Here is a 288,358-nt window from a genome sequence, read left to right as displayed (position 1 = left end):
CACTTCATTTCATTTTACTTACACAGGCTCAGGCACAGAACAAATGCATGGATGGATACAGGAAGAAAAGAGAAGGGGTCTTCTGAAATGAGCTCTGCTTTCTTGGGGGTCAGAAAGGCTCTTCTGAGTCCTGACCCTACCCTGCTGAGCTCACAGCCTCTCCTAGCCAGGAGAGCCAGGAGTCAGCAACAGTTTTGTAAATAATCTTTCAAGAGATCGCATACCACAGAGTGAGTCAGAAGATGCGGCGGCTCTATGTACCTGCGTTGAGTACCAGCCATTTTTCTCCAGTCAGCCAGGAACTGGGTGGCCAACTTGTCCCAGTTTGCCTAGGACTTCACCAATTTAGCACTGACAGTCTCACATCCTGGAAGATCTCTCAGCCCCAGGTGAACTGGGATGGTTGGTCACCTTGGCCAGGAAATGAGGGCGGAACAACGGGTCCTCTAATTCATCCCTGCCTCTTTCCTTCTCTACAAAAGTAGAGCAAACTGTAACCCTTATGAGGCCTGCTGCTCCCATCTAGCCACATGGGGAAGGCATTTCTCTCAGTTAGGACAGAAGGCAGGTTGTCCAAATTTATCCATTTAAATTTTGTGTTACTTCTCTGAACTGAGATGTGTGTACGTATACACATGTGCCTCTGTGTGCATTAACATACACACACAAGTAATATATCATCACTGTAGAAAAATTTAAAATAAAGAGAAGACAAGAAAGGGATCAAAAGTATTCATAATCCCACCATCCAGCAGTAACCATTTTGAGAATTTTTATATGTACCCTTATAAATTATAATGTAGGTATATAGATAGGTATAAATAACAGTCCATTCCAGAAAAAGATGGTAACAAAAAACGATGCTTTGAAGCTATTGTTCCTTCAACAGTATGAGTGTGTATCCGTGTCAACAAGTATACTTTTACAACATCATTTTACATGACCACATAACATTCCACAATATGCATATACCACAGATTACTCATTGCATTGATTAGGTAGGACATTTAGGCTGCTTTCAATTTTTCATTGTCATAAATAGTGCTGAATCTAAGAAGCTTGTTGCTACATCATTGAATACACCCTTTCTTATTGTCTTAGAATAAATTCTTAAAAGTGGAATTGGTGGGTCAAAGAGATTGCTTTGTTAACTCTTCTGATGTATATTAGAAACACATCTTCCAGAAAAGTTATCACACTAGCAGTGTATAAGTATGGCTATTTCTCTCTTCCTTGAAAAGCCTAGGTTTGAGTGCTGCATGGTCTTTAAGAGGTATCTTAGAAACCATAATCAGTGTGAGAGGAAGCATTAGACCATCTGCAAAGCAATTATTGCAGTTTTAGAACTAGAAACTCAGAACTCAGAGATCTGGTCCCAGCCCATCGTTTTCCAGGTGAGAAAACTGACGACCAGGGAGGAAGACACCCACCTTGCCCGGGATCTATGGTACCCAGCAAACAGTCTCCTGGGCGTTGCCCTGGGGCTCACATAGTGAGGGACCAGAAAATGGGTGGAGCCCTCGCTGTGTGGCTGCCTCTTCTTCATGGAGAAGGATCAAAGCAGAGTAATGAAGCATGACCAAGTAACAGTTGTCTACACTTGCTTCTGAAGAGTTCTACTGTCTTACATCAATCTCAAATAATCTACCCTAGCCGCTCTCTGCACCCTCTGAACTCACTTTGTAAACCCACCATCCCTACCTTTTATCATTTGTGAAAAATGCCCCGACAACACAAGTAAAGAAATCTGGATTTGGAAGAGGACTAGAGTTATTTCTCTAATATCAGGGATAGAATTAGGCCTTGCTCTGATTTTCCTGTGATTGCTCCTGGTTGTCTGACAGATTATTTGTCTTCTGGACACACACACACACACACACACACACACACACACACACACACGCACCTTCTTCTAAAAAGTAGTTTGATTAAATAAGATTCTGTTAAATGTAAGTCCTCAGCAGCAAAGATTGCCATTTATAGAAGTCAGAAATCGCCAGCTATTCTCTGTTCCACAGACCTCAGCTAAATGGTAGAAGACTGCTCTCTCATGGAAGCCAATCCCCACAGCTATACTTAGTCACAAATTAGTGTCAGGCATTCCTGTTCAACTCTATTGACTCATCCTCTTTTCTTTCATGATAAAAGACTTTAATCTTTTAAAAAGATGTTATTAATATCTTAAAAGGCATGTCATCCTATCCAGTGTACACATAAAATACTGCATACAAAAGATTGAGATTCATGTTGGTTATAGCGGTGAGCATAGCTGCCTTCCAAAATATCGAGATTCTAGTTTTAAAGAGCCCAGAACAGTATCTGGCACATAGCAAGCACTCCGTGCATGTTAAACCAAACTTTAAAATATGGTAACAAGCATTTGAAAGTGTGTAGCTTACAAAGGTTTGAGGGGTGTGGGGAAGTGAGTTGAATGCCTGGTCCTTCCAGGGCAGGGAGGACTCCCTCTAACTTTTATTGACTCATCATTTAGTATAAATCAAAATCAGCGGTCAGCAAATTCTTCTGTAAAGGGCCAGGTAGCAGATATTTTAGGCTTCATCGGCCATATGGCCTCTGTCACCACCACTCAACCCTGCCATTGTAGCATGAAAGCCAGGACCATACATAAGTGATTATGGCTGTGTTCCAATAAAACTTTATTTACAAAAACAGGTGGTGGGCAGGATTTGGTCCTCATGTTGCCATGGCTGACCCCAGATTTAAATCATCTAGAGCTTGTGAAAACACAGATTTCTGGGCTCCTCCCCCCCCCCCCCCGCCCCCCTCATTCTCCAAGGGATTCACTAGGTCTTGGGAGTGGGCCCAAGCATTTGAGTCTTTAAGTGATGCTAATGCTGCTGGCTGGAGGCCAAACTCTGAGCACCTCTGTTCTAGGGCAGTCCCATAAGCCCGAAGTGCATTATTAAACTCACAGGAGCCATCACATTTCTCTTCTGAGTGACTTAAATGCTGTGTGTGCCTCTCCTCTCTCACCTCTTTGGAAGGTAAGCACTATTAGCTTTTGTCTCGGTCAAGGTAGCAAGTTAAAGTCAATGGAATCCTCTCTAGACAGTGCACGAGGGAAGGATGTATTAAGGTATGTTAAAGTGCTCAGGCTCTTTGCAAAAGCTGGAGGAATATGTTCTCAGATCAGCTTCTAGGAACAGCTGCCAGAGCGACACTGCAGAGTGGGCCTAATGACATGTTCCCACTACCCCTCCTGTTTCCTCCCGTAACCTGAGTCCCAACCAAAGTCCTACGCCAGGTGGGTCTGATTTTCAAGTCCCACATATGGGCCATGAGGGCAAGGGAGGCTGGAAAAGGCAGATGTGAGGATTTGATATTGGGAAGGCTAACAACTAGAGAACTATAACAATATGGAGCAATGTTTAGAAGATTTGGGGGAACCACTATCCATACAATTCCATTACTGGGAAAGCAAAAGTACAGTGAGGAGCAGAAGGTTATAAACAGTAAAGCTCCAGCTCTCTGGAATTTGTTTCAAATTGATGGGGTTGGGATGGACAGAATAGGGGGGTTATAGACGAGGCAGTATTGATTATGAGGCTGAGTGAACATGGAGGTTCATTGTTCTTTTTTCTTTAGTGTCTGTTTAAAATTTTTCATAATAAAATTTAAAAAGGCATCAAGAGCAGGAAAGCACGGAGTTAAGTAATGATTTCTGAACCCTCAATGGCATGTTCTCTCCGAGAAGCATATACGACGTAATGAAAGACCTTTGGATGGGAGTTATTTTCATAGCACAATCATTGTTTTAACAACATTCCCAAAGGGAAAAAACAGGTGACTTTTTCACTGAAAGTAGGCCAAGATAAGGCACGATTAAGATAAGGCATGGGACACACAGTTTTGAGAGGCATGAGCCCACTGTGTCCCCCTTTGCCTGGCAAAGCAATAAAGCTATTCTTTTCTACTTCACCAAAAAAAAAAAAAAAAAAGATAAGGCATAATCATTGTGCTTGCTTCACTGAACAAATACACCGTGACAACTTGTTACATCAATGGAGCAAAAAAAGATCAAAACAACTGGGCTACTATACAGGGTCTCCAGCAAATAAAAATGCAGGACCCAGCTACATTTTTGAATTTCCGACAAATAACAAGTATCATTTTTTTAGTATACGTGTGTCCCATGCAATATTTGGGCCACGCTTATACTCAAAATGTATTTGTTGTTTATCTGAAATTCAAATTTAAGTGGGTATCCCGTATTTTATCTAGCAACTCTACTTCTATGGCTTATAAAATTTAGGAGAGTCCATCCTCCCCACCCTTCTCCAACTCATGCCACACCTCACCTCCCCCCAGAGTGATTAGACAGGACTCCTATAATTATGACTCTCTGGGTATTTTACCATCAACTTTCCTTACGTTCCTAGAAAGACATTCTTCCCGACCCTAGACAGGTTCAGACTGTCAGCCTGACCTCTGGCCCTCGAAGAGAAGTCAGGAAGGAGAGCAGCCATTTGCCTAAAAGCCAGCTGCCCCCCAAGTTCCCTTCAATATCCTCCTACCATGGCTGAAATTAAGACCCCTGAGATGCACAGGTCACTCCTGACGCTGCATCCTTCATACACACAGATGGGGTCTGTAGAATCTGAGCTCCAGAGGAAACAGGGAAAGAGAGATTCATGCTGGAAGGCAGGAGAGATCGCTTCATCCAACCTAACTGTGTCTCAGTTTGTCACTGCCAATTCCAGATGATCGAGTTTTTGTAGCGGGACGTTGCTTTCAACCTGACTTGCCTATTGGTCACTTGACAACTCTTTTGCATCTCCACTGGAGGTGAGCCAGAGGAAGGAAGTGACAAAATAGCATGAGTCAACATGTTACTTGCCAGAAGTTCTGGTAAAAGGAGTAAGGGGAATTTAAAGGAAGAGTATGTAGAAAACACGAGTTTTAGGAGACTGCAGGAGTTTCCCTTTGCCTGCGCCTCTCAACCAGAGACAAACCAAGAGTCACGTCTCATAGCCGAACCTCTCCTGATGGAAGTTTCTAGACAGAGGCTAAATTCCCTTTCCTGAAGTCATAGAAATATCTACCATTCATGACTTCTACTTTGCAGTTAAACAAATTTGAGAGCTCTGATGGGAGAAGTACAGTGATTTTAAAAGCCGGCGGCAGGATCCAGATGGACTGGGAAGAAGGCAGAATTCTTCATGAGGTTAGAACGGTTTTTGTTCAGAAAAACAGTATGAACGGGTATGTTTCATTATAAAAGAGTAGGTGCTTCCAGTGGAGGCCTGATGGGAAGTCTCAACAAAAAAGAAACTGCTTGCTTTGCACAGAACAGGATAACTGTTATCATTATTTTAGAGTTCCCCATAGGTGGGGAAGACAGGGTTTTAGTGGGTCACAGAAGGGAAGAGAGTGGTGAAGACAGGCGTGGCAGAGGGGAAGGGGGATCCAAGCAGACACATCAACAGGCAGGGCCATAGACAGAAGGATGGCCAGAGAGAAACTACCCATGCCAGGGGGGGCTGAGGATCCTAGGACAGTTCAGGGATACCTAGCATCCGTTTAAAAAATTATTTATTATGGAAAATTTCAAGCATATACAAAAGTAGACAGACAAGTATCATGAACCTCCATGGACCATACCCAACTTTAACAATTAACTCACAGTCAATCTTGTTTCATCTAAAGCACCCCACTGACTCACCCCTCCCCCATAAATTATTTTGAAGGAAATTCCAGATATCATATTTCCTGGGTAAACATTTCAGTATAGCATTCAATTTTAAGTAGTAGCCTTTTCTGGGCTGTGCTGTTGTCTCCCTAAATAAGCCAATATCCTCCCTAAAAACCTGTATAAAAGAAACACACATCCCCACGTGTGTCCTTTACTCTCAAAAGTCTGCTAAAGCACCACTGACTGCACTTCAAACACCGGACGTGTGGCCGTCTCCCCACACGAAGCAATTCTGCAGCACCAGCTGGGTGTCCTACAATTTAGCTCAAATCTGACACCACCCACCCTGGGAGAGTGTCAGATCCCACAGGTTAAGGGCTCAGTCCCACGAGACTCCCCCACCCCCAACCCCATGCAGATGCCAATCACAAGTCCAGGGTGTCACCTGTGCTTCTGACCTACCAGCTATAAACCAGAGGTTCCCACAACCCCCTTTCCTTGGGTTCAATTAATTTGCTAGAGCGGCTCACATAACCCATGGAAAATAGTTTACTTACTAGATTGCTGGGTTATTATAAAAGGATACAACTCAGGAACAGCCAGATGGAAGGGATGCACGGGGCCAGTTATGTGGGAAAGGGCACGGAGCTTCTGTGCCCCCAGCAGACACATCGCCTTCCTAGCACCTCCATGAGTTCACCTACCTGCAAGCTGTCGGAACTTTGTCCTTTGGGGTTTTATGGAGGCTTCATTATGGAAGCATGATTAAGCCATTGGCCATTGGTGACTGAACTCAATCTCCACCCCCTCTCCCCTCCCCAGAGGTCAAGGGATGAGACTGAAAGTTCCAACCCTCTAATCATGTGTTTGGCTCTCCTGGCCACCAGCCCCCATCCTTAGAGTCTTTCTAAAAGTCACTTCATTCACATAAACTCAGATGGGGTTGATGAAATAAAAATTCGTATTCTAAGGCAAGTCAAAGAAAATTTAAACATAATTTTTCTCTGCCCTTTGGCCTCCTCTCGTCCCTCTACTGTGCACTGTATATCTGCATTATGCATGGACCAAACCTCCCCATCGGCAGAAATACCTGCTCAACCATAAAAAGCAACATTCTCCTGGCACCAAGACAACTCCTTAAAAGATAACATTCCTTCTTAATCTTGTAAGGGGCCACGATGACCCATGACCCACTACTCACTTTGTATGCTCAGATCTGGATTGTGTAAATTGTCCATAATATGTCATTTAACATACAGCCCTATGTCTCAAAAACTTAGATAACTACGTTTCGACCTACTAATGGGCAGAACAGACCTCAGAGCTTTCTGAAAGACTGCTTCCCAGGTTATAATCCTCTATTTGGTGCAAACAAAATTTTCTATTTCTTTTTAGATGACTGATTAAATTTTTTTGGTCCACAGTGTTGAAAGGGGCTTGTTATGAGTAATAAAAGACACCTTCATAACACTTACCACTTAGAAAATTCCAAAGGTTTTAGGAGCTCTGTGCGAGAAACAGGGACAAAGGCCAAATATGTATTTCTTATTATAAATCACAATATCATAGCCTGTTACCTAGAGGAGCCTAGTTAGTGGTGCTTTGGGGAGGGGTAGAATTGGAAAAGGGGCCAAGTTCCACCCTGGGGATATGCTTTCAGACTCTGAAATAAGGTGACAGCAAAGTTGACTAGGGAACAGGAACCCACGGAAACCTCCGGGAAGGTCGGGGCGGGGGGTGGGGGTGGCTTCCTACAATATGCGTACTGAAGGATGACTCAAGCTGTGCTCTCAGGACACTAGATGTAAGTTCACACCAGAGGGTTCTTGGAGACTTACAGGACACATCCACTCTGGCGATAGACTACTCGGGTTCCGCGAACTCTAGCAGGTTCCTCTTTCTCACTAGCTAATTCTGTATACATTTCAAATGAGGGTACCAAGCAACATTTTGCATTATTCAAAATAGCTTAAAGAAACCAGGAACCTTTCAGAGTTTGTTTTTCTTTTTTTCTCTCTTTAGAACAATGCACTGCTTAGGGAAAACAGAAACAGTCTATAGCTGAACTCAAAAGAAAATGGTCACAGGAACTCAAATGCCCAAGTCCATTCTCTAGACTAAAGGGTTAACCTCACTCTTCAGTACTTTATTACCTGTTCTCTACACCTGGGTTGTTCCACTCTTTTACCAAAGGCCTGTTGTCAACTGTTTTCAAAGGAAAAAAACCCTTTAATGTCATTTCTTTTCCAAGTTAAAACTCCGTAATAACTCTTTTTCTCCCCTCCCCATGAGTTTTCCTGACACCCATGAAGAATTTCCCTTTCAAAGTCCTGTCTTCTTACCTCCATCACTTAAAGCTCCACTTGACACCTGCCTTCCAGGGAAGACAACACCCTTTACAGCTCAAAATCTTGCCAGTTTAGTCTTTATTTATTTTTTAATCCCTGTTAAAATCTTCACTCACTCAGCACTATATATATGTATAGTTTGCTCACTCATCCTCTCCTCTGAGAATCAAGGTTTGCATACTTGCTAATGATCCGATAATGCCCCATCTCTGGAGGACAAGGGACCCACAGAGAAAGAATAATCCTCTCTCACAGCCCTGGTTCTCAGAGCTGAGCATGCATCAGAATACCTGGAGGGTTTGTCAGCACAAAGACACTGGAGTCACTGATTCAGCAGGTCTGGGGTGGGCCTGAGAATCTGCATTTATATGCAAAGATGAAAGATGAAAATGACTTAGTCTCTGAGAAAACTGCAGTCTGATGGATAAATCTCTCCTTTCATCTGAGCAACACTTTACATTTGAAAATTGCTCTCATCCTTAAGAGATTTCTATTTTTTTTTTTTAACTAGCCCTCACCACAATCCTAGGAGGGAAGTAGATTCTGGATTGAGGGTCAGAAAACCTGCATCCGAATTCCAGCTCTACCAAATATTAGCTCTGTGACTTTGGACAAGTTACTTAAACTCTCAAAGCCTGAGTTATCTGCAAAATATGAATAAAAACCTCCCGGGTAGATAATACCCATGTTTGTGAAAATTCTTTGTGGCTGAAAAGTGCTGTACAAATATTACATATATTATGTATAAATACATAATAGTAGAAAGGATCACAGCCTGGGGTCAGTGTCAGAGAGACTGTCAGACTGTGACGAGAACATGGAGAAAGAAGATGCGTTCAGCTGGCATGAGGAAGGGTTGGATGCGGGGAACTTCAGGAAAAACAGGCAGGGAACTGGGTGGGGAAGGGAGGTGAAGGGCAAGGCAGGAACATGCATGACATACAAGGAGATGAAGGGTATGGGAAGATGATTAATCTAATGATACAGGTGGAGAAGAAGTTTAAGGCCACATTACTGTAAGCTTTGAGGACCCAGAAAAGGAGTTTGAACATGATTCAGTAGGTAATGGGCAGCCAATGAAAGGTTCTCATCAGCAGCTCAACATGCTCAGAAGATAAGGAATACTGGTCTGTGGACACGGCGGGGTGGGGTGGGCAGGGATGGGAACGGGGAGGCTGTGGAGGCAGAGAGACCTGTTAAGAGTCAGTTTTCCTTAACAGCCCTCCCTCCCGACCCCAGATCCTTACCACCTCCCCACACCCCACTGCTGTAGCCTTAGAGTAAATCCCAATCCTCTGAAACATCATCATCTCCCCCAGAGATCTCCCCCTTTCAAAACGCCAGGCAGCTCTGCCGTGGTCCCAGCCCTGCCCTCCGGAGCATTACAGGAGAACACACTCTCCCTCTCCCTCCTAACTTTCCTGGTAACTCTCGTCCTTATTCATGTTTCTCTTCTTATTGCCAAGCACACCCAAATTTTTCAGCCATTTCTCATTTAAGAGACTCTCTCTGCCATTCTGGTTACCCTTCTCTGCATATAATTTTGTTTCTCCCATAGGAAGAGAAGCACACAGCATTACCAAAGGCACTTGGATAAGTTAAGCAAACAAACTCTTGATGTTTGGATAAGAATTTAATTCCTGGCCCTGCCTCTTCTCTTTATGGGGTAACTTTACTGGGAGTACTTGAGAGAAGTTCAAGCTCAAGGTCCAAGTGGGTTCTCATTTATCTGTGGGTGACCCCTCGGAGGCTTGATTGTAGTTAATTAAATCCTTCATCTCATTCTGACTTGGGTTTGCTCGGATTTAAAGTTGAACCCTACGTGTTGCATATTCTTCCCTTTTATGAATGCCCGCCCTGAAATTCACACCCTCTCTGTTGTCCCCTAAATGGGTCACCAGACTTGCTTGTATTTCCTCCTTAAAATTTTCTTTATGCTTTTCGTGTAATGATAGTAGTCTCTAGACGAACGTTACATTGTTTCTTCATTTCCATTTTCCCAAGCCTGAAAGGTCAGCCTTTCTGTCCGTGGCTGATGTGTGGCCATCTCTGGGGATCCTTTGTGGCTTCACTAGGCCCACTATAAGTCTCTTTAGCAGCAACACAACAGAAATGCACTGCTAACAAATGCCCCCTTCCCCTAATTACAGGGCCAGTGAGATTTCAAGATAAGACCACGTTCAATCATGCTATATAAACAAATCCTATCACCTAATGTTTACATGGAAGCTCTCAGGAGTTCAAAATACCTTTAGACTAATGAATAATCATTTTATTATTCTACACAAAATTCCTCAGTAGCTTCCCCTCAGCCTCCAAACCCCGAGAACATTTTCCAACGTGTCTCCCTCATTTCGTCAAACGACATAACATGTGTAACTAAGGAAAAATAAGGACGGACTGGATTTTCACTTTGTGTGGAGACTCATTCTCTTTGCTTACAGAAGTGAAACGTCTGTCTGAACTCAGTGGATGAAACGAGATGTTTTGATTTGAAAAAGATGTTTCTTTCATGTAGCTCAGTGTGGAGGCATACTCAGATTCATTCGGAGAACAATTTTCATTGACTGTAACTCATTAGAAAGAATGGCATGTGCTGGCATTTCATCACAAAGCAGGGAATCTTTCCCTTATAGGGCCTTTGGCTCAAAAATGATTCAGGAAAGGAAGAATGGGCTTTTGTGGGAAACCTACTAACTCAGCCAGGACCAGATGAATGCAAGTTAAAGTATGGTACCCCTGCCACTCTTTTATGCTGCCTCCTGAGGTGTCGGAGGAGTAAACCTTGTTCTTACGGCTCTGAAAATTAAGAACACAAGCACATGCTGATTTTCCCTCAGAAGGACTGAAATAAGCCAAGAAGACTATGCCCTCTATCAATTAAAGCTTCAGGAATTTTATTTTAAGGGAGATGGATATTACAGGAAGTATCCATCCATATATATGTGGCCACTTTAAAAATAAAGCACAGTGCTTCCCTGGTGGCACAGTGGTTAAGAATCTGCCTGCCAATGCAGGGGACACGGGCTCGAGCCCTGGTCTGGGAAGATCCCACATGCCACGGAGCAACTAAGCCCGTGAACCACAACTACTGAGCCTGTGCTCTACAGTCCGCAAGCCACAACTACTGAGCCCGCGTGCCACAACTACTGAAGCCCACGAGCCACAACTACTGAGCCCGCACGCCTAGAGCCTGTGCTCCTCAACAAGAGAAGCCACCACAATGAGAAGCCCGTGCACCGCAACAAAGAGTGGTCCCCGCTCGCCACAACTAGAGAAAGCCCGCGTGCAGCAATAAAGACCCAACACACCCATAAATAAATAAATAAAAATAAAGCACAGTATTGACTGAATCATGGAATTTTATAAGAGACTACAGGGTTTGAATCTTTCATGAAATGAATTATTAATAAGTGAAAGACCCTAAAACAAAAGTTTTACTGGACTAGATACAGTTTCATTCCAGTCTCTACAATCCTGATTGCATCAGAGAGAGAACAGCTGAAGTATGTTTAAGCCTATTTAAGAAATAGGAGGCTTATTCTAATACCACAAATTTTTCACACCAGAAGAATATAATTATTCAGTGACATTTTAAAAAGCCTAACATCAAGTGTCTTCAAAGCAAAATTGAATATAGAATGGTTAAAAGACTTGTAATTGTTACAATAAAAATTGAACTGGAAAAGCAAAAGAAAATCATCAAAATTCTTCTACATCAAAATGATAAATGACTGATTACACTGATCTCTACCATGTTCTGCTTTCTACATGCTCTCCTCCCCACCTAAACGTCCCCACGTATACTTTCTCTTGTGCTCACCCTTCTTGGAAGTATTCAGGGTCATGAGTGGAGATATTTTAATGAGAGAGTGCATAATACCCTTCAACAGACAGTAAGTCTCAGTTTAGACAGTATACAGTACCTTACATCTTTGGGCTGATGTGGCAGATTAATGCTACCAGAAGGTGGTTAAGATACAGCCTTCAGAGAAGATAAATAATGTTGATTCACTCTTCTTCCAAAACCAAGGACAAAGCTGTGATAAACCTCATGGCTGAGAAGACAACCAACCAATATTCCAATAGACTGACAGCAAAAGGCAGAAGAAGGATGATGTATTTGTTCCCTGATAAATGTGGTGGATACAGATGAAACATCCTAAAGGCAAGCACAGTAAAAGGTAAATTAAAGGAAACCAGAGGGGGAAGGTGCAGCAAAAAGCTAGACCACAACATGTTTCTGTACTTCCCAAGAGGCAAAAGAGGAATCCTGCAATTTGATCTCCACGAAGAGACTTCAGGCTGGGGAGGTTCTCCAAATTCTGGGTCAAGATTTTCAGTTCACCTGAGAACACTTGGTGCTTAACCCTAACCCTTAACCTCTCTGAGGCACTACTTTTAGGTCATCATGTTCCCTAGGGTACTGGCTCCAACTGAAGGGGAGAGCATACGTCAAGGTCTGGTGAAGAACTGATCAAAAAACAGTGGAGATTTATATCAAAGTGCTGATTCATGAGGGCTTCAAAGATTAAAAAAAAAAAAGTAGATCAGTAGTTGTTTAGGTCTGGAGGGAGTGGGAGGCTAGGAGGGGACAGCTAAGGGATGTCGGATTTCTTCTCGAGGTGATGAAAATGTTCTAAAATGGACTGTGGGGACTTCCCTGGTGGCTCAGTGGCTAAGAATCCACGTGCCAATGCAGAGGACACAGGTTTGAGCCCTGGTCTGGGAAGATCCCAGATGCTGCAGAGCAACTGGGCCCATGCACTGCAACTACTGAGCCTGCGCTCTAGAGCCCACGAACCACAACTACTGAGCCTGCATGCCACAACTACTGAAGCCCGTGCACCTAGAGCCCATGCTCCGCAACAAGAGAAGTCACCGCAATGAGAAGCCCGCGCACTGCAACGAAGAGTAGCCCCCGCTCACCGCAACTAGAGAAAGCCCGCACGCAGCAACGAAGACCCAACACAGCCAAAAATAAATAAATTAATTAAAAATAAAATAAAATAAAAAATCGACTGTGGTGATGGTTGCACATATCTGAATGTACACTTTATTTTTTTGGCCACACCACATGGCATGCAGGACCTTAGTTCCCAGACCAGGAATTGAACCCTTGCTCCCTGCAATGGAAGCACAGAGTTCTAAACCACTGGACCACAAGGGAAGTCCCTGAATGTACACTTTAAATGAGTGAATTGTATGTTACGTGAATTACATACCAATAAAGCCTTTTTTTAAGCCTATAAGAAATTAGAGAGATGGGTCAATGTGGCATGAGAACCAGCCTTAACACAGCAACCTCCCAGGGCTAGAAGGTAAAAACTTGGGTATAACTGACCCCAAAAAGGAAAGATATTATCAAATGCTAAGTAAAGAATCACAGGGAAACTCAAAATCATCATATTCCATATTTTACACCTCTTAGGGGAATTCTGCCTCTCTGTCATTGTCTAGATACCACTATTTCCAAAGTTGAATTACCTTGCCCTGTTGGAGCCCACAAACTATGGGTGTGATGAACGTGTTACAGTTCAAACACTTGAAAGGGTGGTACCAGCCAGAGAATGGCTCAATAGGAGCAGTTTCCACATCTCCCTGCAGAATGGGGGTCCAATTAAAGGAATCATTATCCTGTCCTATCTAGAGAAAGCGTTTCTTAGATGAGTGAATTGGGAACCGAAACCCGGTAAAGGTTTTTTATTCCTTCACATTATTAGGACATCACTTACAGGACTTGGACTTCTTGGGTGTCCCCCAAAGCTCCTCACATAGGGCTGGCATTCCCAGAAACTTAATAAATACTTTCTGTTTTTAATTATATTGAATTCCAAAGAAGGAGCTTAAAGGTTAGGCATTTTATAATGGGTGTACATTCTACTTCCAAATGTAATATCTAGAACATAAACCCTACAAAAAGGAAAGTAGTTATTGAATACCAAAGCTCCTTTGAGAAATGACTGTGTCAAATTTACTGGTTAGCATTAGTTTTATTAAAATGGTTAAGAAAAACTGACCTAGCAGATATCTATAACTATGCAATCTTCAGCTTAGAATAATGTATTATATATGTGAAACTATAAGAACTTTCCCTTGTGAGCTTAATAATCTTAGCAACAGCTCCCTTTCCAAACATGCCAAGAAAGATATGTTGCTTTGGGTTACGGACACTGGAAAATCAACAGACCAAAACACCCAGAAGAACAAAGTAGAGAGAAGTCTGACTCGGGTCACCCTGCAGTCTCTGGAGAGCTCAGGATGACAGCAGACTGTGATGCCCCTGAAATCTTCTCCCCTCACTCCCAGACCACCACTGCGTCATCCCCGCTGGGCCCTTCACATGTGCATGGACTGCCAACATGCTGAGAAAAAGAGGGATTTAAAAGAAAGTCAGCCCCAACAGTTCACAGAACCACAGTCAAAAAAACAAAAAAATTAACTTTGACCTACACCCTTGAGACGGGAGCCAGATCCTGTTAGATAGCAAGTATTCTCTTTCTGTGTGCATCTGCAAGGACGAAATGCATTGGTTAAGTGGGTTAACTGGTCCGTGTAAGCAATGAGTTCTTGTGGGTATTCATTATGAATGCTCTGTGGGTGAATAAGTAGTTGTGAAGAGAACCAATCAATTTCTTCCTTTCTGTCCGTACTGGTTGTTCTGACCACCACCAATGTCTCACCAAGTACAGTCGTCCCTTGGTATTCGTGGGGGATTGGTGCCGGGATCCCCGCCCCTTCCCACTAAGTATTCCAAAATCCAGGGATGCTCAAGTCCCTTATATGAAATGGCATAGTATTTGCATATAACCTATGTACATCCTCCTGGATATTTTAAATCATCTCTAGATTAGTTATAATACTTAATACAATGTAAATGGTATGTAAAAAGTTGTAAATACGATGTAAATGCTATCTAAATAGTTGCTGGCATGTAGCAAATTCAAGTTTCACTTTTTGGAACTTTCTGGATTTTTTTTTTTGTATGTATATTTTCAACCTGAGGTTGGTTGAATCCGAGGATGCAGAACCCACAGATACAGAAGCCCCGACTGTCTAACTAAGTATCTTTACAGTACTTTAAATATGCTGAGTAAAACCATCAGTATCCTCTGCACTCCCATCTTGAGTGTAACAAATCGTTATGATTGCATAACTTGTTTATACTTCTTAAAATGCTGTCAAACATGTTTGATCTTCGTAATTGAGAGAAGCTGTACAGTAATCTTTAATTAACACAGGGAAGATTAACTGAATTTTCTTCATCATTAAAGTTTATCCCTTTATGTTACCATAATCAAAAAAGAAAAAAAATTTTAATGAGTTTGAACAAAAATCTTTCTAAAATACATTGAAACGAACAAATATAAATTAAGATAAGAATTCTTTTTTTGTCTCGGATATCAACAAGGGCTTTTCACTGAGTTATAATACCCAAGTTCAGAGAGGATACAAGGAAAAGGACCCTCCTGGACATCACTGATGAGAATGTGAACTCTGACATTTTGGGGGAGGCAATTTGAAAATATGGATCCAAATCTTATGAATGTTCCAACTCACTGACCCCACAAATCTTTTATTCTTTTAATAATATTTGAGTGCCTATCAAATGCTACACACTCAAGGTACACTGATGACCAACACAGGCGAGCTCCCTGCTCTCAGGAAACTTACATCCTCACGAAGAGAGGGCAAAACAATGAATAAGCACACAGGTGAAGGGAGAAAATAAATTCAGACTGTGGTAAATCCTGACAAGAGAAGTAAGCCATGGATATGATGGGGCCTACAGGCGAGGGGAAGTAACTCGTTTCTGTCGGTGTCAAGAAAGCCCCCTGTGGCAGAAAGGCTGTTGCCCTGACGATATCCAGCCTCCCTCTCACCCTTAAGAAGAGAGCCCCAACTCAAAAAGAAAACACAAAACTAAACCCATCTTTCCTGGCCATCTGAAGAGCAGGACGGCATGTGAGATGCAACGGAGGTTGTTCGGTGGAACTTCTAGAAATGCTTCTGCATAAGGAAGACAGTGTCAAGTCAATCACATATAAAAAGATTTCAGAGATTATCAGGGAAAAAATTTGGATTTTGAAAGAAGTACATGGATGATAAAGAGAAAAGCAATTCTGGCTTAGTTCTGGCTCTAAAAATACATGCCCTCTGCTTCCTCTACTTATTTAGCTGTAAAGCTTTAAGTGAATAGTTCAAGGTTTGGTAGAAAGTTCTTGCTTGGGGGAGGAGACTGCTGGGGGAGGAACGTTATATATAGGTGGTGTAATACTCTGTGCTAATATGTGTAGAAACATTGCATAATACAGGAGAGAAGTAAACTAAGGTAGAAAGAACACTGAACTAGGAGTCCATTGACCTGGCTTTCAGCACTGGTTCTGCTCTAATAAGCTGTGTAATCCTGGCAATCAACCGCATCCAGCTTCCTCAACTTAAAATGTGGAAACTGGACTCACTCATCTGTAAGGCCTTGTCCACATTTCTTTTTTCCTTCCTTTTACTATTAATGTCACACTCACCCACACACCCACACACACATAAACATATAGGTTAAAGATTAAATCTCAGTCCCTGGACTGGGAATTAACCCACAAGCCACACAGCACAGGCAAAAAAAAAAAAAAAAAAAAAATTACAATCATGAAATGATGGTTATTTATGTCCAGAAAACTTAATACAGATTTTAGGATGATGAAAAAATGTGTCTGTGATCATTGGGTTGAACACATCTTATATGTACGAATAATGCATCTTATTGCTAGATCAATAATAGAGGCTTACATTTATCTTTATAATTAGTGTTTACAAAGCAAATTTATGTCCTATCACTTTCACTTCTGAACGTCAGAACTAATTTAAGAAACAGGGAATCCAAATTATTTCATTTTTACAAATAGACTAAGCTGTGCATATGGTAAATGATTTGCCCAAGTTTACACCTCAAAGGGCCGACCATGGGCCTTCTCCCAATTCACCAGCACTGATTCATGTTCCATGCTGCGAGGCGGCTGGGATGCTGGAAGCCTGGTGCTTCCCATGCCTCTCACTTCGTCTTGCTGTTCTGCCCATTCTCATGAGCACAGCTGAAGTCTCAGAGAACACCCGAACAGTGACACAATGAAATTTCCAAACTTTCATAAAATCGAAGCGATCACAAGAGATATTCACCCAGCATCTTCATTATCAACTCACAGAGCAGTCACCTTTTTGTCTCTGCCATGGTGGTCTGCAAAGACTGCTTTTTTCTTTTAAATTTTCGATAGGAAAATAGACTACATAAAATGTTAAACACTTTCATTTAAAAATAATGGTTAGCATTATACATCCATCATCCGTCATTCATAACGGAACACATCTTTAACAAAATGTCCTACATCGACACAAAATAATCCACCTGATTTCTTTCTGCCTGTAATGTGTCACCACCTCCAGTTTGCCTAACAATCCGAACACAACGTGAACACACAATCAAATCACTGCAAGTGTGGGTGACTTCAAAAGACATCAGGGGTACATCCTGTATAAGAACCACAATTGGTTACCAAGATAGTATTTATTTTAATCCAATTAAATAAAGTTAAACAGGAATATATGATGATCCTAAAAGGATGGACCAAATGCCACAATCGTGTTATCATTTTTATTTGTCCTCTCATTAAAATGGATAAAACCACTGCCCCTTCTGAGTTCTCATGGCAGGAATTAATTCTCATGGCCTTAACACCTGAAGCTGTCTCTGTGAGCAAATTTGTTTCTAATTTTAAGTCTGGAAATGTTCAGAAACATTAATTAAAGGCCCACTGTGTGCAGAGTAACCTAAGAGGTCTTAAAAAGAAACAGTCCTTGAGTCCACCCTTTTTCAGAATCCACATTCACTCCATCAGGAAACCCCTTGTCTCTACCAGGATCCGAGCCCCTTACCCCATCTCCATGGACAAGCAAGGCCCCTGCATCTTTGCAGCAGTCTCCTAACTGATCTCCCAGCTTCTGCCCTTGACCCTGCAGTCTATTTTTAATGCAGCATGGACAATTCACCGCACTGGTTCAAAGCCTTTCAGGGCCTCCCATCTCACTTCAAGGAAGGCCCCAGTCCTGACCATGGTCCCAGAGGCCCTACAAGACCCACCCCTTTCACTTCTCTGGCCTCAGGTTCTATTCCTCTACCCGCCACTCCCTCCATCCCTCAATCCACTTAACTTCCTTGCTGTTCTTGAGACACACCAGGCGTATTCTTGCTCCAGGACCTTCACCTTGGCTGAAGCCATCTGCAGCCTCTGCCTGAAGCAATCTATCCCAGACCATCCTTGCCACATTGTCCCACCTCTTTCAAGTCTCTGCCCAGATGCCACCTTCTCATTGAGGTCTAGCCCCACCACCCTATTCAAAATTGCTGCAGGTGCCCCTCCTCCCCAGTGCTCTCAACACCCCTCACTCAGCTCTTCTTTTCCCCCAGCACTTACGCCTTCCAATGTGCAAAATAAGACCTAATATGTTTACTTTCTTCCTCTCCTCACTAGAATGTACACTCCATAAAGGGAGAGATTGTGTCTGCTATTTGTCTGAAACAGTGTTCAGTACATAGAAGGCCCTTAAGAATTATTGGTTGAACGAGTGAATGAATATCATCGATGCCTAATCCTTGTCTTGCACAAGGATTAACACAAATTAGTTAACAAATGTGATTTCTAAGCATGGACCCCCAAATTATTGGATTTCTGAGCTGTATGCTGGGTCTTCTATGTGCCCACTGAAGCGTTTGCCTTGATTCAACACGCACTGGCCTCATTCTGCAATTAGAAGTTATGAATGGAAGAATGGTCCAGAGCTGGGCAACGTATATGAAAAGAAGAAATAAGTGGCTAAAAGCACATGAGAAAGGACTATTTTAACTTCCAAGACTAATCGAAGAAACCTATATCAAAGCAATAAGACCAATTTTCAAGTATTATGTTAGCAAAGGTTTCAGTATATCATAACACTCAATACTGGCAAAGCAACGGAGAAAAATGTACTTTTAGACACCACCCTTTAGAAAACAGAGCCGTTTCGGAAAATTATTTGGCTAATGTGTCTAAAGCCTTAAAATATTTAGGAATTAATTGGTACAGTTTTATCCTAAATGTGGGAATAGCTTTATTGGGCAAAGATTTTATCACAGCTGTATTTGTGAAAGCCAAATTTGGAAGCCACCTAAATGGCCCACCATAAGAAAATGATTAAGCAAACTCTACACGGCTCATCAACTCCATTCCATTTTTAATGACTCGTTAGCAGTTTAACAATGTGGGAAAGTCCTAATGTGATGCTATAGAACCTCCACCCCAACAGATTAGGGAAAAAAGGTGGGAAGGAGGTAGGTTGAATATAAACAGAGGCAGGCCCATGACAGAGCAGCACTCCTGGATTCCAGGCTGTTTGACCCCATCCATCTGATCCCAAATCCTCAGACAGCGTCTTCTGCTTTCCTGCACCTGAGAATAGTAGTTCCAATGCCCAGAAACCTTACTGTTTCCAAACTCTTAGTCACTATCCCTCCTCGGGGCCCCAGGAACCCTAAGCATGTGGGTACCCTGTGATCTGCTCTGAGACCGCATTGTTGCTGAGGGACGGGTATGAATTACAGTGGCCTCACTCCAAATACATAAAAAATAAGCGCAAACAAAAATGTAAGAACAGGGGTGTTAAATAGACAACAAATGTATCTGTAGAAACATAACGCTGAATCCTATAAAAGAGCAAATCAGAATCAGGACTAACTGGGCACATAACGGTATACTTTGATGGACATAATTCGGCCCTCAGAAGTATTTTGCCATGGGAGTCTGCCAGGCAGATAAGTTCAGTCACAGGTACTTCTAAAATGCCATTACCACTACAATTTATATTACCTTTGATACATCCAATTCCATGGTGGTGTTTTTACACAGTAAGATAATTGGATCCACTCGGGAGCTTCAGCAGGAAAAAACCACAAACTGAATAAATTTCATATATGAACGTGGCCCCGGGCAGGAGCTCATTATCATACCAGGTAGTATATGGGGTCTTAGAACTTGGTAAAGATGTTGTTTACTCACCTATCAATGATCTATTTTCTTTCACTTCAGAAGGATCTGTTGAAAGTTTTGCTCTGTCTTTAAAGGTTTTGAAGTACTTTCCTGGAGGCAATAGAGGACTGAGTGCTTGGCTGCTTTGCAAAAGAGACTTCCTACAGCCAGTTCCTCCAAAGTTCTTACCTGGTTCCAACAGTGAGTCACTGACACCAACAGGATGTCCTACAATTCAATCCAATGCTGACATTAACTAGCTGGAGTAAGCACTAGACCCTACAAGTGAAGGATTCTGTCTCACGAGACTGCCCCCCTTTCAGATGCCAGCACAAGTGGGGTTGTTAAGCAGGTAAGGTAAGGGGTCCCCAGAGAAAGAGAACCAGGCATCATTTTCTTGACATAAGAGAAGCCATTTTTGGCCTAAGCCATTTTGTGATCTACGCCTGGCTGCAATGTTTGCCCTTGAACACATCTCCATAATTAATGATCTTAAGGGAACAAAGGAATGCAGAAACAGAGAAGTGGTCAAGAAACAAGACTCCTCGTTCCTCCTCGAGGGATATACGTAATGATATGTATCTGATACATATCTCTGAGTTCCGCAGGAACTAAGGCCCCTGTGCGGAAGATGGTAACTACCTGCTGAAACCCCAGACTGGTCGGAACGTGGGGGATGATTGACTTCTGACCCTCGTGACTTCAATCAACCAAAGCTCGACTCTGTCCACCGATTCTATGCTGAATTCTCCTCTGCTTAAGCCCCTTCATGAGTATGCATGTACCCTGAGCTTAAAACATCTATTTTGCTGTTGGGGGAGACACTGCTTTGGGAAAGATCCCCAGTGTTCTCCTTAATTGCTGCAACTAATCAATCCTTCTTTCTCCCCAGTTTGGCTTGGTTGTCTCTTTTGGCTTGACACCGACCAAGAGGCAAACCCAGTTTTTCAGCTAACAGGGTTCCCAGGCCACCAGCACTTCTGTCTTGCTGACTACAAATCTGGGAGTTTCTATACAAATATCAAATCATTATGTCATATACCTGAAACTAATATATGTCAATTATACCTCAATTTTAGAAAATAGTCCAAAAAATTGGAGGGGTTTCCAAGACCCCCCTCAGGTTTGATAATCTGCTGCAAGAACTCAGAGAACCCAGCAAAGAGCTATATTTATAATTACAGTTTTACAAAAACAGCCAAATGAAAGAGATGCAGAGGGTAAGGGGTGGGGTGGGGGTCAGGGCACAGAGCTCCCATCCCCTCCCAGGTACTCCACTGTCCCAGAACCAGGATGAGTTCACCAACCTGGAAGCATCTCAGAACCTCACTGTTCAAGAGGTTTTATCGCGGTTTCATTACTTAGGCATGATCGATTAAATCACTCTCCATTAGTGACTGAACTCAATCTCCAGCCCCTCTCCTCTCCCTGGAGGTTGGGTGTGAGGCTGAAAGTTCTAACCCTCTAACCTCAGGCTGGGTCTTTCTGGTGTGGTCAGCCCCTCCCCTGAATCTATCTGAGGGTCCCACCACGAGTCATCTCATTAGCATCAACTCAGATGGTCAGAAAGGAGCCTGGTATGAACAATGAAAGATGCTCCTATCACTCAGAAAAATCCCAAGGAGTTTTGAAGCTCTGTTCCAAGAATCTGGGACAAAGACCAAATACATTATTTATTAAACCACAGTTCTGAAATGTGTTTTGTGGTGAAATCTCTTTACTTCAGCTTTCTAAAATGTAACCTGAAGTTAACACATTTAACTTCACGGGCAGCTATGACCCAGGTTTCTGCCACTCTGGTTTTACCACAATGCTTAACACAGTTCTTTGTGCAAAGAATGCACCTCAACATGGGTTCTCAATTAATTACCTGATAGTGCTGGTATGTGCCACTTACACCACAACCCTGCTGGTGTTAGTGAGAAAGCATTGCCAGGATCCCAGAAGACCAAGGGCTCGGAAAGAGTTAGACCCATTAAATTAAGAATAGGAGGTGACTGTCCCGACCTAGTGGTGTTCTTCCAGATTCTATTGGCAGCAAGAGACAGAAACTGGACTCAAATTTGCTTAAGGGAGATTTATTGCAAAAAAACCCCAAATTCTCTCTCTATATATAATTTTATATATATATATACACACACACACATATATATATAAATGTATGTATACAGGTAGCTCATAGAACAAAAAGAAGAGCTCTTTGTTCAACCATAGACAGAAAACCAAGGAACTTCTGGGACTCCAGACATGGGAACCATGTCTCCAATAGCATTTGGTCTCTGTCTCTGACTCTCATGGTCTGTTTCTCTCTGTCTCTGTCTTCTTCCCTCTCTCTTCTCCCTTGCTTTCAAATATTGTTTATTTTTGTACACTTTTTTAATTTTCTTTTTATTTTTGTTAGCTTTCTCTCCTTCTGTTGATCAGCTTCTTCCTTGGCACAGTGGCAACAGCTTTTGGGACTAGAGGGCAAAAGAGTCTTCCTGCCATCCCATCTTTTTTTTAAGATTTATGTATTATTTATTTAATTTTAATTTTTATTTTTGGCTGCGTCGGGTCTTAGTTGCAGCAACCGGGATCTTCGTTGAGGCATGCAGGATCCCGTTGTGGTGCCCGGGCTTCTCTCTAGTTGTGGCGTGTGGGTTTTCTTTGCTCTTGTGGCGCGCAGGCTCCAGGGTGTGTGAGCTCTGTGGTTTGTGGCACACAGCCTCTCTAGTTGAGGCGTGCAAGCTCAGTAGTCACCCTGGGGCATGTGGGATCTTAGTTCCCTGACTAGGGATCGAACCTGCATCCACTGCATTGTAAGGCGGATTCTTTACCACTGGACCACCAGGGAAGTCCCCCGCCATCCCATCTTAAGAATTGTTAGAAATACCCAAGTCTTGGGCTCCAGATTCTTACTCCTTGATCAATCACTGTAGTTGGGAGATGGAGGGAGGGGTCACATAAAGAGAAAATAATGAAAATATCTAAGATTTATTGAAATTTACCGTACGCCAGGCATCATTCTAATCTTTAGTTAACCAAACTTATAAAGCACTCGGAATGTGCCCTATTTTAGGTGTACTGTAAATATTAACCATTAAATCCTCACAACAACCCTTAAGCAGGTGCTATATTATTTCCATTTTACAGGTGAGCCCACTGAGGTGTGAAGAGCTAAGAAACTTGTTCAAGACCACGTGGCTACTAAGTGGTAGAGCTGGGATGTGAACCAGGCAATCTGGTTCTTGAGTTTATGCTTTCAACCACAGTGCTACATCCTCCCCGCACTCTTCATGTTTTAAACTGCACGTGAGGTAAACAGTCTACTTGTCTCCAATTTACAGAGGAAGAAATGAGCGACAAACTACATCCATAAGGTGGTAGGGTCGGGATTTAAACCCACAGAGTCTGAATCCAAAGCCAGTGCTGTCATGGATTCTGCTGTGCTGCAGAGTTGGCGGCCGATGGGCACAGTGCCGTAAGTGCGGAGACATAAGCAGACACTGCATCCTTTGCACGTAGGACAGAGTGCAGAGCCAGCCACTCTTAGGAATTCTTAGCAGCCCCAACCCTAAGCTGGGGAGTCAGGCATGCTCAGCAGTAGAGGAGCTGTGGCCTCTACAAGGCCAAGTCGAGGTCAAGGTCAAAGAAGAGAGAGCCAACAGAGCCTTGGGAGAAAACCAGGGCTAGGATAAGGGCTGGAGGAAACCCTCCACAAAGAGTGATCGGCCTGGGACGCTGATGGGTACGGCCACCTCTCTGTGAGCGCACATGCAAAAGAGTCCCGAAGGCTGCAGTCAAGAAACAGCTGGAATTCTTTCCGAGCTCCTACCGCACAGGTCTGTCCTTGCCCCAGAAAACCACAGGACTGCGTCAACTTAGAGTCCCTGAGAAATGCCTTCCCTAAGTTATAACTGAATGTCGCGCACTCAGCTTTTATCAAGAATTCAGATAGGAAATAACCATTTAAGGAACATCTTGTATTCTTCGAAAATCTGCCACTGAATTCATTGTTCTTACTTCTTATACAATGAGTCCAATATTCTGCCCACAGTTTAGAGCCAGAGAAAAATTCGCCTCTCCAGGCAAACATGCGTGCTAATTTTTATCAGACAATGTGAACTATGTGGTACAACATGTTTTCCTCTCTGCATTGGCCCCTGCAAACCATAAGTTAAATTTAGTGCTGAATTGTTCCTGTACCATCCTAGGCTCCTGGATGCCTCCAAATGAGTTCTGATTTCCTTTTTTGTCTTGAACCATCTTGGTGTTTTGTTTTTGTTTAACTTTTTAATTGTAAAGTAGAACATACGAAAACAAAGGAGTGTACAAAACAAAAACATACAGTACAATGGTTATCTCAAGATAAATACCCACACAACCACCACCCAGGTCAATACACAGGCATTGCCAGCACCCCCAAAGCCCTTTCGTCCTCCTGCCAAACACCACACATCCCTTAAACCGAGCAGACCCTGTGGGGCTTCTGGGCACAAAAGCCTGTGTCCCCCATTTCTTCACTATAGGAGATAGGCTTCATTCAGCTTCCATGCCCTTGCCTGGTTCCAATGGGTAGGTTCAAACAGTTGCTAATCAGGGAAGAGAGAGGATATGGAGACAAGGGAGGAGCGGTCAAGAAACAATAGTGCAGCCTTGGGGCAGGGTCCTGGCTCCCCCTCAAGGGAAACATATAACAATATCTTTGAGCTCTTTTGCAGTTACTGAAACCCCCATCAGGTGGGAGAAATTAATGCTATGCTGCCCACAAGCACATAGACCCCAGACCGGTTGGAACCAGAAGGTTGATGCCAACTCCCAATTACCTCACCACCAACCAATCAGAAGAATGTCCACAAGCTGATCACACAGCCTCTTTGAACCATTATGATAAAAGTCCTCACTATTCCCTCCAGGTCAGGACACACAGTTCTGAGGGCATTAGCCCACTGTGGCCCCCTCTGCCTGGGCAAAGCAATAAAGTTATTCTTTTCCACTTCACCCAAAACTCTGTCTCCGAGATTCAATTTGGTACCGGTGTACAGAGGCCGGATTTCAGCATCATCCCCTCTCCCCACTACCCCTCCCTTATTATTCTGACTGCTTTGTTTCTCTTTCTATTCCTACTACCTAAGAGCTCATCTTTCAACACTATGGTTTAGTGTGGCATTTCTCCTTTTAACTTCACCTAAATAAAATCATGCACTATGTAGTCTTTTGTGACTGTCTAATTTCACTCAATGTTACATTTGGGCATATATATGCAGTCCATGTTATTGTATATATTTGCAGTTCATTCATTTTCACACCTGTATAGTAAGCCGTTACATGATTAGATCACAATTTAGTCATCTATTTTATTGTTGACAGACACTGCATTTTCAAATTTCATGTTCCTTTATTACTAATGTGGCTGAGGACCTTTTCATATGTTTATGGGTCATTTGGAAATTCTCTTTTTTTTCTTCCATAAATTTATTTATTTATTTTTGGCTGCGTTGGGTCTTCGTTGCTGTGTGTGGGCTTTCTCTAGTTGCGGCAAGCGGGGGCTACTCTTTGTTGTGGTGCACGGGCTTCTCATTGTGGTGGCTTCTCTTGCTGCGGAGCACGGGCTCTAGGCACACAAGCTTCAGTAGTTTTGGCACACGGGCTCAGTTGTTACAGCACTTGGGCTTCCGTAGTTGTGGCTCATGGGCTCTAGAGCACAGGCTCAGTAGTTGTGGCGCACGGGCTTAGTTGCTCCGCAGCATGTGGGATCTTCCCAGACCAGGGCTCGAACCCATGTCCCCTGCATTGGCAGGCAGATTCTTAACCACTGCGCCACCAGGGAAGCCCCGGAAATTCTCTTTTTGAACCAAGAAAACGGATTCTCCTGTAGAGCCTCCAGAAGAAAGACAACGCTGCCAACACCTTGAATTTAGCCCATGAGACCCATTTTGGACTTCTGACCTCCACAACTGTGAGTTTATATTGTTTTTAGCCACTAAGTTGTATTGAATAGTAATTTGTTACAAGCAGCAACAGGAGGGAGAAAGACCTCCTGGAATCAGTCTTTCTATATAAGCCTTTCCATTGCCACTGCAAAGAGAGGAAGACGACAAAGAAATAGAGACAAAAACATTGCCAGGAAGTGTGATAGGGAGCAGTAATTGGAATTCATAGAAATTGCCCCATAGAACAAGTTTCAAGCTTCAGAATTGCACAGACCAGTGTGACAGCTAACATGAACAGGGTCAACACAATACCGGTTAACATTTACTGAGTGGTTACTATTCGCTAGGCACTTTATAAACACCCATTCTTACACTTCTCCCTACAACCCTATGAGATCAAGGCTATTGTGCCCCATTTAACAGAGGAAGGCCACTTACTCGGTGGCACTGCATGACATCAGAGCCCATGCTCTCAGTCAATGCCCTGCACTCACTCTCTAATGATGGCTGGAACATGACTCTGCCATTCAAGTTAAAGTTTGAATTATAAGCACCTACAGTCAAAATTATTGAAAATTCTCATGAATTCGTGCATGAGCTTTGAGAAAAAGAAGTGGTCCTTCAAACACATACTCATGAAGAATATGTAACTACATGGGACTTTTAAGAAGATCAAAACATACAAACTCAGGACAGCAAAAGAAGTAGTTGTACTTCTAGGATGAGGAGGAAAACATTTCCCCAGTTCCCTATGGGAAAGTAATATAGTTAAGGCCAGAACTAATGTCTGTTCTCTCTACTTAGAATAAGAATTTGGCAAATAGTAAGTAGTTCATTCCAGGGTCCAAATTTTGTTACTCTCAATTAATCCTTTCTGCTATCATTTTAAAGTCCTGAGTAAAGAATCTACTTCCAAGGATTACTGAAGTTCAGTATCAGAACCAGGTGAACTAGTTCAAAGAAATGAGCCCACTTCAAGAATTAGACCTTAACAAAGCATATTTCCATCTGAGTGGGCAACTCTGAGTGGGCATCTGAGTCGCTCTTGCACCATTTTCTCTTTGATCCCACAACAGGAGAACAACAAGAAAGATACTAACATTTTTATCCTCATTTCATAAGGAAGAAATAAAGAGGCCCAGAAATGTGAAGCGACATAGCTAACTTACACGGCTAACAAGTCCTACACCTGAGACTAGAACCCAGGCTTCTCCATCTCTTCTCTAATCCTGACCTATTTTAGTGACAAATTCCCAGATTTATAAGCAACAAAATTGACTGATTTGGCCCACCCTCTGGTGAGTTATCAGTGAGCAGTGAAATATTCCAAAAGTGGGCTGAGATAAGAAGGTAGAGCTTCTAGAACAGACTTAGAAATGGAATCATCATATAATAATAAATGCCATGTTTTTAGCACTTAGAATGTACCACGCAGTGTCTGAAGCCATTTTCATATATGATGTCATCTCTCCTTAAAACATCCCTGTGAGGAATGTATATTATTGGCTCTACTTTACAGATAAGGGGAACTGAAGGTTAAATGGGTTAACTTACCAAGGGAACAGTAAGGAGCCTTATGATGGGGAATTGTGTGTTCGGGTCCAGAATGCATCCCAGCCTCAAGAATCAACTGATAGGGCCTCCAAGGCTGCCCCTAGTGACAAGGGCTGATCCTGCACTCAGCTCACCCTCTCCCTACCCTCTCTGTGCATGGTTTTCCTCTCTCTCTCTCTCTCTCTCTCACCTGCAGGAAATCGCATCAGGCCTCCAGGAGGCTAACGTTCTGATGCTTCTGTGTTATTTCCCTCCCTCAATTCAGAAGGATCTGAACAAGCCAAAAAGAAGTTGTTTACTCTTCTTGAGTAAACGATGGGGCCACAAAATTTAAGAAAAATAATACTTTCGTGCAATATTTTTAAAAATCAAAATTAATGCCAAAATATCCATGGGACTTCCCTGGCAGTCCAGTGGTTAAGACTCTGCACTTCCACTGCAGGGCGCACGGGTTAGATCCCCGGTTGGGAAATTAAGACCCCGCATGCTGCACAGTGTGGCCAAATAAAAACAAACAAACAAACTCAGAAGATCCAAGCCTACACCTGCACCACTCACGCCACTCCCCTCACCCCAGCCCTGTCGGATCCAGTCTATATTTAAATCCTTGACATTTTGTTCACTGTGGGTGTTTTTTGCATTAGTTTTTATTTTTTTAATATGGCACTAAAATAGTATTTATCTTGATGACTGAGTTTGGGTTTTTTTTTTGAGTCCCCTTAAATTTGTGCCCAGGGTGAGCACCTCAGTCGCCAATCACAGTCCTGGACTGGGTACATAGCATTCGGAATCACAGACAGTGGGCCCTGATTCCCAGTTTATAGTTTTCCTGAGTCCTTTCTCTCTCCCCTACACGTTAGCTGCTCTCCATGCAGACCCACTGAAGTAGAGACCACCACATGCTCTCAAGTTCATAGCTGAGCAGTGGGGGAGAAAGAGGAGCCTGCCGTGTTTCTTTCTCTTTCTGAAAGGACATTTTTTACACCGTCAGTTTTTGCCATGAGGGAAATTCCTATCTTTGACACCCTCAAATCAGTGTTGACATGTAATCTTAATTATTGAATTCCTGTCACTGTTTCTCTAATGCAATGGCTCTCAATCTTTAAAACACAAATCCCTAAGCCTGGGCTGCTCCCCTGATCCAGGAAATCAGTATCTCCGGAGGCGTGAGCCTGGAGTCGGTAATCTTTAAGTCTTCCCAGATGGTTCTGACGTGCAGGCAAGATGGCTTTAGTGAAAGGCTGACACACTATTTTCCTCCCTCCGTTGGTTTTCCCTTTGGTCCTTTCCAGAGACCAATAACAGTGAGGCTCCAGGGTCAGAGGGAGCAGAATTCAATTCCTGGCTTTCCCATATACTAGCTTCGTGACTTTGGACAAGATACTTGACTTCTGTTTTCTCAATTGTGCTCTGGAGATAACGATAGAATTGTTTGAAGGCACAAGTTAAGGCATCTAAAACACCAAGCACAGTGTCTGGCGTATGTGCCTGCAGTTCCTCATGCACCTCCACGCCCAGTATGAGCTGTTAGTATTATTAGTTAAGTGTCCATTCTTCCAACCAAATGATGGCAAGTCCAATGAATAAATAAAGGCAGAACTGCTTTTGGATGCCAGGGGTTGGGAGAGACTCAGACCTCACTCTCTCTTCCAGGGGTCTGCAAACCCTTAGGGGTTCTAGGAAATAATTTGAAAACCACTAGTATGGGACGTAATGACATCACAGACCCAATTTCACTCTGTTTGGGGTGGCTTTTCCTGCCTTAGAGCTGCTGTGGTCCATTTCCAATCTCTCTTCTGGTGGCAGGATCCGGCTGGCTGGATTCAGGGACAGCTCTGTGGCCAGAAGAGCCAGCAGAGTAGGGCTGCTTGGCCCAAGTGTCCTCTGTAGCCTCAAGCTCATTAGTGGAATAGGCAGCCACTAACTTAGCCCACTGACCCACCCAAGAGACGCTGCTCTAAAACCCCGATCCCCTGGCTGGCTGGATGTCTCTGCTTGGTTTTTAGTTGTGTGGTGGTGGCTAGGAGGCTTGAGCCATTTCCTGTTCAAGAGTAGGAGAGTATTTAAGTGCCCTGTGCAGAGAGACCCTGCGGGCATCCTGGCTTGGCAAGGATGCTCCCTTTGGGAAAGAGTAGTTTGCCTGTTATCCCAACTGAGAACAGCTGTGCTCTATTTGATTCTTGGACAGTGTTGATCGTTTTCAACCCCATGGGTCAAACATCCCGGCCTGGCTCAGGGACCTCTGCCAGCCTTGGTCTGACTCAGAGAGGATGAGGCAGAAGGTACAGATTTGGATTAGCGTAATGGAGGCTGGCTTGGCCTCAGAGATCGTCCATGCACAAAACTGGCTGTAGTCCCCTTTTCCCTTCTGGAGGGCCGTCTGGACCCTGCTGGTTCATGTGTGGCTTCCATCGCTTTCTGTCATTTTCTCCTACCAATATAGCCTCTTTTTCTTTCTTTTTTTTCATAAAGGAGTACTACTTGTCCCAAGTTAATAGCTAAATAAACCACGCAATAGTAAGAGTGGTTTGGTTTTTTCCCTCCCCTGAGCCCATTTCCAGACTTGTTTGGAAAAAAGGCTGATATTCTGTACCTGAGCATGTTTAAAGTGTATGCTTGGGGGAGGGATAAAGTAGGAGTTTGAGATTAACGGATACTCACTACTATATATAAAACAGACAAACAACAAGAACCTACTGTAGAGCATAGGGAACTGTATTCAATATCTTGTAATACCCTATAATGGAAAATAATCTGAAAAAATATATATATATAACTGAATCACTCTGCTGTACATCTGAAACTAACACAACATTGTGAATCAACTATACTTCGAAAGAAAGGAAGGAAGGAAGGAAGGAAGGGATTGATTTCTCGACTGTTCTTTAGAGAAACTATTTTAGACTCCTAGTTGTTGGGCTCTTTAATTGCAAGTAACAAAAACAACTTGTGTGCGCTTTAGCCATAGAGGAGAATTTATTATAAGGATAAAGGAACATCTCAGGGAAGCAAAGAAAGGAGTGTGGCCAGGCTTCAGGAAGGGACAGGGGACTGGAAAGCTGCCAGGACACGTCTGCAATGTCTCATCTGCGAAGCTTTGCATATGAGCTGCTTTTGTGTGTCTCTGCTCACTGGCTTCTCTTGCCTCCACCTACGAGAAATGTTGCTACCACTCAGAGGTCAGCACCACCACTTCCCCTCAAGAGCATGACTAGTGTCTTTCGGTATCCATTCTCAGGAAGAACCTGACTGGCCAGGTTCCATCAGCAGCAGTCACTGGACAGTTAGCCCAGTGGCCGTTTTCTCAACCAGGGTTCTCAGATCTGGCTGCTGATTCGAGTCACTTGTGGGAGATTTCTTTTGTTTTAATACAGACCCAGGCTCCATCCTAGCATCTCTTGAGTAGGAGCTGAAACTCTGCATTAAAAATTCCTCAAGCAATTCTGATGATAAATTATATTTGAGAGTCACTGAAACGCAAGACTCTGGTATCCATTAATCTTTCCACTAAGATCTAACGAGAGACTGCCTTTTAAGCTGTCTACTATTTGTGGAGGCTATTACTGTAGGGCTTGAGTGAGCGATTCATTTCAGTGCAAATATACGTGAGTGGGGCGGGGAACTCCCTGAGCCACAGAACACTTGTTGTAGAACCAGTCTAGTGGAAATCTGAGACACCAGCTCAGAGCTGGATCTAACATCACTATTCTTAAAGGCTTCATGGTCAGGACTTTTAGACAAGGTTTCAAGAACACTTCTTACCAAGTGAAATCTGCCTTAATGTTAGCCAAGCAGATGATGCAGGTCAGTGTAAGAGTCCAAAACAGGTTTAGACCCTAGGTCATACTAAAGAAAAATGGAACTCCACTGGGAAAATACCATCTTAAAGAATCAAGTTGTGTTTTACGTTCCCACACCTTTCTTTCTTACACATACTGTTTCTGCTGCTTGGTAATATTGCCTCTTCTAACGTCTATTGGTTTGTTCTTTAAGACTTCACTTGTGTTCCCACTTAGAAGAAGCGTTCTCTGACTCACTAGTCCATTTCTCTTGACTTGTGCCCTTATACTATCCTCTGTGTGCCTCAGCCACATGGATTTAATCATTTTGCGTCTCCATCACCTCCACTTGATGATGTGTAGCTGGCACTTCAGTAAATGAATCTACTTGTATGGGGGTTGGTGGGAATTGTCCTTCTACTGAACTGAGGTAGTGATGTGTCTGCTAATCTGGCCGCTGGCCTCCTTCTGTCCCTCACATCCCCCTTATTCCCACAGTCAGAGCCATTTTGCTTTTGCCAACAATCTCAGTATTATTCCAGGCTCTGGGATCACTCATCTCTTAATCATGGAAAATAAGGTGACCTGTAGGCCTGCATCCATTATGCTGGGCCAATCAGGATTACCCTTTAACACCATGATGAATTTTGCAGATGTTTTATTTGTGTTTTATTCTACAATACTCTAGCTACATCGGCCATAATTCACTAGGCATGATTCAGACATTACCTCATTTAACTCTTGCAACAGGCCTACAAAGAAAGCTTTATACGGAACACTGAGAGTCAGAACGGTTCAGTAACCTGCCTCGGCCACACCACCAGTGTCAGGACAAAGACCAAGACCCAGATCTGACTCCAGATCCTTATGCTCTCAAACACCAGGCTGCACTTGAGGCGACTTGAGAAACCCGCTTTACAGTCAGCTATCTTTCCCTGTGTATGCCTTAATGTCCCAATTAAAATGAAATATTCAATAAGTATAATCATATTGTTATAATTATACTTATTAATTATGGGTATAATTATATATATATACCCATATATAATTATGGATGGGATGTCATGACCTGAACTCAAAAAAAGAAGTGCCTAACCTTCTCTTACCAACTGCCAAGCGTGGAATGACTTCCTAGAAGCATCTTTCTTTTCCGCCGTGCCATGCCGTGCAGCATGCAGGATCTTAGTTCCCTCACCCACACCCCCTGCAGTGGAAGCGTGGAGTCTTCACCACTGGACCGGCAGGGAACTCCCAAGAAATGTCTTTTTAAAAGTTTCCAACAGAATGTGAGCCTAGGCCTATTTGCATCCCAGCTACTTCCCATGGCTGAGAGAAAGAATCCTCTACGGTTGCCTTCATTTTTCATAAAGCATTCTTGAACTCCAAGGAAGCCCTACTTCCATGGTGCTGTTTGTTTTAGGTGGGGCCCTACGTGGTAGTGTCTGAAAATGTGCACGTACTGTATCAAGACAGGGTGATGGGGCCAGTGATGAATCTCAGAGGATTCATCACTGAGTCACAGGAGTCACACATGCCAGGTCTGGAACTGGGCGTGGGGGGAGGGCACCACATTCACAGTTTCCCAAATATACCATCTACCTACCTGACAGCTCACACAAGAAAGCACTGACCACTTGTCTTAAAGGGGGGATTTTTAAGAAGCTCTATGGGATATCATAAATGACTGAAATCAATCATAAGCAGAGAAATACAAAGACGATTTTAAAAAGAAATTCGAATTATGCACCCCCTCCACACCCAAGCATGGTTCAAAGGCCAGAAACCTAAAGAGATGCACTTAGAGTAAAAGCAGAGGCAAACCCCACCTATTCCAACGGAAGAGATGAAAGGCAGACTGCAAGGAGGCAGGGGCCGAGCCATTTCTCTCCAGGGGCTGCAGAGCCTGGCAGGGATGACAGAGGCTCTGGGCAGACAGGTAACACCACACCTGGGAGCAATGGAGTGGGGGCTGATTGGAGCAGGCTCAGGCATCGCCTCCTAAAAGCACAGCACTTCCCTCCAGCTTTGTTAGCAAACTTTTCATTCTAGATGCAAAGGGTGATCACATCTAGGCTTCCTCCAAGAGCAGAAAGCCACAGCAGGCCTGCACTGTGATGAATGAAGCAACCCTTAAGCCCAAAGAACAGGAAACTAGCAGTTTTGCCACAGACTCTGAATGAGTGATGAGCAGGTGGCAGAAGAACAGGCTGGGGTGGGGGGTGAGGAATAGCCACGTGTTTTGTTTTTTTTAAAATGTATTAAACTAAAGATGCTGGTGACACTCATGAAGAACTTATAGAACTCAAGAGAGGTCAGGGCCCTAGATTTTAGAACCTTTTACAGGAAGGTGATAAAATCTTGTGCATCCCAGGCAGAAAATAAAGCAAGGCAAGGACCACGGACACAAGCTTAGGGAGACACACACTGGATGAGGCACTCTGGTACCCAGTTCCCAAGTCCTTCCTCTTCTTTGTACAGAGAATCCGCTAGGCCTTGAGCAATTCCTAATGCTTATCTTATTCTATTTCCTTCTACCCTGGACAAAAGTAGGAAATTTTGGGACTTTCTTAGTGGTGCAGTGGTTAAGAATCCACCTGCCAATGCAAGGCACACAGGTTCAAGCCCTGGTCCGGGAAGATCCCACATGCTGTGAAGCAACTAAGCCCGTGTGCCACAGCTACTGAGCCTGCGCTCTAGAACCCACGAGCCACAACTACTGAGCCCGCACTCTAGAGCCCACGAGCCACAACTACTGAGCCCACGTGCCTAGAGCCCGTGCTCCGCAACAAGAGTAGCCACCTCAATGAGAAGCCCGTGCACCACAATGAAGAGTAGCCCGCGCACAGCAACAAAGACCCAACGCAGCCAAAAATAAATTAATTAATTAAAAAAAAAAAAGCAGGAAATTTTCATCCCAATCCTGACAGTCAAATAGAGCCTTGGAATAAATGACTTTACTCAGTAAGCCCATAAAAAGTCTTGTAAGAGTGTGGTCTTTGAATGGATTAATAAACTTTCTCAAAAATAAAGAACTGTGTTATCTAAAACAGCATAAGATTCTTATTGTGCACCATTAAATCCAAATATTTGTGCAAAAAATTCCTTATAAGAATGTTTGAAATTATTAGTTGGACTTTTACTAGATTCACTTTTTTAAAGCTCCCCTTCCTTCTCTCCTCCGCAAACACTATTGGTAGAACACAAGGAAGTTGCCTGTATAAGGAATGTAGGATTTAATGCAAGTTTTATGACTTAAGGTTTATTTATTTTATTTTACCTGTCTTTCCTGAATCATCATTAAGTTACTATTTGGAGTTGCCACATTTTTCTCACTATACACAGAGAATGAACAAAAGTCACGGTCATTGTTCCCTGCAGTGCTCTTTACACATTTTAAGCAAGCGAGCAGAAGGGCAGTGTAATCACCAAAACACTCAGCAGAGTGAGTGATTGCGTTTCAGCTGTCTGCACTGAAAACTGTTTCTTAACATTATGCCTTGTATGTATGCAGTTTCAACACAGCTCCGGACTGAATAAGCACTAGACTTAGGTGGAAAGAATGCTATAACCCAGGTGTTCCTGACATTATCTGATAAAGGGAACTCAAAAGGCTTAGTGTTGGCCGGTTGAAGGATAAGCTTTATGACAGTAATGAGGAAGGGGCAGGTTAGTTTGTTTTACACTCCCCTATGAAAGACTAATCCAGTTTTCTCAGTGCTCACTAAGGAAGTCCTAAATAAGAACATTCATCAAATGGGAACTCAAAAAAAAAAAAGCACAATGTCACTGATGAAAACATTTTATGAACATATGGAAATAAGAACAGAAATCTTCAACACTCTGGACCAGAGTGTTCATATGGGGTATGTCTAACCCTATGAGGGGCCCTCAGGCCCTTTCAAGGGATCCCTGAGCAAAAGGGTAATTTTAAAGGGAACTTCCTCCACATTTTTACCTTTCGTACACAACTTTCCCTCAAACTGAGCAATCTAAAACACAACAAAATACTGTATCCACAATGCTTCTTCCATTCTATACACTAAAGGCACACCACTCACCTTCCCAGCTCACGCTAGGTTGCACTGCCCTGAGGCATTCAGGGCTTCAGGGTCCACTAGTGTCAGTCCTTGGGGCTGCCTAATGTTCCCTGTTCTATATTTCTGTTAAGGGAGATTTAGAGACGAGATATTTGGGGAATTGTTAAGATGTTCAAAATTTGGATACGTGGTAAAGTGGGGTACTATGGAAGTAATGCTGATTTTTCTTTAACAAGTTGGCTACTTCCATTTCCAGATTCATGCCAAGGAAGAAATAGATCACTCTTGATGGAAACCCTACCAGCAAAGCAAGAAGTACCTGTAAGAGACACTGAATGCTACAAACGGCTTTTCTCATGAGTACTTTACTATTTAAAATATTCATCCTTAGAACAATCACTGACCCCCTAAAAAAGTACCTTTGAACAGAAAAACAGGAATAGTTTAGTAATGCTGATTATATAACTTGGGATATTTTTCAGGACTACCAGAATTTTCATGATGCGTTGAATAAAACCTACAGACAAAACTTTTCATGATCATATCATGAAATACATATTCTAAATAGTCAAATCTCAATTTATTGAATTTTATGAAATGATTAATATTTCCCACCACCTAGTAACAGAAAATAAATTAGATTCTAGCTGCCACACCAGCTAGTTTTTAGTACCCTATAGAACATTCTATAGAAAAATCTGATCCTAATAAAATTAACGTTATTTTTTGATTCCTAATTCTACCAAAAGCCAAACACACTAGTTCAATATATGCACATACCTTTATTGAAAGATTATCTTGCCTTGTCAACCTACTTCCTTCCTAATAACTTATAATTTTAGCTAATAGAGGATTGTGACTTGTTAAAAGTTAAATAATGAGAAATTGTATATTGAGTTACATCGTTTTTAGAAAATATATGTGAAGTTTATGGATTTTACACCTTGATTGTTTTTAGTATCTCTTACAAAAGGTGTTCTATGATGTTTTTAATAAGTTTTATAATATTCTTCAAAATTCTTTAACACAACATTTGAACTGTCAAGTCAGACTTTTTCTGACAGAAAGGAAATATGATTTGGTTATCTGATTTAATGATGAAATGGTGGATATTTGACTTGATTTCATTATATGGTAGACATTTAACATAAATTGAATGATTAAACCTGTGGCTCAAAGGTTTTGAATGAATTATATACTTAATGAAATATATATTATGGTAAAACTATATTTAAAGAACTAACTGTATCAAAAAATATTTCTGAAAAGGTGTTTTGAAAGTAACAGGTTGGATTTTCCAGCAGGATTAAATGAAGTTTTTCTAAGTGAAAGAGTAACGGGTATGATTAATAATCATTTGATAGTCTTGGTAAAGCTGTTTGGGTTTATGCCCCCAAATTTGAGAATGAATAACTCTAAGTAACAAACAATTCTAAAAGTTAGAGCTACCAATTCTCTGTTTTCAACAAAAAAAGAACAATAAACTAATCATATTGTCAGTTGAAGGATGATTAAAAACACAATGTGATCTTTGGCATGGAATTTAAAGAACTGAGTAAAATGGTTTCAATAAAGCTACTTCCACACCCATTTCTTTATTTAGGGGCTGTTGTTCAGCATTTACATAGAAATGAAGGACAGAAACAGAACTGACATTCAGCCCTCTTTCATTCTAGCAATGTCACATTTATCCAGGGATAAACTAATCAGAAAATTACTCTCATTAAAAGAGGACTTTCAGGGCTTCCCTGGTGGCGCAGTGGTTGAGAGTCTGCCTGCCGATGCAGGGGACATGGGTTTGTGACCCGGTCCGGGAAGATCCCACATGTCGCAGAGCAGCTGGGCCCGTGAGCCATGGCTGCTGAGCCTGGGTGTCCGGAGCCTGTGCTCCGCAACAGGAGAGGCCACAACAGTGAGAGGCCCGCGTACCGCAAAAAAAAAAATTAAAAAAGAGGACTTTCAACAATTTCACATTTCATTATTAAAAAGTATCAAAATTTTAAATATGTTTTGATCAATTATGTAAAATAATTTTAACAACTCAGTATAGAAGAAATTTAGCACAGCCTTAAGGTCACAATAAATAAATTTTAGAATGTTAATTTACATACTTTTTTTTTGTCAAAGATGTATGACAGTATGATCAATATTACTTTGGGGTGTAAAAATATATAGTAAAATCGTATGTCAACGAACTCGAAGAATATGAGAATCTGATCTAATGGACTTGGCCCCATCCTCCAGTCCAGGCCCCTATTCCCAAACGTTTAAGCTTCTCCAGAGAAGGCATGTGCTGGTGGTGGTTAGAAAGCGACTGCCAAGAATTTCCCGGCGGTCCAGTGGTGAGGATGCCACACTTTCACTGCCAAGGGACTGGGTTCAATCACCGGTCGGGGAACTAAGATTCTGCATGCCGTGCACGGCAGGCCTTCCCCGCAAAAGAAAGTGACTGCCTTGTGATCACTGGGGACTTGCTCAGTTCAGTGAATGGTCGGTCAGCTGGTACAATAAATTTCACTACTTTTACTTTTGTCCTCTGTGTGACAATACAGACTAAAATGTACTTTTTTTCTTTCATTATAATTGCAATAACATGACCCTGCATTTTCACAATTAGATTTTTTGTATCCCATCTAGGCATTATGTTGTATTATATTAGGATAAAATTCTGTGGGGAAATTGCAATGAAATACAAGTTCAAGGAGAAAAAGGAAAGATGCAAAATTTTCAATATCTTTATGTATCTTTTATATGGTTGATGGTATTAAATTTCTATGATATTTTGCCTCCATTGGGTATATGTGAAAGAGCAATGTTTTGTTTTAAAATGTCAATATTTATACTATGCTGGAAATTCTATCCTTTGCCAGTATTTAAACTTAGGAACAGCTTTAAATGTACAAAGGAACAGTTTCCTTTTAAGACGATTTCTAAAAAACTATTAGGGAGTACTTGTGCAAAAAAGTTTGCAAATCACTGTTCTAGACGGAAAAGGTTAGCAATGACCTTTTCAAGGCCAAGGATATTTGGAGCAGATTTTTCATCACCAGTGCATAGAGTGAACAACTAAGAAGGAGAGCTTAGCATTTGTTTGCTTTTCCTGGCATCTAGAGGGAAAGCCAAGCATACAGAGGGATTAAACATTCCTGCTATTGAGTCAAAGGCCCTAAAAACTGATTTATGGCACACTGTAAGAGGAAAGGGAACAGCTCTTATCCATAACTCTGCCCAAGCAATAACTTCTTGACCAGAGACTAGACAAGACTTAAACTCTCTCTTTGCAGTTTCAGGAAAAGGTACTGATTTCATGGAATGAAATTTCATAGAATATATTTTACCACCACTAATTATTTTCAACTGAGCATCCCTTATGTAACAGAAAAAACACTGAGATAAATATGAATCTGTGTAGCACAAATTAAGGGTCCAATGGCTATGATGAAACTGAAATGAACGAATAGACGGAGTTATTGCCAAAGGTCAGGGTGGTCTGGGAAGGAGAGGGCTGGAATCAAATTAGGTCTTAAAAAAAACAAACAACAACAACAACAAAAAAACAGAATCAAGAGAACAAGATTGATGGGCTAATTTGGTGGGGGCAGAAATAGGACGGTGTAACCCTCAGAATGGGACAAAATATTTGCAAACGAATCAATGGACAAAGGATTAATCTCAAAAATATATAAACAGCTCATGCAGCTCAATATTAAAAAAACAAACAACCCAATCCAAAAATGGGCAGAAGACCTAAATTTCTCCAAAGAAGACATACAGATGGCCAAGAAGCACATGAAAAGTTGCTCAACATCACTAATTATTAGAGAAATGCAAATCAAAACTACAATGAGGTATCACCTCACACCAGTTAGGATGGGCATCATCAGAAAATCTACAAACAACAAATGCTAGAGAGGGTGTGGAGAAAAGGGAACCCTCTTGCACTGCTGGTGGGAATGTAAATTGATAGCTACTATGGAGAACAGTATGGAGGTTCCTTAAAAAACTAAAAATAGAATTACCATATGACCCAGCAATCCCACTACTGGGCATATACCCACAGAAAACCATAATTCAAAATGACACATGCGGGCTTCCTTGGTGGCGCAGTGGTTGAGAACCTGCCTGCCAATGCAGGGGACACGGGTTCGAGCCCTGGCCTGGGAAGATCCCACATGTCGTGGAGCACTAGGGCCGTGAACCACAACTACTGAGCCTGCATATCTGGAGCTTGTGCTCCGCAGCAAGAGAGGCCGCGACAGTGAGAGGCCCGCGCACCGTGACGAAGAGTGGCCCCCACTCACTGCAACTAGAGAAAGCCCTCGCACAGAAACGAATACCCAACACAGCCATAAATAAATAAATAAATAAATAAAATTTAAAATGACACATGCACCCCAATGTTCATTGCAGCACTATTTACAATAGCCAGGTCACGGAAGCAACCTAAATGCCCATTGACAGACGAATGGGTAAAAAAGATGTGGTACATATACACAATGGAATATTACTCAGCCATAAAAAGGAATGAGATTGGGTCATGTGTAGAGATGTGGATGGATCTAGAGACTGTCATACAGAGTGAAGTAAGTCAGAAAGAGAAAAACAAATATTGTATATTAACGCATATATGTGGAACCTAGAAAAATGGTACAGATGAACTGGTTTGCAGGGCAGAAATAGAGACACAGATGTAGAGAACAAACGTATGGACACCAAGGGGGGAAAGTAGTGGGGGATGGGTGGTGGTGTGATGAACTGGGAGATTGGGATAGACATATATACACTAATATGTATAAAATGGATAACTAATAAGAACCCGCTGTATAAAAAAATAAATAAAATTCAAAAAAAAAGAAATAGGATGGTGTATGTGTGATGCAGGTATGACAATGATGGGAACAGTGATTAGCCCAGAACAGATGGCTGCTATAAAAATTGGAAGGTAGCTAGAAACCAGACTGTGGAGGGTCTTAAATGCCAACGAAGAGCTGGCTCTTATCTCACGAGAAATGTGAAGGTTTCTGAGATCACCGTGAGACATTTTAGAGAGCTTTTTTTATGACAGTAGAATGTAGGAAGAGAGAAGAGTCAGTTAAATTTTAGCAACAGTCTGGGGAACTAGGATGGAAGCAGAGACTGGGGTAAGGATATTGTGACTGGAAAATAATCAAACGACAATTTGCTAAAAGGGGAGGGGGAACCACAAGTAATTCCAAGGTTTCAAGCCTATGTGACTGTGATAATCATGGTCCCACTGACAAAAACAAATCCAAAGGGAAAGCAGCCTGACGTTCGAAGGAGCAGGGTCAACAAGCAAGAATGGACACATGAAGGGGAAAGTTCAACCTCCCACTCATCTGCCATCACCAGCTCTATGGGAAATCATATGCCTTCTCCCACGTCCTCTTGTTCAACTGGGGAAAAAAGAATTAGTATTCTAAACTGGTAGTGATCATACTACGTGACTTTCTGATTTATTGGTATTCACCCTAAAGAATCATACTGCATGAATTAATGACCCTAAAGAATCATACTATATGACACAATGACTTACTAGCATTCATTCTAAAGAAATCTAAGGAAAATTTCCTTGAGTATACTCATTTAGCAGTCCAAAAGCAGGTCTAGCTTAAAGCCTCACAATCATCAGCCTCTTACACAAGTCTTGACACAGAATCCATAAAACCACCACCTCCACCTTCAGCCCCCTCGTCAGCCAAGCTTAAGCCCTCTGACCACTATGTCTCATTACAGACTCATTATAGTCTTTGCCTCCAGAATAATGGGAAAAATTATAAACATAAATCCTTTCCCTTCCTCACTGACCCTCATCCCCAACAAGCCTTCCAAGCTTGTCATCTGTGAACAGTATTTTGTATATTTGTTCCATCCGAAGAATGAACTTCAAATTCTTTCCTGGTATGTAATATTTAGTACAATCAGACACTGGAAATGTCTAATTTAAACTGCAGCTGGGGGACGGACTTCCCTGGTGGTCCAGTGGTTAAGATTCCACACTTCCACTGCAGGAGGCACCGGTTCCATCTCTGGTCAGGGAACTAAGATCCCACATGCCGTGCAGCGCCGCCAAAAAAAACAAAAAAAAAACCCAAACTGCAGAAAGATGTTCACACAATGTAGGACGACCTATCTGTTCTTAGAATATCAAGGGAGCTGAAGTCTATAACAGGAGGTGGCATAGCAAAATGGTAGAGTGCAAAGGCTCAAGGCAGATTCCCTAAGTCTCAAACTCCCACTATGTAAACTTTGGCAAGTCAACCTCTCTGTACCTCAATTTTTCCATCTGTAAAATGGAAGTGATAATGCATAGCCTGCAGGCTTCTTGCTAAACATGGAAAGTGCTTTCACAGTGTTCAAAATCAGGTACAATTCTTATTATACCTGGACATCCAGCTCTAGGCGATCATTTACCACAGTTAACTTATTTATTGATGGAACTTACATATTGCTCTAGATCAAGGGGTAGGGGTAAGAGTAAGTGAACTTTTTCTGCAAAGGGCTAGGTAGTAATATTCTCAGTCTTGCTGGCTAGGTGGCCTCCACTGCAACTACTCACTTCCACTATTGTAGCACAAAAGCAGTCAGAGATAACATGCAAACAAATGAACATGGTAGCTGTGTTCCAGTAAAACTTTACTTAAAGTTGAATTCCATATAATTTTCACGCTACCCAATACTTATTCTTTTGATTTTTTTCAACCATTTAGAAATGTAAAAACTATACTTAGTTCGAAGGCCATACAAAAATAGGCAGTGGGCCACACTGGCCCAGGGGTTGGTAGTTTGCTGACCCCTGCTCCACAGTAAACTTAGTAAGTTGATGGGCTTTGGAAGTTTGTGGGGGCAGGCAGTTCTGAAATACGGGTTCGGTCTGTGGCACAGAAGAGGAAACTTCTAAGTATAATAGAAAAAGGATATTTAATGCTGTCATTCACTTATTAACACCGGACTCAGTTATGTGCAGAACATTTTTGGACTCACGCACCGTTGTAGATATCACAGTGCAATCAAAGATGCAGAAGTCAAAGTCCCTGCTCTCAAGGAGCTTATACTCCTCCACAGTGGCTTAGAAACTGAAAGCCTTCCTTCAAAATACAATACCTCCGATCAGGCTTCTGCAGCATACACAGGCACGCTCAAACAAGAGGCTGGGAGTGTCTTTGGTGACTCCACCCACAGCCCATGCCAAACATGCGCGGATTGTGACCACCCTGCTTCCTCGTCTCCTCAGTAATTTTACGACCAGTGCTCTCCCTTGCCTTCAAATTACTCTGTTTTGCATGATCAGGTTGGGGGTAATATTCATTATGAGGTACTAAAGAGAGCAAGTCAATCAGTCCCGTCTTTAAAAACTGACCATTTAAACTACTCTTCAAAGATACAGTCTCCCTTCTAATAGGTACCATGTTAGTGATTCCATAGTTTTTTACTTCAATCCAGGTAGAAACCTACCCCTGGGAAGCAGGTTAAACAGGTCTATCTTTAGGCAAAAGAAAAACTTCAGGAAAAAGATTTTTCACAGCAAGTGTTTTGAAGTATATTATCTAAAAGAACACAAAATAAACACAGACAAAATACAGCGCTCCCACATACACCTCAGCTGGTTCTAAAGATTGTGGATTTGAAATAATACAGCAGAAACCCAGTATGTCAGTATGTAACCATAAGTGAAAACAGAGAGCAAAAAATCAACATAGCTAATGATTAGGGAAAAAACAAATACTTGTTTGTAAATAATAATTATTTTAAAATATTAACATTCTAGTATATAGTATATATTACAATAATACCATTAATAGAAAACAAAAACTGACAATAAAATATTCCTAATACTGTTTATTTTTTGGAATACTAAACAGCATAAATGCTTAAGAATAAGCATTTTCCGGGCTTCCCTGGTGGCGCAGTGGTTGAGAGACCACCTGCCGATGCAGGGGGCGCGGGTTCGTGCCCCGGTCCGGGAGGATCCCACATGCCGCGGAGCGGCTGGGTCCGTGAGCCATGGCCGCTGAGCCTGCATGTCCGGAGCCTGTGCTCCGCAACAGGAGAGGCCACAACAGTGAGAGGCCCGTGTACCGCAAAAAAAAAAAAAAAGAATACGCATTTCCTTGCAAGAATTAGCAGTATTGAATACTTTAAAAACAACAGACCACAACAAAAATCCAAAACAGTACTCTTGATGTTTAAGATCATCTCATCAGAATAGGCATGATTAGTCTCAACAAAATCCCCCCAAAAAGCCCATATGATACAAGGCATATCACATTGGAGAGGAGGGCAGAGCCTCAACAGAGCAATTAAAAACGGGGTGGCGGCATGAGTAAGATAGAGGGCTAGAAGGTGCTCCCACTCATCTCCCCCAGGAAAACAATAAATCAACTACAAATCGACAAAAACAGGGAAAGCTATGTTCCCTTAAAACAGAGAAAGCTCTGGACTACAACAAAGCAGCAGCGAAAACCCTGTAGAGCTCAAAAACCAAGGATGACCTCACAGAAAAGTGAAGGGAACATTTTAGCTGCGTCCCCTCATCTCTCAGTCCACAGCAGCTTGGCTCCAGGAAGGAGGCCCTCGAAGGACTTTCACCCCATGGGGAAAAGGAGAGCAGGAGAACCCCAGCGAGCCTCCCTGCCGTGGACATCTGCAGCAGTTGCTGCAGAGTCTTCGCCAGCGCTGTCTGGAGTGCCCCCCACTGCATCGGCTCCTGGGGCTGGCACTGCGGTGAGAGCTGCCCCCAGGGAACCCAGCTGTTGCTGTGCCCCACTCTCCAAGATCGGATGCCACAGGGCCTTGCCATATACAAACCAGGGCTGCCACAGCTCTGCACCCGGCTCTCAGCTCCCAGTCACAACTCTGTCCCACCATTTCTGGGATGTCTGTTGCTGTTTCTGCCCCCACCCCACATCACAGCTCTGACCCATCATCACAGAGGTCAAGCTCCTGCTGCTCAGCAACTGTCCCCCCCACACCGGGTCCCGGACACATGGCTTTAACAGGCCTCCACCAGGGACATGCCGCTGCTATTCTGAGACTGCCCCCCGGGGCCAGAGTTGGGCTTTTGACCCACTGTCCCCAGCTGCTACTGCACTCTGCTCCCTGGACCCAAGCCACCACTGCACCCCATCATCTCAGGGCCTATGCTGCTTCTGTATCTCTCCCCCAACCCTGTCTGAGTCACTGAGATGAGCCCCAGAGACCCAGACCTTGGTTCCACAGGAAATGTGCACACACCTGCACTTTAGATACCAGTGCCACAGACCCTACAGATGCACCTGTGCCTGAGGACCCAGGCACTGCAGTAGTTCCACATGTGTCTGACCCCAAGACTCTACTCCACTACTAATCTGAGTGCCAGCATGCCAGATCAAATGCCAAGAGGTAGCCCCTTGGCTAGAATTTTCTTCCATGGGAAAAAAAAAAAAGAGAGAGAACAGGATGACCCCAGCAATCTTCACCTCTGAGGATCCCAACAGCCCCAGCCACCACAGGACCTCGGCAGCCTTGGCCACAGAAGATCCCATCAGTCTGCACCACAGCTGACTTCTGCTAACAGAGCTACACAGAGACTACACCACTGTGCTCTCCCAGGAACCCAAGATGCTGCATCCCACCCAGTTGGTGCCTGCACAACCAACTTCAGGTGAAGGTCTTTCCCACAGAAGCCAGGCCAAAAAAACTGGAAAAGGTGACTGCAACCTCAGTGCACAGACACCAAAGCAAAGCCATCAGAAACATGAAAAAGCAAGGAAACATGACACCACAAAAGGAACACAGTAATTTTGTAACTGACACCCCTGAAAACTGAAGATCTGTGAGTTACCTGAAATAAAGATTCAAAACAATCATTTTAAGGAAGTTTAGCAAGATTCAAGAGAACACAGATAGACAACTCAGTGAGCTCAGTAAAGCAATGCATGAACAAAATGGAAAGTTCAACGAAAAGAAATCATAAAAAAGAAATAAACAGAAATTTTGAAGCTGCAGAAGACAGTGAATGAAATGAAAAATCCATAGAGCTTCAACAGCAGGCTCAGGCAGGCAGAAGAAAGAATCTGCAAACTTAAGACAGATCTCTTACTATTATCCAGAGGATAAAAGAGAAATTAGAATGAAAAAGAGTGAAGACCGTTTATGGGAATTATGGTACATCATCAAGTGAAACAACATTTGTACTATAGGAGTCCAAAAAGGAGAAGAGAGAAAGGGACAGACAACTTATTTAAAGAAACAATGACTGAAAACTTCCCAGATCTGGAGAGAGATATGGCCATGCAGATACATAAAGCTTCAGAGATCCCTAAACAGATTCAAGCCAAAGAACTCTATAATAGAGATCTCAAAAATCAAAGAAACAGAGAAAATTTTGAAAGCAAGAAAAAACTTATTATATACAAGGGAATCCTAATAAGGTATTATCAGACCTCTCAGCAGACACCTCATAGGTTAGAAAGGAGAGGGATAATAAATTCAAAGTGCTAAAAGAAAAAACTGTCAACCAAGAACACTTTACCAGCCAAGCTGTTCTTCAGAAACTAAGGAGAGATACACACTTTCCCAAACAAAAACAGGGATTTATCACCACTAGGCCAGCCTTACAATAAATGCTAAAGGGAGTTCTTCAAGCTGAAATGAAAGGGTACTAATTGCGAACACTAAAACATATAAAAAATATAAAGTTCACTGGTAAAGGTAAATATATACTCAAATTCAAAATACTCTAATACTGCAATGGTGGTGTGTAGATCAGTTTGGACTCTAGCATATAGATTAAGATATAAAACTGTTAAAAATAACTATAGCTACAATACTTTGTTAATGGATACACAATACAAAAAGATGTAAAATGGAACATCAACAACATAAAATGTGTAGGTGGGGCAAGTAAATGTGAAGACTTTTTTATGCAATTAAGTGCAGCTGTTATCAGCTTGCCTAAAATAGACTACTATACCCATAAGATACACAGGTGACCCTTGAACAACACAGGAGTTAGGGTTGCTGACCCTCCGTGTAATTGAAATTCTGTAACTACAGTTGGTCCTCCATATACTTGGTTCCTCTGTATCCACCATTTCACATCTGTGGATTCGACCAAATGCAGACTGTGATGTACTGTAACATTTACTATTGAAAAAAAAATCACATGTAACTGGACCCACACAGTTCAAACCTGTGTTGTTCAAGGATCAATTATATAATGAAAGCCTTATGGTAATTATAAAGCAAAAACCTATAACACAGAATGGATAAAGAAGACGTGGCACATATATACAATGGAATATTACTCAGCCATAAAAAGAAATGAAATTGAGTTATTTGTAGTGAGGTGGATGGACCTAGAGTCTGTCATACAGAGTGAAGTAAGTCAGAAAGAGAAAAACAAATACCATATGCTCACACATATATATGGAATCTTAAAAAAAAAAAAAAAGGTCATGAAGAACCTAGGGGCAAGATGGGAATAAAGATGCAGACCTTCTAGAGAATGACTTGAGGATACGGGGAGGGGGAAGGGTAAGCTGGGACAAAGTGAGAGAGTGGCCCGGACATATGTACACTACCAAATGTAAAACTGATAGCTAGTGGGAAGCAGCCGCATAGCACAGGGAGATCAGCTTGGTGCTTTGTGACCACCTAGAGGGGTGGGATAGGGAGGGTGGGAAAGAGGGAGACGCAAGAGGGAAGAGATATGGGGATATATGTATATGTATAGCTGATTCACTTTGTTATAAAGCAGAAACTAACACACCATTGTAAAGCAATTATACTCCAATAAAAATGTTAAAAAAAAAACCTATAATAGATACACAAATGATAAAGTGAAAAGAACCAAAGCATACCACTACAAAAAGTCATCAACTCACAAAGACAAACATAAAGAGAGGAACAAAGGAATTACAAAACAATCAGAAAGCAATGAACAAAATGGAGATGAGTTCTTACCTATCAATAAGTACTCTAAATGTAAATGGTTTTTACAATTAAGACGTAGAGTGGCTGAATAGATACAAAAACAAGACCTAATTACATGCTCACTACAAGAGACTCACTTAAGCTATAAGGACACTCATAGGCTGAAAGTAAAGGTATGGAAAAAGATTCCATTAAAATGGAAAACAAAAGAGAGCAAAAGTAGCTATAATTATATCAAACAAAATAGACTAACTCAAAAGCTGTAACAAAAGACAAAGAAGGTCACTATACAATAATAAAGATGTCTGAATTAACTTCAACAGGATATAACAATTGTAAATATGTACATACCCAATACTGGAACACCTAAATATACTAAACAATTATTAACAGACCTGAAGGCAAAAATACACAGCAATGCAATAATAGTAGAGGACTTCAATATCCCACTTTCAACAATGGATAGATCATTCAGACAGAAAATCAGTAAGAAAATAATGGACCTGAATGACACTTTAATCAAATGGACCTAGTGCATACATATACAGAACATTCCATCCAACAGCAGCAGAATACAGGCATACCTCATTTTGTTGCATTTTGCTTTACTGTGTCTCACAGGTACTGCACTTTTTACAAACTGAAGGTTTCTAATAACCCTGTGTTAGACAAATCTATTGGTGCTATTATTCCAACAGCATTTGCTCACTTTGTGTCTCTGAGTCATATTTTGGTAATTCTTGCAATATTTCAAATTTTTTCATTGTTATTATATTTGTTACAGCGATCTGTGATCAGTGATCTTTGATGATACTACAGTAATTGTTTTGAAGCACACAAACTGTACCCATACAAGACAGCGAACTTAATAAGTGTTATGTGTGTTCTGACTGCTCCACCAACCAGCTGTTCCCATCTCTCTCCCTCTCTTTGGGCCTCTCTATTCCCTGAAACACAACAATATTGAAATTAGGACAATTAATAACCCTATAATGGCTTCTAAGTGTTCAAGTGAAAGGAGGAGTCACACATCTCTTACTTTAAATCAAAAGCTAGAGATGATTAAGCTTAGTGAAAAAGTTATGTCACAGGCCGCGATAGGCCAAAAGCTAGGCCTCTTGCACCAAACAGTCAGCCAAGTTGTGAGCGCAAAGGAAAAGTTCTTGAAGGAAATTAAAAGTGCTACTCCAGTGAACACACGAATTATAAGTTTTATTGTTGTTTAAGTTTTAGCGGTCCGATAGATGAAACTAGCCACAACATTCCCTTAGGCCAAAGCATAATCCAAAATAAGGCCCTAACTCTCTTCAATTCTATGAAGGCTGAGAGAGATGAGGAAGTTGCAAAGGAAAAGTGTGAAGCCAGCAGAGGCTGGGTCATGAGGTTTAAGGAAAGAAGCCATCTCCATAACATCAAAGTGTACAGTGAAACAAGTACAGATATAGAAGCTGCAGCAAGTTATCCAGAGGATCCAGCTAAGGTAATTAATGAAGGTAGCTATACTGAACAACAGATTTTCAATGTAGACAAAACCACCTTCTATTAGAAGATGCCACCTAGGACTTTGACAGCTAGAGAGGAGAAGTCAATGCCTGGCTTCAAAGGGCAGGCTGACTCCCTTGTTAGGGGCTAATGCAGCTGGTCACTTAAAGCTGAAGCCAAAGCTCACTTACCATCCCGAAAACCCTAAGGACCTCAAGAATGATGACAACCTACTCCGCCTGTGCTCTATAAATGGAACAACAAAGCCTAGAAGACAGCACACGTTTACAACATGGTTTCCTGAATATTTTAAGCCCACTGTTGAGACCTACTACTCAGAAAAAAAGATTTCTTTCAAAATATTACTGCTCATTGACAGTGCACCTACCTGGTCACCCAAGACCTCTGATGGAGATGTACAATAAGATCCACGTTGTTTTCATGCCTACTGACACAACATCCATTCTGCAGCTTATGAATCAAGGAATATTTTGACTTTCAAGTCTTATTCTTTAAGAAATACATTTCCTAAGGATACAGCCGCAATAGATACGGATTCCTCTGATGGCTCTGGGCAAAGTCAACTGAAAGCCTTTTGGAAATGATTCACCATTCTAGATGCCATTAAGAACATCTGTGATTCATGGGAATAGATCAAAATATCAACATTCACAGGAGTTTGTAAGAAGTTGACTCCAACCCTCATGGATGACTTTGAGAGGTTCAAGACTTCAGTGGAGAAAGTAACTGCTGATATGGTGGAAATAGCAAGAGAACTAGAAGTGGAGCCTGAAGATGTGAATGAACTGCTGAAACCTCATGATAAAACCAATGGATGGTAAGTTGCTTCTTATGGATGAGCAAAGAAAGTGGTTTCTTGAGAAGGAAACTACTCCTGGTGAAGATGTTGTGAAGACTGTTGAAATGACAACAGAGGATTTAGAATATTACATAAGATTAGTTGATAAAGCAGTGTCAGGGTTTGAGAGGAGTGACTCCAGTTTTGAAAGGTGGGTAAAATGCTGTCAAACAGCACTGCATGCTACAGAGAAATCATTTGTGAAAGGCAGAGTCGATCGGTGTGATGAACCTCATCACTGTCTTATTATAAGAAATTGTCTCGGCCACCCCAGCCTTCAGCAGCCACCACCCTGATCAGTCAGCAGCCATCAGCATCGAGGATAGACCCTCCACCAGCAGAAAGGTTATGACTCGCTGAAGGTTCAGATGATGGTTAGCATTTTTCAGCAATAACGTATTTTTTAATTAAGGTATATACATTTTTTAAGACATAATACTATTGCACACTTAATAGACTACAGTATACTGTAAATATACCAAAAAATTCATGTGACTCACGTTATTGTGATAGTCGCTTTACTGTAGTGGTCTGGAACCGAACCTGCACTATCTCTGAGGTACACCTGTACATATTCTTCTCAAGCACACAAAGAACATTCTCAGGATAGATCACAGGTCATAAAAACAGTCGCAACAAATTTAAGATGGCTGAAATCATATCAAGTATCTTTTCTGACCACGATGGTATGAAACCAGAAATCAGTAACAGGAGGAAAGCTAGGAAGTCCACAAATATGTGGAAATTATACAACACACTTCTGAGCAACTAATGGCTCAAAGGAGAAGTCAAAAGGGAACTCAAAAAATACCTTGAACAAAAATTGTACACAAACACATACACACACAGAGGAATGTTATTCAGCCATAAAAAAGAAGAAAGTCCTACCATTTGTGACAATGTGGATGACCTGGAGGTTTAAGTGAAATAAGCCAGACGGAGAAAACAAACACTGTATGGTATCACTTATAGGTGGAATCTAGAAAAAGAAAAAAAAAAAAGCACCAATTTCATAGAAACAGAGAATAGAACGACGGTTGCCAACGGCTGGGGACGGCAGAATGGGGCAACAAAGGTCAAAGGATACACATTTTCAGTTATACAAAGAATATTTTCTGAGGATGTAACATACAGCATTATGACTATGGTTAATAGTACCGTACTGTATACCTGAAAATTGCTGAGAGTAGACCTCAAGCATTCTCACCATCAAAAAAAAAAAAAAGCTAAATAAATGAGGTGATGTGTCAATTGATCTTGGTACCATTCCACAATGTGCATCAAATCACTACATTTATACTTAAACATATACATTATATTTATCAATTATTCCTCAGTAAAGTTTAAAAAATGTATCAGGACAGTAAAGCATCACCAAATAAAATATTTGGTTGAGCCAAAAGGATACTGAGAGCTTATAATGTTGAAGGTCTTAAAAAGAAATATAAAATGAGCTTGTTGGCACTTGGGTACTTGGCAAAAAGAAAAACAGGCAAAAAGATTAGCAGCTTGACTTAAAAACAAAATAAAGGAGGAGGGCAATGTAGTGGTTCCTTGCCATAGTCAGATTTCCCACTTGCAGTTTTTACCTCTTGTGAGCAACCCTGGAAGCTGGTGAGAGAGGATTCCAGCTTTGCTGCAGCATGAATTTGAATTCTGTGGCGAGGTGGCTATGTGAAAAAGTCGCCTAGGGAGTGTGAGTGGACTGCCCAGCATCCACACCTCACTAGTGATTTCCTATTTTCTACTACTTGGCCCTGGCACAGTACCTCTGCAAGGATTTGAAGGAAATGCTTTAAAACGTCCAGTAATACTTTATGGTATATTGTATGGTGCTATCTGGGATTCACAAAAATCTTAGCATATACCTGTTTCACCCCAAGAGTTTCCTGTTTAAACCTAAAACATCTAGATGTCCTTGTTTTACTATAATGTGTATTTTGTCCACCCTTGTGCCTTCTGTTATCCACTTATTTTTTTTATTATGCTGATTCTATAACTACTGCTCAAAGGCAGAAATTCATTCTTTTAAGTTAAAAAGCTACCGCACTGGGCTTCCCTGGTGGCGCAGTGGTTGACAGTCCGCCTGCCAATGCAGGGGACACGGGTTGGTGCCCTGGTCCGGGAGGATCCCACATGCCGCGGAGCAGCTGGGCCCGTGAGCCATGGCTGCTGAGCCTGCGCGTCCAGAGCCTCTGCTCCACAGCGGGAGAGGCCACAACGGTGAGAGGCCCGCGTACCGCAAAAAAAAAAAAAAAAGCTACAGCATTGTGTGGAGAATTCTCATACCAAGAAAAATGCCTAATTTTCTCCTATGCACCAGGGTTGGAAGACCTCTATAAAATTCATTTGATTATAATGTATAAATCATTAAAATAAAGTAGCATCACAATTACTATTAGGAAGTAAACGAAAAGAAGCAAACAATGTTAATGAAATTGTTCTAGGAAAGCTATAGGGGGAAATCCAATTCTGAAAACATGTATTTTTAGCTTCTAGATAAGGAGAGTTTTACTTTCTCAACTCCATAAACACATTTTTGTTTTTAGTATTAGTTAAGAATTAACTATTCAACATTTAGTGGTCACTGTGTAAAATCAGTTTTTAGTAATAGAAATGTAAGATATGGTAGAAAGCATTATTCGACTTTACTAACCTCACTCATAATGTTGAATACAAATGCAAAATTAAGTGGTGACCTTTAATTTTAAATCTAATTCAAAGCATGGTCTCTTAGACTTAAGAAACAAGGCAGATAGATATACGTCACAAGGGGGAGGGGAACCAAAAAACCGAATCCAAAAAATCCCAATGATTTATCTATGTATTATAAAGTTCAAGCTGTAGCCCTTATATTCCTTTAAATGGTATTTTCTTTTGAATTTCCATTAACCTCATTAGTAACTGAGTTTTTAATCAGACCCTATAATCTATCATGAATCTTCCAATTATAAATTAAAAAAAAAACAAAGGCAGATATGTGTACCAAGTACTTTATGAAATTCACCACTCACAACTGACCTTCACATATACATTTCAAAAATCAAAAGGACACTGACATTCTTAAAACCCAAAGGCTAGATAAGGCCCACCTTTCCAATCTTTTCTGCATTTTAAGAAATGATCTGATCTAATGATGTGTTAATGTAGAAACACATTATATATTTTAACATCAATAAGGTATGACATTCAAGGGGAGAGCCAATAAACCTCTGTATTTTAAAACCAAAAGGAACACATCTTGGACACCTTAAATTATAAAATTCAGTTCTAAGCAGGAACTGTTACTGTGTAACAAATACTGCTCATATCAAAAGTGCTGGTGACAAAGAATTCAACAAAGAATTCAATATGCCCTCCCCACAGAATCTGTTCACATACATATGCATATATCTATAACTGTAACAAGATTTTAAATGATTAAGGTGCTTAAATTTTGCACTGCAGGACTAATTCAATAAGTATTCATCTGCTACCTCTTTGTAGCAGCTCCAGTTAGAGTGAATGATCCACGGGCAAAAGCGCAAAAATGCTGTTATTTTCTGGAATGCGGCATTTGTGGCGCTGGAGTGCCCTCTATTGGTAGTGAAGAGGACACACTCATTAGCTGCCCTGCATGCATCTTCTCATTAACCCGGAGTTCACACCCATCCTGCAGCATTCTAACTGCTATTCGGGCGATGTTCTTAGAGTCATCAAGACCACTGTGAGGCCGCCCATCGTAATCCATTCCGAGTTTTTCAAGCATTATTGTCAGCTTGGTTTGGCTTCTAGGAACCTGAAAAATAAACAGCTCAGTAAATAATTCTTTAGTATTCTATAAGTCATAGTGAAGTGGAAAAATAAGCTGAAAATGAACAGTAATAGCTAAATAAAGTTAGGCAAAGGGCAAATACTCTCGGGTCAAATGAAGCAAATAAATAAACCTTCAGAGCTTTAAAAAAATGATCTTAGAGTTTTAGATAAAAATACATATAAACAGATGGAATCCTTAAAACATCTAAAAAGTTTGCAGTTTTATAACTTAACAAATAATTTATGAAAGGAAATGCATTGTTTTGAACATCTAAATTTAACCCAAACTAATTTTTTGGCATGGTATTTTTCTGTAATGTATTATTTTACTTGACTGACAAAGTTTATAACTTTTATGTATCAAAGGACACTATCAAGAGAGTGAAAAGGCGGCCCACAGAATGGAAGAAAATATTTGCAAATCACATACATGGAAAGGGATTACCATCTAGAATATACAAAGAATTCCTAAAACTCAACAACAAAAAAAGCAAACAACCTGATTTAAAGAACTTGAATAGACATTTCTCCAAAGAATATAATATACAAATGGGAAGAGGAGAAGAAAATTTTTAAAAAGGAAAATGTAAGTTTCCTCAACTTACACTACTAATCAGCATTATGATTGGTATCTAGTACAAAGGGGGGAAACCACCCAGAAAAGAGCAGCCTAAGAAACTGACCAATATAAACGGATCCACAGAAAAATGTAATTCTCTACTCAAAAAAGCACTGGCAATTCTGCCTTAATGTATCTAAAACTTTCTGATCACTCTAATGTACTATGAGCTGTAGATGTTTTTATGCAGACCTGAAAATTCTTTTATGGTTTTAGTAATTGTTAATAATTATCCTTAGAATAAGTAAATTATTCCTCTAAGTTAAAGGTTGGAGAAAGACCCCTTACATAAGAACGCATTACCACCTGGGAGTTGTAGCATGAAAAGAATCTAAAGCTGATCAGCCCCTACAAATTTATATGAAATTCAGAGGACAGAGGCACATTTGAAACTATATCACAGGATACAACAAGCAAAATCCAGACTATGGGAAACTCTATAGGACAAATGGCTCAGGTTCTTGAGGGGTGGGGGGGAACAACTGCTAAAAGGAAAAAGGAGGTGGGAAAGGAATTTATAAATTTAAAAACTTGGGGCTTCCCTGGTGGCGCAGTGGTTAAGAATCTGCCTGCCAGTGCGGGGAACATAAGCTCGAGCCCTGGTCCAGGAGGTTCCCACATGCTGCGGAGCAACTAAGCCCATGCGCCACAACCACTGAGCCTGGGCTCTAGAGCCCGCAAGCCACAACTACTGAAGCCCACGCACCACAACTACTGAAGCCCACGTGCCTAGAGCCCGTGCCCCGCAACAAGAGAGGCGACTGCAATGAGAAGCCTGCTCACCGCAACTAGAGAAAGCCCACACACAGCAACGAAGACCCAACGCATCCAAAATAAATAAAATTTATTTTAAAAAATAATTTAAAAAAATTTTAAACTTACGAGACATGTCACCCAACTGCAAATGTGTGAAGTTTATTCTGATCCTCATTCAACACACAAAGGGTAAAAGAAAACAAAATATTTATGGTATTTATGATGATTTGATAACATTAAGGAATTACTGTTAATTTTTTTAGGTGTGATAATGGTGTGGTGGTTATGTTTTCTAAAAGAGTCATCTTTTGGGGGTTACATAATGAAATGTTTACAAAGCAAATGAAATAATGTTTAAGATCTTCTTCAAAATAATAAGGAAAAGGTAAAGTGGGTAGGGTTATAGATGAAACAATGTTGGTCATGAGTTAATAACTGTTGAAATTGAGTCATGAGAGTTCATTGTTATCTGTCTACTTTTGTATATGTTTGTAATTTTTCATAACCAACTTTTTTTAAGAAATCACAAAATTAGTGAAAAATCCACAAAAAAGGAAAAAATATTTACCAAATATAATCAAAGGAAAGAAATCCAAATGACTAATAACATAGGAAAAGGAGCTCAGTTGCATGAGTAATTAGGCAAATGCAAATCAGAACCTCAATGAGATGTCATCACACATCCACCACACTTACAAACATTTTAAATGACTGGCAATACCAGATGCTGGCAAAGACGTGGAGCAATAGTAAATCACACACTCTTCTTGTGAGAGTGCCAACTGGTACAACCACTTTGGAAAACAATTTTTGCATTATCAAGTAATCTCAATGTGGTACATATTCTATAACCCAGCAATTCAACTCCTAGGCTTATACTCTGGAGAAATGAGCATGCAAGGCACCAAAAGATATGCACCGGAATGTTTATAGAACCACTGTTCATAAAAAGCCCCAAACCAAAAACCACCCAAAGTAGATAAACCAACACAGTGGAATTCTACACAGCAGTAAAATAAATGAACTTCAGCTATATACACAAGAAGGATGAATCTCAAATATAATGTTGAGGAAAAAAGCAAAATAAACAATATAGCCAGTATGATGCTAATTATATCATTTTCAAAAACAGGCAAAACTAAACCATATGCTATAAAGATCAACATATAAATATTAAAGCTATAAGGAAGGGTGGGAGGGAGGCTCACGAGGGAGGGGATATGGGGACATATGTATACATATGGCTGATTGACTTTGCTGTACAACAGAAACTAACACAGCATTGTGAAGCAATTATACTCCAATAAAGATGTATAAAAATAATAATTAAAAAATAAAGCTGTAAGGAAAAACAAGAAAATTATCCCCATGAAAGTATGGATTACAGGAGCTCTAGGAGGAAGGAAGAGGGTTAAGTGGGTAGAATTTACAAGGGATTTCACTCTAAAAACAATCTGTCAAAATCCACTTTTCTGTACACATAGTTCTCAATTTTAAAATGCTAAACAAAAAAACAAAAAAAAATGTTTTGAGAGAAAAGCACCTTTTCTCAGGAAAGGATGTGCTTCACCAAAATGTGGTTGTAAAGGGAAAAAGATGACCCAAGATCTAACATGTGATAGAGAAGCAAAGGAAATCTTCTAGGATGATTTTTGAAGAAGCCTGAAGAACAGCTCAGATTAGAACAGGATTAAAGGTTCCAGAAAGCTAGTCTCCAAGGTAAAAAAGGAAAAAAAGAAAAAAGAAAAATTGACACACCACTTGAGTATTTTGAGTACTGAAAAGTGATTTACAGTTTGAATGGAGAGTAACAGCATAAGAAAACAACTAAAGAAGTCAATTATTAAATCTGGGGAAAAATGAATGGTAGCTGTTTAATGGTGCTGAACCTTCACTTTGCATTACAGGAACTCAATAGATACCTCAGACTGAAAATTCAAGAAATAGCATAAATATATAATCCGGAAACAGGAAAGTTAATATGAGAAGAAACAACTTTAAAAAGTTAAAAGTGTTTGGGAGAATAGGAACCAGTACTGGTGAGGGCCATGGTGGAAGACTGCCATTTGTAATGAGACTTGCAATATTATTTTTAAAAATTTACACTACACACACGTATTAACTTTGATAAAATTAGAATGAAAAATCAGTGGGGAGCATTTGTTCCACAAACAATCCATATATTGAATACCCCTACAGTTTCAAACCTGTTACTGAAGATCATACATATATAGTTACCCTACTTAAGTAACAGGCTGAGTGAGGAATATAGCTTATTTTTCTAAACTCACACGAACATAACTATTTGGAATCTGAAGAATAACAACTAATTATATGACCTTTTTCTGTGAAAAGTACCTAGTAAATCATAACTTTATGTACATGCAAAATATAATAAATTTATCAAGAGCAGTATAATCAATATAGAAATCTTACCTTGTAAAAGTTTCCATATGACTTTCGAATATTGATCCACTTTTTGGCAAAAGGTGGATATTTGAGCCTGCTTAGCTGGCACTGAATGTTCAGGAACTTACTCATATCCCATGAACTTAAATCAAAAGAGGAAAAAAATCTGGATTAAATAAATGCTATACCATTCTTAAAAATGAGGATTTCAAGTCATTCTATTTGTTTTTATTTAGACATCACCTTTCTTATATTCACACATAACATCAAGCTTAGAAAATTAACTTCTCTTCCTCCAAAATAATAATTCAAAAACAAACTTTAAAAAGCAAAGTGGGGGGCTTCCCTGGTGGCGCAGTGGTTGAGAGTCCGCCTGCCGATGCAGGGGGACACAGGTTCGTGCCCCGGTCTGGGAGGATCCCACATGCCGCGGAGCGGCTGGGCCCGTAAGCCATGGCCGCTAAGCCTGCGCGTCCAGAGCCTGTGCTCCACAACGGGAGAGGCCACAACAGTGAGAGGCCCACGTACCGCAAAAAAAATTAAAAAAAAAAAAAAAAAAAGCAAAGTGGAAGTTGGATATATTAAATTTTTTTTGACAAACTGTCTAATTCTTATTGGGCTCATCTTGACCATTTTTATGGTTCTGATTACCTAGGCACACCTCTATCTTGTTGAGTTTTTTTTTTTTTTACAACTCTAAAATAACTGCTCAGCTTACTTTTAATGCCAAGTTTATCACATTAGGAAGTTCCTTGAGGGTATGCTTTGAAATAAAACAAAAAACACAAACAAATGAACAAAATACTTGAGAGAAACAAACGTAGCTGATATCAAGTAGTTAGAATGCAGTTTGCTCTGCCACAGCATGTTTCTACAACACGAATCCACCTATGTAGTTAAGTAGGAGAATCCTGGCTGTATCATGTAGAAGTTATGCTGGCTTATATGTGGTTTTTCCTTGGCAAAGGGAGTCAGAATTGCAGCAGTAGAAATTATAACCTTCAGCAGGAAAGAAAAAGCTCTCAACTCGGCCGCTGTGCCAGCAACAGGAGTACTTTTAAGAAAATTAAAAACAAGCACCTGCCCCCACAATCCTCTGGCTTCTGTGCCTTTGTAACATCCTCTGAGGTGCCTTCTACAGACCCCGGGAAGCTTGCCTGGGCTGTCCAAATTATTTCTGGGGGTATCAATTATTGTTTTTGTTAGTCCTCTGGTTACAAAATTGCACAGATTTTGAATGATCTGTCCCACAATGTGAGGTTTTTTACAGAATTGCACACACCACGTTATGACAGAAACACCTGTGTACTTTAGCACGAACACTGCTCATTCATGTTGAAAATCAGGAACAGGTTTCTAAAGAGGCCCATCAACATTTTCCCAAACTTCCATTTTTAAGCACAATTATGATAGGCCTAAATTCAATGCTCTTCTCCTATTGCACCTGAGGGCCTCTAAACCCTTCATTTAGGTGACACCTCAGCTTTTGTCCACAATTTGAAACAGAAGTTCATTAGGACTTTCTTCTTCAACCTTAATAGCGGAGGGTATAGGAGGTGGCTCAGCACAATGCTGTTAATCCTGTTTTAATCTCTCTCATCTCCCCACTTGGCTTTTCATTTAACTAATGCTTCTGGAGCATAATTTTGAGCTCAGCACTATAGTAAGCAATATGAAAGACTACCAAGTAGCAAAAATCCTTGCTCTGATCTCCTTGCAAACCTAAGTCTTACAGACATGAAGTTTAGACATCAGAATATTTAGTCAGATGCCAACATGAATGGGACATATCAGAGGCTGTAAGGCTTCAAGAAAAAGGTCAACGTGAGTTGTAGTGTCCAAAATAAAATATGAGGTAGGCTCTGGGTAATAATAAAGAAGAGTCAAGGAAGAGAACCTTCCAGCAGAGAGGAAAGCTGTATGGGTACAGAGAGGAAGGATAAACCGTGTGGTTCATGGGCCAGCCTGACTGGAGTAAAAAAGAAAAACGGCAGGAGGATTAGGCTACACGGGCAGGGTGGGATTAGACAACAGAGGCTTGAAAGCCAGACTGAAGAGTCTGGACTTTCTTGAGCAAGGAAGTGTCCTGATAAAAACAGTGTTTCAGTAAAGTCATTTAAGTTTTATACATTAATATTTAATCTTCTTCTAGCACTGGATCAGACTGTTGTCTCTGCTTTCCCTCCTCTCTCTGACATCTAGGACTTAAAATTTAACCAGGAATAAGAATGTAAAAGAAAAGCTACTGTCTGTTGTGGGGACTCCTTTAGTAAATAATATTTTTTGTGGTTATTCTAAAAGTTGGATGAGTTAGGACATCTTTAATCTTAAAAAGTAGATTAAAAAAGATAAATTTCCTTAATACTTACCCATCTGTTAATATGGAATATTTATACTTTGTTCCTAATTCCTTCAATTTCATCCAGTCAATGACTTTTTTCAGTACCTGAGGGAAGGTATCCGCTTTGTCTACCTGATCCTGAGGATATGAAAGTAAAATATATAAAAATCTGGGTAGTTACATGTAGTCCTACCCAGAAACAAACACTGGAGGGAAAGAAACAGTAGGAGAAAGTCTTAACTATGATCTTTTAAACTCTTCATGGTTTCCTAGGCTAAGATTCACCTAAAATTCCATTTTTAAGACAGTTAAAAATTGTTTATAGCCAAGTATTAGGGACTGCTTTCAACTGAAGTATAAAACCCTCCCCAGATTAAGATTTAAGATAATCCTCAGGGGTTCTATTTTTTCAGGCCTCAACCTAGTGGCTTACTGCTTCTCCAGAGGGGAGAAAAGGGAAATCTCTCCTCAGCTGAAAACCACAGCCCTCTACACTGGTTTCCCTATCTCGAAGCTCACATCCAGAACACATTACACATCTGAATGATCCATCACGTCACTCGCATACTTAAAACCCTCCAAACACTCCCCAAGGTCTTCCAGACAAAAAGACACACAAGACCCTTCATGATCTAGCTCACCTCTATCACTTCAGCTTTATTTGCGACCATTTTCTCACTAGCCCATAATACACCTGAACCATCCCGAATCACTTACAGTTTTGCCCTTCACACCTGAAATGCCTGCCCAGTCATTCTTTCCCACCTATTTACCTATCATTGACTCAGCCCAAGTTCACCAACTTGAGTTTTGCCCAGGACAGCCCTCCCTTCCCTCTGTCAGAGGGAGGTCTTTCTACAGATGCCCATGACACCCTAATGAAACACTGACTGTCAGTCTTCCTAACCATACTGTGACCAGTGTTTTTTTCTGTCTGTCCCCGACTTACAGATTGTTAAGTGAGCTGAGGAGAGAGACTGCCTTGACCATCTTTGTATCCACCTTAGCTTGGCCAATATTGAATATTATAGCAAGCCCTCAAATATTTGTTGAATGAATGAATAAAGGAACTAAATAAATCAACGAAGTGCCTACCACATTAGAATACAACCAAAAATCAGAGGCCTAAAAAAAATTAAGCTATATATAAAATCAGGTTGTAACAGATACATTTTAAAACTTCATCTCCAAGTTCAACATGGTAACTAACATTTCCTTCACTAATGCTCCATACAAATGAAATGATTACAACTCCTTAAAAGGAAAGGCTAAAAAAAACTTACCAGGTGTAAAATGTGCTCTTCTAGTTTTTAAATATTACAATACAAAAGATCTTTACCAAGCAAGGAAAGTATCACATTTAATTATTTACAACAATAATTTTTTTAAACTATGAAATAAATCTCCAATTTCAAAACTTCTTTCAAACTCTAGAAAAAGGAACACAGAATTATAACCTGAGTAATTCCAGTTAGATTGATGCAGAAGTCAGAAAGCTGTGTGTTAATCTCTGGTCTCACATACTGCTGAAACGTATCTTCCTACAAGAGAAGGACAGCAAGTTAAAGTATTTTGAAGTATTTTCTATGACTTAAGATACATGATACATAACGTGACTATGTCAGCCACATAAGGTTGTAATCTTTTTTTTTTTTTTTTTTTTGCGGTACGCGGGCCTCTCACTGTTGTGGCTTCTCCCGTTGCGGAGCACAGGCTCCGGACTCGCAGGCTCAGCGGCCATGGCTCACGGGCCCAGCCGCTCCGCGGCATGTGGGATATTCCCGGACCGGGGCACGAACCGGTGTCCCCTGCATCGGCAGGTGGACTCTCAACCACTGCGCCACCAGGGAAGCCCGGTTGTAATCTTATAGATGGCTCAAGGCACAGACCTGTCTAGAGTTTTAACAATTTAAGGATAATGCCCTATTCCCAAAGTACTCTAATTTTTTAATTAAAAAATTATGCTTCATAGTTTAAAAAAGTTTAAGATAGAACAAGTACCTGAAAGCAAGTCTTCAAGCCAAAGTTTAACCAGAGGAGCAAAATGTCAATGATTTTGTTTATAATATTTTGAAACTGTAAAGCCTATTAACGCAACCTCTAGTTCAAGATATTAAGAGCTTTTTAAATAAGGTAGTATGTTGAAGAAATGCCAGTGAGCAGTTACAAATAAATTAGTTCAGATTCCTGCTCTCCCATTTACTCCTGACTAGTCCTTATTTTTATATTAAGATTCCACTAAACTGAATTCTGAATAAACAAAATTTAACTATACGATATGTAGTCATTTAAAGGGCAATAATACTACTAATTATTTTAGCAATGTTTAACCTCTTCAAGAAGCTTTCATGATTGCCTTCATATTTTATGCTCACAACAACTTTGTGAACTCAGTAAGGACGGCATGGTTATCATCGGGCTCAGGTCTCTAAGCATTTTTTCCTCTGGCCCAATGCTGCCTCCCTAAACCAGATCACACTAAGTCACTTGTTAAAAATTAAGGACAATTTCAAAGCCTAAAGATTTATCGGCAGCAATTATTAATACTAGGTAGCTATGGAGAAAAAGACAAAGAATATTACTTATAGAAGATTAAAAAATTAAGAAAAATCATGTTTATAAAATTCTTTTTACACACTAGTGTATTAAGCAGATGAATTATCAAGTTACTAACAATTATAAAAGAGTAAAACAACAGCAAAGAACATTTGAACTTCAAAAGTTATAGATGTTCTTTACTTACCAGACATATTGCAAAAGGAAAAATTCTACTTAATTGAATTTCATAGATAAATGAAGTCTATCCTTTTAAATATCAGCATTTTGTTTCATAATTTTAAATGAAAATCTTAAAAAAAATATGCTGCAACTTCCCTTACCATTATAAGCAGGTACTACAAAGTATGACATTAATAAAATTGTATTTGCTATTTAATACTTTCAACAGAATGATGCCAGAGGACTATGCATCATTGACCAAATATTTAATTATCACTTAAATAAATTACATAGTAAGTTAAAAGGTGATGAGGGTTCTTAAAAAGTAGAGTAGATAAGAGGGATCAGAAACATTGGGTCTGTGGGGTATTCAAGCTACACTATTGCACAGAGAACCAGTTAGACTTTATTTAGAAGGCAAGAGTTAAGGAATGCCCGGAAGGAAGGAGGGAAGGAAGGAAGGAAAGGAGGACAGGAGGGAGGAAGGGAATTAGCAGCAAGATCTCTGCAGGAAAGGAATTTGAGCTAAAGCTCTGGGAGGTGAGGGGGTGGAGCATGCCTGGAATTTCTGAGAAACAGCAAGCAGGTCAATATGGTGCAATCAGAGGTAACAAGAAGCCAGATCACATAAGGAATATGACTTTTACTCTGAGTTAAACGAGGAGCCATAAAAGAGTCGTGAGCAGAGGAGTGAAATGCTCTGACTTATATATTATAAGGATCACTCTGGTCACTAGGTTGAGAATTGGCTGCAGGGAATAAGGATAGAAACAGAGACTGTTTAAATGATGAACAAAAGCAGCAAATCCAGACAAGAAATCAGTGGGACTCAGACTACAGTCATAGTAGTGTGGTTAAGTGGCTGGGTTCTGGATATATTTTGAAGGCAGAGCAAACAAGTCACTGATGGCCTGGATGTGTGATGTGAGAGAAACAGGAGTTAACGATGACTCCAAGCTTTCTGGACTGAGCAAAGCTCTGGACTGAGTTGCTAGCCCTCAAGCTAGGGAGGCTGAAGATAAAACAGGTTGCGGGCAAATTTGGGACACGTTAAGATGTCTGTTTAGATGTCCAAGTAGAGATCGTAAGTAACAGTCTGGATTTGGGACAGAGGACGAGATTGGAGATATGTATTTGGAAGACATCAGCATGTAGTTTCTAAAAGCTATGGAACAAGATGATAGATGAGATCATTAAGGGAGAGGATCTATATAGAGAAGAGGACCTGGGATTGAACCTACAGCATCCTATATTAGGAAGTTGGGAAGAGAAGGAGCAACCAGCGAAGGAAACTGTGAAGGGGAACCCAGTGAGGCTGGCGAAAATGCAGGAGAATGAGGGGTTCTGGCAGTCACTTGAAGGAGACAGTGGTCAATTCCACCAGGACTTAGGTAAAGGTCAAAAATGACACTGAGGAGTGATTTTAGTGGAGTGATGGGCTGGAATACATAAATTAAACCTACCAGTGGTATGGGTTTAACAGAGAATGGGAGGAAACAGACAGAAGCGTAGGTAACTTTTACAAAAACCTGCTGTAGAGGAACACAGACACGGGGTAGCTGGCAGGGAGTGGAATCAAGTGAAGGCTTTTTATGGTGTGAAAAATAACAAGTTTGTATGTGATGGGAACGATATAGTAGAAAGCAATGAATCATTCATGTCTAAATGAGGGACGAGAAGGTCTAGAGCCATGTCCTTGAGTGACAGAGAGGAAGTAAGATCTAGTGAGTTATGCAAGATGACTTGCCTTCATAGCTGTCATTTTTTTCTTTTAATTTACTGACCTTTAATCTGCTTTGGACAAGGAAATTATATAAATGGGCTGATTAAGACTATAACTAAAAGAGGCTTCAAACAACAGAAAGAAAAAACTGTACGCATTTTAATGCACCAAGCCTTCTTATACTTACTCCCAGTGTGTTGGTGGCAACTGGGGATACCACGGACGTGGTACTTCTGGGTAGATGAGCTGTTACAATCCTTGTTCAGGATTTACAAGGCAAACAGTATTAATTTGGAGGGACCCTGCTGCGTTCCTAAACTAACAATGCACTGCCGATGAGCATCTAAAGCAAGTATGTTACATGGCTGAGACGCCAAGGTTACAAGAGTTGTTTCCCCCATAAACTTTTCACCAGAAAGCTAACTAGTTTTAAGTTGAAAGGTAATTTCTATACCTTATCATTTTTATAGATCAGAGTATACATTAGTCTACCACAGTGGTTCTCAACCCTGACTGCATACCAACTGAGAAGCTTTAAAAAAAAAAAAGCTAATGCCAGGGGCCCCACGGAACAACTAAATCAGAATCTCGGGGACAAGGACCAGGCATCAGTTTTTTTTGTTTTTTGTTTGTTTATTTGTTTTAGCTACTGGAAAAGGAGAGGAGCAGACCCTGAAATTATTTTATTATAGCCATCTATTAAGTATGCAGCAAGAGCAAACACCCCCTCTTTAGAATTCTAATTCTAGCTGAAATAGCAAATGGGACCTTAGTAGCCAACCCCAGAATAGCTGCTGCTAAAAATAAAATTAAAACAATTCACTTACTATTTCTAAGGTATGAGTATTCAGTAAAACAACAGGAAATTCAATTATTTCATGTATGAACTCAGGTGGGTTACCCTCTTCACAAGTGGCTTCGAAGTCAATAACACAAATGTAGTCATAGTAACTGTCAGCACAATTGCCCTCTTTCAACATCAGCTTCTGCTTCTTATAATAGTTTTTCAGTCTCTTCTTTAGTACATCCTTTACACCTCTAAGGAAAATAAGAATAAAATTAATGCTTAGGTGAATTTTACAGGCAAGAATCTGAACTCTTACCTGCTGGCACTGGGTTGAACACTGTCAGCATTATCCCAGCATAAATTAGCAAATGTTAGCCAAAATAAATGTAAAGAAAGCAAAGTTAATTTAGCAAAGAACTAATTAAAACAGAACGTTTAATACAGCATCGATATTTTAATTCACACGTACCTTTTCATTTTTCTAGTACGATATATAAAATATATATTGGTGTTTCAAACCATAACCTTTGTCAGCATACACTACCTACACACCCCTGTTGCCTTATATAATAAGATGACATACATGATACAAAACCCGAAATTAATACTGAATTATTCTGCTGACCAAACACAAATTTCAGAGAATGAAAATTCAGGAAAATTAAACATAGTATGCTCTCTCTTTCCTTTCTTTTGGCTTTTGTAAGTTAGACAACTAAAAAAATCCACATGAATTTGAAAGCATTATGAGCCTAGTAGTATATAAAGTTCAATGTCTCTTAGCTATTTAACTAGGAAAACTAATTTAGGAGACCCTAGAATAAACCATGCCCAGAAGAACACTGTCATAGTCAGTAGAATCTTAATTGCAATTAGATTTCTTCATTTACCGTGGGTAGAATTGGATTCAGGCGATTTCTGTTTTACAAGTATTTTTAAAATATACATTCCACAAAAGGGAGGTGGGGCAAAGTTGTTCTAAATTTATGACAATGGTGGGTAAAGGCGGTCACATTCGTTCGTCAAACAGTATATATTACTTCAAAAAATCAAAAGTCGCAACCATTACTAAGACTTCCTTCACTGTTACTTGCTGTTACTGAGTCCTGTAAGGCTTGTAAATTCAAAATGGTAGTAAAAATAAGAGGCTCTAAAAACTGTAACTAATGGGAAGTGACAAGGAAGGCATTTTGGCCCCGTCACCAATTAGTGACCGTTAGAAAAAATGTTTCTAACCTTTTGTTTTCCTTTCTAAACTACCACTAAAAAGGAATCTTATCCATGAAAAATCCTGATAATTAACCAGCAAGTTGTTTTAAGACAAAATGTGTTAATATGTTTATTTGCTTGAGATTTTCCAGACTACCAAAACCTAGGAAGGAAACCCTCAACTCCTTTCATATTAAGGTATTGTGCGTGACCTCTGTGTCATGGGACAGCTTTGGATTGCTTTGTCTTAATTTCTTTTCTTTCTTTCTTTCTTTTTTGGAAGAAACTATAGTTTACTAAAGGTGAAACGTTATTTACTAAAAGGCTGTCTCCAAACCTAATGGCAACATAAACACATAACCAACCAGTTACTCCAGAGAGAAAACTTTATCTTTAACATCTCCCTTGCCCCTCCACATCCAAACAATCACCATTTCTGCCAATTCCAACTCAGAGAAACACACAGAATCTGGTTCTCCTGAATTCTCTCCGGTGGGGCTCCCATTAGCTTCCTGGACTCTGGCACACGTCTCCCCTATCACAGCCCTCCTCTTCATTCTTCACCTTGCTCGAGAGCTAAGCACTAGCACCAACTTCCTGCTGAAATACTTCAGTGGCTCCCTTCTGCTTACAGGTAAAATGCAGACTTTAGCACAGAGTTCCTTCACCACTAGGCTACGACCTATCATTTTGTCATCTTCTTCAGATGCTCCCCCTCCCCACAGTACGCTGCACACTGCAGACAAAACACAATACAGGCCACGTCCCGAAAATGGGGCATGCTTTCCTGTTCCATAGCTTTGGTTGTACAAAGAAAAAGCAAGCTCATGTAGCAGAAAATATACAAACAGAAATTAGGAGTTTTGATTTCTTTTCGCCCCAAATACCCTCCCCCTCCCTTTTCTGTTTTAAGTCAATTCAAATGTCACTTCTGAATCCCTGAGACAGACTCTTCTGCATTCTCATGCTGTACTTGGCCAGACCTTCGATACAGCTCTGGTCACTCTGTATTGTGATTATTGGTTTGTGTATTTTCCTAAAAGACTGAGATTTCCAAAATAGGGAGTAGATCTGTTTTACCTTTATAACATTATTACCTAGTAAAGTACTTACAATTCAGTAAGTGTTTGTTGACTAAATGTATAAACATACATTTGATCTCTCTAGCTCCCATATAAGTCAGGAGTGAGCAACTGATCTTCACACCTGGGAAGAACACACATTTTGCCCAGAAAATCTTAAGTAGGCTACACGTTGTATTCCCAGAATAGAAAAAGTCAGGGGGAAAGGAGGTAAAAATCTTCTTCACAAATTACGGAGTAGACAATCGAGAAGGGGGAAAAAATACATGTGTGCTCTTTTGAAAAGCAGTGAAGCTCTACTTTAAAGCAAAGAGGAGGAATACTGCTAATAAGAGAATAAGGATTCAGGGGGACCTCAAAACAATAAGTTTTCCTCTATTACCTGTAGTTATTTTTTTCTAGATGCCTGGCAATTCTCTTGTGTATCAAGAAGCTACATGTTTTTCTGGATCCCAAAGGTCATTCCTGCCCCATGCCCCAAGTCAAAATAAAGTGATTTGTTTCACAAAAAGTTATTAAAACTTAAGTATGTATACATCTCATTGAAGATACACACACATGCACACGTACACACTCTTGAGCTGGCTAAGCTGCATTATTTTCTCATTCAATATACAATTAAACATAACACTTACTATCATACTGCATATTTTTAGAAACTAAAACAGAAGAAAAAATACTTCCTAGTAGGTGAAAGTTGTTTTTTTTAATTACCTGGTTTCGAAGAAATCTTCTTTATAAAAATAATACAAATGAACAAGAAAAAGGAAAAATACTCAATCTCGTTAATAAGTTATAATTATCTATCAACCAAATGATCAACTAAAAAAATTTTTTAAACATACTCCGTATAAAATGATAGATACTCCTATACACTTCTGGTAGATGATCAAAACGTTCATCAACTTTAACTCAGCAATACTACTCTATTGTCTAAAAGACTGACAGAAATAATCAGAGTCACACAAAGATTCATGGATAAGAATGTAAATTATAGCTGTTATTTGAATTGTTAGTAATGGTTATCTCTTTATAATAGGATTACAGATATTTTTCAGTGTTTTCAAGATTTTCTAGATGAACATGTACTACTTTTATAATTTTAAAAAGTTATTTTTAATTACCTGGTTTCAAGCTTGAATTCTGAAAGTTTGGCTCTGAGCTCTTCCTTACTCATTCTATTAATGCAACCATTCGTAATAGCAATCTCTTTGTAAACTGGGTCACTGAAATCACTTGCACTGGAGGTAATGAACTTAGATCCTTTTGTTTCTTGGCCATCAAGTCTCCATCGCTGCTTTTTCTACCACACACACAAAAAATACATATATATATAGTTTATAATTAGTACAAACATCTTAAATATTCAAACTCCTAAGGCTCTTTGTGCTAATATGTTCAATAAAAAGTGCTTAGGAAGGAGGATGTGTTTCCAATACGATTTACCCTGCTCTCTTCTCAGTCACGAGGTTCCTTACAGGAAATGAAGCTAAGTAAAAAGAGCACTGGTTTTGGGAGTCAGAGCAACCTCAGTACAGAGCCAGCTGATTGTTTAATAGTAGCATAACCTTGGGTAATCACTTATTACTCTTATCTTCAGTTTCCTTATCTATAAAATAAGGTATAATAATAACTGTCTCAAATGGTATTTGGTATTGCTAATGATAAACAGTATTTGGGAGAGATTATTATAAGGATTAAATGAGATCAAGTATATCAGGTTCCTGACACCATACCCAGCATGGCTATTAATAAATGGTAACTTTACTAATTACCATCACAGACTGTAGGTCAGACCTTTTCACAAGCAGTATTCTAAAATTTACAAATGAACCAATTTTTAAGTTAACTTTTACAACATTACGCATGTATACATCAGTGCCTTCCTGAGAATTTTTTAACCTGACTTCGTTTCACAAAGTTAACAGAAATTGGCCAATATAAAAATTAAAGGGACCAGAAATCTGATTCAAAGCTTGCTAGTACCCAAGGCAAAGAAGGAAATAAATTCAGTTCCAAAACACGCAATTTCCAAAAGTTACACATATATCAGTTATTCAGGAGAACTATACTTACTATATTATAAACCTTTCCTCCTTTCTTAAATGAAAATCCACGTTAAGAAGACATAATTTGATTCTAATCACACCACAGGTAGTCCCAAATTACCAATATGTTAAGTTCCAAAGATTCATTTACAAGTTATTTTCCACATGCAATGTTACAAATATTAGGTATGTTACAGAATTTTCAAAAATACTTTGGAATTTACTAGCAATCCATACTAAAGCTTGTTAACTTAGTTATAACTTACCACATTGTCCCCATGTGAACTTTAATGACAGATTAAGGAGGGATAACCGTGGATAGGACACAGTCCCTGAGTTGGAACTGATCCTGATGGTTCAGGGACTATTTCTCACTCTTAGCTCTCAATTTAATGCAACACACATTTAGCAGATACTGTGCTAGAATACTTAAGAATTACTCTCTCCCATCTCCTCTGAGGAAAGAGGACAGGAATTCCAATGGATGAACTGTCCATAAATTGAAGAATAATTTTTTAAATAATTTTATTAATTTATTTTTTTTTGGCTGCATTGGGTCTTCATTGCTTTGTGTGGGCTTTCTCTAGTTGCGGCAAGCAGGGGCTACTCTTCGTTGCGGTGCGCGGGCTTCTCACTGCGGTGGCTTCCCCCGCTGCAGAGCACGGGCTCTAGGCACACGAGCTTCAGCAGTTGCAGCACGCAGGCTCAGTAGTTGTGGCTCGTGGGCTCTAGAGCGCAGGCTCAGTAGTTGTGGCGCACGGGCTTGGCTGCTCCGTGGCATGTGGGATCTTCCCGGACCAGGGCTTGAACCCGTGTCCCCTGCATTGGCAGTTGGATTCTTAAACACTGCGCCACCAGGCAAGTCCCTTGAAGAATAATTATATTGAAGTTCCTTGTTGACCAATGTTTTAAAAACTTTATTACACGGATATCTGACTAAGATAAGAAAATAATTAGCTTTCAATACTATGTTAAATTTACAATGCCTGGCTACTTTATCATTAGCATTTAATCAGGATTCCTGATTTATCCTTGTCTTTACACTTACAAAGAATTTTAAACTTCGTCTTCAATTGGGTTAAAATTGGTCAACAACGAGTAACAGTTTGTCTACCAAAAAAATGTCTCATTTAATTTAAGCAAATTTTCTCCTTGGTTAAATCCTCCCTCTGACTCACTTGCTTAATTCTTATCTAGAACTGTAGCTACAAATATTACCCACAAGTAACACTTAGGCCTCTTCTAGATATGCTACAAATCATGATTTCTATAAAGAAAGTTCTGCTTCCTCTCCTGGGTCCAACCCTAGCCCTCTTCCTTCAGTGAAGTTTAGGACATGGTGAAGGTCCAGTCCTCACAAACTGTGGTCTACACTAATGGTTTCCAAAGAAAACCCACTAAGACAACCCACTAAGGAGCAGAAGGAAAATATTTAAAACCCTGTATGTATTATTAATCTACAAAAACACAAAATTAGTTTACTAAGTAATACATGGATTGATAATGGTGCCCTCCCCAATGTCTGTGTCCATCTGTCACATGTCACAAAGTACCGGCCATACAATGAGGAAAGTAGGGACAGACTCCACCGTACAAGGGAGAATATTCACCTTCATGATACTGTGACATTTTGCAATTTTCACACGTCCCAGTAAATGGTTGCACGGTTTATATTATCCCAAATAAGAGAATCTTTACAATATGGAATTGACCATGAAAATCTTTTATACCAAATGGAGACTGACTATCTTCTGGTAAAGTACTTAAAAGTGCTATTGAACTTACAAATGAGTTACATATTTCCTTTTACAAAATGGTATTCCAAAATTGCTGTCATTTTCTGTGATGAGAAAGGGATTAATAACTTGATCCTTAAAAGTTTTTTGTTTTTGTTTTTTGCGGTACGCGGGCCTCTCACTGTTGTGGCCTCTTCCGTTGCGGAGCACAGGCTCCGGACGCGCAGGCTCAGCAGCCATGGCTCACGGGCCCAGCCGCTCCGCGGCATGTGGGATCCTCCCGGACCGGGGCATGAACCCGTGTCCCCTGCATTGACAGGCGGACTCTCAACCATTGCGCCACCAGTGAAGACCCTGGTTTTTTTTTTTAAATAAACCCTACTTGTTTCAAGATGAAAGAAAATATGTTTTAACAATAACTTACCAATTAACTGCTTATCAAGAGAAACCTCTTCTGTGGCAAGAACATTTGGAAAATAGATGTTTTGGAAGTGTTTCCATTATTTTATTGCCAAAAAAAAAAGAAAACCTGCTCATTACCTATTTAAAAAAAAAAGCCTTTGCATCTACACATAAAAAACAAACAAACTTAGAAGCAGAATTAAACTTGGTTACAATCCTTCCAAAAGAAGAGTTCTGATGAAATTTGAACCTACTTGGTTAAAAATATAAAATTGCAACACCTATTAGTTTACAAAAACAATTTTGTTGACATCAAAAATAATGAAAATTTACTTAGCTGAAATCCAACAAAATATTTTGCTTACTTGAGCCTGAAAACAAAGACTGTATCATTGTTTATTAAAAGCATCCAACAACAGGTTTTTAACAAATATGATAGTCACTAACATCAACTAGGAACATAAACTCAGGCCTTAAGTCACTGTATCTCAAAGTTTTAAGACTTCCAAATCTAATGAAGTGTATTCAATCACACTTCTCTCATTAAAAATAAAGTTTTAAAAATTATTTTTAAACCGACTCACTTGATGATGTTATTGACAGTATCTCAAACTGAAGAGGAATGGCGGGGTAGAAGAGCGGTTCTTTAGACAGAAGGGACATGGAGGCCTCTTCGAAAGTAATATCATAAGGCGAAGCAGATAACTATGCAAAAGACCCAGGGGAAGAGCATGCACAGCAAAGGAAGCACACAAAGACCCTTAACAAGAAAGATCATCCACCATAAAACCGAGTATGCTGGGCACTGAGAGCAAAAAGGGAAGAGTTGTACGAGGTGCAGTTAACAATGGAGAAAGGAGCCAGGTCCTGTGGGCAGCAAACTGAAGACTCAGGAGGGGAGAAACCGGTCAGATTCATGTTACTAAAAGCTCATTCTACCTGCTATGCGGGGAATGGGCTGTAGACGGAAAGAACAAGAGCTAGGAAGCCTCCTGCAAGTACCCACACTATGAGGTGCTCCGCATTTGTATGTTATTAACAGAAAATGACCAATTCGGGTATTAGATCGTTCACACTCTGCAGCGCCAGTCAACAATAATCGTATGTGTCAAAGAAGATGAATAAAGAATTTTTAAGACGGTTTTTACAACTCTGCCACTGTAACTAGGATCTACCAGTGAGCTATCAAACTCATTAAAGGTTATCAGTCATACATTACGTTTATATGAGATAGTGGTAAATAGGCGAAAACCAGAGACGAAGCTCCAGCTAACAGGCACACTCTCCTTTTGCCAAGCCTGGGAGCTGGGCTTAAAGGTCTTAAGTGCTATAGCTAGAGCTGTGGTGGTATTTCTAAATACATCAACTACCCGCTACAGATTAGGGCTACAGAGAATGACAACAGTAACCGTGCGCCCAAAATGCTTAGAGCAGAGTTCCCACGCAGAGCTAATAAAACCGCGGTTCGCATACTTCTCGTCTGAGCTGTTTACTCACTTCCAGACAGTAACTGGGACCAGAAGGGGCTTACTGACAACCACCCCCGAGTAAAGGCTCCCGGAGTTGGGGCCAGGGAAGGCGGCCAGGGCTGGGGCCCCAGGGCGCACGGGTTGAGGTTCCTGAGGGAAACCCTCGAAGACAAGGGCGCGCGGGCGGATTCTCACCTCGGAATTCGGGCGCTGCGCCTCCTCCCCGCACGCCGACCCCCGCGAGCCGCGCCGCGCGGGAGCCACGGCCTCGCCGCCGGGCTGGTGGCTCTGCTCATCCTCCATGCCGCGTGTCACGTAAGAAGAGAGCTGCTGGGGCCCACCACTCGCTCTCTCACTCGGCCAAGCCCGAAAGTCTCACCTTTCTCCGCTGAAAAATTACCGGGCTACCGTTCCCGCGGCGGCGACCACACAAACTCGAATGGACACCTCCCACTTCCGGGAGCGTGAGGCGTCCACACGCCGCGCAGGCGCGGTGAGCCGGCGCGCGGAACGCCAGCGCCTCCGCCGAGGAAGGCAGTGGGGGGCGGTGGGTAGAAGGAGAGATGGGAGGAGCGAAGCGGGGGGGAGGCGCGCGCGGGAGAAACCGAACGCTGCGTGCGCGGGGTTGAAGCGACGCCAGAGTTCGGGCTGTAGTCCCTAGAGATTCCGCCAGAAGAAATGACCCATCACCATCTCCTGAGAAGTAAGCGAGGAGTATCCGAGAGAGAGGTGAATTTTAACCATAGAGAATAGCATTTATAAAACAATCTACGTTTTTCCATAAGGCGTTTGAGACGCCCACTGCTGGACAAGAAAAAGCAATAGGTCTGGAGTTACTACGAAACTGAACAAAGTAGGTGAAACAACTGTTTTCAGACATTGGACGACAGGTAGTTCCGGACCTTTGTAGCTGAGAGAAGAGAAACAAATGAGATGGGGATTTTTTTTTAGGGAATTTGACGAGGCCAAGTTGGTTGGAATTTATGAGGCGGAGTTTATGGAGAAAAAGCTTCAGAAATCTGCATAGGCGCACCCTTGCATCTTTAGCTGAATAAAAATCAGTGAATATGTTCTGTGAAACTCCACAAGACCAGGAAAGAACAATTATTGGGGAGCAGTAAGCCAAACAATTTTCAGAGCTCACACTGGGCTAAGGAATCATTTGAGTTCCCTGGAGCCAGAGTGGAGAGACTGTTGAATACGGTTGTCGAACGGAGTATGCTATAGAGACCTCCGAAGTGTCATGTCTTAGTAGTCAGGTAAACTAGCCCTAGACTCTGGGCTAGTTTAGACCCTTCAGAAGCTTAAAGACAAGCCCTGATAGAGTCAAACTGCTCAGTAAGTAACCGAACTGCCTGCCAAAGCAAAACCTGATACTCTCTAAAAGACTAGCACAAAATCCGGGATTCAACAACATTATATTCAATATATCAGGCGTCCAGTCAAAACTGAATAGGCATGCCAAGTACGTAGGAAAATATATAGTCAATAGAACCATATCCAGAAATGACAAAAATGATGCCATTAACAGAGAAGGACTCATGCGCGTAATATGCTCAAGGATTAAACACAAAATATGACAGGAGAGAAACTGAAGAGTTTTTTTTAAAAAGAAGCAAATAGAATTTCTAGAGATGAAAAATATAATATCTGAAAATTTTAAATCTCTACATGGGATGGATAGCACTTTAGGTGCTGCAGGAAAATAAAAAGTAAGCTGAAGACATAGCGATAGAAACAATCCAAAATGACACACAGAAAATAGACTTAAAAAAAAAAAGCAAAAAAAAACAGGGCTTCAGTAACCTGTGGGACAATATAAAGAGGTCTAATGTATATATAATTACAGACCCAGAAAGAGGATGGGGGTGAAGGAAAAATATTTGAAGAAATAGTGGACAAAAATGTTCCAAGTGTAATATCTGATATTTGATCCAAGAAGGTCAAAGAAGCACCCAAACAGGGTAAATATAAAGAAAACTACACCAGGTCACATCATAATCACACTGCTGAAAAACAGTGCTAAAGAGAAGATCTTAAAAGCAGCTAGTGAAAAAAGGCACATTATATATAGAGAAATAATAACAAGAGTTTTCATAGACTTCTCATTAGAAACTGTGCAAGCCAAAAGAAAATTAAATGCAAAAGTGCAAAACACAACTATCAACTTGGAATTCTATACTCAGCAGGATGAAACAGAGACCTTTTCAGACAAACAAGTCCAGGAAAGCCACATCCTGAAGCAGAGCCATCCCAGCTGACTTGCAGACCTGGAAGGAAGAAAAATAAATGCTTATTGTAAGCCACTGGTGTGGCTATTCTGCATTATTATAAAAATAATTAATGAGTATAAGATCTCTTCAAGTCACGTGGCAATGGGTGCGGACATATAACTCCCTAACAGCAAAAGGGACACAACTGGAAATCTACCACAGATGTTTTACCTCTGAAATCACCTGCTTCTTTCTAAGTGGACTGTATTTTTTCTCTTATAATTACAGACTTATCTTTGTGTTTATACACGAAAGTTTATGGGCTCAGAAACACAATACAAATACAATACAATACAAAGATTTCTAAGGCACAACTCTGATCATCTCTTTTTGCCAGGATTTATTCATTTTCTCTTCACATAATGATTTTGAGTCCTGACATACAACTGCAGGGAAATTAACAAGAATTGCTAATCGCATCTCTCTCAAAGAAGAAAAAATGACCCAGTAATGTGAATCAGGATTCACATTATGTGAGCATTAATAAGCACTAACTGAAAATTGTTCTGCTCGAACTTTTTGATTTGATACTTAACTGTTAAGTAAAGAAGATTCACTGTCAAGGATTGATTGATCATTTATTTGTACTTCAAACAATGGGCTTATACCTTAGTACTGTTGCCAGTATCTATGGGAAGGCTAAGACACAATAACCATTCATTCATTCAACAAATGTGCCAGGAATGAGCACTGAACAAAACGAAAAAAAACTCTTTGCCCTATGGCACGAGTTTACGTTCAAGAAGTGGAATAAAGACAACAAACGAAAGAAGTAAAATATTTACAGTATGGAGGAAAATTAAGCAGGTAAGGGGAATGGGGGGATGATCCTGTGGGAAACGGGGGGTTGCAATTGTAAATAGAGTGGTTATGGGAGGTCTCTCTGATGGTGTACTATTTGAGCAAAGACCTGAAGGAGGTGAGGGAGCAAACTGTGAGGCTGTCTGGGGGAAGGGAATTTTAGGCAGTGTAAGCATCAAGTGCAAAGACCCTGAGTTGAGAATGTTCAAGAAATACCACCATGTCCCATACTTTCCTTTTATTGTATGGTATCAGCAAGCAGGAGACCCACATTTCGTACGTGGTGACTGCTGTTACTCTCCATGTACACAGAAGGAGAAGTCCCAATGATGCCAGTGCCTTCTGCCTAAGAAAATAAGTGCCCTAGTTGGACAGCTCAGGGGGAGAGCCTCCCTAAAAGTTTCAGTTATGGCCCAAGCCTAAAAGAGAGGCTCTAGCATCAGTTATTCTCTTATCAACCCCAGTGAAAAACATACCTGCCTTTCATTTAGCATTAATGTCCCTGGATTAATACACTGTTAGTGATAGATCTGTGTATTGAATAGCAGGTTTTGTAAGTTGTTCTAGGCTGAACTACAATAAATATATGACCTTTGAAGAGTAGAATGCCATTTGTTTCTAAGTCATTTACCCATGGCTGCCTGGTGCCAATGTATATTTAATTCTATATCTTTAGGTTCGTATCTGAGTGGCCTGCTCTGTTCTATTGGTCCGTGGTGTCCATTCTTACACCCTTCCCATGCTGTTTTTATTGCTTGTCTCTGCGGTATGTCTTAATATATTGTAAAATAAGTTCCCCCTCTTGAGTCTTCTTTTTCAATACTGGCTTAGCTATTTATGGATTTTTAGCCTTTCACGTACATTTGAGGACAAATTTACTGGTCCTCGAAAATCCAACAAAAATTCTCATTAAAATTGAATTCAGTAGAACAATTTGTGGATAACTGACATAGTAATATTGCCTTCCTGTTGAAAAATATAACTGTTTATTCAGATCATGCTGTGTGTTTTTAAAATTTTATAATTTTCTCCATAGAGGTCTGGTCCATTCTTGGTTAAGTTAATCCCTAGATACATTATGCTTTTTGTTGTCATTATGAATAGCATATTATTTTATATTGTATTTAAAATTTAGGTTGGTTATTTGTGGTGAGAAAAAATACTATTGATTTTTATCATGCCTAAGCTCCCTTATGAATTTTAATAGTTTTTTTATTCTGTTGGTTTTTGATGGATGATCATATTTCTGTAAATGTTTTAGCTTTATGTTTCCTAACTTTATACCCCTCTATCTTTGTCTTTTCTTACTGCATTGCCCAGAAGCCTTTGGTAGTTTGTTAATAGTAATGATACCAGTGCTGAACTCATGGGAATTGCATATAAAACCTTTCTATTTAAGGCAATGTTTTCTGCAGGTTCCAAGGTCTTTTCCTTTAGTACTTTAAAAATATTACTTTATTTTTTCTTGTATCTAACGTTGCTTTGAAAGTCTGATATCAGCATGATTCTTGATCTTTTTAGATATCTGTTCCCTTTCTCTGAGAACTCTGCATATTTTATTTTTGTCATCAACATTCTTAAATTTCATTGTAATGCTTCTAGGTAGGGAATCTTCTTTTTTGTCTGTTTGGTTTTCTTTGATTTCTTTCAATCTGAGGCCCTTCATTTTTCTTTAATTTAGGAAAATTTACCTTCATTATCTCTTTAAATGTATCTTCTCCAATTTTCCCCCCTCTCTATTTTGAACCCATAAAATCTAGATATTGGCATGATTCTACCTTCCTTACCCTCCATATTATTTATTTTTCCTTTTATGTTTTCCATATCTTTATTTTTTCCTGCAGCCGCCTGGGAAAATTCCTCAATCTGATTTTACAATCTCTAACTTACTCTTTAGCTGTATCCTCCGTGCCATTTTTTCCTATTTGTTGCATTTTCCCTCTATTTTGTTTAGTCAAAGAATAACTCAGGGACCTTTAGTTAATTTGCTTCAGCAATTTAGTCACATGAGTAAGGCAGTCATTACACTATTGTTAAAAAACAAAGGCAAAAACAGGATTTAATACACAAAAGAGAGAGGAAAGAGGCCACAGTCTGGAAATAGTGATTGGTGTGCACATATTTGGGGTACAGTTGTCAGCCAGCAGCTTGAATAAGCGCACTAGGGGTATCAAAGAAAACAATTAACAGTAGTTTGTGGATTTTCGGAAACCCGTGAGCGTTTAACGAGGGGACCTCATATTTCCACTTTCTAATGATTTTTTGGTTCAGATTGCCAGTATCTTCGTTTATCTCCTTAAGTATATTCATTATGCATCTTTGAAATTCTTGGTTCATCTGTTCTAATAATTCAGATTCAGTTGGTATATGTGATTCAATTTGTTGTCTGCATTTCGTGGTCTCTTTGCTCCCCCACAGGTGCCGGGTTATTTTGGCCTGTGAGCTCCTGTGCCCGTGGGAGTGTCTGGTAATGTGGATTGGGGAGGAGGCATGTGTGATCCTCCAGACGAATTTGAGAAGGAAGCCTGTGAGCCCCTGTCACCACAGCATTAGTGTTAAGCACTCTTATTTGTTTTCACTCCATTCAACAAAGGCAACTCTGTTCAGGGTTACACTGTTGATCTCTAAGGAAGAAGTAGCTTTGAGAGACCCACTCCCCAGTTCGTAATCCATCAACCCTGGGATTTGGAGGGGGAGGGGCATAGAAGTCAGTGTCAGAGGGGAGCTGGTCAGCCTATTGTTTTCATCAACCCGTCTCCCCAGCCAAGTGCACTAAATGCTGCTACTCTGATATAAGTCATGGACAGGCTGGGAATGTTGCTGCTGGTTTCTGCTTTCCTCCAGGCCGTCTCATGGCTGCTTCTGGTCGCCCACCACCCCAGGCAGAGCCCTGTGCCCCCAAAAAAAACCCATCTACCTCCCACACTATTTCAAAACTGCCTTCAGACTCCCAAGGAGTTTCTTGTTTTGTTGTTTTTATTATTCATTTCTCAAATTCATGTTTTTTCTTAATTCTAGAATTTTTCCAGGGTTCATGGGAGAGAGGGGTTAATAAGTTATGAAGCTACATTATTATTTCTACAACATTAAGATATGTGGTATATTAGTTTACTAGGGCTGCCATAACAAAATAGTACCCGAGACTGGGTGGCTTAAACAACAGAAATTTATTTTCTCACAATCCTGAAGGCTAGGAGACCAAGATCGAGGTGTCTGCAAGGCTGCTTTCTTTGGAGGCCTTTCTCCTTGGCTTGTACGTAGCCATCTTCTCCCTGTGTTTTCACATTTTCTTCCCTCTGTAACTATCAGTGTCCAAATCTCCTGTTCTTATAAGAACATCAATCATATTGGATTAGGGCCCACCCTAATACCTCATTTAACTTAATTATCTCTTTAAAGACCCTGTCTCCAAATACAGTCACATTTTGAAGTACTGGGGATTAGGACTTCAACATATGACTTTGGAGACTCTACAGCTGAGCCCATAATTATGGCGTTTACATTTCCTTATGGAGCTGTAATTCCACATTTGATTTAGCTTATTTCTCCTTTATTTTTTTCAATTGTTTTTATAGTTTTAAAATTTATTTTTGGAATTGGAATCAAAATCACATTCATACATTGATGTTAGAGGATGTGACTCTTAAGCCTCTTTAAAAAAATTTTTTTATTGAAATATAGTTAATGTACAATATTTTATCTTACAGGTGTACAATAGTGATTCACAATTTTTAAAGGTTATACTCCATTTATAGTTATAAAATATTGGCTGTATTCCCTGTGTTGTACAATATATCCTTGTAGCTTATTTTATACATAATAGTTTGTACCTCTTAAACTCCTAACCCTATATTGCCCCTCCCCCTTCCCTCTCCCCACTGAAAACCACTAGTTTGTTCTCCCACTGTGAGTCTGTTTCTTTTTTAATTATATTCACTGGTTTATTGTTTTTTTAGATTTCACATGTAAGTGATGTCATACAATATTTTTCTTTCTCTGTCTGACCTATTTCACTTAGCATAATCCTCTCCAAGTCCATCCATGTTGTTGCAAATGGCAAGATTTTATTCTTTTCTATGGCCGAGTAGTGTTCCACTGTATATATATATACCACATTTTCTTCATTCATACATTGATGGATACTTAGGTTGTTTCCATATCTTGGCAATTATAAATAATGCTACTATGAACATTGGGGGTGCATGTATCTTTTGGAATTAGCATTTTTGTTTCTTTCAGATATATACCCAGAAGTGGAATTGCTGGATCACATAGTAGTTCTATTTTTGTTTTTTTGGGAAACCTCCATACTGTTTTCCACAGTGGCTGCACCAGTTTACATTCCCACCAACAGAGTATGAGGGTTCCCATTTCTCCACATCCTCACCAACATTTCTTATTTGTGTTCTTTTTGATGATAACCATTCTGACAGGTCACACCTGTGATATCTCATTGTGGTTTTGATGTGCATTTCCCTGATGATTAGTGATGTTGAGCAACTTTTCATATGCCTGTTAGCCATTTGCATGTCCTCTTTAGAGAAATGTCTATTCAGGTTTTCTGCCCATTTTTTCATCAGATTGTTTTTTTGATGTTGAGTTATATGAACTGTTTATGTATGTTAGATATTAACCCCTTATCAGTCATATCATTTGCAAATATTGTCTCCCATTCAGTAAGTTACTAAAAGCTTTTGCACAGCAACGGCAACCATAGCTTCTCTGATTTTGACTTCCTCCCTCACCAGCAAAGGTCCTACTCCATTATCATAACTAAATCTCTCGCCAATATCCTAAATTTCTTTCCTTGACTAAACCCCCATGATAATAAGTCTGTCTGCCTTCCCTGTGCTTGCCCTGAGTTCTGAGAGATGCGAGATTACAGAACAGGTGGATCATGAGAAATGAATAGTCACCAGCTTCCCTTTGCAGCCCTATCATGCTTCTTTCCCCACCTTGCCTTCTCTCTCCACAACTTCTGTGAACCTCTACTCTCACCTCCAAACTCCCATTTACTTCCCCACTTACTTTCACCGGACAACCGACCTCACCTCCTGCTTCACAAAGAAAATAGAAACTTTCTGAAGAAAACTATTTTAGCTTTCCACCAGCCAATCTTCACCCACCCATATCTGATCCTGTCCTTGTTTAATATTTTAACATTTTATTCATCATACATTCTTTGCATTAATTTTAATCTGCTTAGAGATTGCACTAAAATAGTGTTTATCTTAATTACGGAGGGTTTTTTTTTTGGTGCCTCCCTAAATTTGGTGCCCTAGTTGAGTGCCTTATTCGCCTCACTGTAGCCCCGGCCCTGCTCCATCCCTCACTCCCTCCTTCCCTCTTGCATTTTCTGCTGACTCTCACCGCATACTCTGAATTCTGCAACCCCACCTCCTCAGGAGCCTAGAATTTTGTGCTTTCCACTCTCTCTTCTGTATCTTCAATCTTTTCCTTGCAAATGGACCTTTCCCTTCTGTATTTAAATGAGCTCAGCTCAAAATGTTCCAACTGAAAAAGCCAAACCAAAACGAACACCTCCTTCAACCTCAGAACCCCTGCAGCTGCTGCTCACACTCTCTCCTCCCCTTCAGAGCTAAACCTGTAGAAAGTAGTGTCTCTTTTCCCATGCCACCCACTCCTGATACAGCCTACCCTAATCTGGATTCCACCCGCACTGCCCAGGGCCTTTCTTTCTCCATCGAGGTCATCAACTATCTCCATGTGGTTAAGCCCTGTAGGCTCTTATCAGAGCTCATCCTGTGTGACCAGCATCCAACATTACTGGCCATAATTTATTTACTGAAACACTTTCTTACTTTGGTCTCCATGACAACAAACTTGCCTGGCTTCCTTCCTTTCTCTCCAGCCATTCTTTCTCAGTCTCACTGGTCCGTCACCACTCTTAATCATTGAATGCAGGAATCCTTTCAGGGCTGGATTTTAGACCTTCTTCTCTTCTCTCATATTCTTTTCTCAGTTTAGACTTTTTTAGGTGTTCCTATCCATTCCCAGGTGTTCTTATCCATTCCTCTAGCTTTGTTTACCATCCACTTGCCGATGACTCCTAAACATATATTTCCATCCAAGATCTTGGTGGATCTCAGCACCAGATCCACATGACCAATTGCCTACTCACGAACACCTGCAAGTCCACACATCCAAAAGTGAACTCATCATCTTGACCCCCAAAACCTACTGTCATTTCTTTTCTCAGTAAATGGTTCTAAAAACCACATAGTTGGATTCACTTTGGGGAGTCACTTTTGACTTCTTCACCTTCCTTAATCAAAAGGCTACAAAGCTTCGAGTGATGTGGGTTGTGCTGACCTCTGCAGTTTTAGCAGGAAATACCTTCTATCTCCTTCCATACTTAACTTCTTTGGGTACCTCGACACCCCATGCTTGTTCTTATCTGAAAGTGTTTCCAGCCTAGTTCCTCTCATTGTTTAGATCAGAGATTAAACTTCTTCTCCAGAATGTTTCCCTCAAATCCCCAGATTTGGTTAGATTCTGCTCTTTATGAGATCTGCTTCCTTCCTTGGTATGTTTTTTTTTTTTTTTTTAGAATAAAGATTCGACTGTGTAAGAAAAAGACCTTAAATGGCAGTGGCTTAAATGACATAGAAGTTTGTCTGGGAAGTTAAACCTTGGCCCTGTAACTCAAAGATGTCCAGGGCCCAGGGCCCTTCTGTCTTGTTGCTCCACTATTCCTAGTATGCCATCTTTATCCCCATGTTCCAGACAGCTCAGCACTCTGTGTGCCTTCCAGCCAGTGGAAAGAGGGAAAAATTGAGAGGGAGAATGGGCCTTTCCTCTTAAGGTCACACCCAGAAGTCATGCCCATTATTCATGCTTATATCCCATCTGTTGGAACTTAGTCACATAACCACACACTAGTTGCAGAGGAAACTGAGAAATATGTTGTTTTGGTTCTGTGGACAGTTAACTATGAACAGTGAAAGTCTATTGTGGTTGAAAAAGGGGAGATCAAATATTCAGACAGCTAACAGTTTCTGCCACAATCCTGGTGAAACCCACGTATCCATGCACACTCTCTTCCTGCACAGAAAGCACATTCATCCCTTCCCCGGTGGAGACCACCCCTGGATTCTATTCAGCAAGTGCATCCAGCTCAGTGTCTACAATCGCTGAGGGATGTGCCATCCTCTTCATCAGGCTCAGATCAGGCTCTTCTTGGTCCAGCCACTTCTAAGCCAAATGACACGTTGTCTGCTCTGATCATACCCAATATGAACTAGAAGGAGCAGGATAGATATAATAAGAATGCTTATCTGGGGGAGGAGGAGAAAGAGGAGGAGGAGGAAGGAAGGGAAAACATAGGTAGTCACTGGGCCACAGAAATGACTAATTCTGCTGAGCAGGAACTGGATAAACTCCTGTGGCCAGCACTGTTTCTGCTATCAGAGAGATGGGGAAAGGAGGGGGAGTCTCTCCCACCTTTATCTTCTGTGGGTCTCATCTGATAATACCTGTTTCTCTTATATTTGCTTGGTATGAATGTCTTTGCTATGTAAAACATTTGAAAGTTTAAATAATTTTATTCAGTTTAGATATAAATACGTATGTATGCCACATATATGAATATATATGTATATATATGATTTGCGAGTTAAATAATGCCTTGTTCTAGTAGTTTCTCTTCTTGTATGGTGTTACGCAATTGCTCAAAACATTTGTGGGAACTGGTACCAATCATGTCCTATCTCATCCTGAACACAAGCAAACAGGGTCCTCTGCTTTGCCCACAGCATCCCCCTGCATAATCTTGCTGACATGCACAGGCCAGCATGACAACTCAATGATGGGGGAGGTGTGTACAAATTTTGACCCTCTCCTTGAATATATCATCCAAGAGGGCTTCTCTGGTGGCGCAGTGGTTGAGAGTCCGCCTGCTGATGCAGGGGACACGGGTTCGTGCCCCGGTCCGGGAAGATCCCACATGCCGTGGAGTGGCTGGGCCCGTGAACCATAGCCGCTGAACCTGCGCGTCTGGAGCCTGTGCTCCGCAACGGGAGAGGCCACAACAGTGAGAGGCCCGCGTACCGCAAAAAAAAAAAATATCATCCAAGAAAGTTTACTTTGCACATTTTTATATGTGCAAATATATAAAAATATTTGTTTAAATAAACATGATTAAACCTACCTATTAAAAGATTTCAGATTTATTTTGAATTTGAGCAGAAGAAACTCAATTTGGGTTTTTGGTATATAAAATAAAATGGATTTTCTGTTATAAAAACTTCAGCTATTTACTTACCATTTGAATTATAAATGATTCATTTGAAGGTTATTGTAATTCAGCTGAGTCAGACTGAGAAATAAGAAAAGCAAAGTAAACATTTCAAATAGGTTGTATTTTTAAAACATGTATAATTTGTATTTGTACTTTTGTTCAGCTTCCTAATGTCCTTATATTAATGTCCAATATATCAGAAACTCATCAAATGATTTTGAAAATTATAGCTTTTCTATGATTGCAAAAAGTTATGCGTATTCAATTAGGAAAATTTTTAAAATGGAAAGATGTATTCCATTGAGAATTTGATAGCAATAATACCAGATAGTCTCTCTTTTTTTTTTTTTTTTTTTGGCATTACGCGGGCCCCTTTTGTTGCGGAGCACAGGCTCCGGACGCGCAGGCTCAGCGGCCATGGCTCATAAGACCCAGCCGCTCCGCGGCATGTGGGATCCTCCCGGACCGGGGCACGAACCCGTATCCTCTGCATCGCCAGGCGGACTCTCAACCACTGCGCCACCAGCGAAGCCCCGGATATTTTCTCTTTAAAGACCACCCACGGGCTGTACAAGAAGTTAGTTTCTTGAAATGCCACCAGAGGGCGATCAGTTCAAAAATTCATCTATCTGATTTATAAACAGGCTTCTGTGTTGCGGAGGTGCCGACAGGTTTTCAGTTTTAATTTGGAAAGACAGAAGAAAAAAAAAAGAATTAAAAAACCTTTTCGTTAGTAGAAAATATATCCAAATAAGTGTTCAATTTTTTAAAAGGTTCATCACTACCCTTCTGGGAACCTAATTATTATACATTCCTGAATATAGCAAAAATTTATGGAGTGCTTACTTACTGTTAATTGTAATAGGTGTTGTTGATAAAACTTGGTCCTGACATTTTAGGATTAATATTTTCTCTGGGAAAAGAGGCGTACATAAACAAATGAATTAGGATCCAGTATTTTGTGTACCACACTAAAAATCTTCAAATGCTGTGAAGGACAGGATTAATTCTGCTAAAAGCAAATAGGTCAGAAGAATGCTTCACAGAAGAATTGAACCTTGCAGAATGAGTAGACTCCTCTGAACTTTCAGGTTACAGTGGTGGATTGAACATGTGCAATTAATTTGCCTCCCTCTTGAACAATCAAAAATAAGAAGTGTTTTAGGACCTAAGCCCACACGGATTAGAATAGGAGAAGAGACAACAGCAACAAAATTCTGGAAGCTGAAAAACTTATGGATTAGTGGTAAGTGATTTAACAGACCTGAGAAAACGAACCTCAGGCTGTCAGTGGGAAAGCTGAGAAACCAACAATAATCACACAGCAAAATCTTTAAAAGGCATGATTTGTAGGCTCCTTAAGTAAGGACTACAATTCCAGGGCTGGAGCTAAAAGGGAGAAAAGAGCTAATATAAAGAGGACCAGGATGAAAACTGCTTGAGAAGAAATTAGAGCCCTAGACCCTCCCTCACCCTGGTAGAAGTCTGGATGTTTATTCTTATTGAGGGGGATTAAGAGATCATCCCTTCGCCAACCTCTTCCCCCTACTTGGTCCCCAGAATGTAACAGCTAGATCTTTACTCTTTAGGTGGGAGATTGGAAGACTCTTCCCTGGAGAAATCTGGTCATCCAAAAAGAAAACATTTAAAGGTTGATGTCAAGGTTTTGCCAACAGCCTCTCTACCAACATCACCCTATAGTGAAAGTCAAAAGCTCAGAGTTTTTAATCGGTTTTTAAATTTCCCAATCTTAATTTTGAGCAGACCACCAAGGATTACCAGATAGCTGATGAAAGCCTGTTGTATAGAAGATAGAGACCAAAACAAACAAGCACAAACAGAAGAAGCATCTTGGAGGAAACAGAAATTAGTCAAGAATTAAAAGCAACAGCTATAATCATATCCTCAGACAGAGAAGAGGGGATATTGCATCCATTAAACAAGAACCAAAGCTATGGAAATGGAAGAATTGGGGGGGGGGGGAAGCAACTGCAAAGGGCTCTTGGAAATTAAAATCATGGCAGCAGAAAATAAATACTTGTGCTGTCCAACGTGCTAACCACTAACCCCTTTATTGAAAAGTAAATCACTTAGATTTAACAAAATTAAAAATTCAACACCTCATTTGCACTAGTTGCATTTCAAATGTTCAAAAGCCACATGTGCCTAGTGGCTAAGGTGTTGGACTGCTCAGATATAGAACATTTCTATCATTGTAGAAAATTCTATTGCTAGCACTTGAGAAAGTACATTTGAGGACACCTCACATGAAGTAGAAGACAAAGAGAAAAGATGAAAAGAAAAAAAAACCCATACAACCATCCAGGAGATCAAACAATTGAATAACAGAAGTTCCAGAAAGAAAGAAAGAAGAAAGAAAATGGAGGGAAGAAAATAATCAAAGAAAAAATTCAAGAAAATTTCCTGGAATTGAATGATGTAAGTTGCCAGACGGAAAGAGCCCTAGGTACTTAGCCCAATATATCTGCTCTGAGGCATATTTTTGTCAAATATCAGAAATCCGGGGGTAAAAAGAAATTATTCATTTCCAGACAGGAAGAAGTAGTAGTATACCCAATATTAGGAAACAGAAAAGCTTCTGACTTCTCAATAGTAACCTTGGAAGTAAAAAAACATTGGAGCAATATCTTCCAAAACCTGAAAGAATATTGCTTGCAATTTAGAATTCTATACCTAATCAACTATTGTTATATTTATTGAGTAGAAACAGGCTTCTCAAGATAATCCATAAGATACTTAACTGTTAAAAACTTAGCTGTCATTCAATCTCCAGGAAATGTGACTTTCAGTCACAGAATAAGTCACAGAATAAGACGACCATGCTATTATAAAAGCATTGAATTAATTTTTTGTTCTATAGACTATGCTGATTGAAGAAATTGGAATTTGCCTACCAGAGTAACTGACCTCACTCGGCTTGTGTTAATTGACTTCTTACACCATTATGTAGGTGCTTCTATTAGTCAGAAAGCTCCAGGCTCTGGGGCTTTGTTTTCTGTTTCATCCTGCTCCATGTAGAATGTATCTTTAGCAGACTAATTCTAACTAGTTAGAATTCAAACACAACAGGAAAACTGTTCCTTCGATGTACTTGAAGTACTTTCATTAATAATGAAATAATATTATTGCTATGTTTACACATATTTGAAAACAGCTGTGGGAGTTACCCAGGGCAGTTCTGTGCTCCCCACTTAATGGAGTAGGAAAGTTGCTGCCAAGAGATTCAGAGAGCGTTCATCCCAGGCTCTCATATCTGGAACTTGACTGGTCCAATCAGAACAACATCTTCTACTCCAAATCAAATGAAGGTTTTAACTTTCTTTGGAAAAGAAAACATAAAAGGAGACCGCAGTTATATAACAACAACAAAAATCATGTCTTTCCCAATCTATGAAAGTATTTGTTTTTAAAAAACAATACGCCTTTTTCCCTAGAAAAGTCATGCATGGAGGAATCATTCCAAGAATGTGGACAGCGGCCCTCCTCACAGCCCTCTCCCACCGTAGCTTTCAGGGGTTGGAATGCTGATGCGTCCCTGTCAGAGGCAGGGGTATTTACTTTAAGTGTCATAGGCGTGGGGTCTCTGTTTAGAGATTCAGTCCGTTGAGGAATTGCTTTCTCCTCCACCAGGCCGGCCCAGCATGGTAGTCTGAAGCTGCTTCTGCTTGGGGGCTGCACCACTTCAAGAAGCAGGGTGGTGGAGAAACCACCTACAGGTGTTGGGGAGGGCAGCTGAGGGAGCAACGTCAAGTTCCCAAAGGCGGTGGCAGTAATGCCTGAAGCAGCGCCCTCTATCTCATGCCAGCATCAGTGGTGGACAAGCTGTGGGGGGTCTTGTGTAGGTGACAGCAGCAGTGGTGTCCTCATTGGACTGGCTTGTGGTTCTGGCAGCCGTCCAGTGTCCTTTGACTCTGTCTCTAAGCCTGTTCCTCCAGCCTGCTCACAGGAGTGGGAGCTCCAGAGTAGCCTTTGAATAATGTTCTTCCTTCCCAAGTTATCAGAGTTGGATTCTGTCACTTGCAAATGAGATCCTTGCCAGGTACAATTTGAGAGATTAGAGACACTCTGATCTAGCTCTCAGGAGGGAGTGCATTCCCCTCTTCTTCCTTGGATTTGCCCCATCACATTGGGCTGCTCTGGAGGCTGTGACTTGGACTGAATTTAGAGGAAGGAGGCCCCTAGAGGCTGCTCATCCCACTGTTAGGAGGCAGCCCCTTGGATCTGCCTGTAGCCTCGGCCAAGTGAATCCTTCACATCATTTAGCCCAGCTCACCATACTAGAGGCTTAGAGCTAAAGCCTCTCTCTCTCTCTCTCTCTCTCTCTCTCTCTCTCTCTCTCTCCCCCCTCTCTCTCTGTTCCTGGTGATAGGAAAGGAGTGAAGTAACAGCTTGACTCTCCCACCCTGTTCTTTCAATCTCAATACCACAGATCACCTTATCCCCTTACACGCACCAGGTAGACTATGCATTATACATGAACATCCTAGTCCATTTCGTGCAGCCCTTAGGGCCAGAAAAGTGCTGGCTACACAAGTCTGGGATTAGTATTTAGAGAACATAAATGGATAGAAATTAAGATATAAGATATTCTGAGAGAAAATAATGAAGCCTAGTATGTGCTTTTGTGGGGGAGGATTAACAAGATACAGGTTCAAGGCTGGAAATGTCAAAAAAGACTGGGAACAGATTCAGTTATGAACATTGAAAATCTTTTCAGTCCCCTCCTCGTCTATGTTCAAAGAAAAACCCCTCTAAGAATATGAAATGATTTTTTGTTTGCCTTTTAGAATGTGTACTTCTTCCTGGAGTGCAATGTTGTGTATGAATCTTCAATCCAATATTTTTTATTCTATTAAATAATAATAAGATGACGATGATGACATAGCAGCTATTTATTGAATACTTTCTATCAAGCACAGTGCTAAGTGATTTACACATATTATCTCACTTAAACCTGACACCTGTATAAGGCAGGGGCTATGACTAATCTCCTTTGACAGATGACATTGAGTCTTAGATAAATTAACCAGCCCAAGGCCATACCATGAAGTTAATATTCCAGGATGAATACAACATCCTAGCCCAAACCTCCTTTGTGGAAGCGTCCATATGTATTTAACTACTTTGTAAAATCTCTGGACTGGCTAAAGGGAGTTTTGTTTCCAGTTTCCAGTTTAGTGTTCTCCACCTTGACTGCACATTAGAATCACCTGATGAGCTTGTAAAATTGATGCTGGGGTCCTACTCCCACCAATGAAGTCAGAATGCTGTGGCTAGATAGATATCAGTATGGAACAAATTAAGCTAACTGTATGGATTGAGATGGGAAAAGATTTGTCGATGGAAAAAAAAAAAAACCCACAACCTAAAATTTGGAAGTTATGTTTTATTCGGTGCCGTTACTGAGGACTATAGCCTGGGAAACAGCCTCTTAGGTAGCTCTGAGGAACTGCTCCAAAAGAGGTAAGGGAGGAGCCAGGATACACATAGGAGTATTTGCTGGGGAAAAAAGGAAACAAACAAGTAGTCAAACATCAAAAGATTACTGCTAATCACACAAACAGACATCTCCAGTTTATTATTTTAGTGTTTTTCTATGTATGGGAATATGCAAGAGCCTGGGCTCATTGAAAATATTCCTTTGATATGCCTTTTTTTAAATAAATTTATTTATTTCATTTTGGCTGTGTTGGGTCTTTGTTACTGTGCGCAGTCTTTCTCTAGTTGCGGAGAGCAGGGGCTACTCTTCATTGCCGTGTGCGGGCTCCTCACTACCGTGGCTTTTCTTGTTGCAGAGCACGGGCTCTAGGTGCGTGGGCCTCAGTAGTTGTGGCACACGGGCTCAGTAGTTGTGGCTCGAGAGATCTAGAGCGCAGGCTCAGTAGTTGTGGCACACGGGCTCAGTAGTTGTGGCCCGAGGGATCTAGAGCGCAGGCTCAGTAGTTGTGGCTCACGGGCTTAGTTGCTCCACAGCATGTGGGAACTTCCTGGACCAGGGCTGGAATCCGTGTCCCCTGCATTGGCAGGTGGATTCTTAACCACTGTACCACCAGGGAAGCCCTGAGATGCATCTTCACTACCTGAGGCTGGTCTCCTGTTTTCCCCACCCTGAATCCCCTCAGGGCACACCGCGGGGTGGCCTGGGTGGCAGCTGCTGCGGCTCAGGGCTTGATGGGGGGCAGAATTCAACGTTTACCAGGATGGCGGGCAACATTCTTTGTTTACTGAAATGGCAGGCAGCATGTTTTTGTCCACAGATTGCACTGAAAATATGATGGTAGATTCATGGTTAGGAGAATGTGAGTTTAGAGGGAGAAGGGGATGGGACTACACAGGCAGCTTTTAGCTTCGATGAGTGGGAGGTTGAGTGGAGGGGATATTGGATAATGAAACAAATGTAGGGTCACTGGGTTTCTATTTCATAACAAGATTGTTATAAGTATCCTGAGCCCTGAATTCGGAAGGAGAAAACTATTGAAATGTACAGGTAATTCGCAAAAATAATGTCACGGGGGACAGATAGTATACAAAAATAAGGACATAAAATTAAAGTCAGCTAATAGTTACTTGTCAACTGAAAAAAAATGCACCACCTAAAAGTTGTGCATTATATTTTATTCGGTGGACATTCTGAGGACTTCAAGCCCGGGACACAGCATCTCACATAATGCTGAGAAACTGTTCCCAAGAGGCAAGGGTGGGTGGGGGGATAGCTAGGATATATAGGAGTTTTTACAACAAAAGAGCAGGTATTCAGAACATCAAAAGATTACCGTTAATAAAAGAAAACAAGGAGGCCGTGGTGGTGGGATGAATTGGGAGATTGGGATTGACATATATACACTAATATGTATAAAATAGATAACTAATGAGAACCTGCTGTATAAAAAATAAGTAAAATAAAATTCAAAAAAATAACACCACAGGAAAAAAAAAAAGAAAACCAGTTATCTCAAATTAAGGAATTTAGTGCTTTTCTCTGTATGGGAAGATGCAAGAGTCTGGGCTCACTGAAATCATTCCTTTGGTATGCACCTCAGCTATCAGGGGTCAATATCCTGTGTTTTCCTCTTCTGAGTTTCTTCAGATGCACCATGGGGGTGGCTGCAGCAGCCGACTGCTAGATGTGCTTGGCAGTCAGCAGCCCGTTTGCCTCCATCCTGAGTTCCCTCAGCGCTCACCATCCAGGCGGCTGTAATGTGCTTGCTTGATGGCTGCAACATCCTTTGTTTACTGATATGGTAGGCAATATTTTAGTTCCCATACTGAAAAAAAATGAATTCCAAAGGGATGGGCCTAACCATCCATATTTTTGAAAGGTTTTCCAGTATCAGTGTGCAGCCAGGGTTGAGAATTCTTGCCTCATCTCTTTCCTCTTAATTCAGTCTTCCTTCTTTGGACAACTCCGTGTCACTATTTGGTAGATAGCATATAGAATCTGCTTGGAATTTGTGTTATTTGCATACAAGCAAATGGCACTTAACCCTGCAGAAGAGATGCTGTGCTCGAGCTGGCTTGACATGGTTTCTACAGACAGGCAGCTGTTTGGAGATGGAGAAGCTGAGAATTCTGCATCTCATGCCCCAGTTTCATGCAGCTCATCGCTGGCCTCCTTTTTTGCTACTGTATTATTCCCCATGACTGAGTTCCTAAGGCATCACCTTGCCTTGGGACCAGCTGCACTTATAAAATGCTTAGAAAAGCTTTTGGAGACCTAGCCCTTTTTTGTTTGTGAATACGCAAGTCATTTCAGCCTCTCTTGAAGTGGCAAATTCTAGGAAGTTACTCTTTTCATTGTCATCAGTTTACCACCCTTTGACTTTAAGACAGTCTCGTTTTCAGCAATTTTGCCTTCCATTCTTTGATTCAAATCTCAAGTCAATTTATGAAATACATTATGTTCCTATTGGAGTTCTGTCTTTAGAACAGTGGTTTCAAAGGTAGGGTGGTTTGGAATTACCCCTAGGGAATGTTTCAGAAATCTGTGTGGGAGAGAGGATTAGTTGTCACAATATTTGAGTACTGCTGTTGGTATGGGACAGTTCTGTCAACTTTCGAATACCCCATCAGATATTTGTGTAAGAAAGTCAGATAAAATGAACACCCTATTTATGATTATCTGAGCCTAGAACCCAACTTATTTTACACAAAATATTTTTTGCATGGTTTTAATATACACTGAATTTCATGAATGCAACTACAGTGTAAAAAGAGGAAGCTCACACTTTGTTTTTCTTGCTTTACTAAGAGTTATTTGTCATTTCAAAAAACGCTATCACCAATTTGGGATATTTTACTTGCCCATATGAGACACCTATATCAGCCTTCATTTGTGGCTGTCACTTTCATATGTGACTCTACACGTAAGGGACTCTACATCATGTCCCTGTACCGTATTATTATTATTATTTTAGACAATTTATTCTTTTTTTATTTTTTTTACATCTTTATTGGAGTATAATTGGTTTACAATGGTGTGTTTCTGCTTTATAACAAAGTGAATCAGTTATACATATGTTCCCTATACTTTTTTTTAAAATTTATTTATTTGTTTTTATTTTTGGCTGTGTTGGGTCTTCGTTGCTGTGCACGGGCTTTCTCTAGTCGCAGTGAGCGGGGGCTACTCTTCGTTGCGGTGCCTGGGCTTCTCATTGTTGTGGCTTCTCTTGTTGTGGAGCACGGGGTCTAGGCACGCGGGCTTCAGTAGTTGTGGCGCACGGGCTTAGTTGCTCCACGGCATGTGGGATCTTCCCGGGCCAGGGAACGAACCTGTGTCCCCTGCATTGGCAGGCAGATTCTTAACCACTGTGCCACCAGGGAAGCCCTCCATATTATTATTAATGACTTCCCCTTTATTTCTCCTTTATATTTTAGTTAGAGCATTGATTTTTTAAAAATTATGTTGTAGGTAAATGACATTACCTATGAATTGCATTTTAGGACAGTTAAGGAGGCATTACAAAATATTTGTGATAAAAGTGAGCACAAAGTCTAATAGGGTTGAGAACTTTTCTGTTAGAAGGAAATGAAGCCTTGCTTTTTAGGCTGGATCCAAAGGACTCTTGAACCTCAACTCTGTATTTAACATAAGAAAGTGTTATATTAAGCGCTGCAAGTGTTTTCCAAACAATATCTGCTCAGAAGTACAAAGTTTCAAAATAAATGGAACATTATATAATTATATGCAACAATTATATAGATTATATGTGCATTTTATTGTATGCACTGTGTATATGTATATATCCATCTATATATCTAGCCATATCTATCTATATATATATATATCTATTTATAATATCAAGGACAGTGCATGCAATTGTGTGAATACGAGCTAAGGTGCAATACTTTTCCCTCATGTAACTGTTTGAAATAAGCATTAACTCTTAATTCCAACATTTCCCTCTAACCCAAAGAGAAGGGCATACTTAAAAATTTTTTTCAGTTGAGTTAGCACCATGCAGGACTTCATCATGAAAACATCCTTGTCATGCTGGTCTTTCTTCAAGTCCTGCTCACCAGGCCCTCCCTTCCTGACTAGGCCCTAAAAGGGAGAGTCACACCCATGGAAGAAAGCAGCTCTTGGCTTTCTTGAGAGGCTTCCTTCCCCACTCCGGTGGAAGTCTGCTTGTTTTTTGGCAGTTGCCATGGGAGCGGTGTGTTTTGCAAGGGTGACTCCATCACTAAAAGAGCTGAGAAGCATATTTCAGCCTTCAGTGCTTCAAACCCCGAGGAATGAAAACAGTCTGTGCAATTTAAATAGTATAAATCCCAATGCCCCCAAGGGAAGCGGGAGTTTATTTTTAGGCTACAAGCACTGCCACCCAGGCTTTAGGAATGACAGACTGAAAGTCCAGATTGGTGTCGAAGTGCGTCTGTTGCGTTGCCGGGCTTGCTTCCCAGCCTCCCGGGCCGCCTGCCCGTGCACCCTATTAGCCACGGCTGCCGTTCGCAGAGCGGGACTCAGAGCAGACCCACTTGCTCTGCATCTTCACCATCCCTGGTGCCGGGGTGTGGTGCGCACGGCCAGTGGCCACACGCGGCGCTGGGCTGGCAGGTGGAGCCGGCGCTGTGGGATGCGCGGGCCCGGCCGTGTGGCCACAGTGATCACCAACCAGATAGAAGAGGCACCTGCCAGCACGTGGGAGCTGCCCCTCGTGCCCAGCACCCTAGTGGGAATCAGAGGGATCCTGGCGATGGAGGGCGCCCGAGGCCAGCTCTTGCCAAGGCCGTGCCAGTGGATGAGGGCGCATCAGGTCCGCGCCAGCTCCTATCCAGGCAAGACCTGGCCGGTCCCCAGATAGCTGTATATACAAACTAGATAAGGAAGAAAGGCATTCAGTACCTTACCTTATAAAACATGATTAGGGCATCATAGTCCTGGCTTGGTTTTGAAATGATAGTTTTCAATTATATTATGTTATTATTGGTCATTTATTAGTACATATAAATATTAAAAGCCAACATTAAGTTATTTAAAAATTAATATACTTTTTAAAAGGGCAGCTTCAGTTTTACAGAAAAATTGAGCAGAAAGTCCAGAGAATTCCATGTGTCCCTTCTCCCCTCCCCAGTTTCCCTCTTAACATCTTGCATTAGTGCAGTAGGTTTGTTACAATTGATCAGTCAATATAACTACATTATTATTAACTGAGTCCATAGTTTACATTAAGGTTCACTCTTTGCATTGCACTGTTCTGTGGGTTTTGACAAATGAATGTCATGTATGGATCATTACAGTAGCATACAGAATAGTTCCACTGTCCTAAACACCCCTGTGCTCCACATATCCATCCCTCTCCCAACCCCTGGCAACCGCTGATCTTTTGTGTCACTATAGTCTGGCCTTTCCCAAAATGTCATATAGTTGGAATTATATGGTATGTAGCCTTTCCAGAGTGGCTTCTTTCACTTAGCAGTGTGCATTTAGGGTTCTTCCATGTCTTTCACGACTTGACAGTTTTGGTTTTTTTTCAATCACTGAATAATATTCCATTGTATGGATATTCTATAGTTTGTTTATCCATTCATCTATCGAGGGATATCTTGGTTGCTTCTGATTTTTGACAATTAGTTATCACCCCTTTTTAGTATCTGTAATTAAGAGCTTACAAATCAGAAGTCATCTTAATACCAGTATTTATTAGTCAAACATGATTATCAATGACATTCTGCATCCAAACACATTTGGACACTATGATGATACTCTTACATTGTTCTAACACCTCTTCTGCCTTCTGTTCTTGCACAGATCAGGTACACAAAGAAATATTTTTAGAAGTTTAATTATTATAAAAATGATACCTTTTACATTGAAATACATCAACTATACTTCAATTTTTAAGTCTCAAGCACAAGAAAAAAACAAAAACAAAAAAAACCCCAAATTAAAAAAAAGGATACCCACTTCAGGTGAACATTTTTTTTCAAATATGGAATATATAAAGTGAGAAGCAAGTACTCACTCCCACACTAGTCCCCAGCCCCATTCCCACACCCCAAAGGTAACCACTGTTAACATTTTTATATGTATCTTTCTAACTACTTCCTCTTCATATACAAGCATTCCTGTATATTATCTTTTTTTTTTTGGTAACAAAATATATATTTTGTTACCTTTTGCAATATATGTGTGTAAATGATTTCTAAAGAAGGTGTCCTGCTTTTGTTTTTGAGAAAGTGCATTTGAAAATATAGTCAAATGGAACACATTTTAAATCCTCCTTTTGGCATCTTCAATAGGATAGAGACTTTTGATTCCCTTTCTCCAAAATGTTACCCTGTTCCATGGTCCCTAGAGCTACACTAAGTGAGCAGTACACTGATACCACTCCTGAGCAGGAGAGAGTTTGGAAGTTGGGCTTATTCATCTCACTCCCAACTGCAGATTCCTAGATCAGCCATCATTTATCTTCTCTTATTCTCACTACATTCTTGGTGATGTCACCCCTTCCCCAAGAAGCGACTTGTCTCTTCCCTGGTAACCAAAGTTCCACTCAGAGTTTCTCATATAGTTTTAGCACAATAAATTCTCTTATGGGGGGTAACTTTTAATTTCCCCATGTACTAATAGCATAAAGGCTGTTTTTGTTTTTGTTCTAAGCCTGTGCACTTCCCTCAGGTATCTATCCTACCAAGCACATCTGCAATTCTTTGGAAAATGGGAATAGAAAATAATAAAAGTTCCTAAACTCCAGGAGGGGAAATAATAACCATAGGAGGGGCTCAAAGGGTAACCAAATATTCATCATTTCCATATAGAAGGCCCAGTTGCAGAAACCACTCCCTCTTATAAACCATTGCTTTTGCAGTGATCATTTACAATTGAAACATCTTTTTGTAGAATAAAATATGAGTGTTTTTACATTGGGTCTTTGGATCTCTCAGAGGATGTTTTATTCTTTTAAAATCTGTCTTGAGTACTCAGGTTTGAACATCATGTCTTATTAAACTGTGTTGGGAAAAGGATCTCCTCTCAGTGGGTGCTCTCAGTAAATGAATAAGCCCCTGCATTGGCACTGGGGTTGGTTCCATTGACAGAGCCTTTTCACAGAGTCAGCTGCACTCTGTAAGTCTGGTGGATGAGCAAAACCATAGTTCAGTGAGAGGCCACTTTACATAAGAAATTCCTGCCTGAGAAATTCCATTCAGTTCTTGTGTGTCTGTTTCAGTAGCCTCTTGAACATCAACTAAATAAAAAAGTGGAAACCAGAGAGGAAAGAAGCCAAACAATGGGCATCAGGAAATATAAACCATCCAGGGAGTTAACGGTAAGGGAAGAATGATGGGTTTCATATGATGCATATGGAATATTAATATTTCATTTATCTAAGTTGTATAGATAAATGTGTATAATTAGGAGAGATTAGGGGTCATCTTTTTTTTTTCCCCAATCATCTAGCACTGTTACCAGCAAATGGTCACATTTGTTCTGTTTCTAACCACTACATGTGTAATACAAGGAACTGAGGTGGAAGAAAATACTACAATGGCTCTTCTATTTGTAAAATCCCTAAGCCCACATGTGCCACAAAAATTAGGGCATATGTAAGTGGTGGGGTGACAGAACAGTAAAGTCAACTCAGTGCATAATCACATGGTCTTGTTATGTTCCTAAATTCCTAAAATCAAGTAGGTTAGAGGGGACTATTTTCCAGGGCCAAGTCTCTGGTAGATAAATTACTAAACACCATGAATTACTTGGCCAAATGCCTGTATCACTGTTTAGATTATGCTTTGATACAATAATTAAACAAACAATTTGGTCACTGAACAGCCCATTTGTAAGTACATGCGGGCTATTCATTGGTATGGAAGGTACTCTGCGACCCTGAGATTCTAGGATACTTTTGTATATTTCCAGGATGTCCACCCACTTGGTACAAACTGTCCGAAGGGGACAACTAGCCAACTGCTCTTCCAATGAGCTCCGTGTACCACAGCAATTCAGTCTAACAAGTACGAGTAACCTGAAGATTTGTTGCTACTTCTTAGTTTGAAATATCTTCAGGTTCAAGATCTCTGGCCCTTCTGTATTCACATCAGGTTACATGAACAAAATCAAACACCTCCCCTTAGTTAAACAGGTCAACAGCCTGCTACAACCAAATGCATGTTAAAATTTTTGTGTCCATTGGAAGGACACAGACCAATAGGTAAATTCCTAATTTTATTTTACTTGTTAGGCTTTTTTTTTTTTTTTGGTCTGGAGAGAAAATTGATTAAAAAAAAGTTTTGCTTTCGGGTTTTTCTTTTGCTATTTATATCCATGAAGTCAATTTTATATATCTTATTATGGCAATAAGCTCTTATTCATAAAATGCTATGTTGTATTTTTCTATGTGAGCATTTACTTATTTGATTGTTATTTACCATTCCATTGTCCATCAGATGTGACACATACCATCCTAACTGAATTCCGGTAACATCTCTGATGATATTTAAACCACTTGTTTATTAAGCAATTTTAAAGGCACGTTGTTCACTTTAAAATTCTATACAATCATCTGATCATTTTCCTTTCAATGTGGCTAATAAAAATACAGGAAGGGGGGCTTCCCTGGTGGCGCAGTGATTGAGAGTCCGCCTGCCGATGCAGGGGACACGGGTTCGTGCCCCGGTCCGGGAAGATCCCACATGCCGCGGAGCGGCTGGGCCCGTGAGCCATGGCTGCTGAGCCTGCGTGTCCGGAGCCTGTGCTCTGCAACGGGAGAGGCCACAACAGTGAGAGGCCCGCGTACCGCAAAAAAAAAAAAAAAGAAAAATGCAGGAAGGGGTTAGATATTTCCAGAAAGTATCTCAAGTGATTGGGAACAATTGGTGCTTTCACATTTGCACACTTCCCTTTGGAGGGAAGTAATAAAACCCCCAAGTAATTACAGTCACATAGCCCTCCAGCTGTGTCATTCTGAGCACATAAATCACATCTTGTCAATATTACATCAGTCAAATGGGCCAAATAACAGTAATATATCTGAGTTCTGTATAACTATTAATAGAGTAAGAACAAGTAAATCTGAAATCTGAAAGGGTTCTATCCGGAACAGAATCTGTTTTCGTAAAAGGAAGTGAGAATTCGAACAATGACAGAAAGAGTTTATTTCTTGCCATCCACCCTCCAGGTTGTCAGAGAAGTCTTGTTAGATGTGCCTTAAGAGGATGCAGAGGAAGACCCTCCTATGTCCCTGTATCTCTGTCCACATTGTGTGTAATATCCTCCATGTCATCCTAATGTCAGACGCAGACAGCCTTTTCTGGACCTTATGGATTCTGAAGTCCGATTTGTGATTCTGACAATACCTTTATGCTGAGAGAATGTAGCTGTCTAGTTTATCTACCGTTGCAGAAACAGACGCAATGCACAGTATACACACCTCTAGCACTCATTTGTCTGAATTCGACTTTTAATAAGTATGGAACAGGAAAGCCACGCTTTCTTTCTAAAGTGCTTCAGAACATGTGGCAGTGGCTATCCCTTACATAAGTCAGCGTGTTTCTATCTATTTTCAAACATTGGTGGTCCCTAAGCCTTTCTGTCTTATACTTTTTGTGAAGTGGATGTATTCAGGAAGACATTATGGGATTTAAAAAAAAAGCCTCATCGTTCATTCATTTATTCATACACTTATTTGATAAAAAATAATTACCGGACTCCTACCATATGCCAGGCGCTCTTGTAGACACCAAGGATGCAGAGGTGAGCGATACCCTCACCGGTTTTGGTAGCAGTTGGGCATCCATCCAAGACGTTTCCTATAATGTGTGTGAAAAGAAGCATCGCTCCCACCGCCTTCCAGATATTCCCGCTTTACCCCGAAGTGGAGAGGAGGTCCTCAGGGTGACGTGTCCCTAGGCGCCCGGGGTGAGCGACGGGCCCAGGCGTGGAAGCGGGGCTGCGGCCGCCCGCGGCGGGAGCCCCCAAGTCCGGGCACCCGCTCTCCGAGCGGGGCGAGGCGGCGCGCTCCGCTCCAGGCCGCGCCCTCCGCCGGGGCCTCCAGGGGGCGCTCGCGCCCAGGCCAGGGGCAGCGCGCGTTTCCTCAGAAGGTGGGAACTCAGCTGAGAAGCCGTCCCCCGCCGCCCGCCGGCACCCCGCTCCCCCTTCCCGCTCCCCGGTACCCCCACCTCCCGCCCCGAGTGACTGAGGGCCGAGAGGCCCCGCCCCCGCCGCCCGGAGTGGACCCGGTGCCCGCGGAGCCCGAACTCCCGGCTGGGGCGTCTCTTCCATCCGCTGGCGCTGAGCAGCCCCGGAGCCCGCGGGGAGGGCGGTGCGACCGCCGACCCCGCCCACGGCCTTCACACAGCCCTGGGGATGGACCCGGCGGGCGGAAGCCCAGTCCGCCCTCGGGGCCGCGCGTCAGGTAAGAGGGTATGGGCCCTGTACCCGTCCCGGGCTGCGGCGCGAGACCAACCTTTGAGGCGCAGGCGTTCTCCCAGAGCCGCAGCTGATGTGTAGGAAGAGCTGCGCGCGGCGTCTTAGTCCGGGGAACTTTGGCCCTTCGTCTCGCCCCTGCCCTCCGCTCGGCTTGCTCGGCCCGGCGTGGGTGGGGAGGGGCCGACTTGCGCGTCCTGAGGGGAATCGGGGGCGGGGAGGCGCAGGGTCCCGGCTGGGGTGGCAGCGCCCCTCGTCCTGACGGCGGGGAAGGGCCGAGGGAGGGCTGTGCTGGGTTCCGGGGCTGGACCCGCCGCCGTGGGACTCAGCCTCTCCGCCTCCTAACCTCCCCTTCCCCGCCCTTACAGTAGGTTCCAATAATATTTAATTGGCTCTCGGGTTTAAAACTTATCCATAGGCTCGCAGGTCCCTTGATTCAGTCAAGTTCCTCTCCGCTCCTTCCTCAGTTAGAGAAAGTGCCGGGGGGGAGGGGGCGGGGGAGGGGACTGGAGGGACCCCTGAAGCGCTGGCCTGAGCCGACTGAAGAGGCCGGGACCCGCGCCGTCACAGACGCCAGAGGACCCTTAGGGCGGAGTCCAGGGGCACAGGAGGTGGTCCGAGCCGCGTCGAGTGAGTATTGATCACCGTCGAGTGAAGAGCGGGCTGACCCCTGAGAAGCAGTGAGGAAGATGCGTTACTCGTCCCCTCGAAGGAAGTGGGTGGCCTTTAAGGCTCTAGTTCCCCCACGCACACCCCACGCCCCGACCTCCAGGCCCGAGTGGCCCCTGGCGGCCGTGCAAGCCTGGCTTTCAGTCCCAGAACTTGCCAAGCTCCAGGAAGAGTCTGGGCTGCAGAGGTGGCCCCTGGGGGCTAGAGCTTAAGAAGTGCTGCACACCCCCGGGGGGTGGGCGGGTCCTGGAGGTGGAGGGAGGAAGGGTGGACGGAGTAGTGGGGCGGGGTAGGGAGGGGTGAGTGCCCTGGGAGACTTTGAGAAATACCCCCCGCACCCCCGCCCCCGCGACGAATCCGTTGATGCCGTAGGATTCCGGCGCCTTTTGGGAAGAGGTGCCTCTGCTTCTTTACTGCTGTGTTCAGAACGATGCAAAACCAACTCTTCATCCTCTTGCTGCTTTGCCAGGAGTTTTAAAGCACTGCTCTATTCTTGGCTCACTTGGTTCTTGGTTCCCCAAATAGCAGTTTTGAGCTGTCCAAGGTATTTATAAGTGTTCTCCTTAAACTGAGACTGAACCCTACTCTTCTGGAAAAACTACCCTAACTTGAGAGGAGATATTCTTTTCTGCCCATTCCTTCCTTCTGCTGCCCTCTTAACAATCCCTGTTCTTAAAGGTGTTTGTGTTTCAATTTTTGCTTTATGTGGAAACAACCTTCCCCCTGCACCCCCCAAAAAACTTTCCTAGAACATAGGTGTTTCAAACCCATGACAGTGTTTTGTAATTAGTATACACTGGTTAAACTGCATAGCAATCCCCCCAAGAGCCAGAGGCTAGCAACAACTTTACTACTTATTTTATTTGATGCCCTTCAAGTTTAGGAAGGTACCATTTTTATTACCCAGCAGATAAGACAGAGCCCTGGATGGCTGTGGCTGTGATTAGGTAACTTCTGATGTTTTCATTTCCCTTACTGAGCTGCTGCTTCTAGATTAAATTCGTTTTATTGCCTGTTCTTTTTTTTTTCGGTTCGCGGGCCTCTCACTGTTGTAGCCTCTCCCGTTACGGAGCACAGGCTCGGGAGGCGCAGGCTCAGCGGCCACGGCTCACGGGCCCAGCCGCTCCGCGGCATGTGGGATCTTCCCGGACCGGGTCACGAACCCGTGTACCCTGCATCGTCAGGCGGACTCTCAACCACTGCGCCACCAGGGAAGCCCCTGCCTGTTCATTTTTAAAGAAAGACTGACAAAGTCACTCTAATAGATCAGGGGGTCTGAGCTCAGAGTAGGTCAAAGGTGCTCACATGTAGGGAGGTGGATAAAAATAGCAGGAGGGGACTTCCCGGGACTTCCCTGGTGGCGCAGTGGTTAAGAATCCGCCTGCCAATGCAGGGCACACGGGTTCGAGCCCTGGTCCGGGAAGATTCCACATGCCGCGGAGCAACTAAGCCCGTGCGCCACAACTACTGAGCCTGTGCTCTAGAGCCCGCGAGCCACTACTACTGAGCCCACGCGCCAAAACTACTGAAGCCCGAGTGCCTAGAGCTCGTGCTCTGCAACAAGAGAAACCACTGCAATGAGAAACCCGTGCATCCCAACGAAGAGTAGCCCCTGCTCTCTGCAACTAGAGAAAAGCCTGCGCGCAGCAACAAAGACCCAACGCAGCCAAAAATAAATAAATTTATTTTTAAAAAAAATAGCAGGAAGGTTGGCAAGTACAGCCAGGTCACCTGTGTTAATTGTGCACACTAATAAGGCCAGCATCTCCTCGTTTATCTCTGGTGGGAAGTTCTGATGGTTTCACGGGATCAAACTGAAACTGCATCAAAACTGAGTGGAAGTATCCATCCCCAGTAGGAGTGGCTGTTGTATCCTGGATAGTTTTTAAATGGTCGGAGAGGAGGAGCTTGCCTGCAGTGGAACCAAAGGTCTGCTCACGTGTCAGCATGTGAAAGCGCTCATGGACATCAACCCTATACCGTTCCTGTGAGCGCTCAGTTTCATATTTATTCTTCCAGACACACTCCCAGCATCATTTATTGGGAGCAGGAGCCGATGGGGTCCAGTGTGCTTCCCAGCGTTAAGACAAACACTTTCCTTGAGCTTCTAAATATTTATTTAAAAATAGTTGCTCTGAGGTTTGTGAGTTGTTTTTCAGTTGTGCTTAAAAGACTTCCTATTTATTTCCAGGTCTCTGGTAGCAACATGGCATTTTGCTTGAATCATTGGTTTGTCTTAAGGAGACCTTGCTTTGGGAGATTTTGATTAAAAAGTGCCTTTTACTACAGGGTTTCTTGATCTGCATGTAGACTTCTGATTTTAAAATACTGCATTTCAGTTAGTAGGAAGCAAAGATATTATCTGTTTCCAGAAAAGTTTCATGTAGTATTCCAGAAAATAGAGGCTTTGATTCATCCCATCCTCAGATGATTGGAGTCCATCATAGTGTCTGAACAGCTTTAGATTATATTGACTAGAAGGAATAATCACAGAGAAAAAAAAAGGGTTACTTGGAATCTTTATTCTCATCTGCATTTGAGTCTTTTGCAACCCAACTGAATGTATTTATATGATTTGCACCATGCATTTCTCTGTCTTCTTTTCACAAGTTCCCTGAAATGTAACACTCTGGACCTTTACCACCACCTTTATTTACATAAAGAAAGGATTTTTCCATTTAGAGATAAACATGTTGGAGGTGGGTAGTTAATATTGTGTATAATCAATGTCCCACATTTTCAGAGGGGCCTCAATCCAGAACAAAGAATGAGAAGAGGACTCTGATGGTAGCTGCCCCACTGATTGGGAGAAGGTCTCTATACCAGTTGGGAAAGTCACTGCATGAGTCTTTGTATTTTTTAATCAGATATATGATCAGAGGATCTGTACTGCATGCATTTTGAAGAGAAAAGGGGCTGAATTTGTTCTCTATATTTACTTTTCCCATGTTTGTCACATTAATATTTAAAAAACAACAAACAAAAACCCCTTTGTATCCCTGCAGTAACCCATATTGCCTTGGCAACAGTAGCTAGCCCGGTGGAGTCACAAAATATCAAGACAGAAAATTTTAAACACACTTAAAATGTCAGATGGTTCAAGATCATCCTGTAATGCATTAGAACTGACCTTCCAGCATGTAATACAGTTGCTTTTAACTGCCTTTCTCCTGATTGAATGTAGATGGGAAAGACAGATTACAGAACTTAAATTCTTTTTAGGATGTTCTAAAATTTTATGGTTTTTCTTTTGAGGGAAGCATTCTTTGAAAATTAAGGGGGGTAGAATTACAAATCCTTTCTTTGAGTGAGGTGTTCTTATGGAGATTGGTGATAAGTCCAAAATCAAGCTCAATCAATGGGTCAGGCAAGATGTGCTCTCTTTTTTATGCTATTTGAAATAGACAATATATAGTAGAACCTCAATTAGCATTAAACTCAGTGGATATCTGCTAAAACTGTGACTGCAGAATAAAAACATAGTAATGCCTATATATACTTGAAGTCTTTTCTGTACTAGAAATCTCATTTATGTGGGAGCTTTCTGTTTAGTGTATGAACTACTAAATGTATACAAAGTATAGTATATGTTTTCCGTAAGTTAGCAAATGCTGCGAAGTCCTGCATAGACTTCATGACCCAACTATAGGACATTTTGGAGTAATGCTTTCATCTCTTTTTTTCTTCCTCTCATTTTAAAATCTCAATATATTTTTCTGTATTGTTGTATTGATTTATTTTTGTTTGCTGTTACAAACTCGTTTTTTTTTTTTTTTGGACTGAAGAGAGGAAAAAATTTAATAACTGGATAAACCTATCTTTCTCTTCCTTCCCCAGAGAAAAGAGCTGAAATGTTAGCCCAGATTATTGGCTCTGAAAGAGCCAGAAAACTCTTTGAACTGAAGTGACCTTCTCATTTCAGAGGTCAGAGTTTAACCTTCTTATTTCAGCCCTGAGAAAATGGAAGCCAAAGTTTATGTGATTAGATACTAGTTGATGACAACATCTGTGTCCTTGATTATTCAAAACACTTTTGCCGATTGGGTATCAGGTGTCTAGAAAGGGAGGCAGCTGTAGGTGGAATTTCATATGGTGTTACAGACAGTGTTATAGACTAATGATGCCAATTGAAATTATTTATGTTGTTAATCATTAATAATAAACATCACATCGTATCATGAACATTTTATCCTTTAGTAAAGTCAAGCTGCCACTCATCTACATTTCTACTGTCAGATTCCCAAAGCAAAAATCTCTTAGTTATTCTACTTTTTGCTAATTACAAAGTTAAAATTTTTTAGCAGAAGACTTCTTGTTTCTCAAAATGGAGGGTTAGGTTAGTTGGATCCCGTTAAAAAAAATTGAAAAGTTGAAAAGACTTGACAAGTGGGACTCTCTGGCTAGTTTTTTGGATAAAAGACTGTTTTCAGAATAATATTTGGAAGGGTTGGTGGGAGCCGGGAGTCAAAACTGCCTATGCCGCAGGGGAATTGAAGACAGCACCCAGCTGACCAAGGTTGTTAACCCTGCTCGGGTAGGAGGGACGGAGGTCAAGTCCAGCAGGGAAGGCAGTTCTGGAAGACTTTCCCTATAGCCTTTAACCCCAAAGTGCAACGGCATCAGCGTGAGTTAAGCGAAACTAAATATGCCCTTCTGCATCACAACCACAAGAGACTAGAAAATGCTACTTGGAAGTGAGCAGAACAAGAGGAAGAAGGAAAAGAAAATAATCCCATAGAAAATTGGCCACAGACCAGTCCTCACAGGCATTTGCATTTTGGGCACATACAATCTGAGGGAGCCAGAGAAAGTCAAGCCTTAAATTTGGTTTGACTTGGTTTCCAAGTAATGGAGTTTCCAAGAGTCTAACCGGCAAATGCAAAATGCAGAGGAGGAAGCATATTCATCTCAGGCCGCAGGAAAACCTCACAGGCAGTTTTCAAGGTCAGTAGCAAATGCACACTTATAGGTAACCAAGCTCACAAGAAAGCAAGACAATAGGAGGGAGAATCAGCCAAAAACAGGACAGCAGGAAGAGGTTGTGTAGACTGCTGCTATCAGAATTCTCAGGCTCAGATTATAAAGCCACTTTGCTTACTGGGTTTAAAAAAATAAATGACAATATTGGAAATGTTTGCAGAAAACAGAAAGCTACAGAAATAAGCCAGATTGGTTAAGGAACCAAACAGAATTTATATATATTTATTATAAACTCTGTATGTATTTGTTATAAATTTATATGGACATCTTTGGCAGCAGATTGGATACTAGAATACAGCAGATTAGTGAACTAAAAATAACTCAGAATATATATCATCAAGAATTTACAACAGGGAGTCAAAAATATGAACAACAGAGGAAAGAAACCTAGAAGAGACAGAAGTTTGAACACATGTTTTTAAAAATAGACATTCTTTAACAATAAGAATTCTTAAAAGAAAATGACTACAATATCATCACACCTAAATATTTATAATAATTCCTTAATACTTTCAAATATCTATTCCATCTAACATACATTTGATCAAAATTCCAGAAGGCAAGGAAAGAGATAATAGGGGAGATTCAATATTTAAAGAAATAGTGACAAACTTTTCCAGTGCTAATAGAAATACTATTCCCTGACTCACTGGCAAGTTAATACCAAGAAGGATCATTTTAAAATCCACACCTACATTCAGCAGAGTAAAACTGAAGAAAACTAAAAATAGAGGGGTGAGGGGGAGAGGGAAGAAGAATAGCCAGAGAAAAAGTCAGATTAGCTTTGAAGAAAGGACAGTTGGACTTGTTGATTTTTTAAAAATAAATTTATTTATTGTATTTATTTATTTTTGGCTGCGTTGGGTCTTTCGTTGCTGTGCTCCGGCGTTCTCTAGTTGTGGCAAGAGGGGGCTACTCTTCGTTGTGGTGCACGGGCTTCTCATTGCAGTGGCTTCCCTTGTTGTGGAGCATGGGCTGTAGGCACGTGGGCTTCAGTAGTTGTGGCATGCGGGCTTCAGTAGTTGTGGCTCGCGGGGTCTAGAGCACAGGCTCCGCAGTTGTGGCGCACAGGCTTAGTTGCTCCGCGGCATGTGGGATCTTCCCGGACCAGGGCTCAAACCCGTGTCCCCTGAATTGGCAGGTGGATTCTTAACTACTGCGCCACCAGGGAAGCCCCGGACTTGTTGATTTCTGAACAGCCACAATGGTAGCCAGGAACCAGTGGTATGATCTCTTCAATATGCTAATAGAAAATAGTTGCCAGCGAAAAATCCTACATCATCAAAAGTGACCTTTGAGATGCAAAGTCATGTGCATTTTGTAATCCTAAAGTCTTGTATTTTATAAGATTCTGTAAGTGCAGTGAGCCGCACAATTAAGGACAAAAGCATGTGACTTGAATCACTGCCTAATAAGTCTTTACATCCTTGTACTCTCTTATTTCCACCTTTCTCCCTATCAAATTATCACCACTATCAGTTATCTAATATTAATTTCTCCACTGACACAATTTTCCTCTATGATTTAAAAAATTAGTTTTGTTTAAATTTATCATCAACAGGGCATGGAATGAAGATAAAAGGATACTTTGGAGAATATGGCCCCATTCATACTTTCTCATCCATGTGCTTTTTAAAAACAGAAAATAACTAGATTTTGTGTTTACAAGAGTATTGCGGAAGATGTGCCATCAAATATACTAATTGCTAGAGCTTTTGGGGGAAGCAATATGGCAGTATGTCTTGAGAACCTCAAAGTGTTCACTTCCTTTGGCCTGGTGATTCCACGAGTGTGGAATCTATCCAAGAGAAGATGGAATACACACTACACACCCGGTACACACAGCATCACAGTACAGAAAAGTCATTTTGCAAAAGATACACGTCAAATTATATTTATAATAATGAAAAATTGGAAGTAACTTATAAGTCCAACAATTTAGGGAACAGCTTAAAATTTTTGATTCAGTCATACGATGGAAATTTTGTAGCTTTTTAAAAATGATGTCTAATGATACAGTAATAGAAGAAAATACATATGGTCCAATATTAAGAGGAAAAAGCAAGATACAAAGTTGTTTCTACAATATGATTTTCTACATTAAAAGATTTGAGAGAAACCTATACAAATGCTACATTGGTTCCTCTTGGGTAATAATATCATAGATGATTTTTCTCCCTCTTCCTTAGTCTTTTTTATACTTTCTAAAATACAACAAATATATATTATTTTAATAATCAGAAAATTATTTAAAAATCTAATTAGTATCTCTTAAGCTGGGTGAGGAGACTCAGGTGTTCATTTTGTCATTTATTTTTATTCCTTACATATGTCTATCATACTTACGTAATATAACAATTAACAAAGCAAAATATAAATAGATGACTTGTAGAGGTAGGATATAACCATATATAATGTTACTTAAAAGTCAGGAATCAGGGCTTCCCTGGTGACGCAGTGGTTGAGAGTCCGCCTGCCGATGCAGGGGACATGTGTTCGTGACCCGGTCCGGGAAGATCCCACATGCCACGGAGCGGCTGGGCCTGTGAGCCATGGCCGCTGAGCCTGCGCATCTGGAGCCTGTGCTCCGCAACGCGAGAGGCCACAACAGAGAGAGGCCCGCGTACCATAAAAAAAAAAGTCAGGAATCAAAAGGTGTTGTGTCCCCTGTCTGGGCATTCACAGAGACTATATAACTCACTAATAGTAAACATCAAAGAAAGTAAAATGGACAATAAAGAAATGTGTTATTTATGAACTAAATATTAATAACCCCAAATTTGTTTACATGTCAAATTGAGTACATCCAAATTGTCTATTTAAATAAAAATAATCTTTTGCTACATCCCAGCAGTCAATAACAATAGAAGAAAAAGTTTATCTCATCTAGCTGTTAGAGAAATATGTCTTCTTTAGAATAAAACTTCCACAGATTATAATTTCAATGTTATTGAAATCATACAGCCACACAGATATATATATATATTTTATACATATATATAACATATATATCTATATATATTATACACACTTATCAAGAATTTAGAATAGGGAGTCAAAAATATAGAAAATACAAAGTAGAAGACCTGAAAGATACACTGAGGCCTAACGTACACTTTTAAATAACACATTATTTAGAATATATAAATATATCCTAACTTATCGTAAATTATATAATTCCGAAATTATGCAAAGGTCACTTGAATGAACATGACAGTATGACTGTGACTTGAACATTACCTGGCTAGCAGGTCCCTGAGAGGGTCAAGGGCGGGAAAGAGATTTTGTTAAAAGCAGATTCCTAGCCATGTTGGTTTCTTCTGTTTTCTCCTCCTCCTGTTCCTGCTCTGTATTCTTTATCACTAAGAGTCATCCTGGTCTCTCCTTCATCTCCCACAGCCAGTTACCAAGTCCTGCTGATTTTACTTTGTAAACATTTCTCAAATATGCCGCTTCTTCCTTACCCTGCTCTCATTGCCCTATGGAGGTCCCATTCTCTACCTGGAATATGGCCTTAGCCTCATGACGGGTCTCCCTGCCGGCTTCACACACCTGCTGGAGAGATTCCTATGAGATACATATCTGTTGGCATTCCTTCCAGGTGTCATTCAATTCCACAAATACTTTTTTAGCACCATTTAAGTACCAAGCACTGTTTTAGGCACTGAACACACCAGTGAACAAGATGGATCAAGTTCCTACACTCAAGGAACTTAAATTCTAATAGGAATAAATAATTCAAAGACATGCTTGGATGTTCTTTCTAAGACCTGGCCTCTCCTGCCTTCCTTCACCCATCAAATGCTGGCATTTCTGCCCATGGTTTACGTTTGGGTAGTATTCAGCTTTTTGTGGTTCAGCTTAGGAATCATTTCCCCCCTGAGAACCTTTATGAGCTTCATACTGGGCTAAGTGGTCCTTTTCTGTGCCTCATAGCACCATGTGTATAACTTTATTACAGCACCTCCCACATTTCATTAAAATATGTGTTTGTCTCCTTCATGAGGTAAGCATTTGAGGAAGGAAATTATGGCTTAATCATTTTTGTAATTCCAATGGTCAATGCAAGTGAAGGTAGAAAAGATGGGAAGCAGGATTAATAGGTTAAAAAAAAGTTGGAGTGATACTGGTTTAACATATCTAGTCTGATGGAGGAAGGAAGGCTTCCTTGGCTGGGACAGTAAAATATTGTGAGATAGAAAGGTTGGGGCAAAAAGAGAAGATCTTGCTTGTGGTCATATGTGGCACTTCCTCAACACTGGTTTGTTTATGAATGTGGATGTAACATGAGTGTGGCCTTTGCTGTTAACACAGGAGGCTGCTTGTTCTAAATAGACAATTCTCTGCAAAGGACTAAATCAAACCACTTTATTGTTCCTGTGACCCTTGTCACTTGCCTCCCAGGTCTTTTGGTCCCTGTGGAAGTCATGGGAACAAGGAATCCGGATACTTTGATCTGGTCATGGAGAAATATAACCCCATGAAAGTAAGGATGAGATGCTCCTGTCCAAGTTTATATCTTTTCTTACCTTGTACTATTAGTTAAACTATTTAGCTACTAAGCCCCTTAGTAAGTAATTAGGAAGCATTAAGTTATTAAGCAGGAGCAGCATAGAGCCAGTAGTGATTATCCTCAATCCCTAAATGGAGAGCAAATACAAACAAGAGTTATTTTAGTGAATGGAGAAAATAGGTAGAGCATCTAGCCACAATCACTAGTTAAGCCATTAACAAAGAAGATCACTTTTCCTAGGCAGGGTGACATTGAATGCCAGAAATGAACTGAATCAAATAAGCATTAACAGCACAACCAAAAAGCCACAATGCAATCCTAAGATGGGGTGCAAGGCAGGATCCATATCAGTTATCCTGTTCTAAGTAGTAACAGAAAAACCCAATGCAAGCATGTGTAATCAGTAGAGAGGATTTATGGGACCATGAAAAGGAAGATTCCTAGGTAAGGAAGTGAACTAATCAGGAGAGATTAACACTGTAACTGATAACTTTAAAATTCTGGTGATTTCAGGACTTCCCTCGTGGTCCAGTGGGTAAGACTCCGTGCTCCCAGTGCAGGGCGCCCAGGTTCGATCCCTGCTTGGGGAACTAGATCCCACATGCCGCAACGAAGATCCTGCATGCCACAACTAAGACTCAGCACAGCCTAAATAAATAAAAATAAAATATTTTTTTTAATTCTGGTGATTTCACACAATGTAAATTTGTTTCTCCGTGCAGTTCGGTCCAGTGTTCCTGGTCAAGCAACCGTCCTGAGATGCTGTCCTCCAAATGGCTACCCAGGCTCTCTCCATTGTGGTTCTCCACTCAGCCAGCAGATGGGGAAAGAAAAAGGAAGATCACTAGAGAAGAGGCAGGCTTGAAAGGGGAGACATCGATTTGGTCCACATTCCATTGGCTAGAACTCAGTCATATGGCCAAGGAGGCTGGAAAAAGTAGTGAGCTGTGTGCCCAGGAAAAAAAGGAAACACTAGCAAATATTTAACTAGTTTTTGCCAGCTGCAATGGGAGCTAAATGTTTTCTGGCTTATTTCCAATGAAAATAGAGTGCCTCAGTCCCTGTATTCTAAGAAAGACACTGAGATTCACCTTGAGTCACAGGCACATCCCTGAACAGACGAACTGACCAGGGGACTGCAATGGGCTGATGGCCTCAAGCCCACCAGTCCACCTGTTGAATGAGAGGTGGGGTCGGCTTTCCCTGAAATGTCTGGACTGCACGGGAAAGAGGTAAATATCAGAGAGATAATGTAAGTACTATTAGGAAGTAGGAACAGATAAGTGAACTAACAATGTCCACCTAAGTTCCTCATCCTAGAAAAATGGAATATCAAAAAGATGACGAGATAGCTCAAGGATCTGGAGAAAACCATGGGCAAGACATGTGACCTGGTTATTGAAACTTGTGCCTGCCAGGCACTCAGGCACTGGGAATGAAGCAAGAGCCCTGTTCCTGGCAAACCTGTGTAAAGCTGAGAAAGTAGCAAGGAACAATAACTCTGTCCTTTAAACTGAGCACCTGCCTTTGGGTCCCTTAGATTCTCCTGAATCTGCGGGCATCACTAAATCCCTGAAGTAGAGAGGTCCCAGTTTAGGTTAGAAGGCTACAGAGGCTGGAAGTAAGAGAAATTGCTAGGCTTAATATTCCAATGTCATTCATTCCATGAATGATGTAGAGATTTATTCAAGGAAATGAGCATACACGTTTTCTCATTAAAAGGACCAAAACTCCATGCATTTTTCTGGGTGATAGGTTTTGAACCTATTGTTTCTTCAGCTGGTACTTTCAGTCCGTTTATTGTTTCCAGAGAATGTCTCTAATCACAAATGAACTGTCTTTTGGCCCAGCTAAAGTCGATGTATTCTCCATCCATTCTCTCATATAAGAATATAAAGAGAACTTTATTTCTAGAGTCCCACACTCCTTGATCTTGTGAAATTCTTATTCATTTTTAATATTCTTTGTTTTTCAGATTCACAGCAGCTAAATGTACTCAGGACTCTCCGATTACCACTGTCTTTCCAATTTGGGACTTGGCTGTCATCAATCCAGGGAAAGATATTCAGGAAACTTTCCCTTTAAGGTTAGAAGTGCTTTGAAATCTAGAGCATATTCCTGAAACACCATCGTGTTTCCTGAACAGACCTGTTCAGTGAAGTTTCCCACCCTTCACTACAAGCCCTAAGTGGTAACAGCCCAGTGGAGGCGTGGGGAGAGAGAGAGAGGATGTACAGAAGAGGGACAGGCATTCAGAGACAGAATACTGGTGCTTTGGTCTCTGTCGCCCCACTCCAGCCAGGGGGCGCTTCAGAGTAGAGATCACCATCTTTTAACCCTGTCAAACCTGGACACTACACATGTGTGCTCAGAGCAAGGCACCAATTCAACAAACATTTTATTTAGGGCTTATCATATTCCAGGCTCTGTTGTTAGGGAAAGCATCCCCCAGTGAGAGGATCAACATATGGAAATAATTTAAATATCTATCTATCTATCTAATGACTATTAGAAAAACCACAGAATTATCTTAAAAGATGAGCTAGAATCATATGTATTGACAGGGAAGGATACTCGAGACTTACGGTGAGGGGAAAAAGTTTACTAACAGGCTGTATAGTATGGTCCCTGTTTTGATTGTTTTTAAAGTATAGATAAATGATCAGAGTTGGATTTACGGCAAGGCTAAGGCTCAGAAGCTCTCACTTGCAGAGATCTTGTTCAAAACTCTGAACTTAATTTTGTATTTTTCATAAAGAGGGTCTCCAAAAAAGCATAAGTATGAGGTCAAAATCTGAATCATTCCCTGATATTTATATACATGACCAACTTTATGGCCAACCGTGGTTATCTCAGGCAGTTGGAATGCAGAGACTTTCTCTTTTCTATCATCCCAAAGAATGCCTCCTGAAATTCCTTTATAGCCATCCCTTCTCTTACCCATAACCCCTGGCCAGCCCTCCCTGTGTTTCTACACCTATCTCTGAGTGAGATAACTCATGGGCTTTGTAAACAGAAGTCCATTATTCAAATAGTAGATACTATCTCTACCCTATGTCCCAGCCAACCTATGGGACACCCTCTCTCATCATCTTCCTCCAAGTTCTGCTTTTCCCTGTTTCCCAGTGACCAGTATCATGACCTTCCACTTCATTCCTTTTAACCAATATTCCCTTAATCTCCTATTGTCTGTTTCTCTCCCACTCTGCTCATTTTCTGACAAAAAGCAAAGACCAAAAATTACATATATGTGTTTCTAGGACAGAGACTTTATTTCTCACTAGTGATAAAAATTTTCTAGCACAATAAATATGCCTAAAATCTACTTAAAACTTAAGACAAATAAAAATAGCTAGTAAAGTCCATAAAACCAACAGCAGTACTTTAATTAGATTATGGTGCTTTTTTGCATATGTTTTCCTTATGTGGTAATGTTTGGTGCCCAGAGAGGCTTAGGGCTATTTACTGCTGTCTAAAATTGGCTTTTTGGACCAGCTACACTTCCTTAAGCATCTTCACATTTTTTTTATTTTGCATTACAAATCAAAAATGCTACATTCAGCCAGTAGTTCAGTGCAATTAGTAGACTGTGAACTATTTGATCATCATGGAATCAGTGCAGTAATTATCTGTGATTAAACTTAATTTACGTGAATTGAATATGCAAGAAATATAATTTAACTGTACCCTGTATTAGTTCAAATTAAGTTCAACTGCATATAATAGTTAGCTGCTTTCTCTTGCAAAGGGATTTTACAAATTCTAGGCAGTTTGGGGTTGCCGTGGCCAGGTGTCCCAAATTCTTTAAGAACTCAATCTCCTTCTGGCTGTCAGCTCTTATAATCTCTAAAGTGTGGGCCTGGTATTCATGGTCTAGGAAGGTAACTGGCTCTCCGGCCATCTCATCTATGTTCCAGGCTGGCAACAGATGAGGAAGAATAAACACATAAACACTTAATAAGGAGACTTCACCCAGAAATGCTGCACAGTATTCTCACACCTCTATGGCAAATACCCCAACATCTGACTCAGTGAACTGTTCATGAGAATAGGAAATGTCATCTTTTAATTGGACTGCAATGCACCAACTAAAAATTTGGGATCTCTTACTAAAGGAAAAGGGGAGATTAGGTTGAGTGAAGAAATTTGCATTCCCTGCCACGGTCTTAACATAAATAATATCATGATGATCTAAAGATGTTATATCTCTTCATAATACTTTGAATTCTGTTAAAAGATAAAGCACATAAAAACCTTAATAAAAAAAAGTAAAACCTAGTTCAATCAGTATAGTGAATCATCAGAATTTAAATAGATTCATAGTGTCAGCAGTGCACAGATGGGCTGCATTTGAGCAGAGGTTGCTTGGAAGGATGCAGAATACTCAGGAAGCAACCACTTCTTTTCCGTCATTGGGAAACGGGTAAAAGCAGAACTTGGAGGAAGATGATGAGAGAGGGTGTCTTATGGGCTGGCTGGGACATAGGGTAGAGATGGTATCTACTCTTTGAACAGTTGTGGTCATGAAGATCTGGAAAGTGCATATCAGATCTGCGTGTTTGACTGTGGAATTCAGTGCTGCAGGACAGAAGGAAGCAGAAGGTAAGGTTCCTGTCCCAAAAGGCGTTTCCATTTAGGCTGGGAAACAAGTTCAATAAATCCTTCAACTTTTCATATATTCAGTATACAAGAGCTCTCAGTACAGTGATAGAAGACAATCCACAAGTCGGTGTGTGATTTTTTTTTTTCCAGTCAAATGCATAGACGATTGGTGCTGTAAGTGATTGCATGTGTTCTGCTGATGAGGCAGTAAGAGTGTAACTAAAGGAGGAAGAGGTTTGAAAAGGAGTGGGTAAGGAAATCCAGATTGCAGATTGGGGAGTTAACATTTATTGAGCTCCGCTCTGTGTCAGGCACTTTGTCAGGTGCTTTATGTAATCTGTGGGATAATTACTGTTATTCCATTTTTCAGATGAGGAGTCTGAGGCTCACATCAGTAATTTCTTGCGGTTGAGCAGCCAGCCAGGAGAGAGAGCAGAATTTGAATGCGGGTCTGTCCCAAAATATATGCTGTTTCCATTACAGAATTCCACCCCAGATAGGAGTTGGGGTGGGATAGTGTTGTATAAATGTGTTGCCATCCAAGCCTCACTAGCTGGGAGGTTCTGGATGAGGTCACATGTATATATTCAGATTTCACTAGCTCAAAGTCTGTATCACTCATTTAAGAATTCTGATTTTCACCCAGTGAATCCATCTGCACTACTACCCGCATTGGCCTCTTCCATCTGGGAAAACTCGCCCTCACTGACCTTGACTGCTCCATGCAGAACCCCCCCACCCCACCATGATTCTCTCGGTCCTGAGAGTTTAGCAGTTTCTTTTACTGTCAGAAGCCACAGTGATTCCATGACATAGCAGGGTTGATTGATTCACTCGAATATTTATCAGGGGCTCTGTGAGATGGAGAGGTGAGCTAGAGCTCTGAACCTGGCTCTGACACAGAGGCAGGTGTTGGTTTAGTGAGAGGAGGCCGACAATAAGCATGATAATTGCTAATTGTGGTAAATGCTATTAAGAAAATAGACGGAGCAATGCGATAGGGAATAATGACAGGCAGTGGGAGGGTGTTAGGGCTTCGAAGGAGACAGCCATTTCTTTTCATAAAGCCAGTTTATTTTTTTTTAACTCCTTGGAGCAATCATTCATATCAGGGTAGCTGGGCCAATATAAAATGAAGCAGCAGTTATGATGCCTTCCCTGGAGCCATCATTCCCCTCTAAATCCCACGCACAGTGCAGAATCCTACCAACCTCTCCTTCGTCCCTCCAATGGTTCTGAAACTTGGCTAAGTTATCAGAATCACTGGGAGATCTTTCAGAATACCTGGGCTCTGCCTTTAGAGACTAGAGTTAGTTGGTTTGGGATGGGTTTCAGGCATGAATTTTAAAGTTCCCAGGTGATTCTAGTATGTAGGCAAGAGTGCAAATCACTGGTCAGAGCAGTGGTTCTCAAACCACTTGAGCATCAGAATTGTCTAGAGGGACTAGTCATTGCTCTGCTGCCTCGTTTCCATTGCCTGGCCCAGGGTCATGGCCTGGGTGCCTCAAGAAACTCACAGTGGCTCCTGATTTTACGATGTGTGGTTCTCATACTTAGGGCAGTGACTCTCAACCTTTAATGGGCATATGAATCATCTGGGGAACTTGTTAAAATGCAGTTCTGAGTGGTTGCCAGTGGCTGGGGCAGGGATGGGGCGAGAAGGAGATGGGGAGTTGTTTTCATGGGTACAGAGTTTCAGTTTCGCGGGATGGAAAGACTTCCGGGAATTGGTTGCACAAAAATGTGAATATACTTAACACTACTGAACTGTACACTTTAAAAAACAGTTAAGATGGTAAATTCTGTGTTACGCATATTTTAGCGCAGTTATTTAAAAGTGCAGATTCAGTAGGTCTGGGGCAGGGCCTGAGTGTCTGCAATTCTTATAAGCTCCGAAGTGGTGCCGGTGGGAACGCAGTTGCAGAAGCAAGGGTTCAGGGTGCATCAGGATTACCTGGGGGACTTGATTTAATGTAGGCTCTTCATCCTCATCTCCGAGATCTTGATTCAGCATGCCTGAGATGGGGCTCAGGTGTAGCTGCTCTAAACGCCCCACTTTAAGAAATAATCTTCCATGGGCTTCACTTCCAAAGGTGAGATAAATTATTTACAGATGCAAAACTGAGTCTGGCATTTTATTTCATGTTTGAAATAAGAGTTTCTGTATGTTTCACAGCTTTATAAAGTGCAGTGGCTTCCCTAGTTCAGCGGGCTAGGAATGGAAAAGACCTTCAGCTGCAAGAGGGACTGGCCCCCAGAGTCCAGGGTCGTTGGTAGGCGCTGGGTTGATGACTGTCATGGAGCTCCTGGAATAGCGTGTCCCCCAGCTGATCAAACCTCAGGGCCCCGCAGTATGCGATGCCTGACTGGGTGTTCAGCAGGCCTCCTGTCCTATCACCAAACCGCCCCCACCCCAGCCCATCTCCAGTTCAGAGCAAGACCCAACAGCCAACCAATCCAGACCTACTCCTGGCAAGTCTATGGAGCCCCAGAATCATGCAGAGCTCTAACAGTTACTATTAACATGCGTTTGCTCTATGGCAGCACCCTAGCCCCATCATCTCATGTAATCCTCTCAACACCCTGTGAGGTATTTGCTGTTATTATCACCATTTTATGGGTGAGGAAATAGAGACTCTGCTAAGTTGAGTAACTTACCCAAAGTCATAGGGCCAGTATGTGACAGAGCCAGGATTTGAAACCAGCTTTGTCTGGCAAAGATGCCCAGACTCTTTACACTGTGGAGAATGGCTTTCCATGGGCCCGGAATTTGGGCCAAGAGTGGACTGCAGCTCAGGAGCATTAATTAGCATAAGAGCTGTAACCTGTATGCCTAGGGAGAGCCCTCCATTCAAAGTACGCTTCTCCACGTGGTGGAGAGCCCTCCATTCAAAGTACGCTTCTCCACGTGGTGATCATTTTGCGTTGTACAAAAATACCAGGGCACTCTGTTGTACACCTGAAACTAATATTGTAAGTCAATTATACTTTAATAAACAAACGAAAACAAAGTGAAACTAATACAATATTGTAAGTCAATTATGCTTCAATAAACAAAACCAAAGTGAACTAATATAACATTGTAAGTTGATTATACTTCAATAAACAAACAACAAAGTACACTGACTGTCTTCAACACATGGCTGTCCACAGCAGAATTTCTATTTAGAGTAATTCGCGCTAAGGGGTAAATAAGGCTTAGCTTTCCTAGCAAGTAACATTTTGAAAAGAGTAACTTATTAACCTAAATGGGTCCATGGTTGATAGAAAGTGTAAGAGAAATTCATGGGGGAGTGTGCTGGGGGATGAGTATGGAGGGACTTTCCTTTAGATAAGATCTTTGAAACTGAAAGGGACCATATGTCATCTGGTCCCATTTTTCGTTGTTTAAAGATGACTTTACATAAAGCAAATTGACGATCGAACATGTTGGTTTGTTTGTTTTTTTTAATTTATTTTTGGCTGTGCTGGGTCTTCGTTTCTGTGTGAGGACTTTCTCTAGTTGTGGCGAGCGGTGGCCACTTTTCATCGCAGTGTGTGGGCCTCTCACTATCGCAGCCTCTCTTGTTGCGGAGCACAGGCTCCAGATGCGCAGGCTCAGTAGTTGTGGCTCACAGGACCAGTTGCTCCGCGGCATGTGGGATCTTCTCAGACCAGGGCTCGAACCTGTGTCCCCTGCATTGGCAGGCAGATTCTCAACCACTGCGGCCACCAGGGAAGCCCATCGAACATGTTTTAATATAGATTCTCCCATGTCAGTTTACACAACTTTTTTTTTTTTTTTTTTTTAGCGTTACTTGGGCCTCTGACTGTTGTGGCCTTTGCTGTTGCGGAGCACAGGCTCCGGACGTGCAGGCTCAGTGGCCATGGCTCACGGGCCCAGCCGTTCCGCGGCATGTGGGATCTTCCCGGACCGGGGCACGAACCCGTGTCCCCTGCATCAGCAGGCAGACTCAACCACTGTGCCACCAGGGAAGCCCCACAACTTTTTTCATCTAAGCCCCTCCCCTCCCCCTGTTCTAAACAGGAATTGCAGGTGAGATGATTAGAACGCATGTCTAAATATGGACTGAGCATTTATTGAGCATCGATTTGCCAGATTCTGTGCTGGAATTACAAAAATGAAAATAAAATGCATGATTCCAAGAAACTCACACTGTCCTGTGTAGATGTAATTGTCTTGGGTGCTGAGGCAGCTCAGAGGGGGAAGCAATACAACACTGGAAGGGACAGTTTAACTGAGTCTTGAAGGATGGCAGGCTTACGAGTTTACCAGGCCAGCAAGCAGGGGCAAGAACCTTCTAGGCAGAGAGCCAAAGAAGGGCACCTGAAAGCTCACAGCAAATGGTTCTCCCTGGAGCTGAGGGGCGTGTGAAGAAGCAGCAGGATGTAGTGTTCGACCAGGTGGCAGGGCCAGAGAAGTGTTAGGGAGAAATGAAAGTGTGACTGTAAGAGGCATTAGCAGAGGTGTGTAGGCTGGGTGAGCCGGAGGCCGCTAGGATGGCCACACAGCCCCACAGGCCTGGGACTCCAAGGGCCCCAGAGGAAGGGAAGGCAGACTCGGGGATGCTGGGACTCACTTTCTCAGAGCTCTCATAGTAGTGCTTTGTAGAACCTGATCCTCTCATCTGAGATCTTAGCTTCAACAGCGATGCCAGAGAAATACCAAAAAAAGATATAAATACCCAGCTGCAAGAATTTGGATCTGAAAGGAATAATAATCTTAACAAGTAGTAGACGTATTAAAGTACTAACGCTCCTGAAGTGAGGTTGGAGTAAGTTAAGGCCCCTCCCTAGATCGCTACTGGCTGTTTCTGCAGGAGCTAATAATGACCGTCAGGCAGGTGTCACTGCAGCACTTAGTACGTGCAGCACCCTGCCACCTGCTCACCTCTTTACAAGCATTAACTCTCTCCACTGCTCCTTCCAGCTTCCTCTCAGCCAAACACGCTGTCTGGGCAGCACGCTGTCTTTGCAGGCTTCCTGGCAATCTCCATGCGACCGTGAGGTTAGGGCGGCCTGATTCCTGTTTGCCCAAACATAGGAGAACACAGTGTTTTTTTTCCAGCCTGTTTTTCAACTACTGATATGTGGAGAAGTAGGAAGCTTTCCTCCCACCCAGTGCTCCAGCAACACACACACACACACACACACACACACACACACACATACACATACACACACACACAATGAACCACAATAGCACAACATTTAGAAATAGACTTTTCTATGTTATTTGGCTCTCTGAATAGCCTTTCCTGCATATAGAATGACAGAGTGTTTGTTACATTCAACACTGAAGTTGAAGAAACTGAACCCCAAGTAGGTTCAGTAACTTGAATCTGGTCATACAGCTAGTTAGTGGCAAAGCTGAAATCAGACACATCTAACTCTTAGCCAGCACTTTTCCATTATACCTCTTCCTAACTCCCTCTCAAGCCATTTAAAAAAGAAATATATGAGGACTTCCCGGGCAGTCCAGTGGTTAAGACTCCACTGCAGGGGACACAGGTTCAGTCCCTAGTCGGGGAACTGAGATCCCACATGCTGTGCCACGTGGCCAAAAAATTAAAAAATAAAATAAATTCAAAAAGAAATATCTGGAGAAGCAAAAGATCCATGTAGAACTAATCATTCAATAATCAACCATACTGGTCCCTTGATTAACGATATTAAGTAAAATTCCCCTGAAACATAGGGAAAGTTTCTAGTGAACCATAGTTGTTTGGTTAGATATTTCTTTGATCCCTGCAGGCATCCGTAAAGAAATGGCCTGGAGGAAAGCAAAATTTCAATCAAAAAAAGGAATCTTTTAGGCAGAGAGAACTCCTGCCAATCTGAGCATTTAAGCCTCCAAAAATAGTATCACATAATTGATGTTACCAGTGTGTACAGCTCAGGAGCCCAGGAATCTGCATATACTTTATAAATATTAAGATATTTCCAGAAAACTGAAACCAGATCATGAGGAATATACTCTCATATTTTATATACATGCAGCACAAAATTCACATCCCTGACGTTAACCTAAAATCTGTGTAGCAAACCATCCTTTTACCAAAATTACTTTGCTCGGAATCTAATCCAACTGAGAAGAGGGTGCCTGAAGCCTCAGAGGGGAAGACATTCATCCTCTGAAAACCAGGTAAACAGAGGATGCTAAAACTGGAAAAGAAGGTTACCAGGTCAGGGTCTTTGCATTTCATTCTCTATCTTGCCATGTTTCAAAAAGAGGATTTTTAGCCACTGGGAGACATGTTCCAGGATCAGAGAAAATTTAACTATCTGCCTTTTGAAAATTATGATGATATGGTTTTATATATCCTGATTTTCTGCCACCACCAGGATTAGATTTAGTTTTTTAATTTATCTGAATTGTGGTACATCCTAATTAACTAGGTTTCAGATCTTGGCGGGGGTGGGGTTTGTACTAAGAAGATGTACATCATCTCAAGAAGAATGTCCCAGCTGCTATTTGGACCCAGCCGTTCTACTTCCAGGAATTTGGTCTAAGGAAATATTTCAGAAGGGAAAAATGCTCACCATGCAGAGATGTTTATAATCAACTTCATGATAGCAAAAAGCAGGAATGAGCAACAATTAGACAATGGTTAAATAAACAATGATAGCAATTCAGTTTGAATATTTTGTAACCATTGAAAATGATACATAGAAAAGCATATAAGAAACAATCGCATGAGTATTATACCTCATAATTTTATACTTTAGAGTTTACAGATTGTGTTTATACTACATTATCTCACTTATGCTTCATCATAACCTTGTGAAATAGAAGCAGTTCTCTCCATTTGCTGATAGAAAAACAGACTAGTGGAGCTAACATGGTTTGTCTCGGATCACTCATGAAGTATTCAACACATTGACCACAACAATTTAAAAACCATAGGCGTATAGATCAAGATTTGAAAGACCAGAAAACAAGTTGCAAATAGTTGCTCTGTTAAAATGGAGTGTTCTTCCTCTGTGAGTGTGTGTGTTGGGGGTGGGGGGGTTGCAGGTTTGTTTTGTTTGTTTGTTTGTTTTGGTAAAACTCCTTTAAACACTGAATACTTCTAAGATTATTTATCCTAATCATTGATGCCAAGTTCTTCAGCTTCCTTATTAGACATCAGAATCTTGAGATTACCTATGACGGGTTGTCTTTGCTTTTTGCAGATACACACTAAATCATATTCATGGCCTGCATTCTCATACAGACAGGAAGGTTCTCTGGGATGGCCAAACAAGTGGCTTTTACATGTCGCCCACCTACTATGTCCCCAACTCCAGTGCTGCCATGGCCACAGGGGAGCCCATTCCCACTGAATCTTGCTTGAGACATTCGCTTATATACCCACTAAAGTAGTTCCTCTCTGAAAATCAAGTCCTTGAGTCCTTCAGGGTTGGAAGTTTCCAGAGCTGCTTTCTGGAAAGGTGTCCTGTAGCCAGAGTGATTTGGTAGATACGTGTGATCAAGCTTTCAGCTTGTGTCCCTGGTTTAATATGACAAATCTCTCATCCCCAATGTTTTGTTCCCTTTGTTTCTCTTTGTTCTCTTTGAGTCTCAGTGTCTTTTCCAGGACATAAACATTCTCCATTGGGAATGTTCATTCTAATTCAAACATCTCCAAAGCTGGAACAAGTAGCACATAAGACAGGATCAGGATTCTCCTTGTCAACACAGAAACGGACATCACTCCCATGGAGACCATCCCTAGAAACGGACATCACTCCCATGGAGACCATCCCTTTTCTCGTACAGCAGGAACAATTTCTGTTGGAAAGTCATCTTTAAAGGATTACCGCCTGGCTGCAACTTGATTGTAAACACAAATATGACCAGAGGAACTGAAATCCCCAAATAGTTTTCAGTTATCAGTGGGCATCCAGGGGATACAGTGTGTACAGCGTGTGTGTGTGTGTGTGTGTGTGTGTGTGTTTAAATTCTCATATCTTAAGGACAGAGAGTACTTTCAGAGATCCAAGTTTGAAAACCATCGCTCTAACCCCGCAGCCTTTGGGGCTGCGGGGTTAGAGCGATGGTTTCTCTCTCTCCTCCCTTTCAGGATCAAGCTTTCTGGAAGAATTGTCCAAACACATCATCTCCACTTCTTTCTCTGAAGCATTCTGGCTTCAGGCCCTGCCACTCCACTGACTCTGTCCTTCCAGAAACACCTTTGGAGGAATCAATGGGCACAGCCCTTACGTTGTCACATACACTGTCCCTGGGGCATCCACCTGCAATGACAGATGGAAATTGGTGATAAGTAACCCACTCCCACCCTTCACACGGGACAGCTCTGAGGTGCATATTCTTCACTGTTTCTAAGATTCCTCCCCGCCTTGTCCCGAAAGATAAAACTTCAGTTGCCGGTAGGGTGACTTGCTTGACAATATACCCTCTTGTTTTCTTCTCTTCCTCATTTCCTTACCACTGTTTCTTAGGATCATCCCCCAAATAAACGGCTTGCATTCAAGTCCTCGTTTCAAGATCTGCTCTGGGACAAACCCCAAATAAGACTCAGTATTTCTCCTGGGAAGTAGTTACTTCTTCGGGATGCAGAGACGTGGGGCTACCAGTCCTCCCATTGGCTGAACCCAAGCAGAAGGCAGGAAACCTGGGTGACACAGTGTGCATACGAGGCTCAGCCTCTAAGAGGATGGAGCAGCACAGAGGAGGTTGGGGGAATGCCTCTGGAGGAAATGGGGTGCAGGAAATAAGACATAACACAGCACCATTACAGGCAGACAGGCTAGCCTACCATGCTGCTTTGATGGAATTCCTTGTGGCCATTGGGTTATGTGGAGCCCTAGGACTTATTAGGCCTACATGTATTTCCTGATTTTTCTATAATAGATACACTTTACTTTTGCAAGAGGGATACAAACTTAAGAATGTATATCAAAAGATAAAAATCATGCTTTTAAATGAGATACATCTTTATAACAATTACACATCGTAAACATGTGACTCAGAAGAGCCTAAAAGTCTAATCTGGTCTTCATTTGGGGCCCACTGTGATTAAGCCAGGGCACTGTAATTAGGATGGCAGTATCTCTGTGTAATAGTTGTCTCAGTGTTTCAGTTTAGGGCCCAGATGAGAAAACGAGCAAAACTAGTAATATTGTCATTACATTGCTGAACAAGATCCATTACAAAAGCCATGTAGAGTATGTGAAAGTTCTGTTTAGGGGAAGCAACAGCAAAATATAATTTCAGTTCTAGTTCACTTTTAAATATATTTTGTTTAATTCTTCAGGAGAGACAAATTTAAATGTCTGGTCACTGAAGGAGAAAGAGCAAGGAGAAAACAACACAAAGGATATTTGTTAGGATACATGTTGTCAGCCCCTTCTCCCCTCAAAAGAGTCGTTCTTTCTTTCTTTCTATTTTTTTTTTTACTTTTGGTTCAACCAATGTCAGAATTCCTAGCAAGAATCAGGTAGGATTTTACTCTTTTAATAACGTGGTTTATCCCTCTGTTCATGACACGATCCCCATAGTAGATTTTTATCTCGCTGTGGTTATCTCCCATTAGGACACTGGAGCACAAGGAAAAATCACGAGTATCGTTAACATTGGTCTGGGCTAAAGAAATGCTTTTGGCTTTTTTAAAATTGTGGTAAAATATATATAAGTGAAATTTACCATTTTAAATTTAGCTGTACAGTTGACTAGCATTAACTACATTTACAAAGTTGTGCAACCATCACCACTATCCATCTCCAGAACTTTTTCATCTTCTCCAACTGAAACTCTGTACCCATCAAACAAAAACTCCCCATTCCCTACCCCTGCTGCCACCCCAGCCACTGGAAACCACCATTCTACTTTCTGTCTCTATGAATTTGACAGTTCTACGTACCTCATATAAGCGAAATCATACAATATTTATCCTTTTGTGTCCGGCTTATTTCACTTAGCATCATGTCTTCAAGGTTCATCCCTATTGGAGCTTGTGTCAGAATTTTCTTCCTTTTTAGGGCTGAATACTATTCTATATTTTAATATATGCCACATTTTGTTTATCCATTCATCTGTCGATGGACACGGTTTTTCCACTTTTCAGTTATTTTGAATAATGCTGCTGTGAACATTATTATGTACAAATATCTGTTTGTGTATAAAAATATCCAGGTTCCTGCAGATTTGATTTTTAATAGATTCTTAACCCATACAGCATGTGTGATGTGTATTTAAACCTTATCAAGAGGCTTTCCTTTTGAGAGATTATAGAGTTCCAGAGACTTTACAAAGAAATATTTTTCTAATTTTGAAATATAGTTAGAAAATAGGTGTAAACAAGGAGGGAGGCTTAACACAAAGGAAATAAAAGTGCAGCTTAATGACAGGATGTAAATATCAAATACCACAACCTCTGTAATACATCCTGCATTTCTCCTTTTATAGATATTTGTTTTAGTTTCCTGGAACTGAACATAAACAGATGAAAACGTGGGGGGCTGAGTTGGTTAGAGTGCTCTTAGAATGATACTTAACTCTAGTGAAAATTACTTAACACTGATTTAAACTCTTTGAAGTTACTTCTTTGGGTTTCAGGAAACTTAATTTTCTTGCTTAAAAATGGACTTTAAAAAAAAATCTATTTAGGAACTCACATAGCTGCCACCTCTGGCATCTAGAAACTTTGAAAGAGATTTTGTTTTAGCTTCAAATACCACGAGATTTTTTTTTTCTTCACAACCTGAGTGGTTTGCTATAAACACAGCAAGCACATTAACCCTGTCAGAGGGCGAGATAAGACAGAACAGATGGTCCATTGCACGTCAGCCCACATGACCCCAAAAGGTGATTCTTATTTTGAAAACCAGGCAGAGGAGATGTTTAGTGGAGGAAGTATGTAGCTCAAGCAAGCTTTTTAGCTGTAAGCTGCTGGCAATAGTCCTTGTAGCTACAAGCTCGGGCTGTTGCTAGGTAACCATTTTGAAATGGACATCTAGCAACTATTAACTGCCGTCCTCCTTATCTGCTTCATTATTCCAGGAACAGACCTGCAATTCCTAAATCCTGTTTAACATCAAATGTCGGGGGTGGTGGTGGGGTGGGGAGAGAGATTTTAGACTATTAGTGCCTATTTATGGAAATACCTGAAAGAAAAGCAACAATGCCAGTCGTGAATGACTATTTTCTTAATAGTTCTACTGTTTTAGACCACATACTTACCACCTTCCAACCAACATGTTAGTGTTTTTATTTTGTGTTGCTTCACATTTTAATTTATTTTTATTTATTTATTTTTGCCTTTTATTTTATTATTTTTTTTAAATCTTTTTTCAGTTTTATTGAGGTATAACTGACAAATATTGTATATTTAAGGTGTACAATGTGATGGTTTCATGTGAATATACATTGTGAAATGATCACCACAATCAAGTTAATTAGCATTCATTACCTCACATAGTTACCTTCTTTTTTTCACTTCTTCTCCCCTCCCCCCTCCCCACCTCCACTCTGGCAACCACCTGTTTGTTTTCTGTATCTGAGTCTGTTTCTGTTTAGTTATGTTTGTTCATCTGTTTTGTTTTTTAGATTACACTTATAAGTCACATCATATGGTATTTGTCTTTGTCTGACTTATTTTACTTAGTGTAATACCCTCTAGGTCCTTCCACGTTGTAGCAAATGGCAAGATTTCATTCTTTTTTGTAGCTGAGTAATGTTCCATTGTATATATATACCACATCTTCTTTATCCATTCATCTACCAATGGGCATTTAAGTTGCTTCCATGTCTTGGCTATTGTAAATAATGCTGCAATGAATATAGGCATGCATATGTCTTTTTGAATTACTCTTTCTGTTTTCCTTTGAAAAATACCCAGAAGTGGAATTGCTGGATCATATAGTAGTTCTATTTTTAGTTTTTTGAGGAACCTCCATACTGTTCTCTGTAGTGGCTGCACCAGTTTACAGCCCCACCTCACTGTGGGGTGGGAGGATCAGAGTTAAGGTTGCTTTAATTTTTAAAGGTTATACTTCTTAACATTTCTCCCCAAATCCAGTAAGTGTGTAATTTTGATATAAAGGAAACAAAAGCTAACTTTATACTGTCATTCAGCTCATTTTAAAAACTCTTCTGTGAGGATAATGAGTTCATGTGAATTATGTTCCTGATCAATTATTGCTCCATTCAAGGGCATAATCTTTTTGTGAGCAAGAGTCCACTTTATCCCCCCCCCCTTCATTGTCTAGAGCTAGGTGCTTAAGGAAACATCAGAGTGTCTTAGAAGGAGAGTTATATATTGAAAAGTTATGTACCATCACTTTGTGAGGGATTCAGGGATTTGTGGAAGAGTAAAAGCCAGAGAGGAAAAGATACAAGTAAACTCTATATTAGTTGGGATTAGATTCCTTTGTGACAGGAAATTCAAAATAAGAGTGGGTTAAGCAAGGCAGAAGTTTCTTTTTCATTCCATGTAAATTTAGCTGGTATGGTGGCTCCAAAGTCATGAGAAGAAGATGGGTTTCTTCTTTTTGTTTCCATCATCATCAACCTTGTGGTCCAAAATCAGTGTTCCCACTGGGCATCGTGTCCTGTTCTACCCAGTAGGAAAGAAGAAAAGTGAGAAGGGCATCCCCTCCCTTTAAGGACACTCCTGGAAGTTTCACATCCCCCTTCCAACTAGACCACAATGTTCATGGACAGTTTCTTTTGCCTGTAGTCTGACAAGACTCCACTCATTTCCAAAGTTACTTAGGTTAACACTTGATCCTCCCACCCCCCAGTGAGGTTGCTTCATACATTTATAATACAGATAAATTGTTTTGTCACATTCTGCATTCCATCTCAGGATCGCTCACCCTCCTAAATGATTTATAAATTTGCATATATTAAGATTCATTCTTTGTGCTATAAAATTCTATGGTTTTGTTACATATAATTTTAAATATTAATAAAATATATTGAATGTTATTTTAAATATATCTAATAATTTAGTATTTTAATATCATTTGAATATAAACAATAGCAAAGAGTTTGCCTAGGGTTGCACAGCTGTTAAGTGGCGGAGCTTGAAATCAAAGCCAGATGAGTGAACCTCCAAAGCCCCCATTCCTTCTGCCATGCCATTTTCTTCTTCTAAGAATCTTAACTCTGAATATGCTCGTATGATAGGGAAAACTTTAGCTTTCCATGTGTAGAGTTGCTTGCTCTTTCCCATATATTGGCTTAATACTTTCTAGATATCAGTTCAGGTCTGGAGAGTGACTATGGAAGGGTTTGTTTTTAGAATTGCCAAGTGCCACTGGATGAAGATAGCACATTGACAACTGATTTGATAATAGATCAATGAAAGGGCACAGGCCGGTCAAAGCTGTGGATGGGGCCTCATTAATGGTCAACTGTAAAATTTCTTTCCATCACCCACCCATTTCCCCTTGTTGTTTTAATATTTTGGACCTGTCAGTACCTATTTGCAATCTCTGCTACCTCCAGCTGCCCAACAACTAGCTGATACTTCTGTTTATCCATCCCTCGCTGTCTCATTGCCCTGCTGTGCCCTCTCACCTCGCACTTTGTAATATACTCAGTAAAGTTGCTCCCCTTCTGTTGATCATGGATGATGACTGTGGAGGCTGAAAGAAGGTGAAACTGGTTCAGTGGCAAAGGAAGGACATGAGCGTTGTGTCAAAAGTTTGCAGTCCAAGGAGGAAAACAACTGCCCTTTTCATAGAAACTCAGCTAAAATTCAAAATGAACCCACTGTATTTTTCTCTTCCCTGACCTGCCACTCCAATGTGGTATGTGGTGAGGACCATTCATTTTCCTCCCTTATTGATTCTGCCTTCTTCCTTGATAGAGAATCGTTGAATGATACCAGGCTAATGGCTGTCCAGAATAATGTTTTCCAGACTCTCTGGAAAACACTGTAGTTGATAAAGTTGCCTCCCACATGGTTGCAGGTTAACAACAATTCTGAAACTGCCCTGCATGTGTACTGGAATTGAACAATTAAGTAAATGGGTGTGGATGGTAGGAACCAGTTTTCTCACTGTTGAAGCAAGAGAAGTAAGCTATAATGATCAATATGGTAATGGATTTGAGTTGAAGATATCTGTATGAATTCATGTTTAGATTAATATAGATGCAAATGGTTACATAGAAATATTTATGGATATGTGTAAATACGTGGGTTAGTATATGTACATATAGTTTCTCTTTTAGCTGAGAAGCAAAAACATCCCAGTAACAGTCAGCATATTTATCATCCAGATCTTGATTTCTAATACCATCCTCCAATAAAAGGAACCGAGGCTTCTCAAGAAATGGCTAATCCGAGGACTGCGGCAGAAAATATGCAAGATGAGCCTGGAGCATCTTATAGAGCCAGAAATTAAAGAAGTGCTAAAAAAAAAAATCCATAATGAAGGACTATGTTAAAGGGACAAGGACCCACCTGAAAGAGTCCCCAGTGGTCAAAGGTGGAAAAACTTGAGCAAGAAAAGAAATTAAAAAGTGTTGGATTATAACCCAAGTATATTTTAAAAACAAACCTTGAGTCCACACTGATATAGAAAATGACTGAATAAATAGAATCTTCAAATAATTAGTGCAGATAGTCTGCCCTCAAGGAGGTGGATCATAGCTCCCTACTCTTTAAGTGTGAGCTGTGCATAGTGACTTCCTTCTGAAGAGTACAGAATGGAAAAGGGGAAAAAGAAGGCAAAGGGACCGTAAAGTTACCATAGGGAAATCTCACACATGTTACCTCAGCCAGGTGATTAAGGTTAACATCAACAATGATAACTCATGTTGATGGTATATGCCCTTGACATGATATGATGAAAATGGCATTCTACCTCTGTGGTCTTCCTCTTAAGAATACTTAACCCCCGTCTAATGAGAAAAAAACTAGACACATCTCAGTGGAGGGACATTCTACAAAATATTTAACAGTATTCCTCAAAACTGTCAAGTTCATCAAAAAGAAAGTCTGAGGGCTTCCCTGGTGGCACAGTGGTTGAGAGTCCGCCTGCCGATGCAGGGGACACGGGTTCGTGCCCCGGTCCGGAAAGATCCCACATGCCGCGCAGCGGCTGGGCCCGTGAGCCATGGCCGCTGAGCCTGCGCGTCCGGAGCTTGTGCTCCGCAACGGGAGAGGCCACGACAGTGAGAGGCCCGCGTACCGCAAAAAAAAAAAAAAAAGAAAAAATTCTGAGAATCTGTCACAGTCAGCAGAGGCCTAAGAAGATACAATGACTAAATGGAATGTCCTATCTTGGATGGGATCTTGGGACAAAAAAGACAGTAGGTAAAAACTAAGGAAATCTGGAAATAAAATACAGATGTTAATAACAATGTATCAATATTGTAATGATAATGTAGCATTACATTATTGTAACAAATGTATCATACTAATGTAAGATAATAATAATAGGGAAGACTGGGTGTGGGATATATGGAAACTCTGTATTCTTTGTAATTTTTCTGTAAATCTAAAACTGTTCTAAGATAACACTGTTGATTTTTAAGATAATGATATATGAAAAGTACTTGGCACTCTGTAAACATTCAGTATGTGTGTGTTGACCTGAGCTCATTGTATTATTGGTACAGTTCCCTAAACTGAGGGAACAAATGTCTTCCCTGTCCTGGGAATTCTGTGTAGTGAGCTAGCGTTAAGGGGATTTCTCCAAATTCCTGTGGAGTTAGTTCTTCTTAGAGGGTGTATAGAACATGCTTTTATAAATTAAACAAGCAGCCTTTTTTTTTTTTAAAGCATCTAGAGTCTGGAACAAATATGGACTTGAACACCAGAGAGTAGGGAGTGACATATGAGCACAAAGCTTATGTTGAAACTGACTCACTTCGCAGAAAGTAACAGAGTTGCAGTGAACTGACTGATTAGTCACACTCCCTGCTCTAATGGTGATTACAAAAGCCGAACTGTTTTTATGGGCGACACCCAATAAGCCAGACTAAACAGGAGGAATTAAGGGAGTATTTAAATAGGAGTGCTGAATGATGACACCAGCCTTGTAGCTTTAGAGAACGTATACCAAATGCAAGCCCAGCAGCCTGGAGCCAAGTAGGGGAAAACAACTCTTTCAAAGAGCTTAGGTAATCGAGTGACAAGAGACCCAAGGTCCACAGCCAGTGATGGGAGAGAGGGATGCAGGAGCACAGGGTTCTGGAAGCACTCAGCAAGATGAACCACTGATAGAGACAGGGTCTCTAGTCCTGGCTCTTATAGGTCTAAGCTCGTGTGTTTTTTCGTGCTGATTTTTTTACAAAGCATTTCTTTTTCAGTAATTTTTTCCTCATTTAAATCCATTTTTCTGTGTTGCCTTTGTTGCCATTCACAGTTAAGCAATCCACATAAGTACCAAGTATGAGAAGTTGATAGAAAACAAATGAAAACCATATATGGGTGTGACCCTTCATGATGCTTTCATGATGGAGGGGTCTGCGGTTGTTAAATGTAACAACGAGTATGTTACCATAGGGTTCTGTTTTACTTGAAGCTGTAGGTATCAGAATGGGTAGAAAGATCCGGCATGAAAAACAAAATACATTTTTCTGCCAGTGAGAGTGATTGATGAAGAAGGCACAGAGTGTCCAAAATAAAAGTAGACACATTTTCAGTGGATTTTGTTTATTACTAAGAATGATTTTGGTGACAGTTTATATCATACAAATGGCCACTTTGGTCCTGTGTGGCTCATGTAGCATGTCAAAATTTTGATTACTATAATTGTATCTCACATTTTTATAGCTTGTTACAATTTTAAGAAGTGTTTCATACACTTCATCCCAGTTGTTGTCACCTTGACATCGGTTTCATCTTAGTTCGAGGTAACTTAAATCTTAGATAAAGTAAAACTAGATCCTTCTAAGAAATAACCCCAGGATGAAGAATGCTATAAGATATTTATAATAGTGTAATAGTTTTAAATATCTAGAAATATAGAAATCTAGAGACCATTACAAAGTCTTCTGGCTTTGCCTCCTTCCTGGAGTCCATTCTCAGGTCGTGTCAAGAGATCCATGAACCAAGGCTCTTCTACAAAAGTCTCCATCTTGGGTGCACTTCAGAAGCTTCCATAAGAAATTACAAAGCCACACCTCAGATCAAATAAATCAGTATCTCTGAGGGTAGGATCCAGGTATCAGTATTTGTAAAATTTCCAGGTGATTCTAAAATGCAGCCAGATTTGAGAACCACTGTCCCTATATAAAAAGGAACTTCCTGGGCTTCCCTGGTGGCGCAGTGGTTGAGAGTCCGCCTGCCGATGCAGGGGACACGGGTTCGTGCCCCTGTCCGGAAAGATCCCACATGCCGCGGAGCGGCTGGGCCCATGAGCCATGGCCACTGAGCCTGCGCGTCCGCAACAGGAGAGGCCACAACAGTGAGAGGCCCGTGTACCGCAAAAAAAAAAAAAAAAAAAGGAACTTCCTGATGGAAAATGAGGTCATGTGATCCTTCTGGCATATGGAATTTTGAGGTCCCATTATTTCTAATAATGTTTGAAGAATCAAAAGCAAACTTAGACTTCAAGTAAATCTTTTACAGACACTGCATAAAGAATTTTCCCCATGTTTGCAATAGATTTGGGATGGTGGAAGCATTTTATAATTAAATGAGGGATGGGCATAATTAAACTAATTAGTAGTTACTTACAGATCATGTATTTCTGCTAAGACAGCAACTTGCTTTGTGGGAATTACTGGCTACAGATTAAAGAACAAGATTGATTTATTTTTATCTATTTATTTATTTTTGGCTGCGTTGGGTCTTTGTTGCTGTGCGCAGGCTTTCTCTAGTTGCGGTGAGCAGGGGCTACTCTTTGTTGCGGTGTGCGGGCTTCTCATTGTGGTGGCTTCTCTTGTTGTGGAGCACGGGCTCTTGGCACACAGGCTTCAGTAGCTGTGGCACACGGGCTCAGTAGTTGTGGCTCACAGGCTCTAGAGCACAGACTCAGTAGTTGTGGCTCACGGGCTTAGTTGCTCCTCGGGACGTGGGATCTTCCCAAACCAGGGCTCGAACCCGTGTCCCCTGCACTGGTAGGCGGATTCTTAACCACTGTGCCACCAGGGAAGCCCCAAAGAGCAAGATCCTGAAAGAACATTTACAGTAACTGAGTCACCTGCTGTCACAATAAACCAGTTTCTTACCTGAGAGACTTTCAAATTCAGGAATAGTAAATGCTTTTAAATGAGTTGTAACAAGCAAGATATAGATAAATGACTCTGTAGAGTCAGGTGCGCAAGATTAAATATCCAAAATTCTTCTCTAAATCTGTCTCTGACATTGACTCACTCATTGATCTTTTGGGATTTAGTTTTTTGTGCTTTCATTTTCCCAACTATAAAACAGAGTATTAACATCTGTTTCATGGAGGTATTAAAGAATTTTTTGTAATGCACTTTGAAGGTGAAAAATACATGTAATTAAATTCCATGAGAGTTCCCATGGAAGTTGCTGAAGATATGACTGAAACTCATTGTTCAGGCTGGAAGTTAGACTCTCTTAAATGGGTGCCTTTTCAGCTCTTTGTCCATTCATTGATTCAACAAATATTCAGTTGTGACCTACCATGTGCCAAGGCTTAGATTACTCAGTGGTGAAAAAAATCCCCTGTCCTCATGAAGTTATAGTCCTGCGTGGGGAAATAGACAACAACCAAGCAAACATATCCAGGTAGTGATAAGTAGTGCTTGAGGAGTGGGTAGGAGGAGATGGGTGAAGAGATAGAGAGTTAAAAAGGGTAGGAGTGTGGAGCCAATTTAGTTGGGGTGGTTAGAGAAGGTCTCTAGGGAAGGTAAGAAGAAAAATTGCGGAAAGGAATTTCATGCAAATGTCTTAGGAGAGAGATTTCCAAATAGAGGGATTCATAAGTGGACAGTGTTCCGGATCTTCAAGAATAATGCAAAGGCTGTCACAACTGGGATGGAGTGAGGAGATTTATTTTAAATTAATATCAATCTACGCATCGAGTCAAAGTAATACTATACTTCTTTTCCAAGTATGTGATGATGGTTTACAGATCAGCATAGGAACTCCAAAAATATGGTTCTAAACATTCTTTTCTCTCTTTCCTTCCTTCTTTCCTCCCTCCCTCTTTCTTTCTTCCTTTCTTCCTTCCTTTCTTTTCTTTCTTTCATTTCTTTCATTCTTTTTCTCTTCCAGTTTTATTGAGATATAATTGACAACAGCACTATGTAAGTTTAAGGTGTACAGCATAATGATTTGATAGAGATACATCATGCAATGATTATCACAGTAGGTTTAGTGAACATCCATCATCTCAAATATATACAAAATAACAGAAAAAATAGGTTATTACAAAATATTGGGTAGAGTTCCGTGTGCTATATAGTAGGTCCCTGTTGGTTATTTTCTGTTTCAAAATAACAGAAAAAGAAAAAAATATTTTTTTCCTTGTGATGAGAACTCTTAGGAATTACTCCCTTTAACAACTTTCATATATAATGAACAGTAGTGTTAATTATATTTATCATGTTGTACATTATATCCCTAGTACTTATTTATCTTATAACTGGACATTCTTTTCTTAGTCAAATATTTATTAGTACAAATATTCAGTTGTGACCAGTCTTATAACTGGACATTCTTTTCTTAGTCAAATATTTATTAGTACAAATATTCAGTTGTGACCAGTCTTATAACTGGACATTCTTTTCTTAGTCAAATATTTATTATTTTATTAAATAATAAAAGTATTTATCATTTTCTAGATTAAAAGAACAAATTTTGTTCTCAAGAAGTATACAATTTAGAGAATTATATACCTCAGTTTGCTCTTAGATGAAACTAAATTAAATTAGTATTAAGTCTATGTTAGTGTTTAGGCAGATTCTATGGTGATACTACACCTTTTTTTTTTTTTTTTTATTTTAGCCAAGTTGCATAATAAGAAAAAAGTGAGTCCTAAAAAATAATGACACTGGAATTAGACTCCAAAGGACTACTTTTTATTTTCTCTATGATCTCAAACAAGTCACTATGTTTTTTTGATTAGGCTGAAGGATTATTCAGAAGAACACAGTGAATGCTTTCTAGAAGTTTGTATCTTGTAGAATATAGTACTGACAAACATATTTATAATCAGAATAATAAGAAAACATTTGAAAAATATTGAATATTTTAGGCAAACCGAAAGGTATAGATAATAATGTAATGCATAACAGATTTTGGTTAAAAATAATCTATAATCTATATTTGATTTCATTTATGTAAGGTTAACAGCAATGCATGTTTTGTTTTTTGGGTTTTTTTGGAGTATTTTCACAGGTTTTATTCTGTCAGCTTTCAACAGGGGTTCCACAAGCATTTTAAGTGGGAAAGTTCTTGGTGGGGAAGGACTGTCTGGCACATTGTAGGATATTAGATCCCGGGACCCTGCTCATTAAGTGCTAATTTGTAATAACCAAAAGCAGATAAGAAATGGTCTCATACATTGTCAAACACCGCCTGGAGGGATGTACCGCCCCTGGTTGGAAACCCTTGACAGTTGATAGTGGCAAATACTGCCTTGGGGCTGGAGGTGAGGATGCAAACTCTCCAGCCTCCTCTGAAGTCTCCAAAAGCCAGACCCAGGGACCCAGGGCCTTCAGAGATGGCCTCCAACTAGTCAAGGTCCTCTCCTATGCTTTTTTTTTTTTTTTTTTTAATTTATTTTTTTAATAAGCAGGTTCTTATTTTTTTTAATTTTTATTTATATTTATTTTTGGCTGTGTTGGGTCTTCATTTCTGTGCGAGGGCGTTCTCTATTTGTGGCTAGCGGGGGCCACTCTTCATCGCGGTGTGTGGGCCTCTCACTGTCGCGGCCTCTCTTGTTGCGGAGCACAGGCTCCAGACACGCAGGCTCAGTAGTTGTGGCTCATGGGCCTAGTTGCTCCGCGGCACGTGGGATCCTCCCAGACCAGGGCTTGAACCCGTGTCCCCTGCATTGGCAGGCAGATTCTTAACCACTGCGCCACCAGGGTAGCCCGCAGGTTCTTACTAGTCATCCGTTTTATACACATCAGTGTATACATGTCAATCCCAATCTCCCAATTCATCACACCACTATCCCCACCTGCCGCTGCTTTCCCCCCTTGGTGTCCATACGTTTGTTCTCTACATCTGTGTCTCAATTTCTGCCTTGCAAACCGGTTCATCTGTACCATTTTTCTAGGTTCCACATATATGCATTAATATGCGATATTTGTTTTTCTCTTTCTGACTTCACTCTGTATGACAGTCTCTAGATTCATCCACGTCAGCAATGCATGTTTAAATAGCCTTGGTCTTCTTTTTAAAAAATTTAATCAACTCATAGCCAAAACTGTATCCTCTATACCCAAATGATAGCTATCATATCATTTTTTAAAATTTATTTTATTATTTTTTTATTGTCTTCTCTTTTTATTTATTTATTTTATTTTTTGCTGCATTGGGTCTTCGTTGCTGCACGCGGGCTTTCTCTAGTTGTGGCGAGCAGGGGCTAGTCTTCATTGGGGTGCGTGGGCTTCTCATTGCCGTGGCTTCTCTTGTTGTGGAGCACGGCCTCTAGGTGCGCGGGCTTCAGTAGTTGTGGCGCACGGGCTTAGTTGCTCCATGGCATGTGGGATCTTCCCGGAACAGGGCTTGAACCCGTGTCCCCTGCATTGGCAGGGAGATTCTTAACCACTGCACCACCAGGGAAGTCACTATCATATAATTTTATCTGTAAATATTTCATTATGTACCTCGAAAAGATAGTCTTAGAAAAAAAACACTGAACAATGCTTCCTTTGTATCATTGTATATCTAGTCAGTGTTAAAATTTCCCTTATTGTCTCATAATTTTTAAAAATTCAATGGATTTTTAAAATTTGCGGTAAAATATGCGTAACAAAATTTACCATTTTAATCATTTTTAAGTGTACAGTTCAGTGGTATTAGTCCATTCACATTGTTATGTAATCATCACCACCATCCACCTCCAGAACTTTTTCATTTTCCCAAACTGAAATTACAAACCCAGTAAACAATAACCCCTAATTCCTCCCCCAGAAGTATGACAACCACCACCCTACCCTCTGTCTCTATGAGTCTGAATACTCTAGGTCTCTCATAGAATTGGAATCATACAGTATTTGTCCTTCTGTGACTGGGTTATTTCACTGAGCCTAATGTCTTCAAGGTTCAGCCATGTTGTAGCATGTGTCAGAATTTCCTTTCTTTTTAAGGCTGAATAATATTTCATTGTATGTATAGATCACGTTTTGTTTATCTGGTTGTCTCATAATTCTTTTTAACTGTTTTATTTCCAGCTTTATTTACAAATTCACTGGATTCTTTGGGGGCAAAAGGACACATAGAATATGTGGTCGTGTTACTTTTCAAAACCCAAAGAGATGAGGAATCTAAGAATCAAATGACAGAATATAAAGCCTTTGTAAGACCTTTTTAGGAGCTCCAACAATCCAAAGTCAACCACTTCAAAAATAAAAACAAACTGCTTGGGAATTTGTTTTTCCTGCTTAGGACTTGGTGCTTTCAGTGCCGTGGGCTGGGGTTCAATCCCCGGTAGGGGAACTAAGATCCAGAGCGGCCAAAAAACAAAAAACCAACAAACAAAACCAAAAAAAACCTGCTTTCCACAGGGCCAGGCTGTTCTTTTGTTGTTTAGTGAATATGGTATCCGCCCCACAGTAAGACATCATTGTGGAGTGCTCTGAACCAGAGAGACTAGCTCTGTGTGCCCAGCTTGGCTGGTCGGGAAAGAGGACTGTGCTCTGGCATGTTGATTCTGTGCCCCTGGCAGAGACGCTGCAGTGTTTGTTCCCGGACAGAATTTCCCAACACATCTGAAGTCAGCTTGCAGAGCAACAAGATGCTATGAGCCTGCACCGTCATTAAGTCACTTCTAATGCAGTCTCTTGAAAGACTATGTAAATGGCAGAGAGTCGAATGGGAATAGATATCTTCCATTATTGATGTCAAGCAGGGAATGAAAATCTGAAGATTCTGAACTCATTGTAGTTAATTATATGTTGTGGGGTTGGGATGTTGGAATCACAGTTCTAGGGCTTCCCAACTTCTTTGCAACCTACTCTTTAAAAATATTATCCTAAGGTCAACATCAGGATCATACAGAGATAACACTGTGTAAAAGTTTTCTTAACATGTATGAAATTTAAAATATTTTAATTACATCAACTAAACCAGCAAACTGTGTAATTGCAAAATTTCTACCATTGATGTGAAATATAATTGATGGTTAACTTTTTAAAATTGAAGTATAGCTGATTTACAACACTATTAGTTTCAGGTGTACAGCAAAGTGATTCAGTCATATATATATTTTTTTCTTTATATATTCTTTTTCAGATCTTTTACCTTACAGGTTATTATAAAATATTGGGTAGAGTTCCATGTGCTATACAGTAGGTCCCTATTGGTTATCTATTTTATAAACAGTAGTATATATTTGTTAATCCCAAACTCCTAATTTATCTCTCCCCCCACTTTCCCCTTTGGTAACCATAAGTTTGTTTTCTATGTCTGTGGGTTTATTTCTGTTTTGTATATATGTTCATTTGTATCATTTTTTTGTTGTTTTAATAAGTTTTCTGCATTTTGTTCTCTTGCGGCTACATATATATACACACCCCTGTCACAAAATGCCTTACACATGAGAGGAAATAATAATATTCACTTCATATTCCACTATTGGGGGAAATAATAATATTCACCAATTTGAAATCTAAGTAAACCAAGCATGGTATAAAATAAAGTTCTCTAATTAGGTAAAAGCACTACCTAAAATATGCATAAATGGAGAATCATGGAATATTAATGTTGAATGGAATTTAGAGATTGTATAACTCAGGGTGCTGTAATCTCTTTGGATACATGAATTGAGAATCCAGTGAAAGCTATGGATCTTGTCTCTCAAAAAATGCATATAATTTTGCTTATAATTTCACATATTCATGGACCTTCTGATGCCTCAGTTAAGCATCTGATGTAATTCAATTCCTTCCTTTTATGCTTAATGGAATTGAGAGTCATGGTGACGATGTGACTTGTAGCCAACAGCTACAGAGTGAGAGAGGGTAGAGAGTTCACTCTAGTTAAAAGCGATTTTTACTCTCTTGGTTATGAAATTGCTAAGCAAACGATTGATGTGAAATTCCTAAACAAAGTCCCATTGGCCCCAAGGTATCTCCCAGCCAGCTTCTAACAGTGCCTTAAATTCTCGCACATGTGGGTTTCAGGTAATATACAGTCAGCCCTTGGTATCCGAGGCGGAATTGGTTCCAGGACCCCCATGCATAACAAAATCTGTGGATGCTCAAGTCCCTTATATTAAATAGTGTAGTATTTGCAAATAACATACACACATTCTCCACGCTACGTAAATAATAGCCTGCACGTGACAAATTCAGGTTTTGCTTTTGGGAACTTACTGAAATCTTTTTTCCTGAACATTGTCGATACGCATTTGGTTGAATCCTCAGATGTGGAACCTGAGGATAGGGAAAGCCTGACTGCACTTGTACTAACAAGGACAAGACATTAAGCACTGCTCTGCATTCAAATGCCAGGTGAAGGCACCCAGAGGATACCAGGGGTCACTAGCCCAGACTCTCTTTCTCTCATGCTGAATTCTCCTTTGAGACTCTTGGTCTCCTTATCTGCTGTTGACTTTGATGCCTTTATGCATTTGCCTACTTTTCCAACTGACCAGCTCTGCAGAACATGGAGGAGGAGGGGCTAGAGAAATATGGTGTCAAAAAAAAAAAGAAGAAGAAGAAGAAGAAGGGTGGGGCAGAAAACTCTATCAGTCTTAAAGTTAAGCAAAGGCAGCATTTTCAGAAATACAACTGATTCAAAATTTTTTTGTAGCTAGAAGTGAGAGTTCTGGAAATGTTTTCTATTAAATTACTAGGCAACGTATTCTAAACATTGTTGAAATGTATTTAAAAATCCCCAGTTTTACGAGTCTCATGCAATTAACTTGGAGAAATCGCACATGCTGAATAAGGTTGCGTTAAGGGCAAGAAGGAAGCTTAGATCCATATTCCAGGAAAGAGGGGGATTTCCTTGTGAACATATTTGCTCTCAAACAAATCACAAATTGAAATATAGAAATATAACCTTAACTGTAACTTAAATATAACAAGCACTTCTTGTGATTGCTTGAGCAAAATACATGTACTTTTTGGCATGACTTTCTTTTGAAATATAACTTATTCTGATGACAAAGATAATACCTATTACAGAAAATTCGGAAAACAAAAAAGAAAAGAAAAATTGTGATTCCAGCAAGTACAGATAACAACTACTGACAATTTGATGTACTTTTTGTGATATTTTCAGGCTTTATTCTGTGAGGGTCCATTTATACCACTCCCCCCACCACACACACACACACACACACACACACATACACACACATACACATACATATACATACAGGTATTGTAATCGAGCAGAGAAGAGCCCTAAGGGGCCTTCCTGCCCCCTGCCCGCCCACCCTTGTCCTCCTCTGCCTGCCTCTTGTTTGTGGAAGAACTTTAGCCTCCTAGGCCTTTGCCCAGTTCCAAAGAATAAATTTAATTACAGAAGTGAGAAAATGCAGAAACAAAGGAAAACAGTCAAGCAAGACAAAATAGTAATAGTTTAGCCATTGAAGTCAGTGACCTTTAGTTCCTCCTCAAGGGCTATAGATCATATTCTGAGCCAAATCCTTTGAGCTGTTTCACAGATACTGAAACCCCCACCAGGTGGAAGAAGTTAACTGCTTGTTGACCACAAGCACCTAGACCCCAGACCAGTTGGAACCAGAAAGTTGATAATGTTGACTCCAGATTACCTCATCACCAACCTAACAGAAGAATGTCCATGAGCTGATCACGTACCCCACAACCCTCTCCCTCACCCTGTCTTTTTCAGGGAAAAAACATTTCCCTGAAACCCATCAGCAAGTTCAGCCCGTCTGAGCACTAGCTGCCTGGACTGCTTGCTTGGCCCTGCAGTAAACGCTGCACTTTCCTTCACCTCAACGCGGTGTCAGTAGATTCGCTTTACTTGGGAGCAGACCCACGTGTGGTTCGGTAATAGTGTGTGTGTATGTATTTACATCAACGTGAGGTTAGGCTTTATATGGAGAAGTGTATATTTTCAACAAATGTTATGACATAGGTATTTTTTTAAGTTCTTAAATTTTCTTGGAAAGCAATTTTTAATGGCTACATAGATTCTATGATATAGGATGCCAACATTTACTTAACCATTATTCCACTGCTGGAAATCAGGATGTTTTTCGTTTTCCCAACTGAATATCCTTGAATAGATCTTTGGGGGCATATCTATCTTTAGAACAATTCCCAGGAGTAGAACATTTCTTTAGGATTTTGCTGCATATTATTAAATGCCCTGCATGAAGCTGTACCAATACATTCTTAGCTGTAATACCTGAGGATGCCCCATTTCCTTATTCTTCTACTAATATCGCATGTTAAAACATTTTTTCTTTTTTTGCTTTTACTTTTTATTGTATCTATATGAGAAGATGGATGCGAACTAAACTTATTAAACCTTAAACTTATAGAGTTATGTATGTAAATTGTATCTCAACGAAACTGGAAAAAATAATGATATATATATTCTATGCCAATTTTATAGGCTAAATATGGCATCCTATTTTAATTTGCATTACTTTGATTACTCTGGAGATTAAACTTTTTAAAATATATTCATTACCTATTTGTATTTCTTCTAATGTAAACTATTTTCTTTGCCTGTTTTTTTTAATGTTATTCATCATTTGCAAACTGATTTGTAGGAATTCCTTATATATCTTGAATATAAACCCTATGTTGTATGCATTGAAACTATTTCCCATTTGTCATTTTCTTTAGCTTATGTTGGCACTTTTTTCCTCCAGTGTATAATATCATGAAATGTCACCTGTGCTCCCAAATTGATTTGAGCTGAACTGCTTTACAATGGGGACAGGCCTCACCATATTTACCTGTTGGGATAAATGGTGGGGTTGGAGCACATAGAGGATTTGGGGAGTTAAAGCTGGAGTTCGGGGATTGAAGTCCTTAGTGCATCTGGTTTTTCCCAGATATTCCCATTCTAATTGCCGAGATTATACATTTTCTCAATAAACACACCAATTTTAGTTTTAAAAACGATCACAATACGGAATCTACTTGTATTGATCTGTGTCTTTTTAGATGCTTTTTAGATGGACTTTGAGCAGTTAGATGTCTGGCTTTGGTCAGAAAGGATCTTGGTACCCACTTGGATTCCAACTCTGCTTTTCTGTCTGCTTTTGGTTGGGTAGCCTTGGCCTCAGACCTCTCTCCTTCTTGCTCTCATTTTACTTCCTTGAAAGGCTGCAAGAACAGAACACAGTTTATCATCCTCTCTTTTGTTTCTAGGACTACCCACTTCTCACCCCATCTGCTTTGACAACCGTTTTCTTAGATGGTCTGTAACTTGCAAACTCACTTCCAGAAAACAACTTCTATGCTAGGAGTGTTTTCCATTTCAAGGAAGAGAAGCCAATTCAAGGGTACTGTAGCAAAAGCAGGGGATTTATTATAAGTCTTTAGGGCAAGGAATGTAGCTAAGACTCAAGAATACCAGGCAAGAAACCAAAATGTTGGAAAACCAAGAAATATGATCTCTTGCTAAATCTGCAATCATTTCACATCTACCTTTTTCTTTCTTGGTGAATGGATTTCCTCTGCTCCCAAGTCCCTCTGATAGGCTAAGACAGCAGCTCATGATTCCAATTTAACACCTGCATCCACAGAACGACTGACTTTTCTACTTTCAGTCCTGAGAGGTAGCAGAATATATCACCCCAGAATATGCCACTTTGGCATAGCAATTATTTTGAGCTGAAGGCAGTTGAGAAGAAATGGATACAAGAAAAGCTCCATCTTCCCCCTATTTGTCTAAAAGGAGGACATATATTTACAAAGGCGTCCCTCCTCCCTTCTCTACCGGGAAGGACAAAGGTTAATCCCTGGAGACAACTTTAGACCCTTGTCAATGGAGAAGGCAATGACTTAAATGTTCATAACCCACTCCCCCATCACCCCCAAGACTGGTCTGCCCCATGTCTCTCTTATGTCTTCAGTTGCAGATGTTATATAAGCCAGAGTTCTAAGACACCATTTTGAATGACTCATTTTCCGCTGGGTATCTCCCGTGTATACATGAGGTACACATGTTAATAAACTTCTGTTTGCTTTTCTCTTGTTACTCTGTCTTTTATTACAGGGGTCTCAGCTAAGAACTCAGAGTCAGAGGGGAAATTATTCTTCCTCCCCTACAAAGCTAAACTGCTAGGATAAAGCTCCAATAATCTTTTCTGCTTTACTTTGGGGCACATTGTCATTTAATTTGTACATCATGTTAAACTTGTTTAAACAAAAACTTATTTTTTAAAAAACCAAAGTAAGAAAAAAAAGAACAATAAGTTTAGTATTCTGCCCTAGAACATTACCCAAACTCCTAATACAATATGTAAACTTAATACTCTTTGTTTTGAAAATGTAAATTAAGTGTTAATATAACTGTATTCAAGAACCACAAGACCATGGAACAGTATCACCTTACAGAGGAAGGGAAAGGCTTTCTTTCTTTTTTTTTTTTTTGTGTGTGGTACGCGGGCCCCCACTGTTGTGGCCTCTCCCGTTGCGGAGCACAGGCTCCGGACGCGCAGCTTAGCAGCCATGGCTCACGGGCCTAGCCTCCCCGTGGCATGTGGGATCTTCCCGGACCAGGGCACAAACCCGTATCTCCTGCATCGGCAGGCAGACTGTCAACCACTGCGCCACCAGGAAAGCCGGGAAAGGCTTTCTTAAATTCTTCTTTAGCATCTGAAGAGCCATTGTGGTGCGGGAACAAAGGAGCAAAACTCAGGCATCTGCTAGACTTCCATCAAATCCTCTGAGAATTTTGAAATAGACAATATCTTTTTAACTGATGGGAGATCCACAGCTTCTGAAGACTGTCTTAGTCAACAGAAGACAATGTTTTATTTTTATACCTCGGCAAAGACAACAGAGAAAAGAAGCCTTCTCAAATTATCTTGTATCCAGGCACCGTGCACAGTCTTACATAAATATGTGTTGAATTAATAATGAAGTTATGACCAGCTGTGATCCTTGTGTTATGACACACCATTATTCCAAAGCATCTCACCATTTCATGGGATGAAGTGGAGCAGGTAGGGAGTCAGGTTTTATTGTTCTGTTACACAGAAGGGTAAACAGAAACTCTTTTTTTAAAATACAAAAGTAATAAAGTATCAGGAAGAACATAAATGGTAACTTTGGCTTTCTTGTCTTTTAATAAATACATGGCTTTATTATAATCATCATCAAAATTACAGTTGTTTGGGAGGACTTCACATTTGTGATGCTGTGCTGTGCTTTATGATACGTGTTACACTATGTCACGGTAGACTTTGTTTCTATCTTAGAAATACAGTGTTTCTCAAGGAGGAGGCAACATCCCAGGTGTCATTTATTTAAAAGCTAGCCGTTAAGTAAATTTGTTTTTTAAAATGGGAAATATTTTGTAAGACTGTGCAGACAAAAGCAAGATCTGAAACCCTTTGTCTCACTGTCAGCAAATCTCATGAAAAAACATTTCAGACTAGTAACTAAGACTCCACTGCCCGGGCTCCACAGCTTGTACACTGCACACACCACCCTTGGAGGGAGGGACCAGAAGCTGAAACCACCTGATTCTCACAGGTCTGCTGGGGGTGCTGCCTTGGTCCCCTTTCACAAAAGCACATGTGGGCCCCTTTCACAAAAAATGAACTGTATGGTGGCTCCCTGCCCATGGCTTACCTTCAACCTTAGGCACAAAAGTGCGGGTGGGGAGGGCTTCCCTGGTGGCGCAGTGGTTGAGAGTCTGCCTGCCGATGCAGGGGCACGGGTTCGTGCCCCGATCCAGGAAGATCCCCCATGCCGCAGAGTGGCTGGGCCCGTGAGCCATGGCCGCTGAGCCTGCGCATCCGGAGCCTGTGCTCCGCAACGGGAGAGGCCACAACAGTGAGAGGCCCGTGTACCACAAAAAAAAAATTAATAAATAAAAAAATGCAAGTGGGGAAACGACCTGTCCGCTCCCCAGCCTCCCTACCCCTTCCTCCTGCACAGGGCCGCATCTCAAAGCGCCAAGTGAGCTATAGTTAGCTTCGTTTGTCCTAACTACTTAACAGATGTTTTTCATTTATCCTTCACTGGAATGATTTTCCTCCATTTTCTCATAAAGAGGATGTTTGCACCAGGATTGGGACTGAGAATGGTGGAGGGTGACGTGAGGGGCTCGGGGAGAATGCTATTTACAGACCCTCAGGGCGAGTTCTGGAATTCTAGGTGACACTGCTGCAAATCCTTTGGCTTTCAGTGAAATCGCCTAGATCCTGCAGAACATCTTCAGCTGAAAGTACTTCCAACGGATGCTAAAAATACATTGCAGTTTATTTTCCTCAGTAGGGAGCATATGTGTTCCCACTTGACCTGGAAACACAAAGAGATCCAATGTTAAATTTAATGCTGCCCATTCCAAGATAAATCTGTTTTCTGGAGAGCAAGGGAAAGAAAAAACAACAGACATATTGGTATGATTTTGCCTTTGCTCTCTGGGGGAGTCAGTGCCTTGAACACATTTTTTATGTTCCCTGTTGGTAGTTAAATGACCACTCTCAGACTTCTTAGCTATTGCTGATATAAACTGGCTTGCATTCAAATCAGATGGTGAGTCCAAAGCAGATTTATTAAATTTAGGGAAAGCGGGGTGAGGAGTTTGATTTTTTTTTTATCTAAACAAAAATGTCAGATTCTTTGTATCTAATCTTAGATTGATAATTTAGCCTTCCATCTTCTTCTTTCTTTCTTTTAATGCTCTTCTCAAAAGACAATCTGAAGTGCCCTCTAATTGAAGTATAGATTTTATGGACATTTGTATTAAATCCTTTCTCTCTAAAACAAAAAGCAAACAGACCAATACAACTTATCTACAGATGGCATAGAAATTCTGTTTCCTGCTGTAACATTTAATAACATGTTCAATCCAGTTCTTGTAGTTTGGGGATACCGTTTGTTTAGAGCTTTTGGTTGCCCAATATGACATTCTTTAACATTGTAAGAGCAAAGTTCAATTTTTACTGAAGAGGAAGTCTCAGCCCTGCTCTCCAGCTGGTACCACACTCCGGAGCTTAAAATACACAGTCTGCTGACAGAGAACTAAGACCCATTCCCCTCCCCCCACACCCCCGTCCAACCCCCGCCCCCCCAAGAAATAGCACAGCAATTAAACATGAGCTTTGGACTCTGCCGTTTTTTGAGTCTGGATTCTGCCACTCAATAGTTCTGCCTTCACTTTTCTCCATCTGTAAAAGGAGGATAACGATGGGACCTGCTGTTCAAGGCTGTCGTGAAGGTTAAATGAAATACGGTGTGAAAAGCATGCAGCATCTTGCCCGAGTGCGTAGAAAACCTTGAATCCATATTGGCTATTATTACCGGTGGTGATTCTTAGATACCCTGGTTAGTTGTGCCCAATATCAAAGAGTTAACTGACACCACCTCGAAGATCCACTTCCTGAACTGTCCCTCATCAGTTCATTTTTTTAAATTAATTAATTAATTTATTTTTATTTTTGGCTGCATTGGGTCTTTGTTGCTGCACTTGGGCTTTCTCTAGTTGCCGGGAGCGGGGGCTACTCTTCGTTGCGGTGCGTGGGCTTCTCGTTGTGGTGGCTTCTCTTGTTGCGGAGCACGGGCTCTAGGCACGCAGGCTTCCGTAGTTGTGGCATGTGGGCTCAGCAGTTGTGGCTCGCAGGCTTAGTTGCTCCGTGGCATGTGGGATCTTCCCAGACCAGGGCCCGAACCTGTGTCCCCTGCATTGGCAGGCGGATTCCTAACCACTGCGTCACCAGGGAAGTCCCCCCCCCCCCCCCCCCCCCCCCCCCCCGCATCAATTCTTAAGGCTTGATTTCTATCCAAGAAGGGTGTGGTCTGATGAAAATCATGGAGATGGATTTTCTCTTACTTACCTTTAACCACATAGTAAGGAGCATTTTTCTTATTGTTTATTTAAAGCAAAATATTCACTGGATCTAAAATTATAAGAAAGGAGACATATGAGAAGCCCTTTTATTATTTTCATGATAAAGGCAGCATATACTGAGCCTCTCCAGACTTCAAGGAGACAACTAAGTAAATTTTCTCATGAAATGTTGTAGCCCACCCTCGGGTCTCATTTACACTGCAGGCTTAAGGAATAGCCACATTTCCTTTTGAGACTAGATGGGTAGTTTTGACACTCTAAAGTTAGTTAGAACCTCAAGCCCATGGATGTCCTCTCTGATGAGTAGTAAGCATTTACAGGCATACCTCAGAGATGCTGTGGGTTCAGTTCCAGACCACGGCAATAAAGCGAATATCACACGCATTTTTTGGTTTCCCAACACATATAAAAGTTATGTTTACACGATACTGTAGTCTTTTAAGTGTGCAATAGCATTATGTATAAAAAAACAATGAATGTACCATAATTAAAAAATACTTTATTGCTAAAAATGCTAAGCATCATCTGAACCTTCAGCAAGTCTTAATCATTTTGCTGGTGGAGGGTCTTGCCTCGATGCTGATGCTGCTGACTGATCAGGGTGGTGGCTACTGAAGGCTGGGGTGGCCGTGACAATTTCTTATAAGACAGTGATGAAGTTCATCACACCGATCGACTCTGCGTTTCACTTAAACACTTAGAGGCCATTTTAAGGCTAGTAACTGGCCTAATTTCAATATTACTGTGTTTCAGGGAGGCCTGAGGAGAGGGAGACAGGGGAAGGGCTGGTCATTGGAGCAGTCAGAACACACACATTTATTGTTTACCATCATATATGAGCGCGGTTCATGCCCCCAAACACAAGAGTAACACCAAAGATCACTGATCACAGATCACCATAACAAATATAATAATGAAAAAGTTTGAAATAGTGCAAGAATTACCAAAATTTGACACACAGACATGAAGTGAACAAATGCTGTAGGAAAAAAGGCACTGATAGACTTGCTCAAGGCAAGGTTGCCACAAACGTTCAATTTGTAAAAAACACAATGTCTGTGATGCACAATAAAGTGAAGTGCAATAAAATGAGGTCAGCCTAAGTAAATACATAAGCGAATAAATCAGAACTATTTTGAAAGTCTAAAGTAGCTGAAGTAAGTAAAAGTCCTGCATTTCTGGGAAGCTATGTTTTCTGAACTCTTGAAAGGTAAAGGGAGAGCAAGATAAAGACCAAGTAGGTTAACTAACTGTACTAGTTTCCTAGGATTGCCCTGGTTTTAGGTGCAGAATGTCTCCTGTCCTGGGAAACCCCTCAGTCTTGTGCACGCTGGGACAGTTGGTCACCCTAAAATAAAGACTTACATTGTGGTTGATGAAATTAAAATTCAGTGGAAAGGGTACTTATATATTATTTTCCAAATTATATATCTTTAATATAAATGGAGTAATATAAATAAAAACAGAAAAAGCATAATGACCAAATACTCTCCTAAGAAGCTATCCATATATAGGCAAATCCTGGACAGTCTGTCCATGCAGTTATAGAGGTTCATTTGGTAGCACTTATTCTAATTGCAAACTTTTTTCCTACAAGGAAATAATTAGCCTTTATAGGGTTCTTTTGGAAATCCCAAACTTTAGCATGACACCAGATATCCTACAGGCTGACAAAGGAGAAAGTTTCCAAAGGAAATTGCTTAACATTTTCAACGATGGGAGGTCAAAAAAGGGAAAAGGGTGAGGTGACCTTCCAGAGAACAGTGCTGCTGGCACAGTGGGGACAGAAGCCAGATTACTGGGCCCAAGGAGGGACCCAGCAGCGGAGAGGCTCCAGACGGCCTGAGACCACTTCTGTAAGATGTCAGGGAAAGGAAGTAAACCAATGAGCCAGTAGCTAGGGGGCAAGAAAAACGTCTGTCAAGGTGGAGGAAAGTCTAGTGTGCTGAAGACAGAACAAAAGAAACCAGGGATGGAAAGCTTACTTGGAGCTTGTTGCTACCAAGGGCAGAGGACTCCTGCCACCTGGGCCATTCAGACTGTTATCGAGAAATATTTTAATGGAAGACTCTGGCCCACGTGTCCAGGACCCTCCCTTCTAGCTAGCCACATCTTTTAAGGCCCAGCTCAAGACCTGGCCTCTATACATGTGCTTTCCCACTCCTTTAAATGACTTTTGCCGTTGCAGAGGGTCTGGACTCTAGGAGCAAGCCAGTTGCAATCATACGGCAGCAGCTAAAATGAAAACAGTGTCAGAATAATAAAAATAGGATAAACGTAAAGGTTTTGGAAAGTTTATAGCTTGGGTCCATGACATTGGGTAAACATCCAAGACAAGAAAACCTTTTTTTATTTTTTAATAAAGAAAAGACTGACATTTTATTATATCAAAATTAAGAACTTTCTTTTTTTTTAGAAAGATAAATTTATGTATTTTTATTGTCCTTCTTTTCTCAATAAAAGGTAGCCTTCTAAAAAAAATTAAGAACTTTCTTACATCAAAAAAATTTTTAGGGCTTCCCTGGTGGCGCAGTGGTTGAGAGTCCGCCTGCCGATGCAGGGGACACGGGTTCGTGCCCTGGTCTGGGAGGATCCTACATGCCGCGGAGCGGCTGGGCCCCTGAGCCATGGCCGCTGAGCCTGCGCGACCAGAGCCTGTGCTCCGCAACGGGAGAGGCCACAGCAGCGAGAGGCCCGCGTACCGCAAAAAAAAAAATTTTTTTAAGAAAATGAAAAGACACTCTTAGTAAAGTTGGCATAAACACAGCAAGGGATTAATAACAAGAACACATAAAGAACTCTCATAAATCAATAAGAAAAGCAACAGAAAAATGGGCAAAGATTTTTACAGAAGAATAAGCACCAACAAAAATACAAAGAGATGTTCAACCTCATTAACGATGAGGGACATGCAAATGAGATACCATTTTATGGAATTCAATTGGCAAAAACTTAGAAGTCTAACGTGTTAGAAAGACTTCGAAGCAACAGTATCTTTTATACGTAAGACAAGAAAACCTTGAATAATCAGAGTCCCTATTCTCCAAACTGAGATTGTTTTTAGCTTTTAGGAAAACTCCAACACACGCAGGGCCACTTAACATTGGCAGGGTCTGGGGCAAGAGCACAAATGGAGGCCCATCTACCATACACCTAATCTTTAAATGTGCTACATCAGGCCAATAAGTGTGGCTCACCCACACCCCTTTCATCCTAACCTGGGCTCTGTGAGGAGCCTGTGGGCTCACAGGAGCAATCAAGCTCCAGCCACACCCTGGAGGCCCAGGGATGTCCACATCAGCAACTCCTGAATGACTATGAAATACTGCCCACCTTCTCCAAGCAGGCTTCAGGCTGTTTGCACTGGGAATTTAGGGTCCTTCACACCAAGTGTGTTCCAGAAGGCCGAGGGGGCATATCCATTAACCCCTTGGCCCATCAGAAACTTTACCACGAGGGGTGTGGTGTCGCAAGAGGAGCACCAGCTTGTGTGCCGAGGCCAGGATCCTTCTTGCCTGAGTTTAACAAACATACTGGACACATTATCATTTTCCAGTTATATTTTATCACTGCATTCTCCCAGTCTGACTTTCAAAGAACTCTTGGACAAGACTTTACAATAAGGCTTCCCACAATATTGACTGTAACAGCTCAAGCAGGCTGAACAGCCCAGAAAGAATGTTCCTGCTGAGCAAACTCAAACACAGCAGGCTTCGGTGCTCCAGTGAGAGGCCCCAAACGGGGTGTTCTCTGGTCCTATCCAGATAAAGCAAATTACAGATTATCTCCTGGCAAAGGAAAAGCAGAGTTTTAAAATACATTTGAGATGGAAATATAATCTTCTGACAGCTTCTGAAAGGGAGCAGTTTAGCCTGGGTTATTTACATCAAACCCAAACCACTTCAGTTTACCCTACGTGGGGTAGGGAGCTGATGCCTTCTCCAGTCTTCTTCCCCAGGAACTAAAGCCTGGAGGAGGTGGCGTCTGACTCAAGAATACCTTGAAGGTGATGCTCTCAGGGGAGTAACCCCACAAGGGGAGTTAGCACACCTGGTTCTTCTCTTCACCTGGCTGGTCAGTTGGGAGGTTGCTTCTTCTGGGCCTGTTGCCACCGCTGAGAATAAAAGGGCCAGCCTAGATGATTTAGAATTTTCCTTGGGGCGGGAGGGTCTGGGGAACCCTTGAGCAATTTGATCTTCTAGGAAGCCCTGCAGGGTGAACACAGCTCACCTGTACCCTGTTAACGTACTTGGAATATCTGGGATTCACCTGGCCCCGGGAGCGTCCTCCAGTTACAGGATGTACCATCCCAGGCTGGATAACCATCACTGGGGCATATTTCCAGCTTGAGGTGCTCAGTCACTCTCTTTGAAGAGGCAAACGATTACTACTGCACTGAATTTGGGTCCCCAAATGACAGCAACATCATGTGTAGGGGAGAGCCACGACTGTTAACTGGTGCATTTAACCAATTAAATTCGGCTTTGTGTCTCAAAACAATTTGCTTCATTATTAACCAAGCTGGAGGCAATGATGGAGGTGATATTCGGAGGCCTGATAGATTTCAAGGTTTGGGTAAATTCTGAAGAAATTATTTACTTAGTATAGATGTGATTTCAAAGAAACTTCCTCAACTAGTAAACAAACAAACAAATAAATAAAATAAACCTTCAAGTTGAGCATTGGGCTGCAAATTTTGCTTGAAATAGCTGCCATTTTCTTAAACCTACAGCATAACAAGTACCATAGAGTTGGGGCTATGGTATTTGTTTTCCGGGGCTGTTGGGAGGATGAATGGGATACCCCAGATAAAAGGGTGCGTGCCCCCCCCCCCCAATCAGGCCGGTGAGGAGCCTGCTCAGAGTCTTCTGTCTCTGTCGGTCTGGCACAAAATAGGGCCTCAATAAATATTTACCAAGTGCATGAACGGTTGCCTGCTTTTCTCCTTTTGTTTAGTCACACTCTCCTTTTAAGCTCCTACAAAGAAACCCAGGGCCCTGCATGCTGCCAGTTCCACTAGGGTGTGGATGTAGAGGATGTAGAGGAAGGGGGATGAGGAATCAGTAAGGGAGGCCAGGGATCCGAAACGAGAGGGAGGAAGAGAAAGATATGATTAGAGGCGCAGGGCCAACAAAGAGCCAGACGCAGGCGAACCCAAGCGCTCTGCACCCGGGACGGGCCCCAGGCGCGCCTCCAGCCCAGCGCAGTCCACGCCGCCGGCCTGCACCGGGCGAGGCGCCCCCAGCCCGCACCCGAGGCGGGTCAGTGGCCCCCGCCCCCGGGGCGGTGCCGGGAACACGCGGCGCTCCGGCGGTCACGTGGGGGCCGCTCCGCCGGGCGGCGCTGCTGCTTCCCGATCGCACCCTCCCAGTGCCGGGGACGCGGCGTTCGTGCTCCCGCCGGAGCCTGGGGAAGCGGAGAGCAGGAGGCGGCCCGGCCCTGCGTCCACAGGATGCCCGCCGCGGAGCCGGGCGCCGCCGTCCTCGTGGAGCAGGCGGAGGCGACGACGCTGCGGGCCGCGGGGCCACGGCGGCAAGGGTAGCGGGGCTGGAGTTGGCCCCGAGGCGCCGAAGGCGGGCGGAGTGGGAGGAGGAGCGGCAGGCATCCTCCGCGGCGCGGCGGGCGGGCGGCGGCCCTGCTGCCCCGGCGCGCCCCTGGCCCGGGAGCCCGGAGAATGCGAGCTGCGCTCCCCGCCGGCCGCCGCCTCCCCCCGCGCCGTGCGCCCGGCGACCCCCGGAGCTGCTCGCGTCGCCGCCGCCCCCCAGCTGCGGGCGCCCGGCCGCTGGCTGCGCTAGGACCGGCCGCCGCCGGTCGCCGAGGGCTGGTAGGAAGGGAGGAGCGGGAGCGAAAGGGCCCCGGAGACTGGCGCCCGCCGGGGCGCAGCGCGGCATGTAGCTGCGGGCTCCCGCGCGAGGGTGTCGGCCCGGCCCCGCCATGGCTGGGACGGACAGCGGGAACCTGAAGACGGTGAGGCTGTGGCGGGACGCCGCCCTGCGCGCCAGGAAGCTGCGGAGCAACCTGCGGCAGCTCAGCCTCAGCGCGGCCGGGGGCTGCCCGGGGACCGACCAGCTCGACTCTCCCGACGCGCCCCAGCTTGTGCTGCCGGCCAACATCGGGGACATTGAGGTGCTGAACCTGGGGAACAACGGCCTGGAGGAGGTGCCCGACGGGCTGGGCTCGGCGCTGGGCAGCCTCCGCGTCCTGGTCCTGCGCCGGAACCGCTTCGCCCGGCTGCCCCCAGCGGTGGCCGAGCTGGGCCATCACCTAACCGAGCTGGACGTGAGCCACAACCGGCTGAGCGTCCTAAGCGCCGAGGTGGTGAGCGCTCTGCGCGAGCTGAGGAAGCTCAACCTCAGCCACAACCAGCTGCCCGCCCTGCCCGCCCAGCTGGGTGCGCTGGTCCACCTGGAGGAGCTGGACGTCAGCTTTAACCGCCTGGCGCACCTGCCCGACTCCCTCTCCTGCCTCTCCCGCCTGCGCACCCTCGACGTGGACCACAACCAGCTCACGGCTTTTCCGTGGCAGCTGCTGCAGCTGGCGGCCCTGGAGGAGCTCGATGTGTCCAGCAACCGGCTGCGGGGCCTACCTGAGGATATCAGTGCCCTGCGTGCCCTCAAGATCCTCTGGCTGAGCGGGACCGAGCTTGGCACCCTGCCCAGCGGCTTCTGCGAGCTGGCCAGCCTGGAGAGCCTCATGCTGGACAACAACGGGCTGCAGGCTTTACCCGCCCAGTTCAGCCGCCTGCAGCGACTCAAGATGCTCAACCTCTCTTCCAACCTCTTGGAGGAGTTCCCTGCCGCGCTGCTGCCCCTGGCTGGTCTGGAGGAGCTCTACCTTAGTCGCAACCAGCTCACTTCCGTGCCGTCCCTGATCTCGGGCCTGCGCCGTCTTCTCACCCTGTGGCTGGATAATAACCGGCTCCGCTACCTGCCTGACTCCATCGTGGAGCTCACGGGCCTGGAGGAGCTGGTCCTGCAGGGGAACCAGATCGCTGTGCTGCCAGACAACTTTGGCCGGCTCTCCCGGGTGGGCCTGTGGAAGATCAGGGACAACCCGCTGATCCAGCCCCCCTACGAGGTCTGTATGAAGGGGATCCCCTACATCGCAGCTTACCAGAAGGAGCTGGCTCATTCCCAGCCGGCGGTCCAGCCCCGCCTCAAGCTGCTCCTGATGGGCCATAAAGCTGCAGGAAAGACCCTGCTCCGTCGCTGCCTCACCGAGGACAGAGTGGAGGGGAACCAAGGAGGAGGGGACAAGGAGAAGAGCCACCCGCCTTCACCTCCTCCCGTGAGCAAGGGCATCGAGGTGACCAGCTGGACAGCGGATGCCTCCCGGGGCCTGCGGTTCATCGTGTATGACTTAGCCGGGGATGACAGTTATGAGGTGATTCAGCCCTTCTTCCTCTCCCCGGGGGCCCTTTATGTGCTGGTGGTGAACTTGGCCACCTATGAGCCGCTCCGCTTTCCCACCACCGTGGGCTCCTTCCTGCATCGGGTAGGGGCCCGGGTGCCTCACGCCGTGGTGTGCGTTGTGGGCACGCACGCCGACCTCTGCGGGGAGCAGGAGCTGGAGGAGAAGTGTCTGGACATCCACCGCCAGATCGCCCTGCAGGAGAAGCATGACGCTGAGGGGCTGAGCCGGCTGGCCCAGGTGGTGGATGAGGCACTGGCCCGGGACTTTGAGCTCCGCTCCGCCAGCCCCCATGCAGCCTACTACGGTGTGTCCGACAAGAACCTTCGGCGGCGCAAGGCCCACTTTCAGTACCTGCTCAACCACCGGCTGCAGATCCTCTCCCCTGTGCTGCCCGTGAGCTGCAGGGACCCACGCCATATACAGCGCCTGCGGGACAAACTGCTCTCAGTGGCCGAGCACCGGGAAATCTTCCCCAACCTCCACAGAGTACTGCCTCGGTCCTGGCAGGTGCTGGAGGAGCTGCACTTCCAGCCCCCTCAGGCGCAGCGGCTCTGGCTCAGCTGGTGGGACTCGGCTCGCCTGGGCCTGCAGGCCGGCCTGACCGAGGACCGGCTGCAGAGCGCCCTCTCCTACCTGCACGAGAGCGGCAAGCTGCTCTACTTTGAGGACAGCCCGGCCCTCAAGGAGCACGTCTTCCACAACCTCTCCCGCCTCATCGACATCCTCAACGTCTTCTTCCAGAGGGATCCTTCCTTGCTGCTGCATAAACTGCTCCTGGGGACCAGCGGCGAGGGCGAGGCTGAGAGCCGGGGTGGAAGCTCCCCGCTGATGGCGCCGCCCGCCCCAAGCCAGGATGCGCTCCGGGCCACCCAGCTCCATCATTATGTGGAAGGCTTTCTGCTGCATGGGCTCCTGCCGGCCCACGTCATCCGGCTGCTGCTGAAGCCTCACATCCAGGCTCAGCAGGACCTGCAGCTCCTGCTGGAGCTGCTGGAGAAGATGGGACTCTGTTACTGCCTCAACAAAGCCAAGGGCAAGCCTCTGAATGGGTCCACGGCCTGGTACAAGTTCCCGTGCTATGTGCAGAACGAGGTGCCCCACGCGGAGGCCTGGATTAACGGGACCAACCTGGCCGGGCAGTCCTTTGTGGCTGAGCAGTTGCAGATTGAATATAGTTTTCCCTTCACCTTTCCACCCAGCTTGTTTGCACGCTACAGCGTCCAGATCAACAGCCATGTGGTGCACAGGTCGGATGGCAAACTTCAGATCTTTGCATACAGAGGGAAAGTCCCTGTGGTGGTGAGTTACAGACCTGCCAAGGGGGTCCTGCAGCCGGACACCCTGTCCATTGCCAGCCACGCATCCTTACCGAACATATGGACGGCATGGCAAGCCATAACCCCCTTAGTAGAGGAACTGAATGTCCTACTTCAGGAATGGCCTGGACTGCACTACACTGTGCACATTCTTTGTTCTAAGTGCCTTAAGAGAGGGTCACCGAATCCACACGCTTTCCCAGGTAAGAGGGGAGAGGGATGTGTCTCCCTTGCGGTATGTTTTAAGATGCATTTTGGGAAGATATTTGTTTCTCCTTTGGCAGACTGTTTGCTTAACCTCACTGGCTCCCCAGGAAAGCTTTTCAAGGAAAATAGAGGAGGATTTGGGGACAAGCAAAAGGCAGTAAGTACGTTAGCTATGTGAATACAGTCCCCAGTATCATGTATCATACTCTTCTAATAGAAAGACTCAAACTTCCAAGGTGGGTTCCAGTCAAAACATTTCGTATCTCCTTTTCCCTCTTCCCAATTCAGCCCGCCTTTCCTGGAAGGAAATTTCAGATGGTTGAACAGAAGATGAGTGGTGTCTGATGCCGAGCCCTGGGCTATAATGCTTATTAGACACATGTCGAAGGGGTGCTCTGAGTTTGAGATGTCTAGTCTCATATTCTTTTGTTTAAGTTCAGAGTGTGACCATAATGCAGAAATTATTGCTCCTTTTTCTTAAGAAATTCCAGAGAAGAATGTTTCGTAATCGGGGTGAATGATGGATTAGTAAAGACAAAAATGTCAGTCTGTAAGGCATGACTCAATCCTGGGATCACTGTTTCACCCACTGCACTCTAGGGTATGAAAGAGCGATTACTGAAATCTCTAAGGGGAGTTTTTTGGGTATTCCTGGGTAATTTTGTGCTTTACCAACATCTTAAGGCCCGGGTTTTGGTTAAGTGTTAGAGAGTGGAGCTTTATGGAGGTGCTTTGTAAGAGATGGAAGGGACAAGAAACTGACGCGAGTTCTTGGGTTTTTGTTGGTTTTTTTTCCTCTTTTGGGGAGTGTTTTCCAGCAGACTTTTTTTTTTTTTATTTTTAAACTGTTTCAGGTGAGTGGGAGAATTCCAGGACTGGTAGGATTTTTCAAGCCTGGTTAATTGGTATCTAAGTGTCTATTTGGGAACGGGTCCATTTCTTCACCCTTTGGAACTCTTCTCTAAACAGCTCTGATTTTTGTGAAGCAGGCTTAGTTAACATTCCAAGTGTCCTAAGGACAAACCCAATAATAGCATCACTGCCAGTTTCTCCCCTCGGTCCCCCACCTCTGGGTACATTGAGGGGGGTGATGAAACGGAAGACTGTATGCCACTGTCATCTTTGTCCTGGTCTGAATGCTGCTCGTAATAGTATCGGGAAGGAATTGGACACCAATATTTCCGAAGGTAACATCTCCCCGTTGCCCTAGATCTGGGCTGAGTTTAATTCATCAGCTGAAAAAAGCCACCATATCCAGTTACCAGTCAATTAAGCTGTCCATTCTGTATGATTATCTGGTGTCTCGTCACAGTTCGTGACTTGGTAGCCCTTTCAGTTTGTTTTATATTTGCCATTGTCTTTATTCATGAAAGCAAAATTCTTCTCTATTGTGCCACTAAATTGAAGAAAGTGGTTGAGAATTACATATTCACAGAGCATATTATTGAAGGAGCTACTTAAAGCCAGTTCTTAACACAAAGATGGAGCATTAATAAAACTGGTGTTATTAACAACAAAGGGGAACACATAGGTTATTGAACAAGTAAGGATCTGTGCAGAGGAATTCGAAGAACTTTGAAGAGTAAACAATGAGGCTGATTTTTTTTTTTCTAATCTCAGCTCTTTATTTTTCAACAGTCATAAATTCCACAAACAAGCTGTCTCCAGATGCAGAGACAACCCCATTCTCTTGTTATTGTTTTGCCTTTTTGTCTTTCAAGGAGGTCACCTGGTTTGCGATCCAGGCTATAGGGAAGACGTGGCTTTCTCAACGTAAAAAGCAATTAAATGATTGAAAATTGTCAAATTATCTTATGTAGTGAGTAGGAATAACTCATCAGCTGTTTTTATAATATGGACTGTAGGTTTCTGTCTTGTTCATGGTCAGAGAAAGAAATTATCTTTTTTGCTTCGTTCAGGATTGATTTCTGTCAAAAGCAGCAGAGGGTACAGAGTAGCGGGAAAAGATGATTATAGTACATTTATTACATTAAGAAGACAAAGAAAAAACCACATTTTCCTCTTTCATAATTTTCTGTGATAGCCATCATTTGTTAGTATTTGTCACAATTCTGAAAGATCTGAGAAGAGCTAAAATAATGAAAAGCTAGAAGGTGATGTAGGAACAAACATATAACGTTCGGTGTTCAGTTAGTGAGGGCATACATTTAAAAATATGCTCAATGAGTCCCTGGATTATTAAAATATATTGTAACTCAGCAGAAACCTTAAATTTGTTTCAGCTTCAAGACATTAAGATTAAATAGGAAATTAAAGTGTCTCCTTTGATTTTATATGGAAGAAACAAAGTTGCATTATTATCTTAAAAAGTGTGTGTGTGTGTGTGTGTGTGTGTGTGTCCCATTTTGGCCCTGTGTCTGTGGATGGGACATTGAATTTTCTGGCCTGAGCTGCACTGAGGTAGTTGGCCTAGGGAAGTATAACGCTAGATTTCTCTTTTCTTATTTTGATTTACAAAAGAAATGCAATGTTTTGGAAAATCCTTAGTCACCAGGCCACTTGTTTCGAAAAGTTCTTGTAAAAAAGATCTAAGCACTGTGTCAGAGAGGTCACCTGTTTGTTTCATTTGAGATAAATGGGTTGGGTGATAAGAGAGGCTTTCGGAAACTCAAAGGCGGCCCATGATGCAGCCTACATGTCAGGTGTGAGTCTTTATTACTTTCTGCAACTTTACTGCCAGCACCTGACCGCCAGGTTGCCTCCTCCTTAACGAGGGAACTCTGGAATGTTCTTGGCCTTGAGTAAGTTTCTTCTTGCGGGATATTTATCTACGCTCTCGTTCTTTTCCACCAACATGACATCTAAACCAGGAGAGCTGACTGCTCCTGAGGTTGGCTAATGTGTGGCCTACGGATGTAAGATGTGGAGGTGAGGACGGAGGTCCACAGCGAGATTCTAGTGCTCTGCTATTTCAGTATTTGAAAGGATGCTGTGTGTTTTTAAATTGGAAGAGTGCATCTTGGTGAGTTGAACTTGGACCGCGTGTGATTTTTCATGAAATATCCTACTCTCCAAATTATTCAAGGTCACTCTTAAGAATAATTAGAAAGCAACCCAGAGCAGTAGGCAGAGAATTGGTAGATGATCTTTTATATATTTGATCCCTTTCATTCACTCAGTTGCTCAGCACCCTGCCGCTTCTCCCTAGTCAAGTGCCTTTTGTCCTTGTTTAATTTCTTACACACTCTGTACCCCTCTGAAGCCCTCAGTGAATTTTGCCTTGTTCTGTAGCTGTTTGTGTAGGTCATAATATCTCTTTGATTAGCTTGTTCACTTGCTTCCTCCACGCAGGAAACATGCCTGAGGCTTTGTGGCTTCTGTAAGAGCCTCTCAACTGTCTGCTGGATGACTGGTCTTTGTGAGAAATCTCTTTCTTGTTTCCTTTGGTAGTCACACACTCTGTCAGATTCCCAGGTGGTACTCTTGCAGTCATCTCGCTTTGTCCTGTGTCCCAGCTTCCCTCCCCCACACTTGTCCCTCTGGTGTTCTCCTCGTCACTGTATTACTGGCCTTGCCCTTGAATGGGCCCTTCACTTTGACCACTGAAGCAAAGCAAAATTCTTGCCTTGTTCTATCTCAGTTTTAGAGTTCCTGGAATTTGAGCATGACCTAGTTGCTTAGATTGAATTAGTCATTGTTTTTAATTTTGCAAAGGTTATTAAATATCTTTCTGGTTTGGCTTTATTAATACTGACGCTGCTCGGCTTTTGTTTTTGTGGAGAGTCCTCTTTGAACTCTCTTGGGCTTTGTTTCATAGAAACATCAAAACCTTCATCATGCAGTGGATGAAAGAAACTCCCTGCGTAACAGAATTCAAAGACTTGAAAGGCCTTTGGAGTGTTCAAATTGTTTTGAATATTAGGTGCCTCTTCTTTAAACTCTAGAATAAACTCTCAAGTCCATCCCTGCACAAGTTTAGAATTTCCTAGAGAAAATATTTTTTAATTTGTTAACAGACATTTAGTGTCGTCCTCTGCCACCTGCTCGTCTCATCCTCCAGGAAACCTCACCTATTTTAGTTCTTACTCATTTCCTTCATCTGAACACCTAGAACACGTATAGGGTGTACTTCACAGGGTTGTTCTGAGCATTAGGTGAGAGACTGTGTCGAGGAAAGCAGTTACCCCCCGCCCCCCCCACCGTGTCTGGAGGAAGTGAGGGTGGGGATGGCTGACATGGGAGTGAGCATTTCTGGTTGATTTCTCCCTTCACCCACCAACTTGCTTCTCTCTATGGGAGTCTGTTTTGATTAAGGATCTGACCATCCATCCATCAGGGAGCTTTTTTTGTTTTTTAAAACGCAGGGGACCAGTAGTGCTGGTCTCATCTCTTGCCCTCTCTTGTCTGCTGCAGCCGAGGCCCTTCGGGGCTGGAGAGGAGAGTTGTTTGTGTTTCAGGCTCTGCTTGGGGCAGGCCCAGCCCGGTCTCTGTTCCCCTGGTTCACCTGCTCTGATTGCAAAACCAGGTGTCAGGTTGCTGTCAGGTTTACTGTCCTCTGGGGGCCGGCTACCTTCACTTCAGTGGGGAGGGCTGTGGAGGCCTCATTTTGGCCTGCCTTCCACAAACCTGCTCTGGCACTCGTGAAGCTGACCCTCGGATCCCCGTTTAGTGCCTCGAGTCGGCATGGCCTGTAGAACCCAGAGTGATTGACAGACATCTCAGACAGTCACAGCATAGGTACGATGACGTGTCTTTCTTGAACCACCAAGACCCTCTCCGTGAAAGGTGTGGCAGTTTGCTCTGCGGTTGTACCCTCACTTCTCTGAGTTCTCATGTCTCATGTGACGGCACACCGCGCCCTGGACGGTGCCTGGCACAGGGCCGAGCAGGTAGAAGGGATTCAAAGCGGATTGGGTATTTTTCAAGAACTCAAAAAATTCTAGTGTTTCTTAATTGATTCCTTGGCAGAGTGGTGTTTTTTAGGTTGCTTGTGATGTTTTTTATCTCAAAGTGTGTACTTTTGTGTGTGTGTGTGTGGTATGCGGGCCTCTCACTGTTGTGGCCTCTCCCGTTGTGGAGCACAGGCTCCGGACGCGCAGGCTCAGTGGCCATGGCTCACGGGCCCAGCCGTTCCGCGGCACGTGGGATCTTCCCAGACCGGGGCACGAACCCGTGTCCCCTGCATCGGCAGGCGGACTCTCAACCACTGCGCCACCAGGGAAGCCCTCAAAGTGTGTACTTTAAGAGAAGCACGTATAATTTTCCCATGGGATTTTTCTGCCACATCAATCCCTGCCCTCTGTGTACATCCTCCTGACTCTTACAGAGATGGGGGAGGAGTGGGCGACGGGCAGCTTATCAGGATGAAGGTGAGTGAAAGGTGGAAGTTGGCACCACCTGACATCACAGTCACTCTCCTTGAGGCAGTGGGCACTCCCCTCCCTCCTGTCTCATAGCTCTTTTTTTCTTTCCTTTTTCTTTTCTTTTTTTGGGAATTTTTGAATTTTTTTTATACAGCAGGTTCTTATTTGTTATCCATTTTATACATATTAGTGTGTACATGTCAATCCCAATCTCCCAATTCATCACACCATACCCGCCTACCCCCCGCCCCCATTGTCCACTTTCCCCCCTTGGTGTCCATAGGTTTGTTCTCTACATCTGTGTCTCTATTTCTGGCCTGCAGACTGGTTCATCTGTACCATTTTTCTAGGTTCCACATATATGCGTTAATATACGATATTGTTTTTTTCTGAGTTACTTCACTCTGTATGACAGTCTCTAGATCCATCCACGTCTCAACAAATGACCCAATTTTGTTCCTTTTTATGGCTGAGTAATATTCCATTGTATATATGTACCACATCTTCTTTATCCATTCATCTGTCGATGGGCATTTAGGTTGCTTCCATGACCTGGCTATTGTAAATAGTGCTTCAGTGAACATTGGGGTGCATGTGTCATTTTGAATTATGGTTTTCTCGGGGTATATGCCCAGTAGTGGGATTGCTGGATCATATGGTAATTGTAGTTTTAGTTTTTTAATAAACCTCCATACTCTTCTCCATAGTGTCTGTATCAATTTAGATTCCCCACCAACAGTGCAAGAGGGTTCCCTTTTCTCCACACCCTCTCCAACATTTGTTGTTTGTAGATTTTCTGATGATGCCCATTCTAACTAGTGTGAGGTGATACATCATTGTAGTTTTGATTTGCATTTCTCTAATAATTAGTGATGTTGAGCAGCTTTTCATGTGCTTCTTGGCCATCTGTATGTCTTTTGGAGAAATATCTATTTAGGTCTTCTGCCCATTTTTGGATTGGATTGTTTGTCCTTTTAATATTGAGCTGCATGAGCTGTTTATATATTGTGGAGATTAATCCTTTGTCCATTGATTCGTTTGCAAATATTTTCTCCCATTCTGAGGGTTTTCTTTTCATCTTGTTGGTAGTTTCCTTTGCTTTGCAAAAGCTTTTAAGTTTCATTAGGTCCCATTTGTTTATTTTTGGTTTTATTTCCATTACTCTAGGAAGTGGATCAAAAAAGACCTTGCTGCGATTTATGTCAAAGAGTGTTCTTCCTTAGTTTTCCTCTAAGAGTTTTATAGTGTCCAGTCTTACATTTAGGTCTCTAATCCATCTGGAGTTTATTTGTTTATGGTGTTAGGGAGTGTTCTAATTTCATTCTTTTACATGTAGCTGTCCAGTTTTCCCAGCACCACTTATTGAAGAGACTGTCTTTTCTCCACTGAATATCCTTGCCTCCTTTGTCATAGATTAGTTGAACATAGGTGCGTGGGTTTATCTCTGGGCTTTCTATCCTCTTCCATTGATCTATATTTCTGTTTTTGTGCCAGCACCATATTGTGTTGATTACTGTAGCTTTGTAGTATAGTGTGAAGTCAGGGAGTCTGATTCCTCCAGCTCCGTTTTTTTCCCTCAAGACTGCTTTGGCTATTCGGGGTCTTTTGTGTCTCCATACAAATTTTAAGATTTTTTTGTTCTAGCTCTGTGAAAAATGCCATTGGTAATTTATCTGTAGATTGCTTTGGGTAGTATAGTCATTTTCACAATATTGATTCTTCCAATCCAAGAACATGGTGTATCTCTCCATCTGTTTGTATCATCTTTATTTCATCAGTGTGTTATAGTTTTCTGCATACAGGTCTTTTGTCTCCCTAGGTAGGTTTATTCTTGGTATTTTATTCTTTTTGTTGCAATGGTAAATGGGAGTGTTTCCTTAATTTCTCTTTCAGATTTTTCATCATTAGTGTATAGTAATGCAAGAGATTTCTGTGCATTAATTTTGTATCCTGCTACTTTACCAAATTCATTGATTAGCTCTAGTAGTTGTCTGGTGGCATCTTTAGGATTCTCTATGTATAGTTTCATGTCATCTGCAAACAGTGATAGTTTTACTTCTTTTCCAATTTGTATTCCTTTTATTTCTTTTTCTTCTTTGATTGCCATGGCTAGGACTTGCAAAACTGTGTTGAATAATAGTGGTGAGAGTGGACATCCTTGTCTTGTTCCTGATCTTAGAGGAAATGCATTCAGTTTTTTACCATTGAGAATGATGTTTGCTGTGGGTTTGTCGTATATGGCCTTTATTATGTTGAGGTAGTTTCCCTCTATGCTCACTTTCTGGAGAGTTTTTATCATAAATGGGTGTTGAATTTTGTCAAAAGCTTTTTCTGCATCTATTGAGATGATCACATGGTTTTTCTTCAGTTTGTTAATATGGTGTATCACATTGATTGATTTGTGTATATTGAAGAATCCTTGCATCCCTGGGATAAATCCCACTTGATTGTGGTGTATGATCTTTTTAATGTGTTGTTGGATTCTGTTTGCTAGTATTTGGTTGAGGATTTTTGCATCTGTATTCATCAGTGATAATTTGTCTGTAATTTTCTTTTTTTGTAGTATCTTTGTCTGGTTTTGGTATCAGGGTGATGGTGGCCTCAGAATGAGTTTGGGAATGTTCCTTCCTCTGCAATTTTTTGGAAGAGTTTAAGAAGGATGGGTGTTAGCTCTTCTCTAAATGTTTGATAGAATTCACCTGTGAAGCCATCTGGTCCTGGACTTTTGTTTGTTGGAAGATTTTTAATCACAGTTTCAATTTTATTACTTGTGACTTACTTTTTAATCACAGTTTCAATTTTATTACTCTGTTCATATTTTCTATTTCTTCCTGGTTCAGTCTAGGAAGGTTATACCTTTCTAAGAATTTGTCCATTGCTTCCAGTTTGTCCATTTTACTGGGCATAGAGTTGCTTGTAGTAGTCTCTTAGGATGCTTTGTACTTCTGCAGTGTCTGTTGTAACTTCTCCTTTTTCATTTCTAATTTTATTGAGTTGAGTCCTCTCTTTTTCTTGATGAGTCTGGCTAATGGTTTATCCATTTTGTTTATCTTCTCAAAGAACCAGCTTTTAGTTTTTCTGATCTTTGCTATTTTTTCTTTGTTTCTATTTCATTTATTTCTGCTCTGATCTTTATGATTTCTTTCCATCTACTAACTTTGGGTTTTGTTTGTTCTTCTTTCTCTAGTTCCTTTAGATGTAAGGTTAGATTGTGTATTTGAGATTTTTCTTGTTTCTTGAGGTAGGCTTTATTGCCATAAAGTTCCCTCTTAGCACCGCTTTTGCTGCATCCCATAGGTTTTGGATCATGGTGTTTTTGTTGTAATTTATCTCTAGGTGTTTTTTGCTTTCCTCTTTGATTTCTTCAGTGATCTCTTGGTTATTTAGTAACATATAGTTTAGCCTCCATGTGTTTGTGTTTTTTACGTGTTTTCCCCTGTAACTGATTTCTAATTGCATAGTGTTGTGGTCAGAAAAGATGTTTGAAATGATTTCAGTTTTCTTAAATTTACCAAGGCTTGATTTGTGACCCAAGATGTGATCTATCCTGGAGAATGTTCTGTGTGCACTTGAGAAGGAAGTGTAATCCGCTATCTTTGGATGGAATGTCCTGTAAATATCAATTAAATCTATCTGGTCTACTGTGTCATTTAAAGCTTGTGTTTCCTTATTAATTTTCTGTTTGGATGATCTGTCCATTGGTGTAAGTGAGGTGTTCAAGTCCCCCACTATTGTTGTGATTTCCTCTCTTACATCTGTTAGCAGTTGCCTTATGTATTGAGGTCCTCCTATGTTGGGTGCATATATATTTATAATTGTTATATCTTTCTGGATTGATCCCTTGATCATTATGTAGTGTCCTTCCTTGTCTCTCTTTTTAATAAATTTATTTATTTATTTATTTTTGGCTGTGTTGGGTCTTCGTTGCTGTGCATGGGCTTTCTCTAGTTGCGGCAAGCGGGGGCTATTCTTTGTTGCGGTGTGTGGGTTTCTCACTGCAGTGGCTTCTCGTTGCGGAGCATGGGCTCTAGGCATATGGGCTTCAGTAGTTGTGGCACGTGGGCTCAGTAGTTGTGGCTGGTGGGCTTAAGAGCTCAGGTTCAGTAGTTGTGGCACACGGGCTTAGTTGCTCCGCGGCATGTGGGATCTTCCCGAACCAGGGCTCAAACCCGTATCCCCTGCATTGGCAGGCAGATTCTTAACCACTGCGCCACCAGGGAAGTCCCCTTCCTTGTCTCTTGTAACATTCTTTATTTTAAAGTCTATTTTACCTGATAGTATTGCAACTCCAGCTTTCTTTTGATTTCCATTTTCATGGAATATCTTTTTCCATCCCCTCACTTTCAGTCTGTATGTGTCCCTAGGTCTGAAGTGGGTCTATTGTAGACGGCATATATACGCTTCTTGTTTTTATATCCATTCAGCCCGTCTGTGTCTTTTGGCTGGGGCATTTAATCCATTTACATTCAAGGTCATTATTGGATGCATGTTCCTGTTAACCATTTTCTTAATTGTTTTGGGATTGTTTTTGTAGGTCCTTTTCTTCTCTTGTGTTTCCCACTTAGAGAAGTTCCTTTAGCATTTGTTGTAGAGCTGGTTTGGTGGTGCTGAATTCTCTTAGCTTTTGCTTGTCTGTAAAGCTTTTGATTTCTCTATCGAATCTGAATGAGATCCTTGCTGGGTAGAGTAATCTTGGTTGTAGGTTCTTCCCTTTCATCACTTTAAGTATGTCATGCCACTCCCTTCTGGCTTGTAGAGTTTCTGCTGAGAAATCACAGCTGTTAACCTTATGGGAGTTCCCTTGTATGTTATTTGTTGTTTTTCCCTTGTTGCTTTCAATAATGTTTCTTTGTCTTTAATTTTTGCCAATTTGAGTACCATGTGTCTCGGCATGTTTCTCCTTGGGTTTATCCTGCCTGAGACTCTGTGCCCTTCCTGAACTTGGGTGGCTATTTCCTTTCCCATGTTAGGGAAGTTTTCGACTGTAATCTCTTCAAATATTTTCTCTGGTCCTTTCTCTCTCTTCCTTCTGGGACCCCTATAATGCGAATGTTGTTGTGTTTAATGTTGTCCCAGAGGTCTCTTAGGCTATCTTCCTTTCTTTTCACTCATTTTTCTTTATTCTGTTCCATGTCATAGCTCTTTCTTTCTAACTAGCCCTCTACCCTTCCTTGACATTGGCCTTAAGCAGTGGGAAAGTATAAATGGTAAGGAGAGTGAAGGTCTGATGGTGGCAATGCAGGAAAGAAGGTGTTTCCCATGGTGTGTCCCAGCTGTTTTGCCTTCTTCCAAGTGCTGTTGCTTTCCAGAAGCTCCTTCCAGGTTTCTTGCTGGTTTGAGTTCAGGGGAGACCGTAGAAGAGTTGCTGGCCGGAACGAACGCAGCGATGGTTCGTGTGTGCTATACTCTGTGGTAACAACTCCCAGACACCACTGCCAGCGGGCCTGACTTATTCATGGAGAGCAAGGAGAAAACATTTTCAGTTATTTTTATTTTTGGCGCAGAATGCAAGAAAACATTTTCTCATTTTTCCTTCCTCGACCTAATCTCTTAGCTGCAAATAGTGATGCCTTGTTTCTTAAAGAGTAAATTAGCGAAAAACCATCAGTAAACTTCTTTCTCTTTAGCTGTCGGTTTACAGATGGCAAGGAATACTGAAGGAGAAAGAAAGTGGGAGTGGGAGCATGGGAGCAGGGGAGAGGCGTTCGGGTCCTGGTGAATTACTGAGGTGGGTTTGCATGGCCATTGCGAGCCTGGAGCCTGTTTTACTGCCTCAGGAAGGAACTTCCTGCCCTGGACTGGCAGTCCTAGGCACCCGGGCTGTCCCAGCTGTTTCCTTCGCTTTTGCAAATCTGTGCACAAGGGTGCTTAGGAGAAGGGCAAGGAGGAAGGGAAGTTGTGTTAAGTTGTGTAAGTTGTTGTGTTAAGTTGTATCAAGACTGCTCTTTGAGGGTTCCCTGTTTTGTGCCTGCCTTTCTGCTTTTTGGGTGGGGTGGCTTAACGAGTCCAGCCCTGCTGCTTTCTTCCTCCTCTTCCTCCTTTTTATCCAGGTGAAATTCACATACATGAAATTAACCTTTTTATTTTTATTTTTATTTTTTTTGCGGTACGCGGGCCTCTCACTGTCGTGGCCTCTCCCGTTGCGGAGCACAGGCTCCGGACGCACAGGCTCAGCGGCCATGGCTCACGAGACCAGACGCTCCGCGGCATGTGGGATCTTCCCAGACCGGGGCACGAACCCGTGTCCCCTGCATCGGCAGGTGGACTCTCAACCACTGCGCCACCAGGGAAGCCCGAAATTAACCTTTTTTTAAAAAAAAAAAAATTATTTATTTTTGGCTGTGTTGGGTTTTCATTTCTGTGTGAGGGCTTTCTCTAGTTGTGGCAAGTGGGGGCCACTCTTTATCACGGTGCGCGGGCCTCTCACTATCGCGGTCTCTCTTGTTGCGGAGCACAGGCTCCAGACGCGCAGGCTCAGTAATTGTGGCTCACGGACCTAGTTGCTCCACGGCATGTGGCATCTTCCCGGACCAGGGCTGGAACCCGTGTCCCCTGGCAGGTAGATTCTCAACCACTGCGCCACCAGGGAAGCCCAAACGTTTTCTTTTAATGTAAAGTTTTTTGTTTTTTTTTAATGAGTAACATAGGCAAAATTAAAGTCAAAATTTTATTTAAAGAATTCACGTTATGATTCCCTCCACTGCCAATCACCTTAGTTCCTCAATGTTTGAGTCATAATCTTCAAGATAGTCCTTTTAAAAAGAACTTTTGCTCAGACCACAGTTGTCATATTAGTAAGTCCACAATTGTGTTTAGTTGGGATTCTTTGATCTCTACTTGAATAGGAGATGCTTCAGAAATTCCCCACCTGTAATCTTTGGGTTCCAGTTTCTTCAAGCAATTTACGTTAGGGCCCTGGAAGTTAAATTGTAGGAAGTACATTGATATTTTGGCAGATGATCTAAAATATATTGTTCCTTCATCATTTCTAATATTGAAAAGCTTTGTGACATCCAATTTTCACTCACGAGCCTAGCAAAACATGTTACAGGTCTCCTTGTCACCACTGCAATAAACTTACTGTGATGGAAACAAATCCTGTGTCTCAGTGTGGCCACATCAGTAATATCTGGACACCATGCACAACAGTTCCCATTTGCATCTAGAATGAAGCTTGAAATGAACCATTTTACAGTGAACAGTTCCCTGGCATTTAGTGTACTCACAGTGCTATGCAGCCACAGCTGTAAGTCAGGTGCTTCTGGAGGGAAGGAGCCAATCAGGTTGGTGGCTTTCTTCCTGGGGCGAATGTTCTGGAATTCTTTTGCCAGACTCTTTGTGGCAACTTTCCTTCTAAGACATGACTTGAGAAGGGATTTTTAAGCTAGGCCTTGAGATGCCACGTTGATGAACATCTTTTAGCACAGCTGCCATGAGAATCCTCTTCCTTAGTGTTGATGAGAGGACAGAAAGTAGGACATGGAGACTTCTGGTCTGTGCTGTGCATATGTGACTTAATTGGGGGCTGACACACAAAGGACATGTAGGAGAGAAGCACAAATAAGTACTGTGTAATTACTGTCTTCTGTACAGTGCTTTCTTCCCATATAGATTTTGAGTAGAGTTCTGGAATGATTGGCAAGGCCATAGGCAGGTATGAGGGTTAAGGGGATGGGGTTGCATTGATTCAAAATTAGGTTGTTACCAGATTAGGCAGACAAATGTACCATACGTTTATGAGCTGGATGCTGTCATCAATCACTGTTGGGTACCTTCTGTAAACAGAAGTCTGTACCAAACTGGGATTTTTAGGAGAATAAAATAAAATACCTGGCCGTGGTCATGAGGAGCTGAGATGGGATTTTGGTTGATGTAGTTGTTGACTCTGGTACATATGGAATCTGACTATATATGGAGAAATTCATTGCATGTTTGAGGAATGACTGGAAAAAACTGGCTTTTGATTTTCTAGAAGAAAATATGGTCATATGGAAAAAAATCAGGTATAATTTTGAATTTGCTTGACATAGTCATTCTTTTCAGTTATCTACAGTTTAGATCATTTGTTTGCAAGATATCTCAGGCAGATCTCGAGAGGATGCTGAAAAAGGAAAAGGCATTGTTTCTGAGGATTTCTCAAAACTTCCAAAACTAATCAGCCTTTTAAGAGGAGGGAAGTGCCTCCTCTTCAGGAATCTTTTACATGTTTCAGAGTCGTTTATGGATTTGCTTCTGTTTTGAGAGGGATTGCCATCAGCAGTGATTTCTGAACCCCAAAGACTGCGTGAACACTGCCTCCAAAGACAGTCTAAATTAAATCGGGTACTGCCATATTAAAAAGATACGGCTGCTGTTTAGAGATGTCTTTGTTGAGGGACACTTTGTTGGGGTGGTTTACTATTCTTAGCATATTAAATGTTGAGAGAATTAAAGAGTTAATTTTCTTGGGTCCTCCCCGCTCCTAAAATGAAGCATGTGATCTGAACATTGTATTAGTACTGTGTTACAGTAGTAGTGAATTTGGAGGTAGTAGAACACGCCTCCCTTTCTTTCTTTCTTTTTTTTTTTTGAAAAGAGGATGTTTAGAGAAAAGGTAATGAAGAAGGAAAATATGAAATCAAAACAATATTCCTCCTAGGTACTGTTGTTTTATCAACTTTATTACTGTTCCCATGAGATTCTTATTTTTCATGCCATAGAGGTTATTATTGTATTAATCATCACATCAGTCATTCTAAGAGTATAGGGTTGGGAGAAAATATGATAATCGGTGACACTGTTGAGTTCCTGTCATGTTCTAGAGACAGTGCTAAGTGCTGCTTATGGGTGATCTCACTGAATCCCCCCAGCAACCCTAGGGGGCCGATATTGTCACTGTCCTGACTTTCAGGGGGAGAAATTGAGTATCAGAAAGTTAAGTGAATCCCCCAGAATTAGAACACTCTGGGATTTCAGCCCCGACCCTCTGCTTCTACCCTCTGTCCTGCTCTGCTCCTCGGGGTCAGGTTGCCCATTACCCTCCAGGGTACACAAACTCACCTCTGTCCCCCTCTTTCCTAGACATCCATTTTGTGCCACTGCGTGCTGTTCACTGTCTCAGTGTTGGACATACAGGGTCTGGTAAGGCATGGGACCTGACCACGCAGAGGTCAGCAGAGGTCATGGTCAGGTGCCAGTGAGAGGTATGGTCTCAGAGAGGGGTTCCTGAAAGGGCTGCATTGCAACTGAGTGTGATTTCCAGTCCCAGTCAATCACATGGAGAAGTGGGGAAGGGTATTTCAAATTAGAATGTCTCTTAAAAAGGCGGAGGGCGTCCAGATAGATCAGCAGGCCGTGCCTGGGGATGGGTGTGTGTGCACAAAAGCAGTTAGCAGTTGTCATAAAGAAGAGGCTTCTTGATGGTAAGTATCATTTATGGACTGGTCAGAGTTTGCCAGTGGCCACTGCTGCCCCGTGAGCTAGAGTTTTGGGAGCTCTATCCGAGCTCATTCCTTGTCCATCAGGCAGGGCTCTGTCGAGACCATGGAGGGGATTTACGGCTCAGAGAGCTGGAGGGTGGTTTCAGATGATTTGCTCAGGCTCGCGATCAAGTTACTGTCGGGCTGACAGAGCACCTGTCCTGTGTGATCCCTGGCTAAGCGTGCCCCTGGTCCGGTTCTCTGGTCTGAGTCCAGAGAGAACACGCACGTTGGCTGCTCCCCCAGCCAGATGGCTGCATGCCTCTGCGATCACTAGGAATGTATCCAGAACATCGATTTTCCTGACTTGAAATCTTACCATAACAGATCCTGCAATAAAGGCGAATTTAGCTGTAACACAATTAGCATTTTATTCTGGACTGAGTTTCCCTGTCTTTACTTTGGGCTTTCTTGTGACACCACAGACTGACTGCAAATACTGTTCTTTTAATTAATTTTGCACCGATGGAACAGGATATTTTATGCACTTTGTTTGGACTCCACTTACCACGCTGTGATGGCGTCTTCTTGCACCTTTCATCATATCACCACTGGAGTTTGTCTTCCCCTGCCTCTCAATTTATCAAAATATACTTAGTTACATTTTAGTTGAAATCCTAGGAGGTGCAAGATATTAAAAAACTTTGTTTTGTTTATATTTGCTTAATAGTTTGACTTGAAACACTTGGAATTTTGTGTTGCATTTTCAAACGGAAGCATTATAATATAGTGGTTATTTGCAAGGGCTCTTGAGATTCTGCTGGGTTCGAATCCCTGTTCCACTTGTTAGCTGTGTGACTTTGGTTGTCATAATAGTTTCTGTCTCATAGGCTGGCCCTGCATGTTGAGTTAATACAAGTAAAATGCTTTGAACAATGCTGGACGCATGGTAGGGCTCCCTTAGGTATTAGCTGCTGCAGCGGATGTTTCTACCATTATTCCAGAAAGCACAAGTCTAAAGATCTATTTGGAAATCTGATAAGCTTATGGATAAAAGTCTTTTTTCATAGGAGTATAGTACAGTGTGATTCCTATTCATGGATACCTTATGCTTTTTTCAAAATGCATTTTTCCCATTATTAAAACATTTGCAAACTTGGAGTATAAAGGGGAAAAAAATACTCATAGTTGGTATCTAACATAATTACACATTTTGCTCTATTTCTTTTCAGTTTTTTTCCCTTTAAGTTTAGGTTTATTAAAATGTGATAATCATATTTTATAAATAATTAAAAAAATTTTTAACCTAAGCTACCATGAGTATGGTTTCATGTTATTAGTAGCTACACAGTAATTATAAATGCTTGCATAATAGTACATCAAGGAAATGTTTACCTTTGTTTATTTAAACATTAGACACTTGAGTAGTTTCAGGTTTTGTTGTTATGAGTAATTCTGTGATGACTGTACTTCTTTATAAAAGCTCTTATTTGGGCAGTAATCCTAGAAACAGACTCATTGAGTCAAAGGCAAAGAATGTCTAAGGTTCAGTACATGCTTATGTTGCTTTTCATTTGAGGAACACTGTGCTACCTGCATAGGATTCTAGAATGATTTCACTGCATTTCCTCAGCATTGGGTATCATCTTAAAAATGCACTAACAATGAATGGAAAACAATATATCACTGATAGATCAAATTTTAATTAGGGAGCATGCATGTTTTCCTCTATGAATGTTGCCTAATTGTGTTGCTTCTTTTGTGAATTGTCTGATCATGTCTTTTGGGATCATCTTATTGGTATTTTTTTTTTAATCACAGTGATTTCTTATAATCATAGATTTCAGTTTACATTAACACTTTATATATGAAAGATGATAACCTTTTGACTATCAAACTGTCAGGGAGGGGAACACTTCCCTCTACCCATTTTGGTTCTTTTGGCTGGTCTAATAATTAAGTTGACACAAGGCAGATTAAGAGGAGGAAAAAAGCAAATTTAATTTCATATGGATGGGGGTGCTATAGATAGGGGACCTAAGAACTGACCAAAGCAGGCTGTTTATATACCTTTTAGACAAAGAAACAATAAATTTGTGAAGAACTGACAAGATAAACTTAGGCTTGGGTACTAATTAATGAAGAAGCTAAGCAGAGTTTGTTTATACAGCCTTCTCTACCTTGAGTTCCCTATCTCTGGCGATTAGAATATCTCTACTTTCGGGGTTGGGACAAAGGAGGGTCAGAGTGTCCTTCTTGTAGTGGCTGTTTAACTTTAATTCAAAATAATATGTCAAAGTGGCATATTTTGGGGTGGCCTGCCCTGACCCCCTTCATCCTTAAGGTGTTTTTGCCTTTTCGATGTTTAAAAAACTTAGGATGTTTTGAAGTTTTAAATTTCATTTGATACAATGTATTGATAGCTTCCTTTGTGATTGAATGAAATACCATTACTATTTTTCTGAATACAGAGAAGTAACAGAAGGGATCACACAGTGAACCATAATTCTTTACCCATATAACGTCTACTGACCATAAAAAAGTAATACCTGTACGTGGATGGTATATTCAACAGCAAAAACCCCTCTCACCCCCCTCCCCGAGGCCCCTTTCTCCTCAGTAAACTGTTTCTTGTTATTGCTTTCAAGGAAAATAAAACATGTATTTGCAAATATTTTAACCTGAAAGAGATCATGCTGTAGTCATTGCTCAGCACCTTGCTTTTGGTCACGTAAAATATATTTTGGAGATGTTTCCATATGAGCAGTTATAAACCTGTTGTGTGTGTGTACATACACATATAGCATAATATTCTAGCAATGGATGTACTGTCTAGCTAGTGCTATATTGACAGACCTTTGATTCTTTCCAGATTATTTTATAGATTTTTTTTTTTTTTTTTCTCGGTACGCGGGCCTCTCACTGTTGTGGCCTCTCCCATTGCGGGGCATAGGCTCCGGACGCACAGGCTCAGCGGCCATGGCTCACGGGCCCAGCCGCTCCGCGGCATGTGGGATCATCCCGGACCGGGGCACGAACCCGTGTCCCCTGCATCGGCAGGCGGACTCTCAACCACTGCACCACCAGGGAAGCCCTATTTTATAGATTTTAAACTAAGTTCTCCACCTTCCAGAATTTTGAGAAATACTCAATTTTATTTCCTTCAGGGTTGGTGACCCCTCTTTGTGTTCAGGACACTGTCGAGATGCAATTAGAAAAAGACAAATCTCTGAGTCAAATGATGGGACTTAAAAAGGGGCTTGGGAATGATAAAAGCTTAACTCTGTCATTTAAAATAAGGGTAATCTTTTTAATTGGCTTCTGTGATGCCTAGTGGAATACCATTGTTTGCAGCATAATTATGCATTTCCCAGCTTAATTCATCCATTATAACATGATGTAATGTTTAGACATACATAGCAATAATTACAAATCTCGCGTGTCTTCAGATAAATACACCACCGATCAAAATAAGACAGTGGCAGCACGAGTAGTGCTGTGTCCATGGGAGACATTAATGAAAAATAATTGATAATGAACCGTATCTCATTGGCTCAAAACATTGCTTGGTAGAAACATGCCTTTCTATCCCAACTGTCATGTAGACGCCAGTCCACCTGTGCCAGCGGGGCCGTTTTCACTTCTGCCCTGTAAATAGCCCCAGAGTTCCACACCATTGTATTTTCTAGACCTCAGCTTCATGTGTTATGCACAGATGTGCCCTGGATATTTTATCCTGGGACCAGTAGGGGTCAAAATTTAAGAGATTATCCAAACTGTCTGCTTCTCTGTGTGTGTGTCATGAATAAAGAATGGGTCTAACCCAGCCCACTAAAATGTGTTTGACCTGGAAGAACAGTAAACAATTAAATCCTGGTAGAGTGGCTTGTGTGTTTAAAAAGCTACTTAGTTGTGTATTTTGCTTAAAGCAAACAAAATCATCATCAGTCAGGTTCTTGGAGAAAAGAGATTGTTCACAGGGTCCAATGAAGTGTTTGGTCTTTAAAATCCTCCTTCTTATAGTAGGTGTCCAAATTGGTTCAGACAGCATGGAGGGAAAGAGGAAGCCACGTTTTCTGAACATGTTATTCAAGCAAATATTGGCTGGGATTCTTGACTCACCGTAGCTGTACATCGACATGGCATAGCTGAGGTGCCTTTGATTCAGGGGGCTTGTTACAGGTGAATCACATGGGGAAGAGCTAAAAAGAGAGATGGGAATTTTCTAGAACGCTGTGACGCCCCAAACAGCTCACTGGTCTCCTGAGAGCTGGGTCATTTCGTGTCCAGGTTACAGAAACAAAAAATGAGATGCGAAGCCCCTGTAGGAGGATGCATCTGTCTCCTTTACTGACACTACTCACCCCCAGATGGCTAGTGAGTGGCATGGCCCTGGTTGTGCCCCCCTCTAGTTTGGGGCAGGTGTTCTTTTGAATTTCTTTCTTTTATTAAGCCTCTGCGGCTATGCATGCCTTCTCCCCTCCCCGAGAAAAACACACATGCTCACCCTCTGGTCACTGTATAATGTAGTGTGCATTCCCACTGGCTAGTACCTTGTTTCCATCTTTTTATTCTTGGTGTAGGGAGAAGGAAAATTCACTAGTTTTCTGTTTGGTCATTTCAGGAATTTGCCTTTGGGGCTCTTGGACCAGGCTTTCCTGTAGCCACACAGAGTTTATCGGGTCTGTGTTAGCCTCTCAACCACTTCTTGAAAACTGTTGATGCCGCTGAGCCTTGACTGTGTGACAGGGCATAGCATTAAAATCTCACCCAAATAGCGTCCCAAATGATGGCGTCTTGTTGATTACCAGGGCTGTTAAAATTTTTTTGCTGAGCCAAAAAAAACAGGTGACTGTTTCCAGGAATTGAAAAGCTGCTGCACACCGGTCCCAGGTGTTCCATGAAGGTTGGATCACTCATGTCATCCCTTTTTACAGTCCATAAATCTTCTGATTTATTTTGCCATCTGGGATTCAAGACATGTTTATTCGTGGGGGGATTTCCATTGAAAGCAGAGCCCGCTGTCAAGCAGGAGAAAGAATCAGGAATTAGAATGGTGTACATTGTTCTTTGTTAGAAAAGGACCCTCGTTCTTTGGTTGTAGACAAATATTTGCTTTTGCAGAATCTAGTGGTGTGTCGGTGCCTTTGTTCGCATCCACGCGACAAGCACGCTCTCTCGCCTTCTAAGGACTCAGGTGCACACCGGGCGCAATCTGATAATGCTTGGAATCTGGGTGTGTGCTACTGAAAGTATGAATACCTTTCTGCTTCCTACTCCTCTGACTTAGGTAATTTCTGTAATGGGACAGATCTTTATCCCCAGGAGTCTACATAGTTTCCTACGGAGGGTGATACTGGAAAAAATGTCCCTTTAACTATAGCTAGAGATGAATATTGCCATTTCTTGTGTTATGCTAAACCAGCATCAGAGCAAGAGGCCTTACATCTTTTATCTTTCCAAGCCAGTGGATTAGGGAGGAAAGAAGCCTGGATCTCTGGGAAGCCACCCTGAACCTCAGTTTCTTCATCTGTGAATGAGGAGAAATAATTCTAACACTTCCTAAGCATTCGCTCTTGCTATCACAGCCTCCTCAGATGTTATGAGTATTTAAACGAATTCATGCACGCCAAGGGTCCAGAGTAGTTTTTACCTCATGGTATTGGGTTGGCCGAAAAGTTCGTTCAGGGTTTTCCTTAAGATGCGATGAAAAACCCGAACGAACTTCTTGGCCAGCCCACTCCATGTTAGCTCATGATCCCTGTTTCCAGGGGAGGAACTTGGTTGGGTACATGTGGCAGGGCCCAGGCTGTCCTCCAGAACCTGCGTTCTCTGCCACCACCCTACACTGTCTCTCGGGAGGATGATAGCTTTCCATCTGCCATGAACGGGTGGTTGGTTGAATGAAAAATGGAATAACATGTGTGAAAGACGTGTGTTTAACTCTGCAGTGACAGACTATAAGCGTTAACTGGGAATCTACAGTGACGATAGGGCGGGTGATGGGGAGTCCGGGGTCAATAGGCCTTGATCCCAGGAAGCTGCAGTTTAGGGAAGTGGTGCACACAGTCAATGTACAGTTGCAGTGCTGTGTAATAAATGCCAAGTTAAAAAAGATCTCCAGGGGCCAGGAGAGGCCTGAGGAGGGGAGCTCTCTGGAACCCCATGGGTGGGGTTGGATGGATGGGAGCAGGTCTCTAGCTGAGTGGAGGTGATGCTAGAGGACTTTCTGCAAACCACCAGGTCCCCTGAAGTGCGATGGAGCTGGGACGGGGAAGGGGGTCGCACAGATTATCAGGAGCCAGTTCTTTTACTTATCAGTGCACATGCCATGTCAATATTTTTTAGCCTATCTACCTGATAAGCTAAAATTCTTGGCAGAATTCTTGGCAGCATGATATAAAGCTAAAATATTTTTAGTTGATTTGATGATTTTTTTCCCCCCTAGGGTGAGAAGGACATATTGAAGGGTCAGATGGGGGAAGTGTCAAGTGTACCTTTTGTAAGACCACTCAGGGCAGCGGCATGGAAGATGGACGTGAATGGAGTGGGAATAGAGTCAGGGGATCACTCTGAGGTCATTCAGACGTTATATGATACGGGACCCCAGGCAAGTCCCTAGGAATGAAGGAAACAGTCCCGGATGTGAATGAGGGCCTCTCCGCCTGGCTGGGAGATCTTGGGTGAGCTAAGTACGTCTCTGGGCCTCACTTTCCCGTCAAGCTAAGTACCTCTTGGGGCCTCACTTGCCCGCCATGTCTCTTTGATCGGGTGTACGGGATGGGATGGATTTTAACCACAGTGAGAAGAAAACTGGGGCGTTTATTTTTAAAACAGAAAGCAGAAGTGATTTGATAAGATTAATTTCAACAGAACTGATATATGTTGCCTGCTGGCTTACTAGTTTTATTAGGGCTCCCTCCCTATGATGGAAACCAAGTGAATTCTAGTAGATGTGTCGTCTTAGGTTTGTAAGTAATGTCATTTGCAGAAGAGTAAAGTTCCTCAATTTGGAAGGATCGTGTAGAAATCAGCAACTTTAAAAATACCCAGCAACCTTTCACCACTTTAAAATATTGAAAGGATAAATGATGCTGATGGCGGCTGGCCGTGCATCATGAATTATGGATGTGGCGTGCCCTGGAGCTCTTTATGGCTGTGCATGACGAATCATCTTTTGTTCTAGTTTATTTTCATTGGGGTGCTTGTAAAAGAAGAGGTCAAAGCCAATGCATTAAAGAGATCTGTTTGGGGCAGGATGATCGTTTTTTGCCATCCTATTCTGTTAGTTGCTTTCGTTGGCGCTTTGTTTATTCATTGTCAAATTTGTCCGCAGTAGGGTGGGATCTGGGGACAGTGGCGGAGGACCCCCTGTGGAGTTAACAGCTGTGGGTCAGGCTAATGATAGAGCAGGGGGCTCGCACACCCCTTGTTGGTTCCCTGCGTCTCTAAAGCAATTCTCTTCCTGCTCCCTTCTTTCTCTGAGCTGCACCCTCTTTAAATTCTTCAAGGCAGTGGGCGGCCACGAAGTCAAAACGGGTTTATGCTCCGTATAAAAGCAGGTGAGGCCTTAAGCACTTTATAACCTGATAATAGTAAAATAAAATAAATTGGAATAAATTATTCACATGCCCATGATCTTTTCTCCCACTAATTTTCTCTAGACTCTCAATGCAATTAGAGAGGATTAAAAAAACATGAAACACAGCAGAAAATTAGTTTGTGCTCTTTTTTCCCCCTCCCCTCCCCTCCCCTGGCCAAGATTCCTTTAGAATCTGAGTATGCTATCAAAGGTACCATTTAAATTTCATACATGAAGTCATGATGACTGTAAGTGGAAGCTGGTGGTCACATTGCTTATTTTGGTCATTCATATCTCCTTTCTGTAGTGAAAGCGCTACCTACTTTGTGAGGGCCGAGCCTCCCAGACACAGATATCAGGCCTGGCTCACCTAGAATCAATTAGAAAAGGTCTACCCACCGCATTTCGTTTGTGGTTAGGTGAGCTGTCTCATCTGCCCTAAGATGATCGATTGTGGGATGCTCAGAGGCAAACATCGAAATAGTTGGGAGTGGCTCCAGATTGAGGCTCCAGGGCCCACGGCTGCCTCTGGAAGTGCACATCTACCGAGGGCTGGTCCATGTGTTCATCAGAGTTCCAATGTAGTCAGATGCAAAATGTTGGGGCTATTCTGATTTCAGTGGTTAATTACGGTTTTAGCTCATACTAAAATTAAAAAAAAAAAATCTTTGCAGGAAAAACTATTTAACTCAGTTTGTCAATATTATTAACTAAAAGACATAACACAGTGTGCATGCAATGTAGAGAAATGGGATAATGCCTGGAGGTTACACATATGTAGAAATTTGCCTGGATACGCATCCACTTAATCCTGTATTCATTCAGCAGAAATTCACGGAGGCCTCCCAGCAAGGGCCGGGCACCAGGGGACTTCCAGCAGGAATCACGCTCAGGGCCTGTCCTCAAGGACCTTGGTCCAGAAAGAGAGATGAGGCTTAGGCACCACTATGAGACATTGTAAAATGGGTCTAGACCCTGTGCCATGAGAATTCAGTAGAGAAAGAGACTCCTTCCAACTGAGTGGGTCATAGAGAAACTAGAATTCCACTTACAGGTGGTGGGAAAGGCATGTTGTGAACAAAGAATTTACAAATGGTCCTTTTTTCTTCTAGGTCTTTTTCATCAATCAAATCCCTGGGCTTTTAACCTGTTAGCTAAAAAAGTGCAGTAATTCATAATTTCTGAATTACTATTAGCCCGTTCTCATGTAATGATACTTTGCATTGCTTTTCAAATCCTGGGATTGAAATAATAATAAAAGAGTAGGAACACTGATTATTTAAAATTTTTTTCTATGCGTACATCCAGGGGACATGATGTACCTCCTTTTATTTTTACGCTATTTTTGGAACGTTTATTTTCTTTGCTATCCTAGGAACAGTTAAAGGCATACTTCCAGTAGTGTGAGATTACATTTTTAATTTGTGCTATAAACGTGGAACGGTTTATATGGTGAAGAATTCAGTGGGTCTACCTACACTATTGACCATTGTGATTTTAATAAACCATAGCCTTTGTTTAATTGCATTCTCTGCTAGCACAGACTTGAAGAGCTCAATCCATCTGCTTTATTGTCGTTTCCTTCTATCGAGTCCTGTTTTGTTTCCCCTTCTCTACTATACGAATGCGTCTTAGTAATACAGGAAATATTGTGACTGTATTATGTGAAGCTGAACCGTATGCTGAAAGTAGATCATACCAAGCCATTTCTCTCTCTCTCCCTCTTTTTGCTCAGTATCACCTTCTAAATTTATAGTTATTTGCAAATGATGGGATTATACTTTCAGGATTGTCTTGTATCAGATATGTAGCTCCCCATTCTCTAAAGAAGCCTTATTATGCAAATTAGATGCATTTTCTTGATTCATGAATTCATATCGTGATTTTATTTGGGGATTCCTCGAGGTAATTGCTTACTCGGGTGGTTCAGAAGACGGGAGAGATCCAAGTCATACAGTGAACATTTTCCATCACATAAAGGCAGTTCTATCTTCCGCAGAAAATCAATGAAGCAATCACTGTGACAATATGTTGGAGACTGGAGAAAGAAGATCAATCAGTGGTCATTTAGGATCACTGTTCCTTTTTCCCAACTCTAAGAGTGATCTTTACTGGGTAATCACAGAGCCCTCTTCTAGGTCCCCATTTAAATGCCTCAGTTTTATCCTCTGAAAAAACAATGATCAGGTAGGAGAGCGCTTGGGGCAGGCAAAGGCACTTTACCTGGAAGTGGGTAAAGAGCTTCCCCAGGTTCCTTGGGAATATTTTTCTATTTTCCTGCTTCAAGAAAGAGCATAATAAAAATACTTCAGCAGGAAGTAAAGCTCTCCCCAAATTGCTAAGTCCCGGGAGACCCAGGATTGGAGCATCTTCGCTATCTGCTCCTTTTGAGGCTGGCACGTCGGTGCTTCCTTGCAAAAGTGAGCTCAGCAGGGCGTGGAGGACGCCAGCTCTGCAGTGGAAGTGGTCCCTGTCCTTATTGCCCTGTGTTCCCCAGTAAACTAAGAGGACACCAGCTCTCTATAATAACCAGGCTTCTGACCCTTTTTTGGCCTTTTTGGACTATGAAAATTTAGTTTTTCTAAGATACTGAATGTCAATTTTGGGAACAAAAAGTAGTTGGATTAAGGGGCTATAGTTTAATAGCGGTAACTGGATTTTTTTTTTTATTGATGTATAGTTGATTTACAATGTTGTGTTAATTTCTGCTGTACAGCCAAGTGACTCAGTTACACATATACATTCTTTTTTCTGGTCTTTTCCATTATGGTTTATCCCAGACTCAATTTTTATATGTAATTACTAGGAATTTCAGAGGAGTCACAGGCAGCTCACCTGGAGCAGCCTAAGATTTGACACCTGAGTGACTTAAGTTGCACTCAGCAGCCACTTTCTAAAATGAAGAGAAGGTGTCCAGAGAGTCATTGATATCATGTGTCATCTGCTGTTTTTTGGCGTGACTCCCCCCCTGCAGGGCTTTCCTGGACCGTGACCCTTGTTGAGTTAGCAGTCCTTCTGAGTTAAGGTAACTCGTAATCCCTGCCTTTACCAGCTTATACCGTTTGTCTGCCTTCCCTTTTTTGTTTTAAACATCTTTATTTGAGTATGATTGCTTTACAATGTTGTGTTAGTTGCTGCTGTATAATAAAGTGAAGCAGCTACATGCATACGTATATCCCCATATCCCCTCCCTCTTGCGTCTCCCTCCCACCCTCCCTATCCCACCCCTCTAGGTGGTCACAAAGCACCCAGCTGATCGCCCTGTGCTATGCAGCTGCTTCCCACTAGCTATCTATTTTACGTTTGGTAGTGTATATATGTCAATGTTATTCTCTCACTTCGTCCCAGCTTACCCTTCCCCCTCCCCGTGTCCTCAAGTCCATTCTCTACGTCTGTGTCTTTATTCCTGTCCTGCCCCTAGGTTCATCAGAACCATTTTATTTTAGATTCCATATATATGTGTTAGCATACGGTATTTATTTTTCTCTTTCTGACTTACTTCACTCTGTATGACAGACTCTAGGTCCATCCACCTCACTACAAATACCTCAATTTCATTTCTTTTTATGGCTGAGTAATATTCCATTGTGTATATGCGCCACATCTTCTTTAACCATTCATCTGTCGATGGACACTTAGGTTGCTTCCATGTCCTGGCTATTGTAAATAGTGCTGCAATGAACATTTTGGTACATGACTCTTTTCAAATTATGGGTTTCTCAGGGTATATGCCCAGTAGTGGGATTGCTGGGTCATATGGTAGTTCTATTTTTAGTTTTTTAAGGAACCTCCATACTGTTCTCCATAGTGGCTGTATCAATTTACATTCCTACCAACAGTGCAGGAGGGTTCCCTTTTCTCCACACCCTCTCCAGCATTTATTGTTTGTAGGTTTTTTGATGATGGCCATTCTGACCGGTATGAGGTGATACCTCATTGTAGTTTTGATTTGCATTTCTCTAATGATTAGTGATGTTGAGCATCTTTTCATGTGTTTGTTGGCAATCCGTATATCTTCTTTGGAGAAATGTCTATTTAGATCTTCTGCCCTTTTTTGGATTGGGTTGTTTTTTTGATATTGAGCTGCATGAGCTGCTTGTAATTAATCCTTTGTCCGTTGCTTCATTTGCAAATGTTTTCTCCCATTTTGAGGGTTGTCTTCTCATCTTTTTTATGGTTTCCTTTGATGTGCAGAAGCTTTTAAGTTTCATTAAGTCCCATTTGTTTATTTTTGTGTTTATTTCCATTTCTCCAGGAGGTGGGTCAGAAAGGATCTTGCTGTGATTTACGTCATAGAGTGTTCCACCTATGTTTTCCTCTAAGAGTTTTATAGTGTCTGGCCTTACATTTCGGTCTTTAATCCATTTTGAGTTTATTTTTGTGTATGGTGTTAGGGTGTGTTCTAATTTCATTCTTTCACATGTAGCTGTCCAGTTTTCCCAGCACCACTTATTGAAGAGGCTGTCTTTTCTCCATTATATACTCTTGCCTCCTTTATCAAAGATAAGGTGACCATATGTGTGTAGGTTTACCTCTGGACTTTCTATCCTGTTTCATCGATCTGTATTTCTGTTTTTGTGCCAGTACCATACTGTCTTCATTACTGTAGCTTTGTAGTATAGTCTGAAGTTCCCTGCCCATTTTTAATCATTGTATCCAGGAGTTTCCAATTCTGCCTTTTGAGTTTAGTTTCTTCAAGGAGAGCTAGGTTTTTATGAGGAAAGAATTTCTAAGCTTCTCATTTTTTGAAACTTTTTTTTTTTTTTTTAACTTAGGTGGACTCTTAATTGACTTGTTTGGGACCTAGATATCCTTTTTAGTAGCTAATTCACACATAAAGGCAAAAGAAATCTCAAGTAATCTTTCGGATGAGAACATTTCAGTGCTGTGTTATATGACTTTATGATATCTCATCTTAGTTCCTGTTTTTCTTCCCTCCCTCCCTCCTTCCTTCCTTTATTCCTGTTTTCTTCTCTTTCTTTCTTTCTTTTTTTTTTTTTTTAAACAGAGCCTAGAGCCTGTAGTTGAGTTTATCTTGGGATGCAACTGGGAAAATTCACTTTACCTGATAAAGAAAATAAACTTCAAAAGCATCTGGTAGATAGCTGGTACACATTACAGGAAGGGAATAGCCAATTTTATGCTGACTGTAGTTCTGTAAGATGATGTAAATATGTTTGAATATTTTAGGGGAAAGAAATGTAAAAAGTGATTTCACCCAAACAGTTATTTGTGGTCTTCTGCATTTGGACCTGTCTGAAACACATCCAAGTCAACAGAAGAATATTGGGAATGTGAATTTGGTCCAAGGAATGTTGAACATATTTTTGCTGGGTCATTTTCAGTATGAAGGCACTGTGTCACTAATGTGTGAGCTGGAGGGAAGAAGGGGCGGAGGAGTGGGGGCAGGGCCATCTTGTTGCACAGTTCCACTGCAGGCAGCATGAGCAGTGCCCCTGGCATCATGCCCTGAACAGCCCTCTTGGCCATTGGCAACAGGCCTGGTTGGCTTGTGGGTAGAAATATCTTTGTTCACTCATTTATTCATTTGTGGTTATAGCCTGTTAGGGGTGAAGTCCAAACTCAGAATGAACCAGGTCATAGCACCCCAGGGAAATCGGTCTCTAAGGCTGGCCATAGGGGTAGGAATCAGATGGTCAACACAGAGGTTAGCAACGTTTTGTTGATGTGGTCTGGAGAAATCTAAGGAGTAGAGACCAAGAGTCCAGGGGGTCATGGCTGGTAGAACAAGAGCATAAGTGAGAGCCTGTTGTTGGTGAGGTCAACTGGGTAGGAATTCTTTATGCCCCCACCTAAGCAGGAAGTAGATGAAGGGCTTTGAAGCTCCCTGGAATGTGTAGAAGGAGCCACTGTTAATTTCAGAAAGGGATGGGGGGGATGGAGTGGGCAAAAGCATCAATTGGAGGTCTTATGCTGTATCCATTGGGAGTAAATTGTCCCATAGAGAATCAATCACCAGTTATTAAATTATTTAAAAATAGGTATTCTAAGTTGAGGGATTTATACTACCTGACTTCCTTTGAAGGAAGGAACTGCTATGGTGACAGAAAGCAAATCAGGGGCTGATGATGTGGGCAGGGGATGGACTACAAGGGAACTTTTGTGGGTGATGGAAATATTCCACATCATGATTGTGGTGGGGATGACAAGACTGGATTCTAAGTTGAGGGATTTATACTGCCTGACTTCAAAACTTCTTTTGAAGCTACAGTAATCAAGACAGTGTTGTATTGGTGTAAGGACAGATAAATCAATCAGTAGAACAGAATAGACCCATATATATGGTTAGTTGATTTTTGACAAAGGTACAAAATAATTCAGTGAGGGAGAGATAATATTTTCAAAAATAGTGCTGAAACAATTAGTTATCTGTATTCATAAAAATGAACCTTGACCTCTACCTTGTACCATACACACAAATTCACTTGAAATGAATCATAGGTCTAAATGTAAGAGCTAAGACTGTAAAATCTTATGAAGAAAGCGTAGGAGACTCCTATGCTTATGAAGAAAGCATAGGAGAAACTCCTGTGCTTACGAAAATTTTGCTATATAGGACTTAATCAAAATGCAAAACTTTTGGTCTTCAAAAGACCTGTTAAGAAAATGAAGAGGCCATCCATAGTTCAGGAGAAAATATTTGCAAAACGTATACCTGATAAAAACCAAAACAGAACTCTTACAAGTCAATAATTATAAAACCAAATTAAAAACTGGGCAAAAGATTTGAATAAACACTTCCCCAAACAGGGTATTTGAATGGCAAATAAGCATATTAAAAGATAGTAGCATCACTAGTCATTAGAGAAACACAAATTAAAACCCGTAGGAGATATAGCTACCCACCCGCTAGAATGGCAAAGATTAAAAAGACTGACCAGACAAAGTGCTGGTGAGGATTTGTAACAACTGGGGTTCTCATTGCTGCAGGGAATGTAAAGTGGTGTAACCATTGGAAAACAGTTTGGTAGTTTCTAATAAATTTAAACATGCATTTACCATACAATTTAGCAATTTCATTCCTTGGTATTCACCCAAGAGAAATGAAAATCTGTGTTTATAGAAAGATTTATACACAAATGTTTATAATAGCTTTTTTCATAATGGCCAAATACTAGAAACAACTTGTCTGCTAAATAGATAAATTGTAGTATATTACTTAGCAATAAAAAGAAGTGAACTACTGATGAAACAGTGTAGATGAATGTCAAGAGCATTGTGCTAAGTGAAAGAAGCCAAACACAAAAATGTACGTACTTTTGGGCTTGAATCCAATTATAGGAAATTCTAGAAAGGCAAAACTGCTGTGGTGACAGAAAGCAAATCAGGGGTTGATGGTGTGCCCAGGGGATGGACTACAGGGGAACTTGGGTGATGGAAATATTCCACATCATGATTGTGGTGGGGATGACAAGACTGGATACGTTTGTCGAACTGCATCAACTATTACACTTAAAATTAGGGAATTTTATTATATGTAAATCATACCTCATTAAAGCTAATTTTAAAATAAGTTCTGGTTAAAATAATTCCTTCGATATCCTGAAACAAATTTTTTCACATTAACGTGGTATGTGCCTTGTGATCCTATCCTTTGTATATGAATTTTTTAAATTTTTAAAAATTATTTTTATTTATTTTTGTCTGCATTGGGCCTTCGTTGCTGCGCGCGGGCTTTCTCTAGTTGCGGCGAGCGGGGGCTACTCTTCGTTGCGGTGCGAGGGCCTCTCATTGTGGAGGCTTCTCGTTGTGGAGCACAGGCTCTAGGTGCACGGGCTTCAGTAGTTGTAGCACCTGGGCTCAGTAGTTACAGCACGCGGGCTCTAGGGTGCACAGGCTTCAGTAGTTGTGGCACGCAGGCTCAGTAGTTGTGGCTCACAGGCTCTAGAGCGCAGGCTCAGTAGCTGTGGTGCACGGGCTTAGTTGCTCTGCAGCATGTGGAATCTTCCTGGACCAGAGATTGAACCCATGTCCCCTGCATTGGCAGGCGGATTCTTAACCACTGCGCCACCAGGGAAGTCCTGTATATGAATATTTTGATAAGTGGAACATGTTATGAAGATATATCCAGATTTCCCACCTATGTTTGTGTGATTGGTTATATTCTATTATGTTGAACCATATGAAATTGTTGATATCCAGTAATTTTTGAACTGTAAAAGTGGCAATTTCCTGTTCAACAAAGAGAAGAAATTTTGTTTGTTTTCTAATTCATTGGAAAGACTTTTGGCAGTGGTTACAGCTCAAGATTATGTGGCAGTGGTCAAATTTCAAGAGTTTTGTAAGCCAAAAAGCCTAAATTTTTGTTCTAAGTTATGCATTTCTTTTCCCTCATTTTGCTTTTTCAGTTCAGTAGATGTTTCATGTATCTATCGCTTTTAGGGCATTACACTTGGAATTACAGTGGATGGATATAAAGATGAGTTTGTTGCCCTTGCCTGGAAGAATTTAGGTGATGAAATTAAAAGACATGTATAGACTTTGCCATAATCACGACTGTGAAGTACAGCTCTTAGTCACTGCTGTCTCCATTGTAGTAATTATAGAAAGGTATTTGGATTTCTTACTGAAGAAATAAGTGCTGTGGATGTGTATATATAAATCTATGTGCGTATGAGCCTAAAGAAAAACTAGAAACAAGGTCAGCAATTTGCATAATATTCGAGTCTGCCAAGAGCAAGCATCTCTTAACCTTTTTCAAGAAAAGTCTGTATTGTTTGCCGTTACTTAGTGGATGACCTCACACTGACTCTTTCTTTAGTTATCCATTGACTGTATGGAGCTGTTGGTCATAAGTGAGGTGAGCACTGCTTAAGAAGGTTTGCTTCTGGGTGTCTTTGTGGCCTTTTGTTTGGTGTGCAGAAGATGTGGGGGAAGTGGCTGTCACTTCATCCTAAGACTAAATTTCATTGTTTGTTGACTTGGTGACAGGGGCCACACTACGCATCAAATGAAGAACCCTGGGAAACTTCTAAAGACGTATTCTAGAGCATTCAGTACAACACTGTGTCCAGGCTGGTCAACTCGATGCCCAGTTTTCTTAGGTTTCTGAGTGGAGGCCCATCTGAGCAAAATGGAAAACAACAGAATGCATGCTAAATTTATGCCTCCTAACTCTGGTGTATTTCCTCCTTCTCTTCTCCTAAATAAGTCCAGGGCACTGAGAGGGCTATTCTTTTTATGTGGAGTGAAGCTATTCTAGCGGTCAGATGAGATTGTTGATAGTTGACACATAGCACATAGGCTGTTATTTTTGGACCTCTGCCCCAGAAGAGCATGTACCCAAGAAATGATGTTATATAAGTGGGATGGGTTTCCATGTTTTGTTCTGTGCTCTCTTTGTGGCGTCTCACAGCTGTTTGTGTGTGTTACCTCTGACAATAGCCTTTACTTTTGATCAAGGATTTGCAGTTCTCAGAGGGAGCAGGCAGACTCAAATTAAGTACTGCAGTAGTTTTTTTTGGTGCCATTGTGGGGCAGTGGAAGAGAGTCCATGGTTTGGAGCAGCCAGATGTGGCTCAATCCTAGATCCTCCACCCTAAGGTGTATAATCCTGGGCAAGTTGTTTAATTTTGAGCTGCCTTTCCTTATCTGAAAAGTGGGATTAATGCTGCTGTCACTTAAAACTGTTGAAAAATAGACACTAACTGCCAATATTCTTTTTAAAATAGTCTTTTAAAAATTATCATACAGAAAAAAAAATTATCATATAGTAAAATTGACTTTTTTCAGCATATAATCCTATGACTTTTAACTCATGTATAGATTCATGTAATCACCACCACAATCAAGGTACAGGAAAATCCTATTACCCCCTGAAAACTCCCTCCTGCTGACCCTTTATAATCACATCCTTCCTCCTTCACAAAGACTTGTTCTTGAAAAGGGTCATGGGGTACAAATCATGCTTAATTTATATTTCATATCACTCTAAACTTACGGAAATCTTTAGCTTATGACGAAAAAAATGCATATGTCAGGAATCACTTTTCTATTTGTGACAGGAGAATGTGCGTGTATGTGCACACGCGCGTGACGCACAAAAAGAGCAACACGGAATTTTTTTCTTCTCCCTTCACCCCTTTCTTAGGAAATACTTACATAATCCTGCACATTGGAGAAGCTAAACTCCAGAAAAGTCTAATTCCCAAACGATGTCCTCTGCTTTGAGATTCTTTCTAATGAAATCATACATTAACATGAAATTTAACAAAATCGTGTTTGGTACCACATTTAACATCAGCTCCAACAAGGTTGTAAAATATGCACTTTGTCTATAAAATCCTTCCATCTTTTGAGGCAGAGTTCTTTGAAAAATGGTATCTGCCCTAAGTTACTTGCAGTCTAATTTAAGAGACAAAACTAAGACAAGCCTTCCTGTCCCTTATGAGTTGAATTGTACCCCGCCTCAAAAAAAAAAAAAAAAAAGACATATTGGAGTCTTAACCCCCAGTACCTCAGAATGTGATCTTACTTGGAGATAGAGTCATTATAGAAGTAAGTAAAAATGAAATCATTAGGGGCCAATTAGGGTGGGCCCTAATCCAGTATGACTCCATGTCTTTATAAAAAGGGGAAATGTGGACTCGGAGACACGCACACGGGGGAAGGTACCATGTGAGGCGAAAGGCAGAGATTGGGGTGCTGCATCTATAAGCCGAGAAATGCCAAAGAACCAAAGATAGCCAGCACAGTGCAGAAGCTGGGGGAGGGGCATGGACCAGATTCTCCTTCACGACTCTCGGAAGAAACCACCCTGCCAAACGCCTTGATCTTGAACTTCCAGCCTCCGGAACTGTGAGAAAATACATTTCTGTTGTTTAAGAGTCCAGCTGGTGGTATTTTGTATGGCAGCTCTAGGACATTAATACACTGTCCTTAATAAAAACTGCCAATTTTCAATGGCGGTTTCTTGGTGTACAGGAAGAAAGGACACTGGTGTTTGGTAAATTTGGAGTCTCAGTGCTGATGACCACTCAGTATATGATGTGGATGTTCCCTGGTGCTGACACCTCCATGTGTAGAACACAGTATTTTCTTGACTCTTTTTTTTTTTTTTTTTTTTGCGGTGCGCGGGCCTCTCACTGTTGTGGCCTCTCCCGTTGCGGAGCACAGGCTCCAGACGCGCAGGCTCAGCGGCCATGGCTCACGGGCCCAGCCGCTCCGTGGCACGTGGGATCCTCCCGGACCAGGGCACGAACCCGCGTCTCCCGCATCGGCAGGCGGAGTGTCAACCACTGCACCACCAGGGAAGCCCTCTGCTTTACATTTTTTAAAAATGTGGTATTTGAAGGTCCAAATTCATAGGGCATATTTACATAATCTACTTAAAAATTCTCTGATCCCACTGAGACCTCCTGACCTTTCCACTTTTATATTGTCTTCCAGCCCCACTCATGTCCTCCCTTCCTCACCCAGTTTAAACTGCGTGGCCCATTACTGACTATTCACCTCAGTTCCCTTAGCCCAGGTTCCATTCTGCACAGTCATTCTGGTGTTCATGTATTTGAACTCAGCTGCAGAAAAACAACCAAGGAAAAAGCAGGCATAGGAAGAAACTTTCTCACCTTCCCACCACTACATTTACCAGCTGACTTGTGTGCACACCCATATGCCTGCTCCACCTTGCCTGTTGTGATACATGAACCATCCCTGCCCTGGCCAGTTATTCGCAGGACACCTTCTACTCTCTCTACTCAGAAGCCCTTCATCCTACAGTGAGTGCTGCCCCCTCTCTCCTGCTTCACCAGTTTCCCCTCTACTTGATCAATCCTTCAGCAGATCATCAGACTGTAGCATGTCCTTTCTTAAAACAAACAACCAAAGCATGTTTTCACTTTATGGTCCATGCTAGCTGTTGTCTCTATCCTGTTTATAGTAAAGTTCCTTGAAAATGTTGTTCATCCTCCACATTTGCATCCGTACTTCCCATTCCTTCTCTGAATCTCTTTCAGTCCAACTTTGTCCCCACCGTTGATCCAGAGCCGCTCTTGCCGTGGTCTCCAGTGATGTGCGTGTGGTCAGCTGTCCGTTCTCAGCGTGCCCTCCACTTGACCCCGCTGTCGTTCCCTCTGTCCTTCTGGAGACACTGCCTTCCCCAGGCATCCTGTTTCTTCACTGCTTTGGGGACATCATGTGCCCAGCTGGCTTCTTATCTCACTGGGTGCTCAGTCCCGTTTGCTGGATGTGCTTCCTCATCCCAGCATGAAGTGTCCCAGGCCACCAGGGATGGTTCCGGCCTCAGACTTCTGCTCCCTCTCCTCTAGGAGAGATTGGCAGAATTTTCTGAAAAAAGTCTTTTTTAAACAAATCTTTTAAGTTTTGTGGGCCACATAGTCTGTCACAGTTATTCAACTGTGATGGGCACCAAGACAGCCCTAGATATTACGTAAATAAATGAGTGCGACTGTGTTCCAGTAAAACTATTAATCGACTCTCATATTTTAATTTCATATTGTTTTTATGCATCAAGAAATACTACTTTTTTACCAGTTCAAAAATGTAAAAACCATTCTTAGCTCACAGGTCATGTAAAAATAGGCTGTAGCCTGTCATACAAAAATCAGCCGTAGTTTGCTGATACCTGCTCTACATCACAAAGTGATGTCATCCAACCTTGGTGTTACTGTATCACACATACGTAGATAAATGAAGAATGTATACTTTCAGCTCTAACTATTCCTTGAATTTCAGACTAACATATTCAGCTCCCTGTGTTATATCTCCACTTGAATGTCCAATAGGCATCTCATGTCTAAAACAGAGCTCTTGGTTTTTTTCTCCCGTCTCAAAGCTACTTCTCTGAGTGGGTTCAACTTTAGTAAAAGTACACGGGTAATGCAGCCATCCCAGATTGTGGTGGAAAGGAAGGGTAGGGATTCTGGAGTCAGACGTGTGTTCAAATTCCAACATTCTGCTCTTTGCTAGCTATGGGACCTTGAGAAAGTTACCTGCCTTCTCCCTCTCTTGAAATATGAAAAAGACCTACTTTAAAGGCATGCGAGGATGGCGAATACTGTGCCTGACCTATAATAGGCTCAGTAGATCATAGAAACTACAGTAAGAAGCCACCTATATGTAGATATCAGATGGAGAAAATTTTTATAGTCTATTTACATAATAGAATAAAGATAGCTTACCAAAGCAGAGTATAAATTAGAGAAAACGGACATTCAGATAGGTAAAATAATCGATCAGTTTCCAACTTGCACAGCTAGGGCAACCCTGAAAACTGGACGTCTCATGAACCTCTGGCCAGTTTAGCTCTATTGGAGGATGCTATGGGTTGAATTGTGTCCTCCTCAAATTCATATACTGAAGTCCTAAGTCCTGCTACCTCAGAGTGTGACCTTATTTGGAGACAGTCTTGACAGAGAATTCCTTAGATGGGCCTGTTTCAATCTGTCTGGCATCCTCATTTTAAAAAGGAGAAATCTGGAGACAGACAAGCAAACAGGGAAAACACGGACATCTCCAAGCCAAGGAGGGGGCCCGATTCATTCTCCTTTGAAACCCTCAGAAGGAACCAGCCCGGCGGACACCTTGATTTTGGACTTCTAGCTTCCAGAACTGATACAATACATTTCTGTGGTTTAAGCCACTCAATTTGTGGTCCTTTGTTATGGCAGCTGCCATGGGGCACCGATATAGGAAGGATCAGGTAGACTTCATTAGCTTGGGCACCGATATAGGAAGGATCAGGTAGACTCCATTAACTTGGCTTCATTGGCTTGACTTACAATCTCTACTAACACTCGCAGTTGTTTTTCAGTGCCTCTAAGTTGTGCACCCTGCCCCGTATCGCTACTGACGAAAGAGGGTCATGTCATGAGTTCAGAGCTGCAGTTACTCTCTGGGCTAAGTTCTGAGGTCCCCAGATTCACTGATCTCTAAACACCCAGCCAGTGCAAACCCTAGGAGTCTGTGAATTAGAGCTGTGGTTCCCAAAGTGTGGAGTGTAGATTGTCAGTCCCGGGAGATCCTCTGAAAAAGGGTTTCTGGTCAATTTAATTTCAGAAAAACTGTATTTTGTAGAGCTGTTTTTGAAAAACACCAAGTATCTTAGCATATGAGGAAGCTTCTGAGAAGTTCCACAGTTAAGAAATGTGATGAGCCTAGTTTAAGCAAGTATTCTTCAAACTTATGTGACCACAGAGCCTGTGTGTGTGTGTGTGTGTGTGTGTGTGTGTGTGTGTGCATAAAACACTTGTGTATATCCCCCAGAGCCGGTGTTATATAGAATATATTCAATACTTTGAGAAATGCTGATAGAAAAATCTTGCTCACGTTCATCGTGTGGCTTTTTTTTTTTTTTGTCTGCGTTGGGTCTTCGTTGCTGTGCGCGGACTTTCTCTAGTTGTGGCGAGCGGGGGCTACTCTTCATTGCGGTGCACGGGCTTCTCATTGCGGTGCACGGGCTTCTCATTGCGGTGGCTTCTCTTGTTGTGGAGCATGGGCTCTAGGCGCGCGGGCTTCAGTAGTTGTGTCACACAGGCTCAGTAGTTGTGGCTCATGGGCTCTAGAGTGCGGGTTCAGTAGTTGTGGCGCACGGTCTTAGTTGCTCCGCGGCATCTGGGATCTTCCCGGACCAGGGCTCGAACCCGTGTCCCCTGCATTGGCAGGTGGATTCTTAACCACTGCGCCACCAGGGAAGCCCCATTGTATGGCTTTTTTGACTCAGAATACTTTATCAGTTATGGATATTTTCACTTTTCTTTTACCTATTTGGGTCTGATCCATGAGGATAAACTTTTTTTTTTTACAGTTTTATTGAAGTGTAATTGACATACAGTAAACTGCACATATTTCAAGTGTACAGTTTGATACGTTTTGACCTATGTGTATTCCCATGAGATCATCACCACAATCAAGATAATGAAAGTATCCACCCGAAAGGCATGAGCATTTTTAATATAGTTGTAATCATAGTATCACATAATCACTTTAAGTAGCACTGACCTAGTCTGTAGCTTTAGGTCCCAGTAAAATAAATAACTCAATATTGAACCCTCTTAGCCTCCAAAACTGGATGGGCCTTTTTTTTTTTTGGCTGCGTTGGGTCTTCGTTGCTGTGTGTCAGTTTTCTCTAGTTGCGGTAAGCGGGGGCTTCTCTTTGTTGTGGTTCGTGGGCTCTCGTTGCAGTGGCTTCTCTTGTTGTAGAGCACGGGCTCTATCTAGGCACGGGGCTTCAGGAGTTGTGGCACGCAGGTTTAGTTGCTCCGAGGTATGTGGATCTTCCTGGACCAGGGATCGAACCCGTGTCCCCTGCATTGGATTGGCAGGCGGATTCTTATCCACTGCTCCACCAGGGAAGTCCCAGGATGGGCCATTTTAACAGTTTTCTCATATATCAAAGCATAATAAAAAGATGTTAAAAAAAAAGTACTTTGATATGTTTATATTTAGATGACATGGGGACATCTCAGTGTATTTCCTTCACTGTACAAAAGCTAAGTCTATTCCATAGAGCTATTGAAAGGATTAAATACGACACTAAAAAGCGTAAAAGTGCATTACTATGGCTGGCACATTATAGGCACTTACTAAACCATTTCCTTCCCTTCTTGGTTCTTTAACCACTCCCTACCCGCTTCTAGTTTGAGTTCACATGGCTATTGCTCTAGCTTGGGTTGTCAGGCTCAAAGGTGGGGAAATGACCCAGGTCATTGTATTAGAGCATTTTGTTTGATGCAGCTCAGGTATTGGAATCGTCTTGGTTTTTCTCAGTGTTTAGAAAATGTTTTAACAAAAGTTGGTGTTGGTGGGTTCTTGATGACAATGTGTATGTGTCAACAAATGGTGCAGTTCAGATGGAACTTTCCTGACTGTAGAGGAAAACTTACCTTAGGTTTTAGGCTTTTTTTTTTTGGCTGCACTGTGTGGCTTGTGGGATCTTAATTCCCCAACCAGGGATTGAATCTGGGCCCAAGGTAGTGAAAGCACCAAGTTTTAACCACTGGACCAGCGGGGAATGCCTTGTTTTAGGCATTTTTAAAACTAGTTTGTAACAGTCACTTTTTGTTGGGTTAAAGATAGTTAAAAGTCATATATGTCTATTGAGTTCACAAAACAGAAGACTAATTTTGAACTCATTTTTAACTAAATTATTCTTAGAATTAATTTCATTTTAATTCATCTCACTTAACAGTTATCTGTACTCACTTTTGTTTTTAATTTTATATATGCACTAACTATATATTATACATACACCACTTATGTGTATCTATATTATGTTTTTAATTATACATTACTTATGTATATTATTAAATGTGGTTGAGGTGACTAGACCATCTGTGGCTGAATAAGAGGAAGAAGAAAATATCTAGGCCCAGAAGATTCACATGTTTATTTTAAGGCAGAAAATGTTTGCATATGTTGGCTTGAACAATATCTCAATTATGGAGTCAGAGATCTGAAAGGGCTATTAAATTAGAAGTAAGCCTATCCTGGGTTGGTTAACTGATAAAGGTTGGGTTGACTATTTAATACATAAACAGTGGGGGCACATCTGGAATGTATTTACCTTTCGTGAACTCTCTGTTTCAACCTCTATTGCTTTGAATCGATAAAATTTTTGTTTGTTTGTTTGTTTTGTTTCCTTTTTTTCCTGCTTTGTTTAATGGGCTAAATTTGGTTTTGGCTTTTTTATGATTTTTTTTCCCTCCCTCCCTCCCTCCCTCCCTCCCTTCCTTCCTTCCTTCCTTTTCTAGAATTTGGCAGTGCTTTCCAAAGTGTTTCCTTCTGCACTGCCTCTGAAACAAAATTATAAACAGGTTGGCTTCTTTTTTGATATAGTATGAAATAGTGTTTTTACTTTTCTGACTTGTAAACGTGTCTGGTTTGGAGTAAGTTTTAACGTTAGGCCTTGAAAGATGAGAACTTGAGTTCTGCTCATTTCTCTTTAGCACCTAGAGAATCGTGTTTGTTGTTAGGAAAGTGTATGAGCAGAACTGTGTGGCTGCAGGGTTCCCTGCTTGCAGTAATAACCGAATGCATGCCCGTGGTAGGGAATCTGGCTCATAGGGTTGAAGCTTCATGAACACCATCCGTTAACTCATCAACATTACAAGGTGTGTGCTAAGTGCCATGACGATGCTCTGTTCTGCGGATGCAAAGATGAATAGGCTCGGAATAAGAGGCCAATTTCATTTTTTAAAGTATTAGTGTTTTTAACACTGAACTATGAGACCTTGTGAGTAAAGTGATACAAAGCTAATTACCCAATTATAAGTCTTTGAATTATTGTCTTTTGTGTAATATATGTCCTTGGTTTCCCACCAATGGACCCCAGAGCCTTACCTAATGCCCTTGGCAATGATCACGCCCTCTTTTCTGTGATCTAAGGCAATTCCAGCAGGAAATACATACACACCACCTTTTTCTTAGCTTCCTTTTCTCCCAACTTGCCTTTTGCTTTCTCTCCTATGATCTCGAAATCAAGGGGTAATGAAGTGGCTCTTCACGAGAAGGTGCAGGAGACTTCTAGGCCAGAGACGTTTCTGTGCCAGGCGGTGCACATCACACCTCCTGGGCACCCTCTGAGGATGACATGAGGTGGGCAGGTCTCTCTGGCACCGTCCTTGCCTGACCCCACCTGACCAGTGGATTCTGTGCCTTGCCCAGCGCCCGTGGCTGCTGGCACCAAAGACAGCTCGAGATAAAAGGAGAGCTAGTTTTCCAAATATGGGCCCAAAATCTTCCTTGCAGAGCTGTGCGCATGAGTTATATGTGGGGAATCCCTGCTCTCAGCGGAAATGGGGAAGACTGTCCTCTACACTGTGTTCGAAACAGACAGACTCCCAGCCTGTGGGAGCTCCCCAGGCTCCAGGATGAAGAGTATTTGGCTCTGTTAACAACTCAGTTTACTCTCTAATCTGTCTTTTCAAATCTGTTTTATGGCCAGTATCCTCTAACTCTCTCCAGATTACCTCAACAGTAACTTGCTTCAGGTGTAAATAATGGCAGAAAGCGGAATGAATGATCTTCACAATTGTTCAGCTTTCCGGGTTCCCACTTGGAGACGGTGTGCATTTGGTAACATTCGGTTTCCTCATCCACATGACCCTTAGTGAGGAACCAAATTCAAGCCACGCTACTCTCTGCTTTTATGCAGGTTCCTGTGAGGTTAGCAACACAGCTCTGGGTCAAGGAGAGAAGTTCGTAACTCCTGGAAGTTTCGGAAGCTTCAGCTTAGCTCGGGGTTTGCTTCTTCCTCTGGATGTTACTCCTAAAGGAGGAATGGTGGGTGATGTCCAGTCAGGGAAGAACACTTAGAACACTTAGCAAGTTCATGTGTCAGGATTGTAGAGTATAGAGAATTCTAGAATAAAAAAATGTTTACTTTCATTGCAAAAAAATAGGAATATTTGTGTGCTACATTAGGATTTAGTGGCTCCTTTGCCTGTGTTTCCGAAAGCACTTGGTAAGTGCCTCTAATCCTCTGTGGTAAGCTGTATTGTTCTGGTTCTCACCAGACTGTGAGCTCCTTGGGGTCAGATGCCATGTGTTATCCATCTTTGCTCTTACAAGCCGTAGTGCAATGTCAGGGCCGCCAGATAAAATGTAGGATGCTTAATGAAGTTTGAATTTCAGATCAACAGCAAGCAAATTTTATTCTAAGTATGTCCCATATATACATATATTGTTAAATTTGAGTTTTAGATAAGCAACAAATAATTTTTAGTATAAATATGTCTCATGCAATATTCAGATTTAATTGGCGATCCTGTAAACTTGCTAAATCAGGCAACCCTATGTAATGTCCCTTACTCAGAAACAATTTTTTAACCCAAATAGGTATAATTCTATAATGTGACCCCAACTAAGGCTAATCAAGGTGTTCACTGGGCTTGTAGGATGGGAACTGCAAATAGGAGTAATTCCCTCCTTAACAAATAGCATTTGGGAAGATGAACCATTTCACCTACTACAACTGCATAGCCTTGATGGTAGAAAAATGTAGCTAGGACCTGAATTAATGAGTTTTCTAGTGCTTCTGGCCTTCTCTGAGCCAGGCAGTCCTAACCCAATTTTTTTTTTTTTTTTTGCGGTGCGCGGGCCTCTCACTGTTATGGCCTCTCCCGTTGCGGAGCACAGGCTCCGGACGCGCAGGCTCAGCGGCCATGGCTCACGGGCCCAGCCGCTCCGCGGCATGTGGGATCTTCCCGGACCGGGGCACGAACCCGTGTCCCCTGCATCGGCAGGCGGACTCTCAACCACTGTGCCACCAGGGAAGCCCCCTAACCCAAGTTTTTTATGGTAATAATGAGCAGCCATTTTGGGAGATTGTGCATATTAACTAATAAAATATTTGTCTGGGTTTATGGAACTGTGGTTAAGAGGTACTGGCCTCTTCCTCTCTTTCTGCTGTTTCTGTTCTTCTGAGTACAGCTCTCCAAAGCTCCCCTTCCTTCCCGGAAGATGGGAAGGGGCAGGCAGGACAGGAGTTTGTCATTTGTTGAGCTAGAAGGACATCACTTCATGGGATCACTTCATGGGATGTGTGAGTGTGTATGTGTGGGTTGGTATATATCCACGGTATAAGTAAATAAGCATGAGTGGGTGTTAAATCCCCATTTTTATAGGAGGAGAAAGTAGAGCAGGTAGGGGTGAAGTCAGCAGCTTGAGAAGCAGACATATAGGCTGAGTCAGGCAGCTGCTGTTGCTGAGAATAGAATTGGGACCTCCTGCCTCCTTTGGGTTAAATGGGTTTTTTAAGGCTATCTTCCCATCCGCAAAGTAAGGCTCTGAAATAGGTCTGGGTATAAATGTTTTTGTGGAAATATAAACAGTTCTGACCTAAAGTATTTGGAAGTGAGGATTCATGCCCTTCTCCCAGAATGTAAATTTGACTCATTAGGGCTAACAGCAATTATAGCCTAATATAAGAGACGATTAACAGACTTTGTTCTGCTGTCAGCCATATTAGAGCTTTGCATGGTGGGGGGTGCTATGTTGGCTCTACCCTGTTAGGGAAAGCAAAAATAGGAAGCTTTTTCTCTAGACTTGAGCACCAAATCAATGTATGGTTATTAAGAGCATCAGTGACAAATGGCCATGACAGTTGGAATCTCAGACTTAATGAAGGACGATGGTGTCGCATTTGCAACGACATTTGCCGCATTTGCAACGACATTTGCCGCATTTGCAAAGAAACAAAACACTCCCATTGGTTTCGAAGCCATGGAGACCCGCAAATGCCAGATAGAAAACTGGGTGCGGTCCCTAGGAGGAGGAGCTTCAAGATGGCGGAAGAGTAAGACACACCTTCCTCCCCACAAATACATCAGAACTACATCTACATGGAACAACTCCTACAGAACACCTACTGAATGCTGGCAGAAGACCTCAGACCTCCCAAAAGGCAAGAAACTCCCCCACGTACCTGGGTAGGGCAAAACAGAAAAGAATAAACAAAGACAAAAGAATAGGGATGGGACCTGCGCCAGTGGGAGGGAGCTGTGAAGGAGGAGAGGTTTCCACACACTAGAAGCCTCTTCGCGGGCGGAGACTGCGGGTGGCGGAGGGGGGAAGCTTCGGCGCCGCGGAGGAGAGCACAGCAACAGGGGTGCGGAGGGCAAAGCGGGGAGATTCCCGCACAGATGATCGGTGCTGACCGGCACTCACCGTCCGAGAGGCTTTTCTGCTCACCCGGGGCGGGCGGGGCTGGGAGCTGAGGCTCGGGCTTCGGTCGGAGCGCAGGGAGAGGACTGGGGTTGGCGGCGTGGACACAGCCTGAAGGGGCTAGTGCGCCACAGCTAGCCAGGAGGGAGTCCGGGGAAAAGTCTGGAGCTGCCGAAGAGGCAAGAGGCTTTTTCTTGCCTCTTTGTTTCCTGGTGCGCGAGGAGAGGGGATTCAGAGCGCCGCTTAAAGGAGCTCCAGAGACGGGCGCGAGCCTCGGCTAAAAGCGCGGACCCCAGAGACGGGCATGAGATGCTAAGGCTGCTGCTGCCGCCACCAAGAAGCCTGTGTGCGAGCACAGGTCACTCTCCACACCGCCCCTCCCGGGAGCCTGTGCAGCCCGCCACTGCCAGGGTCCCGGGATCCAGGGACAACTTCCCCGGGAGAACGCACGGCGCGCCTCAGGCTGGTGCAAGGTCCCGCTGGCCTCTGCCGCCACAGACCCGCCCCGCATTCCATACCCCTCCCTCCCCCTGGCCTGAGTGAGCCAGAGCCCCTGAAATAGCTGCTCCTTTAACCCCGTCCTGTCTGAGCGAAGAACAGATGCCCTCAGGCGACCTACACGCAGAGGCGGGGCCCAATCCAAAGCTGAACCCCAGGAGCTGTGCGAACGAAGAAGAGAAAGGGAAATCTCTCCCAGCAGCCTCAGGAGCAGTGGATTAAATCTCCACAGTCTACTTGATGTACCCTGCGTCTGTGGAATACCTGAATAGACAACGAATCATCCAAAAATTGAGGCGGTAGCCTTTGGAAGCAACTTGTAGACTTCGGGTTTGCTTTCTGCAAATATTAAAAGCAGCAAGGGAAAAACAACAAGTAACACATAAGGGAATCCCCATAAGGTTAACAGCTGATCTTTCAGCGGAAACTCTGGAAGCCAAAAGGGAGTGGCAGGACATATTTAAAGTGATGAAAGAGAAGAACCTACAACCAAGATTACTACCTAGCAAGGATCTCATTCAGATTTGATGGAGAAATTAAAAGCTTTACAGACAAGCAAAAGCTAAGAGAATTCAGCACCACCAAACCAGCTCTACAACAAATGCTAAAGGAACTTCTCTAGAGAAATGCAAATCGAAACTACAATGAGATATTATCTCACACCGGTCAGAATGGCCATCATGGCCATCATCAAAAAATCTACAAACAGTAAATGCTGAAGAGGATGTGTAGAAAAGAGAACCCTCTTGCAGTGTTGGTGGGAATGTAAATTGGTACAGACACTATGGCAAACAGTGTGGAAGTTCCTTAAAAAACTAAAAATAGAACTACCATATGACCCAGCAATCCCGCTACTGGACATATATCCTGAGAAAACCATCATTCAGAAAGAGTCATGGGGCTTCCCTGGTGGCGCAGTGGTTGAGAGTCCGCCTGCCGATGCAGGGGACATGGGTTCGTGCCCCAGTCCAGGAAGATCCCACATGCCACGGAGCGGCTGGGCCCGTGAGCCATGGCCGCTGAGCCTGCGTGTCCGGAGCCTGTGCTCCGCAACGGGAGAGGCCACAGCAGTGAGAGGCCCGCGTACTGCAAAAAAAAAAAAAAGTCATGTACCAAAATGTTAATTGCAGCTCTATTTACAATAGCCAGGACATGGAAGTAACCTAAGTGTCCATCAACAGATGAATAAAGAAGATGTGGCACATATATACAATGGAATATTACTTAGCCATAAAAGGGAATGAAACTGAGTTATTTGTAGTGAGGTGGATAGACCTGAGACTGTCATACAGAGTGAAGTAAGTCAGAAAGAAAAAAAAATACCGTATGCTAACACATATATATGGACTCTAAAAAAAAAGAAAAGAAAAAAAAGATCAGAAGAACCTTGGGGCAAGACGGGAATAAAGATGCAGACCTTCTAGAGAATGACTTGAGGATACGGGGAGGGGGAAGGGTAAGCTGGGACAAAGTGAGAGAGTGGCGTGGACATATATACACTACCAAACGTAAAATAGATAGCTAGTGGGAAGCAGCTGCATAGCACAGGGAGATCAGCTCGGTGCTTTTTGGCCACCTAGAGGGGTGGGATAGGGAGGGTGGGAGGGAGGGAGACGCAAGAGGGAAGAGATATGAGGACATATGTATATGTATAACTGATTCACTTTGTTATAAAGCAGAAACTAACGCACTATTGTAAAGCAATTATACTCCAATAAAGTTGTTAAAGAAAGAAAACTGGGTGTGGTACGTTTTCATTAGTCATGCTAATGACGCATGTAACACATCAGGCACTCCTGAATCCTCAGTGCTCTGGAGGAAAGGGTAGGGGGGGGGTGTCACGTGGTTGCCGGAGCTGGCTCTCCTTGACAGGAAGCTGGCATCCCACCCCCACTACCTGCATCTCTATAACTGGTCTCTGCAGAGGTGTTTCTGAAGAACATTCAGCCCTTAGGAGGGATCTTGATGACCTGGAATTTACACTAAGCTTCCACTTTGCCCATAGTAAATATTTTCTCTCCATCACTGAGGACTTACTGGGAATGGAGGACATGGTGATCACTTGAAGTCTTACAGGCCTGAAAACCTTTGTTTTATGGGAGGCATCAAAACTTCCTATTTTTCCATTTACCTTAGTTTTAACATTCCTGCTAGTGTTTTCACTCAGATTGACTTCCTGCATTTGTTTTTATTTTAAGCGCATTCTTTGGTTAAAGTGTTACGAGGTGAATGGGAAGAGAAAAATAAGGCAAGGGGAAGGGGTACATTATTCAAGAATACAGTTTTGTTTCCAGTTCTGTTTGCAACAGTAGCTAAGTGTTTTCCACTTTCTATTCTTCGTTGTTTCACAACACATTAAAACTCCATTTTTTAACGAATATGGTTAAACATTAGATGGCAGCTCCACAGGAGAGTTTGCAGAGGCTCTTTGGTGGAATCCAGACCTCACTTTTAGGAGGGTTCACGTGCACCTATGCATTCGTGGGGCATTTATTTGCTGACTGTCCATCATGTCCCCTGAGACCCAGTGTCCTCACCTGCCAGCATACTACTCATTTCAGTGACAGAAACTTGGCAAATATTAAGCGCCAGAAGAATACTGCATATCAATATTTGAGATCAGACAATAAAATCTAGTTCCTGTTAATCAGACACCCAAGTCAAAATCATAGCACAAATGAGAAGTACAGAGTCTTGTCAGCACAATTGGGCATCCTGAAAACAACCTTAGTGAAAAAGGAAAGCAAAGCTGGTACTTTTAGTTCGCTGTAATTCACCTAGCTCTGGAATTTTCTTCTAAACCCTTGAGAGAAACTTACACACGTAACCCTGGGTGGGACTTTTGGACTCTGAAGTGCAAAGGCTCTCTGAAGGAGAAGCTGATTGGCTAGAGGTGATTGGTTCCAAGCATGGTAAAACAGTTGATGGAGCTGTCAGGGTGGGTATGGGACCCGCTGGAGGAGGGTGGGGCTGGGTGGAGCCAGTCAGGGAGGGAGAGAAGGAGAGGAGAGAAGGAGATCACATGCGTGTTGAAGGGCCAGACTGATATGTAGTGCAGGGGCCTGGGAAATCAGGGTCTTGTGATATTATTTCTGCTAATAAACTTTGTGACTTTGGACATCTCAACTCTCTGGTCCTGTCTTCTAATCTTTAAAATGAGGGGCTGGATTAAATGATTTTTAAAGTCTCTTCCAGGTTAAAAATTCTGCTCTCACTTGGAAACACAGTGTTAGGAAAATACCAGCACCGAAGTATGCTTTTCTAATATGGGAAGTATATATGGATTGGGTATCAGCAAAAATTACTATTGCTAATATTTTCTAAAATGTATAAAGTGGGAAGTTATTCGAGTGTATTGTGGCACCTGGGTTTAGCTATTTGTGTTTCAGTTAATGGAAGAGAACTTTAAGTGACTGTTAACTTTTACCAAGGGGTGCAGCTCAGAGTTAACAGTTTGTAAGGGCTAACTAGTTTACTAGCTGGTAGTTGCCACAGGATTTACAAGTTTACAGTCTGATTTTTAGTTTTGGTAGCTCCACACCGAGTCAAGAATAGATGATTCACGTAAAATCATCTTCATAAGAACAGGCATATAATATTGGCTTTTCATTGCTGCTCAAGGGAAAGATTTTAAACTGTTAGCTTGAAGTAACTTAATTTCCTTTGCTTTTCTAAAAGTCTCTACCATCCTGAGAAAGTCTAGTGGTTTCTTCAGAGACCTGGCTGCTTTCTGTCTCAGAGTATTTAAGGAAAGTGCATTTTCTCAAAATGGAATTTTTCCTGGGTCACACCAGGCAATCAGGGCTTTGAGCCATAAACCATCTCCTAGGGTTTGGTTCCCTCTGAGAGAGAGGGAAAGGGGAAACTTTCACCCTTGCTAGAGAGTAAAGCTTGTCTACCCCTATGTGTTTGCAGTTTTTAAAAAGGAGTGGTTTATACAAAAGCCTAGCACCCTTGACCACAATAAAGCAGCACTTAGGCTTCTCATTTTGTGTCCAGGAGACACAGATGCATTTTTCAGCCCATGGAAGGCTCTTTTGGTACCAGATTTGGGCAGAATTCTGAGGGAACAATAAAGGTACAAATGTGTGGCTGGGTAAATATCTTTATAATAACCCCACATTTTATATATATATATCGAATAAAAAAATATGTAAAATATTCGTATATAGTAATATGTATTACTATATGTTACATATTGCTAGATAGTAATATATATTATTATATATATAAATGATCAATATATATTATTACTATATATTATATATTATGCTATATCATTATAGTAATAAATGTTACTGACATAGAATTATATATACATCTGTAGGTATATATAGATACACACACATACACATGTGGGTGGATGAAGGAATAAAAGTCAGTGACCTGTAAACTTTCAGAGGTAATTGTTTCAGAATGCTGTGTTTTCGGCTGTGTATCTTTACCATGATATTTGGGGAAGAAATGCTAAACTCAGTCAGTTTGCAGTATAAGAGGAAAGTAAGTGTAATGGTGCTTTGAAATCAGAAGTAAGTCTCCCTCCCGCTTCCAAAAACAAAAAAAGGTTGTTTGATTTAACTTTTTTCCCCAGCCGGTTTCACGTGGGGAGGCCCACACTGACTGTGTTTGATAAAAGTAGTTGTGTTTATTTGTGTTAAGTAAACTGTAGGTTGGTGGCTTTCTCTAGTTGTCTGCATTTTTTAAAAGTCCTAATATTAGGACAAAAAGCTTTCTCATTTCTCTGTTGAATATTTTACTTATTGGTTAAAAATGAGTATCCAGCTCTGTTATTAGTCAGAGGGCTTCCCATCAATTCATGAAGTGTTTCAGTATCTCAGTTTTCGGTTCAATGGTGAGGGGATTTTGAGTTCCCCGGGAGTTCTGTTTGGTGTTTCACTTGTGTCTCTTTATATTAATGGCTTTCATGTTTATTTCTTTGCTTGAGATGGAGAAGGAAATGAAATTGGATGACTTTTTTTTTTTTTTTTATGCTTCAGCCCGACTGGCTCTTTATAAAATGGGGAGTAGAGTCACTCCCTCAAAATGGCTAATGAGTTCAACTGTGTGTAAATTGGGGTCATAGTCCTTTCTTTGAAGAATAGGAGGAGTGCTATTATGATAAACACGCTGGAAATGATTAAAGGTAAAATACAGCAGGACACAAGTGGCTGTTTCAAGCCTTTTGGTGGCAGGTGGGACACCCTCTGAGTCCAGCTAAAAGAGACTGAGAAGAAAGGGATCAGCCAGTGCAGCCCTGGCCGTGGGGATAAAACACTAGTCGCCAGGTGAATGTGCAAGCAGCCCGCTTACATCAATGTCTATGTTGCGTTCTGTCTTTTCTCACCTTTTATCATAGGATGGGGAAGATATCCCAAAATAGGGAGCGATATTTGTGTACCGCTTTATCCAACCTGTGTGTACCGTACCAAATGTACCCCCCCTCCAACGTCTGTGGGCGTTGCTCTTAAGCACGGATGTGGTAGGAAATTGAGGTTATTCAGCTGTACAGGCTGTGCTGAGTATTGCTTATACTAAGCAGGATATGCCATCAAAGAATGATTTGACTTTAGATGCCTCCTATTTGAAGTGGTTGGGAACAAAAATATTCCTTTCACCATTCATGATCAGGAAGAACTTTAGTCGATACACGTTTTCTGAAGGGGTAGAATGTAAAGGGAATTTACTGCAAAATGTATGCCATGAGGTGTCTTTATTCAGGCAGTTAACTCATGACAATTTTAAAGATAGGGTGTTTGTATTTCTTAGTGTGTAACCACTCACTGTCTTATCAATAATGAATTCCTATTCTATTCCATATTATCTTTATACAATTTAAGTGAATCCTATCTGCTTCTGAGAATCTTTCTCTCTCAAGACATTTCTGACTAGTTTATTGGAAACAAAAACCCTGTGGTTGTTCCTTCCAGGGATGATAAAATACATTTATTGTCAATGCATGAAAGTAGAAAGAAGAAAATAAAAATCACTTGTAATCTCACCAACTCTATGAGAGCTGGGAAGCCAATGGGGGTATTGGAGCTGAGAAAAAAAAAAATTTAAGGAAATTTTTAATTAAATATTTTTAAAGGACCACAGAGGGGATGTGGTGAATACGCAAGGGGGAAAGCAGGAAGGGGAGGTAGGACTGTTGCAGTAGTCTGGGCAGGAAACAATGGTAGCTTGGAATGCATCCTAGCAGTGGAGCTGGTGAGCAGTGGTCAAATTCTAGATCTGATGGGAAGATGGAACTGAAGGGTTTATTGATAGGCTCTGGGTTATGAGAAAAAGAAGTAAAGAAAGACAAAGAGTTTTGTCCTGAACAGCCAGAATGATGGAGTTGCCACTTATTGAGCTGGGAAAGGCAGGGAGAGGGGGAAATTTTGATGGGAAAAATCAAAAGTTGAGTGTGCGCCTGTGTAGTTTTTTATTACGGTACTTATTCAAAACTTTGTCTCATTCAGTCTCCCTGGTGCTTTTCCACGGGGATAAGTGTGCTTTTATTAATAAATCTCAAGGCAACACTAAGCTTAAGGTATGGAAACTTTAAATCAAGGAAGGAAAAATTCCGGATAAAGATCAGAAAAGGCCAGTGAGGAGAAGCATCCCCAGGCGCCTGATAGCAGCCCCAGCAGGAGGGTCTTGTAAAAGGCAATTTAATTAAACTGTAGGCGTCTAACTGAGAGTCGTTCTCCAGACAGCCTCACAGAAGCCCTTTATGATCTTTTGTTCGTGCGTTAGGCTCTAACTGGGTGTGTTTCCAGGTTTGTTCCAGGTTTGGACTTTGTTACCTGACATGCCGTGTGATGCGGCTGTTATTACTAAAACGAAGTATGGATTTTCCCATACATCATAGATCAGTTCTAATCATCTTTCCAATATTGGTTTGCACTGTGAAAGTCGTTTTTTGTTTTTCTTTTTAATGGAACTGTCTCTGCCTTTTACATGAACTAACCTAGAAAACTCCATTATTTGTTCTGATCATGCCTGAGAAAGAATGGCAATTTTTATGTATTTATTTATTTTTTTGCGGTAAAGAATGGCAATTTTGAAGCAGAATCTTTTTTTTTTTAAGCCACTTTATTATCATTGCATATGGCTCAAAGCGAGCTTGTTTAAATCTTTAAGGGCAAAAGAACATATGTTCATTTAAAATACCAAGGGAGGTTACAGCTTACTTGGTTTTAAATGTCCTCATAGTCTTTATTCCAGCTCAAATGAGGTTTTTTCCTTCCTTCTTCATCTTTTATTGTTGTTGTCGTTCAACTTCACCCAAGAGTTGCTTCATTAATGCTGATAGTATTTGGGCCTTCTTTTAAAAATAAAGCAACAACCTAAGTGCCCAGGATTAGAACTTAAATTTGCTTATTTAGCCATGTTGATGGAGCATCCTGTGCGCCAGGCACTCTTTGAGGGGCTGGAATGCAGCAGTGACAGTCAACACCCCGGCTGTCCAGGAGCTGAAGATCTAGCTTGGTGTGTGTGTTGGGGGGATGGGTAGGTGATCAGTAACCCAGTATGCAAATATACACGTTAAGCTTTGAGTGAATATAAGGAGAGTCAGGACATAGAGAGCGATGGGCAGTGCGTGGGATTATCTGAGGAGGCATCTGAAGCTGAGATCTGATCTTGCACCAGCCTCCTGGTTTACGACAGAGAAGGTGGATGGAAGCCAGCCCTGCCTCTGCAGAATTAAAGCATTTTAACTGTGTAGTTTTAGATCTTCTCAGATAAGAAGCCGGTGCAAGGGTCCTGCTAATTTTTAACAACGACAGGAGTGATGTATGTGCCCGTGCATATTTTATTTGTATTTTTGTAAAGAAACCTGGTTAAGTGCGAATAGAGCGGTATTTGAAGAAAGTGGTACTGTTTCCCAAAGGGAACAAATAGCACATTTGAAGCCAGCCTCTGGTGAGAACATCTGTGGGTTATTTTTACCATTTTTAAGAGAGGTAGTCATATTGGGACAGTGATCGTATGACTTAGAATCATATCATTTTTAGGTCTGAAATGGAGGAACTTACAGAGACTGTGTAGTCTGATGTCTCTCATTTCTTTGAATGACAAAGCTGAAAAGGACAAGCTCCGCCCCGGGTTTCCCTGCTGGTTAGTGGAGGGGCTGACACCATGGTCCAGGGTTCTTTTCTTCTCCATCTACCATGCTTTTCCGTGTGATTAAAATCTGTGTCTCTATGCCTTTCAGCAAGATGTCCATGCAGTTAGGGCCCCAGAGAAGCACAGATGTTCAGTTATTTTAAATTGATCCTACAATTATTTATAAAATGTCTCTGCTGTTTATAGTTTGTCCTCTTTATGCATAATTCTGCCCCAGATAATGATAAAACAGAGAAATAATTCTTCAGTTTCTACTTTGCCATTTTTGGTTTGTTTTTACCAAACCTTAGTTTTGACCTTAGTGTAAAAGCTGAATTTAAAAGAAATGCTAGTCTCTCATTTTCAGCCTATAAGATATGAGTGGATTTGCCAGTGTTGATGGGGAAGGGGCACGGGGTGACATCCAGGGGAGAAATGACCGTGTCTCTACCTTCCCTTCTCTCTCCTTTTCCCCTTCCCTGCCTTGCCCCATCCACCCTGTATCCATCCATCTTTCACTCTAATTCTTTCTCTCTCACACAGACCTCCTCTTTTTCTCTCTCACATTCTTATGTGCAAACCTATTTTTGTTTGTTTTCACGTTGGTTAAAACCATGCTGTTGTAAATCCAAATTGCCAAACCACAAAGAGATAGTAGAGATAACATGGAGGGGCATGCAGTATTCTTCTGGCTTATTTCACTTGGTATAATATTCTCGAAGTTCATCCATGTTGTGTCATGTGTCAGAATTTCCTCTTTTTTTTTTTTTTTTTTTTTTTCGGTACACGGGCTTCTTACTGCTGTGGCCTCTCCCGTTGAGGAGCACAGGCTCCGGACGTGCAGGCTTAGCGGCCGTGGCTCACAGGCCTACCTGCTCTGCGGCATGTGGGATCCTCCCGGACCGGGGCACGAATCCCTGTCCCTGCATCGGCAGGCGAACTCCCAACCACTGCGCCACCAGGGAAGCCCTATACCACATTTTGCTTATTCATTCATCTGTCAGTGGACACTTGGGTTGCTTCCACATTTTAGCTCTTGTGAATAATGCTGTTATCAACATGGGCATAGAAATAGTTCTTTGAGATCTTGCTTTCCATTCTTTTGAGTATATACCCAGAAGTGAAATTGCTGGGTCATATAGTCATTCTGTCTTTAATTTCTTAAGGAACTGCCATAGTGTTTTCCACAGCAGCTATACCACTTTACATTCCCACCAGTACTTGTTATTTACTGGTTTTTTGATAGTAGCCATCCTAATGGGTGTGAAGTGGTATCTCACTGTGGTTTTGATTTGCATTTCCTTAATGATTAGTGATGTTGAGCATCTTTTCATGTGCTATTGGCTATTTATATATCTTCTTTGGAGAAAATCAAGTATTTGCTTAACTGCTATTTAAAATATTTTGTCCTGAATGTGTAGCAGGATAACTTATTTGGTCATCTGCATCAAGAATATATAAAGATTGTTATACAGGAGAAACTAACAACATGGTAAAGCAATTATACTCCAATAAAGATGTTTATATATATATATATGAAGAGCTTGCCCAAATTAGCAGAGCACTTGCATCATCGTTTAAGAACTGCAGTGTTACGAACATCTGGTTGCTGATTACATATTGATAACAGTTTCTGTGTCAAAATGCCACATGAATATTTAGAGACGCAGAACTTAGTTATGTTTTGCCAGAGTTACAGGCCACTGTTCCCGCATTGCTGTTCCTAACTCAGTCCAACTTGTACAAAAACATCTAAAAAAATTTACATGGAACTATTCTTACTCTCTACATTAGGCAGAATGAAACTCATACACATGTAAAGAGGCAGTAGATAAACAAGGAGACGACTATTACTGTGGGGAAGAAAAAGGAAGAAAGATTGGTTCACCTACAGAAAAATGATAAAATTCAGAGGAGAAAAGCAGTCAGATTTTTCAGACCCATGTGAGGAGAAAGGGGGACAAAAGAAAGCCAGCTCCACTTTATTTTTTCTCTCCTGAATTAATCTTGCACGTAAAAATTTCGAGTTCATGGATAGACGAATCTCTACACCCAGGAAGTGTTTAAAATAGAAAGCTGGGTACTTTTTTCTAAGAAGTCTAGAGCCATTGATAGTAACAACTTGAAACAACCCAGAGAAGTAGACTTTTTTGAGTGAGACACAATCCAGAGTCTGGTACTACTCAAGCTACACCTTTTGTGGGAAACAACAGAGTAGCCTGAAATTTGCATTTGAAACAATAAACTCCCTCCTGCACCAGAGCCTGCACAGAATTGTTCAGTTGTGTTTAAAAAGAAATCCCTTACTTAGGTGTTTGGTTTTCTCCTCCTCCTCTTCCTCCCTGACTTGTATATGTTGTTTTAGAGCAGGTACATCTTAGGTCAGAGTTCAGCAAACTTTTTCTGTAAAGAGCTACATAGTAAATATTTTCAGCTTTGTAGGTCAGAGTCTCTCTGGCAACTACCCAACTCTGCTGTTGTAGCAAAGTGGAAAAGCAGAGTTGTACCATCTTGGAAGGCAGCCATGGATAATCGTTAAAAGACTGGCCATGGTTATATTCCAATAAAACTTTATTTACAAGAGCAGGCAGTGGCCCTAGTTTGGTGATCCCTGTTCTAACTAATTTCAGGAGGCCATGGGAAGTTTAATCTCAATGCATGGTTAATGAGAGCTGTCTCCAAATGTTGAGACATTTGGAGACAGCTCTCATTAATCATGCGTTGAGATTAAATGTCTCATTAACCATGCATTGAGATTAAATGTCTCTTCTCTGGTATTTTTGGGGTCCCCAATTTTTTTTTTTTGCGGTACGCAGGCCTCTCACTGTTGTGGCCTCTCTCGTTGCAGAGCACAGGCTTCGGATGTGCAGGCTCAGTGGCCATGGCTCATGGGCCCAGCCGCTCCGCGGCATGTGGGATCTTCCCTGACCGGGGCACGAACTCGTGTCCCCTGCATCGGCAAGCGGATTCTCCACCACTGTGCCACCAGGGAAGCCCCCCAAATATTCTTAGAGGGTTAAATGATCTTTTAAATTTTTAATTTGAAACCGTATTCAGTGACTAGAATCTTGAGGGAGTAAGAGATAAAAGCTTTATAAATATTTATAAATGCTAAAAATTAAATTGCTGAGATAAAATTTTGTTCTCATGAAAAGATAATTATATAACAAGTTTGGAATTCGCTCTCAATTTTCATTTCCTTGTGGAAACATCTTCATTGTGAGGAAAATTAGGGAATTAATGAACAAATGTTTCCTGAGCAAGAACTGTGGTGTTTTAACTGGGGCCTGAGGGCATCTACTGGGACGGCTGTCACATACTTCGTGCTCGAAGGCACTTACCATCTTGGAAAGATGCTCAAGGCCCGTGGGAGAGGATATTTTTTAAAATGTGTTTTAACTTTTTTGGGGTATTTTATTTTAAAATAAACCCATTTTTGAGGTACAATTTACATATAGGAAAAATGCACCTATTTTAAGCGTTTGATAAATTCCATGAGTTTTGACATGCAGCCACCATCCCAATCAAGATATGGAACATTTCCGTCTTCTCAAAAGGTGTCCCAACCCTCCCCCTGCCAAACCCCAGACAACCATTGATCTGCTTCCTGTCACCGTAGACTGGGATTGCCTGTTCTAGAATTCACGTAAATGGAATCACAGAGTATGTACTCCCTTGCGTCTGGCTTAGAGGTTGCCAAACTTTCTTGGCTCACAAGACCTTTAGAGAATCAGTAATTTTTCATGGAGTCTCAAGTCAAAAGCAATACCTAACAGTTCCAATAGGTCCAGAGAACACAGTAGAAGTACGTGGCATGGTGTTCAGTTGTTGCTGCGTTTCCCTCGGAAATTTAAAATACCCTCTGGTACCTGTGAGTTCACCGTGGGGCCCTTGGGTGACATAGTGCAGAGTTTGGGAACCCGATGTCTACCTTCTTTAACTCAGCATAGCTTTTTGAGATATATTCATGTTGTTATGTGTGTTAGTAGTTTGTTCCCTTATTGCTGAGTAGTAGTCCATTTCGGAAAATACCACGGTATATTCATTCACTTGATGGGGGCATTTGAGTTGTTTCCACTTCTTGGCTACTGTGAACAAAACCAAATAAGCATTCGTGTGTGAGTCTTTGTGAAGGCAGAAGCGTATGGTCATTTCTCTAAGAATAGAATTTTGGGGCCATACGATAAATGCATGTCTAACTTTATGAGAAACTGCCAACCTTTTCCAAGTGATCGTACCACTGCATTCCTGCCAACAACGTATGAAAATTCTAGCTGCTCCAGTTCTTGCCAATACTCGGTATTGTCAGTTTTTAAAAATTTTAGCCATTCTACTGAGTATGTTGTATATCTTTGCATCGTTTCAATTTGCGTTTCCCTGAAGACTAATGATGAGCATGTTTGCAAGTGTGCTTATTTGCCATTTGCGTGTGTGTGTGCGCGTGCGCCTGCACGTGAGTGGTGTCTATTCAGATCTTTTGCCCGTTATTCAATTGGGTTGCTTGTCTTCTTATTACTGAGTTGTAAGATTTTTTTCTTTTTTTTTTAACATATTCTGGGTACAAGTCCTTTGCCAGATATATGTTTTACAAAGAGTTTCTCCCAGTTGGTGGCTCTCCTTTTCATTTTCTTAACAGTATCTTTTGAAGAAGAATAGTTTAAAATTACAATTTATCAGTGTTTGTTTTTTTTCTAGTTAGTACTTTTTATTTTTTGGCTATCTCAAGGTTAAGATTTTCACCTAGGGCTTCCCTGGTGGTGCAGTGGTTAAGAATCCGCCTGCCAGTGCAGGGGACACGGGTTCGACCCCTGGTCTGGGAAGATCCCACATGCCGCGGAGCAACTAAGCCCGTGCGCCACAACTACTGAGCCTGCGCTCTAGAGGCCACGTGCCACAACTACTGAAGCACACGCGCCTAGAGCCCATGCTCTGCAACAAGAGAAGCCACCACAATGAGAAGCCTGTGCACCGCAACAAAGAATAGCCCCCGCTCACCGCAACTAGAGAAAGCCCGCACGTAGCAATGAAGACCCAACACAGCCAAAAATAAATAAATTTGTTAAAAAAAGAAAAATTTTTTTTCACCTAAATTTTTTTCTATAAGTTTTATAATTTTGACTTTTATATTTTGGTCTAGGATCCACTTCAAGCTATTTTTTGTGTATGCCATGAAATGAACGTAGAGGTTTGGATTTTTTCCATACAGATTTCTGGTTGTTTCACTAGTATTTGTTGAGAAAACTGTCTTTCCCTTTGGAATTAACTAAACCCTTTTGCCAAAAATCAGTTGACCATGGATGTGCTTGTCTGCTTCTGAACTCTGTTCTGTCCCATTTATCTATGTCTATTCATGAAACCTTGATTATTATAGATTTACAATGAGTTTTGAAATCAAGTTATGGAGAAAGATGTATTTTTAAGTTTGATTTCTTTTATCAAACTGTTTTCTCAAATACTTTATTCTAATTGCTTCTGAAAACGAAGTAAGCATATTTCTTTCTAGTCTTGGACATTAAAGTGACGTTAAAGGCAAGGGAAGTACGCTGAGAATATAGCACAGTGATCCTGCTTCAGCACCAACTTTGATGACCTTTGGCCTCAGTTTTCCTGCCTGTCAGTGAGAAGCTTTTGACTCCGGAATAGTCCCCCGCAATGTCCCATTTGAATCTAATAACCTGTCATCTTAGATGGATCATAAGCGATTTCCTCTTCTACTTGTGTGCTTTGCTGTGATGCAGGTTTTAAAATAGCCAAGCATAAACAATACTGAAAACGAGATAGCTTCGTGGAAGCAGTGCCTGACACTAAATGATAACTTAGTGTGCTCTTAGTCGAAGTGCTTCAGGAGAATCTTGATGCCAGTGGGACGCTTTCATTTATTTTAGGAGCTTCTACAGTCATTCCTTCCTTAGGCCTTTTATCTTGGTGTTTCCCAAGTCATTAGCTCTTGGTTATTGGGTCCGCAGACCAGAGGCTGTGGGGCTGCCTCTCCTATCAGGGTCCATGGATAAATCCCAGGATTGGAGGGAGCTAGAGGTGGTCTCACCCCCTGATCCTCAAAGTGTGGTCCTCGGACCAGCAGCCTTGGCATCATTTTGTTAGAAAAGCAGAATATCAGGTTGCACCCCAGACCTCCTGAGCCAGGTGTGCACAGGTATGTACCTTCAAGGTTGAGAAGCACTGATCAGGCTGGGCGGTGAGCATTGTCTCTGTGGCCTTCGCACCAGACTGTCTGGCCTCGGGACACCTCTGAGGGTGTAAGCCCATTAGAGAACATCTGTTCCATTTGTGGATAGTTCTGTTCAAGTTTCTTTTTTCTCTTAATCTCCATCAGGCCTCCCATCTGCATTTCCAGGTAGGAGAAGATAGAGAAAAGTAGAAAGAAGGGATGGTTCCTATATTGTGAAAGTCAAAACATTTCCAGAAATCCCCAGCAGACTTCTGCTTACATTTCATCAATGAGACTAACTGTCCCACGGCTCCCCAGACCTACAGGGGGATCTGTGTAGGCAAGAACGAGGCACATGGTCTTCCCTGACACATCCCCCAGGGTCCTGTAGTGTGCAAGTCTGTGTTACAGTGTTTCTGGAAGGTGCCTGAGAAATGGACAACAGTAGTTACCTCTTCGGAACAGGCTGGCAGTCAGAAGTAAGAGGGACATTTATTTTTCACTTTATATTGTTCTTTCCTGATGAGATTTTTTTTTTTTTTTTTTTTGGTAAAAAAACAATGTGTGTTAACTTTGAAGAAAGGAAGTTGACAGGAAGTTGACAGAACCCCTTGGGTACAGCTGTCCAACCAGTTCCTCAGAGCCTGGGGGCGTCAGCCTCAGCTGTAAGATGAAAGGTTAGATTAGATCCTATCTTGGACTCCTGGGTCTGAGCCTCTTCCAGTTAATTACACAATCTCCAGGAACCAGAGAAGGGGATTAAGAGTCAGCTCCTTGCGTCACAAAAGAAACCTAGCATCTTGAACAGGTTCTTATTGAGACTTTGTTACGGGCTGAATTGAGTCCCCCCAATCCCCAAATTCATATGTTGAAGTCCTAACCCGCACTACCCCAGAATGTGACTGTATCTGGAGAGAGGTGAGAAGGTTAAATGAGGTCATGAGGTTGGGCCCTAATCCAGTATGACTGTGTCTTTATAAGAAGAGGAGATCTGGACACAGACACACACACACAGAGGACCATGGGAAGACACAGGGAGAAGACAGCCACCTACAAGCCAGAGAAGAAACCAACCCTGTTGACACTTGGATTTCAGGCTTCTGGCCTCCAGCATTGCAAGATAATCCTTTCTGTTCTTTAAGCCACCCAGTCTGTGGTACTTTGTTACGGCAGCCCTGGCAAACAAATACAGTCTTCTGTCCCTTTAAACTTTTATGGGGATAGTTTTGTATTTTGCAGAATCGCCAGGATAGCTTGAGATTGCGCTGGACTTGGTTACTTCATCTAGTCCTGTCCCCAGGGAACCTGGAAGTACGGATCATGGGCTGGGAGCAGAGCTGGGTCTCTGGCAGGAAGAAGCACGTGTCTGTTACCATGAGGCCAGCGCCAGCCTCTCCCCAGGGCCTCATTGCCACGCACACCTCGCTTCTGGGTTACTTGGAACCCCTCCTTCAGCTTGCTTGCCTCTTTTCTGATCCATCTTCTGTCCTTGACCTTCAAAACCAATGGATGCTCTCCTGCGCTCTTGACTTTTTGCATGGCCTCTGGCTGAGAAGTCCATCTTGACCACAAATAGTTTTGCCTTTTAGGGAAGATCTGCACCTGTGCAGCTGGTGAGATTCGAGGGCGAATCCTGTGTTTAGAGTTACCTTATGATACCAATTAGCAAGAATATATTCTACTTTTGATGAAGCAGGAAGGAGTGTGTGTGAGTGACACACACACACCCACACCCACCCACTGGGGTCTCACACCTTCTCCAGCCCAGCACTCTGTCTGAGCCGGATCTTGGCCTTGATGGGGGCCAAAGGACTCTGAAATGGCCTGCAGTCTTCCAGTTTAAGGGAGACTCGATCTTTCCTAGGGCTCGATGAGGGCCAACTTTCTGAGCCAGAGTGGGCAGCGACTGCCAGGCACCCAGGCGTGCCCTGGGAGGGACTCTCAGGCCTGCGTTTCTAGGAGATGCCTGGGTGACTGAAGGTGAGCAGAGGCTGGCCTCAGGGCACTCTGCTCCCTGCCAAGCCCCTCAGGAGGAGGCCTCATTTGTGAGTCTTTGCCAGCCTGCTTACCAGTTTCTTCTCCCGGAAGCAGAGAGCATGGGTAGGATGGGGCAGCCTGGATGGGCAGCGTGTCCACCTTGCAGACACACTGGTGGTGTCAGAGCAGAGAGCCTGCACAGATGGAAATATTTAGGTCCGGCCAAGTGGCATGTAGCTGTGAGATCCTGGAGGACACTGTACTGATTTTGGCTCAGTGGGGAATGAAAAGGACTTTTATTTATATGGAAAATCAAATCTCACCACTTTTTCTATGATTTACCGTTGTTTTCTCACGCCAGGGAGATTTGCCGTGATGAGGACAGAGTAACAGGCCTTTCGTGCAAGTGCTCAGCTTTCCATTGTGCCTGACACTGCTGAGCTCTTTGATGCCCAGGGAGGCAGACGCATCTCTGGGTGGAGCGTTTTTCTGGCCGTATAATTTCATCAGCCCTCACTCTGCTCCGTGCTAAGCGTGAGGCTGAGCTCGCAGATAACACTCCTCTTGGTGCCAGTGGGATTCAGTACCTCGTGTGGAAGCAGGGGGTGGATGAACTGGGGAGGTGATGGAGGGTGGCTGTGGAGAGCCCGGGATGTGTTTGTTTGTCTTATTTAAGAGATTGTTCTGCTTCATGCTGCATTTGCGAGGCGTTTAACTTGAGAAGCCTAGAAAATTCAGTAGAAAATACATTTTCACAGTATTTTAAGCTGGAACAGACTATTTTAAGCTGAACAGACCCTGGAGATGAACCATTTCAGCTTCTTCCTTTTGAAGCTGAAGGCCTGAGGCCCAGAGGAGTCGGGGTTTGCCAGGAACTGGCAGGGACTTAGCACAGCACCAGGGTCAGAACCCAGGGCTCGATGCCAGGCTCCTGGCGCCTTCCCTTTCAGCAGGGATGCTCACCCGGCCTTCGTAAAAGTGTTTCCCTGGATACCAGAGGGATATGTTGTTAATCTTAAAGCCAAGGTTTCAAAAGTGTTTTTTATAATAATTTATTAGAGCTACATAATTCGTGGCAAATAATAACATAGTTAATGCACAAAATGGATACTCTCAATAAAAGCCAATTATTAATTATTATGCTCTGGAGCTCCCGTGGCGCAGTTAGCGCGCAGTACTTATATAATTATTATGTTCTGGTAAGAGCTCTTGAGCTAACTTAAGGGGGAAAAGGCAGGATTATGTGAAGAGTAGAGCCATCCCCAGGATCCAGGGAAGCCCCTGTGTACCAGGCTCTCTCTGTGTCTCCGTCATCCCGCCGCCCAGTCTGTTGGTACCCGCGGCCCGTCATTCTCTTCGTCCGTCACCCTGTCTCCCGTCTCCGGCTCCCTGCCCCTGACTTGGCCCCCTCTCCCCGCCTCCATCCCCCGTCTCCCCTCTTGGGTTCCCTCGCATCTTCTGCCCCCCACCTCAGGTGTGGTCGCCCCTCAGTGCCAGCTCCGTCTCTCGCTATGGACTTGCCCCGTTTTCCCTTCTGCCCTCAGACCAGCTTGCTCTGCAGCTCACACGTGATCTGAGTGACTGTGCCCGCCTCACTCTGCTTCAGTCACCCCTCCCCACAGACCAGTTCTGTCTCTCACCCCACTTTCCAGTTCCCAGGGAGCCCTCCGACACACCTCCTCCAGCTTTTCTCACCGGGCGGTGTGTTGCTGCCTCACTCAGGAATGGACTGCCTGTGGCCAGGTGGCCGGCCCTGGTCTAGTTCTGGGGCCGGGGTCCTGGGGGCCTCAGGAGCTCTGGGGAAGGAAGCCGGCCTCGTGCTAAACACTTGTGCATATGTGACCTCATTCAGTCCTCACAGCGACCCTGTGATGTATCATCCCCAGTAGGGATGTGGAAACTCGGGCCCAGAACCGGTAAACCCATTGCCTGGGGACCCACGGCTGACAGGCAGCCTCCAAAGGCCGTCCTGCACCCTCCTCCTCCTCGTGCTGGGCTGTCCTGAAGTTACTCAGTGGATCCTTAATAAGTCAAAACGCTCTGATGCTAAGTAAACGCACTGTCTTTTGCATGAGTTTGGATGTTACTCCTAAGGCTTCTGAGTTATCAGTACGGGCTTGATATCGATAGGATTTTATAAAAACCTCACTTGAGCCCCTTGTGGTATCTACCAATAGCTTCACATGCTTGGGATCCAGGAGGATTTCTTTGATCTAGATCAAGTCCTTGTAGAAACACCTAAGTAAGGTTTAAACATCACTCGCTGGTCTGCAGCATTTTTATTAATTTTATTTTATTTATTTTTGCCGTGTTGGGTCTTCGTTCCTGTGCGAGGTCTTTCTCTAGTTGCAGCGAGCAGGGGCCACTCTTCATCGCGTTGCGCGGGCCTCTCGCTATCGCGGCCTCTCTTGTTGCGGAGCACAGGCTGCAGAAGCACAGGCTCAGTAGCTGTGGCTCACGGGTCTAGTTGCTCTGCGGCATGTGGGATCCTCCCAGACCAGGGCTCGCACCCATGTCCCCTGCATTAGCAGGCAGATTCTCAACCACTGCGCCACCAGGGAAGCCCAGGTTTGCAGAAGTTTTAAAAGCTCCTCCATCCCTTTTAAAGAAAGTGTGAAGCTCGCGTAAATCAAATTTGAATAATGAGTGGTGATTGACTTGTCTCTTCATAACCGCTGGCATCAGGAAAGATTTCATATGGACATGAGAACTGTATGCCTGTCTGCAGCGAGGTGAACATTCCTGGACTATCCTCCTTGCTGAACAAGGGTTGTAAGTACTTCACTGCATTCCGTGAAATTTGCTGTGATGAAATCTAAGAACCAAGCGGTGCTGGTGAGGAGAGGCTTAGTAGTAAGTGACCTTCCATTTCCACTTCCTCCTCGTTATTTGACCTCCTGCCACAGGGACCTTGGAGGCATCCCGTGAGGGAAACCCCTAATCCCCCAGCAGTGCATTCCAGCTCCATCTGGCAGCTGCTTCCTCTCACACCCAAGGCCAGGCAGGCAGTGGCCTCAGACCTCGATGGGCGGCCAGCGTGAACGCATGTGTGACTGACGCCCAGATCCGGTCCTGTCCTGACTCAGTGTGTTCTCGCATCTCCTCAAGGGAGGAGAGCTAGGGAAGGATGCTGAAACTAGAGGCCTTGACTTGCTGGAGAGCTTTTCTCTGTCACTTGTGCTACTTTTTCTTAATCAAATGTGTGCTTTGGGTTTGTGAAAGCTTCCAGTAGCTTCTCCTACTAGATTGTTTAATGCCATGATGCAAGTGGCACCTCGGCTGGAGTCTGGAATCACACTTGACACTTGGCCAGGGCCCAGATTCCCTGACTGTCCAGCAGGCTGAGGTTTGCCACAGGGCGCCCCCGAGTTGGAGGTGCCCCCAGAACAGGAATCAGCCCCACGGCTGGGCCTGGGGAGACCACAGGGTCCTTTTTGGGCACACAGACCCACCCTCCAAGGGGCCGTGAGATTGTTTAGGAAATGGGGGTGGCCGAAACAAAAGAACCCCATTAAAAAAATGAATGTGTGACACGAGTCCGTTTGTGTAAAATTGTTTGTGGGAGTGAGGGAGGGGCAAGGAAGAGAAAGACATTGAGATGTGATGAATAAAGAAATGGGGAACAAATATAGTTCTCACTCTTAACACGACTGTCAGATGAAAGAAAGGAATGTTGCACTCATGCTTATGGTTTGATTTTGCCTGGTGGAAGAGAAATCAGTCCCAGAAATCCCTGCTGTGTGTATATGTTTTATCTGCATGTCTGAGCCAGGAGAAAGGGAAGGAAGGGTCCACACCAATCCATCCCTGGATACTTGGGAGGTGGGTAAGGGGGGAAAGGGATTATAGCCTCTTCTTTATATATTTTATGTTAATTTGCTTATTAAAACCAGCACATGGTAACTTTCATAATTCAAAACAATACATTTAAAGAAATCTTTAAAAAACAAGAAAGCCGTTCTAGGCGGGAAACAGGGCAAAAATTAATTTACACTGGGGGTAGATTATTTTAAGTTTTATGCCTAATGGGCAGTCTGTGTAAATGGTGTAAAACTCAAAGGGTACATAAGGCTCTATGGGGAAAGGAAAGTCTCCTCTCCACAGCCATCTGTCTCTCCTGAAGGCAGCCAGTTTTGCCAGATTCCTGCACGTCCTTTCAAGATGCTCTGTGTTTTTACAAACATACATTTGTAAAAATAGGGCAAGAGAGAGTCCTGCCCCCGCAAAAAAAAACAGCAGCGTAATGTAAACACTGCTTGGGTCTGTTTGTTGGACATGTTGCTACATATAGAGCTGTCTGACTCCTTTTACACTGGTTGTATGATATTCCATTCTATAACCTGGTCTTATTTAACCAGTCTGCTGCTGAACAGGCATTTCAGTTGTTTTCAGTCTCCTACTTTGGAAACAATGCTGAAGTAAATAGCTGCGACTGTATCCTTTGACATTTATGGGTATATCTGTAGAATAAGTATTGTGAAGTGGATTGCTAAATTTCTCTCCAGAGAGGAGGGACAAATTGACACTTCCTTCAGAAATGTGTAAAAGTACTAGATATTCTTTAGAGAACAGTGCTGCCTTGGAGGTGGGTATAATATAAAGGCAGCAATAGGGATTTTAGGGAAGGCATTAGGAGAGTCAGGACCTTTTCAACTGCTCCTCTAAGGTACTTCTCTTTCCAGAAGTTATTTTTGCTCAAACCTTGGTTTTTGTTTCGGATTAATAAAGTCGTGAGGAAGAAATAAACATATAGTGAGCTGCTATTATGTGCCAGACATTGGGTTAGGTCAGTTGCAAATATCATTTAATTCTTGTAGCATTCCCATGAGGTATGTATTTGACGTTTACTATCCACAGTTCACAGATGGAAAAAAATGAGGCTCAGAGAGGCTAGGTAACTTCCCCAGGGTCACACAGTGGATACGTGGCAGAGCCAGCTTTCCGACTTTGTCTGAGTGCTCATGTTCTTTTCATCTTTCTCCTTCTCTCTCTCGCAGAAATTTAGTAATCTCTGTAGCTCTAGCATTGCAGAAAATCTAGGGATGCACTGAACAATGAACTAGGTGTATAGAAGACTGGTGTCACAAGGTTGAACTAGGACTACGTGTCACTGCTTGTGCCTCAGGAGTCTTTTAAGTAGATTTGTGGGGTGTACAGAGGAAGTCTGCTGTTGGATTATACGGATTGTCCTTAATGTACAAAGGGCTGTGTGGCAAAAATTCTTTAACTCTGAAGGAGACGACACAGCCTAAGTAGGGTCTGCACAAAGCCAGTCAGCTTTTGCTGAGCTCTGGTTATAGTAAAGGGCAGAGGAAAGAAGAGGGGCTGAAAACAAGGACACAAAAGTCATTTTAGGAAAAAAAGTCCATTTAATGAGCTCTAGGGAACACTCAGCCTGCTGCCATACTCGCTCATGAATTACAGTGGATTGTGGGTAAGCAAGACAAGAAACCAGGGAACCAACAAAACAAACAAAAATCAAGAGGTTGTTTCTTACTGAGCTCTTCTCAAATGAGATCGAGAAATTATGGTGAAATGCCACAGCTGTAAATCATTTCTGCTCCTGGAGAGGTTAGAAAGGGCTTATAATATTTACCCTTTTTTTTCAGACAGAATTTACGTCTGAGCAAAATCTTTTGTGTTCTCCAACCTCAAAGTTTATTGGGGATGGAAGTCAAATTTGCTTTGACATAGCATAAAAAGAATCTCATGAGCAGAGGGTCAAACTAATTTTGGAATATATGAATTATGCCCAGTGTTATTTTAAATAGTTTTTTTTTTTTTTTTTTTTTTTGGTGATACGCGGGCCTCTCACTGTTGTAGCCTCTCCCATTGCGGAGCACAGGCTCCGGACGCATAGGCTCAGCGGCCATGGCTCACGGGCCCAGCCGCTCCGCGGCATGTGGGATCTTCCTGGACCGGGGCACGAACCCGTGTCCCCTGCGTCAACAGACGGAGTGTCAACCACTGCGCCACCAGGGAAGCCCTTTAAATAGATTTTAAACTAAAATATATAAATACATTTTTACTGCTCTATATGATTCTGGGTTCTGAAACTTCTGCATGTCACATGCCTCATACATAACACACAGTGTCAGCCCCAGGAGACAGAAAACACCCCAGTGAAGCAAGCCAAAGAAACAAGATTCAAACAAGGTCAAGCGATGTGAGGACCAGGAGTTTTCAGCTCTTCCCTGTCATGCTGAAGCTTCCAGCTCCTGAATAACAACACGTTTCCCTCGTCCTAGACACCCAAGAGTATGTCTCCTCTCTTGGGCATAAGAATCTCTAGAGTTACGTATGTGTAGTAAAGAGTGGACCCAGCTGGCATACTCACAATGACCACATTGTGTTGCTCGTACTTTAAACGAATACACTGCTCCACGATGAAGTTGCAGTAAATGATATATTTGCTTTCTAGTCATGAATGAGATGCCTTACTGGATATACTCCAGGAAGGCCAGAGAAACTGGCTTCTAATCCATACGGAATAATTCACTGGTGAATTTCTTTCAGGATAGCCCATGATTTATCTAGAATATAATCTTTACATATCTGGATCCTTCAAACTAGACCAAAGGGAAAATCTGGGCTGCAAGCCTCAGTTAGAAATGTGGGATGGTGCTATGCTGACAGCTGATGGTCCCTGACCTGTATCTTCTGAGACTAGAACCCAGTGTGGTGGATGACCAATTCATGCGTTGAACAAAAGAAGACCTCCTACAGGGCAGTGTATGTGTTCGTTACAGGTATGGGCACTTAGGGCTAAGTACCATAAGGACTTCAAGAAAAAAAAAAGGTAACACATGAAGCATATACGATAAGGAGGCACCACAGTCCAGAGCACGAGCTCTGGAATCACACAGGCTTGGTGCGAATCCCGGCTAAGCCACTACCCATCCGTATACCCTGAAGAACAGTCGAAGGTTTAAATGCTGTTTTGCCAAATTTCGAAAAAGAAGTGAAGAAAGAACCTATCTGCCGGGAAGGGACATCGTGGGGTGCAGCATCCAGTCGCGTCAGGGCTCTGCATCACCTGCTCAGAAACCTTCTCCGCCTGGCTCATGGTGATGCTGGCAGCTGAGCAGCCCTGGAGAAGGTGCTCCTGTCTCCAGGCCTCGCAGAGAAGCTGGGGAGGTCCCCGGAGGAGGCGGCCACACCCTGGCAAGATCTGGGTGGCTCCTGCGCTCAGCTCTGAGCAGGCTCTGGACTCTGAGCCCCCTGGGGGGGAAGGGCTGGCCGATACATACCCAGGGCTGAGGGGCCTGCAGAGCCGGTGCCCAGGCAGGGTGAGCTCTGGAGGAGAAGGCTTCCACAGTCCCCAACAGTCTCCACATGGTGGCCCATCCAGTGCCAAACACCTGCCACCCACAGCGACAAGTCCCAGCCGCTAGAAAGTCCAGAAGGGGTCGGGCTCTGGGGCCCCGCCCTTTGCCCAGGTTTCTACACGGGCTGGGCTTGCGTGTGCCCCCCACCCCTCCCCCCGCCCACCCTTTGTGACGTGTACAATGGACATGTCATAAGCGCCAGGCTGAGCCATCCAGCGTCCAGTGCGTGCTAGACCTCGAGAGGAGTTAGAAGCTAGGGAGAAGCTCTCCCAGTTTCACACTCTAAGATGGCTCGGCGCACAACCGGTTCTACGTGGGCAATTTACTTTGTCAATTTCGTACCTGGCTCCGCCGCCCCGCCGTGGGGCTCTGGTGGGCTGTCACCCGCTGGTTTTGCCCTCCCGGGAGGCTGCCACATCTGACTGGGACCACCCCGCTGCTCCAGCGCCTGCCTTCTGCCCTGGTCGCGGGCTGTCCTACTGGGATCGAGTGCCTTTATCGTCTGGCTTCTACACGCACCAAAAAGGCAGGATCCCATCCAGCAGGCCAGGTACTCCCGTCTCGGGATGCTTCCCTCGGTGAACTGGAGGGACTCGCCAAAGAAGCCCGTGCTGTCTGCTCATAATTCCATGATGTTTGGCCACTCGACAACCATCAAGATTCCTCCACCGGGGCGCAAATTTACCCTCCTGCGTTCACCACCTGAGCGGGCAGTCAAGGTTAGGAAGCCGGTACCATCCAGTCACCTCCCACTTCCTTGCCCAAAGGAGAGTGAGGTGAAGGTCCAAGAAAAGCCCCAAAGAGGCATGGCAAAGATGGAGGATCACACAGAGACCGAAGGAGAGGACGATCGGAAGAGGGGCCACCGTAGCAGTGGGGATATACCATTGACATCTAGGCCCCAGGAGGCCAGTGGAGTCCTCACTTCCCTCAAGTGCAACACTGAGCCTCTGGACCTCCTTCCTGAGCACCCAGAAGACAAGTACTATTCTAAGTGCTTAGCAAATATTAACTCAATCCTCATAATTGCAACCCTATAGGTAGGTATTATTCGTAATATTCACCTTTTTTTTTGGGAAACTGAGGCCCAGAGAAGTTGAATAGCTTGTCTAATGTCACACAGTAAGTAGGTGGCAAAAACCCAGGATTAAAACCAGACCGTTTAGACTTTCATCACGTTGCTGTGTCACCTTATTATAAGTTGTGTTTAGGGAAGGGGCTAAGTTGACAAGACTCTGAACTAAAAGGAGAAGGGAGAAATGAGAAAATGAGTGATCCTCGAAACTAGAGAGGATTTAGGCTCAGAAATTTCTGGTGATGAGACCCAGAAGAACAAGAACTTGGTTGGAATATTAACTTGGGGTAGTATCTGAATCCATTGAGAAATGCTTTTGTTTTCTTTAAAATTTAGAAAGGCCAGTTGGATGAAGATTAATGAAAAAAAAGTAGAAAGGAAAAGAATAAGTGCCTTAAGTGAGACATAACCTCTTCCCTCTAAGTAATAGGGGTGGAGGTCCTGTGGGAAAGGATGGAGCTCCCTCTACCAGGTTTGTTAGCCAGGATGAACAAGGAGAAAAATGGCAGCCATTGTACCGGTTTTCATGATCCCTCAAAAGCAAGGCTTCAGTTTCCAAGAATGGCAAATGGTAGCATACCTACCGTGTATCAGACATGCCACTGTGTTTCCAGTTTCTCCATTTTAATTGGAGAGATAGTTCCTATGAGGTACGCATTAGTTCCCTATGGCCGCTGTAACAAATTACTACAAATGTGGTTGCTTACAACACACTTATTTTCTTATGGTTCTGGAAGACAGAGGTCCAAAACCAGTTTCCCTGGGCTGGAACCAGGAGTTGACAAGGCCATCCATCCTCCTTCTAGAGGCTCTAAGCGAGAATCTGTTTCCTCGCCAGCATTCCTTGACTTCTGTCCACATCAGTCCAACTCCAACTTCATCATCACATTCTCTCTGGAGTAGAAACTCCCTCTGCCTCTCTCTTACGAGAACACCAGTGGTTACATCTGGGTCCATCCAGGGAGTCCAGGAGAATCTCCCCATCTCAAGACCCTTACTTTCATCCCATTGGCAAAGTCCCTTCTGCCATTTAAGGTGACATTCACAGGTTCTGGGGATTAGAATGTGGACATTTGGGGGCAATGGTATCATTCAGTCTACTACAAGGTAGATGCTATTATCTTTCTCAGATGCAGGAAATGAAGTTTAGGGAAGTAATTTGTCTCAGGTCTATAATTTTCAGAGCAGAGATTTAAATTCTGGCAATGAGACTTCAGGACACTCTAAACAACTTTAATCTGTGTCCTTAACTACTGCATAATCCTTGTTTAAGAGTCACACTTAGGTATCAAGACCCAATTGAATAAAACACTATGTACTGTCTCCTCTTTCACTTTGTTTGTCTGGTGTATTTATGAAGCTTGCCCAGAGCAGAAGAGTTCAGAAAATTGTTATGCAGGTTTACTAAGAGAAAGCATTTACTGTTTGATATGCACTGAGTAATGGAAGGCTTTTTTAAAATAGAATATGCCACCAAGTAGTGTTATCACCATTTTACATATTTAAACAACTAGACAACGACAACGAAAAGCTACAGATGCAAAGGTGTCAGGGACATGTCTAAAGGCAGCCTGCCAGAAAAAGGGCTGGTACCAGATGCCAGATGCCCAGGTCTGAATTCATCCTATCCAGTCCTGATTAAGCACCTGTTCAGAGGGATTGTGGCTCATCACCCAACACCTGAGTCTTTATATCCCAGCTTCAAGACGGAAATATTGTACTGACCACTAACTCATAATCTTCTATCCCCATCCTTTGTGGGACAGAACTTGGCACTTCTAAGATCCTTTTCTGCTTGAGAAAGAGCAGAGCAGCCTTTGCTCCTCTGGCTGTGACCTACCGTGCTTTGCAAAGGTGATGTGGCGAGTGCAGCTGCAAACCCATCTCCACTATCACACATCTATGGAAAATTCCAGTCAGGTTTTAGACCCAGTCACAGTACATTTTTCTGAGGATCAGTAATGATTTGCTGAGGATCAGTAATGCTCTCCGTATGCTGGCTGACAAGGGCATGATCTCTGTGCTTACTGTACTCCATCTGTCGGCTCCTCTCTGACACAGTTGTCCGTGGGATTCCTTAGGAATATTTGCGGTATTTAGGCACAATTTCAGGAGCTGCTCTTTCCTGTATCCTCTCATTTCTTAATCAACGTTTCCCAGTTAAGACTATAAATAATTCAACTTGGGTGGGTTATCGGAGGCATTCTTTCCTACTCTACTCCATTTGAATCTCTGTGCTCTTTAAGTTTCACATACGTGGCATCACATATCTCCCATCATCGCTATTTTCAGCAGTCAGGGCTACAAAGGTAATTGGCAAGTTCATTAGCCTTTCCATTTCTTTCCCTCTTGGTTGTTTAAGAGTGATTTGCGGGCTTCCCTGGTGGCGCAGTGGTTGAGAGTCCGCCTGCCGATGCAGGGGACACGGGTTCGTGCCCCGGTCTGGGAAGATCCCACATGTGGCGGAGCGGCTGGGCCCGTGAGCCATGGCCGCTGAGCCTGCACGTCCGGAGCCTGTGCTCTGCAACGGGAGAGGCCACAGCAGTGAGAGGACCGCGTAGCGCAAAAAAAAAAAAAAAAGTGATTTGCTAAAGACTGTGCGTTTCGATGTTTTGCAAAGCTCAGTGGTACAGAGACAATATTGGAGTTCTGCCCTGTAGAAATAGACCTTCTGTCAATTGTTCTCCTTCTCTTATAGAACAGAAAAGAGATTCATCTTTCACACACTCACTCAAGGTTTCTCTACTTGCATTGCCAAGGATCTGGATAGGACTGGGAGTACTCCACATTTTCTGTTGGAAGGTACTTTGCATTCCATAAAACTAAATCCACACCATATGAGAACTTTAGTCTAACCTCTCATCTACTGATTCATGAAGTTTGACTCACTGAGATTTCCCCTCCTCATACTATTGTGAAGAAAAGAATTGTTGGCCAAATCCATGGTCAAATGTTTGTATTATGTTTCCTAGTTTGTCAGTTATCTTTATGTTTGGATTGCCTTTTGTCGTGCAGAATTCTTTAATTTTTATGAAGTCACATCAACTCTTTTTCTTTATGATATCTCAGTTTCATGTTCTGCTTAGGGACAGACTTCCTCATAACAAGAATATGATTTCTTATCCTATTTTACATTCTTCTAGGTATTTGTTTCTTGCAATAGAATATTACCAAATGTATGCTGCACATGCAGTCCTCGCTCTGAACAGTTTGCCCATGCATGAATTTCAGTTACCATGATTTAGTGAAATAATCCCAGGACCCCAACAAAACGATCAAATTTCAGTTACTGCCATATTAACTGAGGAAGTGCATAAAGTACAAACTTCACAGCTAGTTCTTAAGTCCACAAATCTCCCTGGATATAACAGATGTGTATCATGATCAGTGAACAATCAGGTCCCTTCTTTCAAAGTCTGTAGGTGCTTGGTCACTGTGCATGTTATTCAGTTCACGTATAGACAGCAAGATCCATGTATTGCTTGGAATTGAACCGTTTAATCTTCAAGTATTTTGGAATTTTCCAGCTTTGTCTTTGTTATTGATTTCCAGTTTGACCTCACTGTGGTCTGAGAACAGACTTTATATGATTTCTGATGTTTGAAATTTGTTAGAGTGTGTTTTATGGCCCAGAACGTGGTCTTTCCTGGTGTATACTTCATGTGAGGTTGAGACAATGTGTATTCTACTCTTGTTGGATGAAGTAGTCTGTAGACATTTATTATATCCATTTGGTTGATGGCGTTGTTGAATTCAGCTACGTCTGTACTGATTTTCTGCCTGATGGATTTGTCCATTTATGATAGAGGGGTGTAGAAATCTCCAACTATGATAGTGGATTTATCTCTTTCTCCTTGCAGTTCTATCAGTTTTTGTCTCATGGATTTTGATGCTTTCTTGTTAGGCACATAAGCATTAAGAATTGTTATGTCTTCTTGGAGAATTGACCCCTTTTTCATTATGGAATGCCCCTTTTTGTGCCTGATAATTTTCTTTGCTCTGCTTTGTCTGAAATTGATACAGCTTCTTAAATTTTCTTTTAATTAGTGTTAGCATGATGTATCTTTCCCCAGCCCTTTACTTTTAAGCTATATGTGCCTTCATATCTAAAGTAGATTTCTTATGTTTGGATCTTGTTTACCGATCCTCTGTGACAATCTCTGTCTTTTAATTGGTGTATTTATACCATTGGTGTTTAAAATGATTACTGATACCATTGGATTAATATCTACCATATTTGTTACTGTTTCATATTTATTGCCATTGTTCTTTGTTCCTTTTTTATATTCCACTCTTTTTCTGCCATTTCTGGTTTTAATCAAGCATTTTATATGATTCACTTTTCTCTTCCTTGAAAATCCAGACACGATGGACTGGTGAAATTAACTGCAGTGCATAGTCCTTTAGTGATGTAGTGTTACAGAAGCATTGCATAGTCTTATGATTAGGTCTCAGTCCTATAATGAGCATGTGCTCCTCAGCTATGAATGTCACAATTGCCTCTCAGTATTTTCCCTCACCTTAGGTGAAACGCAGTGGCTGGATATTTCCCTTCCCCCAGGTCAGTTAGGCTCTGACAAAACCCCATAGGTTAGGCCTCTGGTAAAACAGTTTCTCCTGAGGGCAGGCCTTATGAAGAATAGCAGAATGCTCTGGTGTTTTCAAAATTGCTCCTTTCCCCCTCCCCCTGCCAGAATTCCAAGGGGACTTTCCTTTGACCTTCACCTGGTGGTCACAACCTGGTAGAGCTCAAGAGACAAAACTCGTAAAAGGATAGGGGCTTCCCTGGAGTTTTGACGTCACAGCCTTTTCCACACAAGCCTCCAGCAATCCGTCAGATACAGTTCAGGTTTTCCTACCTCACTATTGGTTTCCACAGAGATTTCTGCTCTTGGGTTTCTGTTCCGGTAAGTTGTTATTCTCTGTATCTGCTATTCTGCCTCTCCAGTTTTGGGCACAGTGATTTTTCCTGTGACCTCACTTCTCTAATGAATCTAAGAAGAATTGTTGATTTTTCAGTTTGTTCAGATATTTACCTGTTAGGACAGAGTGGCAACTTCCAAGCTCCTTCCATGCTGGACTCAAAACTAGAAGTCTCATAAGTCTTTTTACAATGGAATAAAACATGTTAATTCTCAATATTTCTAATGTTTTAGGTTGCACTGTATTAACTAAATATAAGGTTTACTAAATTTTAAGTCTATCTATAACTTTATAACCAACAAGAAAGTTTCTAGTGCTTTTGTCAGAAAGATTTTAAGGTCATAGAACAATAATATTTTCCCAGTTGATCATTAAGATCAGCTTTGCACAGTTCAGCTTGTATGATCATTTTTGTAGTTCCACAGTGAGGACAGCCTGTATTTTATTTACCCTATATTTTATTTCTCATATATACATGGGTTCCTATTCTGGTTTAATAATATACTGATGTACTGTTATAGCTTATTAGATTTTTTTTAAACTACTGAAATTTGGAGTGTGTTTTGATATTGGATAAGGACATTTCTTTCCTCATTACAACTTTACCCTACTTTAAAATATCTGCTTTATGGTGATAAATCCCTCTTGATCATAATGACTTCTTAAAAATACGTTGCTGGAATCTATTTGCTAATATTAGTTAGAACTTAAGATCTTAAAAGAAATGTGCTTCTAGTTACTTTTTGGGTAAATTTTCCATATCTGATTTTTGTATTAGGACTCTTCTAGCTTTTTTAATACATTGGAAAATAACTGATGCCTTTCTAAGGTGTATATCTTTGATTATATTTTCTAATTTCATAAAGCTACTTGTATTCTCTACTCAAAATATGAGTAAATATTGGCTGCATAAAACTTATCAGTAATCAGCCATTTTGTCCAGATTTTCAAGTGTGTTGGTATAAAGCTAGCAGAGTATTCTTTTGTAATCAAAAAAACAAATTCTCTCTGTTTTATAGCTAGTCCCATCTCTATCATATTTGCCAAATATTGCTTATTTTACTGGTCTTTCTTTTGGTTTTATTTGTCAAGTTGACTGCTTTTCTTCTCTATTTTTGACTTTCTCTTGATTAATTTTGTCCTCCCACTCTTTTGGATTTACCTTGTTCTTTTTCTACGTCTAGTGTCCATTTCCTGTAGCTTCAAGAGCCATTTTCAACAACTCAGTGAGCTCTGCCGGCTGTGTCACGGCCACTTCATCATATGCCATTAAAACCTAATCTCATACACTGAGTGAAGACTCAGCAGCCTTATCTTGCTTTCACAATTGTTCTATGGCCTTGCATCCTTCTTCTTCTCCTAAATTAGCACTATCATCAGGGAAAATTCTAGTGGGCCGCATGCTACTTATAAGGCTTGCCTTTCCTCCAGTTTCATAATAAAAGAAAAAACATTTCCACCCTTTTTTTGATGTTGATCGAAAATTTAGCAACACTTCTCTGCACTGTATTCAAATCCAGAAATATAAGCAAGTCTTCATGCACACAGGCTCACTGAAATGTCATAATTTTAAACTATGTATGACCTTGGACAATGACCTTTCCAAATACTCCATGCTCCCCCTTTCTTCCTAGGTGTTCGGAGTTTTTCATTCCTACAACATCTTTTACACATGGTCAATTTGTGTCATAAGCTCTTCCTCCCTCCCACTCTGAGTCTATATCCAAAGGAGACATCATCATTATTTGAAGAGATATCTGTACTCCCATGGTCATTGTAGCATTATTCACAAGAGCCAAGGTATGGAAACAACCTAAGTGTCCATAGTAGATGAACAGATAAAGGAAATATGGCATATATATATATATATATACACACACACACACACACACGGAGACATATACATACAATGGAATATTATTCAACCTTTAAAAAGAAGATAATCCTATCATTTAAGACAACATGGATAAAACTGGAGGACACTATGCCAAGTGAAATAAGACAAATAGTGCATGATATCACTTACATGTGGACTCTAAAAAAATAACTAAATAAACTCTTCCTTCCCTGGACATTTTCCTCAGCAGACTCTAGCAGCCTCTACTATGCGTCTCATCTTTTTTTCTTTGTACCATATCACAACCCCAGGGAACCTGGGGTAAATACAGGGAACCTGTATTTACTGATGTGTATCTAGATTATAGTTTACCATTGTTCTTTTTCTTCGTAATTCATTCCTTCCACTTCTGGCATCAGAACCTCATTTTTCCTTTGGAGAAGTCCTTGTGATTCAGGTAGGCTGGGTGTCTCCTCGGCAGTGATGCTCTGACTGAAGCACAAAGCCCGTGTAATCCTACAACGTTCTGAAACAGTATTGGCCATGATGACTTGGCACTTGCAGTCCATAGCAGAACGCATAGGTGAAGGATGTACGGCTAGATAAAGGCTAGAGCCACAGTGAGGAGAATAGGAGGGCGATGGCTCCCACATCGGTGAGCTGGGGTGGGGTTCGGGGGCATGGCTGCAGTGAGGATGAGAGCTGGCACCAAAATACAGGGCAACAGGAAGCTTGCTTAGGTGGAATTGTTAGAAGTGTCACTGCTAAGAGGAACGGGGCCATTTATTATTTTTGAAAGTCAAATGTTTGTAGATTGGCAACTGTCTATACTTTTTGTTTCAAATGGCTTCATTAGACTAATAACCTCTGATACAAATGGGCTTCAATTAAAAAGCTTGGATATAATTTGGTGTAATATCTCAGCTCAAGAAATAAGGAGATTTTTCCTCCCATAAAAGCCAGGGTAAATTTTCTCGTAAGTGGTAGAGGTTATTATGGTACTTACTCATTTTTTCTGTTCATTTAATCAAAATTGGTGCAATTTCCACTTGATGGAGATTAGATGGTGCTCTTTTGAGCTAATGTTGTGAGTCAGTCAGTAGACTACTTTGTGCTTCAAGACTGAAAGAAGCCATTGTGCTTATGTCTTCTTGCCCTTAGCCTTGTCTTCTCCGGGTAGTTCTGGGGGATAGTGTTGGATGAATTGAAGCTTATGTCTCACCGCTAAGTGATGATACTCTTCAGCTTACAATAGGCAGAGAGTAATTCCCTGAGATGGAAGAGGAAGCCAAGCTTACAGGTCTCTAGATGGTTAGAGATGGAAGGGAGGACGTTTACCTGGACTTACCCTGCCATAGGTGTCAGCTCTTACACGTCTGTCCCTCAGCAGCAGATGCTGGTGTGTTTCCATATTACTGCTATGCCCTGAAAGTTTATAACCATCAACTATGTTTAACCACTTTGATCTATTAATTTAATAGCCATTGGTAGGTAGTGTCACCTGCCAATTATTATTAGGTATTAGATAGTATCTACTATTATTATTATTAGAACTTTCTATATGATTGAGTATAGCTTCAGTTTGAGTTTCATCTAACAGAATATACTTTTTTGTTTTACAAATATCACGTGAGACACACATGAAATAATCATAAATAAAAGCTGAAAAAAGAATCTCAGCAAAAAAGATGCATGCTTATGTGACATTTCTGCCTACTAGGGCTTTGATCTGAGATTCCCTAATTTTTCAGTTTGGAAGTCATGGGATATGGTAAATGAAATGTATCCTTCCCAAATCTGTCAAGCATTCCATTTTGGTGGGGAGGGTGGTCATGCTGTAACACCAGTTGGTGTTTCTTGCTGATAGTTTGGGGTTTTAGTTGACTATAGGGTTTGTTTCTAATTGAGATATAGTTGAGATGTAATTGGCGCACAGCCTGAAAGTACACAATTTGGTAAGTTTTGAGCTGTGTATTTACCCATAAAGCCATCGCCACAATCAAGAAAATGAACAAATCCCCCTCCCTCGGGAGTTTCCTCTGGGTCACTCGATCCCTTCCTGTCTGCCACCTCCACCCCAGATAACCACTGATTTACTATAGATTAGTTTCCATTTTCTGGAATTCTATATAATGGGATCATACAGTATGCACTCTTTTCTGGTCTGGCTTCGTTTCCTCAGCATAGTTATTTTTGGATTCATCTGTGTTGTGTATACCCATGGTTCATTCCCTTTTATTGCTGGTGTGTATTCCATTGTATGGATATACCACAGTTTATCATCTGCTCACCTTTTAACGGACATTTGGGTTGCTCCTGGATTTTGGCTACTTCGGATGAAACTGCTATGAACATTTATATATAGATCTTTGATTGGGTTTATGCGTTCTCTTGGGTAAAAGTTTGAGTGACTAGCTGGATCACATGGCAGGTGTATGTTTCCACTTTTCAAGAAATGCCACCAGCAGTGTTGAGAGTTCCAGTTCCTCCAGTCCTCACTAACGCTGGGCGTGGTCAGCCTTTTTTTGGAGAAATGTCTGTTCAAACTTTTTTTTTTTTTTTTTTTTTTTGTGGTACGCAGGCCTCTCACTGCTGTGGCCTCTCCCGTTGCAGAGCACAGGCTCCAGACGCGCAGGGTCAGCGGCCATGGCTCACGGGCCCAGCCGCTCCATGGCATGTGGGATCCTCCCGGACCGGAGCACGAACCCGTGTCCCCTGCATCGGCAGGCGGACTCTCAACCACTGTGCCACTAGGGAAGCCCTGTTCAAACTTTCGCTGACCCCTTTTTATTGGGTTTTTTTCTTCTTACTGAGTTTTTAGAGTTCTGTATATATTCTGTATACAAGCCCTTTTATCAGATACATGCTTTGCAAATCTTTCCTCCTAGTCTGTGTCTTTTCATTCATTGTCTTTGGAGGAACATAAGTTTTTAACTTTGATGACGGGCTTATCATTTAGAAAGAAACTATTTTATTCACAATATCAAAAGTACTTTAAGACTTATAAAAACACTTCCACTTTCAGCTAAGATAGAGTAACAGAGACTGTATTTACTCTTGCACCTGGGAAAAAACTCCAGCAAAGTATATAAAATAATGATTTTCAAGACCCTGAGCATCAGGTGACAAAGGACAATGATCCCGAGATATGGGAAACAAATGAGGTGAGTCCCATAACTGGCCCAGTGTAGTGCCTTGAGAGTGTCCAGGCTGCGGTGCAGAGGGCGGAGCTGAGACAGACCCTCTGAATTAAGGAGCCCAGGGTGACCAGAGTTTGCAGGACACAGGACCGGAGAGAAGAGACCTCCAGAGGGTTCCCTGGAGAAGCCAGCAGGGTGCTGATCAGCGCATGTGTGTGAGCAAGCTCTCTGAGACTGGGGAAAGTGGGCGGTGCTAAGCTCTCATTTCAGCTCCTCCTACCCACCCCCAGAGCGCTAAGTAACTTGTGGCATCTCTGTTCCCTATTCCCCACCCCCACTCTCTAAATAAGCCATTTCCAACGATAGTTAAGAAGAGGGCATTTTTAGCTACACTTAACAGGTCTTCCTAAAGAGTCTCTGAGTCTTGTCATTCTCAGAATTTAGAATACCTTTCAAGATGTTGGCATTAGAATCTTCCCAAATGGGTCTTGAGTTTGGCATGACTTTTAGTTTGTAAAAGATGCGAGAACCAGGTAGGACAGAAAAGCAGAGTGAGTTCCAGAGCGGAGCACTCCTGGGTTGTGTGCCAGGCCTGGCGTGTGGAGGAAGCAATGATACGCCGAGAAGTCTGACACCTGCCCAGCTGGGCCTTCGTGTGCCCTTGGGAAGAAGAGGGTGTAGACTGTGGCCCTGACGGCCTGACTGTGCGCCACACCAGTGTCAGGTTTGGAACCACAGACCTGAGGGAGCTCGAGAAGCCGCCTTGTATGTGCCATCCACTTACGGACTCATCAAACGATCGCTTCTTCTTCACCATCTGTCTCAGGCCTGCTGTGGTCCGGGCACTGTGCTGGATGCTTGGATCCAACAGTGAGCGTGAGAAGTCCCCACACTCGTGGCTCTTACATTCTAGTAGAAGAGACACACCATCAACCAATATATGTCAGGCGCACAGAAGCACCATAAGACAAATAAAGCAGGTGATGGGATGTGGGTGACCAGGAGGTTGGGGGTGGTCAGGGAGTTCTTTCTGGGGTGGTGACATCTGAGCAGAGACTTGAATGAAGCTTGTATGGGGAGGGGGATGGGGACCTAAGTGGTGAAAACGGGGTCCTGAGGTGGGAGGCCAGTGGGGCTAGAGCAGGATGAGGAAGGAGGGAGGGGCAGAAGAATGGAGCAGATGACACCGGACCCTGCAGATGTGTGAGTGACAAAGGAGGTGGCAGAGGATCTGAGGAGATGAGTGACATGGTCTGACGTGCCCTGGGAGGGAATTGCTCTGGCTTCAGTGGGGAATAGACTGTGGGGTCAGGAGACCGCCACACATCCGGGTTGATGGTGGCATGGACCAGGGAGCTGAGGAAGTGGTCAGATGCTGATGGGTTTGAAGCTGGAGCAGTGGGACGTGCCGATGTATTCAGTGTGTGGTGTGAGAGAAGAAGGGCGTAAAAAATGACCCCATGTGTTTTGTCCAAAGTAACTGAAGGACAGAGTGGACACTCACAGACACGGGAAGCCTGGGAAAGGAGTAGCCTGGTGGGGCGTGAGGCCAGTGGGAATCAGGAGTTTGATTTTGGTGTTTAATCAGTGTTTAATAGGCAATGAGATCTCAGTTGATATTCAGGCCGGAAGTCAGGACTGGAGGTGACCTGAGACCACGGCCAGGGGAGTGGACTGAGCTACCCCGAGAAATGGTTCTTTCCCCTGAGGAAGCCAGTCCTGTTTGGGGGTCCCATACTTTCTAACGGGTGTCAACACTTTTCATGATTACATTTTCTTTGCACTGAGGCTTCATTTGAAAGCCAGCTGCACCTGCCCGCAGGAAGGTGTACCTGAAAAATAAGAAAAAATAGACTTAAATAATTAAATAAGAATTCTTTCTTGTTCACAGTTACAACTTTGCAGAGGCTGGAGAGTCTAAGGAGGGCTCGGTTTCCATTGGTCGTGCAATGTAACATTTTTCAGGACGCCAGGGATGCTTTTTGTTTAAAATGGCCTCAAGTCCAGGCTGGATCTTCTGGGAATGAAACTTGGGTGGGGGGAGTAGATAAAGAAAAGCTGGTGTTGGAAGAGGGTCCTGGCTGGAACACGGTCCCAGTAGTGTCTGTTTATGCAAGTGGGAGATATTATTCATGTGCAAAATAAGGCGGCTGAACCGTCTCAAGCTTTCTTCCAGCCTCCAGCCTCAAGGCTCTGTGGGTCTGACCCTAAGTCTGTGGGGTCTCTCAGCAACCCCTCACCCAGAGGAATTCATTTCTCCTGCCCCCTCCCTTCCTCCAAGAAAACCGATCCGCAGGAATTCTTAGCTTCGTTCTGAGACCTGAAGCCAAGATACAGTTTCTGATCATCCTTCAGGACTTCAGGTGCCTCCCTCAGTCCTTCAAAACCAGGTCGATTTTGACAAGGCTGCCTGGCCAGTGTTTCAAATTTCAGTTCAGGTCCTAAAAGTTCCTCCCGTTTTTCAGTTGAAAGGAGAACTCAGGTTGGAGGGAGACAGTTTTAGTCTGAAGGCTTTTATGAAACTGTCTGTATTCACTCACTCCTCTGAGCCTGGAGCCGTTTCCAGTAAGAAGGAGGTGACAGGCTCTCCAAATAAAGAGTCACCTTTTGAAAGCACTCCAGCCCAGCAGCATGGGGGCTTTTGATGATCCTGACTTGCGTCTTGAGAAGGGGGCAGGCCAGCGCTGGGTTTGGGCTCTGTTCCTCCCCCCGCCCCCCCTTAGCGTACTTTGATCTGTGAAGCGTGTCTAATCGTCGGCCAAGTCTGCTAGAACTTTATCCAGAGCCGGAAAAGGGGAAATATTTTTCCTTTCTTGGGTGGATTTGTATTTATATAAACCCTTAGCAATGCTGATGGAGCCAAGTGGCCGGCACACACGTCTGAGGAGCTGGAATGACTGAGTGGCGGGAACAGGCAGGGCAGCGTGTCCCTCTGTCCCTGGTCAGCTTTGACACGGGTCAGACCTACTGAAGGTCAGGAGTGGGTGGTATAAGTCTTCACGTGCATTTTGCTGAAGGATGTGCTTGTTCGTAAGGCCGTTTATGCAATGGCTTGAGCTGAGCCAGCAACTGATTAGTTAACTCCAGGTCGTAACTCCAGTGAGACACCTGTATGTGTATGAATGATTCGGTCACTTTATCTCTTTTGTCATCACTAAGAGTATAGGGTTGTGGAAGGCCTTAGCTGTCCTCTGAAACTTTAACCTCGGAAGCTTGACCTTTTCACAGTGTGTCCCGTTACTGATTTTACTTGCATGAATCTGTCTACATCTTTTTGGTCAAGCCCTTGCCATTTCTCCTGGGTAGTGAGTTTTTACTCTTCTTTTATTGAGGTACATTGATTTATAAGTTTCAGGTGTACATTATATTTCTACATCTGTACACCCTACAGTGTGCTCACCACCAAAAATTCAGTTTCTATCCATCACCATCTATTTCCTCCTTTTTACCCTCCCCCCATCCCTTCCCCTCTGGGAATCACTATTCTGTTCTCTGCATCTACCTGTTTTTGTTTAGTTTGGTTTGTTCATTTAGTTATTATTAGTTTTTTATATTCCACATATGAGTGACATCAGACAGTATTTGTCTTTCTCCATCTGACTTCTTTCACGGTGATGAATTTAATTTTTTTTATTCTTTTGGCCGTGCTGCACAGCATGTGGGAGCTTAGTTCCCCTGACCAGGGATTGAATCCGTGCCCCTTGCATTGGAAGCACTGTGTCTTAACCACTGGACCACCAGGGAAGTCCAGGGTGGTGAATTTTTAAAGCCTGCTTACCATCGATATGAAGGCTTTCTTGTCCTAAAACCACCTTGTTGAAGTGGTACCTCACTGTTCTACATTTCTAGGATATAGCATGATTCGCTTTCAGATATTCTCGAGGAATCTTGTACAGAATCTAAAGACAGGCTCTCTTGTTCTTGTGATATCGCGATTTGTATATTATCTGGGCTAGTCTGGGACTGATAAAGGTGCTGACAACAGCCAGTGTATAGAACGTTGATATAAAGCAATCTATTATTTTGCTATTTTTGACTCTTTTAGAACCAAAAGCAAACCCAGTGTAGGCACCCCAGTTTCTGGCAACTTCCCTGGAGTAATTCTGCTACATATTAATAAACACCACTGGAGCCACGTTTACCTGCTGTCTCGGGATGTTCATCCTGGTCTCCAGGAATGTTTATTTTGTGTCTCTTGGGGTCTCATACTTCAGCAGGGAATCTTCCCAAAGTTTCTCCCTGGCATCTCATCCCAGTTCTGTGATGGACACTTGGGGAAGGAAACTCCTTGGGCACCCTGGGACTCTTTCAGCAGGTGGAGAGAATCCAGGCGGAAAAGCAGCCTGGAGGAGGAGGAGAAGATGGGGACTTTTGTTCCACCGCAGGTGATGGAAATAGGGGGGCTGTAGAAGCGAAATTTCAAAGCACTGAGTTATGAGGAAGTGGTGGGGAAGAATGGTACAGAGGGTTGCATGTGGTCAAATACAAACACAAAAAAGAAAAAAACGACATTAGGAAAAGGAAGTGTAAGCTTGTAATGTGAGGGAAGAAGATTTACAAAGAAATTTTGTCAGCAGTTCCCCCCCCACCGCCTTGGTTGAACTTTTGCCAAGTGCTTGATCTGAGGTCCCAGCTCTTTTGATCCAGAAGAGACCTATGTGATGATCCATCCAGGAGGGGCCCTGGACCAAATGCCACTATTCTCAGTTTAGCATACCTGAGATGTTCAGTCACCTCCTGTTCCTCAAACAAACAAAAAGCTTTCTGAAATTAAAAGCAAACATTACTATGAGGACAGTCATCTTCTGTCAGGAATTGGGTTAAACAAGGAAAAGCTAGGCTTGTCTGCTCCAGATGGGCACCTGCCATAAAAGGAAAAATTTCAAAGTGTCCATCATGTGTGCCCGGCTTGTGGGGACGCTTGGCTTCCACTGAGTTACTCATCAGGAAAGTCTGAGTGCTTCACAGGTTAGCATCAAGGAATGAGTCAGAGAAGGAATCAAGAGTGTGGCCTTTGTCTTTCCTTCTGCCTGTAACTGTCACCACTGTCACCACCTTGGAGGATGCTGGGAAGACGCTGAAGTGTTGAAATTTCGTTTGTTCAGTGCAGCCTAATGACAAGCCATGAAGACTCACTGAAGATAGGTACTGAGTTATACCTTAGTTCAAGGTCATCTCTAAGAAACCCAACTGGCCTGCTTCTGTTTTGCTTACAGGTTGTCCCCTCTTAAGACTTTACAAATTGTCCCCAAAGCTTCAAGGCACAGAAGGGCATTTCTGAGTGATTTTTTTTTTTAAAAAACAAAGTTCCAGCATTTAGAATCAAAACTGGACTTGAGAATTGAACAAATCTGGGAGACAGAAATACCTCTGCACTGTTAAATTGCCTGGAACCCAGTGGATTCCTACACGTTGAAGAACTGCAGGGCTATATGGCGAAAGTGAAAACAGTTCTGGAAGACAGTCACAATGTCTGAGGGTGTAAGTTTTTGCAGCTACCTTTGCACTTCATAACTTAGGATGTATCCGATTAAGTGGCCCTATCAATTTGACTTCTTTCCAAGAGGAACAGATTGAGCCAAAAGCAAACTGCTCACAGGGAGAACACAGCATCCCTGCAGTTTGGGGGACCCCTCTCGGAGTCCCAGAGCTCCCTAAGAGTATATATGGTGAGGCCCAAGTGCTGGATGGTATCTGTGGGCACCCGAGCTGACCTCCCTGTGGCCCAGCAGGAAGATGCCTGAGAATCTAGGGGTACCCCAGCCAATTTCCTGGCGACTTCAGCAGTATCCCCCAGGGCACATCCCCAGAGAGTTTCGAGGCTGGCCTAGCTGGCTTCCTCATTGATTCAGCAGCAATGCGGGGCGGGGGTGGGGGTAGCTTTTCAGGGACTCTAGTTGGTGCCCATCTAGCCTCAGTTCAACAGCACGATCCCCACCTTCCCCCCAAAGACAGCTTCCTGGGGAATTCTGTCAGCACCCAGGGGACAGTTCCCTGCTGGCTTCAGCCAGCTGACTGTGGACCGGTCTGGCCTGGGCAGCCCAGCAGGCTTTCCCCTACTCAGAGGCTGCACCACACCCCATCTAACCAACAAGGCCTGAATCTCAGCTTTGCCCAGGGCTCTCCCACGCCCAGGTTCTTCTTCCTGGGCAGTTCTCCCTCAGCCTTGGAGTTATCCTTTAGAGTTTTCTTTCCTCTTGGTAGTAAATTCACTGGAATAGGTTAATAATTATTTCTATTAAAGCTTACTCTGTGGTTCTGTCTCCTGAGGAGACCCTGACTGATCCACACAGCCAGTAAATCTTAGCCAGGATGGCAACTAAGGCTGTCTGATTCCAGAACCAAACTAACTGGTATTGTTTCTCTATGACCAGCAGTTTCATATACATTGATTGTTGTGATTAAAGTGCTTTAGACTAATTTTTTGTGTTTTAAATTTTTATTGGAGTATAGTTGATTTACAATGTTGTGTTAGTTTCAGGTGTACAGCAAAGTGAATCAGTAATACATATACATCTATCCACTCTTTTTTAGATTCTTTTCCCATATGGGTCATTACAGAGTATTGAGTAGAGTTCCCTGTGCTATACAGTAGGTCCTTGTTAGTTATCTGTTTTGTATATAATAGTGTGTACACGTCAATCCCAGTCTCCCAATTTATCCCTCCCCTGCCCCTTCCACCTGGTAACCATAAGTTTGTCTTCTACATCTGTGGCTCTATTTCTGTTCTGTACCTTTTTTTTTTTTTTTTTTGCGGTACGCGGGCCTCTCACTGTTGTGGCCTCTCCCGTTGCAGAGCACAGGCTCCGGACGCGCAGGGTCAGTGGCCTTGGCTCACGGGCCCAGCCGCTCCGTGGCATGTGGGATCTTCCCGGACCGGGGCACGAACCCGTGTCCCCTGCATCGGCAGGCGGACTCTCAACCACTGTGCCACCAGGGAAGCCCTGTAATATTTTTTTAGATTATACATATAAATGATCATATGTTATGTGTCTTTCTCTGTCTGACTTACTTCACTCAGTATGACAATCTCTAGGTCCATCCATGTTAAATGTCATCATTCTTTGTTATGGCTGAGTAATATTCCATTGTATATATGTACCATATCTTCGTTATCCACTCCTCTGTCAATGGACATTTAGGTTGCTTTCATGTCTTGGCTATTGTAAATAGTGCTGCAATGAACACTGGGGTGTATGTATCTTTTCGAATTATGGTTTTCTCCAGACATATGCCCAGGAGTGGGATTTTGGATCATATGGAAGCTCTATAAGTCTTTTAAGGAACCTTCATACTGTTCTCCATAATGGTTGTACCAATTTACATTCCCACCAACAGTGTAGGAGGGTTCCCCTTTCTCCACACCCTCGCCAGCTTTTATTGTTGGTAGACGTCTTGATGATGGCCATTCTGACTGGTGTGAGGTGATACCTCATTGTAGTTTTCATCTGCATTTCTCTAATAATTCATGTGCTTTTGGCCATCTGTGTATGTCTTCTTTGGAGAAATGTTTATTTAGATCATCCACCCATTTTTTGCTTTTTTTTCTTTTTCTTTTTTTGTATTGAGCTGCATGAGCTGTTTATATCTTGGAGATTAATCCCTTGTCAGTCGCATCATTTGCAAATGTTTTCTCCCATTCTGTGGATTGTCTTTTTGTTTTATGGTTTCCTTTGCTGTGCAAAAGATTTTAAGTTTCATTATGTCCCATTTGTTTATTTTTGTTTGTATTTTCATTACTCTAGGAGGTGGGTCAAAAATAATCTTGCTGCAATTTATGTCGGAGAGTGTTCTGCCTGTGTTTTCCTCTGAGAGTTTTATAGTATCCGGCCTTACATTTAGGTCTTTAATCCATTTTGAGTTTATTTTTGCATATGGTGTTAGTGTTCTAATTTCATTCTTTTACATGTAGTTGTCCTGTTCTCCCAGCACCACTTACTGAAGTGACTGTCTTTTCTCCATTGTATATTCTTGCCTCCTTTGTCATGGATTAGTTGATCATAGATGTGTAGGTTTATTTCTGGGCTTTCTGTGCTGTTCCACTGATCTATATTTCTGTTTTTGTGCCAGTACCATACTGTTTTGATGACTGTAGCTTGGTAGTATAGTCTGAAGTCAGGGAGCCTGATTCCTCCAGCTCCGTTTTTCTTTCTCAAGATGACTTTGGCTATTCGGGGTCTTTTGTGCTTCCATACAAATTGTAAACTTTTTTGTTCTAGTTTCTGTAAAAAATGGCATTGGTAATTTGCTAAGTATTGCATAGACTGACTTCTGATAAAAATCTGTTTTCAATAGCAAGCACATGTTATTTCACCATTGTTGTTTTTTTTAGTGGAAATGTCTACCATACAGATGGCTTTCTTACCACATAACCCACTCTGGAAAAGACGTGGACACCCCTGTTTATCTTTTCAAAAGAGCAGTTCATCACGTTGGCCTCCAGGGCCTTTGCGCTGGGCTCCTTTCTCTCTTTTTTACATTCTTTTTTATAATTAATTTATTTTTATTATTTATTTATTTTTGGCTACGTTGGGTCTTCATTGCTGCACGCGGGCTTTCTCTAGTTGCGGTGAGTGGGAGCTACTCTGTTGTGGTGCGTGAGATTCTCATTGTGGTGGCTTCTCGTTGTGGAGCACTGGCTCTAGGCACACGGGTTTCAGTAGTTATGGCATGTGGGCTCAGTAGCTGTGACACATGGGCTTAGTTGCTCCACAGCATGTGGGATCTTCCTGGACCAGGGTTCGAACCCACGTCCCCTGCATTGGAAGGCGGATTCTTTTTTTTTTTTTTTTTTTTTTTTGCGGTACGCGGGCCTCTCACTGCTGTGGCGTCTCCCGTCGCGGAGCACAGGCTCCAGACGTGCAGGCTCAGCAGCCATGGCTCACAGGCCCAGCTGCCCCGCGGCACACGGGATCCTCCCGGACCGGGGCACCAACCCGCGTCCCCCACATTGGCAGGCAGACTCTCAACCACTGTGCCACGAGGGAAGCCCAGAAGGCGGATTCCAAGGAAGTCCCTCCTTTCTCTTTTTTATCTTTTATCCCGTCTCCGTTGTTACTTTGCTTGTCCACTCAACAGAGTTGAGCACAGCTGGTCACTCCCTTTTCTTGAAGGAGTTTGGTTTCCTTTGTGAAGCCACGTTCTTCCTGTTCTCCTTCTGCCTCCTTGGCAGTTCCTGGCTGGCCTCTCTCCTTTTCAGCCTCTAAACTTTCAGTGCTCTAAACTTGGAGCACCCCAGGCTGTTTCCTTTTTCTTCTTTATCTACTCAATTTCCTGGGTGATGTCATTCACTTGTATGCCTTTCCAGATCATGTGTTTGCTGATTCCTCCCAAATCTCTACCTCCAGTCTTAACCTTTTCCTGCAAATCCAGAACTGAATGTGTAATTCCACAATTAATATCTATCACCCTGTTGTCTAACAGTCAGATCTAACGTGGCCAAAACAGAACTCCTAATTTCTCCCCTTCCCACTAACAGTCTTCTCGCTTAGTCTTGCAAGTAGTACCACCAGCTGCCGTCTTCCCCTACCAAAGGTTTGGAATTATCCTTGGTTCGTCTCTGCATCTTACCTCCACATCCAATTCACTGGCAAGTCCTGCTGACCGTCTATGAAACATAACGCCAGTCTCTCCAGACCAGGCCTCCACCACCTCTCACCCGGGCTCCTCTGTGAGCCTTCTTATGGCTTCCTTGCCTTCATTTTGCCATCCCACACAGCAGCCAGAGGGATCCTTAGATCAGATGTCATTACTCCATTCAAAACCTTCCATATGGCTCCGCACCACTTAGAATCAAAACCAAACATTTTCCCCTGTCTGCAGAGTCCATGATCTGGGCCTCGCTGTCTTGCCTCTTCGTCTTGTCCCGTTTCCCCTTCACCCCATGATCTAGATTCTTCTCTGGGCAGCCAAGCATCTTCCTACTTTCATGACTTTGCATTAGCGGTTTCCTCTGCCTGGAATGTTCTTCCCATGGCTTGCTTCTCTTTGTCGTTCAGCTTTCAGCATAAACGTCAACTCCTCAGAGAGGCATCCTGGGCAACCCAGTCGCTCCCTATCTCATTAGCCTGTTTTAATAATCTGTGTAACAAGTTTTTAATAAGTTATGTAGTTTGTTCCTTACTAATCTTCCTTCTAGACCGTAAGCGCCACGAAATCAGGGGTCTTCGTGTACCTTATTCGCTGCTGTTCTCTCAGAGTCTGTGGTGCTGTCTCACATTAGTTGGTGGTTGTTATGTACTTGTTAAATGAATGAGTGAACTCAGTGGCAGAACCAGGCCTAGGACATAAGATTTTCCTCTTTCGTTTCACATCTAATTTATACCAGGATGTCTTTTGCCAGTAAAGTTATCCTAGCTCCAAGTTATTGATATCTCCTGTTTACTTAAAGGCTATGGTAAAATTTCCAAAAACAATTCCAAAGCCAAATTACCTTTAATCCATTTTGATTTTAAATTTACCTTTAAACTTCACCTTTCACTTCAATATGTTGGAAAATACCACATTCAATGACATTTTATGACCTATATCCTTTGGTTTTTAAACTTAAAATTGTTTCCATTTATTTCAAGTGACTATTATAAAATGGTACTTTAAGACACTTTTATAAGTTGGGAAGCTCACACTTCCATAGTTGTGCATAATTTTTACCTCTGTGAAAATGATGTTGGCCAGAGATGGGCCCAGTCCCGGTCTCGGAGATGGAAGGACCAGATCTGTTTGTGCTCTTGACACAGGCTCACTGTGCTACTTCCTGCACATCAGTTTCTCTTCTAAAAAAAGTCATAATTCATAGTCACAAAATGGATTTTTTTAAAAAAACAGGACTACCAAAAAGTACAACCTAGTCTATTTATTTTATTTCTTTGGAACAGCAGCCAAGCTGGAGCTGCCCAACCCTGGGCCTGAGGGAGGTGCTGTGCTGAAGCTCAGCTGTGGGGACCGGCCCCTAAGACGGCATGAGGTGGCCAGGTCTGCAAATGTCGGTTTTGTGGGAACCAGTAGGTACTGAGAGATCTCTTCTGCTCCCTTTTCTCACACTCTCAAGTGTGCACAGTGGTGCATTTTTCTTATTTTTTATTCAGGTGTACTTGATTTACAGTATTATGTTAGTTTCAGGTGTACAGCACAGTGATTCATTTTTGCAGATCATACTCCATTATACGTTATTATGAGATAATGGCTATAATTCCTTGGGCTATACAGTATATCCTTGTTGCTTATCTATTTTCTGTATAGTACTTTGTATCTGTTAATCCCCTACTCCTAAACTGTCCCTCTTCCCCTTTGGTAACCACTAGTTTGTTTTCTGCGAGTCTGTTTCTGTTCTGCTATATACATTTGTATTATTTTTTAGATTCCACATATAAATGGTATCATACAGTATTTGTTTTTCTCTCTCTGACTTATTTCACTAGATGTAATATTCTCTAGGTCCATCCATGTTGCTGCAAATGGTAATATTCCATTATATGTATATACCACATCTTCATTATCCAGTTGTCTGTTGATGGGCACTTGGGTTGCTTCCATATCTTGGCCATTGTAAATAGTGCTGCTGTAAACACTGGGGTGCATGTATCTTTTCAAATTGGTGTTTTCATTTTTTCCCAGATACATACCCAGGAGTGGAATTGCTGGATCCCATGGTAGTTCTATTCTTAATTTTTTGAGGAACCTCCCATACTGTTTTCCATAGTGGCTGCACTAACTTACATTCACAGTGTTTACCTCTCCTTTGTATATACTTTCTGGCCTTTGTTTTGTTTTAAGACAAGATGTCCTTTTATCTCTGTCTGGCGTTCGTCTTCATATAAAAGGGACCGTGGAGTTCTCCCATCTTTGCTGCCTTTGATAACTCGGTGGGCTTGCAAAGTGGGAGCCTTCCTGCTCCTCAGGTTCTGAGGATGCTGCCTTTGCCCTGAGGGGATGTGGGAAACATGCGTTTGTGTATCATTGCATCTCATCCAGAGTCACACTTAAAAGACAGCAGTGAACTTTGCGGGGTGGAGGAGTGAGCTTCAGAATATTCAAGCTGAAAGAGGCCTTGAAGAAATCTGGATAATTCCTTATTTAATAGAATCTACATAATTGCTTGTTTTAATTTCCAGACCACTTTTGCTGTTTTGAGGGATGTTCATAACTCAGATCTTTACCCTGGATCAGGAAGTGGGTTTTATTTGTACTGAAAAGACATGTTTTAGGCTTTTAATATCGTGGTTTGGGTCGTCAGAGTGATACATTTTTAGTATTTTGCATAATGTGCCCAGTATTTGTGAATTCTGATGATTAGCAGAAAAAGACCAGCCATTTCACTTATCTCCTGTAGTTTAAAAATAAATCGTAATAAAACTTGGTGTTCTATTCTTCCACAGGGGAAAAACAGCTAATGAGCGTTCACTAGCATTTTAATGCCAGAAATCTTGAGACAGAGTGATTAAGTAAGAATAGCTTTTCATAACTTTAATAGGCACAGGGAGACTGTGTAGTGGCCTAATACAGCCTCAGTAGATGCGGTGGTCTGTTCATCCAGCCAAGTTTCTGCTACTTCAGGAAGACTGTGTAAAAACCGCACATGAATAGAGAATATCCAACAGAGGAGAAAGCATCAGCATTTAAAGCTGGCATCTCCCTTCAGTGTGAAGCATTCTTAGCCTTTTTTTTTTAATTGATTCAAGCATAAGAATGAACAAATAACCTCAGGACCATTTAATCTTGAATGACCCATTTCACTCCACATCCAGTTGTGTTCCTTATCAGTTTATGTTTCTAATGAGAACATACTTTCAAATTTACTTTCTACACAGAAATATTGGTCTCATAATTTTTAATGACTACAGAGAATTCTGTCTTCTGAATTGTGTCATAGGTTTTAATCATTTCCCCTTTGTTGAATATTTGAGAGGGTTACTAAGTTTTCACTGTGTTATGAATAGTGTTGCTATGAGCAATCATTGTATAATTTTTGTAAGAAAGGCCCACTTCCTTGAAGCGAATTCCTAAAAATGGAAATATACCAGGTCACATGAATATTTCTCCTTCCTCTATTGGTAACATTTTCTATAAATATAACATTTTTTTTGCAGCTGCCACCAACTTTGGAATTTATCTTTTTTATTAGCGTTTGCTAGTGAGGACTGATGTGTCATCACTAAATGACTGATTTAGTGATGACTAAATTCCCCACATTTCCAGGTCTTTTCCAGTCCTGGAAATCAGTCGTTCTCTAGCATCACATAACTTCCTAGGGGGCATCCACTGCACAGTACCATAGTTCTTTTTTTTGTGGACTCGACTTTCTCCAGTGCCGAAGCCCTCCACGTCACAGGCCTTGCTTTCGACTGCTGTATCCCTGCAGCTCCTCACACAGTAACATCTCCCTAATTAGGTGCTCAACCAATAGCCTGTGCTTTAGTTTGAAAATCAAGTTTGTGTTACGGAAATCGGAGCCAATTAGCTTCTATTTTAGTCGCCAACACGTTAGGAACCACTATTCGTGTTACTGATAAGATAGTTTTTTGTTGTTTTTTTTTTTTTTTTGAGAGGAAAAATCCGTTTCTCTTACTTTCTTAATTTAGCAACTGGGCACGTTTCCGAAATCCTCAGAATCTGGCCCCAAGCAGTAGCTTGTCGGAGTGCACGCATGTCTTGGAGCTCGTGAACTGTTCTGTTTCTTGCTCATCTGCACAGCACCAAGTGAATTTTTCGTATGCATGAAATTTCTCAGTGCCTTCGACTTTCCTGCTGTTTCAGTGGCTGGCAGTGCTGCTAGGGGTACGGCCCACACAAAACCAGTTCCCTGGACCTGGGTGATTCTGGGCATCTGGGGCAGGGTGGGGGGCACTAAAGCTCTTGGTTTAATAGAAATTGATAGCCAATGCTTAATAGTCAACTGTAAATTATTTCCGGTTCTCTGGCAAAACCTACACTATTCCCAGCAAGGAAGCCAGCGGTGCAGGAACGGGAGCCTGGGGTCGCGGCTTGACATCTACATTTGTTATCCTGGGCCCTCAGGCACTTGCAGGAAGGAGGAGCAGAGGCCTGTGTGAAATTGCCACCAGGAGAGAGTTCTTGGGGGAAGCCAGAGATTCCCAGTCTGGGTTCAAGCCTTGGGGGTAATCTTGGGACAGAAAGTAGAAACTGAAAGTATCAGGTGAGGAAGCAGTGGAGGGCGGTCCGGACTGGGGGTGTTAACAGGCCTGGGTGGTTCAGAGCATTCTCTTGGTGCAGTTCTAGCCCCATGGTAGGCGGTGGGTTTAAAGCTCTCTGTGGGACTCCGAGCAAATCTGTTAAACTCAGAGACCTTCTGACTTGTAAAGTGGTATTTGGACTGGATGACTTCCAAGTCTCAGTCTGGTGCAACATGCTCTTACTTTGGTTCATTTTGTGACTTCGAGAGCATTTAATGTTTACGTTTTTAATTTGCCTTTTTATATTTTGAGATCTTTTCCTAGCTGGTGTTAGAGCAGAATTCTGATACCCGTGTATTCATGATACAAGCTAATGATGCTAAATTAACTTTTGCAGTCATTCGGTGTTTACATTAGTTTGGTTAAGGAACTCAAATTACATTTGGTTTGTATTCTGCAAAGCCATATAAAATCGTTCAAACCAGGAAACAGCTGTCTTTCGTAAAAGTACAAAGATGTCAATGGTTAGTTCATTACTGAATAATAGCATTTTTGGATTACTTTTCTAGGAGAGATGTGTTCTGGAGTAAAGAAGCAGTCCCCACTTTGGGGGGACGGGTATCAGAGGGTGGCAGCAAAAGGTAAGGGCCCCAGAGATGGGTTCCCAAGGTCACAGCCCGAGTCTGCCCCTTGCTAGCCTTGACTCTGGGTACATCACATAACCTCCCTGAACGTTAGCTTCCTCATTTGCAAAGTGAGGATAAACCTTATAGTAACATTGTAAAGATGAAATGAGATGTACATTTAAAGCTGTCCATTCAGTGCTGGCACATGGGCATGCTCTATCAATGTGAGTTCGCTGAAGGTGAGATGTTTAGATACACGGCATTTTCAGTCAAAGGATTTTTTTGTATCCTCACATGAATGGCATATACTTTGGGGTCCCCAGAATTTCAAATCAGTAATACAAGTGATGGCTGTTGATGTTTTATTTCCAGTAGCATCTTTCCCCAGTTGGCAGATGTTTTGGTTTCATTTATTTACTTTCTAGGTATAAGTAGGGGAATTTAGGCAATAATGCACCATTGTCCACCAAAAGCTGTTTTTTGAATTTTCTGAGCAAGAGCTGGCCATGAAAACAGAGAAAGGGCAGAGGGTGCTACTGGGTAAGCGGACAGTGGGGAGGAAAGCAAGAAACGGAAGGCATCACTGCTCTTGGGGATTTGATGATCTGGTTGGAGAGATCGTATCTGGGGCAGGCAGAGTACGCAGGTATCCTTTGGGGTGACTTACTAGCTCCCATTACTCATAAGAGAGCATTGTGTTGGTCCTTTACAAATCCGCACACATACCTACCCAGGAAATCCTCTTGCCAGCATGAACCAGCCTGTTTACCTTGATAACACACCTTTAGTCAGCTGCATTTCCAGATCATTAATACGGGGCTTTGTTGCAAGGCTGCTGTGAATTCCATCTGCCCCCATCCTCATTACGAACACCTCCTTGGCAGCCCTGCTTCTCCGGGCTCGAGGGATCCTGGTGACGTCTAGATAAAGATCTCTGGAGCCCATCTGGGGAAAGGAAGGTGAGGAAAAGAGTGGCAGATGCTGTCTTTGTCCGGAACGGCAGCCTTCCTGCCATCACCATTAGAATGTTCTCCACAGTGATGCAGATGAGCCAGTGAGAGCAGAGCCAGTTCTGCTCTGGTTGCACATTTGTTCTCTGATTCCACTGTCTGCAGACCCTTCCCGTCGTCCTCACTACCTGCCCTGCTCCCTGCTTCCTCTACCCCCTCTCTAAGGTGGCCTCATTTTTGAAGGCAAATCTCACTAATGCATGTTTCTCTCTCCTGCAGGGGAGTTGCTGAGTCAGCCCAGACCAGAGGGCGTGGCAGAGATCATTTGCCCCAAGAATGGCAGCGAGCGAGTGAATGTTGCCTTGGTTTACCCACCCACACCGACTGTGATCAGCCCATGTTCCAAGTGAGTTCTGAACCCGCAGCCCCTGTCCCTCACTCCTGAGAACAAAAATCCAGGTTAAAGTACCTTTCATCAAACCTGGAAATGCTCCCCCAGGGCAGACCTAGTTATCTGGGCAACAGCAAAACTATGGCTTATACAACAAACTAGGAACTTTCATTTTTTGTTATTTGTGATTTTTTTTTTTGACTTTTGCTGATAAAAGAACATTTTAAAACAGCTTTTTTGAGATTTTGTTCACATATTATACAGCTCACTTGTTTAAAGTGTATGATTCATTGTTTTTTTAGTATATTTGCAGGTATATGCAACCAAAAAGAGCGATTTTATTTTTTGATAGAGAGTCATAATTCTGTCATTGTAGTATGAAGTGGGCCCTCATTTTAGAAAACAGCGAGGGCTCATTAAATAAGAAAAGCTGGCAGAAAATCTGTAGCAGATCCTTTTTTCTTGTGGGTCTCTGATTCTCTATCAGTCCTCGACAATCAGAAGCTGTGTGGTTTTTTCCCACCTTCCCCAAAATGGACTTAAAGACACAGAATGTACCTGTGTGAACTAACTTTTGGATACAAGGTTAGCTTAGCATTAAACTCAGATGATAAACTTAGGTTAAACTCATCTGTTTGGTTTCTTCTGTAGTGTTAAGAACTGAACAGGCCACTTTAGACTGAGATGAAATACCTTTCTACTGCAAATCTTGAAAAGCAGTAAGTAGTCCCTGGTCTTCTGGGTGATATCAACAAAGTATTCATGAAGGAGACTTCAAGCATTTTTCTTCCTAGTTGACCACATAGAATATTTTTTCCATATCTAAGCTTTGTATAGGGATGTTGGAAAGTTCGTATTTGAGGACGGTGACCTGTTAACGGCCTCTTGAGAAACTTGCTGTCAGGCTGCATTCCTGAGAGTCTGTGTGATAGGAACTTATGTCTCCGACCCTCCAAGTATCAGCTTTCCTGCCCTTGATATGCTGTCTGCAGAGCAAGGGTCTGCTGGGGATTTCTCATTCATTAGCAGCTGTCCCTTTTCTCCAAACTGGGTGACTCATTAGACAGAACATCCCTAATCCGTCTTTGCTGCAAAATGTCACTGAACACCCAAGGGAAAGTCTTTTCTCATGCTCTTCTATTCAGAATGCTTTTTAAGGTTAACTTATCACTAATATATGACCCTATGACATTGTGAAACCTTGAAATGCTTCTTAGGATTACCCAGTAACTAAATATGAACCAGAACATTCCCCTGTCCTGAGCATACCAAACATCAGAAATGTTACCATTCTCTGAATTGGTATACACTGGTGCCTTTCTTACACATAGGGTAAGGATAAAGGGATATGATAAAAAACAGGGTCTGGAACGGAGGGAAACAATTGTGCAATAGGCTTTGCAGGGGTGTAGATTTTCCTGAGCCAGGAGAGACGGTAACCTATTGTTTTGCCATAGCCACGTGGCATTTAATAGACGAGATAGAGGTTGGAGTTAAAATATCCACTTGCACAAGAAACCACAGTGGCACCGAGCCAGAGTTAGTGTCTTCTCACTGGCTTCTGTTGTACTGCCACAGAACGACATTTATACCAAGCTGCAGAAATGCTATCAGCTCCTCTCTCTTCCAGTTTATCATACCTGAAATGAACAAGCAGCTTTAAAGCCCTGGGTAATCAGAGCCACATGACCTGAGACTTCCAGATGCTGGAGGGGATACCTTTAGGGACTGAACTGCTTTTGACCCAGCTCTGTGAACAGTTTTATTTTGAAATGGATTTTAAAGAAAAGGTCTCATACAGTGGATGGCAGATTTAGAGGGTAACTCTCAATTCTAAATGAAGGAATATCCTTGAGAACAAAATGGAAACAAACAGTCAGGCCCTGCACAGCCCAGTGGAATCTCTAATTTACAAGTGGATGGCAATGTATTGGAACTGGGATTTGGGGATCGATGAGGAAAGCTGTCCCAGGAGGTGGTCGTTAGGTCCAGACAGCTTGGGTCTGAGCCTGAGAGCTTCTGAGAGTTAGACTTAGGGTCTCAGCGGACAGTAGAAATTGGTAGGCTGGAGTTATTGCCCTGGTTTTGCAACTCCAGCCCCAGTTAACTTAGGCAAGTCACTAGGGAGTGACCTTTTACTGCTCTCTCCTCCTCTAAAATGTAGGTCGATGGTCAAGATCAGACTTTCTTCATCAGGCACGTGTGTATCAGAATTTCCAGGGCCAGGCACTAGTCTTTAAGAAAACGAGTCACTCAGATGATTGTCATGTGTGTGCCAGACATTCTGCTCGTTGAGATCCCCTCCAGGGCTCCCAGGCCAGTGAGTCTCATCTTCAGGAGAATTCTTAATAATTCTGCCAGGACGATAGGCGGCAACCAGAGCCATCCCAGGAAAACCAGAATAATCACCCTACTCTTAGGTCATTGATCCAGATCTTACAGTGGTTTTAAAAAGGCGTCCCAAGCTCTTCGTTGACCAGTTTACCACTCTCCTTTATAGGTCAAATGAGACTTGTCATTAACGGCCTGCCTTTGACCATGTGTAAAATAATGGTGCTACTATGAGCTTTATAAGGAAAAACCATTGATGACTGTTATTTGATTGGATCTTCCTTATGAATTCCAAGCTTCTCTATTTCTCATTTTTTAAAATTTCGAGGTGTGTTATTCACCTACAGACAGAGAATAAAGAGCAAGTAGTGATTTTTTTTTTAAAAAAGTGACTTATTCTCCTAATTCACCTTGGATGATGGTGAAGTCTCTGCCAGCGTTCCACGGGGAAGAGGTTACATGAAGTGAATGAAATGCCTGGCCTTCGGCACCTCGCTCTCCAAGGAGAAACGTATCAACTGAGTGACTTCTTGGTCCCTTGGCTGATATCAGATAGAAATACGAGTCATTTCCATACTTTGGCAATCCTGGGCTGATTTTCAAGGATATTTGCCTTGGAGATGAGATGAAAATTCGTCTAGTAGCAGATTTGCTGGGTTGCTTTGAAAAATTCTGACCTCCTTAAGGATATGGATTCTGTCTGATAAACATTTTTTTAAAGCTTTGGTATACTTTCATACCATCAAACTTACCCATTCAGTGATGGTTCCTATATTTACAGAGTTGTGCAGTTGTCACCACAATCTCATTTTAGAACATTTTCATCAAAGAGAAATTTCATGCCCATGCCCACCTGCAGTCACTGTGTCTAATACAATACCTAGTTCCATGCAGAAAATAAATAATTTTTAGTGCCACTTTCAGGAATGGTTTTGCTCCCTGGTGTGTTGGTATTAAACAGATTTGTGAGTTTTAAGGAAATTCGTACAAACACTTGTTATCCTTGGCCCAGTGCAGTCTGAAGGCAGTGGAGTGACGTGTACCCCTGCTGCCAGCCCCGTTTACTGAACAGTAGAAGGGAAATGGAGTTTCTTGGAGGGAAATCAGCCTCCTTCAGAACTCTACCTATACCTAAAGTATAGGTAGCAATTTTTAAAAACAAAGACTTAGTTGTTAAGAGCAGTTTTAGGTTCACAGTAAAATCGAGCAGAAGGTACAGAAAGACCCCATCTACCCCCTGCCCTGGCCACACACAGCCTCCCCAACCAGACTGGAACATTTGTCACAGGTGATGAACCTACACTGACACCTTGTTATCACCCGAAGCCCACGCTTTACATTAGGGTTCACACTTGATGTTGTACGTTTCATGGGTTTGGACAAATACAGAATGACATGTATCTACCATTACAGTATCTTATACAATATTTTCATTGCCCTAAAAAATCCTCTGCATTCCCCCTCTTTATCCCTCACTCCCCTCTTCCCTCTTAACCCTTGGCACCCACTGATCTTCCTTTTTTTAGCTTTATTGGGATGTAATTGACAGATAAGTAAGATATTTAAAGTGTACACTGTGGTAATTTGATATCCGTACGCACTGTGAAAGGATTCCCACCATGTAGTTAATTAACACATCCATCTGTCACGTATTTATCCTTCAGAACTTCTGAGCAGCAGCCTAAGTGACCTTTAATATAGACAGGGATACTGAGCCTTGGACTTTAGGGATCATAAAGGGCAAAAATATACTTTCAGTGGGAAAAGCAAAGCAAGTACAATAGAAGGATTTTTTTTTTTTCATTAAAAAATTATTTGTGAATTCCTGTCTCATCCTGTTGCTTTACAGGTTGAGACACTTTAAAATTTCAGCTCAGAAGGGAAGTGTGAACTTCTTTGGGCAAATTGCAGCTTGCTATTTGCCTTTCATCTGTAGATAACTTATGGACTATTTCTTTCTCATTTCCAAAGAGATTTTCCTCCTTTACCAGTTAAAATATATATTCTGAAAAACTGCCACTTGACTCAATTTGTCTACTGATTTTCATTTAAAAGACATGATTCAGAAGGTTAGCTATGAAAATGTTTTACCTTAAGAAATACTGGAGATACATACAGTGGGTGGGGACAAGATGGCGGAGTAGAAGGACGTGAGCTCACCGCCTCTCATGAAAACAACAAAATCACAACTAACTACTGAACAACTATCAATAAAAAAACGATGGAACTTACCAAAAAAGATCCTACATCCAAAGACAGAAGAAACCACAACAGCACAGTAGGAGCTGTGCAATCACGATAAAATCAAATCCCATACCTGCCAGGTGGGCAAACCACCAACTGGAACATAACTGTATCATAGAGGTTCTCCCACAGGAGTGAGAGTTCTGAACCCCACATCAGGCTCCCCAGCCTGGGGGTCTGGTTTCAGGAGGAGGAGCCCCCAGAGCATCTGGCTTTGAAGGCCAGTGGGATTTGATCACAGGAATTCCACAGGACTGGGGGAAACAGAAACTCCAGTCCTGGAGAGTGCACACAAGGCCGCATGTGCACTAGGACCCAGGGGAAAAAGCAGTGACCTCACAAGAGCCTGGGCCAAACCTATCTGCTGGTATTGGAGGGTCTCCTACTGGTGGGGGGAGGGGGGACGACTTTGGCTCACTGTGGGGACAAAGACACTGGTGGCGGTAGTTCTGGGGAGTACTCATTGGTGCAAGTCCTCCTGGAGGCTGCCATTTTCTCACCAAAACCTGGCCCCAGCCACCAGCCTGTAGGCTCCAGTGCTGGGAGGCCTCAGGTCAGACAAGCATCAGGGTGGGAACACAGCCCCACCCATCAGCAGACAGGCTGCCTCAAGTCTTCCTGAGCCCACAGCTGCCCACTAAACACACCCCTTGACAGGGCCCTGCCCACCAGAGGGACAAGACCCAGCTCCACCCACAAGTGGGCAGAAACTAGTCCCTCCCACCAGGAAGCCTGCACAAGCCCCTTAGATCAGTCTTATCCACCAGGGGGCAGACAGCAGAAGCCAAGAAGAACTACAACTCTGCAGCCTATGGAATGGAAACCACAATGACAGAAAGTTAGACAAAATGAGCCAGCAGAGGAATATGTCCCAGACGAAGGAACAAGATAAAACCTCAAAAGAACAACTAAGTGAATTGGAGATAAGCAACCTAACTGAAAAAGAATTCAGAGTAATGATGGTAAAGATGATCCAAGATCTTGGAAAAAGAACGGAAGCATACATCGAGAAGATACAAGAAATGTTTAACGAAGAGCTAGAAGATCTAAATAACAAACAAACATAGATGAACAATACAATAACTGAAATGAAAAATACACTAGAAAGAATCAATAGAACAAATGAGGCAGAAGAACGGATAAGTGAGCTGGAAGACAGAATGGTGGAAATCACTGCTGTGGACAAGAATAAAGAAAAAAGAGTGAAAAGAAATAAGGACAATCTAAGAGAACTCTGGGACACCAACACTCACATTATAGGGGTCCCAGAAGGAGAAGAGAGAGAGAAAGGACCTGAGAAAATATCTAAGGAGATAGTAGCTGAAAACTTCCCTAACATGGGAAAGGAAACAGTCACCCAAGTCCAGGAAGCACAGAGAGTCCCAGGCAGCATAAACCCAAGGAGGAACACACAAAGGCACATAGTAACCAAACTGACAAAAATTAAAGACAAAGAGAAAAAATTAAAAGCAACAAGGGAAAAGCAACAAAACATATAAGGGAATTCCCATAGGTAATCAGCTGATTTCTCAGCAGAAACTGCAGGCCAGAAGGGAATGGCATGATATATTTAAAGTGATGAAAGGGAAGAACCTACAACCAGGAATACTCTATCCAGCAAGGCTCTCATTCAGATTTGACGTAGAAATCAGAAGCTTTACAGACAAGCAAAAGCTAAGAGATTTCAGCACCACCAGACCAGCTTTGCAACAAATGCTAAAGGAACTTCTCTAAGTGGAAAAGAAAAGGCCACAACTAGAAACAAGAAAATTACAAATGGAAAATCTCACTGGTAAAGGCAAACATTACAGTAAAGGTAGCAAGTCATCCACACACAAAATGATATGAAAGCCAGCAGTCGTGAAAAGAGAATACAAATGCAGGATATCAGAAATGCATTTGAAATTAAAAGGCCAGCAACTTAAAACAATCCTGTTTTTATATAGATTGCTGTATTAAAACCTCATAGTAACCACAAACCAAAAATCTACAATAGATGCACACACAAAAAAGAATAAGGAATCCAAACACAACAGTAAAGTTAGTCATCAAATCACAAGAGAAGAGAACAAAAGAGGAAAGAAAAAAGACCTACAAAAACAAACCCAAAACAATTAATAAAATGGCAATAAGAACCTACATATCAATAATTGCCTTAAACGTAAACAGACTAAATGCTCCAACCAAAAGACATGGACTGGCTGAATGGATACAAAAACAAGACTTGTATATATGCTGTCTACAAGTGACCCACTTCAGATCTAGGGACACATACAGACTGAAAGTGAGGGGAATGAAAAAGGCAAATGGAAATCAAAAGAAAGCTGGAGTAGCAATGCTCATATCAAACAAAATAGACTTTAAAATAAAAATGTTCCAAGAGACAAGGAAGGACACCACATAATGATGAAGGGATCAATCCAAAAAGAAGATATAACAATTGTAAATATAAACGCACGCAGCATAGGAGCACCTCAATATATAAGGCAAATACTAACAGCCATAAAAGGAGAAATCAACAGTAACACGATAATAGTGGCAGATTTTAACACACCACTTTCATCAATGGACAGATCATCCAGACAGAAAATCAGTAAGGAAACACAGCCCTTAAATGACACATTAGACCAGATAGACTTATTGATATTTATATCCATCCAAATGCAGCAGAATACACATTCTTTTCCAGTGCACATGGAACATTCTTGAGGATTGATCATATGCTGGGCCACAAATCAAGCCTCTGTAAATTTAAGAAAACTGAAATCATATCAAGCATCTTTTCCAAACACAATGAGGTTAGAAATCAACTACAAGGAAAAAACTGTAAAAAGCACAAATACGTGGAGGCTAAACAGTATGATACTAAACAACCAATGGATCACTGAAGAAATCAAAGACAAAATCAAAAAACTACCTAGAGACAAATGACAACAAAAGCATGACAATCCAAAACCTATGGGGCACAGCAAAAGCAGTTCTAAGAGGGAAGTTTATTGCAATACAATCTTACTCAATCTCAGAATCTTACAATCTTACAATCTCAGAAAACAAGAAAAATCTCAAACAACCTAACCTTACACCTAAGGCAGCCAAAGAAAGAACAAACAAAACCCAAAGTTAGCAGAAGGAAAGAGATCATAAAAATCAGAGCAGAAATAAATGAAATAGAGAGGAAGAACACAATTGAAAAAAAACCAGTGGAAAAAATAAATAAAAACCAGTGAAACTAAAAGCTCGTTCTTTGAAAAGATAAAATTGATAAACCTAAACAAAATTGATAAAAAAAAGGCAGAGGAACTCAAATCAATAAAATTAGAAATGAAAAAGGAGATGTTACAGCTGACACCACAGAAATACAAAGGATCATAAGAAACTACTACAAGCAACTCTATGCCAATAAAATGGACAACCTGGAAGAAATGGACAAATTCTTAGAAAGATACAATCTCCCAAGACTGAACCAGGAAGAAAAAGAAAATATGAACAGACCAATCACAAGTACTGAAATTGAAACTGTGATTGAAAAACTCCCAACAAATAGTCCAGGACCTGATGGCCTCACAGGTGAATTCTATCAAACATTTAGAGAAGAGTTAACACTTATCCTTCCAAAACTCTTCCAAAAATTTGCAGAGGAAGGAACACTCCCAAACTCATTCTATGAGGCCACTATCACCCTGATACCAAAACCAGATAAAGATACCACAAAAAAAGAGAAAATTACAAGCCAATATCACTGATGAACATAGACACAAAAATCCTCAACAAAACACTAGCAAACCGAATCCAACAATGCATTAAAAGGATCATATACCATGATCGATACATCATGATACTACATAGACAATCCTAAAGATGCTACTAGAAAACTACTAGAGCTCATCAATGAATTTGGTAAAGTTGCATGAAATACACAGAAATCTCTTGCATTCCTATACACTAACAACAAAAGATCAGAAAGAGAAATTAAGGGAAAAATCTCATTTATCGTCCCATCAAAAAGAATAAAATACCTAGGAATAAACCTACCTAAGGAGGCAAAAGACCTGTACTCAGAAAACTATAAGACACTGATGAAAGAAATCAAAGAAGACACAAACAGATGGAGAGATATACCATGTTATTGGATTGGAAGAATCAATATTATCAAAATGACTATACTACCCAAAGCAATCTACAGATTCAATGCAATCCCTATCAAATTACCAATGGCATTTTTCATGGAATTAGAACAAAAAATTTTACAAACTGTATGGAAACACAAAAGGCCCCAAATAGCCAAAGCAATCCTGAGAAAGAAAAACAGAGCTGGAGGAATCAGTTCCCTGACTTCAGATTATACTACAAAGCTACAGTAATCAAAACAGTATGGTGCTGGTGCTGAAACAGAAATACAGATCAATGGAACAGGATAGAAAGCCCAGAAATAAAACCACACACCTATGGTCAATTAATCTATGACAGAAGAGACAAGACTACACAATGCAGAAAAGACAGCCTCTTCAATAAGTGGTGCTGGGAAAACTGGACAGCTACATGTAAAAGAATGAAATTAAAACATTCTCGAACACCATACACAAAAATAAACCCAAAATGGATTAAAGACCTAAATGTAAGGCTGGATACTATAAAACTCTTAGAGGAAAACATAGGCAGAACACTCTTTGACATAAATCGTAGCAATATCTTTTTGGATCCACCTCCTAGAGTAATGAAAATAAAAATAAACAAATGGAACCTAATTAAACTTAAATGCTTTATCACAGCAAAGGAAACCATAAACAAGACGAAAAGAAACCCCACAGAATGGGAGAAAATATTTGCAAACGATATGACCAACAAGTGATTAATTTCCAAAATTTACAAATAACTCATGTGGCTCAATATCAAAAGAAACAACAACCCAATCAAAAAATGGGCAGAAAACCTAAACCGACATTTCTTCAAAGAAGACATACAGATGACCAAGAGGCACATGAAAAGATGCTCAACATCACCAATTATTAGAGAAATGCACATCAGAACTATAATGAGATATCACCTCACACCAGTCAGAATATGGCCATCATTAAAAAGTCTACGAACAATAAATGCTGGAGAAGGTGTGGAGAAAAGGGAACCCTCCTGCACTGTTGGTAGGAATGTAAATTGGTACAGCCACTATGGACAACAGTACGAAGGTTCCTTAAAAAACTAAAAAGAGCTACCATATGACCCAGCAATCCCACTCCTGGGCATATATCTGGAGAAAACCATGGTTCAAAAGGATACGTGCACCACAGTGTTGCAGTGCTGTATACTGTAGCCAAGCCATGGAAGCAAACTAAATGTCCATCAACAGATGAATGAATAAAGAAGATGTGCTACATATATACAATGGAATATTACTCAGCCATTAAAAAGAATGAAATAATGCCCTTTGCAGCAACATGGAGGGACCTGGAGTTTATCATATTAAGTGAAGTCAGACAAAGACAAATACATGATATCGCTTATATGTGGAATCTTTAAAAAATGATACAAATGAACTTATTTACGAAACAGACTCACAGACATAGAAACCAAACTTATGGTTACCAACGGGGAAAGGTGGGTGGGAGGGATAAATCGGGAGATTGGGGTCGACATATACACACTACTATATTTAAAATAGATAACCAACAAGGACCTACTGTATAGCACAGGGAACTCTATTCAATACTCTCTATTGGTCTGTATGGGGAAAGAATCTAAAACAGGGTGAGTATATGCATATGTATAACAGTTTCACTTTGCTGTACACCTGAAACTAACCCAACACTGTAAATCACCTACAGTCCAATATAAACATTTTTTTAAAAGACATACTGGAATGCAACTACACTCCCATGTGGCTTCTTAACGGACTGGTCCTTGAACATGCAGGAAACAGAAAAGTATCATTTTTATCTTCTGGCCGTTGCCATTTCTTTTGTGGTGCTACCCTATCTGTCTGTGGAGTGGTGGAACTGAAGAAGGAAGCAAATTCTGATTTTGGCAGGTCATGTGTTACAGAATTAGAAAAAATGGGCCGATTTGAAAATTGCTGGGCAAAGCTTTCTCCTTTCCAGAAAGTATTACCGATAATAAAGGACAAGGCTCACACTGCATTTCAAACTTGGATTATTGCGTATATACTATAGCGTTCCAATTCAAGTAAGATTCCAGCTACTTACTGTTTGCAAGTATTCTCAAACCCATGGTGATTACTTTGCATAGGAATTTTGGCAGTTACATTGTTATGACATAAGGATATTTAAGACCAACTAAGCCTTTTGTAAAAAGTAGGATGAAGATTCTGTGGCCTTTACCTCACCAAATAAATAGGCAAAGTATGTTTAACTGCACTCAGATTCGTAAGGACTCGATTAAAAAACCTTTTTTTTAAGGAATGGATGAATTTGGCTTAATCACAATGGAGAATTTTTCACTGATCTCAGAAGTGTAAAACACGAAGGGTGGGGACGGGATGGAATTTCAGAAGGAAAGGAGGCTTAGATGTGGAGGTTGCCTGTGGGGTGTATCACAATGATTTGCATTGATTTGTTTTGTTCTTTGTAAGGAGTAAGAGGGCTCCTTGCCTTGTTGCTTTCACGACTGGGAGGAATAGTGTTTCTTTGATTATTCAGTCTCCCATCAGCCACATTGATACTGGAATTTGTTCCCTCTCTGCTTAGGTATCTTCATACTTTCTTGGACAATTAAGTGGAAAAGATAGTGCTTCTTTCCCTTATGCCATCATTTTTACTGTACCCAATCTGTGACTTTAGGAGCACCAATTTTTAAGGGTAAGTCTCTGGGAAGCAGAGAGGGTTTCTTAAATAGGTAAGGGCCTCCTAAGGACTTGGAGAGTTTAGGGGAAAAAAGGGGGAGGATGGGCTTGGGATGGAGAGATTCCATACAGCAGGACATTTTAAGATTACAAATCTTTTACTTATCCAGAATCAAGACATATTGGAGAATTAAAAATAAGAAAACTGCTCAATTCTTTTGCCTAATTTACTATAATGCATATATCAGTCACCTTAGACCCTTTTTGGAAAAAAGTCATTTTAAAAAACTCATTCTAATGTAACGCAAGAATATAACATCAGGAAAAGCTCAAGCTGATTAACACAGCAAACCATTTTTTTAAAATCCTGTTTCCCACTTTGTAGCTAATTGACTATTTATTTATTGGCTGCGTTGGGTCTTTGTTGCTGCGTGAGGGCTTTTCTCTGGTTGTGGCGAGCGGTGCACTGGCTTCTCATTGCGGTGGCTTCTCTTGTTGCAGAGCACAGGCTCTAGGTGCACGGGCTTCAGTAGTTGCAGCAAACGGGCTCAGTAGTTGTGGCTCGTGGGCTCTAGAACACAGGCTCAGTAGTTGTGGTGCAAGGGCTTAGTTGCTCCGCAGCACGTGGCATCTTCCCGGACCAGGGCTCGAACCCGTGTCCCCTGCATTGGCAAGGCAGATTCTTAACCACTGCGCCACCAGGGAAGTCCCAGCAAACAGCTTTTTAAAAGCAGCGTTGGTATTTATTTTCTCAAGGCAGTTTGACAGGCTCTGCAGTTATGCCCTGAGTTTGAATCCGGCTGTGTGTTAGCGCTGTGACAGGTGCAGATCACAGCAGCACTATCTCCTGAGCCCGTTCTGTGCATTTAGAGAGTTTCAGGGGAAGCATTTAGCATTATTCCTTACACAGATTAAGTAGCGCTCAATAAATCCAGTTGCTGTTATTTCTATCAGAAATATTAGTATGTACACCATGCATAACATATAAAGGTAATAATAGAAAACAAAATTTCAAAATCCAAATATAGATGCTAGAGTAAAATCCACTCACTGACTTACCTAGGACTGTTTTGCTTATTAATTGAGATACCGGCGCAAGGCAGGTAGATGTGTGTGCTGAGTAGGCAGGAGAGCAGGCTGGCTCACCTTCCCCTCCACCGCCACGAAGGGGTCAAGGTGAAGTACAAGCAGATCTGTTTATGAGGCCACCTGCAGCTGCTTAGCAGGCAACCAATGTTGCCTGGGTTCCTAAACCCATCAGTGTCCTAAACCCATCTTCCTGGGATAAAGAGATGAGTGGGATCATTCCTTTCATATTGTAGATGCCAGTGCCCATGTGCCTGGACAAACTCCTTATACCATGGGAATGGAAGATTGGAGATACATGAGGCCAACAGATCAGGAAACGACTGCCGGAGAAAAGACAGTTTATTACAGTTCCTTCGAGGAGGGGCACACCGTGCCCTGGGGCGGGGGCGGGGCTGCGTGGGGAAGCACCTGTGGGCCAGGAGGCGGAGGGGAGGGGCCTGTGCTGCGGTCTCTGCGGGAAGGTACGGGCAAGGCAGGGGAACACATGTAGGATGGGCCAGTTTGGGTAGTTTCTGCGGGCTCTGGGGCACAAAGACAGTCCCGAGTTGTCTGGAGCCTGGCCCTGGTGTGATCAGGGCAGGTGGAGAGTGGCCTGGAGTGTGAGAGCCTGGTCAACGGGGTGGTCAGGCGTGTGGACTCCGGACTCGCTGGTTTGCATGAGAAGCACGCTCGCGTCTGAGTTGTTCACTACGTGTGGGCACTAACTGGCTGACCCTGGGAGGGGCAGTCTCTCCACGGTGGGCAAGGCCGCAGAGGTCAAAGCATCAGAGGACAGAAAAGACCCGCTTAACGTCAATACAACAGGGTGTGGCTTCACTGTCAGCCTGAGCTTCTAAATACGCTGAATGCGTTTGCTGTGTCCCAGGAAGAGCAGGCTCTGAAACCTGAGGGGATTCTGGGGCGAGCCCCCCAGCTGACCCCTCCCTTCAGCTGCGGGCCTGTTTCCATCGTCCCGCCCGGCTGCTCCCTTGGACGTGCCGTGGCTCCCTGGCGCACATCTCGTCCCCTGCCCCGGAGCTCTTCACTGCCCGTGCCTCCTCCCGTCTCTGCGCGTCTGTCCACTCAACCCTTGCCGCTCCCTCTTCCCACGCGCAGTCAGCCTTCCCCTGCGACCTGCTACCCCACCTCATCGTGTGTCTTGAATGAGCGAATCTGGCCATGGAACTTTTCTCTTCGGCCCGTGCTTTCCTGTAGGTCCTCCTGTCTCTGCCAAGATCCCTGTCATTGAGTCTCACCTGGCCTCCTCCTCGCTAGTCTTTTTGTCCTTGAAACCAATTGATTTTTCAACATCAGACTCCATCAATTTTCTATTGAAAAGCCTTGACTGGCTTCCTGGTGATTATGGTGCAAGTTCAAAATCCCGGACATGACACACAAGGCTTCCCCAGCAGACCCCAGCCACCCTTTGACTTGTGACACTCGTTCCGTTACTGTGGAGGGTCAGCCACACCTGACCTCTGGCCGGCTCTCGGTCCACAGCTAGCTGCCACCCCTTCTCTCCTACCTGATGAAGGCCCATATTCCCTAAGACTCAGGACATGTGTCACCTCCTCTGAGAAGCCGCCCCCAGTCCTTCTAACTGGACTCAGACCCTCTTTCCTTCACATCTCCTTAGTACTTCTCACCCACCCCCTCACCGAAACGATCTCAGAGTAGCTTGGCTGTTCTTGCCTGTGACTTCTTCATCACATCTTATTCCTTATTCATTCAGCAGATCTTTGTTGAATATTTGCCCTCTACAAGGCATTATGCCAACTGTTGAGGGTGGAGAAATAATAGAGATCCGCAAGAATCTAATAGCCTCCTTGGGGAGAATGGGAACCAAAGACACAACCAGAGAAACTTGCGAATGTCTAATTCCAATTAAAATGTGATACCTGCAGCGACAGGTGTATCGACAAAGTCCTGTGGACAAAGAGAAGAAAGAACTCTGCCGGACAATCAGGAAAAGCTCCAGGAAGTAGCATTTGAGGTGGATCTTGACAGATGAGGGCGAGTTCGAGATGGAAGAGCAGGGAGAGGTGGGGAGGGTTGGTGATTCCATGGCTCTTCTCTTCCCCTAAGCGCCCACACAAGAAAAATGATATCCACGTGCAAAAACGCTCAAACCAGTTTTCCTTTTTCTCCCTTGAACACTGGAATATTCCCTCTAGGTGCCCTTGATTACGTATCCTTGTGTTTCTCAGTCTTACTAGCGGCTCAGGGGAGCAGACAGCCAGACACAGCTGCCTGCATTTCTCAAGGTTAGATTCAGTGAGAAAAGCGTAACGCAGCACCTCCCCCCCCCCCGCCCCCCATGAAGCTGGAACTCACGTCACCAGAGTTAACTGCTTAGTTGGGTTGAGTGTTCACACTGCCATCCTCTTTACACTTAGATTTATGATGACTTGAATCTGAGGCAGTTTTCAAAACCTTCTCTACTGGGAAGTTTACTCTATTAATAGGCCTTCCAAAAGTCCATATGCCTCAGTGCCATAGAAATGTGAAACTACCCCTAGGGCCCCAAATATTCCAGCCTTGCTTTTAGCTGTCAAGCATACTTTGGAGTCAAATAACCCTCTTTAAAGGCCTGGCCCTGCTGCCCACTGGTGTGTGCTCTCGGGGAAGTTATTTAACCTATTGGAACCTCAGCTTCTTTCTTGGTGAATGCAGAGCTCACCTGATAGAGTGTTATGAGTTAGGATTAATCAAATAATGCAACATGGTGAACGATGTGATTCCTAGTGTATAGTAAGTACTTAGTAAATGGAAGGTGCGTATTTTTGGTGATGTTATTAATATTATGCTCAGCCAGTTCTTATGTGGGCTAGAGAGATGTCTTAGGTAGATACTGAATTATCAGTTTCCAAAAAATCAGGCAGCATTAAGACAGATGTGGGGTGGAGGGTGGGAGAAGCAGGTAATAACCCCTTTATGTCTTTGTATGTTTTATTAAACGTTGTCAAAACACTTTAAAAAATATCACGTCATGTGTCATTATAGGAAAGCTAAAATAAGGGATGGGAGCATTTGACATGTTTTCGTCTAACCCTTTCGTCTGAATTGAATGCCACTTGGTTTAATTAGTTGATGATACAGCAGTTTCTTCATTTTATTTTCATCCAACTCCAGCTTTTAGTTTGGCAGTCTATAAGTAAAATCATGCTTTTTAGTCCAGATAGACACTCATTCTCACTTCTTAGTACTGATATATATTCCTACTGGTAGAGGGTTATTTAGTGTCTATGTGTGTTTCCTGAAAGGAAGCAGTGGTGTGTAGAGTTCAGGATTCTTAATCAGAAATCTAGTTAAGCTGTGAAATTACAATGGAATAGGTAGTTATAGCTAATTCGTCTAGTTTTCTCTTTATGTCTGATCTTAATGCCATAGACAGAAATGTTTGACTAGGTTTCTAGTAAAAAGCCTCTTTCCTTTGTAGGAACATTGGTTGCCTGCATTTACAATTTTATACGGAGCTCTAGAAGTAGACATGAAAATCAGTGGTGCAAAAAAAAAAAAAACAGTATGACTTGCAGTTCTTATCATCAAGAACATCGTTTCCTATTTCCTTTGTTCATTTCTGTGCTTTCTTCTCATCTACCCACATAGAAAGAACGTTGGTGAAAAGCACAGAAACCAGTGACTTTTATGGCTGTGGAATTTCCATGGAGAAAAGAGCATCAGAACGCACCTGGACCATCTTTTGTACCCGGCAAACCCTCCACACTCCCTGGCGTGTTCTGTGAATTTGAGTGCATGTGTGTTCAGGGTGCTTTCAGGGAGGAAGCACACCTAGCCTCTAGACAAGGTGGGGAGAGGTGGGGCGGGGCGGGGGGGGCAGGATGAGAGAGACTGTGGAGCAAATGTTTTACAACCTGAACCTCAGAACTGTGATCCTCCAAGGAGAGCGCTACTTGAAGAAAAAAAAAAAAAAGTCGAATGGCTTCTCAGGGATTTTATTTTCCGTGCACATATAAGCCATAATTCCAGTACAGGTGGCAGTATTTAGAGCACTCAGATTTCAGTTCTGTTAAATGTGAAAGAGAGATCGACTGACCATTCATTGCTGTTCCGTAACTAGTGTAAAATATATATATGTTTATCTTTATTTTTATAATATGCAAATACATTTAAATTTATACAGTTTGAAGCTTCTAGAGTTAGTTCACACTGGGTGCAATATTCTGATGAGAACTGTGCCAAGATGGGGCTGATTTCTTATTTTAGTATAGGACCTTTTGTTTATTCTTTAATTCTTTGCAGATTAAAAAAAAGATACTATCTCTCTGCCCATGGATTAAGGGTTGGTTCATAGAGTCTGACGATAATCAGCAAGAACTTTGAACATGCATTTCAGGTCAGGCGGTGTCCGTCCTTTTAAATAAAGGTCCCTGCCTGTAACCTGTTGGGCAGGGTAGGAGGATTCTTCCTTTTCTTTGCCCCCACATATCACTAGTGTTGGGCAGAGTCTTCCTTGCTCCGGGCTTTGTGATGACTGTGAGTTGTTACTGGGTGATAGTCTGACGGAGGCCTGGCGATTAAGATTCTTCTGGGGACAGGGATCAAGGGATCCACAAATCCAAGGAAAAGCAGAGTTTTGCAATAGCTTCAGATAATCAGGAGTCAGTTCTGAAGCAGGTAAAGAGCTCTGCTAGTAAGTCCTTTCTTTTCTGCCCCCAGAAAAGAGTCCGTGAAATTTAGTAGAGCACTCTGAAAGCCTCCACATCTGGTGTAAGACCGAAAGCTAGCGAGTTGCCTAACTGGAGAGCATAAGCCCACATTGGTTATTTTATAAATACAGAGCCTCTGACTGGATGGTCTACTGCCAAGAACTAGTAAAACCCTGGTTTTAAAACCTCTGCGAGGTAAAACTTAAAAAGCCAACCAACCAAACTGCTCTCTCTTCTCCTCCTTACCGGGGCCAAACAGCATCTGCTGCAATAGTAACAACATTCTTTGAAGAGTGTGCCTGACTCTGTTTACATCTGCCTCCTCTGCGTGTTGACTGAAAATGTGTAGAACTGTTTCTCACCCCTGTAAGGCAAGAAAAATGAGTCAGCTGGTATTATTCTTTTACTTCCTCTATAAAGTAGTGACTCTTGGAATGCCACAGTATACAACGTCCCCACATATTTTTGAAAGAAGTAACAAGCAAGTGGCTGCATTGTGAAAAATCGCGAATAATTTTTGTAGATTATTTTGTGCCCCAGGAGGTAACTTTATTAACTCCAGAACCTCAGTGAAACAAGTATGACTTCTTATAATCATAAAATCAAATGGGATCAGACTAGTTCTGCATTTTAATACTTGAATATGACACCTCAAATTTGCATTTTCTTTTGGAACAGTCACGAGATTCACCTTCTTAATCCTTTTGTCACAGTTCTCCTGTGCGTGTGTGTGTGTGTGTGTGTGTGTAAGTGTAAACTGAATGGTAACATTTAATTGCTTTATGGACCATTGAATTGTTGGGCGTAAATGTTTTTTCAATCGGCACAAACAGTTCCTGAACTGTCAAATTAACCGACTTTGACCAGGAAAAGACTTGTAAATGACTTCAGGCTAACTCCCCAGGGGACCATATTAAATGAAAATAAAAAAGCTCCTTTGGGTGACATACCCTGCAAAGTATGTGCTCTTGTCATGAACATAGATGCCCACATTCTTAATATCTGCTATTTTTGGACAAGTGATGTTTTGTGCTGTCATCTGAACCCTAGAGAAGCAGTATAAGAAGAAAGTTTGGTGTCACATATATTTTAGCAAAAAGGTCATCATGATAGAGGGTCATGTGACCAAAAGCAGCTCCAGAAAAGCTTGAGAACTTGCTTCACGGTTGGGGGAGGGTCGGAGATACAGAAAACATTCTGCTCTATAGGAATTTTCTTCATTTATGCAGGAAATTCCATTTTCTCTTTCAACACCTGGGAAGACTCAGCCGGGGAGGCTGACAGGCAATTCGTAAGCACAAGGGGAATCTTTTCCAACCAAGACGTCCCTGCCTCGCAAACAAAAGCCCTCCAAGTTTGTTATGGTTTCTATTCCTGCATCTTGTGGTATCAAAACCACTTCCTGGAATTGTAAAAGCGCTGCCAGAACAAATGTTTTTCCCTCTTGCAAGAAAAAACGACAGTGCTTGTATTTCACACTTGTGCACTGGACTCTCTTGAATGAATAAAATGGAAAGGGTTTGGTGTCATTCCTGATGAGGTGTGTGTTCTCTTTCATGCCACAGTTTGTGAATTGTAATTGTGGTTTCCTATTTAATTGTCATAACCAGGCAGAAATTTAAAAAAAAAACAAAAACGTTTAATAAAAACACAAAGAAATAGTTAAGCAGTTATATTTCCAGAGTTGAGTTATTTCTGTCTGTTTTTGTTTGTTTCGGTTTTATCAGTTAGGAACTCACTACATTCCATTTTAGTTCTGAAGGCACTTTTGAGCCACAGGAGGTAGATGGCGGCAGCTCTGGTTGTGGACTGAGCTCCCAGGAAGGAAACGAATGAATCTGTTTCATACTCTGCCTCCACCTTCAGGCTGGAGATTCAGGTCTTGAATATCGACCGTCTCTTAAATCAGAACCTTTTTTCAGCGATCTATGTTCCTATCAAAGCTTATAAAATTATGATTGGTTTGCAAGTTCCCTCCTCCTGGCCTTTCTTTGCCCCGGGGGAGGGGTGGGGTCTGTATTTGCTGGCTGAAGGGGCTGACCCTTGGGTACTGATTCCTGCCCCACCCCCACCCCAGCTTTTTGTTTGTTTGTTTGTTGTTTTTTCTAAAGGACTGTTGAGATAAGGATAAGGAAAGGAAAAGCATGTGGCTGCTTCTTGCAGAGGTAACAGCCTCTGGGGAAGGACCTGGTGCAGACGAGCCCTGCCCTGAGGCGCTGGGGCATTGGGGACACGGAAGAAAGGGCCCCCTCCACGAGGAGGGGCCTCATTGTGAGACTCCTGAGAAGGTAGGTGGGGCCACTGTGTGCTCTGAATCCATGTCTCCCTCTGCCAGTGGAAAAGCTGAAACCACGTGCTGATCAGAATTTTCCAGAGTAGCAAAGCATCCCAGTGTTCATAGCAGCACTATTTACAATAGCCAAGACATGGAAGCAACCTAAATGTCCATCGACAGAGTCATGGATAAAGAAGATGTGGTATCTATAGACAATGGAATATTACTCAGCCATAAAAAAGATCGAAATAATGCCACTTGCAGCAACATGGATGGACCTAGAGATTATCATACTAATTGAAGTGAGACAGAGAAAGACAAATATCATATGATATCACTTATATGTGCAATCTAATAAAGAATGATACAAATGAATTTATTTACAAAACAGAAACAGACTCACAGATCTCAGAATCAAACTTATGGTTACCAAAGGGGAAACGAGGGGAGCGGGGAATGAGAGATTAGGTAGGAGATTGGGATTGACATGTACACACTACTATATATAAAACAGATAACTAATAAGGACCTACTGCATATATAGCACAGGGAACTCTACTCAATATTCTGCAATAACCTACATGGGAAAAGAATCTGAAGAAGAATGGATATATATGTATATAACTGATTCACTTTGCTGTGTACCTGAAACTAACACAACACTGTAAATCAACTATACTCCAATAAAAACTGTTTTTAAAAAAGTAGGGAAAGAAAAGGTATGCCCCCCATGGACAGGCTGGCTCTTACAGCTGTGTCCAGGTAAAGCAAAGTCCTCAGATTCTGTGCCACCACTAACCCTCCTGAGTTGGAGAGAACACAAGGAACATCAATTGCCTCTTTGGGCCTCGTTTCCCTTCACCAGGAAGCTTGGGGTTCTTTAAACTTGCTAAGTAGGTCACAGACAAGCAGACGTCCCTGGTGACACTTTGAAACGCATTATTCATCACATACATATATCCTTCCCTCCCAAGGCTACGTCTCCTGTTTCATTGTGAGCTCTCTGAAGTAGATTCCTGGTTTGCTTTGAATACAGTGTCCCACAAGTGGTGGATTCAAAAGCTCAGGGTTTCCCTTGCCCGTGAGTTACCCGGCAGTGCTGGGAAGGACGAACATCACCTGGCAGAACCTGCACTGTTGCACCCAGTAGGGAGGGATGTAGAGTTACTGGAAGAGGTTTAGAAAGCACATGACCCTTTAAAATCTGGGTCTGACAGCATGAGAAAATTCCCCTGGTATCAGAAACCCTATTTGAATATTTAGGCTCAAGAAAGAAATATCTTCATCTTTATACACAAGAAATAACTCATTATTGCCCAAACGGCTCCATGAAACATTCGTGTCTCCTGAGTGACTAAGAAATGTTCCTCTGTAAAAGGGTTCTGAGAACTAGTAAGTTTGAGAAAGCTGCATTAAATAAAGCTTAAATTTTTGCTGCAGGATTCAGAACCGTTTAGATGCTGAGATAAATTGTGAGTGTCCAAAAGGGGCATAGAATGCATTTCCACAGGTGCTGGAGAGTGGACGGATGTCTGTGGACATTCTCTGAGACCAGCATTTCCAAAGTGCAGGATGTCTACTGCCAATGAGACCCGGGGCACTTATAGGTGAGGCAGATGTAGGCTCAACCAATAGAGAATCACTTTTCTTTGGAGGCCTTTTACTTTCGTAGGAGGTGGGATTGTACGGTGGTTAAGATCACCCCTCCAGACTGCCTCCGCTGGAATCCTCACCATGCCATCTAGTTACCTTGTGCCTCAGCGTCCTCATGTGTAGGATGGAGAAAACCATCTACCTCATACAGTTGTGATGGATATCAAATGAACCTCTATGTGTAAAGGACTTAGGACAGTGCTTAGTACCGGTCATCAAATACAGCTAATGTTATTCTATTACTGTGCGTAGTTCTCTTTTTTACCAGGAAAGCTGGTCTCAAGTTCTTTGTCTTTGACTGTATCTAACTAAAATTCTTAACATTGTCTGTCTTCATCATATTTACTAACTGGTTATTCGCACTGGTGATAAAACAGCTGCTTTAAAAATAAATGCATTTAGAAAGAAATACTTCAAATGTATGAAAAAGAAAAATATTAAGTGAATAAGTGCAGGTGGTACACAAATATAGAAAAAATGGTGACGATATGGCAAAAATTATCAAGATGGTATGTGAGCATCTTGGTAACGCAATGGAGGGACCCAATCTGGGACGCAGCCTAACGCCAGCTACAGAGGGACCAGGCAATTTCCCCGGAAGTCTGAAGGACAACCCCACCACAAAAGCTTTTAAAGCTACTTCCCCCAGTTTTATAATTTCTGCTAGAAAACTGTACAGAAAGATTACAGAAGAATGATTATTAGAAAATGAATATTTCTTAAATTTGAAATTTAAAGTAAGTTCTGCATTCTTAAATGTTTCTTTCAGTGCAGGCGAACTTTTCATACAAATACAACTCTGAAACTCGGGAAAATTCGATTTGTGAAAATGTTAATGTGCTTTCGGAAGCCCTTATAGGTATGAAACTTTTTCTCTGAATATTTTACTGAAGGCAAACTGAAAAAGTGAACTCACATGTTTCACTCATCAGAAATCAAAGCAAAGTCTCGCTAACCGATTTAGTACACATCAAACAGAACAAATTGCTTGGATTCATTTTATAGTCACTCAGTCCTTGAGAAATCATGGCATGAAATTAAGTTGGGTACAGGCCACATGCCCAGTGAGTGTTGAGGGGTAGATGTATAATGCCTGGCAACCCAGTAACGTGCATTTTCTTTTCTCTCCTGCTCCAAAAAGCATGTCAAGATGGCAGCTGAGCTCAGTGGAAATTCTCCCCAGCAAAACAAAGTGGGGAAAATTGTTATTTTTTTTAAAAAAAGAACCACAAACAATTATTTTTAAATTTCTGACAAGGGGCTTCCCTTGTGGTGCAGTGGTTAAGAATCCGCCTGCCAATGCAGGGGACACAGGTTTGAGCCCTGGTCTGGGATGATTCCACATGCTGCAGAGCAACTAAGCCCATATGCCACAACCACTGAGCCCATGCGCCACAACTACTGAACCCACATACCACAACTACTGAGGCCCGCGCACCTAGAGCCTGTGCTCCGCAACAAGAGAAGCCACCACAATGAGAAGCCCGCACACCGCAACAAAGAGTATAGCCCCGCTCGCCGCACTAGAGAAAGCCTGCGTGCAGCAACGAAGACCCAACACAGCCAAAAATAATAAATAAATATATTTTTTTAAAAATCTCTGACAATTGTCCTGAGGACATACAGCAAATGGAGAAATAGTCATTCTAGAAAATCTATGAAGTATAAGCTCAGCCAGCACCTGTGACCTTTGAGCCATGACCTCCCTAAACCCTCCCCGCCCACAGCTCCATGTTCTGGAAACGCTACCCTGGGTCCTCTCTTCTGAGCAGGCGTGGCCAAGAAGATGGAGGTTCTCTCTCCCGTCAATGCCCCATCTGGGGCTATGGTTTCACCTTGGGAGAGACAGGCTGCCCGCATCTCACATCCTCCCCAGTACTTTATTGCAGAAGCTCTATTCCAGGCAAGAGTGGCCAAGAGACTAGGGCCTCCTTGCACTCATAGCGCTGAAGCTCCACCACAGGCAGGACAGGCCAAGGCTACCGGGGGCTTGAATGCTCCTGCCCCAGCTCTCAATTCCACCCAGGAGGGGCCAAGAAGACAAGGGGCTACCGTTTCTGCCTCCCTCAGTGCCCACTTGTAGAGCAGGGGTGTCACTCCCAGAAAAAGAGGGTCCCCACCCTCAGTTCCAGTGTAGGGCACAGGGGTTTGTCCAGGGGCAAGGCAGGCCATAAAGATGAAGGTCTCCACCGCTCTGCCTGAGGAGGCTTTCTTTGGAACAGAGCCCAGAGAATTGCATACCTAAGCGTGTTGTCAAAAGCAATGGCGATCTGGTGGAGAGCATTAAAGGAGGCTGGTAGCTCCACGGTGCAAGTAAAACAGCAGAGCGCCCGGAAGTTCAAGAGAACCAGAGAAAGAGCCCAGGAAGCGTCCTCCTGGGATCCCAGTCAATCTGGGGGTGCTCAGGCTGCACCACTGAGGAGTAATCAGAGCAGGATTGGGACAGACTTCAAAGCATTCCCAAACCAACACAGACCCACCAACACGGCAGAAGCTTCACTGGCACAACACAACCTCTGAAAAAATACTGACTGAACAGTAAGCTACTCCAACCCAGGGGGCTACTCCTAGGAAGCCAAGTTTGTAACTAAAAATCACACTTATTCCTGGGAGCCTGGAAGACTGCATGTCCAAGACGGAGCCCTCTCGGAAGTGATCAGAGAGGGAATTCCAAGCTGCTAGTCCCTGGCTGAATGTGGAGCCAAAAATGTAAATTCCCTGAAGTGTGATAGCAACGTACAAGCTAGACACACACCCAACAGTAAAGGGTAAAAAGCTAACTGAGGAAGGGGCTGAAGCACAACTTTTGACCAACAAGTGGCTTATGCAGAACTGGAGCAACCCCTTGGAAACTAGGCTAAAAGATAAAAATAAGGGGGAAAATCTGAGCAGGGACATCAAAGAACACCCCCCCCCATAAAGGAAATTATGTAAGTAGTGATAAAAACTGTATAACTGCATACATCTTCTCCTTTCTTCTCTTGACTGGTTTAAAACAACTGCACAAAACAATATATAATATGTACTGTTGGTCCCATAACATAATGATAATAAAAGCACAAAGGAGGTGGGTAGGACTAAGCTGCATTGAAGTAAGGAAATGATACCAGATGGTAACTGAAATCCAAAGGAAGAAACAAAGTGAGCCAAAAGGGTAAATAAGAAAGCTTTTCTAACAAAAGTTATAGTGTATACTCCTTTCTTCTCTCTGCTTCTTTAAAAGGCATGTTAAAGTGATGATTATAACAATGTATTGTTTTGTAATATGTATAACAATAATAGCACAGAAAAGGGTGGAGGAAATGAAGTTATATAGGAGGAAAGTTTCTGTATTTCACTGGAACTAAGCCAGTATAAATCTGAGGTAGACTCTGCTAAGTTAACATGTTTATTGTAAGATTTAGAGCAATCCTTAAGAAAGTAATTCAAAAATATATTTAAGAAACCATTAAAGGAATTAAAATGTTACACTAGAAAACACCCACTTACTGTAAAAGCAAGCTGTAAAAGGAGGAATAGAGGAGCAAAATGTTATGAGACATAGAACAAAAATCCGTATGGTAGACATAAATCTACCTACATCATTAATAACACTAACGTGAATGGATTAAGCAACTCAACCAAATGAGAGACTGTCTGATTGGATTAAAAATTATGCTTTCTACAAGAGGCAGATTTTAATTTAAAAATACAAATAGGTGGAAAGTAATAGGATGAGAAAAGATAAGCCAGGCAAAAAACAAACAAAAAAACAACCCAAAACAAAGAACAACCACTGCAATAGAGCTGGAGTGGCTACTAATATCAGACAAAATGGATATTAAAATAAGCAAACAAAATGTTACTAGAGACAAAGAGGCACATTTTATTATGAACATTGGTCAATCCATCAGGAAAGAAAGGAAATTTGAGACATGCACAAAAACATAAAGATTAAACAACACAGTACTAAATAACCAATGGTCAAAGAAGAAAGCACTAGAGAAGTTAGAAAATGCTTTAAGATAAATGAAATTGAAAACACAAAATATGGAAATTTATGGGATATAGCTAAAGCAGTATGCTAGAGAAATTTAGAGCTGTAAATACCTATTTTCAAAAGAAGAAATATCTCAAATCAATAACCTAAACTTCACCTTCAGAAGCTAGAAAAAAGATAAGCACACTAAACCCAAAACAAGCAGAAGGGAGGAAATAATAAAGAGCAGAAAAAGAGAACAGAAAAACAGAAAAAAAATCAACAAAACCAAAAGTTGACACTTCGGAGAGGTTCATGAAATCAAACCTTTGGCAGGACTGATCAAGAAAAGTTCAAATTTGAGAGAAGACTCAAATTACTAAAACCTGAATAAAAGGACGTCATTACTGACCTCGTAGAAATAAAAAGGATTGTAAGAGAATGCTATGAACAACTGTATGCCTGTAACTTAGATCAGTGGTCCCCAACCTTTTTGGCACCAGGGACTGGTTTCGTGGAAGACAATTCTTCTACAGACTGGTGGTGGGGTGGGGTGGGGGGTAATTCAGGAGGTAATGCGAGTGATGGGGAGAGGCAGATGAAGCTTCGCTCACTTGCTGCTCACCTCCTGCTGTGCGGCCTGGTTCCTAACAGGCCACAGACTGGTAGCAGTCTGCGGCCCCGGAGCTTAGGGACCCCTGACTTAGATAACCCAGACAAAATGGACAAATTCCTACAGGTACAAATTATCAAAACCATCTCAAGAAGGAATAAGAAATCTGACTAGATCCAAGAAAAGGGACTGAATTTGTAATTTAAAACCTTCCCACAAATACTAGGACCAGATGGCTTCACTAGTGAAGTATACCAAATCTTGAAAGAACTAATACTAATCCTTTCCAAATTCTTCCAAAAAATAGAATAGCACTCTTGTGCTGCAAACAATACCATCAATAAAGCGAAAAGACAACCCAAAATAGGAGAAAATATTTGCAAATCATATAACTGTTAAGGGACTTCTATCAGAATATATAAAGAACTCTCAAAACTCAGTAAGATAAATAACCCAATTTAAAAATGGGGATAGGATTTGAATAGATATTTCTCCAAAGAACATATGCAAGTAGTCAATAAGTACATGAAAAGATACTCAACATCACTGGCTATGAGGTAAATGCAAATCAAAATCTCAGTGAGGTACCGCCTCACACCCACTATGATGGCTATGATAAAAAAAAAAGATAGACCATAACAAGGGTTGACAAGGATGTGGAGAAATTGGAACTCTCACATATTGCTAGTAAAATTGTAAAGACACTTTGGCAAATAGTTTGGCAGTTCTTCAAAATGTTAAACATAGAGTTACCTATGACTGGATCATTCCACTCCTCTACTCCAAGTTTATACCCAAGAGAAATAAAAGCACACATCCATCCAAAACTTGTCAACAAATGTTTATGGCAGCACAACTCCTGATAGCCAAAAAAGTGCAAACAACCCAAATGTGCATCTGCTGATGAATGGATAACTAAGATGTGGTATATTCATACAATGGAGTATCATCTGGCAATAAAAAGAAACAAGGTACTGACACGTTATCACTTGGAGGAACCTTAATGCTGGGTAAAAGAAGCCAGTGACAGAAGGCCACATGTTGTATGATTCCATTTATATGAACTATCCAGAATAGGCAAATATGCAGTGGTTGCTTACGGCTGGAGAGAGGAGGGATAGGAAATAGCTAATGGGTACAGGGTTTCTTTTGGAGGAATGTATTGGTCACGGTTCTCTAGAGAAACAGAACCAGTAGCGTATATTGGAAAGATTATAAGAAAGTGGATTGTGTGATTATGGAGGCTGGCAAGTCCAAAATCTGTAGAGCCAATGTCCCATTTGAAGGCCATCTATCAGGATAACTCTGTCTTATTCAGGGCAAAGTCAGCCTTTTGGTCTACTCAGGCCTTCACCTGATTAGATGAGGCCCACCCACACAATGAAGGGCAATCTGCTGTTGTAAAAGCCGAGGGCCCGGGCTTCCATGAGAACAAAGGCAGAGCGTGATGGGGTCAAATTGAGAATAGAACGATGAGTCTTTCTCATGAAGACACAGAACTGAAATAAAGGAAAATATTTGGGGGCAATGAGTTGTTAGGCAGCCGGCCAGTGGCACGGTAGAGTCCGAGGACATGAAAGCATATAGAGCCAGCAGCCTGTGCCCTAACAAAAGCCCTTCCACAATACTGTGCCTACTGAATACAGTTCCAATTCCTTGGTCAATTGGCATAAATCTCAGGTCACTCTATTCCCTCTACAGGTATGCTTGAGACAATCAGTGCAACCACACCCAATTCTGAGGGAAACACCTGTACCCACAGCACCTGCTGCCCCTCTTCCAGTCCAGCATCACTGGTTGAAGTAGCAATGGGCAACTGGGCACCTAGGATGCAAAAACTGTCCAGGCCAACCAGTGTCCTGCTGGAAATGCAGAAGACTGAGCCAACCAACAGCAGGAGCAGAGGGAATGTCGTGCTATGGAGAGCCTCGTCAGGGTGGCGGTTATGGCCACTTCCAGACCAAGGTTAAGATGGAGCACACAGCTGGCTGAAGCAGAGGAAGCTGGCTGAACAATGCAGAAAAGCACGCCAGGGACCACACCCCTGTGACTGGGTCTGGACACAGGGGTTCCTGGAGTCCCCTCCATTGTTCCAGTCCAAATATATTCCTAAAGTGGCACACCTCCTCTGAGTCCCACCCATTCCTAGAGGTAATTCAAATTGATCCCTGCATTTGCACCCCAAATACCCAGCTGCAGCAGTACCTCTTTCCTAGGAATTCCTTCACTCAATTATTGGGCACTCTAGAAAACCAACAAAGACACACAGTACAGCACAGGGCACTATACTCAATATTTTGTAATAACCTATAAGGGAAAAGAATCTGAAAAAGAATTTGTATATATATAAAATATCTATTATAAATAACATTATATAATGTTATTTATAATATATACAAATTTATATAAATTCTTTTTTCATGTATATACATATATATATAACTGAATCACTTTGCTGTACACCTGAAACTAACACAACATTGTAAATCAACTAGACTTCAATTTAAAAAATGTAAAATTATTGGGCACTCAATACATGCTAGGTGCTGTGCGGCACTGGAGGTTCGGCACTAGATAAGGCAGACTGGGCCTCTGCACAGAGCTATTTTCTCGTGGTCAGAGCCCACTATGTTCGCTACTCACGCTGCATTACCCTCCTCCAGCCCTGTGCCCTGCACTCCCACACTCCCCGAGAGGTGCCTTTGGCTCACACTGTTTAGCAAGGTTCCTCTCCATAGAAATCCCTTCACCTGCTAAATGCCGCCCCCTCCCTGCAGCCTCCCAGGATCTCTCAGGCACAATTAACTCCCCTCTTTTCTACACAACTTAGCCCTTCTGTGGCCATCATGGCACTTCTGCCATTCTGCCTCAGAGTTGCAGTTATTTACACGCCTCTGTCATCTTCTCAACTTGAACTCGTTGAGAACAGGAACTGGGCCTGATTCCTATCACTGAATCTTCTGTCCAATGCATACTGGTTAAACCAAACTAAATTCAACTTGTGAGGAGCTGGGGAGAGAGAAAGTGAGGAGGACATACACGCTTTGCTGATTCTCAGCTTCTAATCCAAGCATACGGTCACAAGTCCCTCATTGTCACCCTGTCTCCTAGAGTACAATATAATTGGTGACATGTATCTAATGACTTTGGTCCAGCTGCCTTCCTCCGAATCCAAATCATCCCTAGCTCACAGACAAGCTAGTTATTTTTTCAGCCCTCGCACATGGTCAGTATCGCCCAGCCAGGAAGAAGGCATAATGAACTACTTCCAAGTGCTTTGAACGGGCAAAACTGTGTTTACACAATTACATGCAAACAAGCTAATGTGATGGCATTGCTGAGATTTAATAGTGCTGGGTCAGGAAATTATAGTCCCCTGCTTACACGTTTCACTGCAGATTGGTTTACGTGTCATCGGAAAAGAATCTCGATTTGGAGCTATTCCTTCGTGCACAGGGGGCTTGCTATAAATAAAGGGGTGGGGAAGGGAGTCCTTAAGTGAATTTTATTTCCTCCTGAGAGATGCATACAAAGGCAAGGGGATGACTGTCTCCATCTGGGCTCCAGCAGAAAATTCCACTAACTACGTGCAGGTGGCAGCAGCATAAATAATAATAATAAAGGAGGTTTTCTCATGTGTCCAGGCTTCTCTCTCAACCAGTTCTGCTAAGTGCTGTTGACCTTACCAAGACCCTATGGACATAGGCCAGAGACGCAGCTAACACAACATAAGAAAGAGCCCTGAGCTTGCAATCGGAGGCCTAGTTAAAGACCCAGAGAGCCACTAACTAGCCATGGATCTGGGGCATGTCCCTGGGCTTCTTTAGGCCTTAAACTGCTTATCTGCATACTCAACAATTGCTTAAAGTTCCTTCCAGGGTTAGAGTTGAGTCTTTGCCAGGTCATTAGACTCTTGTCCCACAGCTACAACATTAGTGAGCTGACCCATCCACACGAGGGTCATTGCACACGTTCTGACCCGGTTCTCCACGTGACTAACCGTGTGTCTGCCACACGGTGGCCTAAGGTAATGGGGTTTGGCTGGGGTGCTGACACTTTGCCTCTTACTCACACATGGTATTAGGGGAACGGCCTCCAGAACCGCCGTCTCCTTAGCTACAGAGTCTAAAAGACAGTTAATGAGCCAATTCATGAGATCACTGGCCTTCCAGGATTTTATCACTGGGTTATTTTTAAATTCAAGTGAAAAGAACTAAATGTTCAAGTTCTTAAACGGAGAGGTTGGAGGAGTGACCGTCTTCTGTGCAAGGGTGGCCGCTTGTACAAATGAGAGGGCACTCAACACAGCTAAAGGGAAACAGTCAATCTGGCTTCACCAGAAATGTTTACAACCTGGGGCCCCTATAGAACGCCGTTCTTGGAACCTGTGTTTTGAAAACGTGGACTGACTGGACTATAATGTGAGGCATTTCTGAGGCCAAACTCCCAGACAGGATCCAAACCAGACTTGGGTTGCATTATGAGGATTGTAAAATACAGATGTTAATCAAGTTGCTAAGAGGGATCATATCAGTAAACAACTTATTTTTGACATCTTGTGTCATCTGGCGCTATAAACATTCCCATACAGTGTGCTTTTCAAGTTTGCCCCTTTTGCACATATGCTGAGGCCATGGCAGTGGAAACTGGACCACTTTGGAGAGCAATTAGGAATAGCTATCAAAAGGCATCAATGTGTCCAAATTTTATCCCACTCTCAGCAATCTATCCCAATATCATAAAGATATGGCAAAAGATCTATGTATAAGAATGTTTCTAGCAAAAATTTAAAGAAACAATGGGGAAATAATTCAGTAGAAATATATGATAGTAAATATCATTAAAATGATGCTTAAGAATGTTTTATAATAACATAGAAAAATTTTTGCTACAATTTTAAGTGAAAAACAGAGGTTGTAAGTTTTTTTGTTTGTTTGTTTTGTTTTTTGCAGTATGCAGGCCTCTCACTGTTGTGGCCTCTCCCGTCGCGGAGCACAGGCTCCGGACGCACAGGCTCAGCGGCCATGGCTCACGGGCCCAGCCGCTCCGCGGCATGTGGGATCTTCCCGGACCGGGGCAAGAACACGTGTCCCCTGCATCGGCAGGCGGACTCTCAACCACTGCGCCACCAGGTAAGCCCTGTAAGTTTTATATATAATATTTTTTCAACACTTGTGAGAACAAATAGACAAAAAGATGCAAGACAAAATGCTACCAGATTATTTTAGATTTGGGAGGGCAGATGATGTTCCCCCCCCCCTCCTTTCCACTTTACTCAGCTTTCCAAATTACCCACAATAAGTTTTACCTTGAAATTATAATATCATTACAAAAAACTGAGTGTCCCTTAGATGACAACCCCTTCCCTCATTGGTGACCTTATTTCCCTGTTCATCACCACCATGCCTTTCTCCCTGCAGACGCAATGGACACAAGAAAATCAAAGCCACAGAATTCACTTCTGCAGGTGATGATTATAAATGTCACAGCCCATATTGACAAGTTTGATGGAGAGTTCCAAGATGGGTGGGTGGGGGGCAATATCCTATCTATCTTCAAACCATTATTTTGAAGACAACAGGAAGAAACATGGCAAAATGGGCATCCATGGACCACTGCTTAGTTCTGAAACCCTAAGCATCACCCAAGAGCCAGATGAACGCAGACTAACCCAGCACATCTCCATCCTCCAGGAAGGCCCTGGCGACTTCACACTTTCTCTTGGAACAGGCTTTTTACTTGGTGAAAGCCTGGAACTACAGGAAGGTTCCAGCATTTTGTCCCCTAAATTAAATCATCCTAAAAGAAGTCAGGGTAGGAGATTGGTTCAAGATGGTGGAGTAGAAGGACGAGCTCTCACTCCCTCTTGCAAGAGCACCGGAATCACAACTAACTGCTGAACAATCATCGACAGGAAGGCACTGGAACTCACCAAAAAAGGTACCGCACATCCAAAGACAAAGGAGAAGCTGCAGTGAGATGATAGGAGGGGCCCAATCACAATAAAATAAAATCCTGTAACTGCAGGGTGGGTGACTCACAAACTGGAGAACACTTATACCACAGAAGTCCACCCACTGGAGTGAAGGTTCTGAGCCCCATGTCAGACTTCCCAACCTGGGGGTCTGGCAATGGGAGGAGGAATTCCTAGAGAGTCAGACTTTGAAGGCTAGTGGGATTTGATTGCAGGACTTCGATAGGACTGGGGGAAACAGAGACTCCACTCTTGTAGGGTACATAAAAAGTAGTGTGCACATCAGGACCCAGGGGAAGGAGCGGTGACCCCATAGGAGACTGAACCTGACCTACCTGCTAGTGTTGGAGGGTCTCCTGCAGAGGCGGGGGGGCACCTGTGGCTCACCAAGAGACAAGGACACTGGCAGCAGAAGTTCTGGGAAGTACTCCTTGGCATGAGCCCTCCCTGAGTCCGCCATTAGCCTGACCAAAGAGACTGTAGCCTAAAGTGCTGGGTCGCCTCAGGCCAAACAACCAAAAGGGAGGGAACTCAGCCCCACCTATCAGACAAGCGGATTAAAGGGATTAAAGTTTTACTGAGCTCTGCCCACCAGAGCAACACCCAGCTCTACCCACCACCAGTCCCTCCCATTAGAAACTTGCACAAGCCTCTTAGATAGCCTCAACCACTGGAGGGCACACAGCAAAAGCAAGAAGAACTACAATCCTGCAGCCTGTGGAACAAAAACCACATTCACAGAAAGATAGACAAGATGAAAAGGCAGAGAGCTATGTACCAGATGAAGGAACATGATAAAACCCCAGAAAAACAACTAAATGAAGTAGAGATAAGCAACCTTCCAGAAAAAGAATTCAGAATAATGATAGTGAAGATGATCCAGGACCTTGGAAAAAGAATGGAGGCAAAGATCGAGAAGATGCAAGAAATGTTTAATAAAGACCTAGAAGAATTAAAGAACAAACAAACAGAGATGAACAATACAGTAACTGAAACGAAAAATACACTAGAAGGAATCAACAGCAGAATAACTAAGGCAGAAGAACGGATAAGTGACCTGGAAGACACAATGGTAGAACTTACTGCTGTGGAACAGAATAAAGAGAAAAGGATGAAAAGAAATGAAGACAGCCTAAGAGACCTCTGGGACAACATTAAACGCAACAACATTCGCATTATAGGGGTCCCAAAAGGAGAAGAGAGAGAAAGGACCCGAGAAAATATTTGAAGAGATTACAGTCAAAACTTCCCTAACATGGGAAAGGAACTAGCCACCCAAGTCCAGGAAGCACAGAGAGTCCCATACAGGATAAACCGAAAGAGAAACACACCGAGACACATAGTAATCAAATTGGCAAAAATTAAAGGCAAAGAAAAATTATTAAAAGCAGCAAGGGAAAAACAACAAATACCATACAAGGGGACTCCCATAAGGTTAACAGCTGATTTTTCAGCAGAAACTCTACAAGCCAGAAGGGAGTGGATGATATACTTAAAGTGATGAAAGGGAAGAACCTACAACCAAGATTACTCTACCCAGCAAGGATCTCACTCAGATTCAAGAGAGAAATCAAAAGCTTTAGAGACAAGCAAAAGCTAAGAGAATTCAGCACCACCAAACCAGCTCTACAATAAATGCTAAAGGACCTTCTCTAAGTGGGAAACAGAAGAGAAGAAAAGGACCTACAAAAACAAACAGAAAACAATTAAGAAAATGGTAACAGGAACATACATAACGATAATTACGTTAAACATGAATGGATTAACTGCTCCAACCAAAAGACACAGGCTTGCTGAATGGATACAAAAACAAGACCCATACATATGCTGTCTACAAGAGACCCACTTCAGACTTAGGGACACATACACACTGAAAGTGAGGGGATGGAAAAAGATATCGCATGCAAATGGAAATCAAAAGAAAGCTGGAGAAGCAATACTCATATCAGATAAAATAGACTTTAAAATAAAGAATATTACAAGAGACAAGGAAGGACAGTACATAATGGTCAAAGGATCAATCCAAGAAAAAGACATAACAATTATAAATATATATGCACCCAACATAGGAGCATCTCAATACATAAGGTAACTGCTAACAGCTATAAAAGAGGAAATAGACAGTAACACGGTAATAGTGGGCGACGTTAACACCTCACTTACACCAATGGACAGACAGATCACTGAAACAGAAAATTAGTAAGGAAATACAAGCTTTAAATGGCACAGAGACCAGATAGATTTAATTGATATTTATAGGGCATTCCATCCAAAAACAGCAGATTACGCTTTCTTCTCAAGTGCACATGGAACATTCTCCAGGACAGATCACATCTTGCCTATGTGACCAAGCCTCAGTCACAAATCAAACCTTGGTAAATTTAAGTAAACTGAAATCATATCAAGCATCTTTTCTGACCACAATGCTATGAGATTAGAAATCAATTACAGGGAAAAAAACGTAAAAGACACAAACACATGGAGGCTAAACAATACATTTCTAAATAACCAAGAGATCACTTAAGAAATCAAAGAGGAAATCAAAAAATACCTAGAGACAAATGACAATGAAAACACAACGATCCAAAACCTATGGGATGCAGCAAAAGCAGTTCTAAGAGGGAAGTTTATAGCTATACAATCCTACCGCAGGAAGCAACAAACATCTCAAACAACCTACGTTACACCTAAAGGAACCAGAGAAAGAAGAACAAACAAAACCCCAAGTTAGTAGAAGGAAAGAAGTCATAAAGATCAGAGCAGAAATAAATGAAATAGAAACAAAGAACACAATAGCAAAAATCAATAAAAATAAATGCTGGTTCGAGAAGATAAACAAAATTGATAAACCATTAGCCAGACTCATCAAGAAAATGAGGACTCAAATCAATAAAATAAGAAATGAAAAAGGAGAAGTTATAACATCGCCATAGTTACAACATAGTTAAACCGCAGAAATACAAAGCATCCTAAGAGACAAGCAACTCTACGCCAATAAAATGAACAACCTGGAAGAAATGGACAAATTCTTAGAAAGGTATATAACCTTCCAAGGCTGAACCAGGAAGAAATAGAAAATATGAACAGACCAATCATAAGTAATGAAATTGAAACTTTGATTAAAAATCTTCCAATAAACAAAAGCCCAGGACTAGATGGCTTCACAGGTGAATTTTATCAAACATTTAGAGAAGAGCTAACACCCATCCTTCTCAAACTCTTCCAAAATATTGCAGAGGAAGGAACATTCCCAAACTCATTCTATGAGGCCACCATCACCCTGATACCAACACCAGACAAAGATACTACAAAAAAAGAAAATTACAGACCAATATCACTGATGAATATAGATGCAAAAATCCTCAACAAAATACTAGCAAACAGAATCCAACAACACATTAAAAGGATCATACATCATGATCAAGTGGGATTTATCCCAGAGGTGCAAGGATTCTTCAATATACGCAAATCAATCAATGTGATACACCATATTAATAAACTGAAGAAGAAAAACCATATGATCATCTCAATAGATGCAGAAAAAGCTTTTGACAACACCCATTTATGAAAACAACTCTCTAGAAAGTGGGCATAGAGGGAACCTATCTCAACATAATAAAGGCCATAAACGACAAACCCACAGCAAACATCATTCTCAATGGTAAAAAACTGAATGCATTTCCTCTAAGATTAGGAACAAGACAAGGATGTCCACTCTCACCACAATTATTCAACATAGTTTTGGAAGTCCTAGCCACGGCAATCAGAGAAGAAAAATAAAAGGAATCCAAATTGGAAAAGAAGAAGTAAAACCGTCACTGTCTGCAGATGACATGATACTATACAGAAAGAATCCTAAAGATGCCACCAGAAAACTACTAGAGCTAATCAATGAATTTGGTAAAGTTGCAGGATACAAAATTAATACACAGAAATCTCTTGCATTCCTATACACTAATGATGAAAAATCTGAAAGAGAAATTAAGGAAACAGTCCCATTTACCACTGCAACAAAAAGAATAAAATACCTAGGAATAAACCTACCTAGGGAGACAAAAGACCTGTATGCAGAAAACTATAAGACACTGCTGAAAGAAATTAAAGATGATACAAACAGATGGAGAGATATACCATGTTCTTGGATTGGAAGAATCAATATTGTAAAAATGACTATATTACCCAAAGCAATCTACAGATTCAATCCAATCCCTATCAAATTACCAATGGCATTTTTTACAGAACTAGAACAAAAAAATCTTAAAATTTGTATGGAGACACAAAAGACCCCAAATAGCCAAAGCAGTCTTGAGGGGAAAAAACAGGGCTGGAGGAATGAGACTCCCTGACTTCAGACTATACTACAAAGCTACAGTAATCAAGACAATATGGTACTGGCACAAAAACAGAAATATATATCAATGGAACATGATAGAAATCCCAGAGATAAACCCACACACCTATGGTCAAGTAATCTATGACAAACGAGGCAAGGATATACAATGGAGAAAAGACAGTCTCTTCAATAAGTGGTGCTGGGAAAACTGGCCAACTACATGTAAAAGAATGAAATTAGAACACTCCCTAACACCATATACAAAAATAAACTCAAAATGGATTAGAGACCTAAATGTAAGATTGGACACTATAAAACTCTTAGAGGAAAATATAGGAGGAACACTCTTTGACATAAATCACAGCAAGATCTTTTTTGATCCACCTCCTGGAGTAGTGGAAATAAAAACAAATAAACAAATGGGACCTAATGAAACTTGAAAGCTTTTGCAAAGCAAAGGAAACTACAAACAAGACAAAACAACAACCCTCAGAAGGGGAGAAAATATTTGCAAATGAATCAACGGACAAAGGATTAATCTCCAAAATACATAAACAGCTCATGCAGATCAATATTGAAAAAAACAAGCAATCCAATCCAAAAATGGGCAGAAGACCTAAATAGACATTTCTCCAAAAAAGACATACAGATGGCCAAGAAGCACATGAAAAGCTGCTCAACATCACTAATTATTAGAGAAGTGCAATTGAAAACTACAATGAGGTATCACCTCACACCAGTTAGAATGGGCATCATCAGAACATCTACAAACAACGCATGCTGGAGAGGGTGTGGAGAAAAGGGAACCCTCTTGCACTGTTGGTGGGAATGTAAGTTGATACAGCCACTATAGAGAATAGTATGGAGGTTCCTTAAAAAACTAAAAATAGAACTACCATATGACCCAGCAATCCCACTACTGGACATGTACCCAGAGAAAACTATAATTCAAAAAGACACATGCACCCCAATGTTCATTGCAGCACTGTTTACAATAGCCAGGTCATCGAAGCAACATAAATGCCCATCGATGCAACATAAATGCCCATCGACAGACGAATGGGTAAAGAAGATGTGGTACATATATATATGCAACAGAATATTACTCAGCCATAAAAAGGAACAAAATTGGGTCATTTGTAGAGATGTGGATGGATCTAGAGACTGTCATACATAATGAAGTAAGTCTGAAAGAGAAAAAGAAATATCGTATATTAACACATATATGTGGAACTTAGAAAAGTGGTACAGATGAACTGGTTTGCAGGGCAGAAATAGAGACAGAGATGTAGAGAACAAGCGTATGGACACCAAGAGGGGAAAGTGGTGTTTGGGGGTGTGGTGGTGGTGGTGGGATGAACTGGGAATTTGGGATTGACCTGTATACACTAATATGTATAAAATGGATAACTAATAAGAAACTGCTGTATAAAAAATAAAATAAAATTCAAAATTAAAATAAAATAAAAGAAGTCTGGGTAGTGCTAAGGTAAACCAGAGAGCAGATTCAAGCCTTGGGACTTTGGGTCATGTCCAGCATAGGAGCTTTTCCTGGAAGTTTGCCTCGTGGGATAACCCTGAATGTGCTTTGTAAGTTACACAGCACAGGAAGAAATCACATATGAAATGCTGGAGCTGGGGGTGGAATCACAGAGGAAGAGGAGGTTACAGAGCATTCACAGAGGAAGAGGAGGTTACAGAGCATACACAGGGGTTTTAAAATACATTCAAAGACAGAGTCTGGAGGAAGATCCCCCAGAGTATTAACATCTCTGAATGACGAAATTATTGGTGTTGTTATTTTCCCTGTGATGCTATCCTGTATTTTCCAATGTTTGTATGTGTTGTGTTTGTAAGGAAAAGAGTTACTTTTATTTTTAACATGATAATTGAGGGATATGCATAAAAGTCCATAGAAAAGACTCAGAAGGTGGTGGAGTAAGAGATCAATCTTCGTTTTTTTATACTTTCTTTGCATTTTCTAATTGTTTTGCAATGAAACTGCATTCCATTTCCCATCAGAAAAAAAAAAACAGTTTTTTAAATGCATCCTCAATGGATTGTGGAGAAATGTTTTGTTTTCACAGCTAAGATGAAATAGGGTGGGAGGGGGAGGGATTTTCTCAGTGATTTGTTAGGTCTGGTTCATTAGAGGTCCACCTCAAGCCCAATGCTGTCAAAATTATTTACTAAGCATTTATTAAATAGTTAGGACTGTGCAAGAGTTCATTTGCTTCATTCATTCATTCAGAAATATTTTTATAACTATGTTTGCCTGTCCTGAAGAAACTTTCTGTCTTGCTGAGAATATAGATAAGTTAACAAACTATTATAGTCCTTCCTCAATATCCACGGGGGCTTGGTTCCAGGATCGCCCCCTGACCCATGCCATACCAAAATCTCAGGATGCTCACGTGCCCTATATAAAATGGTGCAGGGACTTCCTTGGCAGTCCAGCAGTTAAGACTCTGTGCTTCCACTGCTGGGGCCACAGGTTCAATCCCTGGTTGGGGAACTAAGATCCTGCATGCCATGCAGCATGGCCGAAAAAGCAATAGTAATATAAATAAATAAATAAAATGGTGCAGCACAGTTTGTGCTCTGTATCCGAGGGTTCTGCATCCACAGATTTGGATCTGCAGTTGGTTGAATCTGAGGATGCAGAACCGGA

General features: G+C 42.1%; 2 protein-coding genes, 1 long non-coding RNA gene and 1 other non-coding gene across 11 annotated transcripts; 2 read left to right on the top strand and 2 right to left on the bottom strand.

The window, feature by feature from the left end:
* Positions 1–52,590: 52,590 nt before the first annotated feature.
* On the bottom strand, positions 52,591–73,158 carry ERI1 (exoribonuclease 1). The gene is made up of 7 exons (XM_027122743.1): positions 72,901–73,158; positions 68,175–68,353; positions 64,800–65,010; positions 60,989–61,072; positions 59,560–59,669; positions 57,218–57,332; positions 52,591–53,389 (listed from the first exon to the last, which is right to left on the bottom strand). The coding sequence occupies exons 1-7, from the start codon at positions 73,006–73,008 to the stop codon at positions 53,147–53,149; spliced, it is 1,050 nt and encodes a 349-aa protein (XP_026978544.1). The 5' UTR covers positions 73,009–73,158; the 3' UTR covers positions 52,591–53,146.
* Positions 73,159–99,678: 26,520 nt separating this feature from the next.
* Positions 99,679–115,084, top strand: LOC113628815 (uncharacterized). Its single transcript, XR_003436261.1, has 3 exons — positions 99,679–99,914; positions 110,810–111,319; positions 112,063–115,084. It is a non-coding gene; the product is annotated as an uncharacterized LOC113628815 (long non-coding RNA).
* Positions 115,085–152,669: 37,585 nt separating this feature from the next.
* MFHAS1 (multifunctional ROCO family signaling regulator 1) lies at positions 152,670–268,550 on the top strand. Of its 8 annotated transcripts, XR_003436259.1 has the most exons (7): positions 152,670–155,690; positions 218,062–218,148; positions 249,664–249,790; positions 261,049–261,159; positions 264,386–264,475; positions 265,821–266,019; positions 268,111–268,550. XR_003436259.1 is itself a non-coding variant. In XM_027122739.1 (4 exons), exons 1-4 carry the CDS (start codon positions 152,693–152,695, stop codon positions 268,160–268,162), a joined length of 3,249 nt encoding a protein of 1,082 aa, XP_026978540.1. In that variant the 5' UTR covers positions 152,670–152,692; the 3' UTR covers positions 268,163–268,550. The 8 variants fall into 8 exon arrangements, 4 of the variants coding, with proteins under 4 accessions (XP_026978540.1, XP_026978539.1, XP_026978542.1 ...); XR_003436260.1 differs by lacking the exon at positions 261,049–261,159; XR_003436258.1 differs by lacking the exon at positions 264,386–264,475.
* LOC113629004 (small nucleolar RNA SNORA1) lies at positions 168,059–168,193 on the bottom strand. The gene has a single exon (XR_003436327.1). It is a non-coding gene; the product is annotated as a small nucleolar RNA SNORA1 (small nucleolar RNA).
* Positions 268,551–288,358: the final 19,808 nt, after the last annotated feature.

Source organism: Aethalodelphis obliquidens, unplaced genomic scaffold, assembly GCF_003676395.1.
Source record: "Aethalodelphis obliquidens isolate GAN/ISIS:26980383/991018 unplaced genomic scaffold, ASM367639v1 scaffold25, whole genome shotgun sequence".
Classification (NCBI taxonomy): Eukaryota; Metazoa; Chordata; class Mammalia; order Artiodactyla; family Delphinidae; genus Aethalodelphis; species Aethalodelphis obliquidens.
This window is presented reverse-complemented; position numbering and strand designations above follow the sequence as displayed.

What these genes read in the sequence shown, in the direction of transcription:
- ERI1 (XM_027122743.1), bottom strand. Translation starts at nt 73,008, where the DNA reads ATGGAGGATGAGCAGAGCCACCAGCCCGGCGGCGAGGCCGTGGCTCCC. An exon ending in CGCAGCGCCCGAATTCCGAG is followed by an intron (nt 68,354 to 72,900) that starts GTGAGAATCCGC and finishes TGTGTGTGGTAG; the next exon opens with AAAAAGCAGCGATGGAGACT. An exon ending in TATTCCATATTAACAGATGG is followed by an intron (nt 57,333 to 59,559) that starts GTAAGTATTAAG and finishes TTTTGATTTAAG; the next exon opens with TTCATGGGATATGAGTAAGT.
- MFHAS1 (XM_027122738.1), top strand. Translation starts at nt 152,693, where the DNA reads ATGGCTGGGACGGACAGCGGGAACCTGAAGACGGTGAGGCTGTGGCGG. An exon ending in GAATCCACACGCTTTCCCAG is followed by an intron (nt 155,691 to 218,061) that starts GTAAGAGGGGAG and finishes CGCTGGCATCAG; the next exon opens with GAAAGATTTCATATGGACAT. An exon ending in GTGATCAGCCCATGTTCCAA is followed by an intron (nt 249,791 to 268,110) that starts GTGAGTTCTGAA and finishes TCATTTATGCAG; the next exon opens with GAAATTCCATTTTCTCTTTC.